This window comes from Uloborus diversus, chromosome 4, assembly GCF_026930045.1.
Source record: "Uloborus diversus isolate 005 chromosome 4, Udiv.v.3.1, whole genome shotgun sequence".
Classification (NCBI taxonomy): domain Eukaryota; kingdom Metazoa; phylum Arthropoda; class Arachnida; order Araneae; family Uloboridae; genus Uloborus; species Uloborus diversus.
Window position 1 is genome coordinate 163733855 of NC_072734.1, and position 288358 is coordinate 164022212.

At 32.6% G+C, this 288358-nt stretch overlaps 1 protein-coding gene across 1 annotated transcript; it reads right to left on the bottom strand.

Annotated features, from left to right (window-relative positions):
- Positions 1 to 20239: 20239 nt before the first annotated feature.
- On the bottom strand, positions 20240 to 151096 carry LOC129220966 (potassium/sodium hyperpolarization-activated cyclic nucleotide-gated channel 2-like). Its single transcript, XM_054855401.1, has 9 exons — positions 151068 to 151096; positions 89860 to 90023; positions 85710 to 85984; positions 54170 to 54253; positions 33162 to 33311; positions 29474 to 29692; positions 26916 to 27062; positions 24587 to 24830; positions 20240 to 20715 (listed from the first exon to the last, which is right to left on the bottom strand). Exons 1-9 carry the CDS (start codon positions 151094 to 151096, stop codon positions 20240 to 20242), a joined length of 1788 nt encoding a protein of 595 aa, XP_054711376.1.
- Positions 151097 to 288358: the final 137262 nt, after the last annotated feature.

The window sequence follows — 288358 nt, forward strand, 5'->3', positions numbered from 1 at the left end:
GTGAAAGAAACGAATAAGCAACTTAAATATATGCAGTCGGAACTTTGTTTTGAGATGTGAGAAAAACGAGGCAGCGTAAAAGAAAGAGAGAAATAATGCCTCTAAAAAGAGTTAAAAACTGAATATAAACCTGTTCATCAGATTCATCAGCACAGAAAAGAAAGGTTCGCGAAATCTCAAGCTAAGTTTAAAAAAATCATAAATTCTTATGAATATAGTGCTAATTGTTGTTTCTACTCTAAAGTGGAGCACCTACCTCTGTCCAAATACGTTCAACATTCAACAAAATCATGGATAAACTTCATGTACCAGAAAGGCGTTGATATTTAAACAGAAGGATTGTGTTAGAGAAGTTAAACAATGAGAATACATGCTATGAGATGAAAACTGTGAGGTTAATTAATTTTCCATTTCTCATTTCTGCTGGTGGTGTAAGTCAGTGTTTCTCAGAGTTGGGTCTGCAGACCCCTGAGAGTCTACAGTGGTCCGTGGCGTTAGCCGTTTAAAAAGTGCACAATAAGTTTAAAAACTTGCAATCGCAGGGTGAATAACAATACAAAAGAAAAGATTATAACTACGTCGTAAGCCAATTTTGAGAAAAAAAAAGTAATTAAGTAGGCCACGAACCCCCGAAAGCCTTGCCTTCCCAACTTAAAATAATAATGTTAAGTTATGAAAACTAGACAGTTAATCGTAAAAATGCATAGAGAAATGAATAAATGTAAAGAACAATTCTGCAGTGGGCAGGTAAATGACAATATCTGCAGAAATGAGATTTCGAGACAGTTGGGGAAAAAAAAAAAAAAAAAAAAAAAAAAAAAAAAAAAAAAAACGAGCTGATGTGTGCATCACATGACTTCCTTTTAAAACAATTTAATGTAATTTCCCCATTATTGACAATTTTAATGTGATTCAATAGTTAACTCTCTAAATATCACCAACAATGGCCAAATTAAAATCAAATTAAAAAAAATCGCCAAATTTGTAGCCAAGTTGGCTACAAAACTTGGCAACCAAAAGCTTGGCGATATATTCCCCAGTGTCCGCCAAATTATAACACCTCTTAAGTTTGCATCGATATTAAAAATTATTCACTCCCCCCCCCCCCCCCAAAGGTGTAAAAGACTCCTTTTGAAATATCCAAATGCAACCAAAAGGGGAGGTGCACCATTAGACCCCACTAAGAGTACGTACTAACTTTCACTATCTAGGAGATACCGTTCTTGAGTTATGCGACATACATACGCACATATGTTCATACAGACGATACGAGAAAAGTCGTTGTAATTAACTCAGATATCGTCAAAATTGGATATTTCGGGTGTCTATACGTTCTTAGGTATATATGCACGTGTGATCGGGTCGAAAAAAAACTCAACATCCATTCGGGGTTGAGCAAAATGGAAATTAAGGTCGATTTTTAAGTGAATTTTTTTTTTTTTTTTTTGCGAATACAACATTACCTTTTTTGTAAAAGGAAGTAAAACAACACGATTTGGATTCACAATATCAGCAATAGATAAATACTGGAATTTGATGTTATTTTTAGCGTTTTTTTCTGTGAAAGTCAGATAAGCAAGCTTGTACAATACAGCTAGCGTACAATAGATGGCAAAAATGCAAATAAATGAGAAATGAAAAATCTTCCGTTACTGCCCATTACCTGCCCGCTGCAGAATTCGTAATTACATGCTAGAAAATAAGATTTAAATGTGTCATTTAAGATTTTTTGAGGGGGTGGGGGGTTCCCAAAGCTTATACGTTTTCAAATGGGGCCCATGGTGACCTGTACTTTGAGAACATTTAGTGTAAGTTAATATGTTTCAATTCGAGTAAAAAATGGATTTAGGTTGAACTTTATTTCCTCAATTAAATGTACGAGGAGAAGAAAAAGGAAGTAAAATGTATTGGTCATTGGGATCTTATAAAAGTTGTCCATTAACCTGAATAGCTGTTCAGATGAGAATGACCGTGTGGTATATAGAGTAAAGAAATATACATAGAGAGGCTCCGTCTATGGTAAAAAGGAGATGAAATTGAAGCCGGAATTATGGGGGGATTATGGAATATAGCGGTGCAATTATGGGCGGGGTTATAAAAGCAACCAAAAAAAGTAGCTGGTGGATTGGTTTACATTTTAATTTATGCTGTAATGCACTTTCAAAAGCGTGCTTCATAAGCTTGCAACAATGTCTAAGTTTAAATTAACAACCAATTGAGAATCAGCAATGGAATGTTTTTAATCAAAATGTATCTCAAGATATTTAGCAAGAAGATAAGGATCTTGGGATACAACGGTGCAACTCCCGGCTTCAATTTCTTAGTATAGCGGAGCCTCTCTATGTAATGTCTTTACTATACGGTGTGGTCAGTTTTTTTTGCAGTTGATTGGACCAGCTGCCAGATCTTTCTGCAACTTATAACAGTCCTTGCATGCATTCGACTTTCAGAGAGGAGATCGTAAATTTTAGAATGAGATTGGTGTAAGTCATTTTATGATACACTCACTGACCAATGAATTAGAAGCCTTTGAGGGAAACTTCTTGTCTTACTCAGACCGTGCAAGGGTCTGGAGGGAGTATCATGATATGGAGCATATTTTGCTGGCAAGGAAGTGGTGCCCTGGTGTTACTCGAGGGTAAACAAACGGCCATGCGATACCTAGATATACTGGCAAATCAAGTGCACCCTGTAATGTTATTTTTATCCTGATAGCAACCGATGCTTCATGGACGATAATGCAACTATACATTTTGCCAGAAGTGTTGAAAATTGGTTCGCTGAGCATCAGTCTGACTTTAATCACCTTTTCCTGGGCGTCGTAGAGCCCGGATCTTAACCACATGTAAAATGTGTGGGATATGGTGAAACGACGCATACGACAGCACTCTCCTACTCCATCTAATTTACAAGATCTAAAAAGCTGCATAGCCAATCGATGATATTCTCTGGATATAAATGCACTCTAGAAGTTGACTCGATGCCTAAATAAATCAGAGCAGTTATCCCTACAAAAGGTGGTCCAATAAAATATTGATCTTGGGTTTTTAATTGGATTTGGCCAGTGGGTGTACATTAAAACATGTTATAATAGACTTTTGAAAAAAATCGATTCATAGTGTTTAAAAAGTATACCTCTTGCTCAAAGCTCTCTCTGCTTAGAAATAACCGAAAAACTCAGAGTTAGGATATTCCTCTTGAAATAATTAAAAGAGCGCATTTCCGAGAGGAAGCCTATTACTAGGCTTGTATAAGCTCTAAATAAAATTTACACTCATCATGTAACTCGGATTAAGAATTAATTTTATGAGACTCTTTTTTAGAAACAACTCGAAAAGCTTTATTTCATTACTTATTGTAGTACCATAACAGTATATTCATTTCAGCATCAATATGATCTACGTTGGGTCTAATAGATAAATTTCAATTTTTAAAAATTTATACTTAAATGAAAAACGTTATGTTAACAAAGAATTTGAACTAAGGATTTGGAGGGGGGGGGGTAACTAGCTAACATTTTCGAAGCAAAACCATACGCATTTTGTCACATTCCACACAAAACATATTCTTTTCGAAGTCTTTTAACCTCACTTGTTGTTCTTTTTAAGCTGTAATTGGATTCTCAAAATAATTTTGGTTGATTTTTAAAAAAAATAGTTTAAAACCTGAATGATTGGTAGGTTGGTTTCATTAATGTCAGTCAGTTACCATACTTTTAGCTATATTTTAAAAACCAGACAAAGAGTCTTTTTCGAATTTAATTACGTCATTAACTTCAAATTAAAAAGAACAATAAAGTAGATAAAGATTTTGAAAGGAATGCATATTTTGCATGGAATATGACAAAATGCTTATGATTTTACTTCGAAAATCTCAGTTAGTTACCCGTGAAAATGCTCACTTATTATCTGACAGGAAAGTAGTAACAGGATTACACAAAATTTTATTTTGGTACGTGATATTAGTAACTAAAATCAGATAAATCAAAATGTAAAAAAATGTATAAACTATACCCGGTCTTCTCAATTCATTTCCATTAAAAAAGGCATAGAAATTCTAGCTTAAAACATTATTTAACGAGGTTTATATTGCACTTCATGAAGATTCTTTAACAGAGTTTAATTTTTGTCACAAATAAATGCTACTGAAGGATTTATTTCTGAGACATAAAAAGTGGAAATTAAATTTTTTGTGATATTTACTAATAATAAAGCTGAAAGTCTGTGTGTCTGGATCTCTGTTACGTGCATAGCGCCTAGACAGTTTGGCCGATTTTCATTAAAATTTGGCACAAAATTAGTTTGTAGCATAGGGGTGAGTACCTTGAAGCGAATTTTTAAAAATTTGATTTGTTTTTTATTTCTATTACAATTTTAAGACCATTTTGTTGAGCAAATTATCATAACGTGGACGAACAAAATACCATAACGTGAACTAGAAAATTACCATGACGTGGACGAGCAAACTACCCTACGTGACCATGGGCGAGCAAATGAACATAGCAAATTGGCCGGAACTTATTTGTACTTCATCCATTATTTGTAAATATACACACGAACCATATAACCTTTTAATTTTCTACTGCGGGCAAAGCGGGTACCACTAGTTTAAAATAAAGTAAACTAAATAATAATAATAATAATAATAATAATAAAACAATCTATTCATACAACATATTTAAGTAACACAACTGTGCGATAATATTCTCTTTTTTTTTTTAATACAGTACTTTCCTTCTTTAAAAAAACAAACACAGAACAATACCACTTTTAGTACGAGACATAATTTCAGAATATCGACAACTTTCAAGATATGTTACATTTATTTATTAATTTATTTTTGGTAATTCCGTACGAAAAAAGAATTCGCTGGCATCCAAGAGACGATGGAAAAGAATGCCTTCAATTTCAAAAGAAACTCCCAAAGAGGGTAGGGATAAACTGCTTGAGCAAGCAGCAAAAATAAGCGGCGTAATCCAACACAGAATCACGTTTTGGGAAAAATACTGTTTCAAAGAAGAACCATCAAGAAAAATTTTGAATTTGAAAGAATTGAGAAAGTATATAGCTTGACGCTGTAACAAAAGAGACGCTGAAAAATGTTATTTGCTGGTTTTAAAAATCTCAGAGAAGAACATATAATTAAAAAATACTTTTATTGGAAGTAGTTTTGTAAAATTTTTCAGTTAAATTGAAGTTCAAAAGCGTATATATATATATATATATATATATATATATATATATATATATATATATATATATATATATATATATATATATATATATATATACATATAAATATGGATAGATAGATATAGATATTTACTAAAAACACAAATTATCAAGGTAATTAAATGTAACAAGAGTATTAAAATTACACAAATTAAAATTGAGTGCTTTTTTTTTTTTTTTTTGTAATTTTTAAATATTTGTTACATTTCATTACCTTGAAAATTTGTGTTTTTACTGAATACTTTTGCTTCGCAGCTTAGCTCTGACACTCTACAGTACATATTATTTCGTTTTTTTCGTCGTATTTCTCGAAAAATAAATGCCGGGGAAATCCCCTTTACCCCTTCCAGTGACAAAATATTGTTTTTTGGGGTCTAAAGTTACTGGCCTTCTCGTAGTGCACTGCACTATGCACTAGATTTCAGGCTCCACCACACTTGCCAGTTCCAGTGTAGTGAATTTGCTGGCTGGACGGGGATCTGATAACAAGTCAGAGTTGAACAACTCCTAGTTCAGAACCCCCCTGAGGAGATCTGAAACTCCTGAGATTTGGAAAGAAAGTCCCTATTAGCGAGCATGGAAGATCCCTGACCAACATTCATTGAACCTGAGACTTACCAATCACAAGCCATGGCTCAATCCTCGTTGTTGCACCGAATCTGATACGACGCTGATTTTCGTCGAGTATCTTGAGATCTTCTTTGATAATAGCTTTTACATAGACTTTGGAATTTTTCTCCTCTAGATTTCAAAGATAAGTCAGCCAGAAGCTAGTGACCTCATTTTCTTTTATCATCTGCTTCTCATGTTTTTGCTCGGAACTATAATGAATGGTCTCATAGTTATGGAAGAATGATTATAAATGTTTCCCCGTTTTTTTATATATAAAAAATAATAAATACATAATAAATTACAATAAAAAACGATAAAAGATACAAAAGATTTCTGTTGCCGAATTTAAACTATGATATTTTAAATGTGTGCCAACAGGATCAACGTAGCTATTTTGCTGAATAGTCACATCTTCAAAAAATTTATTGCAAGTTAAATCAAACAGCTATTTGGGGGGGGGGGCAGTTCTTACTGGTCAGATCGGAGGTTTCGTGTTTTTATTATTGTTATTATTATTATTATTATTATTTGTTCAGAATTTAGTAATATTTTCAAACTTTTCTTGCTATTCGCTTTTTAGCATACACTGTTTTTATTTTCTTCCGATTTAACAAAATAGAATAGTATTGATAATTTATAATTAATTAGAATGCTTGTTTGTTTTTAATGATCCAGTCCATTTAAACTAAAGTTTATTTATACAAAGAAAACGATTTTTCTTTTCAGTACCATTTCTACTTTTCCGTTAAAAGGGAAACGGAAGTTCTAAATGAATATATAGATATGAAAAGCGAAGTTTATTCGAGATCACCCCCGAATTTTCAAACATTGATGCTGAGCAATAAAGATTCAAAATCTGAAAAGGGAAAAATTTTCTAAGCAAAATAGAGACAAATAATTTTACGACTGCAATAAAGACATTATGCTAAACAATAAAAGGAATATATTATAGAACAAACTTGGAATGAAAATTGTAAACACGTCCTCAGAATCACAACAAACTGTTCTCCTGCTCAAGAAATACAAACACATGACCAGAATAGTGAAATCTAGAGATCCACTGCAATTTTGTTTCTGTGTCACGTAGACGTATAGTGCTCAAGGTTTTGGATAAATTGTATGTGTTTGTTATGAAAAAAGTTCACAAAGAGTTATTGCTTTAAATAATAACCTTTATTAGTTCAGCTTGCTTGTTCACAGAAATTTGTCATACATACTGCAAAAATAACTTCCCTTCATTTACTATTTTCAGCTCTTGATGTAAATATTAATAAAAAATTTGGAACTTTTTGACAAACTCGAAACACATTTTTTAAAAATCATAAGCGTCATTAATAAGCATCATTTTCGAGAAATATCAATACTAATAAAAACGGAGTTTTCAATATTTTTTGTGATAGTAAAAACAACTCAAGTTTGAATTCAAGGGTTTACCATCTTTTTATTTGTAATTTTATACGCAATAAAATACCCCGTAATATAAAAAAGGTAATTGTATTTAAAGTTTCGGTATTAAAAGTGTCCGATTCCAAAATAAATATCAGAAAGACACGTAAGTATTCAGTAAATTTTTCTCTGGTGACTTAAAATACAAGTTAAAAGTACTTTTTAATGAGCGGTTGTAACAAAGAATATGTTAAGCAGTAAATTCCGCTTCATGCATAATATTCCTATAATTGCTACCGAATGGGGCCGTTAAATGGTGTTTTTTTTTTAAATAATTTATGTATAATGAGAAATATCGCATTGACCCTTGGTATTATACTATAAATATGCGTAAATTAAATATAACTTTAATTTTGCCGAGGACATTCAAGGATAAAGTACTAGTGCAATTTCGCACCGGTGAGAGTCCAGGTGTCTGCATCGAGTTGGAAGTTGGACGTCAAAATTATCTGTGCCATTGACATCCGTACCTTAATGAAAGCACGTGAAAGACTGGATACCGTAGCGGAGCATCGTACTAGGTCTGCAAAAAGCTAAATAGCCTAACGCAGCCCCGTTAGATTAAAAAAAGAAAACTTTTTTGTCGATAAGACCTTTTTTGCCGTAAGTAACGTTCGAAGTTCTTTTTAATTTCTTTTATTTATTCATACGGCGAGTTGGCCACTACGGAATTTTAAATGATACTTTCATAAAGGGCTCAAAATATTATAAATGAAAAATTGTTTTAGCATTGAAATAGTGCAATAATGTAATGAAATTCTATTATAGATGTATCTTTATTGAAGTGGCTTTTTACAACCAATTCGCATTGCATGTTTAAACCGTTGCTAAGATCAATTAAAAAACCAGAATATGAAAAAAAAATCATTGTGTTTTTACGGATAGTGACATTTTGTAAAAAAAAACAAGGGGTCCAGGTAAAAATAATACATCTTTTATATTAATCACCTCCATATTTAATCTTCCAAATTGCGCTGCAATCCAAAAGATGAGCAGAAGCATTTAGAATTACGCGTTAAAATCTTAGTGAATCCCTCAAAATTTAAAAAGTAGTGTTTAGAGTTCGTCAGAAGTTTCAAACTTAGCAAAAGCTGCATGATATCATTAGCACCACTGAAAATGAACGCAGCTCACAATTTCCCCGAATATATTATCCAGCCTTTTGTTGTACTCTGAAATGCTTGTTCCTTTCCTCGATTAGAACTGAAAGAAGCTAACAGTTCCTCCTTTGATCCTAAAATGTTTAAATATTAAGAGTTTTATAATTATCATTATACAACTGATAAGCATTTTGATTTCATGCTATTCTGCCTGCCTTTGATACTTTTTTTAAAAGATAATCTTGACATTTACACCAAGCAAATTTGATTTAGGAATCTATTTGATTTTGTTTTTAAATCAAAGATGTAGAAACTTTAAAAATGTTTTAAATAATATGCAGTCATGGCCAACTTAATACACATTTCTGAAGATAGTACTTTGATATGGAGTAGCAAGCTCTGAGAAACAAATAGTTGGAAAGTTTTTGGGCAAATTTTAGGAAAATTTGTTGAAATATATTGAAGCAGTTACTCAATTATTTTTAATACTTATTTTGGCTTAAAATCAAAGTTTTGAAAGTTTTAGACATTAGCTACAAATTAAATTTATACTATCAAAGGGAATCGTAACTTATTTAAAATCTTTTACAATTATGAAAAATTTGTCAATAAATCTATCATTTCGCAGTGTGAGGGAGTCTGGTAACTGTGGAGAAGGCTTCATTGTAATTTGTAATTGAACTGCAAGTTTGACCTGAATCTTTTCAGAACTGCTTCATGTATAGAAAGGTTTTCAGAAAAAAAATAGATATTTTCAAATTTCAGTAATAAAATAATAATGTAATAGTTTAAAGGAAAGAAAAATGAAAGTTATACAAATAAAAGTATTCAGGGTAAATTAATAATGATTAACAAAGACTAAATAAAAGAATCGTAACGTAAATAGTAATAAACTTGCAGTAGAGAAATATAGAATCGCATCCTATTCACTAGAGGTCGAATAAGTGTTTTAAGGCTTTTCAAGTTGAATAGACGATGCAAATATATTTGTCATATAAGTGAACTGAAAAGAAAACTGTACGTTATGAAATTGAAAAAAAATCGACACATTTCAGCATCACATGAAGTGAAAACAAGCGGGAAAATGTGCAAGTTAGGCTATGACTGTTTATACTTGATAAAACTGGCCAGATTGATTTGAGAATTAAGCATTTTCTCGTTGATACAAGTTAGGCAATGAAAAAGCATTTTCAAGCTCGTGCGCATAAAAAAAGTACGCAACTGATTTTATACATAATCTTTATTCAAGCCTTTACTTGTATGATTGTGATCATGAGAAATTAGTACAAATAGAGTGAATGTCGTGTGTCTATACTATGATAATTAAGTAATAAACAAGTTATGGAGTTATGAATATAATTTAAAAAAAAAAAAAGCCTCAGCGGAAATTCAAAACTGATTTAGCTTATGAAAAAGTAAAAATGATCCACGTAAAAATTGTCAGTTCATGCAATAAAATGCATAGTTTTTTTGAATTACTATTTTGTGTTTCGTTTCGCTTTCTTTTCTCCCCTTTTTTTTGCAACACTAACACCAAATGAAAAGTGTAAGGTATTTATTACGATTTTTTTCTTCTAAATAACATCCAGGGTTTTCCAACTGTTTTTAAACAGAAATCTTTTCTCTAACACCCATAGCATAATATATTTCCTCAGAAGGAATCACTTCGCAATCTTAGAGACACGTTGAGAGTTCTAGGATTGGACGGGCCATAAAGGAAAATAATCATTATGTAACGTGGTGTTACGTCAAGAAGGTCGTTTGCTTACGTATGCAGCAGTGAGAAGCAAAATAATGTAAGTGGAGTATTTCAAGTTTTGAGAGAAACGCGTTTAAAGATAACGTCCTAGGTAGGTTCTCATTGAAAACGTTTTTTAAATCATGCTGTACAGCAGCACCTACCAGGGCTACTAGTGCTATAGCTAGCCCCAAGACAGAGTAGAAGTTCACCTACCATTTGTACCGTTTATCTCCAAATTTTTAATTTTGCCACTTACATACTTTTGCTTCTCTCTGCCTCATATGTCTTTGTTTACAAATAAGGTAGCAAGAAGTAAGGGGATGTAAGTGCCATAGTAAAAGTTTTGAGGTAAACTTGGGCAAAGTTCAAACCGTTGGCAGACTTTTATCAAAAGGGTTTCTAAAGTATGCTGTACAGCAGAACCAGACGTGGCAAATAATACCATCTTTTGACTCAAAATGGATGATAGTCAATCCTTCATTTGGTAACTCAATTTTTTTTTCATATTTTGCCATTTATATCATTTTGCTTCTAGGTACTTCCCATGATCAATGTTTTTCTATAATTTTATTTGTGAATAAGCATGGTTTAATAGGCTAACTAATGGGGAAAAAATCTTGTCTTAATAAAGTGATAAGTCTTAATATAGTGATAATAAATTATAACAAAGAAAATGCGTGTGGTCCATAGATGCATGACGAACTATGACAATGTCACTGAATCGAGTTTCATATTTTCTAAGAAACCTGAACTTCGTGATCCATGGGTTGGGAAAATACCGCAAAAGTTAATGGTGTATGCTGTTGATATATCATAAAAATACAATACATGTAACTGTAATTTTAAGAGGTATGTACCACATTTTTTCTTGTTCTTTATAAAGGAAAAGCAAAGCACAATATGTATAAAAAAGAACATTACAGAAGTGACCTAGGCGTAGTCTTTCACGCCAGTGGTTTTGAAGCCATGGCCCAAAAGTGTGCTTCAGCGACCAAGTTGGGCTCAATGGTTTTGTATAGTCGGACCGCAAAAAGTTGGGCCTTTGCTCCACCCCGTTTCAGAATTGTCCATTTTCGTGAAGGGGCGATATTGAGAGAAAAGTTGGGAATGGAATTTGCTAGTGCGTCATTTGTTCAATAGATTCAATGCGTCTCCTTGGAATTTAAGAAAATAACCAAAGAGGTAAAATATATTAATTTTGTGCGGTCAAGGCAGTTGTCTGATTAGACAGGTCACATCCTACGTAAGTTGGTGGGTCTTCGTTCTACTTCTTTCAACAGCCATTGGTCAGAGATAACAACGCCCCCGATAATTAATTTCAATTGAAAATTGGCTCGAGTAGGGTTGCAATAAAGAATGCAAGGCTTGTCATTTTTACTTTTTTTGCCAACTCAACGCAGTTATTGCCGCAACTTAAATCTTTCAGATCTAATAATCGCATAAAGAAAATATACTAGGAGTAATTTTTTTCCCATATCGCCAAAATGTTGCTCAACTCCAAAATATGGCACGCATCCTTTCTTCCTTCGCTACCTATATTAAGGAATGGACCCGTTTTCTCAAATGATTGACAAGGGTCATTTGTTCGCGGGCGGACCATACCACAAAGTCGATTCAGTTGGAAATCCCTGGATGATATTTGCATATTAAAAATTGGTTATCAAAGCATCAAGAAGACTATTCGCGTCATTTTTCAATTGATCAAGCCTTTCATATCAGCGAGGAAAGAAACCCAGCGAAGAAACAAGCTTTCGACAAGTGCGTGAGACTATTACTGCAAAAAGAGTACAATGCTGAACGTACAGTGACTGGTACCACAGTGTGTGCAGTGCATATGAAAAAGTGTCCCAAAAAGGAGGATATAGAATATATATTTGATTGCGCTGAGCAAATCATGTATGCGAAAAAGACCACTGAGGAAGATGCTAATTGATTACAGCACTATCGTATCAAATGTTCTGATTATCAAGTCTAGAGGCCTTAATTAGTGGTATACAACAATTGCTATATATGTACATCACAGCCTTCAAGGATCCTTCAAAACATAATTCTCTGCCAAAGTATTGCTGACAAAGTTTATATACACTTTATAAAAATTTCAAAATACAGAAAACTTGACACAATTTGATTTGTTGGAAATATTCTTTTCTACAAATTTATTTTTTAAAAATAGATAAATAATAATATAAATATTTTATCTCTTTTTTATCTCTAAAATAATCTATAAACATACCAACATTATTCATACATTGCATTTGCTTGTAACAGATGTTTTAGAATCATCTTCATGTCAACACTCTATTAAAGAAAAAACATTTTACGGTGAATTTCCATTAGTTAGTCTACGTCACAGAATATTTCGTTCTTATATTGGTAAAATGAAAAAAATAGTTCAATGCTTGACAAGAAAACGACTTTGCGCCAATACAGTTTTACATTTCGTTTTGAATAGAATTTATGTGTGTGTGTACGTGTGCTTTTTTTTTTGAATAAAAGTTCAGAATAATAAAAGTTTAGTAGGAGTTCTTTATTTGGTATTGATTTTATTGACGAAAATTTAAAGATATGCTGAAGTTTAAAAGAACATTCTTCGAATACGCTATCACGTTTATTGATTGATATATAATAAGTAAGTAGATGTTAAATACTCTTAAAAATTTGATAGAACAATATTCTTAACATTTTAAATGTTAAAAAATAGTTATGCGTAAATAATATGATAAATGACATATTATTCTTTTCTGTGGTTTAGGTTTTAAAGTTTTGCTATAAAATTGACATAATTTATTCATTAACCCATGTAATTTAATTTCTATTTTTTTCTTGTTTATTCTTATTTATACCATCGCTCTATTCCTTATTCAATTCATTTAAATTATAAATCATTTGTTTTTTCCAGACAAAACATTTCGCATGTTTTGACGACAAAATAAGTTTATTGTAGCTTGGTTTGCAAAGAATATTTTATTCAATTTTTTCTGGTGAAAGGCTTTAAAAAAGCATCGATTGCAAAAAAAAAATGTATATTTAGGAAGAAATTTTTAACTGCTTCAATACAATTAAATGCTTTTATTTTAAAATTCCCTTTTGCTAACAATTTTTTTTCTTGCATTGTGAAAACTCTGAAATCAAAACAATTTGAAACATACAATTCTAAACTAAGCTTCTTCTTATCTTAAGGAGATTTAAGTAGCGGGTTGGTACATAATAATTTAAACTAAATTTCATAAAAACTAGGTAAATATATTTTTTTAAATGTTGATCTTATTACTATTACTTTTGCTTTCCCATCATATCATTTGTTATCAAAATCATTCTCAATAGTAGCAAATAATTTTGGATTAGGAATCTGAGACTTAAAAAAAAAATGATTTCAAAAGATTTACGCTTTTGTTTACAGCTTGACTCCTAATATCGAAACGAACATTTTATAGACTGAACTCATTAATTCCGATAACTCAGAAACAGCACAAAATAGTGAATGAAAATCTAAGAACAAAATTGGAAACAAAGATTTTTTAAACCATTTTTACCGAGTGACAAATATTTCTCTATATCATATCATATACAGAAAAATCAGTAGAAACATGTATGTAAACTATTGGATGGATAAATAAGTGAATATAAGACTTTCATACTAAATGTAGACTCTTATAAGAAGACATATTGTTAAAGAAAAGAGATGAAAGTCCATTTAAAATAGAAAATACGAATAAGTATATCGATGAATTACATTACGTGAAGAATAACTTTAACATGAACACAATGAAGCATACATAATGAATAACGGTTTTAAATTAAAAATAGATGCAACATGCAATATCATTTACATCAAAATGCAAAGATATTTTCTATTAAGATATTAATGCTTGCATTTTTACCTTAAAAGATGGTTGGTAAAATTAACATTTTCATTTCATAAATGCAAAGAGAACCACAGAGAACATTCAAAATACATTAGAATTATTTTAAAAGGAAACGATTTTACATGCTTTATTGAGTGTACATAAATCCTTAAAATATTGCAACAAAACTTTCGTCTCTCAGATGCAAAATGTTTCAGTTCCACAAGAATGCGAAGCGTCTCTTTGCATAACAATCATAAATAGAAATCACCCTGTTCTATTTAAAAGTAAACACTGAATTAGTATACAGAGCTTAAATACACAATAAATGATTGATTAATGACATTGTGTTGCATGCTTTTATAAGTATGAAAAATATTACAAATGCTGAAATGAAAAGTTGTCATTCCAAATGCGATACCACTGTATCAATCTAAAAACCAAGTTATTCGGTCCTTTTCCTACAGTGAAAGATTATGACCACTTTGAATTTCAAAGACAAAATGCCACGAAGAAAAGCAATATACATTAACAAAAAGAAAATTTGTTTCATACCGCTTATATGTCATGAAATTAAAAAAATAAAATAGCTGAACAAAACGAGTTTTAAATAATATAGTTTTGGATCCATTAATGTGTCTGGGTATTATTATCGATTACATTCTTACAAAAATGACACCAACCAATACAAGTGTACTTGACACAATGCAGTACACAAATGCCTATGATTAATTGTTGACTACAAAACACATCTACTCTTGGTGTTTCACTATAATGAACTATTAGTGCTTTTCACATATCTTACTTTTCATTGCTACCATGTAATATGTCTTTTTCATCTTTTTTACGACGATATTTAAGTATAATGAAACAACGAAGGGCACGGTGGATTGCATCAGTAAGGCCCTAGCAAGCAAGGCATGAAGTTGAGTCTTTTTGTTAAAATATAACTCGTTCAGTTGCTACTATACGGGCTTGCTGTACGGACTTCACAGTCGCAGAAATATCACGAGTGCTTTGTACCAAGCTGGTATGATGAGTTGCGAATAATCTTACAAGAAACTAATTCCATTGCTTTGTTGACGCTGGTACCAGCATAAGTTATTTCAGAAATTCTCAACCAGTTTCAGTTTCTATGCAATTATACGAGTTATTGCCGCAGTATAAACTGATTACTACGGAGTTCATCGCTATTTTTTCAAATAATAAGTGTTTACGTTATAACTAATGTATATTATTATTGTTAAAATAGGAAAAAAATAATAATAAAAAGCACGTGTCTTCAAAAGGCACAGTGGACGCCAAGAGACGTTCGAAATTTCATCATAGAATTGTCAAGCGATAAGTTCCACATGTGTTTAAAACCAAAACAGAGCTGTCAAAAAGTATACACTAAACATAAGATACATGAAAACTATAACAAATAGACTATATATATATTAATAAAAGATAGTTACTTATATTAATTTACACATTTACTGTACCAGTTTTTTCTGTACACGAGTATTATAAAACAGAAAAAAATAATTTAAAATGTATTTTGCTTATTGGTTTTTAATAATTTAAATTAACCTTGCCTGTTTGCTTACGCAAAGACGTACTGTTATTCGTAAGACGGAGTTTTTTGTTTCAGTACAGTTATATTAATGTAAATATATGAGTATCACAAATACGATTTCGTACTCTAACTAAAAATTTTGATTTCCGATTAATTCTTGTACAATTCAACGTCCACATGCCCTTTAAGACGAAAACGTTTTTATGCATAGTGTAATGGCTTTTCTAGGTGATCAATGCATGTAAAGCAAAGCAGTAATTTGAATAGCACTGCATATCTATGCGTGTAATTAGATTCAAGAACAATAGATAAATAAATAAATGAATGAATAAAGTACAGTACAAATAAATAAGTTAATAAATACAATTAAATAAAATACGTAAATGATATATAAATAAATTCAATGAAAGTACATAAATAAATGAATAAAAAAGAGTAAAATATGCAATCGAATAAATTTAATAAATAAAGCACAATAGAAACGACTCAATTATTTATTGCACAAAAAAGTACAATTTAAAAAAATGGACAAATGAATAAATAAGGTACAACAAAATGAATTAATGACATCTAAATAAATTACTATAAATATAAATAAGAAAATAAATAAGTAGAAAGATGAAATAGAGTAAAATATACATTTCAGTAAAAAGTAATAATAATGTAAAAAGAAAACTAAATTTGGCGAGTTGATTGACAAATAAATCTTATTATTGCCATTTTTACGTTACTAATTTTCCCCTATAGCATTTTATTTCTCAGCGTATGTTGTGCACGGTGCGGAAAGTACTGTCGCACTTAGCCGAATCACAATCATAATCGTACATGTATACCTGTTGCATAAGGTTGAGAATTTCAGTCTGTATGAAGAAGCTCGATTGTAAGAAGAAACCACATGATTTTTTACTTGTCTAGAACAGGGCTTAATTTTCATAGGAGCTCTTCTGTTTTTTATTTTGAATTCAGGATGATTTTTACATATTTGACTAGAATTCAGACTATTCAACTATGAAAATGATATCTGAAGACTACAAGGCTCCTGCACTTTCTTTTTTTTTTCAGAAATTAAGCCCTGATTCAGAAGACTACAATAAAGAATAGACTCAGAAAATAAAAGTTAGTGTCTACAACACAATCGCCGAAATAATATAAACCTTTATGCTGAAATTAAATGAAAGTAAACGAAGTTCATAATTATCGAGTGCTGCAAGTGATTGCTAGCATGTGTTTTTAAAATTACAATTGTCTGGATTCCGACCTTTGCACGAGAAAGGTCAACCACCCTTTTCAACCAAAAAAAAAAAAAAAAAAAGTGAACAATGGGTGAAAGAGCATCCGAATGATTTAAAATGATTTGGATGTTCTCACATTCAAAAGCTCACGCTGTCTGCGTTGAAATAAGATAACTGCTTTTGAGACGCAGAATACGCGAGCATATGGATGACAGAAGATCCAAATTATTTGGGATGATTTGGATGTTCATACAACTATAAACTTATTAAAACAGGGTGTCTTATAGCCCCAAAGTCTGAATGCAATTATTTGCAATTTTGTTATCTTCATTAATCTTGCTTTTATTAATCGCCGACATTTAAGTATTGGTGTTTGAACAGTAATACAAATCTAAAACTGAACAATATCTTACCAAATAGAGAATATTGAAGAATTAATGTCTCGGTAAGCAGTTGGCAAATACGACTAGAGATGGAGGGACTAAATCTTTTGAAAGTAGACATTTATTCACACGGAAAAACCTTTACCTTTTTTAAATTCGTAATTCATTATATTTTTTTTCTACCTGATTGAAAGATAATTTAGAAACTTCAAATCAAAAATATAAAGGGTTTCAAGAGTTGTAGCTGCCTCAACGAGTAAATCTCACGACTCCATATTGGGCCATGTGGTAAAAACGACGTTATATTTTTTAGATGGATCTCACGATTTGGGATTTTGTTTCAAATGCGAAATAATGTCAGCGACACTACCAAAATGTCACCGTTGCTCAGTTTTAAATCAAGTTCATTATAATTTTGGAAATTTAATTAGCATCGAAAAAAATCTTCACTGCGCAGTTTAGACCAAAATATTAGCTTGTGTCGTATCACAATAGTATAGCGTAACAGCCTAATACTTATTAGAATATAAACTCCAAAATATTCTCTCTTTCCTGATCTACTGTTCATCTTTAAAATTCGTATTATTTATTTTTAATACCAGGACTCTCACTTGTAACAATGACATATAAATGTCTTTGGTGCACCCTTACAAACAAAATAAATCTAAATCAGAACATGAATTTAAAAAAATAATAATAATCATGTTTTAGAAAAACGAAAAACTTGTTTGCTGACATAAATCAGTTGTTCAAGATAACCTAGTTGACACACATCAGTTAATCACGATAACCTAGACATAGGACCAAATCGGTATGACAATCTGTATTATAAAAGCTTCACTGCATTGCGATTCCTTTGCTTTCAAGTTCATGCATAGACTGTTTTCAAGTGTGGTAGTCACAGGTTTCCTCAACTTAAAATTTTATTTCAAATATATACTTAAGTAGGTTTTATTTACATCCTTTTCTGATATTAGGAAATTTTCTGAAAATGTTTATTATTCACCATACTTTTATAAAAAATATCTTTCTTTCACTCATTCTCTCTTCTTATGCATTGCTTCCGGTATAGAAAGCTAAAAAATTTTTTAAACTCCATTTTAGCTTGTAAAGCTCATTAAAATTTAGTGACATTTTAATGTGTTTTTTAAATTAAAACAGGATTAAAATATTTTTGGTATTTTTTCAAACAAAAAAAGAAAACGGAAGTTTTAAGCGTCAGATGTTAACTAAAACTAAAAATGTCGTTGATAACTTTTAGGATACAAATTGTTCCGAATACAATTTTACTTTTAAAGACAAATCTAAAAAAATTATACTATCAATTAACATATTTGAGTACAACATTGTACATAAGGAAAAAAATTGAAATAAAAAGTTATAAGAAATTTAAATAAATTCTCAGAAAACATCTTTTTTTTCCTCAAGCCAACAAGTTCTACTATATGTAATCTACAGTGAAGTTTTTTGCTTTTGCTAATTATCACAATATTAGTAAATTCAAGTTCGTTAGTTTCCTATAAGCAATGCAAACTTCAACTTTCATCTACTTGCTGACTTCGAAATATCTGAGTTTTGTAATTTCTGTTTTAGAACGATTTGTTTATTTTTGTAACAATTTGATTCCGCTGGTTTGTAAATGTACACAGTACACATTTTTCCGGACCAACAGTTCCTAAAATAAAGTAATGGTAATATAGTTCTAACAAAATTAACATGTTTTAAAATAAAAAAAAACTTGATCAAACCTTAATAATTAGTTAAAAAAATATATGTATGCAGTTATCTATGAACCAGCTGTAAGAATAAAATTTCTCTGCTTATACAAAAGATTAAAAGAATCTAAAAAAATAATTGTTCTGGAGTATAGGAAAAAAAATACTGTGTAGAACAAAAAAAAAAAAAAAACATAAAAAAACCTATTTTTATCCGTTAAAAATAACTAAAAAGAGCAACAAATGCTGCATGAGCATATACTATCTTTTTCTTGTTATAGGGAGCCTGGATTTAAGAAACTAAGAAATTTACTTCTATTTTTATGAGATAGCGATAATAATTACCAGTTTGTTTTGAAATATTGTCTTCGTCACTCGGATTAATTTTTTAAAGAGTTAATAAAAATGCAGAGTTACATTATTACGTAACTCGTTTGATTGATATTTTTAATGGATTATTACTGCGATATTGGATCTGTGTTTAAATCAGGTTTACCTTTTGATAGAACACAGAGATTGCACGTGATTTTGAGCAAACTATATATAAACAGTAGAAATAGAAATGTGCTGTAACACAAATTAAAAAAAAATCGAATTGGAAGTCTCTATCTCTTTTTCAAAAAAACTTAGTGTCTCAAATTTGCTATTAAAAATAGTCTGAGTTACTAGTTACGACTTGAATTTAAATATTTACATGCTTATTTAACGACAAAAAAAATATCTTATACTAAAGCATGTAATTTTTAAAAAGTCAATAAAACTTGTTAAGAAATTATATCGAACTGCTGGCTAGTTCTCAGTTTTTCCCTTCAATACAGATTGTGTCGAAAGTTTTTGCATTGAGAATAAAAAGTTAAAATGCGACTTATATATACTCCTATCAAAAATGGAACTAATAACTCCTTGACAAACTGTAAGTCAAGTACTTCAGCACTTAAGGAATTCCACTTCTTTAATGTCTGTATTTTCAATTTCAATACATCTACATTTTTTTTTTACAAATTTAAAATCGAAGAACTTGTACAAATCGTTCTAAAACAGATTTAAAACATTAGGTTTGGACATTTTAACTACTAGTGCTTCATAGTGGACAATTATACTTAGTCCACCGAAAATAGGAAGAACTTGCTACCATCAAAATTTTGTTAAACCCCTCTCGTATCTTCTTTCCCTGATGCTAAGTATGGCTTTCAAATAGCCCAACTTAATGCCAACTCTCAAGCGTTTATCGCAGTGTTCACATTGAAATCTCAAGAACCTTCTGCATCTGAAAAAACTCAACAGCCTTTGAAATTTCTTTTCGGTTTCGGAGTTGGACTATCAGCACGACACACAACCTCATCTCGGAGTCATGGAAATGCGTCAAAGGTGACGTCTTACGCCTGGAACATGGATTGGAAGACCTGCTCCGTGTTGGGCAAGTTGGTGGCCTGATAGAAGGTCTCAGACCGGTGCATCGATCCGGGCGCGGCGCTGTCCGGAAATCCCAGATCCATGCGCGGGAAACAGCTCTCGGACTTGGGCCTCGGCATGCCCCTCGCCACGGACAGATGACCCCCCATGGTCAGAAGTCCGCCTTCCTTGTTGGAGTCGTCCGAGTCGCTCTGGGCGCTCTGTAGCAGCAGACTAACCGTCTTCAGGTCGGTCTGCAGGTCTTCCCTGTTGGACACCAGGCTCGGATTCTTGCCAATCTTGTTGAGCCTCTCGGCTGCGATGGATTCCATGGTCCGTCGCATCAACGGGTACAAGTCGAGGACGGCGTTGAAATGCTCCACCGACAAAGAGAACAGGTTGCAGTAGGTCTCGGCTCGGACGCTGGCAACGCGCCGGGCGTTCGTCAGCAAGCAGATTTCTGAAAAAGCAACGACATTGTCAAGGGAAATACCACAGTCAGAAAAAATACAGTTACCTGGAACGCAATTCAGATATTTCTTTTTTCAAAAAATTAATACTTATCCTGGAATTTATTAAAAAACAAAAAAACAGATAAAAAGTGATTTTTTTTTAAATACCAAAACTAGTTTTTTCAACAAATGTGGTATGCTTGAAGTGGTAAGTGCTTAGTTTTACTACACTCAGGTTAGATAAGCTTTGATAATAATCCAATATGGCAAATACTTACGAAAATATGCAAACGACCAACTAGCAATTGACATTTTATGTGGATCTCTTCGAAGACTCGTCCGTTCCGAATTCTGCACGATGCAGATAACGTTTCGGTAAACTTGATATTTTTGTTAGTTTCATCTTTTGCTGTGTGTTTTTTTTACTGTAAATGCTTTAAAAGTTTAATATAACTAACATTTTTTAAAGTCTTGGTCAATTCATTCTTTATACAGCAACAAACTATTGTTTCTCAATGACATTACATACAGTATAGTTATTCCAAAAGTATTAAAAAAATATTTTAAAATGCAGAAAATTACGTAGGTAAACATGATTTTATTGCTTGACTAATGGGCAATTGCACAAAACATGAAAACTTGGTGTTAAAAAAAAATTCTTGAAAAAATGCCCCCCCCCCTTTTTTTTGTATGTTTTGTGTATTAACTGAAGTTTACAAGTTAGAATCTGGTATCTCCCGGTGGACTATTTTTTTTCGTAAGAAGGCTTGTTTTAGGAGCTTACATTCAACTGAATTCGCTCTCCGCTACAAGCAATATTAAACGGGCACGTTTTTACTGTTTTAGCCAGTTTCTGCAAACTCTTTACCTTTTTTCCGAGAAATTCATTTCATTAAGGAGCCAATTATTGTAGTAGGTTTGAAAATTTCTCCTAAAAATGTATAAAAGGAGTTGATTTTAAAACCATGTAATTCTATATAACATGAGTCACGAAATATTGAATTTTTAAATTTTTATAGCTTGTAAATTGAAACAATCTTACTGTTGCTTCAACTCATTTATAAACTAAAAAGAAATTATAGACAAATTTTAACTTTATAATATTATATTTTGAAAATAAGCATATTTATCTTGTAACGTGAGTCACGCGTAATGTGCTTCACAACAATACAAAATAACATTGACTTCCTAATTGTATATTATGTACTCTAATGTTATTTTAGGGGCTAATGGGAGGTTGGCCTTTATATACACGCCTATATATATGATTAATAATACTACTGACATTACTTAAACAGCATTATTTTATTCGGTCTATTGTTTCATAATGTTTTAATTAGTGCAAGAGTCAATATTTTTGCCCTCAAATTGCTTATCTGTTTACATTATGTGTTCCGCATAAAGACTTTTGTCTTCTATACTTCTAAAAGTCTTCTCCTAACTATAAAAAAGAAGTTTTAAAACAAAGGCTTCAGCTGCGGAATGTCAGCAATAGTGCCGAAAAAACTGTAATGTGTATAAACAGAAACATTGTCTCGAGAGAAAAGAGTATAGGAAGATGAAAGTTGAAAGCTAAAGAAGTTGCCTCAAGCAATTCAAGATAAACTGAAACATAAAGAAAGAAAACTTCAAGTGAAAAAGAGGCTAAATTTAGACTGCTTTAAAATTGCCTCAACAAGTGCACAGATTCAAAGCAAGTAAAAATTTTTTCAACTCTCATCGCTTCAAAGCTGTAATCGCGAGAAAGTTATTCATCAGTAAATGCAATATAGATTTGAGAAGAAGGTTTCAGTGTCCAGAGAACTCGCCAAAGAAAATTCTTTATCCCAAGAAAGTCTAAGCTAAATTTAAGAACTTTGTAAAAGGAATGGATTAGAAATTAGCTTGAGGTAGATAAGATTTAGTTACAATGTGGGAAAACTTTAAAAAGCTAGCTCAACATCTCGTTTATTCTTATTTGAACTGTTTAAAATCCACTATTCATCAGTCTTAGTTGATAAAAGTAATTTCTTTGATGAGACTACTTCTAACAGCTAACAATTATTACAACCATTACGCAATATTAAATGTAAGTGGCATTAGCTAGAATGTGATAATGTATTGTAATCCGTAAAAGTTCTCAGTTGTATCAAGATCAAGGTAGAATTTGAAATCACTACAATGCAAACAAGACGAAAATAATGGAAGAAGCATGAAAACAAGGAAAGAATATTTTATCCTCTAAGTTGATTAATACACTAAAAACTAAAATTTTTATTAATTGAATGATATTTTACACTTGTACCACTGTTCTTCCTACACCATAACTAATTTTTTATTTTTTTCAAAAGTGATTTTTATTACCTTTAGCCTACTTTAATATTTATAAATTTTTAGTTCAAAATCAGTTTTTTAAAATTTATTGACTCAATAAAATAGGCAATTAACCATTAGTTACATTGAAATCAAGTGAAATCGCAAAATAAATTTCAAACAAAGATGTTTTGAAATCAGTAATATCTTTACGTCGAAGACTAAAGTTGGAAATGTAACGTGAGTCACGCTCAAAGTATTGATTAACACAATCAACAACTGTAGAATGAACTAAATTTTTGCGTACATCATAACTTTGAAATGTATTTTATTCCATGAAATAGTTTTTTAAGATACTATTATTCCGAAAGAGCAGAAACTTTAAGTTTTTAGTAATCCACAAAACTTGAGTTCCTTTTTTTGTGTAACGTGAGTCACGGTACTAAATTCTGGTTTAAATACCATCCGTTTGTATTGAAATTTAAAATAATGATATCCCTAGCTTCTTGCTGTATCCCAAGTGACCGTAAATAACTTTATTCAAGTCAGGTGTGGTATATCTTTAACATATATATAGCACTTACTTTTGTAAAACTTCGTCAAATGGTAACGTGAGTCACGTGGAATTGCAATAATACGTTTTCCTCGAAAAAGTTTTAATTTAAATTACCGCCGCATTTTTGCACGAAATATTTCACTCATAACGAATTAGATCAACTTGTGCATTGCATCATAAAGTTTTCTTCAGCTGCGAAAACTTCTTCATTTTTTTACTATAAAGTGCAAAAGGTAAAATGAACGTATTTTGAGCAAAACAAAAATGTGTTTACGAACTAATTAATTAGAATATTTTTACGCATTTAAACTTTTTTAGCAAGCTTTGCTGATTACAGATGACAATTATGTTAAATAGTAGCGGGTCGATTGCTTTTTAGAATACTCGGGTTGCGAAATATTTTGTTGAATTTTTTATGCAAGGCTTTCAAAATCACCATTAATTTGTGCAGTAACGCATTATATAACTCAATGCATCGTTCTTTTTCTCAACAGCTGTTCAACTTTCTCCAAATTAGACTTTAAGGATTCCAAACAGCATTAAACATTTTAAAGTCGTCAATAGTATTTTGCTTAATCCCTGGTAGCACAATCGGTTGGGAGATGGCTGGTCAGCGGTGGACTTTGTGGTTGACCAACAGTAGGCAATGTCCGCTATAGAAACCGTTACCCAAACCAACCATTTGCCAAAGAAGGCGCCAGCGACCTGCTACATTGCCTACCAATTTCCCAACGATGAACCATCGAAAAATTTCGCGGTTGACCTAACGATGCCCAGAAACTGTAGGGCCACCGTTGGCTCATCGTTCGTTGCAGGGCCACTGTTGGTTCATCGTTCGTTGCCACCCCGCCAATTCCCCACCGGTTTCTACCGTTGGCCAACAATATCCCAACCCGTCCTTGGGATAGATTCGATCCTGGTTGAATAGATAGTATGCAGCTTTATACTTGACGTAACTTAAATTTTAAAACACTGAACAAATTTTTAAAGTAATTGAATTGAAATTAATCGCATAGTTGCTGAAGACTTGCCTCCAAAGTATGAGCCATCCGATAAACTGGTGGCGACTTCACCGTTACTCATGACGATGTCAACAATGCCTTCTTGTATGAAGTACATCTTTGTGCCGAGAGTGCCCTCTTTGATTATAACGTCACCTGGCTGAAATACTTCATATTTTAGCTTAGTGACGACGTCGTTCACGAAGTTTGGATCCGCATTTGCAAAGAACGGAACCGAAGCCACCAGTGAACGGCAGTTGTAATTGATAACGTCCTGGAAATCAAGAAAAGAGTTTTTATTAGAGAACGAAACAGAGAAATATGATTGCTCAAACTAAAATAAATATTTAGTTCATATTATTTAAAAAAATAGTGGTACGGTAAACTCCCGATTATTGGCGGTCGTAATACCAGCGGATCTTTTTATACAATTTTATATTTTAAACTGATGATTGTGTTATTGTTCGCTTTTAGATTTTACCTGTATTTCTTACATTCAATGTTAGTAGATGCCATGTAGCAATGTTTTTAGTTATAACTTAAATGTATATGTCAGTGTTATTCATATTTTTTTAGCTACGTATACACTAAGTATCGTCTTTCACCTGTTATTAGGATTGTCCATGGGTTTCGCTTATTCGCGGTTACCATGCCACCCTATTCCGTGGTAAAACGAAACTTTACTGTAGTAACAAAACTTGAATAATTTTGTAAAAAAACAGCTAAAACATTACCAAATAGTTATCACCAATGCGAGTCTAACAAGAGGCGGTTAGTGAAATCAACTTTTCAAAAACACTGCCGGTCACCTAGTTGATTGGCGTTTTTCGTTCTCTTCACGCGAGGCAACTTAGTCCAATCAACTTTTCTTCTAATAAGCCGAGTTTATTTAAGGTGCTGCTCCACAACGCTGTTGAAACTGAACCAAGATGACTCTCAGCTAGTTTACTCTTGTGTAGATCAAACGCTTGGCAACGTCCCGATAAGTGTAATCAATTCAATAGCTGATTTAACTCATCTGGATGAGGATGGTAGGACACATGTGCCTGGTGTGTCAGGCACAGTTGAATATCGTGCGTCGTTAACTGTCGGTAGAAAGGCAATTGCATCATTTTTCAAACTTGTGTACACCATTTAATGACCGCTCGTTCGAAAGTTGATTCGAACAAGTTACTTCGTGTAAAAGGGCATCGAGATGAAGGCGCCTCGTCTCTGCCAGAAAAATGCAACTCCATCGCACCTTTCCCGTACCATTCAATAAGAAAGAGAGAATGGTTATGTGTACTCATGTAAGTGCATTAGAGGTCATAACTGGAAAATCGCCCGTCAAGGTATGACGGATGAAAATTGCTTTTACATTTGAAAGAAGCAATTGCCTGTTTGGCGATATTTTAATAGTTAAAATTTTAACCCTAACTCCAGTGGATCAACCTTAAACTCCAGTAGAGAGCGTTCATTGTTGATCACTTTTTTGTTTCTTTATTTTTTTAAAATGAGTCTTACCAGTAAAACAGTTAAGTTACCGGATCCAATTCAGCCTTTTCAAAATAAAGCATTTCCCTGCTGGTCATATATTACCAAAAAAAGTATTATCAAATTATCATGCTGTTACGAAAGTTTCATTGTTTGACGTCAGTGAATTTGCTATTATATATATGAGGATTTTTTAGTCATTAAATTTTTTGTAAGTATTTGGTTCAAATAAAGAGCAACACCAAATAAAACATATCTGAAGTTTAAGAAAATCTAAAATGCCTGCCAAATTATTTTGAATGTTTAAGGACGAAAATACTCCCCTATGCTGAGAGTTACCGAAATACAATACGAAGTTGCCTTAAAGTTACGTATTTTTAGCAATCATTTGTGCAGGCTTTGAAATAAAATTAGAGCTTCAATGACTTTTAACGGCTTCAATGCGTATTTAGCTTCCTTCTCTTTTTAAGCAGAGTATAGCTAAGCAAATTGTTAAGCATGGCTTTGAACAATATTATTTTTTTAGTAACCGTTTGTATCGCTTTAATAACAAAGTTAGTTTTTCGATGAATTTTAAGGACTTTAATGCTCATGTAGCTTTTTTCGCATTTTAAGCAGAGTAGCTGTTTAGGTGAATTTTTAAATGAATCAAGCCCCTTAGAAGACAAACTTATTTTTTTGTAACCGTTTGTCCAGCTTTGAAAGCAGAATTAGTTTTCAAATGACTTTTAACGAGTTCAGTATGTATGTATCTTCCATCATTTTTAGGCAGAGTAATTGTGCAAATAAAATGTAAAATACATCATTTTATTAGGAAACAGAAAACGCATTTCTTTTCCATTGAAAAATGTTATTTACTTCTTAAACAAAAATAAAAGAAACTTACTTCTCGAAGTCTTTCGGATAACTCCCCAAGGATCATCTCCTCGTCGAAGAACTTCCCTTGGTAACGATGTTCGAAGTAGTCTGTAATACGAGTTCGCAGCTCACGGTGTAGTTTTCTGTAAGCCATGTACTCTTCAACTTGTTTTAGCTGGAAAAAAACAACAACAATGAACTACGTACTAGTATATCTACCACAGTACGGTTAACTGCCCTGCTCTTTTTGTCAATCTTGTACTTACGATAGCTATTCAGAAAGTAAGGAAGGTTTCCCTCTGATGCCGCTAGGTGCGCGCTGATCACGAATATTTTGATGTCTGCGTGCTTGGCATCTCAGTCGGCACTCAGCTATCACAATAAGAATATGTCTGCGCTGCCCGTTTTTTCGATATTCAAATTAAAAATGTGTGCGGCAAATGAAAATCCAGCCAGTTGTGTGGTGCGGTCTATCACACGGTTTTTGTGAGCGAAAAACCTCAAACCCGTAGAAAATTGATCGACAAGTAGGTGGAGTGTACGGAAACAACGTTATGAATAAAGGTTCTATCCGGAAATGGTGCATTCAGTTTAAAAACCGCCGAACTAACGTTCACAATAAAAAGAGGTTGATGATGAGAGGTTTTCCATCATCCATCATATATCTTGCCCCTAGTGGTTTTCGCATGTTTCCAAGAAGGAAGAACTGGCTAGGAACAGGACCGCAGGGCACCAGGACGGGCCCCTAGTCACTTTTGTCACCAGGCCTCCCCTCCCTCCCTCCCAAAAAAAGAAAAGAAAAAGGGGAAAAGAAGAAAGCTTGTCCGCTGTTATGATAAATGCCTCAATTTTTATGGTGACTATGTAGAAAAGTAGAATTTCAGTCGCTCTTTCAGATGCATATAATACTTTTTTTTTCCTGTGCTTAGTTTTTTTTTTAATTTCAAAACATTCCTTAATTTCTGAATGACTCTCGTATATTAAAAGCTTTCAAGAATTTAATTTTTATTTTAAAGACGTGTATATACATTTATTACGGTTTTCCCCACAAAATATGTAACTTTTGATTCGCTTCAAATAAAAAAAAAAAAAAAAAAAACTAGGATCTTTTCTTTGATATTTAAAGGAAATGAAATTGAATGAAGTTCGTCCTGCGGTTTGACTGAACTTCTAACCCACCATTTTGACCGCACGATGGACGTTTGGAAAGTAAGTTCCGTTTCCCAATTTAAAAAAAAAGATAACAAGTACTGATACAGAGTAATGAAGTTTATTACACAAAAATCTACCACCCTTACTCTATTTTTCGGCATAGCTCTCTTGATTTCCCTGGCATTTGTTACAGAATACTACAAGTTTTCCTATACTGTCTTCGTAGAATGTTGCCATCTGTGTAGTTAACCATGAGGTAACATGTTCTTTTAACTCATCATCGCTGTCGTACCCTTGACAGCCAAGGACAGACTTCAGATGGCGCGACTTTTATTTGTTTCGGTATCTGAAGTCTTTCTTTGGCGATCAGCGGTACAACAGCGATGACGAGCTAAAAGAAAATATGAGTCGGTGAGAAGCAAAGGGATGTAAGTAACATTTTCAAGTTTTGAGTAAAACGCGTTTCAAGATAAAATCCTAGGTAGGCTTTCATTGAATTTTTTTTCTAAATTATGCTGTATAGCAGCAACTACCAGGGCTACTAATTACTAATACCATCTTTTGCCCCAAGACACAGGAGAGGTTAACCTACCATGTGTACTAGTTATCTCTAAATTTTTAATTTTGCCACTTGCATCCCTTTGCCTCTCACTGCCTCATATTACCGCATGTCCTTTCTAACGTGTTTCACGTCACACTAATGACAGCGTAACAGAGATATTTTCCACAAGCGGCCATTTTCACTTGGTTTTAGGTAATTTGCGTTTTTTCTACTTTCTAATTCTGCAAATTATGCAACGTGAGTCGAAACTTCTCTCTTCTATCATTAGTCCTTTAGAATGCATTGAAAATGCTTTAAGACAATTTTCCTCGCACTTCGATCACTTCAATGACAGTTGTGGTTACATTTGCTCAAGAAAAAGTTGCGTTGACATTCCAAAATTAAAAAAAATATGTCACTGTAACCGTGAGTTCTCCGTTGTTAATCTACAGCGAATACAACCATGTTTGAAATTTTAGATTGGTTGGTTAAGCAGATAGGCATCTGGGGCTTCACATGTAGGAAAAGTTAGTTTTTTATATTTTTATCGCATGTATGGTCTGATTACGAGGTGCAACTTTAGTTGCAGCAACTTCCTGCAACTTTCTTTGCCCACTCGCAGGTTAACCACTAGCATTGGTAGGTGTCACTAAGTATACATAGCGGAGCCTACTGACGTCATGCAGTCTGGCGAATTCTCATTGGATAAGACCTACAACTAGGGTCAATTATTGCAATCGTCGACGATACCGAGCCATTTTCCCAGTAGAAGTATATGGAGTTGCAGGAAAAAGTTGCAGATGGTTGCACTATGTAATAAGATCATTGGACCACCATCGATTGGTTAAACTGCCAATGCATCTAATGGGGGTAATGATACTTTTTTCACTCACTTTTTCTCTGTACTGTCTTCTAGAGGAATCTAATGATTGTATGAGGTTAGTGGTGTGTCCGAGAAAGAGGGCATAGCAGGTGGCGCCACTGATCATGCTGAGCAGAGTGAGCCACATGTCGGTCAGGCTCTGCGGTGGGAAACGTCCATATCCAATGCATAGCATATGTGACATGGCCTTGAACAACGCCCACGAGTACTGATTGAACCAGTGGGCACTCTAAAAAAAACAAAGGAAGATAATAGATTTTCACATTGCAGCAGAAATTAGAAATACATTGATACATCTTTTGTGTGATTCGCTTTTTATGCCATTCATCTTTTTAAAGCCAAGAATGCCACCTTCCGGGGCTGGTGAAATAAATTTGGTGGTGGTTTAAAAATTATTTTACTATCTAATGCTATTTGTTAATTTATTTAATGCATCCGTTTGTGTATATATTTCTCTGTAATTAATTAGCTATGTTTATCTTGCTTTGTATTTATCTCAAAACTTATTTATTATATTCAAATATTTTTATCAATCGATATCAATTTATCTCTCTACGCCCTGTTGTGACACAGTGGACCATATTTTATCAAATTTTCATTACTTTAATTTCAAATTTTAGTATTACGCTTCTCTTGTATGCTGTCCCGTTTTATAAAAGTTTGGTCAGCTTTAACGGGAAACTTTGCTTACTATGAGCAAAAAACCTTCAAATAAAATTCGCAGTTTTGAAAGAAATGATCACATCTTCGTGAATACCAGTGATACTTACTCCAAAATATGTAAAATAATTGTACATAGTCAGCGAACTTTATTCCTGAAATTTACAGCTTCTTCCCAGCTCCTTGCGTTGAGTGTTGATCAGAAATCATTTTTGTTTTCCTCAATATGTTACTGATCCCCGTAAAAGCAAGAGTAATGTAACTTTTTTTTGGAAAATAACAGCTGGAGCATACCTTTTACGTGGCAAAAGGTTTTTTTATCACTATTGTTTTTTTAGGGGGGGGGGGAATTCTTTAAAATGTGAATTTTCGAAAGTGTTCCAATACTTTTGGTCATATATTGTAGTTGGCAATATTTCATCTGTTTACTTAACTCCACATTTCTAGCCCTTACCGTTATTCGGGGAAGCGTGTCATACACAAATACCTTATTTTAAAATATGTAGGATATAAAATACAAATCGATAACTTACAGAATTTATTTTTTATAATGACGACAAATATGTGTTAAAAATTGACAAATGAAATTAAAATTTAATATTCATTTTAACTTTGTGAGACAGCCTTTTGGTAAAAAAAAAAAATCATTTAACACCTTTCATTATTCCGGATTTAGAAACAGATTTCATGTACCTCTAATCTAAATAGCACACAGGTAGGATATAAGAATAGTACAGCCTCTTCCATTTACCTCAGCATTGTATGTGGGATACAAAAACTATTTTTTTAAAATCTTATTCACATTGGAGCTAATTAAAATGTTTCTCAAATGCAAAATTACTTGGAGTGTGATATTTCTGTGACTGGTTTCATTTTTCACATTTTTAACCAATTCCGCGGGAGAAACTTTTCCGTAAAAGCAAAACCGACTTTTGTGCCCAAGTGAAATGAGATTCTTTTGACAATTGGCAACAAACAAATTTCGTTTTGGACACTTTGAATTCCTGGCTTTCCATATCGATTGAAAGTTTGAACTGATGCATTACTTCAGGTTTCTTTCACGATTTTCGGAATTTGTTTTCTAGAAAGCTTTTGCTAGGGTTTTTTTTTTTTTTTTTTTTTGAACTTTATCCTCTAAAAATTTAAAACAACTTAAGTCTCGAAGATAAAAATCGGGTATTCTTATTAATCGGATATTGAATTGGACAACTCGACATAGCGAAAATTTCACCTTAAAATTTAGCCAAAACATGACAGTTGAGGATAGTTTTTAGCTTTTAATTGTTTGTACAGGTTTTATTTCTGTTAAGTGATGTAAAAAAAAGTATCGTCATTTTATGTGCGTTAATTAATTTGTGCGAATTCTATTGTTGTGAAATTATTATTTATCTTATAAATTATCCATGTCATATTTACTGAACCATAATTTGTTTGACTGTTTTTTTAACCCTCGACACACAAAGGATGGGGGTTATAAGTTTGACGAGTCGGTGTATCTGTGTGTTTGTGTATCTGTCTGTAGTACTCTAGCGCCTAAACGGATGGACCGATTTTGAAAAATTAAAAAAAAAAAAAAAATCTTCGATAGGAGAGTTGACCGAGAGTGTCCTTAGCTAAGTTGCGTCTTCGGATAATATTAATAAACGAAGATATTAATAAAAAAAGCTTTAAAAGGCTTTCTGCGAATTTAGCAGTGAAAACATATTTAAAAACTTAAAAAATTAGTGCCAAAATAAATAATAATTTTTTCTACGTCTGATAGAATATATGTTTGGAACTTCCGTGTTACATAGAATTCGTATTATAATTTTGTTTTAAAGCCGATTTTAAACGCGCCTTTCTTGACGCGATTGGTAACCAAATTCATTGTTGGCCAACAAGGAAAGAAAACGCATGGATTTAAAATGTTTATCTGTTATCAGTTTTTATTTGTTGTCAAATAAAATAATTGTAATTGATTTTTAATAGTATAAGGCTTTTAAAAGGATTTTCATATTTTCCTCTTAATTCTACATTTGCGACTCAGTCGGGGTTGTTTTAAATTTTTATTTTTAGTTACTTGTTTACTTTTTCTGAACTTCAACGCGCCAAACATTGTAAATGCTAAAAAACTTCCTTCCTTTGCCACATTTCGTTCTTAGAAATCTTTTTTTTTTTTTTACGAAATTGATCACTCCTGTGGTTTTCACGGGTTTCATATTTTTTTACTTCTCCAAAATGCGTTCCACATCTCTAAAAAATTTCCTGGAATATATTCGCAACTTGGGGGGGGGGGGGAATGTAGTAATATCTCTTTGTACGAGAACTCTTTTGTTTCAAGGTCCGAACAGTCGTGAAAGAAAAACTACCATGAAAGTCCGATGGTGCTTACACAAATGTGTTGCACACTGTCTCTATTACACATGTCCATCACGTAAGATCAGGTTGTTAGTTCTGAGCTCACAGTGAGCATGTAAACATTTCTCGAAAAAGGGAACCCATCGTGAAGTGTGGATTTCATGCAGTATACTGTCATCCGATTTTCGGCATGCTGAAAGTGATGTTTAACTTTGAAGATGAACTTGCAGATTTTTATTACCCACTGTTCAGCCATTGCAGTCCGAACTGATCCAAACTACTGCCATCTTTTTACTCGCATGAAAGTCTGGCTGGGAGGAATAAAATTGGCTCAGGCCAGCGAAGATAATTGACTGCGAGACCAAGCGGCTGCTCTTTATGACGACGGTTGGTTAAATTAGTGCCACGTCATTGAAAATGCCTTAAATAGAACAGTGGCTTCATTTTTATTTTGCGACAGATCCGACCTGGAAAAAAAATTCTCCGATATTTTAAACCTTTTCGTGAGGACAGATAGACATTTCGTATCCTAAATTCCGGTTAGGGCAATTGTTCTTCATTACAAGAGGAACTTTTCTTGAGCATTTATTTGAAAGCATTTTGTGCAAATTTATGTGAATTTTACCATAGCTACTATTCAGAACTCCTAGTCTAGAGATTTATAAGTAGGGCATTGGATAAGTCTTGTGGTCGCGACTTACCTCAAGCTCATTAATGGCAACCCATGAGTTGGCCGGGAAGCCCTGAAGCATGGGAACGAGGAACTGTAGACAACCGCTCCAGTGTCCTATCAGAAGCATCATGCATATCAAGTTGAAGATTTTCATAAATACGCTAGCCATGTTGAAGAACTGAAAATAAAATCAGACGATTGTATTGCTTTTTGAAAAAAACGCGATACGAGTGTGGACGAATTACAAACATCATCTAAGAACATCAGTAGGATATATTACTGCTATTTCTAGGTTTAGATGTCTTACTGCTGCTCTGAGGTGACGAAATAGTAGCTAAAGAGCTAAACACGTGATAAGGATTATTAAAAGTAGAATTTTTGTTTGCCTCACATGGTTTATATGTGTTTCCAGAACGGCATTAAATTCCATTTCTTCAGATATTGGTTTTCATTTGCTAAACGAAGTTCCTGATCATCAGGGGTAATTTATGAGAAAAGGGAACCCCTCATTCCCCCCCTCCCTTCCCGAAGCACCAAATAAAATGCATTCTTTCATAAGAAAAACTTTTTTGTGTTGCCATTTTTAACTGGGATTTTGCTGAAAACGTACAGAAAGAATATGTTTTACTCCGACTCCAAAACCTCCAGTTTCTAAGAGCCTCGGAAAAAACAGGACATTTAATGAATGAACGTTTAACTGTCCTTCTCCCATGTGAGACAACACGATTATAGCGAGCCTCATTTTATGAGGAAAAGAAGTAAGTTGACAATATTAGGAGATTTTCCTAAACAATTCACGAAGTAAATTAAACATTAGAAAATAGGGTAGTTTACAATAAATCGGCAACATTTTAATCAAAAGACAAACATATAACCCTTAAAAATGAATCTTTTTTCATGCCAGAAGTCATCATAGCCTTTGTTTTGGGGATAGTTTTCTCGGTACATCTATAAAAGCATAGAATGTAAATGTTGGTGTATTTTTAAGCATGGCAAAAGGCAAAAAGTGAAACATGAAAAAAACGCTTGAAATGTATCTGATCTACAACTAGTTAAGTAAACTGCAGTATTTTAATATATTCAAACAATCCTATCCATTTATAGTCTTCGTAAACACTTACAATTGAAGTAAATTGAGATCAAGATTTAAAAAAATGGCTAAAACCGGTAACTTATTTTAGTCTCATAAAAATGTTTGCACACGAATTTCTTATTGATCTACAGTAGGTACTATTATGAATGCAATTTTCATGTGCTATAAAAATTATCAGTTTACTTATTAGAAAAATCTCGTCTCTTTTGAACCACTTATTTACACTTCTTGATGATTTAAACTTTAACACAACATTTTTTTGAAATTAAACATTTGTCGCAACCATTTATTATTTCATCACAATTCACAGAAACTCTGAAACACCTGTTATGCAGAAAACCACTGCATTTCAATACTTTAACACACCAGCCATAAACAATGCAATAAATAATAACAAAATTTAAAATCAATAACAAGTGCCTAAACTATATGGCTTAGACTCAGAAGAATAAACACTAATTTATTCCATCTAATTTAAATGACTCTATTATAGTCATGTTCTCGACTGATATGTTGACAAAGGATGATATACAACAAATAAGCTTTGTGAAACGTTTTCCAACAGTTTTTCACTGTTGCATTTAGTTTTTGTGCATCTTATCTTACATCATTTTAGTTCTTTTTACAACAAATGAACATTTATGCAGTATACTGTATTAAATGCATAGTTTAATTCAACAATTGGAATAGGCGTGAACCACTCACAAAGAGACGCAGTAAAGCCCTGAAAAAATTTAGGAAAAGTGATAATTTTTATTACATTATCTTTTATTATCAGAAGGAATATATTTTCTGTGTAACACACATTTCCATGAAAAATTAATAGAGAATGATCTCAAGGGAAAAGATGTAGCATAAAAATGCTCTTGTCTTTAATTACTAAGAAATATGAAATTAATTAAAATAAATAACAAAAGTACAAAAACATTGAAAGCGGAAATACATACAATATATATGAGGCAGTGAGAAGCAAAGTGATATAAGGGAACATTTTTAAGTTTTGAGTGAAACGCGTTCAAAGATAAGGTCCTAGATGGTCTTTCATTGAAAAGTTTTCTAACTCGCGCTGTATAACAGAACTTGCTACTAGTACCACCTCTTGCTCCAACACAGAGGAGAGGTTCACCTTCCATTTGTACTGGTTATCTCCAAATTTTCAATTTTGGCACTTAAGGGGGTCCGGGACACAAAAATCCTCAAATTTTGCAATTTTTTTTTATAATTTGAAAAATTGCTTCGTTTTTTTCTGCTTAAGAAGGACGTTTGAATCTTGTTTCTACCTTAAATAGAACGAAAGTTATAGTTATTTTTGTTGCATGCATCTAACGAATGTGTACATAACTTTGAAACTTTAAACGCGTTTTTCTCCATGATGCAATTTTCCCCGATTTCTTGCATTCAAACTCTTATAAGTCAGGAACCGATACAGATAAAGTAATGAAACTTGGAGCATATCTTTTTCAAGCAATTTACTTTAATTTTTATTCGGCGAATTTGAAAAAAACGTTTACTGCAAAAATTATGATTTTTTTAAAAAAAAGTATCTTCGAATTTTTCGAAATTTTTCTTCAAATATTTTTTATTTTTTATTGAATCAATATTTTTAAAATCGCCGAATAAAAATTAAAGCTTAGATATTTGTGCATACTTTTTTGAAAAAAAATTGAAAATTGACCAACAATATTTTGAGTTATAGCAATTTAAAGCAACCCCATTTTTTTGAAAAAAAACTAATTAAATTTAAATAAAAAAATATTTTTTTTTCATATTTATGTTATGATTTTGCTTATTAAATAAATGATGAATCAGTTCAAAAAATTTCAAAACTCTAAAGTACATAATAAAAAAAATTTTCAAAATGTGTCCCGGACCCCCTTAAGTCCCTTTGCTTCTCACTGCCTCATATATACTCGTATACTTTACTCACCAACCTACATGCTTTTTACATTTGCTAAGCGGGGAGCAGTCAACTTTGGTGGCTGCTTTGCATTTGGCTACGGGTTTAGCGAAATCAACACTGTGTTCATTTAATATGTAATCTGCATCAAGTGCATGAATATGTAAAGCAAAAAATATTGTGCAACCAATGAAACGGAACTTTGAATCTTGAGGTTCAAATCAAATAATGATGTTACTCAAAAATTAGTTTATCAAAGTATAGCATAACCACAGTTGTAGAATTCCCAAAGTGTTGCCGTGCTTACTTATACTTGATTATATATACTATATACTTGTATATGGTCATTACATAACAGCTGTTTTATAAAGCTCAAAGATTGTTTTGTTATTTTAACCTATTTTAGAAAAATAATGAATTGCTTTTTAATTACTTTGCAAACATAAAACGCTTTCGCGGATCTTGGGTTTTGGAAAAGATTGCACATTTCATATATTCTTACCAGAATTTTGCTCAATATTAATAATTCCTTCTTACAGTGGAAGGACAACAAACTTGTGTCGAACATGAAACTCAGTTTAAATATTAATACTTAAAAAGGAAAAATGCTTAGTTACATAGAGGTCTTATAAAATATATACCATGATCACTATTAAAATCCTGCTATATACTATTTTTTTCTGTACAGAAATATTTTTAAAACTCCACGTAAAATATTATTGCCCGTGCTACTTCACACCCTCTACAGGATTTTTTTTAATTTAATGAATAACAAAGGGCATTTAGAGGTACCGAAACGCTTTTAGGAAAAATAATGAATGACTACTAAGTACTTGAAGAGTTAATCTTTTTTTTTCGAAAAGTATTTCCTCGCACATTGTAGTATCCCACTGTAAAAAAAAATGGTTTGGGTTGCATATATCCATTACACTCGATCGAAAGTATGAAAACCAAATATCTGCTTTCCCCTTAACTGCGAGAGATCTCGATCTACGGGATGCATCGCTAGAATCTCATAGAAGTCACAAAATGAAAATGGAGAATTGATAAACGTATAATCTGACTAGTAATCTTAAAACCAAGACATTTATTACCGTTAATACTTATTACCATCACCGTCATCAATATCAACCTTTACTTCAAGATTTGTAAATTGTGAATAACGTACCAAAAAGACTTTGAATATTTATATTGTTGCTTAATCTCTGAATTTTAAAAAGCTTTGTTTCACAAGACTTTATTACAACGGTTACTTACGATTCTAAGGGGTTTTCGCAAATATGTCAAGGTCTCCGTAGTTTGAAAATGTCTTGGAATCGCCCAAGTACTTAATGATTCATGGAATATAATACAGCATATTCCTGATATAGTCCATAAAAGTCATCTTTCGGAGCACTGAACTGTTTTCTAACACGATAACCCCCCCCCCCAAAAAAAAAGAACAAATTAAAAACAAAAATCTGTTTACTGTACATTTCAAAAACATCTTGCTTCGATGTTTTATGCGCTCTCAGAGCGAACAAAGCATCATTTGGCCTAATATTTTTTCAAAATGTAGCACGATGAAGTGCAAAGGCTAGTGAATTTGTGCATTTCCTTTCACAAGAATTAAAGAGCACTTTAATCGTTATTGAACATCTATTAAAATACGCAATAACCTTCAAAACTTTATTTCTCACTATGCAAGTTCAAGGAATTCTTCCTTATCAGGCGAATTACGTCATAGTCACAGGAGGAGCATATTTAAGACGCCACGTTTACTAAATTAATTTTGCAACCACATGGCGTTAACGAATTTTAAAGCTCACTTTAATGGTCCACATGTGTTGACCCAAGAAAGCAGTTATCAAATTAAATTTTAATACGAACTAATGTTAACAGTTATGGCAAGGGAATTATCCCACTTTGAATATTTAACATCTGTCCAATAAATTCATTTTTGTTTACTAATTCATAGATTTATTTTTAAGATTGTTTTATATCGATCCATTCATTGCAGATTTTATTGGTTTACGTTATATTTTGTTATATTAGGAAATATCCGGTCAAAAACTTAGACTTTACCTTCTCTTGTAATAAAAAATCTTTTTTGGGTCTCCCATTAACTGACATGCATTCTTTAAGTCTATTGATACTCATTGTATTTGACGCGTGATGCAATTGGAGTGTTGAAAGTAAGGGTGAATGGGTGAAGTTTATTCCCGCATTCTGCAAAACAGTACTTTAGAGACTAATTTTAAATTCATTTTTATTTTTCACAAACAATGAAATATTCTAACTAATAGTTTTGCGCTGCTGCCTAGCCTCCAAGGATTTCTACAACCGTACACTATAAATAAAAGGGGGTGAACCTTCGAATATAGGTTTTAAATAAAAATGATCTACGCCCAAGGATTAGCTGATTGCTAAAATCGATCATAAAAAATGAACAGCTTAGTTGATCTCTAGCAGATTGATATTGAAATGAGTCTGGGTGGGCCCCAGCCAGCTTGCTAATCATGCATCATCTATACCGCATAAAGTACCTATAAAATATTTAATGATTCATATTTTAATCCTCCATCTAGTTACATTTTAGTAAATCTATTTGGAATCACCATCGATAAATCGTTCGTTCTTCTACATACTTTACTTAATATAATCTGGGGTGCCATGATAGGAGGACCTTCAAAAATTTTCTTATTTAACAAATTTTGTCTGACGATTCTGCAAAATTATCATCATTCGGCAAAATTTGTGTTGTATTCGGCAAAATGATCATCGTTCGGTGAAATTTGGAGGTCCATTCGGCAAAATGTTCATTGTTCGGCAAATTTTGGAGTTCCATTCGACAAATTGAGAATTTTTGCAAAGATTTAAGTTTGGGGCACCCTTAATATTATCATCTAGAAAATCACCCGTCAAGGTATGACAGGTGAAAACGAACATTTGAACGAAGCAATTGCCGGTTGGTGATATTTTGATAGTTGAAATTTTAACCCGTAACTCCAGTGGATTAACCCTGAATTCCAGTAGATAGCGTTCATTGTTGACCACTGTTTCGTTTCTTCATTCTCCTTCAGTTACAGTCTTACCAATAAAACAGTTAATACATCGAGTTCAGTGAGCTTTGTCAAAATAAAGCATTTCCTTATATGTGAAACATTGCCAAAAACTATCATCAAATTATAAATAACTTACTGGATTTTTGGTGCTTCCACAAGGAAATAATGCCGTCACGCATGTCATGACGCGAGTTTCATTGTTGATGACATCAGAGCATTATTCGATCGGTGAATTGGCTATTATATAAGAAGCGATGCGTATTTTCAAGATACGTGAAAAATTCTAATTCGCTTATAACGATTTTATCGCGTCAACAGAGAACGCTTTCACAGATAGCAAGGTATTTAATGCGAGTTTGTTTTAACCATAGATGGCTCTAACTCAGTGCAAAAGCATCATATGAACTGGCATTTTGATCAGGAAACAAAAGTAAATTTATTTTCCAAATAGTCTCAATTATTCTCATTTTATCAAATATGGTATTTCTTTCAGTAAATCATAACTTAAGAATTTTTAAAATAGGAATAGGTCCTATTTGTTGGATTCAGATTACAATGTAAGTTTATAAGTACATAAAAAAGAATTAAATAAAAACTAGAAGAGCTGAAGGCAAAACAAAATTAAAAAGTGAAATACAGTAAAAAAGCTATTAATGAAAAAAAAAAAAAAAAAAAAAAAACACGAACAAAAGTTTAAAAGATACAGATGATTTTATGGCCAATTTTTTAATTAGTGTTCTTATATTAATAAGAAAAGATAATTAAATGTAAAAAATAAGAAAAAATACTACTTCCTTAATCTAAAATGATATAAGATCAAAACTGTTTATGTTTTGAAACTTTTCGAACGCCAAACAACTTGATAATGATAATAAATTACAAAAGCCTCATAAAAAAAGTTTAAATTACAACGGTCGTTTGTATGAAACCGTTTATCGCATTTAATTATTCGATACTTAAAATATTCTGAGTTTTGTAAATAGGAACTGGAATTCTGCCCATATACTGTTTCTAATCAGAATCTTTTTTTTTTTTTTAATTTGTAATTTGTCTTTGCGAAATATAATGACGGCATTCAGAAAGAGTAATCTTTACGGATTTTCGACCTATAAATTTATTTCTTGTTTTCTTGGAAAAATGGTTTGAGTAAATAATAATAAAAAAAAAAAAAACTTTTACAAAACTTTTTGCCATAATCAGAGATTTTCCTCTTCATCAAAGTTGCTCGGGGAAAGGTAGCGTAAGGCGGCGAAAGGTACGTTTAAGGCCATTTTCTATGCCTTGACTGCCTACATTAATCAGACTGCAAAATCAGTTTTTTTCCCAAAGTTTCACTTTTTTTTTTGGAAGGTACATGTTAATTCCTTGCAGAGCAATGAGATCAAATCTCCCAACTTTAAAAGCCTAGTTTCCTTTTTTTTTTTAAATAAAGATTTACGTTTTTATTATCAAACTTTGTGTTGTGCATATTTTTAATGTTTTTATGCTCTTATTCATTTTTTTAACGTTTATTTTACTTATTGTGATTATATTTATCATTGCTTGCTTATGTTTGTATTTATTTTTAACTTCCACTGTCTCTCTTTACTTGCTTTACATACTTGAATTACAAAATATGCTGAAATAACATTAATTTTTATGTGATCAAAATTACAAAACCAGATGTTGTAAAATCTTGAAAATAGATTGTTTCTTCGTTACAAATGAATATAATACTTTTTAGATTGCAAAATGATTTTAAAACTTGATCGTTTCAAAACAAAAAACAATGAATTAAAAAAAAACAAAAAAAAACAATTAAACTATACTTTTATTTTTCTTAAATGAATGTTTACTTTCACATTGTGATTATCAACTTTCTCTCTCTCTCTCTCAAACACACACATGCGCACAGATGTGATATATATATTTTAAAAATATGCAGGGAAAGATACTCTGCATGTAAAGTTTAGAACTTTTTTTTTCTTTTTCTTTTTGTCAGTCACCTTCAAATCTTAAACTAAATGAGTGCCCAATTCAACTAAATCTGTGCTTCCATCACTGTTAACACATACACATGTTATATTTCCTTTAAAAAAGTCCAGAAGTAAATAAAATGATAATTTAATGGTATCTTGAGACTATATACTGAAATAATGTGAAAACAATGAAACCTATATTTATGTAACTGTTACCATATACCCTTGCAGCATCCTGATAGCTATTTTGCAATTTCAAATATTTATGATTGTTTCCAAGTAACTTACGTACATTCTAATACGTGTTTTGACCAGATTACATCCAACATCAAAAGCTTCTTTAATTGTCTACATTTTCTTCAGAGCTTCCGAAAGACTATCTTGCATTACTCTTGCCTAAAAAACTTTTGAATAGCTGTCACGCATTAAAATCTGTAATTTCAAAGCAATCATTTCAATAACCTTTAGATATCATATTTTTTTACAAACAAGTGTGATTTTAAGTGATATGAATAAAGTGTCGATGCATGTACACGTGCAAGAAAAGTTACGTTAAGAAATAAGTGGCACAAAGTGTACGGTGAAATGAACTATCAGAGATAAAACTTAAACAAACAGTCAATTAGTGACAGGCAATAAAATCTTTCCGCCGACCCACCACTGGTACGCAGTCAAGAATCCTGGTTAGACGATTTCTTGCAATGATCCTCGTCCTCTTCAATCGGCCATGGCTCGATTCCGTAGTGGACATTTAAAGTGTTTAAGGTTCATAAACGGGGAGAAGATTTTCTTTACTTGTTCCTATTCCCTTCCTGAAAGTCCTGCACATCTTCTTGCTTGTACTGGCGCCTTGTGTAGGCAGATGTGCGATGAGCAGGATCTTAGGGGGCCATTCATTAATTGCGTTAGGATGATTTTGGCACTTTTTGACCCCTCCCCTCTCCCATGTAAGGTTACGTAAGATTTTCCGAACCCCTCCCTCTATTCTTACGTAAGACTCCATTTTGTTTTTCAAAATAATAAAATGTTGATAGAAAAGGATCAGTATCACTAAAACTCAAAGTTTGGCGTCAATCAAAGATTTTTATTTTTCAGATATAGGATGCGATGCTGATTAAAACAAAACATACCATGAATAGTGCAATTCTATAATTATATTTTACTCTATTCATTTTTTGAAAATCAAGTTAAAAAAAGCTCATCCTAATACGTTTATTACCTTCCAGAAGCAAATGAAATTTGATTTGCTTCTGGAAGGTGAAACTGGAACACTATTCATTCTTTGAAAAACAAGTAAAAAACAGTTCATCCTAATACGGTTTTTGCCTTCTAGAAGCAAATGAAACATGACCTACTCAAAACCACTTGACCGCGCGATTTCTAATATAAAATATCGACTTGGAAAATATTACGTAAGAATGAGTTTGACCCCTCCCTTCCCCCAAAATAAAGGTATGTAGAGATTTTTGTAACTCCTCCCCCTCGAGACTCTTACGTAATTAATGAATGGCTCCTTATTTACAATGATCTATCTCGTCGGGATGTTTTGAACCTGGTGTAGACTTTCCTACACTAGAGGGATAGGGAACAACAAAAGCGTTTTCATTCTACATACCGTCCTTAAAATACAAATGTGACGATCAGCAACAGGCTCTTGGCCCAGCTAGGCTGGGGGCCTAGTCAATTTATTAGTTCTCAATGAAGATCAATGGCCTTCTTAAAGCTATCCACCCCTTGCTCATTACCACCTCTTCCGGTAAGCTGTTCCAAGTGCCTACAACCCTACTAAAGTAGTTGTTTTTCCCTATTTCCAGGTTAGCCTGAGATTTAAAAGGCCAGAAACAAAATTGTCCTACAAACAGAAATGTAGAAAGAATTAGCACTGCTTCGGAGTCGGAAACGGACTGATTTTGGGATCGGGAGGAGTCTAAAGGCTTCTAAATTCTGAGAGTCGGAGTCGGTTTTTTTTGGGAGGTGAAGGAGTTGGAGTCTTAGTTGAATGCTATAAAATTCCATATGTTGGAGCATGGCCCCTTTTAATTCTTATAGGCCGTGGCAATCGCTGAAACTCATGGCAACAAAGAGGGCGCTACAGGACACTCCTGTTTCCATTACTTTGCCATTGATTGGTGGATGAAGAGGTTCCCTGTGGCACCTCTTGCGGTCAAAATGAGCGACGTTCAATTAAAAATAAACGAACTTTGAAATATTGACATTGATTGGTGGATGCATGAGCTGAACTGAATCATTGACATTGATTGGTGGATGCATGAACTTAATTGAAAAGTTGACATTGATTAGTGGATGCATGAGCTGCATCGGTTTAACACAGAAAAGTCAAAAATTGTCAATGTCCGTAAGCGGAAGTGGTAATTTATTGGGGCCACGGTTGAAGTAAGAGCAAGAGTTGGTCATTTTCCTTCCGAGTCGCAGCCCCGAGAATAAGTACCTAAATCGCAGGGAGAAGAATTTATACAGGAGGTGATGTGGTTAAAAATAAGTAAGATCTTCTTGCTGGAAAAATTAATGTAAAATCTTTAAAAAAACAACTTTTAATCCCTTTTCTCTCGCATTAAAAAAAGAGAAGAAAAATTTAACTTGAGGTATACTCATACACTCGGAGCAGGTCATAAGCCATTGGAATCTTAGATCAGATACCATCTAAATATATTTGGTCTCCTCTTGTGGATTTTAGATCTTCGGTTAATGAGCAAGAAGCTATTACAGTTGCAGTTAATTTCGGATGACAAAGCGGAAAGAAGAGTTAAGATTTCAATAATAAAAGTAGTTACTAGTAAAAAAAAAACAAAATTTTTTCTAAATCTTTCGGCATTAAAATAAAACTTAAGTCTACCTTCTGAATCAACGGTTCAAAATGTTTTGCAGCGTCAATAAAAAAACTCTTTGAACCAGTCAAAAACAAGATCATCTGTATCGTCAGATGAGTCTGGTTCTGGCTATGTGTCCAATAGATCCCCACAAAAGACATTCCTTCAACACGAAGTTGTTTTTTCAGAAATGTTAACTGTTTGATTCCAGAAAAGCGTGGAGTTTGCGATGCTGTTAATCATGTATTACTTGCTTCAACGATTAAAGCTTCTGTTAATGATATAAACACATTCTTATTATTCCCCAACAAGTAAGAGATATCACTATTTATTGTGGTAAATGAATATTGAATCATGAGCTCTTTAGATATGAACATATTTTTTCTCATAAATTTTTTAATGTTTGCGTTCTGGTCTTAGATTTAATACCTGGAAAAATGAAACCAATATGTAATACTCGGTATGTAATCCCCCCCCCCCCGGGGATTTAGAAAGCTTATTGAATCATAAGCCATTCGTGCTGCTGCAGGTATCAAGCCTAAAACCTAATTGATGCACTGACAACGAAGAAGGTGTAATTTCAAAAAAAAAAAAAAAAAAAAACAGGTGTATCGGGAAACAATTTTGGAGCTGCATAATTTTTACCAGAACATAGTTTTTATGTAAATTAATCTTTTTTTTTTTTTTGAAAAGTTGAAAACATAACTTCTATGCATTAAAAATTTTTAGTGAGGTAATCATAGAAATTTTTATTAGCGAAAAAAAAAATGTTTTTTTAGTCTATTTTTTTATGCCAGTTCCTCTTCTCGCTGTAACATGTCACGATGAATGGTACCAAATGCGGTTATAATCTTTTGAAGTAAATGTTGCCAATCAAGTGGCACTTACGGCACAAACACACGAACTTTGATGTAACACAAAAAAAAAAAAAAAAACACCTGGAGTTAGGTCCGAAGAGCGCTGTGGCCTATAATGTGTGTTTGAATGTGTGGGGATGGGAGTTGGGGCATCCGAATGGAAAAGGAACGACTATTGATCGGGATATTTTACAGTGAGTGAGACAAGAATTAGACTTAATTATTTTAGAATTTTAGAATTGACATCTGCCATAATACGAAAGATTCACATATCAAATATCTGGGAAACAAAACTTCTACAGGGTCATTCTCGAGTGAAGTAAAAATTATTTCTGTATTGATAGTATGTTTGCTTTATTAAGCATTCTAATCTTTAGAGGGAATTGTGACACACCCTGTATGAATTTGAAAAGAGACTTTAATGTTATGCGTCATGTTAATAAAGTAAAAATGATGATGAATTGACGTGAAGCGTATGTGAAACACATGTTCAAGAGTCAGCCATATCCTATTTGTTAACGAAGTTCTTTCAAGTGTAACTAATTACGTTATGTGATTAATCCGACAGATAAGCCGAAAAGTCAAAGACATGCATCTGCTAACGTCTAAAAAGCAAAATTTAAGTTGTCTATATCTTTGATGTCAAATTATTATTACCTACTGGACATAAAAAGCAACTTTCCTCTGATGTTTGCGAAAGGTTTGTCATGATTGAAAAAAAAAAAGCAAACATTATTGTAACCTGAATCTGCTTTAAGTCAAAAGAATATTTCTAAAAAAAAAAAAAAAACCCCTGTTTACCTAGAAAGATTTCCTAACCTATAGTTTGTTTTTTAAATATTTTCTATCACTTCTTCGAGGATTTATAAGAAACACAAAATTCATTTTTGCCATCAAAATTCAGTCTTCTTTCGTAAACCTTTCACTTTCTATTGATATTTGAAACTAAATATACAAAACATTTATTTCCCAAAAGGAAAAATGACTCCATTGATAGATTGTATGGTTGAAATTTGAAGTTTAGTTCATTCAATTGCTGAGTCAAAATCTGAAGGCTACTTTGTTGAAGTAATCTTTATGAATATGTATGGAATTTTTTCTCACATTGTCAAACTAGACAGCATGAAAAAAAATTCAAATTCTCATTTTTTAGAAAAGAATATTTATTTTGTGGTGAAATAGCGTTCTCAGTTTAAAATGTCGGAAACGTTTTTCTTTTCTTTTACTTTGTGTCAAGAAAAGCGGAACCTCCATTTTAAATGTTGTGCAAAAAATGTGAAAATGTATTTTTTACCTCCTTTTAAGTGTGTTACATATTTATAAAGTGCTAAAGATGTTCAAGATAGAAAAAAAACAGCAAATCGGGTTTACTCTTAAAAATAATTTTTAAAAATATGAATATTATTCAAAAAAAAAAATCGCATTTTTTTATTCCCAAATTTTTGATTGATGCATCAATTCTAGCAGTAATTTACAGCCCCTAAGCCAGGGCTAAAGAGAAGTACATGCAATACACCAGACAGCCCGGTTATCACATCCAGAAACTGCAGTTTCCTTCTTATTAGAACTCCTCAGTCTGGAATTGTGAATAACCGAGCTGGAGGCAAATGTCATCTCATTGAATTTGAGTGAGCCAACAGACTGGTAGATAAAGTGAATTTATCTCATCAGCGAGCGTCCGTAGCGTAATGCTGTTCGATTCGTGAATTGAAGGCAAAGCTTGGGTGATTAGGAGTAAATTACAGCCCTTAAGCCAGGGTACGGCAGAACTACATGCAATATACCAGCTCGGTTATCTCATCGAGTGACTGCAAATCCGTTCTTATTAGAACTCCTCAGTCCGGAATAGTGAAAAACCGAGCTGGAGGCAGATGTCATCTCATTGAAGCTGAGAAATAGTTCTACCTCAGCCCTGGCTTAGGTGCGGTAACCTTCTGCTAAGTACCCAAGCTTTGCCTTCAGTTTTCGAGTCGAACCGCACCATGCTGCGACCACTCGCGGGTGAGATAAATACCTCTATCTACCAGTTTGTTGGCGCTTTCAGCTTCAATTAGGTGACATTTGCCTCCAGCTTGGTTATTCACTATTCCAGACTGACGAGCCCTAAGAAGAACGAAACTGCGGCCTCTGAATATAGTAACCAAGGTGTTTCGTATATTGCATGTGGTTCTGCCTTAGCCCTGGATCAAGTGTGGTAACTTACTGTTAAATACCCAAGCTTTGCCTTCAATTTTCGAGTCGAACCGCACCATGCTGCGGTCACTCGCTGATGAGATACATTCTCTTTATCTGCCAGTTTTTTGGCACTCTCAGCTTCAATGAGATGACTTCTGCCTTTAGTTTGGTTGTTCACTATTCCACACTGAGGAGTCCTAATGAGAACGAAACTGCAGTCTGTGGATGTGATAACCGGGCTGTCTGGCACATTGCAAGCATCATTTTCTAATTTACGACATTTTAAGCGTCTTGAAGAGAATATTCGGCCCGTAAGAAAAACAGTGGCTATCAAGTATAAGTGTTCTAGCACAAATCGTGTGGAGAATATTGCTAGGCAACTATAGATTAAGTTTTGGTTTCATACTACTCCGAGGAGAACTCTACGAAAATTTTAGTTTTATTCACATGAAAAAAAGAACATGTTAAGTGAACTGTTGTATCAACGAAGAATATTTGAATTATGCATTAGCATTTAACTTTTTAAATATGTTTTCCTCACCGCGATTCATTTAAGTTTTACGGAATACGACAAGTATGAAATTATTTCAATTTAGTTAACAGATATGAACTAGAAGCCTTTTCCTATATGAACATTAGCTGCTTGATACGTACATTTTAAAAATGAAATTATATCAGAAAAAAAAAGGTTCGATAAAATGAGTAAAAAAAATAGTTTAATATCCAATAAGCTAAATAAAATGCAATGCTTTGTTTAATACAAAAGGACTGACGTGCCGTCATATGTGTCAGAAAACATTCTATTATTTTACTGACACTTTGTCAGCAATTCATGCATTCCAAACATTGGCAGCTGGTATATTTCTCTTTTCTCTCTCTCTCTCTCTCTCTCTCTCTCTCTATATATATATATATATATATATATATAGATAGATAGATAGATAGATATCTTGCTACATGGAAAGTATGTAGTAAGATTAATGTTTCAAGTATAGAATTTGAGATATCAGAGTAAAAAGTTTTTCGATAATATTGGCATTTCTCTAAAATTCTAAATTTTCTTCAGTATGAATACCGGATGCTAAATGTTTTGGAAACAATAAATACTTGAAAATGTTATTCAAATTATCGAAATTCGTTAAAGTGGTGCAAAGAAAGAAATTAATGGGGATAATTTTTAGAATTTAGAAAGGTTAAACCGCTGATAATAAGTGATAATTAATTTATCATCCGAATATTTTTAATTTTCTCAAAGAAAGAAGCATATATTGTAACTTCCTTATCATTCTATTAAAAAGTTTATTCTAAGGTATTTACAATTAAATCGAGAAAAGGAAGCTTTTTTTGTTCTAGCGTCTGGCTTTTTCTTTCCTGAAAATAAATCTACAATGTCAGACTATTTAAAACAGTTTGCAGAAACCATAACCAAACGAATTCTTTAGCAACTTATTATTGAGGATTTTATGAAAGAGATTTAAATTTTAAGTAAGCAATTGATGTCAGGTATTTGTTTTCAAGAAAAAGAAAAGAAATATATTGTGGAGATTTTTGATGGCTTTTGTGTGTGTTCTATTCTTAAAAAAAACTGCATTAAGTTCATTTTGGAATTAAAATTATTGAAAGTCTGTACATAAAATCCTAGTATTGCAACGGGTTGACCAAAAGAAACTCAAGGGACAGACGCTCTTACAAATGCAATGCAACTTTATTTTATATTGAATTGAGTTTAATAGCAGAAGCCAAACATGTGCAAAAACTGAGAGTATTTTTAAAAATAATTTCTTAATAAGGAGAAATCTTAACAGAAATAAATTAAAATAAAGGTTTCAAAGACGAAATTTGAAAAGTGACGATTTCAGATTTGGAAAGGTGATTTTCTTTAGAAAAATCAATGAATGCGAATCATTCTACAGAACAATAAACTTTGAAAATGATAGAAGTTTGATGCACTGCTTGACATTTGCCTAAGGAGCAATTTATTTATGCAACATTGCATCTCAGACAACTGCCCAATAAAAGTACATTTTAGTTCAGTGGGCGTGGTCGACCAGGACTCGTTATCTGTATGAAAGACAGTGGAAAGAAGCTCATGATTTATACGAAAATTCACGCTGCTTGACTTATGGCGAAAGTAGTAATGGATGTTATAAACGTTTTTTTCTCTGAAACTATATTTGGTTCTTGGAATAATTAAGAGCAAAATGTCAGCCCGACATCATTTGAGTACATACGATGAAATATGCCCTAGGACGACTGGAAGCGGGCCACTGTATTTGCTGCAATGGATGTAACAAAGAGTGTTATCTCGCGATAAAATAAACCCGCTGAAAGTGGAAATGTTTTGCGAAAGCATGCAGAGACTCGTGGTAGGAACATCACACCTTTATAGAATTGCTATGCAGCCCTCCAACAAAAAGAAACGAATTTCATTCCTGGCTACATACCTGCAAAACTTGCAACCAAACCGGTATGTGTTTTTTTCCAGAAACCATTTCACGGTGATTAAATCAAGTTGATTTGTATGCACGGAAGATTGTTCGTAGTTCCCAACTTCAACCATGCCATTATTGAGAGAGAGATGCTGTTAAAAGAAACATGGTGGTAGGCATCACCAAATTTCTTTCCGGTCGAATCTTGATCTAGTGTGATAAGTGGTTCTGGCTACGAATTACTGTGGAGAGAGCGTGAATTTCGCTATGCATAAAATTTAGTTTGTGAACGGGATAGGAACGACACTGGCGTGATGGTGTGGGCAGGCATTTTGCACAATGGCAGAACATAGCATGACATGACACCCCAAAGTCCCCCGCCACAATGGCAGAACATCATATCACGTGTTGAGCGAGGAAGCGTAACACATAGCAACGGTAGGTATTGCAGAGGTTCGCCCCTTTAGAGGCATTGTAGGCCCAGACTTTCTGTTTATGGACGATAATGTGTGGCTACGCGAAAGAGTTGAGGCATCCGACTTTGCTGCCATGTGGAAATGCTCTCCGTGCGATATGACCTGCTTACTCTTCCGACCTAAACCATATTTAACATTCCTGGGATGCTCTTGGCAGACATGTTTCACAAAGAACCTTCTCCCTCCGAACAATGCAAGAGCGCTAAACCGCCTAGATTATCTCCTAAAACTTCTCAATAGTTTAGTGGAGATAATGGAGAACAGTTTCGAAATGTGCAGTAGTGTACATGGTTATCACATTTCTTACCAAAGTACTCATGTCTGCATCATTCTGAACTGGAGAAATTTTTTTTTGCGGTTCTTTAGAAATCATTAATGTAGTTTTTTTTATTTTTGAGTTTTTGAATCTATTATATGGCGATATCTCTACCATTTTGCATTGCAATAAATGTACATCAAGTTCCTTAGCAATTGTCAAGCTGTGTATTATCTAGTTTTGACCCTATACCTATATCACAAATTTACAACTTCAAATAAGAACGGGTGTTTCATCCTGACCTCACTAGTTTTTTCCTAAACATGAGAACACAACATCAAAAACATGTTCTTAGAAGCAGAGTTTATTGGGAATGTCGTTGTCGAAATTCATAACGCATAGGCTGGCTTTGTGACGCATTTTTGATGTCAGAAAGCACGACACGGCTACTACTAACGCACTGATGTTGGTTTTTCACATCCATTTCTTAGAGAGTCACACTCTATTCAACGCGAATATTTTCGACATAAGAAAATCAACAAACAATAATTGCGGCTAAAAGAATGCGGATGAATCCAAGTGAATAATAGGTCAGGTAACTTTTTATTCTGGGGCTATCAGGCATATCATTGACAAACGATAAGAACAAGTTTCATGCTCATGTAGTAATGGGGGTAGATTACGTCGCAGTTGTTTATTATTGTTTATGTGCTATTTCATAAGTCTCCTCAACAGCCCTTTCTTTGACGACTCTGTTTATCTTCATAGCATAATTAACAATGGCAATCTGAGACATCATTACTTGAAAATACTGTCAAAGAATGAAGTAACCGAGAGCCAATGAACAATCTGTCGGCAAATGACAGTTTGGTATTTATAAAGAACCAATGACTGCTTTCTAAAGATTCTCTTTGTAGGCAATGCTCGAAAACAGCAAAAAAAGCTGCATTTCTGTCTTATCTTGAAACCATGGAAGTTGACAAGGGCATTAATTGAAAACGTATTGGAAAATCAGCCAGTGTTAAGCATCTGTATATATCGTGTCTTAAAAATCCGTATAGTATAAAATTATGTTCTAATGTAGTCGTTGCATATCTATTGCCATATTTGGGGCTAAAAGATTTTTGGCATTGGACCATTTTAATTGGCTTTAAGATCAGCGATGGTACCTGACCTCGTTACGTAACGACTCAATAAAAAATGGTGAAAAAGTACTGTATTATTTTCCGTAAGGTCGTCGTGCATACCTACGACTTGCTACTTTAACTTTTATTCAAGCTGATAATTTAATGATTTAGCTGTAGCTAATTTGTTGTTCAGTTTTTTTTGTTTTTTACAAAAAAAAAAAAAAAAAAAAAAATGTGGCTTCTAGAAGGACTAATCAGTTTGCTTCTACTCAACACTGGCAACCAGAAAAAAAATTCCAAATCTTGATTTTTATCAGCTAGTTCCTCTATATCACATGTTTGGTACATCAAAACGGTTCAAAAATAAAAGTTATTTAGATAGTAAAATTACTGTATCCATTCTCTTCAATGTCGTCTATTAGCGTGCATGCTTTTAACTACTAACTTTAACCTTTGTTAAAGCTGATAGTTTTGATGCTTTAGTAGTGGCTAATATGTTGTTTTGTTTTCTTTGGTTTTTACAAAAATATATGGCGACTAGATGGAGTACTCACCACTGGCGACCAGAGAATAATTCCGATCTTGATTTTTATTAGCTAATTCCTCTATATCACATGTTTAGTACATCAAAATGGTTGAAAAATAAGTGTTATTTCGCATACATTTATTGCAAGAATGTATATATTTTCTGCATTATAGCAGCAACTGTCAAGAGCATCATGAAATACTTTGATAAAAGCATAGCTTACTAGACATTGAAGGAATCAGAAGGATAAGTTTACGTAGTGATTACTTAGTGCAGTAATAGTGCTAAAGTAGTTAAAAGTTTAAATTCCCAACATCACTGCCTGCTCTGCTGTAATAAGGCGAGAAAAGAAGACAAATAATTGAAATTTAAAAGCAAGGAAGCACAATTTACATTTCTCAAAGCATCATGCAAGCATAATAGAAAAACATATAAATAGTAAAGTAGACATGAAAGACAACAAAGTACAGGCAAACAATTTTTTAAAAACATCATGCAAAGCAGGAGTCTAGAAATCTAGCATTGTATTGCACCAAAGAGATTACATAAATGTGAATGATATGGTTTTTTTAAAACATTCAACGTTTCTCTAAGAAGTTAATTTCTTCCCATAAGTAATTCCCTATTTAATTTTTTTTTTAAATTTAATGCGACAATTTGTCGTATTGATGTTTTATAATTTGTGTTTGCTCAAAAGTAATTTCTCTTTTAATATTGACGATGTAAAGCTAGTTAAATCTAACTGTAAACTGAAGCTATTTATTTTTTGGATAAAAAATGCCTTACAATGTTGATCTGTTTTCCGCCTTGGTGAATGGGAATTGTTTTTATTTATTTATTTATTTATTTATTTATTTTTGTTCAATAAAGAAAGAACATTGCGTTCTGAAGTATTATTGTAAACTACGAGGTTTTCTTCAATGACCTTTTTGAAATTTATTAGCTAGTTTTATTTTATTTCAAATAGTATTTCCGCAATATGTAAAAGAACAGAAACAACAAGGCTGCTTGAATTTTTCTGTATAACATAAATCGTAATAGAAAACGTTAAACAGAAGCAAGTTAAAAAAAAAAAATGAGTTAGTAGTTCAATTTTTAGTGACCCTTGTTGTACCAAACTTTTCTTCTTTTTGATCGTTACATGTTCATTTATTTTCTTCGGAAAAGGTTTATAATTGAAAAAGCATTGTTAACACAACTGAAAATATAGATAATGACTCAAAGCAAGTGGATTTAGCAGTCCTTAAACTTCTAAGATAATCGAATTAGGTTCAAAATCGTGTGTTGATTCACAACTAAGCTGATCAGTAGATATTGCTCCGAGATTTACTTTTCAGCTTTGTTTTTTTTTTCTTCTTTTATTGCAAGGCAAAGTGAACAATTTTTATGCACTACCTATATAAAATAAAAAATAACTGTAAAACTCAAACTAAAAGAGGCATACATTTTTTTAATTTATTTGAATTTTTTTAGTTAGTGTAAAAAGACAGTATTTGTAAGTTTTTTCTTTTTTTTAATTATTTTTAATTTAATTTTACTGTAGGAGTTCGAGCATGTTAATTTTTAATTCCCTTCATGTACGGAAATGCAAAGAAAAATTGAATGCTGATTAGAAGTAAAAATCAAAATTCATTTTGTCGAAAAACTTTTCATTTAAGTGATTGAATGAAATGTATAAATCAGACCAAACAACGTAAGTAGAAGCACAAATTTGTAAATTACAGCAGACACGTGTTTCGGCGTTGCAGGGAACGCCTTTTGTCGGATGTCTTTTCATCCATAAGCTCATTATTTTTTGCATTGAAAAAGGCGTTCCCTGCAACGCCGAAACACGTGTCTGCTGTAATTTACAAATTTGTGCTTCTACTTACGTTGTTTGGTCTGACTTTACTATTCAGCACAAAGGTATTTATTTATCATATTTATCTTGTATAAATCATTTTACTTAAAATATACTTTTATTCAACTACTTCTCAGCTTCATTACATTATTTTAAAAAAAAGCTATAATGAATAAATAGATGAAATTTGAAAATGTATCGATACCTTTAAGTTCTAAAACGCAAAATATTGATCTTTTAGATGAAATCATTAAGAACTATAAGTGTAAAAGCGAAATTTACGAGTCATAAAAGAATGGAAATGGGAAAATCGTGTAAAGCAAAACAAAGACTGTATGAGTATCAGGAAAGATGGCAAGTGACTGAAGAAATAAATTTACAGGATGAAAATGATAATTTTTATTTTTGTTTACTGAGTAAAAAAGTGTGGAATGGATGTAATCTCTTTGGTGCTGTTCTACCACGGCGAGTCCTCTCTAACTATGGACTCACTCTAGACATATGGGTTTTGACCCCTTTAATTTACCCACCTTTAAAGCCCACGATTCCCCGCAAGATTCGAACAAATAGCTGAATGGTCCCGTGCTTTGGGTGAGCGAGGCCAAGTTGTGCATCTGCAAAGGGAGAAAGGAGAAGTTGAGGATTGCTGCCCAAGTCAGTCACATTACTCTTTTTAATAGGCCAGTGCTATTTCTACGGATTCTTAACTATCGTAATCAAAGTCAAAAATAAAAATAAGTCATCTAACTCTACCAACGCATTTAATACATTTACCTGAAAATATACAGCCATTTAGGGTAATTTTGGACCATCTAAGTAATTTTGCATAACTTGATATTTCATAGTACGTTTGGCAGACTTTTGAGTGGATATACGATAGCCCTCAGGTTTTGTGAGGGTCATAAGACCTTTCCAGAACACCACTGGTGTTCTGCTGGGGAGGACTCACCTGCTCACATTTTAGTTTGCTTGGGATTTACAGAGGATGAGGTACGTTGCAACCTACAATTGTTTTTGGACTTTTTAGAGACATTCGGATTCATAGGGATTGTCTAGTTCTGCCAGACAAATCCGAGATAAGTCAAACAAAAAATGTATATATATTTTTTACTTCAAAATACACTTTAGGCCCAAAGCCGTACTCTGCCGGCAAGGCTATAATACTAGTTTCTGACCTTTTATTTTGCAAAATAAGTTGGTCACAATGTGCACAATTTATTGTGCAATCCGATAACTTTGACGTTACTGTTCTGCTGCTACTCTTGAATGGTGATAAGAAGTTGTCAAAATTTCTCTTACTTAGTTCTAATATTCAATGTAAAATAATAAATTCCATTAATCTTTAGATGATATAATATAGAAAATGAAAGATTTTTCAATTTTTTTGGGGGTCAGAGCACTTTACTACTTTTATTAAAATAATTTGGTTTGAATCCAGTTTATATTCAATTCAAATTTATCCAAAACGGCAGGAGACTTTTAAACCCCGCTAAACATTTCTTTCAAAGTGTTTAATCCCCAATTTTGGACAAGCACGCAATATTTAAGAGTTTTTCTTCCCTTTTTTTTTCAATAAACTCAGAAACATTTAAAAAATAGTAGGATAGTGAATTATACAAAACTTTATGGAGCAAAATTACCCAGTATGGTTGTATTTAAAGTTTCGCTTTTATGCTGTTTCCACAAAGAAATATTCATGTTGATATATTAGAAGAGTTACATAAAAATAGGGTTGAGGAGATCTTTAATAATGCAGCATTGTAGTCTAGAAAAATTGGAACAGTACATAAATTTGAAAAAAAAAAAAAAAAAAAGCGGACATCCCTTTTATCGAAGACTTATTTTTCTTTGCAAAATTTTCAAACCAAAAAACTTATAATTACTTCTTTAAAAAAAGAGCAAATTATTTCGGATTTGTGTAGGGTAGTTTATGAACAGTTAATCAGCATGAGCATATTTTTCTGTATTCTTGTGAAATTAAATGTAAATGAATTGTTTGTTTTAGATTTTATTTAAAAAAATAAGTTATATTATTTCCACCTATCAGAATACATTTCTTATGTAGTTGTGGTTGGGTTGTTTGCAAATTTCTCACCTCTTTTTGAACAACTCTTTGCACGTTCTTCTTCAGAAATTAAATACAGTGAAAGCAAAAATGTTTTATTGTCATATACTTGGGGGTTGCTTAGTAATTATTTGTTTTCTGTTATTTGGAGTTTGATTTTAAATTGTGGAAGCAAAACTGACGCGCTTTTAGGAGAAACCTGTCAACAATGGACTTTAAAGGAATAGATTCATGGATGTATGGAAATCTTATTTTTACACACATTCAAAGAAAGAACGTTCCTTCGTTCAAATCCTGGAGTATGACTTCACTAGTTAGAATAAATTGTGCAGAATAGTACCCGAGACACCTGAGACACTTTAAAAATTGCAGAAAAATATTTTTTATAATAACACTTCGAATGAAATAGACAAAGGGGAAGTTAAGCACTTAAAACTGTTATTTGTTTTTCAAATTCATTTATTTGCTACATCTCCATATTCTGAGCTCTTAGACTGTTAACTGTTTTTTCTTGAGGTGTTTCGCATTTTTGTGGCATCAGTAACTAAATTTTGAACACGTATCTCGTTTCTTTTTCTTTTGTTATTGTGCCCACAATTTACTGCATCTGTGCGGCGAACGTGAGTAGCCCATGGTGGACATTAAGTCCCGCGAGTTTTAATCCTCAGTCCTTCGTTATGCTAATCTTGAGTTCTATCACTAAGTCAAAAGGATCTGAAGAGTATTAGGGGCAAAGTCAAATTACGTAAACCACAGTAAAACTAGTGGGTTGCAAGTGAACCTTTTACTTTCTAGTGATCGACTTGAATGATGAAAAGAAAGTGTTATTGAAAATATAAATATCAACACATAAATCTGAAACTAATATTCAAGGGATGCATTAAAAATAACGTGAGAAAGAATTTAGTTTGATCACAAATGTGAAGTATAAACATGCTTTTTTTAAGTAAAAAAAGTAGCAGTTTCAAAGGGCAATTGATAAGTTCGGGAATAATCAAAAACTATCGACACGAAACGTCTTAATATTACATACATTTTTATTAAAATCAACCCGCTGTAAAAACGTTTTGCGACGTCTGGTGTATTGTCCTTGCATGTGTATTATTTTTCTTTTTTGCAATTTTTCAGTTAAAATCCTGAAGTATTAAAGTTAGTATTTCTATATGTCTCCTCAAATATGGTAATTTCAACGAACAACCTTGATCTGAAAAGGGTCAAGACGCTTCTTGATAAAAGGGCATTCCTTCAATTAAAAGGCACTTTCTCAAACGACTTTTGAATTTAAAAAAATGGAATAACCCTCCTCGTAGGCAAGGTTACATTTCATTGGAGTGTGTTTCTACCTTTTGAGCAAAAATATTTGCTTTTGTGGTGAAATGTTGACAAAGTTTGAAGGGTAAGGAGGGCGCATTGACGAATGTAAGAAAGAGGGAAGGGGCGCATTAAAACTTGCCTAAAAGGGGCAGAGTGCAGCGCCCCCCCTAAATATCTCTGGGATTAATACTATTAAAAAATCATTAAAACATATAATACACGAGTGATTCAGCATAAAGAATTTTTCGTGTTCCGCCGCATTTATAAGTAACAGTTCCCAATAAAATATGTAAATATCTTGATGCAAGAAAGCCTTTTAAGAAAATCAACCTTACGTTAGGAACATTTGTAGCATTTAATTATTATTTTTGTTCGCTTGTGATACATAGAAGTCGCGTCGCGTGGTTACATTAATGTGCGAAAATATTATACCAATTTTAAGTAAAGGGGGATACAAGATAAATCTCGGAAAAAATGGCGTAAGGATTATAAAAAATTGAGAATCACAGAACACTGACTATACAACTTTCACAAGTACAACAGCTAAACACAAATAAAAAGTTACATAATGTTGTTCATGCGGATTGTAGGTATATAAAAAAAGGGCAGGCCAATAAAGGAAAATACAAGGTAACAATGAAAGAACAGACAATACACTGAACACGACACCAATAACTTACCTGTTTTGCACCAGCAGGCAGTGCGAAGGTTGCATTTCTAGTGTGCCAGTATGTAAGGAAAAAATAAAAACCAAAAAGCGTAACAATCTTGAAAAATGTCAAGAATTTTCAAAAGAAAGACGGATATATATTGTAATTGCAAAAATTAATTAATATTTCGAGTGAAATAAAAAATAGTGTAAGATAATGCAATATTTAAAATTTTTATAGCTCTGATTCAAGTATAACAGCAGCTTTTGAAATTCAAGGAAGCAAAAACATCTTAGATGGAATTAAACTCTTCAGTTGTTTGAAAGAATGTGTAGTGCTCGAAAAAATTAAAATGCGCAATAATATAAAACGTATCAACTAATAATTTCAAAAACAATATATTTGTCAATATATGTAATGTAAAATATAGTTATTAAAATGCCATGTACTGAAAGATGTGACATTTGATGTTTGAAAAAACCTTTTTTAAAGAACATTTTACAGTTTTGATAGTGAAAAATGTTATTTTATGTATGAAACTGTGCGGAAAGTAAGTCATTAATAAAATAATATAGTAATATAGAATCTGTTTTAAAAAGGCTTAATAAAGGATTCTTATGCTCTAAGATGATGGTTCTGATAATAAACATGTCATTTAAGATAAGAACATTTTCTCGAAAACAATGTAGTGAAGTAACTTTGAATAAAAGGACAGTTAATGAGTGAACCAACATATAACACAATTTCATTTACATTTCATTTTCAGTTAGCGTATTATTTCAATTTTTCTTCTGTGTTTCTACAACCTGCGAAACAATTAACTGAAAATATCGTTGTAAAACATGCTAATATATTATGCTAGAAGAATTTTTACATCTATCAGACACTAAAGGAAATTTCTTGAACATATAACATTTCAACGAACGTAAAGTTTAAATTGAAACATGTTTTCAAAACAAAAAACACAAAACTATTTACCATTTATACCGAGTTTTAATTTGTTTCTTCCACAGAATTACACGAAATACGATAAGATTTTATTCACAAAAAAACTTTAGAATAGAAAAAAATGCGAAATTTACATTATTTTGTTGCCAGATTCGAAAACAAAATCAGTCAAGGTATTCGAGCGCTCAAGTCTTCAATTTATTTTTATAGCAGACGATCGTTTTTAAATAATTTTTATAGATTTTAATTCGCAACTCCAATAAACTATAGGGGGCACTGCAGCCACCGTCTAATGGCGGATGAAAAAGGTAAAATAAACGCATGCCGTAGCACAGTAAATACTAATAAACAAAGTAATCTTTGTTTGTATGCATGATTTTTTTTTGTTTTATTCTTCTGAAATTAATTTTTTAAGTCTTGTGGATATTCTGGCCCACGTAGAAAGAAATGAGAAATCAAGAAGCATTACCAAACGTTAGAAATAATGTAAATCCCGCAGTTCGTAGTTCTCAAGCAACTAGGTCCACGATGTTGAATTTGATACTTATCAATTCTTCGTGAAATTTCATTTTCACTGTGGCAATAAGACTGACAAGAATAACATTAAATGCAAGATAATTTAATTATATGACAACACGATTGTTTATCAGAAGAGGAAGATGATATTTAATTGTTTTGTTTGGCTAGCGCTTATTATTTTACATTTGTGGCCGCGTTATTTCCCAACGGTAATTCTAATTTTTCTGTTTCGTATGTTTCAATTTCTGAAATAAATGATTTAATTCTGTCATGCTATGCAAATCATCAATAAAATTCTCACGGATATATGGTGGTAGTTTTCATTTCAATTGAGATCTTCCATTATTTCTTTAAACTTATAGAATTCAGTAATCTTTCTACTATTTTAATCCATTTATCATAAGAATGAAGCGAAATCTCACCAAGGGTTCTTTGCTAGCACAATTCCAAAAGTTATAACCCTAAATAATTTATGGCGAAACTCTTCTGCCGGTAATGTAAGCAACAGTAAAGTTCGTGAACTATTTGGGCGTTAAAAATTCTCAGATTTTGTTTTTGCTAGTTCAAATTTTAAAAGTTCTTTTGCGGTTAAATATTTTTTATTCCGTTCTGCGATAATACTTTTCAAGAATATATTTTGCATACTATCCATTCCAATTAAATATTGCAGTAAAATAAAGTTAGTTAAATTGATTATTCTGAAATTCGGAGATAAAGCCCTAATTCTTCAGCTAATGTTATCCAATCCTCATTTTGAGCTTTAGATTAAAAAAAAATCTCTTACTTACGCAAATTCACACAAAACAATTAAAAAAATTACCTGGTAAAACTTTATCATGTTCAAAAAAAAAAAAAAAAAAAAAAAAAAGCTTCGAACAGACTAGCATATTCGTTGTTAATTTCATGTCAATGCAAAGTTTGCTAATTCAGAGTTATCTTCTGTTTACGTTTTCGCTATTTCGACAATCAACTCACTTTTTAGAGGAAAATAATGGAAACTAACATTTTTTTGAGCAGCTCGAGAATACCATTAAGGGGTAAAACAATTTATGCTGCTGAAAGCAATCCAAGACACATGACACATAGAATGCATTACTAAATACTCACAACAAACTGTCTATGTTTACATCAACAGAAGACACACGTGAAACGCAATGTTTTACCCTTTTTTTTTAAATTTTGTAAATCACCGCAAGGTAGCGTATTCGAGCGCTGAAGTTGCGAATAAGTTATTGACTGTTTTTATACTTAATTTTAATAGCGGACGCCAGTTCCAAGACTATTTTTCATAACTTATCGTTTGCTTTAAAATCAAGAACAATAAAATAAAACTGAGAAACTAAATTAAACTGAAAGTTAAATGGATAAAATTCTATCAAACTGTGATTTTTTATGGAAAAAAAAAACAAAACTGCTAGTTATTCGCAATTCCAATAAACTAAAGGGGTCGCTGCAGCCAATGTCTAATGGCGGACGAAAAAGGTAAAACAAACCAATGCCGTAACTTATAACTCTCTTTGAAGCTTGGTGACTGACAGTAATTTTTCGTCGTGTTTGTGGGAAGCTTTCTTTTCTATTTCTTTGAAATTACATTACATCATAAACTGTCTGAAGCCTCTAATTTACCCCCAAAGAAAACACGTGGAACGGGATATTTTACCTTTTTCAATTGTATTGTTGATCACCGTGAGGTGCGCGTTCGAGCTCTGGAGTTGCGAACTGATGTTTTACTTCTAAGGGCTTTTTTTCAATTTACAAAACACTTGCACATAAAAATTAATTTTGGATAATATCGTCTTTCGAACATGAGCATAAAATTTTGAAGTGTTTCACATCCTTTGAATACATAAAAATGCAGTTTTTATGTACTAAACGAATGAAACAGAAAGTTTTTTAAAGACTGGGAATAAAGTGTTATAACTTAATGCTAAATATTTTGTATATTTCTGAAACTAGGAAAAGATTACTCTAGGCTTAGTGTTGGTTTTGGCCTAGTGATTTATTGGTTTGAGGCATCGAACAGCTTTAGTGATGAGATTTATGATATACGGCTTGGATTATTTCGCGATTAATATAGTACTTTGATCAATATTATCAATAAAATTAACGTAGCAAAGAGTCATTCTTATACCAATTAAAACTGGGGTCATTTGATTTAAAAAGTTGTGTTCTTTAAATAAAATTTATAAATTGAATTCTTTTCCCTCGCACTTCCAAAATAAAATACATCAGAGCTCCCATATCTGACAAATATTGGTACATATTTCAGAAAAATATATGTCTATGCAAGTTAACAGACCTACGAAATATTATTTATGTGGTTACATAAACTATCACTCCTTGAAACTAAAAATGGCGCATTTGATTGAAAAGACTACCTTTATAACCAATTGCATACTTCAGCATTTTTCAAACAAACATTCACGACCCAGTTCACTATTTGAATTTTATCTCGCCCCCCCCCCCCCTTTTAACAAATTAACTACATTACAGCCTTACTTAAAAGCCTGAATCACAAAACTATGAAGACTTTTTTTATAATGAACAGTCGATTAACACTGCATACTAAACACCATAATATTTCAAATCAATACCAGTTTGAACTCGCTGATAGTCGTGCCGTGCCCTCTCGCCCCCCCCCCCCCCCAGAATTATTGTACCAAAGTCAAAGTTGCCTGCAACGGATTTGGAGTGGAAATTATTCACACGTGTTAAACGCTTATAAGCATTAAATATTCAGTGCGAAAAAGAAAACTGGGCAAAAAAAAAGAGAAACCGCAAACCCGCTACACCGATAAATTATCAAATTATCAACAAATACCGATGGATGAACTAATTAATATAGTTTTTACAAGTAATAATATGAAAGATAAGTAAGTGCATAAAATGTGAGATAATTCCCAGAAAGTTATTTTTAGGAAATGCCTAATTTTGCCTTTTTAAATCGTAAAAAATAGTAAAATGAAGAACTTGTCCCATGTTTTGTAGTATTAGATGTATTATGCCTTATGATTATAAAACATCGAAAAAGTTATTCAACTAACCAACGCGTGTGTTGGGGGTCTGATACGAAATTAAAGAAAACAAAAACGGTGTCTATGGTTTCAAAAGTCATGATGGTAAACATTTTCATATAAATATATTTTATTAACTATTCACGCATCATTTTTTGTACTGGAGGAGTTTGAACAAGACGGTAAAACCTTAGTAGATGACAGAAAACACATAAAAAAGCAAGAAGGTATAGCAACTTAACCTATATAGGAAGGTGCGATCGCAAACGCAATGCTGACGCGCTTCATACCCACAAAATTTTAGTTTTAAAAAAGATTTAAAGTGGCAGCCTGTAGCTGTAATACGCGTGTCTCAACGACAAACACAGCGAATGGCCAATTCTGGTCAAAATGGCTCGTCATTGCGACAATCCTTGCTTTGTCACCGCGACGCATGCAATACAACTGTAAGCCGAAAATGTCATTTGTTTCAAACCTTTCTTAAAAACTAAAACGCTGCCAGGATTCAACTGCTGTTACAATTTCGTTACAAATTCCGTTAATAAATAATATACGCTTAGATTTCTTTACTAATAATAAAGCTGAAAGTCTGTGTCCCTGGATGTCTGGATGTCTGTTACGCGCTTAGCGCCTAGACCGTTCGACTGATTTTCATGACATTTGTCACATAATTAGTTCGTAACATATGGGTGAGTACCTCGAAGCGATTTTTAGAAAACTCCATTTTATTCTTTTTCTACTCCATTTTTAAGAACATTTTACCGAGCAAATTATTATAACGTGGGCGAAGAAATCACCATAACGGGAACTAGCAAATTACCATGGTCGAGCAAATGAACATAGCAAATTGGCGAGAAATTCATCATTATTTGTAAATATACAAGCGAACCAAATGACCTTTAATTTTCTACTACGGGCAAAACCGTGCGGGTACCGCAAGTATGTAAATAGAATATTTGAAAATGTTGGCATGAGTATTTTATAAGTCAGATTATATAAGAGTTCTTGCACTATATTTTATAAAGTGATCAATATCTTTTCGAGTTACTTTATTGTTATAAAATTTTAAAATAGTGATAGCAGATTATGCTTATTGTATTAAAAAAAAAAAAAAAAAAAAACAGTAGTAATTTATAAATTGATGTTCCTAAAGTATGGACTAGCATTAAATTGAAATGATTCCTCTAACAGCAGATAAAAGAAAAACAATTTATAGCATTTTATGTTTTTTTGATGGAAGACGAGCTGCTTTTAAAGTTGAGAGCAAATCTTATTGAAATGTTTCTTTTTTTTTTTTTTTTTTAATGGTAAATGAAATACATTTTCTTCTAAAAATACTTTACTCCTTAAGAGACCACAGAAAAAATATTTTGGAACTGAATGCCAAATTCTGTTACAAGTGAAATTTCAAAAGTCATTTTGTTTAAAATAAAATGTTTTTTTCCCAATCAATTGCTTCTTACGTGTCATTGAAGAAGGTAATTGAATAATGTTCCTTATATGATAAGAACGCCCATTGAAGTTTCACACAAAGGGATAATATCTCAAATTTCTTCTTTTGAATGAAATAAAGGATGCAATGCTAATTTTTTACAGAAACATAATTAAATTATGTTGTTTTCTGAAGCGACAGTCATCTGAGAGAGAAAGAAAACAACTTTCTTTTTCTTTTAAAAATAAAAAAAAACATCAATGAAGATTTTAACGTTTCCACTACTTACCAAACACAGTGCTTTTAATGAAATAAGGTAAAATATTTTACTTTTAAGTTAATAAAACTGGAACTCATTGTCCAAAAAATTAAATTTTCTTTTGTGTTCCTAGCAGCAGTTATTGAAAACTTTAAAGAAGTTTTACTTGAGAAAAAATTTTGCAAACTTAATCTTTTCAGTACTTTTATCAGTTTTTTTTCTTTCAATTTTTTTTTTTTTTTTAAATTTTCAACTATTTTTGCTTTTTACTGATGTACACTAATGAATGTTTCTTGTGTGTGTGTACATGCGTTCGCGTTCATGTGTATGTGTTTATTCCACACTTTTTGCTAATGCAATAAAACCTGTATCTCAGAGCCAGAAGGAAGTAAGTCACATTATGATAATTTTTCAGAAGATAAGACACATTTTTTTTTCTATTCCATGCAAAGGACGGTACGTGCGATCTTTCGACTCCAGTAAAAAATCGAAAAGGATTTTTTTCTTAAAGAATTCTGTTCACACGACTCGATGCGGAATAGGCTTCTACATTAGGGTGGTCCAAAAAAACTTTTTTACAGCTAAAGTCCAGGACACCTTCTAATTTTTTTGACTGACTAATAGTAATACGCTGTATAAGTTTTAACTTCTTACTCAAATTTTGAGACGGTGCTCAATGTCCCCTCAGTTTAACATTAGCCGTAGCATATAAAAAACCTCTTTTTTTTTTATAAATAATTATTTTATTGCAATGTATATGCATAATACTCGTGTATATTATAATATGTAGCGTTGTTTTTTCATTTCAATGTATTTTTAACCCCCTCCCCATACTGATAAAGTTTGGGGAGGGAGTTAAGCACACTCTTTCAGTTGAAATAGGAAGCTAAAAGTCTTTCAGAATATTGCTATCCACAAGTATAAAAATATTGAGGGGTGTCCTGTTATCTAGGAGAAACTTTTTTTTACATGTATTTTTGAACCACCCTATTCTACATACAATGCATTAATAAACGGAAAACAGTTTTCGGACTTACGTCAGTCTGGCTCTGAGATACAGAAATTATGCTCACAAATGTCTTTAACTGGAAGTATTCTCTTAATATTTAAAATTAAACGGTAGTCAAGTACATCGGGAAGTAAGTTGTGGATTGTTTCAGATTAGTTAAAAATGCGTCATAGAGCATGTGGTCTGAGCATGAATGTCTGTGATTCTTTATTTCAGGGTGGGAGAAATCCCCCCCCCCTTTTTTTTTACAGAAATTAAGTGTTTGTAATAAGTAAGCCACGCACCGGAAAAGAATTTTAATAAGCCTTAATAATTTGTAGCAGATTTACATGTTATTTTTGTATTAACCCAGGAGCGGCTGCGCGTGCCTGAGAGATATGTTGAAGATGAACATCCCCACTTCTTTTTATTCACATTGTCGATAGATCAACTTAATTTTAGAAGAGAATTAAATTGACCACAATCAACGCACACAAACTAATTTATTTTATACACACTGAAACAGTTTACGTAATGGGCAGTCAATTTGCCCTTTCTCCCAAAAGCGGTCAAAAATTATGCCATAAAATGCTATCCCGCTATTCGGTCAGGAGATTTGCCAGTCATCCCTTGACGACTGTCTATAGCCATATGATCTCAGGCACTCTCTGGCATCTGCGCAGTAGGCAATCGCGGAAAGCGCCATTACGCAATTAGGGAGATCCAAGTTATAAATCATGGGATCTCTTACAAGATACACTAAGAGGTAATTTCGTTTTATTGCTTTACGCTGAAAAGCACTACAATTATTTTAGCTACTCTTAGACTTCTAGATATATTTTTCGTCATCACTGGAATTTTTTTAAAGTGTCATTTTTAGTTGCTACATGCACTGTTACTATCAGAGAGATATGCGCGACTGTTTAAACTGTTTAAGTAAGTTTTAACTGCATTACATTTTCTATTTATTTTATTCTTTTTGGCGAAAATATTATATACGCCCAAATCATAACAAAAAATAAACAAACAAACTAGACTCACGACGTTTAGTTGCGATATATGAAAGGTTCAACTGCAAGATATGCCAAAAATTTATATACAGTGGCTCCCAAAAGTGTTCTTGCACTTTGAAATTTTTTAGTAAAACCAAAATAACGCAAAACTGCATTCGAAAATGAAGTCCAATATTTTTTCACATCATTCCTATGTCCTTCTAAATGAAACCCTGTAGTTTTTTCAAAATACTGACGGATCTTCTTTTTGAAATGGGTCAAAAAACCGAAGAGACAGGGAAATAATACGCCACAAAAGTCATCGTACACTCAAATATTTCCGAATAAATTCATGATTAAAATTATATATGTCGTTTTTTTTTATTATTTTTGCATTGTGTTGACCCTTAAAAGTCATTGGACTTTAATTTTTTGTTTATTTATTCCTTAATATTGTGCTTGTTACTTTAAAATGGTTGGTATTCTTAAAAAACCACAAACACCATTCGAAATTTGAATTTTTTCCTCCCAAAAGCGGCAAATTGGTTTGAAATGTCTCTAATTAGTTAATTTATTCCATTCTATAGTAAAATGCTAGATAAAATGCTTAAAAGAAAAGAATCAGACCGAAAACAAGGTAAGAAAAGGTCAACCGGCAAAGTTGACAAAAGCGTGATTGGAGATTTACAGTTAAAAAAATTATGAAAAACAAACATTTGAGTGCTGTAAAAGTTTCTGCAGAGTTAAATGAAAATTTTTACATTTAATTTTCACCTAAAATTGTTCGCCAAGTTCTCTAATTAGCTGGATTAAATGGTAAATCTTCTCGCAGAAATTTTCTTGGTCGTGCGAAAAACAGAAAGCTCACGCTTTTCGTCGCAAAATCAATGATAAATAAGCTCAAAACGTTTTGGAATTACGTCTTACTTATAGATAGAAATGAATTCAACAATTTTGGTTAAATTGTTGTATAATTATAAACAGAAGAAAAAAAATAGGTACTTAATCTTAAGAACTTAGTTGAACCAGTTAATTAGAACGGTGAAGGTGTTTTTGTGTGAGGGTGCATATCAGCATCAGGACTAGGTAGTTTGGAATTTTTTGATGAAATAATGAATCATGCTGTTCATTTAAATATTTTAAGTACAAATTTTAAACTCTAGGCCAAAAATTTGGTTATCGGAAACAACTTTGTTTTTTATCAAGATAACGACAAGAAGCACACAGTTTTCAACGTTTGCGTTTAGTGCCTCAAAAATTGTCCCAAAGTTTAGAAAATATCTCTTCAATCTCCAGACTTGAACTTAATGTACCATATTTAGAGATATCTGGAGGCTAGGTTACGAAAATACGGCTTTGAAACGAAAATAGAGCTAGAAACAGTCAGACTCGAAGTGTGGTTGAACATTTACTCAGAAATTACGCAAAAAAAAAAAAAAAAAAAAGAAAGAAAAAAAGAATGAAATCTATTCCCAGACGTTTAAAAGGTGTTGTTGATACTGCATGATATTCTGCTAAATAATTCGACAAAAAATAGAAATTTTTTAAAGTGTACGAAAACTTTTGTGAGATAAATTTTCCGGCACTTTTTGGTTTTTTGTTTTTAAAAAAAAAAGTTTTAATATTAAAAAAAATATATTTAGTTCTGTTGAAAATTGATCATAGATCTTATAATTAAATACCTGTTCCGAAATATTAATTCTAACCAATGGATAGGGTCCTATTTCATTGAAAGTGGTAGGTGTACGAACAATTTTGGGAGCCACTGTAAATAGCATTGTGTATCTAAGAAAAACGCGCGACCTTTTATGTTTGTATGGAGGCTGCGCCCGCTGGAAGATTAACAACTTGTAAATAGTTCATGGGATTAGTTGGGGAGAGGGGAGCATCTTTCAACTGGGGGGGGGGGAGAACTTTTGAACATTCGAATTTTTCTCTTCTAATGTTATATTTATATTAAAGATAGCAACACAATAATAATAGTGTAACTATAACTCTGAACAAATTTTTAATTTTTAAAGAAATGTTTTTGATTTCGCTTATAAGTTTTGTTTTATTTATCTTTTAAGTAACTGGATCTTATGCTCAACTTCATATGATAAGGCACCTTTAAAATAAAAAAATGGGGCACCATTCAACAACTTTTAAAAAGAATAAGAAAACAGTAATAAATGCAGACAAATATTATTTTCTTATTTGCAAACATAAGAAAATTATCAAAATGAAGACTGAATATTATGTTTACTTAATATTAAAGTTCTATCGATATGAGTTTCGGAAAACCGAGATTTTTCCATTTTCCGAATCAGTGTATAAGAAAATGATTTAGAACTGGCAGTTCATTGCCCAGAATTTCATTTTTTTCCAGATCTACCAACGCATAATGACAATGCAGAAATGAAATTATTCAAGAAGCTTCAACTTTAACTCTTTTTACTCCAAAATTAATACGACCATATCTGAAAGCAAAACCACGAAAAGACAATCGAGGTGGACGTGAAAAAGAGCAGTGCAGAATATTATCATTGATCTCAGAGAAATATTTAAGAGAAACTGAACACCAAATCCGTTTGAATAACCGAAAAAAAAGAGGGGGAATGGATGATGCATGAATGATGCAGTTTTAATTTGAATAATTTATAGATATTATGAATATGCAGTTTTCAATAAAACTCTGTGCAATTAGTTTTGTTTTCTTAATCAACACCCCCCCCCCCAACCCGCACCAGGTAAAACTTGTCCTTTGGGCGGTTTATGGGGAGCCAGGGAGCAACAATCTCCTTGACTTTGAGAAGTCAATTCATTTACATTTTTGAGGGAGTGTTTTTTTTTTTTTTTGTTTTTTGTTTTTCTATACGATATGCATACCTTTAGACGAACTTTCGATGTGCATTTTGGAAAATTTTGAAATAACGGGTCTGAGTCAAGAATACTTAAATATTTTAAAGTTTTACAGAACGTTATTTTTAATTGAAAAACAGTTGGTTTTGGGCTTATGTGGCGTAGTAATACATAATTTTTATCATGTTGTATTGAAAGAATACTAATCATGATCTGAATAAGAAATATGTTAATTTTTTTAAATAGTATTAAATAGTAGCCTTCTCTCTTCTACCAGGTATCCAACTCAAAGCTGGACATTAAGAACGAAGTTTGAACAAACAAAACACTAGATACGATACATAATTATAAGGCATTAAGCGCGCGTGTAGTTTAATAGCTCTGGAAAAGAAGTTGGTTAAAGCGAATATCAATTATAAACATTATGCAATACACAGACTTTTTTTAATGCTGAACTTAAAACCTCAGTAAATAACATTGGCACTGTTTTATATTCCAAATAAGTATCAATGCAAAAAGTTGCATTTTATTTCGCGTTTGCTTCTATTTCATCTTTATCTAACTTGGCGGTTTAAATTCATGTTTTGTCAGCTCTTTCTACTTTCTCTGTGTTACCTTTCTCTGTGTATACTCTCTCTGGATATGAAGGTTTCCACATTTAGAGTACATAATTCAGTTTCAGCAGAAAACCACATTAGCCAGTTCCATCAACGCTACAGAACTTGAGTAAATTATCTGATTGTTGAACAGGTGGAGTTCAGCGATGCTCTTGAGAATTCAAAAGGAGTTCTGCAGGTTCCTGCACCACTGTGTGAGTTTAGGTGCAGAAGAAACATAGTTTTTTCAATAAAGCGTTAACACGTAATTCGAAACTTCAGACATCGCATTCTTGGGTTGACTTTTTTCCATCTTCTTTTCAAACTTTAAATTGGATTAAAGAGTGAAAGGAGGGTAATTCAACTTAAAGATCTTAAGAAACGAACCGAATCTTTGCATTTGCTTTGAAAACTTTGTTTACTGTGTATCACCAAATGAGAGTGTGCAGAGACAAATATTTATTTCTTGTTTCCTGAAAAAGCATTGATTAAGTTTTTTATTTGCAAGTGATGCTTCTATGGACACTCTTTCATAGATACCGGTCTTATTTAAAGATTTTTAAAATGCTGAAAGCTCTTCATGTTGATTGAAAATCATAACTTTTTGGCGAATATAAATCATTATAATAGTGCTGTCACTATTAATTTTCAAACCGCAAAACAAGACGGAAGACTGAAACAACTTAACTCGAACAGATGAGTTTGTAAAAATTAAAAGAACATACAAGTGAAAGAAAATAACTATGAAAAAAGCTTGAAGAAATATTGGTAAAACTTTGAAAGTAAATACGAAGCGTAAAAGGAAGGGTACATTGTTTTGTTCTATAATAAGCTTGAAGAAGAGTAGGAATATTGTATTTTACACAATTATAATACGATTTTAATATCGAATCACATCACATAACAGTGTTCAATTGAATTACGTTCGAATATGGCATGGTGTTTTTATTCTTAAAAGTAACTTCGTGATTTTTTTAAAGCTTGTTATTAAGGTGCTTGTTTACTTGCATTGTTTCGATAGGGTCCTGCGGGATTTGTTACTGCCGGAAACAACAAGAAAAAAAAAAAACAAGCCCATTTCAAGGGAAAAAAATCGAAACTAATATAGTCGTTTTTAAAAAGCGTATTGTAAAATAACAACAAGTATTTGAAAAAAAAAGAAAAACTTGGCATAGTTAAAACGTTTTACAAAGATTTTTAAGCTACTGTCTTTTTGTTTTTTTTTGAAAAAACTCTTTTTGTGCTGCAAATTCAAAAGTTTGATTTAAAAAAAAAGACTGTATTTTAGTCAGTAGTTGATTTATTTTGGAACTGCTTACGGAAATTGGCGATACAAATCAAAAATATTTAAAATTTTCGTATGAAAAAGAGTGAGTTAAAAATTAAATACTTTCAATAAATGTGTTTTATTTAAATTACAAAGACGTAAAAGAAATACATTTTGCACAATTAGTAAAACCACATAACTTTCAGATCTAAAGCAATATAGTTAATATTGTTTATAATATTTTTCACGACTACAAAATCATATTTTCCAATCTTTTAAATTGCTGACAAGGTTCTGAACTTCAGTACTTCAGTATTAAAAAAAAAAATATTGGTTATTTTATTTTTTATATACATCCTTAATTACTTTCTAAAATTGTTTTTGTAGTAAATGTATCGTTTTATCATTTAAACCGTTACAATCAACAGTTCATGAAGCACAAAAATAGGAAATTACGACATAAATTTAATTCAAAATCATAAAAAAATGCTTTTCTTTCGCCTATAGTATATTATTAAATACAAGACTTTTATAAACTTTCTGAATTAATTTCCTATGTTACGGTTTCACCTTTATTTCGTTCATTACTGAACTAATGGACAGAAGAAGATATGATATGATAAATAAAAATTCATATACATATTTTAATCAAAGTTGTATATCTCGCGTAATTTCTCTTTGTTTTCTAAAAAACGAAGAAACAAACATGTAGACGTAAAGTAGTGAAAAATAGACAAAGTAGTGAAAAATAGACGACTATGTGTAAAATGTGAACTACAGCTTGGAAAAAAAAAAGCTAATTATAAACTACCGCGGAGAGCAGAAATGAATAAGAAAGAAGTTTCCAAAATTGAAGGCAAGCCTAGCATAATGCAAAAAGTTTGATTTTGAAAATGCGATGTAACAAAGAATTACGTTTAATTTCCGCCAACGAATAACATCAGTCAAATAATGTATCTAAGGTTTTGAATATTCAGCTAAATATTGGTTTTACTTTTGAGGGGAAGGCATAATGATCGATTCTTGCCGCGAAGATGTACAGCCTTCAGAAGACCTCATAAAAGCTGTTTACTGCCTCTGTCCTGCACCTGCTTCCCGTCTTTAGATAAATCAGCATCTTAAATAACAAGGATGAATGGTTTTGTGTGTGAGGACCTAGCTTTCATTTTTGAATCTGAACATGAGATTTATGTACTTTTCCTTTTAAAATATTTCATCACAGATCTCTTGACTTAAACTTTAGTCCCTTTGTCATAGGTGGCTTGTACGGGGGGGGGGGGGAGGTCCAAGAAGGGGAACTTCCCCCTTCCTGAAGTAAAGGTACCTTGTCCCCTCTCTTTCCAGAGTTAAGAATTAATCATCGATTGAAAAATGATTTTTTTATTAAAAAATCATGGGTGGATTGATTTATATCACGAAAGTAAAAAAACTAAAAACTCTATATGAATGGACTCTTCTCATCTTATCTTTATCTTTACTAATAGTAACGCTGTAAGTCTGTGTCTCTGTATGCCTGTCTGGATGTCTGTTACGCGGCACAGCGCCAAGATCGTTTCACCCATTTTCATGAAATTTGACACAAAATTAGTTCGTAGCATAGGGGTGATCACCTCGAAGCGATTTTACAAAAATTCGATTTTGTTCTTTTTCTATTGCAATTTAAGAACATTTTACCGAGGAAATTATCATAACGTGTACAAGCAAATTACCATAACGTGCACGAAAAAACTTATCATAACGTGAACGAGCAAATTACCATAACAAAGGCAAGCAAATTACCATAACAAGGGCGAACAAATTTCCATAACAAGGGCAAGCAAATGAACATAGCAAATTGGCGAAAAATTCATCATCCATTATTTGTAAATATACAGGCAAACCAAATGATCTTTTAATTTTCTACTACGCGCAAAGCCGTGCGGATACCACACTAGTTTCATAATAATATAACTTTAAATTAAAAGAATAAAGTCTACGGCGGCTATTCGTCCCGATATTTGAGGCCATTTTTCCCATTTGGTGGGGCGGGGTCATAGTATCCGTAATGTTAAAAACCTTTAATATAGCTCAATTTTACAAAAAAAAATAGGGGTTACGCCTTTAACTCCACACACTTCTTTCGAACCCCTCCCCCGTATTATTTGCTGCAACAGCCGCTTATGCCTTCTGTGCCTTATACATTTTTTGAAATAACACTGAGGAATAGTAATTCAGCTGACTTAGATCTGTGTCTTATTCTTGACTAACTTTTGACTCCTGTCAAGAGCACTCGATAGTTTCCGAATTTTTTGTTGGCAGCACTGAGACTCCTGCAAAAACTGCGTTGCTGTATTGGCTCGCGGCTATTCGAATGTTCGTCTGCCGTCGATGTTTATTTTCGAAATGTGCCGTCGTTTTGCATATTTTTGTAATGTACATATGTTTCAGTTACTAATTGAAGTTCTAACAAGTTTAAAATGTTGAACTGTCGTTTTTTTGAATTGAATTGAAAATTGCTCTCCGAAATAACCAAGCTATTTCGTTGGGTGAACTGAACATTATTTTGGTGCTTTAACTAGGTTCCTTTAGATTGTTGAAAAAGTTGAAAACTCTAACTATTTGGATTATTGAAAATTTGGACACTTCCACAATTTTTACTATCGAAAATTGGATTATTGGACAATTTGGACATTTTTTTACTATTGTGCAATTGGTTACCTAAACGACTTTGGATAGTTCAACCTTCTTAGAAAGGGGTAAGTAAAAATATCCACTTTTACGTTATTTATATTTGAAATTGTTTTTCGTAATTCATCATTGATTTAAAAGCATTGAAAGCGATACGAACACCGTATCTAACACTAGCTGCACGCATTTGTAATAAAATAGAAGAAAAACTTAACTATACAAGCAAACCTATTGAGGAATTTGAGGATTTGAAAATTCCGTTAGACGAAAAAAACTGTACTTTTGAAAGATTTAAACGAACAGATTTTGCCTTTAACAGATGAAAAAGATAATTAGAGTGAAATTTTCAGATGTGCAGAATACAGTGACAAAATACAAACATTAAAATTAAAAATTGATAGGAAAATATTCAAATTTAACAACGATAGCACATTTGTTAGTCAAAATGTTTCGGGGCTTGAAAGTTTGAATTTCATCATCACTGTGTACTTACCTAAACTTCGCATAGATAAATATTACGTCGAAAGAGATAAATATTTCAACCTTTGGGAGTCAGTTTGAAAATGCAAATCATAAAAACCCTTCCTTAAAAGATGTTGACCGAGTTTCGTATCTAAAATCGCTGTTTGGTGGTTTGGCTGCAAATGCAGTAAGCGGGTTTGCGTAAACAGCGGAAAACTATTGCGATTGAAATTCTTCAAACTCGTTTCGGAAGACATTCAGATTTATTCCAAGCTCATTTGAACAATTTGTTAAATATTCAAGGTGTAAAAAATTCTTGGGACTTTTATGCATTACGTGCTCTTTATGATAAATGCATTGTTGAAATTAGAAGTCTGGAATCTCTTAATGTTGCTACTGACACATATAGTAGACTACTTTGCTCTTTAATATGAAAAGTTCTTCCGTCTGACTTAACCCTCAGATTTATACGAGAACAACATCAGAAGACAAATTTGAGCGTTTAAGACTTAATGGAATTGATTAGAGTAGAAATTGAGACTAAAGAACGAGTTTACGCAATACAAAAAGCGGTAACTCAATCTTCCTAAGGCCAAAATACTCCAAATTTCGAAAAGAATAAATTTGCTTTTGATAAATCGAAGATTTTTTTTAAACCACTTAATTAAAAAAATATAACAAGAACACTTCTTCTGCAGTGGAACCCTTCACACCTCTCGATAAATGTAAGTTTTGTTCCAATTCCAGATCATGATAGTGAATTTTTTTTTTTTTTTTACTGTTGATGAAAATAGGGCAATTTTGAAACACACCGGAAGGTGTTTTATTTGCTTGCAATCATTTCATAGAATGATCGACTGCCCTAAAAGTGATAAATCATGCACGTTTTGTACAAAGAAACACAATGTTACTTTGTTATAGAAAAGAAAATCTATATATATAAAAATGGATGTATGTTTGTGGGTATGTGTGTATGTTCCTTATACAAATCCACAGTTTTCGTCGGATTTCTTCCAAATTTGGCACAAAGGTAAATTGTTGCTCAGGAATTTATATAGGCGGGTTTTTGAAATTTTAAAAACATCCAAAGAGGTCTAATTTCATATTTTGAGTCATAAAATTGCTCTTTTCTGCACGAACTAATTTTTGTATAGTTATGAATTTAGTCTAAATGAAAAGCCCGTAAAAAAACTGCCCTAGATGAAGTTTCTTCAAAGATTGATTTTAATCGTTAAATTTGTGAACCTTGGTTCAAAGCAAATGAAAACGGTTATCAACATATAACCACCAGGAGCTATTTTAAGTGCAATCAACAGAAAACGTATCCTAAACGATGGCCGTCAATGCCGTTTAGCGATAAGAATTAAAACATGTTTGGCGAGAAAGCGGTAGATATAATAAATGATGCTGTACATCGTTTCTTAAACTGCGACCTACGAGGCCCCAGGGGTCCATTGATGCTACTCATGGTGCTACTTAATTTGAATGCTACCGGTTAATTATGATTTTTAAATATTGTTTAATTATAAAATCCACAATAGTAAGGCTTCGTGTAATTTTTGATCAGTGTTTATCCCGTTAATTGCAAGAAAATACAAACATGAGTAAGATAATAGTATTGCATTCAATATTGACGTACAATCTTCGACTGTTTCAACATTAGACTACTTTTATTAAAACCACATCTATTTCATCCTTGCAACAAAAATTTTATTTAATGTTCTATGATCCTTATCAAACCAATTTGTAAATTTTCTTTATACTATTGCTTGATTTACGTCGAATCTTTAAGTAATTCGGTTCAACTATACCGGTATTTGTGAACCTTGGTTCAAAGTAAATGAAAATGGTTAACAACATATAGCCACCAGGAGATATTTTAAATGCAATCAACACAAAAAGTATCCTCAACAATGGCTGTTAATGTCGGTTAGCGACAAACGTATAGCATGTTTGGCAAGAAAGCCGAACCGAAAAGAAATGCTGTCTTTCAGTAGTTCTTAAATTGCACCTTGCAAAGACACAGGGATGCATTGAAATCACTATCGGTGGTTCTTCTTCAATTTGCTTGCGCATTTCGCTAATAAGTTTTCAAGTAATAATACCGTAACAGTAAACGAAATTTAGATCTGTATTTTCTATACATAAACCGCACAGAAAATACCGAAATGAGATAGGTATTATCGAAGTACAATCTTCAACAGTTTTACAATTAGAATGCTAAATTTATATTAAAACGCGTCATTGCATCGAAAATATAATTTAGTATTGTATTATCCTTAAACAAATCAATATGTATATGTTATTTACACTATTCCATGATTTACCTAATTCAGTTCACCTAAGTTTCACAGAAATCGCTCCAAGATATCAGAGACCAGGGGTACAAATACTAATATGGCTAATGAATTGCAAAATAATCATTTTTGTGCATAGTAGCGTAGATTGAGTTTATCTTTCAAGGGGGAGGGGGATAGTCATGGGGTTCATTACATGTACATAAACTATCATACTGGGATTGCTAATGTGTGGTAGAGTAAAAGGCTGTGCACCTTTAGACTCGAAACCACACGAAAATTTAATACGGCGGAATTCATAGTTTTAGAAGGGTAAAAGTTTAAAGTTTGAAAAATGTAAAGAAATATTAATTTACATTTAAACTTTTAAAATGCATAAAATGTCTCCATTTTTTACGTAAACAAATTTCTTAATCGTTTGAAATTTTATATTACTGTAACGCTCGAAGCAATAGTACACCTGAAGGAGCATTTTCGCTGACTAGCAATAATTTTAAACCAGTTAGCGGGTATGAGGCAACTTTTGACACGAAGAGATTGCTACTGAAATGTTACGCCACATTATAAAGTTTTTTCGTTTTAGTCTTCATCGTGAAATTAGTTGAGCAAAGCTCCAATTTCCAGTTACAAGACTCTCAGTTCGATAACTTTTATTGTAAACAATCGAAAAATATTACTATTTGTAACTACCACTAAGTAATTCAACCGTCATTGAAAAAAATGCTGTAAGATAAAAATGGATACGTATCAGTGTTATAGAAGCAACTCTGTTCACACTGGAGGGATAAGGTGAAACAATTTGTATCGTACGTATATCTGCTAATCGCAGTACATCATTCTTTAAACTTCAAGAAATTAAAATCTCCAGTGAGACTTAAGTACTGTATCACGGTCAATAAGTCAGAAGGGCAGGCGATTAAGTACTTTAAATGCATGTGAAATGTACCTATTACCCATATAGATGATTTTATGTTGCATGCTTAAGGTTGGGTTCATGCAAAAATGCATTTCATTTTGCTGCTGGAAGGGGGGTTAAGAATTGTATTTAGGAGCAAGATTTGAGTTAAATGTAAGAATTAGAAAATTTTGAATAATTTTAACTTTTTAGTACTTGGATTACGCTTCTATACGTGGAAATACATTTCCTTCGTTTTGAAGCTGCGGATATGGGAAACAGAATGTGCAACAAGCTTTTGTAAAACATAAACAAAAGAATTAACTATTATATAGTTGTAAGTAGAAACAAGACGGTTTTTTCTTTCTTTTAATTTCTTGGCCAGCAAATAAAAAAAATAAATAAAATAAAATTAAAAAAAAAAAAAAACGACGCAGATAGTGACCAAAATGTGCACGCCTATTTCTTTTTCTATAAGGCAGTTCAATTGACGGGTTTTATATAGTTCGTTTCGTAAGTTCGCGTCCACGTACTCCATTTTTAATGCTTTATGCATCTTAAAATAATAACTGTAACTGTTTCTATGGTAACTATTATTCAGTGGAACCATTCCTACCCCTAATGACGACTGTGCCTCTGAAAATTAAAATTTCGATATTCTCAAAGGAATACTTCAGAGCAGCAAACTTAAATAAGTGATCTTACTACCTGCATCAGTTTGAGTTATCATGTACAACATTTACGGCAAGTGTGAGGTTTTAAAAATTTGAAATAAAATTTTAATCTAGACAAATTTTGAATCGTTGCAAGACACCAATATTAATATCTAACTGTCATTTTTACCTACGAAAATAGAAATTTGACATAAATATAGGAAATAAAATGTAGTTGACGTACGTCTTTTTATGTAATTTACACTTACCTAATATTACTCCATGGCATGCTACTAAATCGCCATGGAAAGGGCAAACAGACACATTTTGTGAAGTTATTTATACTAAGTGAACGTTTTCTATGGAAAGTGCTTACATTCCTGAACACTTACAAAAAATTATAAAATGAGTCTACCTAACACGTGAAACCTTGAAAGTAAAAACACCGCCAATTATCCGTAAAACGAAATGTTAACGGCTATTAATAACAATGACCGAATTCCTTATTTTCTGTACAGTGGACTATCTGTTTAGCTTTTGGGCCATTGAGGATGATTTTCATATCTGAAAATAGTGTAACGGTGGCATATGTTGCATATATTTGTAACTGATAAAAGCCATTGAATTTATTCACGACTCTTTCTAGGATAAAATGTATGTGAAGAGTACTATAGCATGCTTTAATGTCTTGAGGTATACAAAACCGTAAAAGGCAGCACAACGGTTTTCGTATTCGAAGCACCACGCAAAAGGTTGTCCCACAAGATATGCAAGATAATCATTTGTCTTGCATTAAGACATTGGATGTACCGCCCGTCTGATTCAACCGCAGACAACGTGCCAGTGGACACGGCAGAACCAAAGAATATCGTTGACAGAACCCCGATAACATGTCTCATGCTTTTTCGTTTTTACTTGATGCTATTTTTCCTGAAAATGCTCAACTTTCTGTGTTATTTAGTCTTTTGAAAATTTGAGTCTAGAGTGGTGTGAATGCAGTTTTTTACTGTCATTTAGATAGAATTCATCCATTTAATTATCTAAATGATATGTTGCATTGAGAAGCACCCGGGCAACGCCGGGTAATAAGCTAGTCTTAAATAAAAATTACATGTTATTTCTAATAAAGTTGAAAACTTTTGTTTCAAACAGTGTCCTAGAGGGTAATAATAGAATTTTACTTTAAAATGCAGCCTTGGAATTAGAGGGTAAGGATACCGATAAGGTTTTGCATTACCTTCTTGACACGGGAAGTGAAAAGACTTTTATCCGGAAAGATATTTCTAGATTCTTGATGCTACGAATATTAGGAAAAGAAGAGTTAATTCATACGTTTGGGTCGAAAATTCCTCAACTAGAAGTCAAAATAAAAAGGTAAAAAAAAAAATAATTTGAATGTTGACATCTTGAATTCAAATTATGTTTTTCGCAATCACGAGTGTGTGTATGTAGGCGTGCGTGTTTGTGTGTGTATGGGGGGAGGGGGTATGTTTGTGTGTGGGGTATATGTATGTGCGTAGGCATGTGTGTTTGTGCGTGTTTGTGAGTAGTTGTGTGTTTGTGCGTGTGGGGGGCGGGTATGTTTATGTGTGGCTAGTTGTGTGTAGCTGTGTATGTGTTTGTTAGTGTGCGTGAATGTGTGTGTGCGTGTTTGTGTGTATATGGGGGGAGGGGGGTATGTTTGTGTGTGGGGTATATGTATGTGCGTAGGCATGTGTGTTTGTGCGTGTTTGTGAGTAGTTGTGTGTTTGTGCGTGTGGGGAGCGGGTATGTTTATGTGTGGCTAGTTGTGTGTAGCTGTGTATGTGTTTGTTAGTGTGCGTGAATGTGTGTGTGCGTGTATGTGTGTGTGCGTATGTGTGTGTGTAGATGTGCATGTGTGTGTGTAGGATATGAACGCAACCTGAAGACGGTTTTCGCTGGAGGAGCAGCATCGTGATGCCGGCCGACGGTGGTGCTGCAGAGGGAGGCGGGGGGGGGGGATAAAATCATAGGACATCAAAAACCAGACAAGTGAGAACAATAAGCAATCGTGATTGCTCAAAAAATAAATTGGATTTAACGGAATTTAAAATTAAAGCTCTTGATATTGACGCATGCTACGTTTGAGTCACCCCTCCCCCCGCAGGATACCGCCATGAGGAGCTGAAATCTAAGGGCATATTGTTAGCCGATGTTTGTGATAATGCTATATGGGGTAAAGGCATTTCTTTGCGCAAAAGTGTTGACAATTATTGGAAAATTGTTACGGGGAAAATTGAACGCTTGAATTCTGCTTTGGTAGCAACTGAAACAAAGTTAGGTTTTCTTTTAATGGGCAGGTTAAAAGAAGTTGAAGGGGTGCGGTGCCCCTACAACGGATTATTTTTTTTATAAATTGAAGTTTAACGTTACCTTTAAAAGAAATAGATACCTCTCCAAAATAAATCGGGACAGATGGCCAGAGTAGACTCCTTCCTGCCAATTTAAAACTCCATTTTACTTTTCAAGAAATAATAACTTGAGAAGAGTATAAAACCCATTCTTTAAGTGAAATCTTCTTTCTTAAAGCACGTGAATCCATCAATTTTATCATTTTTTGATCGGTTGTTAGTTTTAAGCTTAGAAACGGAAGAGGGCGAAAGCCTGTTCAAAGTGACGGAGTAGTTATCCCCCCCCCCCCCGTAAGAGCCACCTATGATGCCCTGTGAAGTTTTAGCAGTAGATTCCTCTGCCTGTCTAGCACGCTTAACACTGTTCTTATGTTACAAAAAAAAAAAAAATCATTTCATATATATTATGATGGAATATTTTTATCTTCATTTAATTATTTTTATTCAATATGAATTATGAGTTAGTTATATTGAAATATTATGAGTAAATAAGTACAGTATGAGACCTCAAATCGGAAATACCAAACTGCGAAAGACACAAGCACCGGAAATTTTTCCTTGATTATTAAAAAAAAAAAAAAGAGAAAAGAATTCCTACTTTTTTTTCCGTTTTAAAAGTCTAAATTTGTCAACTTCGGTTGTTGAAAACTCAGTGCTTCAGTTCGGTCTTTTTTTTTTCAACTTTGTTTCGCTGTCACGTGTTGCTGTAATTATGCAACAATCTTCTCATAAACTTTCGGTTAAAGATGCTTCTTTTTTTCTTCCCCTAAGCATGCAATACAACGCCCATTGAACAAAAATATAAAATTACTTTTTAGTAAACTGTCCCGAGCATTCCGGTTGTGAGCAGTAGCGTAGCGAGAAAAAATACTTGGGGAGGGGGGGGGGGTTAATTTTTTTTGAAGTTTAAAGTAAAGCCATGCCCTCAAATTTATATACACACACACACACACACACACATATATATATATATATATATATAAACAGGAAGACAAGCTTTTTACTGTCATAAAAGCTATTATATTAAATAAAAATCTTTTAGCTCATAAAGAGAACCCTTCAGGTTCGACTGAAAAATGATTTTTTGGGGCTCATGGGGCCGATTCTGACCCCCCTATCCCCCCCCATGGCTACGCCACTGGTTTTGAGGTCTTATACTATATAGCAAAGTTATCGGATTGGTTAGTGTACTAACCAAGGTTTTATAGAGAAAGTAATCATATTACTTTATTACAAGAAGTTCCGTCTAGAACTAGACGAGCCTACTTTCCCGTATACCCATACTACTTTCTAGTACCTGATCAGAATTCTCAAAAATAGCTAAAATCGAAAATTTTTTCAAACATATTTTTAAAAATATTTTAAGCTGATTTCTAGGAATAAAATATTCCTTACTTTTCTTCAAAAAAACGAACAAATAAAATAGCAGCACCTTTTAAACAAAGCAGCTAATACACTTCTTTCCATTAAAAATTTTTTTTAACAGCTTTCAAAACGAAAAAATAATAATAAGTTCATTAAAATAAATACATCATATAAAAAAAATCGTTTCTTTTTCCCCTGTTGCCAAAAATAATTTTTTAAACGAATTAATGCACTTACCAAAATAAAAAAAAACAATAAAATGTCAACATAAAGAAATAATTTTCATTGTCAAAAAAAAAAAAAAAAAAAAAAAATCGTCTGCGCATATTTTTCGAGTTTATTCACCGAAAACTAAATACCTAAATTAAAACTTTAGCGTGAAAATAAAAACAAATCATATCAACAATAATTATTTCACAGTTAAAACCACAGCAGCGGAGTCGGAGTCGGAGTCAATCTCATTTTGGGATAAAAGAGTCGGAGTCGAATATCCAAGAATCGGAGTCAGTCATTTGTCCTCCGTGTATAAATGTTTGCCAAAGCTACGAAGTCAGAGTCGAAGTCGGGGAGTCGGAGTCCGATTAATTGTCGGGAACAGGAGTCAGAGTCGGTGTCAGGTGCCCCTAAATTCTCGGAGTCGGAGTCGGGAGTAGGTCGTCAAGAGCTATTTCCAACAAAGTTTGTTTGAAGTAAATCCGCCTTTAAGTTCGGAATCTATATTGACTTTCAGTTTCCCCTTAGGCGCTAATGTTAAGAGATTTGAACTGTTCAAAATTGAACGAAAACTTGTTCAAATCAAAAAGATATTTTCGATACATGTTTTTTATCAAAAGTTTTTCCCTACAAAGTTTGTTTGAAGCCACTTCGCTTCTAAGTTCAAGATTTATTTTTGATTTGAATTTCCCCGTAGGCGCTAATGTTAAGTTTTTTTGAACTGTTCAAAATTGAACAAAAAATTGTTCAAATCAAAAAATGAATTATGGGAATGAGATGTCCTCGCCGAGATCTTTCTAACAAAAAAAAATTTGTTCGAATCGGACTATTCATTCAAAAGTTATTAGGGGGGGACAGACAGACAGACCGACAGACAGACCGACAGACAGACAGACCGACAGACAGACAGACAGACCGACAGACATTTTTCCCCATCTCAATACCCTACTTTCCAATTTTTAATTTTTCAATATTTATCTAACTATTTTATTTATTTTTGACTTTTTTTTGTTTTTCGGGATATTTTTAAGATGTATTAAGCCTTCTTTCATGCTTTTTTCTTCTTTCTCTGATTTTTACTGGGAAAGTAGGCTAAAAATGGAATTTTACCAGGAAAAATTCAGAAAATTAAAAACATATACATTTTTTCCGATAAACTTCTGAAGTTTATTACTATATTGAAATAATTGGTGTCTTTTTGTATTTTAAAAAGCAACATTCTCTTATAGCATGTTATTAGTTTTCTCAGCATCACGAACCACATAATGATAAAAGATCTTATAAAGAAAAGATCCCCTTAAAATTTAAGTAATATGAAACGAAGATTTATTCTTTTTAAAAAATAGCGCAGTAGCTTAAGCAAATGATACTTGATAGATTCCCCTTTATTATAAAAAAGAGATCATTAGTTTCTTTCGATCGTCTTTAAATCAACCCCAAACATTTTTTTTTTTCAGATATAAATGTATCAGCACACATCATTACCAGTGATATACTACAAATTGTAATGTGTTCTGTTTTTAGAATGAATAACAAGTTATCGATCCTGAATACTTTCTTTCTACTACATTTTAAGCTATACGAAGAGTAATTGGATGGCAACAATTTTCAAAGTTTACTAAGAAACTTCTTTGCAAAAATAATGTAAATGTTTTTGTAACACTTGGCCACAAACCTCATTGTTAAAGTGTTTTTGTATCTGGTTCGTTTTTTTTACTTCACAAAATGTATAGTTAGTCCGTAAAAACGTTAAGTCTTTTTCTTTCTTTTTTTTTAATACCAATGATGTTTTTGAAGGTGTTCTAAACAGACAAACACAACTTGAACTAAGATAAATAAATACCTTTGTGCTGAACAGTAAAGTAAGACAAACACCGTTAGAAAAAGCACAAATTTGCCAATTACAGCATGCTGTAATTGGCAAATTTGTGCTTTTTCTAACGTTGTTTGTCTTACTTTACAACTTGAACTGTTCATAAATGATATGCATTGTTTTATTACATTTTGGTTATTTAATATTTACACACGTTCCAATATCATATCAATTTTGTTGTATTTTTCGTATTTGTTTGACTGCGGGCTCGCGCTCATGCGTGCTTGTGTGTGTGGTTTGTATATTAGTGCTAGTTACTGGACCCATAATGTATCGTCTCATTGCAAGGCTCACGATTGTTTGGAGAAGTAGCTGCAGGACGAAATAATAAATGTGAATTTTGCTCCATGTTTTTCTATTACTTTAAATGTGGGAATTATGTTTAAAATTTAGTTAATTATAGTATGTTTAAAATAATTTGCAATCTCAAATTTATAGTTTGTTCAATTTTGTCTACAACTATTAAACAGATATTACGCTAGGAAAGTTATTTTCCTTGCTAATCTTGCAGCACATTTTCAGTAATTAAAGACAGTTTTTCCCGCGAACAATGGCTACGTTATAATAGCCATGGCCTCTGTTTCACAATAGGTGAATAGAAGATATGGTAAACGTTTTACGCTCCAGCATAAATCTGTCATATAAGTACATAATAAAGTCCATCTCATTTATACGTTTTTGTCATTCATACGTTTTATAAATTAATTCCTGTAGAGTTCAGTACATATTAACGTGTACCTATTATACGACTTTCATACAGTCTCTTCAAAAACTTATAATCGGTGTTTCACTTTTTTTTAAAAACTCGACGGCATGCGCTTAAATTCAAATTCAAATAAATGCTTGAATGTACGGCGTCATATATAAGTATTGTTTACAGCACTTACTACAAAATACGGTATTTTAGGAAAAATGCTTGAATTTTTATAAAATATCGTGGTGTTAAGCGCAATTTCTTTAAATTGAACAATAAAGAATGTAAAAAGAAAATCGTTAAATTGCACAAATTGCAGATTACAGCTGACACGTGTTTCGGGATTTTTTCCTTTTCGTTCACACTATTTGTCAGATATTTTTTCATCCGTAAGATCACTCATTTTTGCATTGAAAAAGGAGTTCTTTCTAACCCCGAAACACGTGTGTGCAGTAAGTTGCAATTTGTGCAATTTATCGTTTTCATTTTTTTTAAAAACTTTTTCAGCACGAAGGTAGTGATTCAACTTGCTGATAGAACGCGTGGTGTATATTAATCAACACATTACTATCCCACTACATTTCCCACGGAAACGTAAAATCAGCTTAATGAAGTGTTTCTATTCAAATGGGTCTACCAGGTGAAAAAGAAACTAAGCGAGAAAATTTTAAATCGCTTTCATCGATGTGTCCCTGATTCAAATTCGAGAAATCGGCATCCCTTCAAATTAATAGATGCATCCTTTTCTGCTTATTAACAAATCCGTTGCCATTCCATCATATCGGTGGTTGAAAAGTAGCTTGAAGTGCTGTTATACTGTTTGACCGCGGATTGTATGTAATTTGGCAATCTGCCAATTAAAGAGTATTCCATCTGAAGGAATCTAGCAGGGGAGAAGGGAAAATAACCATGGGATTTCGATGCACGCGTTTTATAATGTCACTAGTGCCTTATTCATTTATTGCATTCTCTAAAATAAAATAAGGAAAAACAAAAATAGGTTCCATGGAAACAACAAAAAGAAAAGAAAATATTTTCATTTCGTTCAGGAACGTAAAAGCAAAATGGTAAGCTCAAAACTTTGTTGTGAATAAACACATCAATTAATTTTTGCCAAGAGAATATAAATCGAATGTATTTTAGATTTAAAATGTTGACTGAGAGAGAGTATTTTTTTTTTTTTTTAGAAAACTAAGGCCAAATAATAGAGAGGCAAAAGTGCACATCTGTAACAAACCAACTAACAGCCCTATAAACTAACAGATACGTCCATTTCCACCTATAAACCGGATATTAGCCTTTCCATGTAATCGATGGTCACAGTACTTATTGAGAAGAGATAAAATGAAGGGAATAAAGATTTTCATTCGTGAAGCAAAGACCCCTAGTCACGTGATAGATTTTGAAACAAAGCATTGGAAGAAATGGGGCTTCTTTCTCTTGTTTCACGCAAAACGTGAAAACTATTCGTACTTTATGAGTCACGTGACTTGGGGTCCTTGCCTCAGCTCTTGCTAAGCCAATGATTGGACTTGTTCCCTCCATTGACTCTTTCCAGCTCCAAGGTTATACTAAGTCACACAAAGAAAGGGGGAAAAACTGTACGATTCGGGCTTATTAACTTCGATTCATAGTTGAAAAGTATTTAAAGCTTGAAAAGAAAAATATTGATAAATATTTGTTTGTATACTCACATAGACTTCTTCCCATTGACTGACGTATCTCACCAGCCTTGATAACCTGAGCAACCTTAGGAGAGAGAGCATTTTCGCAAACCGCAATATTCTTAGCGCTCTTCCTGCGTGTAATAGTTGATAGTTGTCCCCGTATCCCTGATTGAAGATGAGGAAAATGTAGTCGAAAGGAATGGAGCTCAGCAAGTCCAGGAAAAACCACGTCCGGATGTAGGTCCGGGCTATCTCTTTCGGGTCTAGAATCACTTGTTCGGAGTTATCCTGTTGCATTATACCTGTTAAGAAAAGGAAACGTTACTAATCAATATGTTTTTGCAATATTTGTTTTGGAGACAGCTACAATTTTAAAACCTTTTTCTTTGCAAAAAGAATTAAGAGCTTAAAACAGAAAAATAGAATGGTCTGGTTAAAAGCGCGTCTTCGTCCTTTATTTTACACACTAGCGGTACCCGCACGGCTATGCCCGTAGTAGAAAATTAAAAAGGGCATTTGTTTCGCCTGTATATTTACAAATTATGGATGATGAATTTCTCGCCAGTTTGCTACGTTCATTTGCTCATCCATGTTACGCTTCCACGTTATGAAAATTAGGTAATTTAATTGTCCATGTTATGATAATTTGCACGGTAAAATGTTCTTAAAATTGGAACTGAAAAGGAACAAAATCGAATTTTTGAAAAATCGCTGCTAGGTGCACACCTACACGCTACAAACTAATTTTGGATCAAATTTCATGAAAATCAGCAGAACGGTTGCACGTCACAGAGAGATATCCCGACAGAGATCTGGACAGATATCCGGATATCCAGACAAACTTTGAGCTTTATTATTAGTAAAGATTATGATGGGATTAAAAAACGGTAATGCAATATACAGATAGCGCAGTTGTCATATTCAGAGACTGCAGTTTCGTCTTGGTTTTGGACTAGAATAGGGAAGAACTAAACTGAAGGCAGATGTCATTTCATCGAAGCTGAGAGATACTTATTCTTATTGCTCCAGAGCCACGCTTGCTTTAGAGCGCTTTTTTTTTTATAAACTTGCTGATTAAAATAGTAGTGTATTAGGTCGTTTCTCATTCGCAGTTACCTTGAAATCTAAAGAGTTTTAAACATCGGTAGAACACCACCCATGTCGTAACAAAGCTAAATTCTGTGGCATATTCTTTCTGATATTTTGCGGCAAAATATTTTCGAATCCCTGAAACTCCCAAAAACCTCTGCGAGAACATGAAGTGTATTCAGCTGTGTTAAGACTTGGATGGTGCCCTGTGGATGTTTATGTCTCTTAAGACTTCAAGGTAGCTGAGTTTAACAAACGTTGAACCTTAATAACGTTGGAAATAAGGAAGAAGGTGAGGGGTGTAGTCATATTTCCGGATCCCACTAACATTGGATACATCAGATGAAAGTTTTTACTTTAAAGATATTTCATAAAATGTCCTTATTACACAAACCAACTAGCATTAGCTAAAACGTTTGACTTTTACTTTCCAAATTGTTGTTTCTTTACTCCGCTTCAGTACTGAAAATTCAACCAAAAGATTTCTTAAACTCTCATAAAAAATTCTACCGCAGCCACATTAATGTTCACTCAGCAAGTCATAAATATTCTTCTATACGCCACGTTGAACTTTATGGCAAATTACTTCAACTTTAAATATTTTACATGTTTACGTTTAAGCCTCTCATTTTTTATCATCTTTATCAATATAATTGTGCAAAAAAAGGTCTCGTTTTTAAATTAGTAAATAAAAACTGTTTTATTTGCAATTTTATTTCTTGCATAAGTAATACTACGCCTTTTCCTCTTCTAAATATTGATGATTTTCTTCTTCGACTCTTCCAATTTTTAATATTTATGTAATATAAAAAATTTATATTAAGTTCGGAATGGCATCGAGCCCAAATGAGGATATATAAAATGCTTATAAAGCATATATTTAGGATTTAAAATTGAGTTATAGTATTTTTTATTCAACTAATTTATTTTTCGACACATTTCTCGCGAGCTATTCTAAATGTAACGTTAACTTTGAGATAGGCAAACTATTCATTTCAAAAGGCTTATGCAATTGTTTTTTTCTTAACATTGGATAAATATACAACAATTTAAGATTTTTTCTTTCGTTTTACGCCAAGCGATGCATTTTCCGAATGAAAGAAGGAGTGGGGTACACTGTAAAAAGAAAAAAAAAATGTTCCTGGAAAATAATGGATAGCTAGTGTGCCTAATTTTTGCTAGTAACATATCTGGCAAAATGCAGAAAAGTAACATGATATAAGTTAATCCAGAAATTATCCTGTCATCTTTCTGACAAACTTAGAAACCTTCTCAGTAACAGCCAAGCGCGTTTCTGGAATAAATCATCAACCTTCCAAGCAAACTCAAATATGTTTACAGCAACAGCATGATATCTTCCTGGTTTACCAGGAAAGCCCTTAAATCATTCCAGCAAATGTTGCAGAAGCTAAGGAATAATTGCTAGCAAATACCATACAGCTCTTTTGCCTGCAATTGTTGCAAAGCTACTGCAAGTCAATCTGTCAAGGTCGTAAGAGAACCGAAGACGAAACATTTAGTAATGAAAATGAGTATCTTCGCACTAGTAGCTAAATATATTTTTCACAACAGGGAGAAGTTGTATTCTGGCAATTTGTAACAATTCAGGAGATTGTTCAAAAATATACTTGTTTTTTACAGGAAGTTGACGAAAGCCAGTAAAATTCTGAACCGTTGATAAACATTCTTCAGTACGTTTCAGAATTTTCTTACAGTGTAGTTAAAAAACAGAAAAATTGTGGTACAAAGTTTCCTTGAATGACTGTACTCAACTTAAACTCAATGACAGCTCAACAGAATTAAAAGTGAATAGTTTCGTGACTGAAAACTGTGTCTTCGTTGAGGCAAAAATTAGTTTTAAATGAACTATTTCAAGTGTGGATGCTCCCAATAATGATTATACAGTCGGAGAGCATAGCACACATTCTTTTGTTAATTATCCATCCTTAAATATGGTTAGATATTCTTTAGAGCTATTTAAGGGATGCTTTGAGTATGTAAATCAGCTAATTAAAAATCTTCGAGTACAAAGATACATGATCAGTGACTGAAGATGCATTAACGAGCTCTTACTTGATAATTAAAACTGCACATACCATGATTACTTTCATCGTGTATAATAATTTATTAGGTTATTTATTAGAAAGTCGGAGTGTAGGTACGATATTATATGATCAATTATGGTCTATTTATTATCCGTAGAAAAAAGGCTAGGCAATTTGTTTTTTGATTGTCAGAAAAATTAGTCTAGTGAATAATTTCAATTTTCGTAAGAAGCGGTATCACCTAAGATCATGTTAACTTGGCACGCTATAATTAAATTGTATAGGTCAAATAATTTGAAAATTTCAACTCATTTAATGCATTAACAGTTGGACAAATTAGGTCACTATTCTCTGTCTAACCCCTGAATTTGTTTCAAATAAACTATTACACTTATGGGTGCATACAAGAATGGTTATATTTTTGAGTTTTTCTACTTTCTTTTTGTTACCAAATAGTTGGTCAGCAATTAAATATTGTAGAACATTTACATTAAACAAAAGGATACATAGTATCTTACTTAAAAAATTAAGTTTAAAATAGTTTTTAAATACATTATTATACTCTGTATAAAATTCAGAAGCAATTCAAAATATATTAACTGATGCCTTTACGCAATAAAATATTATTTGTGCTATATACATGTGGTAGTATATGCCTTTATAAAAAAATTTTCTTGTCTCTTCACTGATGCGAGCATGCTGCAAAGCTTTAAAATCTGACAGTGAGCAGAGTTATATATTTAGGGAAAAAAATTATTTTTTTTTTTTACTGTTTTATTACTGCGTACTTTAAACTGATGCATTATTAGGCGAAAACCCTTCAGTGTCTTTGATATATACATATACATTTCATATTAAATAGCTTTTCTTTGAAATATGAAAGCTCTTGTTTTTTACGCAATATGCTGATTGCAATTTTGAGAGGTGCAGGGGAAATATTTGTTTTGGTTTTCTAATTGCATCGCTTCTGGATGCTGTACACAATTTGAAACAGCCTCCTTCCTATGCAAAATTGTCAAACAAATTAGAGATAAGGTGCTCACCCGTTCTGAAGTTTACTACGATGTCAAGTAGGAAGAGAGTATCAGAGAGACAATTGAAGGCAATCCACCGAGCTGATAGATCGTCGTTGAAGAAGGAAATCGCTACCGGAAGCACAATCAAATTCGTCACTAACACTAGAAGCATCAGGAGATCCCAATAGAATCTGCAAAGAAAGAAGAAAAAAAAGCATATAATTATCCTATCATAAGTAGACTTTGATTTTTACCACAAATGAGGGTAGTACATATGGGGAAGACAGTGACAACAGTTTACAACATATGGGGAGGATACACTGTTAAAACTACAGGTTGCATTTGGCACTTTTCGAGGGTGAAAAGCTTGTTCACCAGCGGCACTCTTTACGGTGCCGAAATTGCACCCTTAACACGGGCGAAAAACCGGCACCCTTCACCCAGCGTGCACCGCGGTGAAAAACGGAACCCTATAGCAGAACATTGGCACCCTCTGTTTTCTGTTGCTGAGCACCCCCCCCCCTCGGTTTTGTGTGCATTTCCGTAAACAATTGTATACATTATTATTTATTGTTTTGAGTTATAAAAAGCTAAGTCTTGGTACATTTTCCACATTGAATAGTTCTGAAAATGATTAAAACTTGTACTTTAAGGCATTTGATCACATTTCAACTTTCGAACATAGTTTAGAAGTGTTCATGACTTAAATTTGTCTGCCGTGCACTAATTTTCGTACATCCACTTGGATTACTCAGTAATTTTAATATGTTATTGACATTTACTGCAGCACGATCGTACCGAAAATGAAGAACGTAGGTACTATTTGTAAATCATTTACACGAACAATAAATATTCAATTATGTTGCAATCATGGAAAAATAAAACCTTTCATCACGTTCGAAATTTTAATCAAAGAGCACCATATTAGTACGTACGTATATATGATTCGACATTTGAATATCCGTAAAGAATATAAAAGAACAAAAGTCTTTCGATAAATTAAAAGCCAAAACAAATTCTAAGGAGTTATTCATTCTTACTATTACTAGAGTGACGAAAAAAGTTCAGTCAATCGCTTTAAGCAATAACGCCGAGGAAAGCTAGTTAACTTAGACACGAGATAATAAATTAAAAAAAAAAAAAATCGAGACGCAGAAGAAATTTCTTTTTCTCAATCCGCTTTCCTTTTTTTTTTTTCGTGCTTTCATGTTTTTGCTATTTGCATCATCGTAATTAGAGTTTCCGTTCACTTGCTGAGTGCATCACATTGCTAACAATGAATTTCTTAGTTAAAAATCCACAAGATTGTTGATAATACAAGCAAGTAAAACCACATAGTCAAAATTAATAGTTGAAATAACTTTTCAAATATCATCTAATTTAAGCGTTTTGATTATTAAATGTTACTTATCCGGTGCTGATAGCTATTTTTAGGTAAAATTTATGCATGATAGGAATAGCAAATGTATATAACGGCTAACTGAAGAATCAACGTACCTTTGAAACAATTTTAAATATGTTCGAAAGCCTTAAAAGCTACACTATGATCAAATGCATGTACTTACGCGAAACTTTGAAGAGTAAATCGCAGAAACTTATAAGTTTTAATCCAATTTCGTACTTCATTCAATGGGAAAGTGCATGTGCGTAGTTATTCTTGCGTCCGCCATTGATTGTGGTTGAATGATGTCAGAGCGGAGAGCGCATGCGCCAGCGTTTCACCCATGCATTTAGGAGGTCCGTTTTCACATTTATTAGCGTCATTCACCTTGATCACACTTCCTAGCCTCTACTGCACCCTGAGGCCCGGTGTTTTCACCCCAGGGAGCCAAATAGTTAGTCAAAGGCACCCGTAGTTTTGACAGTGTAGTAAGTCACAAAAAGTAAATTTTACATGGGGAACAAATAAGTTAAAGCCAAGTATCGTAGACTACATGCAACAGACATTTTCCTTTGGTCGTGGGCACTAAATCGTTTTGCCGATTGGTTTACTGTTTATTCTATGGAATTGGATTGAGAATTTACTGTTTTTTCCGCAAAAAAACTTAAACCTCAAAATTTGTGACTTATTGTTTACCCTATGGCAGCCTCTCAAATACATTACTGGACAAAAGTATTGCAGGTTCGAGAAGTCTAACTGTTTTTGAACATAAGACCTCCTATGCTTTTATCAAATTAAACTGATATTTTTCATGTCAAAATATTAACTTAAGTTTAAAGACAGAATATTATTTATTTATTGCACACATGTAAGGGAGAGAGATAAAGAATGAAATAAAACAGCACGGTACGTACAGTATGTAGTAATGATAAAACTCTGCATTATAATTAGTTCTGTGCAATAGATACAGTAATTATATTTATAACTGAAAAATGAAGAAAATCAAGAAACTCATCAGAAAAAATAACTATTAAATGAAAACAAAAAACCCGACTGCGTAAAAACTAAAAAGAAAAATGTATAAGCCCTTTAGTTTAGAATGTTATTAAATACTACTGAATAACAACACCGTTGAAATAGTTTTATAACCGTACACAGATAAGACCAATCATAAATTCAAAAGCAGAATAGAAGCATCAACAGTCGAGGCCCATTCCTTTCTGATTCAAGGAACCCCGTAAAATTTGAATGAGCCCCGACTGTTGATCCTTCTATTCTGCTTTTGAATTTATGATTTGTCTTATCTGTGTACGGTTATTAAACTATTTCAACGGTGTAGTTATTCAGTAGTACTTAATAACATTCTAAACTACAGGGCTTATACATTTTTCTTTTTAGTTTTTTTGATTTTTACGCAGTCGGGTTTTTTGTTTTTATTTAATAGTTATTTTTTATTTTACATTTTAGTTAATTTTCGTTGACTTAGTTTTAATGATTATAAGACGGAAAATTTCGCAATATTGTCATTTTATTGAGAGCGTTTATATCGTGAAGTTTATTAAGTAACTTGCGGTGGTCTAAACTACTGATAATTAATCCCTCTAGATACCTAACTCGGCTTAAAGCTACATGTGCTTGACCTTTGCCTTCGGCAAAAATACGCGAACTTAAGTCAACCACAGCACAGCTATATAAACAGCCTGTATAACTCATGATGACGCGAAATCGGAAACGTCGTCAGTCAAGTCTTTCTAGCAAAACTAAAAAAGCCTCTCGAGAAAGTACACGTCGCGAAACTCAGTCCCTTAAATCAAGGCAAAAACAAATGCAACATGTTAGAGATGAAAGTCGAATTAGTAGACTTTTTCTTTCTTTTGGTGCTTATTGCACGGGTTTATTTTGATGAGGACTACAATCTGAGTGTCTGGCCTTTGTTACGCATAATATAATTTTTACTACAGTACAGAATACATATAAAGAACACATGAAAGAATTTACTTCAGAAAGAGGGGAAAGTACATCCGGAGTGAGGTTGTCTTGACCCACCGCCTCAAGCAGGAGAAGCAATCGCTTAGACCACTCGACCACTTTGACCCCAATTAGTAGACTTCGTGAACAAAAAAATCCAGGCAGCGAAAACTACCTGCATTTGTCGCACGCAGGTAGCGTGCGACACAGTATGCAACACCCAACGTGCGACTTTCCCGGACTGACAAAATATGGCAACTGGTTGTTGATATGGTGAGTTTAGTTCCTTTCATGTGTTTAGTGACACTCACAAGGTTAAGACAAATCGATTGACGTTAGAATTACCAAAATTGGTCAAGGCGTTTAGCCCCTTGAACGCCACATAGGAACAGACATACATACATAGACTTATAAACACATTACCCTCCTTTGCGTCGCGCACGCGTAGTCGGTTAAAAATAGGAAGAAGAAAAAAATTATAAATTGATTCGACTCTATCTGCCGAAGTTATTCTTCCGAAAACTTTCGTGTTGTGGGCGAAAAATTTGCGTTAGCTCTAACATTCGTTACTCGTAGAAAAACTCGCGTTATAGCCTTTTTGTAGCGCGAGCCGACTGTAAATGATCAATGCCAAAGGCGTGATTTCTGGGATGAAAATATATCCGATAAAAGTACTCCACAAGCTTACCTCTTTTGCATTAAAAAAGGGCTTCTTGTAATCTCGAAACAAATGTAAGAAGTTTTCTTTACCTTGCGCGGTTAAATGGCGTAATATTGTTTTTCACTTTGTCGCACAAAGTTATTTACTTATATTTTAGACTTCGATTGTTCCAGCTTTTAAAGAGCTGAATAACGCATATTTAAATGTTCCCAAAAAATATTTTTCTATTGTTTCTGTATGTAACTATTCCGTCGATAAAAGTCTGTAACTCTGTTTATTCACTACTCATAATTTATTTATTTACTATAGTCTAACTAAAGTTTTACATATTTCATTACCATTTCCCAGGCTATTGGACCTGCAGTTATTTTCTTAGTAACTACGAAGGTTTGAAGGAGCAGAATATTCATTGTATAACTGAACTTTTTCATTGAAAATTCCATTCTGGTGTTATGAAATCTGTCAGTCTGCACAGTTTTCCAATTTACATGTAATGCAGTTTTGGACTACGCAACTCATAGTTTTCAAACACAATTTTTACTATAGAACATAAAATTTGAAGAGTGAAATTCTGTTGAAACAAATGAATTTTTTTATTTTTATAACGAGAAGTAAGAAACAGTCTTCTTAATAAAAACTGAAGTACGTAGTGAAGTCTCTCAGCATTTTTTGAAGTTTTATTCAGAAAACTAGTTTTCAATTATGAGATTTTTTTTAAATAGTTGAAGTTCAACTATTGACTTTAGTGTAACGAAGAAGCATTATTGTAAACATACGAAAAACATTTAAATACATAAACTGCTATTGTCAAATGTCATTTGAAAACACGGGAAAATAAGGACGTTTTCACTATAACGATGCTTTTTTAATGGTAAAAGTATAACGAATGACTTTAAGTTAACAAAGAATCCTTATTGTGAACTTTAGAAAATTATTTCAGTGAATAAATTACAAGTAATAAATGTCATTCGAAAACGCATGAACAAGATAACGCTTTCATTTAAATGTTTTTTTTATGGTTAAAGTAAAAGGAATGACTTTAATTTAACGAAGAAGTATTATCGTGAACAGAAGGAAAGCATTTAAGTGTATAAATTTCAATTAATAAATGTTATTCGAAAACACATGAAAATGATAACGTTTTATTTAAATTTTTTTTAAATGATTAAACTAAAAAAAGAATGACCTTAATTTAACGAAGAAGCATTATCGGGAACAGAAGAAAAACATTTAAGTGAATAAATTTTAACTAACAAACGAGGCAGTGAGAAGCAAAGGGATGCAAGTGAACATTTTCAAGTTTCGAGTAAAACGCGTATAAAGATTACGTTCCTAGGTAGGCTTTCATTGATTTTTTTTCTAAACCATGCGGTACAGCAGCACCTACCAGGGCTACTAGTACTATCTCTTGCCCCAGGACAGAGGAGAGGTTCTCTTACTATTTGTACTGGCTATCTCCAAATTTTTAATTTTGCCACTTGCATCCCTTTGCTCCTCACTGCCTCAAATGTCATTCGAAAACGCATCAAAATGATAACGTTTTCATTTCTATGATTTTTTTTCTGAAGGTGAAAGCACAACAAATGACTTCAGTTAAACGAAGAAGCATTATTACGAACATAAAAACAGCATTTAAGCGAATATATTGCAATTAATAAGTGGTTATTTGAAAACGCATAAAATTGATAACGTTTTCATTTTCATGATTTTTTAAGTGCTGAAAGCACAACGAATGACTTGGATTTAAAGAAGCATTATCGCGAACATAAGAAAAACATTTAAACGAATAAAATGCAATTAATAGATATCATCTGAAAACGCAATAGAATTAACTTTAAAAAAAATAAATTTTAGTTTGGCGATTATTCAAAAGTTTTTAGTCTACAACTTTATATAAAAACAGTAAGAAAATAACAAACGCTCAAACTTGTTTTTGTGCGATATTTTATGAGTGCGATTTATTTTTTGCTATACGAAAATTTCATTCTAATTGGAACATAATTGACGAAGTTATCAATAATACGAGTGAAAATTCTTCCATTGACAAAAGCGATTTTGAACCAATTTACCACAAGCAAGTTCGCGTATTGACAGACTTCGAAAGATAATGGTTATACGTATTAAAAGTTTAGCCTGTGTAAAATAAGTTCATATCTTTACTAATAATAAAGTTGAAAGTCTATGTTTGGAACTCTGGATGTCTGTTACGCGGATAGCATCTAAACCGTTCGGCCGATTATCATGAAAGTTTGCACAAAAGTAGTTCGTAGCATAGGAGAGACTAACCACGAAGCGATTTTTCAAAAGTTTGATTTTGTTCTTTTTCTATTCATATTTTAAGAACATTTTACAGAGCAAATTATCGTAACGTGGACGAACAAATCACCATCACGTGGTGATTTGTTAACGCAAATTACCACAACGGGGACGAGGAAACTACCATATGCGACTATGGGCGAGCAAATTAACATAGCAAATTGGGGAGAAATTCATCACCATTATTTGTAAATATACAGGCAAACCAAATGACCCTTTTTAATTTTCTACTACGGGCAAAGCCGTGCGGGTACTACTAGTATGTAAATAAAATATTTAAAAATGTTGACAAGTGTATTTTCTAAATCAGATTACCGAAGGTTTGGTGAGATTTCAAGTAGCTGTCATGCCTTGATTTTGTTTTAAAAAGGAATTTCTATTTATCTTGTAAGGTTATTTTCAGTTATTTTCTACGTGAGACATGTTCTATAAGGTCCCTATTCACTGCATTAAAAAAATTATGCTGCTGAAGCTATTTTTATAGCTGCTTTTACTTTTAAAATTAATAGCAGTCATAATAGGAAGGAAGTGATGGAAATATTTTCAAGTAAGATTTTTATTGCGTACATCCTTAACATTCTTAAACATGCCCAGGCAGATTCAGAAGAGTCATGAAGAAGTCACCTCTTCTAAGTCACCAAAGATAGCCTAAAACCACATTTTTTTGGAACTTCTGTTTCGAAAACTTCGCTCCAGATCTCCTAAGCCCAACAAACGACACTCGTGACCCCTTCTTTTTCTAGAAATGACCCTTTCCAAAACTAGAAGCGGATCCACCCTTTTCTCAAGCCATAAAAAAAAAGCACTTCTAAAACAGTAACTCCACTAATTATTTTTAATGAACAACAAATATGCATTTTCCTTCAGGATATATTCAAAATTAATACTTTTAGAGAGATTAAACTCCACATGTCACTGAGTTTGCTTTTTAATCTTGACAAAAGACATTAAAACATTTTGAGTTTTATCATAAAACCGAATAAAATAAAGATTTTTTTTATTGTTATATGATGTTAATATGCATATTTTTAATGACATTGCAGTTTCTAGTCCTTCACTCGACTACTTCATTATTCGAAGGCATTTAATAAAACATTTATTTAGATATTCTGAATTAACTCAACTGGAAATCATTCTAGGGTATTTGCAGATAAGCCATTTAGTATGCTGGCTGCACATTACCTTTTGAAGTATTAGAGCTCGGTTTTTATTCTACTGTTCAACTTAGGAAGTACGATAAAAGCACTCAGATTATAAATTAGAATTTTAACTTTCATAAAATATTTAATGACACGTTAAATAAGTGGATTATTTTTTTTCAATTCGAGATTGAACTAACACGAGAATAATTTAGATTTAGCGATTCATTTAAAAATTAACATTTATTTGGAATTCTCAAAGCATCCTTGTGATTTATTTTATTTAGAATTGTTAAAGACGAAACTTATGGTAATAGAATTATTAAACTAGTTTTAACTATGCTTCGAAATTAATTTTCTAGTTTGAAATTCGAGAAAAAAATGGAGTAGTTTTTGAAACAACAGGAAAATATAAAACGAGTGGCAGAAATGTTGTTAATTACACAGTGCAGGTACTTTTACATTTACAGGTACATTTTTGACATAATTAAAATATCACCGGAGATTATTCAACCTTGCAGGAAGAAAAATGCATTGAACAATACATATTTGAAGATATGTATTTTTCTTCAGCACCAAGCATATGCTTGTAGATATATTTTGTAATGTGTAAATATTTGTGAGGTTTTTTTATCCTGTGTTGCGTCTTATTTGTGGGTTCATAAACTTTAACCAATTTTATTAACACCCAATTTCATTCGCTATTCTGAGCTCGAATAAAGCCAAGTAAGAAACATCAAAGAAACACTGGCTTTAGCAACCATTTTCTGCCACAATGTTTAAGAGGAAGTGTTATCGCTTTTTATCCAATTTTATGTACAGTTAAATCTTCAATAATTAATAATATATATATCTTGATGAAAATCTTGCTTTTTATGCTGGCCAAGCTATATATATATTTCTCATATTTTTATTGAATTTGTTCTATACAGCCTACAGCAAGGGTGCCCCTCCCAAACTCAATTGGTGCAATTCAATCCCCCCCCCCCCCCGCATTTTCTCAACTCTTTTGCCCCTTTTTTAAATTTTTTCAGCCTTTTTTAATTTTATTAATTAAAAAAAAATACTTTTAAAACTGTGTATTTATTTTTAATTATTATTATTTTGTTAGAAAAGTTCTGTGCTACACCATTTACATACACACAAAATAATGAAGTAAATAAAACGAAAATAAAATAAAATGAATAGTTTAAATTAAAAAACGATTAATAAATTAATTCGTAAAAATTGAAAATTCCCCGCAAAAATCTTGATGCCGCAACTTGTGCCATACTCCCCTCTCCTGTGGGCATACCTGGCTTACAGGTAAGACATCTAAAATGGCAATCCTTCTCGGTCCTTTTGCATCACGTTTTCTTTTGTTTTTTTTTTAAATTAAATATATGCACGCGCTTACACCAATGCAGAAATAGATATATAACTTTCGAACAGCCATTCTCGGATTGTAATGATGAAAATTTAAATGCATGTGACAAAATATGCAATATGCAATTTACTCTAACATTCCCAATGACTCGGAATGGAGAAGTTAAGTTCAGAATGAACTGAATTCTGTCTCAATAATGTAGAATATGCGCATTACTTTGAATATTGATGCATCAGAAGCACCTGATATGAATACTGAATAATGAATTTATTTGTAATTAATTTTATGGAAGTAAAGAAAATCGCCCTATTTTAAAGATCGTAGCTGCATACCAAAAGACACATTTGAATTCTTTTCGAATTTTACTTTTTATGAGATATGGTAGAAGTGTTAACTTTTATTTTTACCTTGAATATTTGCCTTTATTTGTGGTCATTGGTAGTTTGTTACATTTTTTATAAGGAAAAAAAGCTAAACCTAGCCAGAAGCAGATTGATTTTTTAAAAAACGATTCTGAGAATGATATACTGAAATATTCTGTAAGAACATATTTAATAAAGTTAATAATCAACAATGAGGAACGTATAATTAAGAACATATTTTATTAGTCTTGTATAGTAATTCAACTTCGTAAAACAACAATTAAGAAACATTCGTATTATATTCCCTTTAGAATTAATTTTTTATATGTTTTACATGAAAATTTTTAGTAAAAAAGCATATTTCATTTTTCTTAAAAGTAGTTCGTCAACTATTTTTTTAATAATCATTTTTGAAAAAAATCAGATTTGTAAATATTTAGACTAGATACATGAAAATTTTATTTAAGGTCTGCAAAAACAATAAAAAACAACTTCTACTGGGAATAAAGTTGTTTAGCACGAACGCCCAAAGAAAGAAAGAGAAGAGCTAGTAGAACTTGAGGTGCGTTTTGCATATTTGTTCATTATGAAATGGTAATGAGGAAGAGTAGTTTCTTTAGGCATGATTAAATATCAATGAAATTGTTTTAAAAAGAGTAAAATAAATAAATATTGGTTCGTTTACTGTTTAAGAATTTCGATTTTTTTTTAATAGGTTATTTGAAATTAAAAAAAAAAAAGTTTGAGAATAAACTGACTTTAGCAGAACAATATTCAAAATTGTTTTTGAAGAATTGAAGAATTTGATATTTTGCTGCCCAAAGGAAAACCATGTGTTCCACACTTACACAGATTTTCTGTTTAAGATGTGATACATGGCAATAAACTCACTTGATATTTCTTTTAATATCTGAGCTCCATAAAAGTGATGCCTATAAACTCTAAGCACAAAATGTGAGTTTCTACTAAACATAATTATGGGAAAAAACTCATATAAGACTCCAAGACTTTTTTCAGTTTTGATTCCTGTTCTCATGTTTATTGATTTATTATTTCATGATTTGGCTGATTCACCAATCTAAGTTGTTTTTCAATCTTATGATAAGAAGTTTTCTCATTCTCTTTTCTGAAAAAAATCTTTGTTATACTTCCGTTTCTGCACCTGGAAAGTTAAGGAAAAAATTTTGTGTTCTGGGGAGAACACAAAAAACAGTATTTTCTTCCTATTGTTTTCACTAGATGAAACAATTGATCATTCCTAAATGTCATATGCGCATGAAGAACTTAGTAGTTCTTCCCCTCTCTCGCTCATAATCGTGATTATTTAAGCTAAATTCCACCACAAATTTTTAGTGTCATCATCTCCGATGGCTTAATTCCGTCCCAACTTTTCTCACTATATAGGTCTACTCCGCGAATTTTTTTTTCTCCTTAACTTTACTGATGCCATTTTGTAATTTGGAAGTTTAATGGACAGTTAACTCACACATTTTGTTTTAATTACATGGTTTATTTAGTTTGGAGATAAGATATTTTACTTTTGCTTTTTGATGTAAATTTTAGCTTTATTCAATGTTTTTGTGCTATTTCATTGACACGTTTAATGTATTTTTCATAGTTTGCACTGCAATATTGTCTATTTGGAACACAAGTTGAGGGTTTTTTTTTCTTAAGCGTAACTATTGTAAGCTTTTTTGCGCTAATGTTTTATTTTCTTTTTGATACGTTCGGCACAGTTTGGCAACGCTATGATTTTTGTCTTCATTTTGATCTAAATTTTAAGATAAAAACTAGCCCGTTTATTGTGATATCGGTTAAAAGTTTGTTTCGCTTAGTGATTCGTAGACGGGAAGGCCACGCGGTGAGTACAAGTGTTTTGAATAGCTTAAGTAAAGCGTATTTTTTGATGCGTTGCATTTTAATTTATGTCCCATAAACGTCAACTAAAACTCTTGCTCTAACTTAAGCTGCTTCAAAGGCAAGTATGGGGCGAAATCCCTAAGGAATCTCTTTGGTACTTCCAGGAAATGGAGTTGTGCACAAACCCACTGCAAGCAGGTTGGGCGGCGGTAAGAAGAGGGCCAAGCTTCTGAAGTACATCTCCGATGGCGGTGTACACCAACACGCTGCAGGCATTCTACAATTAAAATATCAGTGGTATCGATACCTCGATGTTCTGAAACATATATATTTTTTTAAATATATTCATTCATAATCAATCCCAAAAAATGTTTTACTGCTAGAAATAATTTCACAGTAATCAATGTATTAATTAAAAAAATTTTGAACTGCCAACGAATAGCTAATAATAAACATAATTAATTATTAACGTTCCAAATTAAATACTCAAAAATACAAGTGAGATATCGATGTAAAAACTTCGTTGTTCAAAACTAAAGCATGGATGGTTTGAATGCTTTGACACCAAAACACCAATGTTTTGAAACATCGAGCTTTTTAATATGTATTTTTTTCTTGAATAATGAACTTTAACAAATGTTTCAATGCTAGAATGTAGGGAAAAGAAAAGGATATATAAACTTCGATGTTTTTGTTAAAACAACGATATTTTCTTCATCAATATTAAGAGACGAATCGAATTAAAGGATTATTCTAAGTATACCTACTACTAGCGGAATTATATGGATGAATTGCACAAATTATATTTGAAATGCAAAACATATTCAGATTATTCATACTTACTGTGACTAGAATTGTTCATTAGTAACAGTATCTTTACAGAGCATAAAATGAAGTCTCCAAAAAGCGTCTGTTTGTTTGCATGCAAAAAGCTCGAGAACAACCAGGTCGATTTCGCTGAAATTTTCACAGTATCTTTCTTTCAGCACCGGAAAGGTTTGCAGGTCAGTTCGGGAAAAAAATCGACAAGTAGTTTTTTTTGTATTGCAATTTAGGCCCAATTTTCTCATAAATTCCCGAATATGGGGGTGAAAAATTTCTTGCATATATTAATATTACATATCGTTGGAAAGGGTAGAATTTTCTGCGTTCTACGCAATTTGTTTCAATGCTCTAACTTAATTGCCTTAGGAGTTATTTGCGTTTTTAGCTCGAATTTGTTTAGGCTTAGCTGAAATTTAGGCAATACTTTCTTCATTATAACTATCAATAAAAAGTGAAGGAATTGCCCCACAGTTTTCTTTTTCACATCATTGGAAAAGCGATATTTTTTACTACAGATCCATCTCGACCTATGGTCGAAAAAATCTTCTATCTAGAAAGGAAAAAAAAAATTACAAGCTTTTTTAAACAAAAAAGTTCAAAAAATCTCATTTCCATTCAAATTGTTAATGATTTTCTTTCGCATTTTAATTCCTTTTACATATTTTATTTCGTGTTTCAATGGTTACGCTTTTTAAATCCATCTTTTTCGATTTGATTTCTTAAAAGTATTTTAATATCAGTCGTCATTGTTTGGGAGGGAAATTTTGCATGATGGTGGTTTTTATTTATCTAAGCCTGATTCTTGAATATGGTCACTTGACACAGTATTTATTTTCAAGGTAGACCGGGCAAAGCCTGGTATTATATACTTATAGGGTAAATAGCATATACTTTTAATAGTTAAATAATATTTTTAAAATAACTACTTATTGAGAGTGGGGTATACTATAGGTTCATACATATCTTAAGAGTTAAACTACGGTTAAAAAAAAAAAAAAAACGCTGATGCTTTAGGCTTTAGTAAAGCTCAATATTCTAGTTTGTATTGTGCAAGAAAAAAAAGATTGTTCTGCAGACAACTAACAATAGAAAACTGTTTCCAATGTGAAAGATGTTCCAATATCTAATCGATCAAGAAGTTTTTGTCATAAGAGTAAACATTTTCAGATTTTTTCAAGATACTGCAAAACCTCGTTTATCTGGTCTAACTAGGACGAAAGGCTATCAGAATCAACGAAAATTCGGATAATCCGAATAATAGTGGATAACCAGCAAAGTACGTTCTTAAAAAAGCCGACTTTTCTTTTGTTACAGCCAAAAACGACTCTTGGTAAAAAAATTAGACAGGCATTCTTTTTCGTAAACAGTTAATCATTTTAATTTCACCTGCAACGTTATCAGACTGACGCTCCAAGCCCGCCATGTTGTTTTTTAGATCAGCAGAATTTTTTGTACGACCTACGCAGGAGTAATTAAATGCTAATATTTGAAGCATTTGCTCTTTTGTTCTTCCTACAAAAATTTAGAATTCTTTTTTATTGAAAATAAAATTTATATTCTCTAAAAAAATGATCCTAATAAAAGAGGCTATTGTGTATTTTGGTTTTAATAAAACGACATCGACTGCAAAACATTGATTTTGATGATTTAACAACATCGATGCTAGGAAAAACATCAATACTTAATCATCAACGGTGAAAATATCGATGTTTTAACAAAAACATCGACGCAAAACGATAGTGTTCTAAAATTATCTCAGGAAAAACATGATCCTAAAACAACGATGGAGATAATATCGATGTTTTCACAGAAGCATCGATGTTAGGAAAAACATCGATCCTAAAACATAAATGATTAAAATAGCAATGTTTTAACATAAACGTTGATATTTCGAAAACATCGACCTCGATTTCGTATCACAAGCTACAAATCATGCTCAAAAAGTTAATTAAAAATCAATGGCAATCTACAACTTCACAAGAACTTCATTTCCAAATCAAAGTTCATTACATTCTAGTTTATTTAACAATTCAATATCAATTCCAAAATGAAAAACATTGAAAAATGAGAAACTGAGCGTTCATTAAGGATGTAAAGGCAAAATACCTCTTCTTTTGTCAGTTTCATCTTAATATAAATTACCTTTTCGGCATGAAAATTTCTCGGATTCCGAACAATTTTCCTGTATAATAAATCTTCATTTCCAGAAGCGAGAAAAAATTATGCATATTTGATAACCTCTAAAAAAGTCAAATTAAGTAAACATTCTTTTCACTAAGGAGGAGATGTCAGAAGGGGAAAAAAGTTCTTTGAAATGCTGGGGAAAATATTTATTTTGTTAAAGATAAATGAATATATGCGATAAATACACTTTGCTTTGAATAAGGCTGGTTTATAGTTCAAAAAGTCCTTTTGGAGCGTTTTTTGGATAATGAATGAAAAATTGTTGAATTAGCATAAAGTTATTCAAAAGACTTCATTCAAAATTCCGTAAATCTCGACGTGTCTCCGTGTTTAGAAAAATATCTCAGTGTACATAAAATAAAAAGTACAAGTTTCTTTTTATTCCAATACAAATACTATTTTCAGTGCTAACTTGTTTGATGTTTACGGCACTTTAAGATAATATTTATTTATTATTTTCTACAAAGTGCAAGACATAAAAAAAAACTATTGCCTCATATTATTTGTAAAAGTACACTTATCATATAAATCTTTAAATCCAGTTTTACTTTTATTTGTTAAGATAATTTTAGATTTCGAGATTACATCTTTCTGATGAGAGCTTAAAATTATTCCTCACGTTTGTTTGAAGTCTTATTTATGTATTTTTTAAATTAACTAAAAAAATTGAGAAAGCTGGAAAAGTATCGCGAAAAACAATTATTGAACTTTATTTTAGCAAATGCAGAATATTCTTTCAACCCGCTTATAAATACTTAACTATGTTAAAAATAGTACAATACTAAAAGATGTTTTTCTATCAGACTAAAATAAATAAACTTTGAGAATTAATTTTCTTTTTAATCTTAAATGTAACACTTCAAGATTCATTTACTGTTTTTATAAAGCTGAAAATGCGTTAAAGTTTTTAAAACAAACGAGATGTTTAGCTCTGTTTGCTGGCTTTAAATTACTTTGAATGTGTTTTAAAATGGGAAATCACAAACTGAAATATAAGAATTGCAGCTTTATAACATAGGTATAAAAATAAATGAACAGAAATAAAATTTTCTAATTTTCTACATCAAGGTTTGCAGATTTCATTCCTTGCAAAAATCAAGGTAAGAAAATGCAATAAAATTGGGCACTATATTGGTTAACTGATGGTTAAAGTCAGATACGGCAAAATAAAGAAATATTTTTAAAAATATGTTTACTCCCAACTAAAATTAAGATCTAGGATCACTTCTGACTGCAGTTTTTGAAAAAAAATATTTTTCGTTATCCGCAAAATATATTTGTAGGATATTTGTCAACTTATTATTGACACTATTGACCTTATTATCTCTGGTGGATAAGGGATATGCAATTTTCCCTTTAGTGCTGCAATAGTTACTGTATTAATAATGCATAGGATGTTTATAACAGAAGGTTAGTTATAGCACTAGAAAATCACCCGTCAAGGTATGACGGGTAAAAATTGCTTCTCGTTTGAACGAAGCAATTGCCTGTCTGGTAATAGTTTGATAGTTAAAATTTTAAACCTAACTCCAGTCGAGGAACGCTTAATATAACTCCAGTAGATAGCGTTCATTGTTGACCTCTTTTTCGATTCTTCATTCTCCTAAAATGAGTCTTACCAGTAAAACAAATAAGTGACCGTATCCAGTTCAGCCCTGTCAAAATAAGGCATTTTCCTACATGTCAAGCATTGCCAAAATGTATTATCAAATTACAAATAACTTACAAGTTTCATTTTTGGTGACGTCAGTGCGTTTTTCGATTAGAGATTTTGGCTATTATACATATGAGGATGTTGATGTAGACAAAGTAGGACGCATTTCGTTATATGTGACTTTAAAAACTTCAGAGGAAGCAGAGACTCGTTATTGGGCATAGTACGTATTGAAACAATGCACTCTTTGCAAAGTACCATGGGGTGCATCAAGAAAAGAACTAACGCTAAATGTAGCAAATAGCTTCAATTATACGAGAGACGTTTTTAAAGTAAGGTCCGTTTTGAAATAAAAAAAGAACGAGAACAGATAAAGCAAAGATATTTATTGCAAAAATTCTACCACCCTTCCGCTACATTTTAATACTGCTCCCGTGATTTTCCAAGCATTTGTCATAGCGTGGTACAGGTTTTTGTATACCTATTCGTAGAAAATTGCCGCCTCTGTAGTCAACGATAGGGTAACATGTTCTCTGAGCTCATTATTGTTATTGTGCCACAGACCACCTAGGAAAGACTTTAGATGCCGAAACAAATGAAAGTTGCTGCGAGCGAGGTGGGGGCAGACCAGAGGATGTTCGAAAACGTCCCAGCCAAAGCCCTGTAAGAGTTCTCATGGTCGTCTACACAGGCGGAAAATTTGTACGAATAGGTATGTACCACGCTATGACAAATGCTTGGAAAATCACTGGAGAAATGTCAAAATAAAGCGTAAGGGTGGTAGATTTTTGTGCAATAAATGTCTTTGCTCTATCTATACTCGTTCTTTTTTTATTTCTAAACGGACCTTACTTTAAAAACAAGCCTCGTTGTCAATGAAACATTCTGACTCAGAGATCCGCGAGAAAATAATAAGAAATGTAGGAAGAAGTAGAAAATTGCTTCGTTTATTAGTTCCTGCACGCCAGAAAATGATCTTGAAACAAAATAATGCCGATAAAAATAATTTTTCTTTTGCATGTTCTACGTCAAAAATTCTTTTTGATGAAGTTTTGGAAGCAAATCCGTCGCTTTGATGAAGTATTATGAATAATTCAATATCTTCGTAAAGCCTAATACCAAGATTTTTAACTGATCAGAGAGAGAGAGAGAGAAAAATTAATCAAAAACCGAAACATTGATCTGAGGTACCCCGGGAAAGATTTTTCGAACAAAAAAAAATTCTATTCAAACCTTTTTAATAAAATAAAGCTGTATAAGACATTTCTTTCAGCCTTGGCGGACTGAAAGGGCTTATTGTAAGTGGATTTTATAAGTAATAGTTAACGTTAAAATTAAACCAAGCATAAATATGACCTTCCTTAAAATATTGTGCATAATGAATGCATATTAACTTTCTAAAGATATGATACGTATTCTACATCATTAATTTCCTTACCCTATTAAAAATGAACATAATTGAAAGATTTTAATCAATAGAAGTTTTTACGGTATCTCATTCAGTTATTTCAGACAAAAGCCATTTTTAGAACTCTAATTAGCTGGAAATTTACGATTAAAAGAAGTAAATTTATTGCTTAGTTTTCTTGTCATTCAATAACCTAAAAATTGCACCGTCATATACTAGACGCGAAGTGCTGTTCTTTCGTTCTATAAACTTCAAATATTCCTTAAAAACATCTTTAACCAATACCTCTAATTAAAAAAAGTATTTTCCCCCTTTTATTCGCATAACCTTCAAGTTTACCAGTTGAACGAAGTTGAAATGCAGCTCTTATTTGTGTTTTTAAACACTCCTTATTTAATTTAAGGTGAGGCTTAATTCACGTTTTAACTAATGTAAAACTGAACTTGAATATTTGTTTAACCAAAAATTACTAATATAAAACGTTAAAAGTTTTGGAAGAATAAATATGGATATCATTTTGGCAGAAAATATATTGCTTTGATACAGTTCTTTCAGTCGATGAAATGACATCTTTAACACATATATTTATGAACGAAATCTAAAGATAATTAAAGTTAAAGAACTAATGTTGTTTACTAGAAAATTAGTTCTTTTTGTTGTTAACAAACTTCTTCTTTTCATCATCAATCTCATTAATTTTTCAAAAAAAAAAAAAAAAAACCCCGGCTGATGTAATTTTTACTAATAAAGAAAAAGTAACAGATCAGAAATATTTGGTTAATTTGGCGAATTTTCTGCGCGAGTAACACTTCTGACCTCACCAACAATTACACTCGTGCCATAGTATGATGAGTTTATATTTTTTGGTAATGTTTGATTTGAAGGGAAATGCTTTATTTTGACAAGGCTGAACTGGATCCAGTAACTGAACTGTTTTACTGGTAAGACAGTAATTTCAGGGAAATGAAGACATGAAAAATTGGTCAACAACTGGTCTCGACTGAAGTTCAAAGTTCATCCACTGGAGTTAGGATTAAAATTTCAACTATAAAAAATATCACCTAACAGGCAATTATTTCTTTCAAATGGAGAAGCAAATTTTACCCGTCATATCTGGACGGGCGATTTTCTAGTCTTTAAATAAAACACATACATAAATAGATTATAATTCTCTAAAAGTATTTAGAAGGAGTTTTTCATTTTTCTAATGAAAGTAAAACTTAACCTAAACGAAAGTAAAACTTCCTTCGTTGTGGTATGACCAAAGCAACTTATAAAAGATAATCTTTTTATTTATTTATTTTTTGAAGACCATAAATACTTTCGCATATTGTTTCTTCTTGAACAACTTAAAGTTGTCTATTGATTTCTCATTACTGCTGCCTTAGCAAAATATCTTTTCTTTCTGTGATTGGCAGAGAGCGAGTCACTTAACCCTCTAAAAAGAGATTAAGTAAAATTTTGTATTCATTCATCGAGAACACTCGGGAGTTCTGCATAAAGGCACATATTAAAAAAATTAGAATTTTTAAACAATTTTTACGTGACTATCATTTTTACTGGACTGTGTTACGGTTATATCATTTCAGAAACATATTTAATTTTCTTTATATTTGATGGTGAAAACATCGACCCTCTGATACTCTGCCTTTATAATTTTTAATACCAATCCAATTAGTGGGTTTTTGCGTGAGATAGAGTTTGTAGCTAATATTGTGAGCTTTTAAATGTTTCAGCTTAAATTCAATGGGTTTTCCTCAATTAAAATTAGTAAGTAGTTATTTTTCTAGACACAACCTATAAATATTTTTGTGTAAACGTTATTTACCCGCGTATTACTAAAGATAAGATATTAAATGAAATCATTTGTGCGCATTTCAAGTAAATAAAAGCTGCGTACGTGTGCTCTTTTTTTTTCCCAAAGGTTATTCTGCGATGAGGTTTTAACAGGCTTTTTCACTTGACAATGATTGTTTTCAAAAAAAAGAAAAAAAGGAGGAAAAAATCGTAAGTTGGCGATTTTTAACCTTTTTGAAGCGACCTTATCGAAGACCATTCATTTTCGTTCGAAATATCAAGTGTTGAACTTGTAGTTAGGATGGATTATTGGTTATGCTGTTTTTAAATGAAAAAGACTGAGATCGGTACTTTTGTTGTATCATTCACATCCTCACTCAACATATCCCTAGAAGTCTAGAGTTTCAAAAGATAAAAGTGAAGAAAAAAATAAAGGAAAGCGAATGGGGATAGAATTACGAGAAATTTAAATAAAATATTAATTAATAGTTGCTGATCCAGACAAAAATGACAACTCGACTTCAAAGCTTTTATCTTCTCCGGAAATAAGTAGTTTAGATATGCACTTAATTAACCATCACTGAACTTGCTCATTCACTTCATTGAAAACTACCCCCCCCCTTTCCCCATGTATACTTTATCAGTGATAGAACTTTCATAGATCCCGACAAATTTATGATCCAGGAAGGATGAATACCATAGTTATAAAATATCAGAAAGGAAATTTCTGCACAAATAACAAAAGGGGTTTCACATTTCCATAGGCGCCGTTTTGTCCTGTCTGCGCTTGTTGGAGACATCGATAAGCTATTTTAAGCTGTAAGAGCTTTTAAGATCTAGAATTACCCCCATCTCTTTGAAAAAGAAAAAAAAACACGCACACATAAAGAGAATGTATCATGTAGTATATGTCATAATAGTACAATTGAAAAAAAAAAGCAATTCTTCAATTTAACCAAGAAACAATGAAGATTATTTACAGATGATTTGGTGGATGAATGTTTTTGGACCAATTCTAAAAACTTGTTGGTCGTGGATGGAAAACCTGTCGAATATTTCTCCGTAACTATCCAAAAAGTTATGTGAGCCAAATAAGGTTACATTAAAAGTTCATAGCCTAATGACTCACTCATTTATGATTTTATTTCCTCCCACTTTTGGACACTCATCAGATGACTAAGAAAAATAATTTCATGTAAAAATTAAAATTTCAGCTATGTTTGTCAAATGTTTTACAAAAAATGGCGAGTTGGTCTAATCAGGAGCAGGTGTTCATAATAAAACTAACTCTTAAAAAAACGCCGAATAATACAATCAAACTGAAAAAAAAAATGGAAATTTTCCAATGTCAATAGAAAAACATATTGGGCATCGTTTGATAAATTTAAACATGTTATCCAAATTTCCATATTTACTTAAATGGAAAGAAGAAAGACGAATCGTTATATTTTGGGCACTGATAAGTAGTTATTTCCTACTTATTGGTCACAATTGCACATAGTTCGTGCGTAGATGTTTAGCATATGCAGCACAGGACCATATCCTCCACCCGATCCATCGGTGTCCTAATAAGGACATAAGGCAATTCAAGGTGCTATTGGGCTCCAAACTACTTTTCTATGTTATCAAATCACAGGAAGAACGGCTAACGCACAACGACAATTTTCTTTTTGAATTTGTCAACAGTAGGGGAATAATGAGAGTTCTGCAACAGGAGGCGGTGTCGGTGGTATGCATCTGCAATCCGCCTCCCCCTCCCACTCTTCCTCCCACCGCCTCCTCCACTTCCTCCCCACCCCCTCCCGACCTTGGGGTTGACCCTCCCCACGACGGGGGCCGCCGCGAGAACCCGTAGAAGGTGACGAGGGTTTTTCCCGCGTTTTAGATATTTTTCCCGCGTTTTCGGACTTAGAATATTTTGAACTTGTTGTCATGACAACCAGAGTTTTTAGTTTTCGGTTGGCAACACTTGTTGCTATGTTTTAACTTATGCTATGTTTAACGTCGGTGGCGCCATCTATTGAGAGGTTGATTTTTTATTTCCGGACTTTGAATATTTCTGCGAATTTAATTATTTTTATTTTTACAGAGTGTTGAAGTTGGGAATCGAACACCCAAACTTTGAGTTAGCAAAAACGTATGCTAACCACTATGCTATATTTTTCATTACTCTTTCAGTCTTAATGTGAATCTGTACCATGACAACGAATATTACAATTAAATTAATTTTAAAACCATCAGTTAATTTACTCTTTAGTACTAATCATGGCATATCATTAACTGAATTTCAGCTCATAATTGAAACTATCATCATTATTATTATTTTTCATAATAACAAAGTTTTCACTTAAGTAAAGATTTATTTAAATACAACCCATTCGAGATTTTAGATTTGGTTCAATGCTTTGTGGACTTGAAATATATTTTAAACTTTGATTTTCTTTTTCATGCATTTCAAACTTTATCATTTTTTATTTTTTCTAACTTGTTAAATTTTCTTAACTAATTTCATTTTTCTTTGTCAAATTTACAAATATTTTTTCTAACTTGTAAAAATTTCGAAGAAATAATTTTCTTAACTAATTTTTTTGACTTTCATACAACAAAATATTTTTTCTTACTTGTTAAATTTTCAAAGAAATAATTAACTTAAATATTCTTTCACACATTTTGAACTTTAACGTTTTTTCCTGTCATTTAGCACTTTGATTTTTTTTTTTTCACTATTTTAGCGTTTTTCAATTATTTTCAGTCTTTAACTATTTTCTTAACTTTTTAGTCTTTAACTAATTTCAAGCATTTCAGACTTAGATTATTTTTTCGTGATTTCGATTTTTTTTTTTTTTTTTAGTATATTTTAGAGTTTGATCATTTTCTCGCTTGTTTTTACTTTATCGTTTTTTTTTTTTTTCCCGATATTTTTAAACTTAGAAATTTTTCACAAGTAGTGACAGGAATCGAACCTTCAAATTTTTCAAAACGTTATCATGTCTTCAATTTTTGCAATCATGTCAAACTTGCAATCAATTTACTCGTAGTAGTAATTAACACTTATCATTAACAAATTTTCTCAGATTTTAAAAAAATCAACTTAATTAATTTTTTCCAGTAAGCAAATTGCGCACTCAAGTTACATTCCAACACTGCATATTTGTTTCAAGAGTTTCATTGAATTTATCACATTCCATTTAATTAACTCTAATAATTACTTTTTCATTAATACTTAACTTAATCATTTTATCATACATTTATTCCAGTTACAAAATTATGCTTAAAAGTTATTTATTTTTCTTAGCACAAGAGATTTTAACATGTTCCTACTAAAATGCTTTTCACTCTAGTTTGAGTTTACTAAAATAGCAACTCATTTACGATTTAGATTCATTTAATCGTCTTTGATTCTTTTTTCATTGTTAATATTTTAAATTATCACATACGTTATTATTTTTATACATTTATCCATTTAATTTTCGAAAATCTACAATCAATTTACTTTTCGTATTAATTAACACTTATCACTATCAAATATTTTCATGAATTTTAAAAAATTATCTTCTTAAATAATTTTTTACTGTAACCAAATTTCCCACTCAAGTTATATTTTATCACTACATATGCTTTTCATGAGTTTCACTTAATTTATCGCATTTCATTTAATTAACTCTAATAATTATTTTTTATCATCGATATTTAAGTTAATCATATTTTCCTTTCTTTATTTTTTTTTTCATGCAAACACTCTTGATGGAATAAAACAAAATTTTCAACTTTCATGAATTAAATCCCCTCTGAATATTTTATTTTTACTTTACCATACTTTACTATTTTACTTACTGCGTTTTACTATTTATCATTCATTACAGCTTTTCCAAAATATTACTTTACAACCAACCAATTTCATTAACAGAATTTTCATTACAATTTATAAATTTCACTTTTATTTAATTATTTTTACCTACGGTAAAATAAAACACATAACACAAAAATGTTAAACATCAATGAAGTACCCAAGAAATGTTAAAATTATAAGTCGAGTATCAAAATTTCATGTCAGCAAATTTTAAAAATAGACTTACCGAAAAATAACTTTTACTGAAATTCATTTCAAAACTTGGAATCAATTTACTCTTAGCATTAATAAACACTTATCATTAAGAAATTTTCATGGATTTTAAAAATCAACTTATTTAATTTTTTTCCAGTAAGCAAATTTCGCACTCAAGTTACATTTCATCACTTTATATGCTTTTCAAGAGTTTCATTTAATTTATCACATTTTATTTAATCAACTCTATTAATTATTTTTTTTGATTAGTATTTAACTTAGTCATTTTATCGCATAGTGTTTTACTTTATTATTTTTTTTTTCATACAAGCACTCTTGTTAGAATAAAACAAAATTTTCAACCTTCATGAATTAGAATCACTTTGGCTATTTCATTTTCCCAATAATATTTTACTTTAACAACTAATTTCTTTAACAAAATCGATATCATTTATTTTAGTCTTTATCCTTTTCGAACGATACATTCAAATGGACAGCTATACGTTAAATTAAGAAACTTAATCTAAATTTTGACAAATTAAGTTATAGCTAAATACTGACTAAAATTAAGTACAAAAGACTAACCTTTTTGGGGTGAAATCCCTCAAGTACCAGCTATCGCGAAGTTATTTAAAAACAGTGAATGAAATTGTAATAAGTGGATTGTTAATTATAACTCAATCTCACAAAATTACAATTACATGCATGTTTTATTTGAAATCGCTGCATACGGCTGGCTGCCCATCGTCGATTTGCTGAACGCATGCCGTGATATCGCAAATCAACTCGGCTGTTGAAAGAAACTACCGTAATCCCACAGCACTTCGGATCGTCCACACACACACATCGAGACGAATTGAGAAAATGACTTTATCAATATTGCTATCTACCCCTTTACCGATAACAGATAACAAACCCCACGTGCTAGTATTATTCACCACCTGGCCTACGTCTTTCAAGTGATGTCACTGTTTCTGACCAATTAAAATTAGTTCACGTTTCTCAAATATCAAGCACATAGATCGGCAATAGCCTGATGTCAGGTTTTCCAAACAAAATTTTAGATTTTAATTCGTAGTTTCGAATTAATTTCTTTTTCATTTCAAACTTATAAAAAAAAAATTTCCAGCTTGTAAGAATATTTCTTTCAAAAACAGATTTTTGATTCAAAACAGTATTTTTTCAAACTTGTAATATTTTTCTACTTAGAAAATGAAATCAAAAATTTTTGTTTTCTTTAATCATATAAAATATTTTTAAGAAATAATTTCTCAAACTTGTAATATTTTTCCACTAATTAAAAAAAAAATCAATTTTTTTTTTCAATCATATAAAAATAAATTTTTAATCTTACAACAGTAAATTTTTCCGCAAAAATATTTTTTTCAAATCAAAATAATAATAATATTTTTGTAACATATTGTTTTTTTTCCTTTCAATCTTTTTTTTTTTTTTTCAAAAATTTTCAAACTTACAAAATAAAATTTTTTTCAACTGAATCTTCAAACGAAATGATTTAATTAAATTTAAAACTCAATATCACTTTACTCTTAGTATTAATAACCAATAGCACTTAACCATTTACTCTTTGCACTCTAAGTATTAATTAACACACACGCATTACAAATAATAATAATAATGTTTAAGATACTTACAAATCATCCACTCAAGCTTTCAAATATCCATCTAGCATGTTATTGTTCATTCGTGTGAGGGAACTTGTAATAAAACTTTACTTATCAACCGAAATTCTAAGCGAAAATATCGCATTTTTTTAGCACTTAATATAATCCTACAATTAACAAATTGGTTTTAACTTTGAATTTAAGAAAAATAAAAACTATTACACACTTAGTAACATATCTATCGATGTATATTATTTCATGACAAATCACAAATAGGTGAGGATCTTTTATCGATCATGTGACCAACTAAGTTAAGAAAGAGCGTTCTTATCTCATATGAGAATTTATAAGTCTTTAATATTTCTCTTTAATGTAAGTGTATTGATACGTACGAGTTTGTGTATGTGAATATAACTGTGTATTGTTTTCAAACCATTGTCATGTTTAAGCTTTACGGTTCTAATTTTGACTTTCCACTTAGCATTATTTGAAGTCCTTCGCATGCATTAAACTATAGAAATATTACAAAAATTATATTTTCATTCAGTCTTAATTACAAAACCATACAATAAGATGAAGACAACACCGATAGTATAAAGATTACTTACAATAAAGTGCATATAAAAAATATATGTAAGAGTGATTTCAAAGTATAATCCATCAACCATATTCAACAACTCAATCAAAACACAAGTCTCTTTTAAAATGATAAACACAATTTATTCACACACACAGTAAAAGACAATTAAAAAAACTTTCATCCTTAAGTAAAACTCTTCAAAACTTTCAAGCGTATTTTTAACATCGATTGCATCAAATAAATCAGACACATGACATTTTAAACATGGACTATCAACATTCAAAGTAACGAAGTCACGAGTCAAGTTTTCCCAATTAACATTAAAAAGAACCCGTTCGAAAAAAGTGTCGAACTTTCGACCCCTTGTTAATGATTCACATTCATGCACTCTCATGTAAAAAATGAATCCATTTTTACAATCCACACATTCTTTTTTAGAAAGGTAGTTTATGTTGCATATGAGCTCATCAAATAGTCACTTACGTAGAGAATCAGCCAGTTTACGAACTTCTTGTGATGTATATGTGCTGATTTTATCACATCGACAATCACAGGGATATTTTTTCTCAATTTCCGAAAGGATGTACTCTTTTAGAGTATAAGTCATAAGTTTGTCTTTGACACTACGTGAGATACAAGGGGACGCGTAGCACAATTTGTCAATCTGGCTTTCCAAAAGTAGAACTCTATCAGGCATCAACTGGAACACTTCTCGTTTCAGTTTGAACAATCTTTGCACACTAACACAGATGTTACCATTCGCACTCGACTCTCCTTTTTTTATAACAAAAACGAAATCACGGTCTTCGATTAATTTTTGATTTATATTTTTACGTAGGCTTGAAATAACTGATCTCCACACATCTGGTTCTAAGGAAATACCATCCATAGTTGGTCGAAAAATACCATCTTTCCCACACGTATATCTTCTAATATGCACGCGTGTACGTTTCCGAAAAGCATTCACCTAAAGTGAAAATACAATCACCCAAGTGTATCATATCATCAGGCTGTGGAGAAGCCTCAATGTTCATTTTCATGTTCGTTGCATCCCACCTGTTCATCTTCAGGCTTCAAAGTTTCAGAATGATTTTCACCAGCGTTAGTCATTCTTAACTCTCATAGGATTAGGAGTCACAATACTAAAACAACTTCCTGTGAACTTAAAAAATAAATCAAACTAGGTTTTAACACTAGCTGGTGAAGAAAAATCCTAAGTACATAGAATAAAATTTCACGATCTCTTTCAAAGCTCAGAATCACCCTGAAAATGATTCTCCAAACATCCACTATAAACCAATGAATATTCACTTTAACCAATGAGAAGTGTACATAAATCTCTTGCTACTGACGTCATAGAATATCACATGAACTTTTGAGCAGAATTGTGTTGTTTTACACAGTATTCAGATTTTTAGAAAATGCCAACACTTTGACTTCCAAATTCATCCTGACCTACTACGAGTAATTTTAAGATCGTAGCAGGTTTTCACATCACATCGAATGCCGATGACGGTTTCGCATCTCACGCATGACATGATCAATCACGTGTAATTGATCATGTCAATTTGCATGAGATGCGAAACCGTCATCGACATTCGGTGTGATGTGAAAACCTGCTACCATCTTAAAATTACTCGTAGTAGGTCAGGATGAATTTGGAAGTCAAAGTGTTGGCATTTTCTAAAAATCTGAATACTGTGTAAAACAACACAATTCTGCTCAAAAGTTCATGTGATATTCTATGACGTCAGTAGCAAGAGATTTATGTACACTTCTCATTGGTTAAAGTGAATATTCATTGGTTTATAGTGGATGTTTGGAGAATCATTTTCAGGGTGATTCTGAGCTTTGAAAGAGATCGTGAAATTTTATTCTATGTACTTAGGATTTTTCTTCACCAGCTAGTGTTAAAACCTAGTTTGATTTATTTTTTAAGTTCACAGGAAGTTGTTTTAGTATTGTGACTCCTAATCCTATGAGAGTTAAGAATGACTAACGCTGGTGAAAATCATTCTGAAACTTTGAAGCCTGAAGATGAACAGGTGGGATGCAACGAACATGAAAATGAACATTGAGGCTTCTCCACAGCCTGATGATATGATACACTTGGGTGATTGTATTTTCACTTTAGGTGAATGCTTTTCGGAAACGTACACGCGTGCATATTAGAAGATATACGTGTGGGAAAGATGGTATTTTTCGACCAACTATGGATGGTATTTCCTTAGAACCAGATGTGTGGAGATCAGTTATTTCAAGCCTACGTAAAAATATAAATCAAAAATTAATCGAAGACCGTGATTTCGTTTTTGTTATAAAAAAAGGAGAGTCGAGTGCGAATGGTAACATCTGTGTTAGTGTGCAAAGATTGTTCAAACTGAAACGAGAAGTGTTCCAGTTGATGCCTGATAGAGTTCTACTTTTGGAAAGCCAGATTGACAAATTGTGCTACGCGTCCCCTTGTATCTCACGTAGTGTCAAAGACAAACTTATGACTTATACTCTAAAAGAGTACATCCTTTCGGAAATTGAGAAAAAATATCCCTGTGATTGTCGATGTGATAAAATCAGCACATATACATCACAAGAAGTTCGTAAACTGGCTGATTCTCTACGTAAGTGACTATTTGATGAGCTCATATGCAACATAAACTACCTTTCTAAAAAAGAATGTGTGGATTGTAAAAATGGATTCATTTTTTACATGAGAGTGCATGAATGTGAATCATTAACAAGGGGTCGAAAGTTCGACACTTTTTTCGAACGGGTTCTTTTTAATGTTAATTGGGAAAACTTGACTCGTGACTTCGTTACTTTGAATGTTGATAGTCCATGTTTAAAATGTCATGTGTCTGATTTATTTGATGCAATCGATGTTAAAAATACGCTTGAAAGTTTTGAAGAGTTTTACTTAAGGATGAAAGTTTTTTTAATTGTCTTTTACTGTGTGTGTGAATAAATTGTGTTTATCATTTTAAAAGAGACTTGTGTTTTGATTGAGTTGTTGAATATGGTTGATGGATTATACTTTGAAATCACTCTTACATATATTTTTTATATGCACTTTATTGTAAGTAATCTTTATACTATCGGTGTTGTCTTCATCTTATTGTATGGTTTTGTAATTAAGACTGAATGAAAATATAATTTTTGTAATATTTCTATAGTTTAATGCATGCGAAGGACTTCAAATAATGCTAAGTGGAAAGTCAAAATTAGAACCGTAAAGCTTAAACATGACAATGGTTTGAAAACAATACACAGTTATATTCACATACACAAACTCGTACGTATCAATACACTTACATTAAAGAGAAATATTAAAGACTTATAAATTCTCATATGAGATAAGAACGCTCTTTCTTAACTTAGTTGGTCACATGATCGATAAAAGATCCTCACCTATTTGTGATTTGTCATGAAATAATATACATCGATAGATATGTTACTAAGTGTGTAATAGTTTTTATTTTTCTTAAATTCAAAGTTAAAACCAATTTGTTAATTGTAGGATTATATTAAGTGCTAAAAAAATGCGATATTTTCGCTTAGAATTTCGGTTGATAAGTAAAGTTTTATTACAAGTTCCCTCACACGAATGAACAATAACATGCTAGATGGATATTTGAAAGCTTGAGTGGATGATTTGTAAGTATCTTAAACATTATTATTATTATTTGTAATGCGTGTGTGTTAATTAATACTTAGAGTGCAAAGAGTAAATGGTTAAGTGCTATTGGTTATTAATACTAAGAGTAAAGTGATATTGAGTTTTAAATTTAATTAAATCATTTCGTTTGAAGATTCAGTTGAAAAAAATTTTATTTTGTAAGTTTGAAAATTTTTGAAAAAAAAAAAAAAAAGATTGAAAGGAAAAAAAACAATATGTTACAAAAATATTATTATTATTTTGATTTGAAAAAAATATTTTTGCGGAAAAATTTACTGTTGTAAGATTAAAAATTTATTTTTATATGATTGAAAAAAAAAATTGATTTTTTTTTTAATTAGTGGAAAAATATTACAAGTTTGAGAAATTATTTCTTAAAAATATTTTATATGATTAAAGAAAACAAAAATTTTTGATTTCATTTTCTAAGTAGAAAAATATTACAAGTTTGAAAAAATACTGTTTTGAATCAAAAATCTGTTTTTGAAAGAAATATTCTTACAAGCTGGAAATTTTTTTTTATAAGTTTGAAATGAAAAAGAAATTAATTCGAAACTACGAATTAAAATCTAAAATTTTGTTTGGAAAACCTGACATCAGGCTATTGCCGATCTATGTGCTTGATATTTGAGAAACGTGAACTAATTTTAATTGGTCAGAAACAGTGACATCACTTGAAAGACGTAGGCCAGGTGGTGAATAATACTAGCACGTGGGGTTTGTTATCTGTTATCGGTAAAGGGGTAGATAGCAATATTGATAAAGTCATTTTCTCAATTCGTCTCGATGTGTGTGTGTGGACGATCCGAAGTGCTGTGGGATTACGGTAGTTTCTTTCAACAGCCGAGTTGATTTGCGATATCACGGCATGCGTTCAGCAAATCGACGATGGGCAGCCAGCCGTATGCAGCGATTTCAAATAAAACATGCATGTAATTGTAATTTTGTGAGATTGAGTTATAATTAACAATCCACTTATTACAATTTCATTCACTGTTTTTAAATAACTTCGCGATAGCTGGTACTTGAGGGATTTCACCCCAAAAAGGTTAGTCTTTTGTACTTAATTTTAGTCAGTATTTAGCTATAACTTAATTTGTCAAAATTTAGATTAAGTTTCTTAATTTAACGTATAGCTGTCCATTTGAATGTATCGTTCGAAAAGGATAAAGACTAAAATAAATGATATCGATTTTGTTAAAGAAATTAGTTGTTAAAGTAAAATATTATTGGGAAAATGAAATAGCCAAAGTGATTCTAATTCATGAAGGTTGAAAATTTTGTTTTATTCTAACAAGAGTGCTTGTATGAAAAAAAAAATAATAAAGTAAAACACTATGCGATAAAATGACTAAGTTAAATACTAATCAAAAAAAATAATTAATAGAGTTGATTAAATAAAATGTGATAAATTAAATGAAACTCTTGAAAAGCATATAAAGTGATGAAATGTAACTTGAGTGCGAAATTTGCTTACTGGAAAAAAATTAAATAAGTTGATTTTTAAAATCCATGAAAATTTCTTAATGATAAGTGTTTATTAATGCTAAGAGTAAATTGATTCCAAGTTTTGAAATGAATTTCAGTAAAAGTTATTTTTCGGTAAGTCTATTTTTAAAATTTGCTGACATGAAGTTTTGATACTCGACTTATAATTTTAACATTTCTTGGGTACTTCATTGATGTTTAACATTTTTGTGTTATGTGTTTTATTTTACCGTAGGTAAAAATAATTAAATAAAAGTGAAATTTATAAATTGTAATGAAAATTCTGTTAATGAAATTGGTTGGTTGTAAAGTAATATTTTGGAAAAGCTGTAATGAATGATAAATAGTAAAACGCAGTAAGTAAAATAGTAAAGTATGGTAAAGTAAAAATAAAATATTCAGAGGGGATTTAATTCATGAAAGTTGAAAATTTTGTTTTATTCCATCAAGAGTGTTTGCATGAAAAAAAAAATAAAGAAAGGAAAATATGATTAACTTAAATATCGATGATAAAAAATAATTATTAGAGTTAATTAAATGAAATGCGATAAATTAAGTGAAACTCATGAAAAGCATATGTAGTGATAAAATATAACTTGAGTGGGAAATTTGGTTACAGTAAAAAATTATTTAAGAAGATAATTTTTTAAAATTCATGAAAATATTTGATAGTGATAAGTGTTAATTAATACGAAAAGTAAATTGATTGTAGATTTTCGAAAATTAAATGGATAAATGTATAAAAATAATAACGTATGTGATAATTTAAAATATTAACAATGAAAAAAGAATCAAAGACGATTAAATGAATCTAAATCGTAAATGAGTTGCTATTTTAGTAAACTCAAACTAGAGTGAAAAGCATTTTAGTAGGAACATGTTAAAATCTCTTGTGCTAAGAAAAATAAATAACTTTTAAGCATAATTTTGTAACTGGAATAAATGTATGATAAAATGATTAAGTTAAGTATTAATGAAAAAGTAATTATTAGAGTTAATTAAATGGAATGTGATAAATTCAATGAAACTCTTGAAACAAATATGCAGTGTTGGAATGTAACTTGAGTGCGCAATTTGCTTACTGGAAAAAATTAATTAAGTTGATTTTTTTAAAATCTGAGAAAATTTGTTAATGATAAGTGTTAATTACTACTACGAGTAAATTGATTGCAAGTTTGACATGATTGCAAAAATTGAAGACATGATAACGTTTTGAAAAATTTGAAGGTTCGATTCCTGTCACTACTTGTGAAAAATTTCTAAGTTTAAAAATATCGGGAAAAAAAAAAAAAAACGATAAAGTAAAAACAAGCGAGAAAATGATCAAACTCTAAAATATACTAAAAAAAAAAAAAAAATCGAAATCACGAAAAAATAATCTAAGTCTGAAATGCTTGAAATTAGTTAAAGACTAAAAAGTTAAGAAAATAGTTAAAGACTGAAAATAATTGAAAAACGCTAAAATAGTGAAAAAAAAAAAAAAATCAAAGTGCTAAATGACAGGAAAAAACGTTAAAGTTCAAAATGTGTGAAAGAATATTTAAGTTAATTATTTCTTTGAAAATTTAACAAGTAAGAAAAAATATTTTGTTGTATGAAAGTCAAAAAAATTAGTTAAGAAAATTATTTCTTCGAAATTTTTACAAGTTAGAAAAAATATTTGTAAATTTGACAAAGAAAAATGAAATTAGTTAAGAAAATTTAACAAGTTAGAAAAAATAAAAAATGATAAAGTTTGAAATGCATGAAAAAGAAAATCAAAGTTTAAAATATATTTCAAGTCCACAAAGCATTGAACCAAATCTAAAATCTCGAATGGGTTGTATTTAAATAAATCTTTACTTAAGTGAAAACTTTGTTATTATGAAAAATAATAATAATGATGATAGTTTCAATTATGAGCTGAAATTCAGTTAATGATATGCCATGATTAGTACTAAAGAGTAAATTAACTGATGGTTTTAAAATTAATTTAATTGTAATATTCGTTGTCATGGTACAGATTCACATTAAGACTGAAAGAGTAATGAAAAATATAGCATAGTGGTTAGCATACGTTTTTGCTAACTCAAAGTTTGGGTGTTCGATTCCCAACTTCAACACTCTGTAAAAATAAAAATAATTAAATTCGCAGAAATATTCAAAGTCCGGAAATAAAAAATCAACCTCTCAATAGATGGCGCCACCGACGTTAAACATAGCATAAGTTAAAACATAGCAACAAGTGTTGCCAACCGAAAACTAAAAACTCTGGTTGTCATGACAACAAGTTCAAAATATTCTAAGTCCGAAAACGCGGGAAAAATATCTAAAACGCGGGAAAAACCCTCGTCACCTTCTACGGGTTCTCGCGGCGGCCCCCGTCGTGGGGAGGGTCAACCCCAAGGTCGGGAGGGGGTGGGGAGGAAGTGGAGGAGGCGGTGGGAGGAAGAGTGGGAGGGGGAGGCGGATTGCAGATGCATACCACCGACACCGCCTCCTGTTGCAGAACTCTCATTATTCCCCTACTGTCAACTACATAAATTAGGCTTCAAGAGAGAAATGAACAACTTTTTTTACACTTGTGAACTGCAGTGAACCATGAACAAACAATTCCTGCTGTAAAATAAGATCAGGTAGAATTGATATACTGCATGTGCACTATAAGCTGATGATAACGAACTTCTTGTTGACAACGCTTTATCGTCACAGAGGCTTTCTGAAGACGTTTTTGTCACCATCCAGCGAATTTTTTGAATGCTGCAACAAGAACTGGGAGATGGCGTTGTTTGACTCACTCAAAAATTAATTCTCTATTTTTCATTGTTTCTAACAGTTTTTGGTGAATGGTACTTCAAGTTTTCTCAGGATTAATTTTCTACTGAGCCACTGCTGTATCACGTCTCCCGTGGCAAATTGGGAAACTACCAGTTTAGACGATCCCATCTGAATGAGTCAAGCAGAGGAAAGCAATAGTGCAAGGGGATTTGGATTGCTCTTGCTTCGTTAATTTCGATGCAATGCTGCTTCAAATTCGGCTAACTGTCATCCATTGCACTGTAGGAGTTAAATATTTCTTTTATACAGATGGGATTTAAGTTGATTCACTTTATCCAGAGAATATGTTTTGAAAAAGGTTCAGTCTGTACTATGGAAAGATGCGTGAATTTCTTTTTTATTTCTTTAGAAAATGTTTTCAAATATAATTAGAGTTCTTGAATGATCAAATTTTGCATCAAACTGAAAAAATATTAAAATAGGAGTTTTTTTTTAACAGTACTGGAAAACAATATTAATGTGACTCACACTACATTTTGAATTTTCCTTTCAAAAAGCAGCTATTTTTCTGTACTATTACTTAAAATTTCACATTATTTGTTTATGAAATGCATGTAAAAAATAGCGTTTAAAGACGTAAAATAGCCAAGAAATTGCATTGATTTGTTCTGGTGCTACAAAAATCAAAAGAGTGCTAAAATTCGGTGCTTTTTGTGATATAATTTTAAAGCACAAAATGTATGCACCCTTATAAATTTCAGTTTGTCATAAAAACAAATATATTCTGTATAAAGAGAGATAAGCTAAAACCTTTTTTAACTTGAATAAATGTTTTTGTAAAGAATTGGTGTGGAACACAGATAAAATTTAAAAATATTTGAAATTTTCAAAATAACATGGGATTATATGGAAAAAGAAAGTGAAAAACCAATAAGTGTTGCTATCAATCACTATGATTCTTTTATTAAATGCATCTGTTTTTCAGAAAGGAATTTCTGAATATTTGGCCACGAATTTGAAACATTGTCACTAATCGTGCTTTTTGATTTGTAACGTTAAACAAAACAACGGGCCACACGGATCAGCTTTCGCGGGGCGGATATGGCCCACAAACCGTAAGCTAGGTACCACTGTTATAACGAAATTAAGATTTTATCACAGACAGGCATGCAACTTATATAACATGTTATAACAGTTTTTATATGTTTTATCCGTTAATGGTTAGTATCGAGGTTTATAATGTTTGTTTTTTTCCTTTCGTGAATGCCATTGAACTATACATTAAAACCATGTTCATAAAACTATGTTGAAATGCATAAATGGACGTAGCTAATCACACTTTTGCGTCAGTTGTATGAATGATAATTAAATGGATACATTCATGCAACACATTTCAAGCTTTGAAGTAATTACGCATAATGTGTGCAATTAGCTACTTTCGCAACTCTCTGCAATTGCACAAGAATCGCGTTTATCTAAAGATGTAACTTGTTAACTCTTGCAATAGGCATTAAATATAACATACGATTGATGAAACGCAATTCGGTTTAGAAAAGTATCTAGCTCAGAATAAGTTTTTACAATAATTCAATAAAAATTTAATGATGTTACAGAATTATGTGTGAATTAAATTAAGATTAAGCATTCATTTTATAAGGCAAGCATTTAAAGAATGATACTGAGTTTTACATACAGTGTAAAAAAATTTAAATTTTGAAAATCTCCGACTGAGTCGCAAATGTAGAATAAAGAAAGAAAATTGAAAATCCTTTTAAGAGCCTTATACTATTAAAAATCAATTGTAAGTTTTTTTTTATTTGTTAAGAAATATAAGCTGGCAACATAATATTTTTTTTAATCATTGCGTTTTCTTTCCTTGTCGGCCAACAATGAATTTCGTTACCAATCGCATGAATAAAGACTCAACCGTATTTAAAATTTTCTTTGAAAAACGTTATAATTCGAATTCTATAAAGCATTGAAGTTCCAAATATATTCTATCAGATACAGAAAAAATTACTCTTTAGTTTGGTACTAAATGTTTAAATTTTTAAATATGTTTTCACTGCAAAATCGCGAAAACCTTTTTAGAGGTTTTTAATATCTTTATTAATTAATGTCATCCAAAGACGCAACCTAGCTAAGAACACTTTCGATCAACTCTCTTTTCTTTCAAAATTTCTCTTTTCCAAAATTGATCAACCGTTTAGACGCTAGAGTGCCACAAACCGATACAGATAGAGATGCATAGACATGCCAAACTTATAACTCTTTTTCTTTGTGTGTCGGGGGTTAAAAATAGTACAGCGTAAAATTGGGTGGTAGTTTTGAAATATAATTTCAATTGCATTTTGGTGAATTTTATTCAAAGTGCTGAAATTAATGATACCGTATGCAGAAACATTTTTTTTTATTCAGTTGTTCTAATCTGAAAGATTGATCGCTGTGAGCTGTTGAAAGAACTAAAGTACGCTTTTTTAAACATTTGAAAAAAAAAATCTTGTTTTTATGTTGCAATTACAATGTTTTAAAACAGGTGTTTCCTACTAAATTTGATTCTTTGGTTTTTCTATTTGACTAATCGAATATTCTTAGTGGTGGGAGTAAAACGACAACAACGTGCATAAAGTACAAATAAAGTAATAAAATAGAGTTAAAAACTCAGCAAACAGCTGTTTCGGGACTGTCGAATGCAAGCCCCTTTATTAGTGCATAAAAGAAGAACGAAAAGTCCACACAATGTAGACAAAACGACAAATCAAATGTGATGATTTGTCGTTCGGTCTACATTGTGTGGACTTTTCGTTCTTCTTTTATGCACTGATGAAGAGTCTTGCATTTGACAGCTCCGAAACAGCTTTTTGCTGATTTTTTCACTGTATTTTATTACTTTTCTAGTGTTACCCGCACGGCTTTGCCCGTAATAGAAAAATTAAAAGGTCTTTTGGTTCGCTTCTATATTTACAAATAATGCATGGTGAATTTTCTGGCAAATTGGCTTGTACCCATGTTACGGTTCCACGTTATGATAATTTCGCATCTTGCCAATTGGCTTGTGCTCATGTTACGGTTCCACGTTATGATAATTTCGTAATTTAGTCGTCCATCTTATGATAGTTTTGTTTTCAAAATTGGAATAGAAAAAGAATCACATCGAATTTTCGAAAAATCGCTTCAATGTACACCCCCCCCCCCCTGCTACAGACTAACTTTGTGCCAAATTTCATGAAAATCGGCCGAACGGGCTAGGCGCTATGCGCGTCACAGAGATCCTGACAGACAGAGAGACTTTCAGCTTTATTATTAGTAAAGATTTGTGCACGCTGTTGTCGTTTTACTCATTTCATAGTACACAGTTTTTGACTGCTTTTTTACAATTCTTAGTGGTACACAAGCTTCCATTGTATAGTGGTTATAGTCAGGGACAGCGTACAGGGGAAAACATTTAGGCGCGCTTGTGAAATCAACGTTCTCCTTAGTAAAAATGTAACTTGAACAATTCAAAAGAAGTCGCTCAATTATGTTACTACTATAAATTCTGTTGCAATGAATCGTTGGGTGTTGGTGTTTCAAAATTCCGCCAAAAAGGATAGCCTTTTCTAGTAGAAGGCCGTCTCTTACCTGACGGCGGTTGAGAGGTGCAAACAAGATTGCTGTCACATGAAGAGCAGAAATTACTGATGAAATCAAAGGAATGCTCCATAAGTACTGCAACAAGTGTTCCAAAAAGTGTGCTACAAAGTGTTCTAACACATTAGCATGTGTCAGTCTCCAAAATATGTTCTCACATGCGTTTTCCCAAGTGTAACAAAATGGTGTTGAGCCAAATAAGTGTTCTGAACAATGTTCTCAGAAGTATTTTGAAAAGTGTACTTTAAATTGTTCTGAGAAAATTGACACGCGTCTGTGTTCAAAATATAGTAAAAAAGTGGATGGAGGTTTGCAGTGTATTAGATTGCTATCATAGTAAGTATATTTAAACTAGAAAATTGCCCGTAAAGGTATGACGGGTAAAAATTGCTTCCACATTTGAACGATGCCATTGCCTGTTTGGTGACATTTTGATAGTTGAAATTTTAACCCGAACTATAGCGGATTAACCCTAAACTCCAGTAGATATTATTCATTGTTGACCACTTTCACGTTTCTTCATTCTCCTAAAATTAGTCTTACCAGTTGAATAGTTATGTTACCAGATCCAGTTCAGCTTCGTTAAAATAAAGCATTTCCCTGCATGTCAAGCATTACAAAAAAATATTGCCAAGGCGCGGGTTTCATTGTTGATGACGTCAGGAGCCTTACTCGATCAGTGAATTGGCTCTTATATACGTATATGAGGATAATAATAAACATTTCTTCAAAGTTCAGAAAACACATTATAATTTGCAAATTTACCATCGCAGAATTCCGTTTAAGCATTCGCCTCAGATTTGCATGCAAACAATGTGCCACAAATATCAATGCTCAGTTCCACGACCGGCAGATTGATGACTCAGTTCTTAATCTATTATCACGGTTGCGACAAGTTGAGTTGTAACTGCTTCTCCGCAGTCGCACTGCATTGATAGATGTCTTGCGGAACCAGTAGCTAAATTGATGTTTCAGTGTAATCCATACGGCGAATTCTCATTAAGTCCTTGAAAATTTACTGAAGTGTGACTATTTATGTCAATTCGGTCATTCAAAATAGTTATCACTTTCAATAGCAAATGGCTTTAATTAGAACGCCTGAATACTTATTTCGTGAGGCATTTTAGGCTAAATTAGATGTATACTACAATAACAGTGATTATTAATCTAAATTTTACATTAAGATTTGACAATTAAATTTGTACATGATAGACTCTGAAATTTGACACTGACTATTTAATATCTCAATTTGATGTTGAAATTGTAATATCACTAATTGCACTTTAAAAATGGTACTTTGAGTATTGTCTTAGATTCCCATGTCTTACACACACACACACACACACACACACACACACACACACACACATATATATATATATATATATATATATATATATATATATATATATATATATATATATATATATATATATATATATATATATATATATATATATATTCATTAAATGTTTTTAACTTATGATTGCGTTATTGTTCGGTTCGTTTTTAGTTTTTGCATATGTACATTTTTTACATTCAATGTTAAAACATGCAGTGTAGCAATGTTTTCAGCTATATTTCAAATGTATGTGTATTTGTGAGCTCTTGTACAGGTACAGTAGTATCGCTTTTTATTTATTGTTCGGAATATCCGCGGTTATTGTGCCACCCCATTCCTCAGATAATCGGGAGTTTATTGTCCATGATAAGCACTTATGATGCAATTAAGCTATATTATTGATTACTTAAGTTTGTAGAAACGTATGTAATGGGAAGATCTTAAAACTAAAGAACTTAATATTTGAAACCTGAATTGGTAATCTGTAAAGCATAGAAAAAAATAGAGTTAAAATCTGAGGGCCCTAACTGATTAACATGATCAACAACAGGTGTTGGCAGAGATTTTGACATCCTACGAAGAAAAAAATATACATTACATCAGAGTATAAGAATCAAAGCTTTGAAATCTTCGATAAGTTCCATTGATACACGCACACACATACGGAAAGAGAGGGGCATAGAGGCAAAGAGATACATAGATGCCCACCCCCATAAGGGCAAGGGCGCACCCCCTTAAATGTCGTGAAGACCCCCAGAACAAGAGTCCCACCCCAAAAAATGAGAAAAATACCCCTATCCCCTAAAATTTCAAAAGCGCATTCTGTGCCATGACCCCCCCCCCCCGAGAAGGCTTCCCCTGAGTAAGTAATAATCTTTAAAAGAAAACCTTTTTAGTTACATTACATTAAACCGTTCTTTGGTTAATGAATGGAAACACTATAAACTTTTAAAATCCTTCGCAGTTCTGGTCATCTATTGCAGTATAATGTACAATACGCGGAAAAAGGAACAATATAGATGATACAACTCTATACTATTTTGCTTCTTTTTTAAAACAACTGAAACGTAACTTGTTGATCAAAAGATATCGCTGCTGGTTTTCACGGTCATTCCGCCCAGCATTATTTTAAAAAATTTTACACCTAAATTTTCCATAAAAATAAAATCCATTTTTAACCAATACTCATAAAGAGACCTTTAAGCAATACTCTTTTAATAAAATAAGAACTCCTCTCAAAATAATAAATAAAAATAAGTGCGTTAATTTAAAATAACAAAACTGTCTGCTTTGTGATAAAGCACAAAATATCTTGCTATTACGCTTTAATGCCAAAGCTTAATTCCTAACAAGTATAAAAGTCGTTATTTTTCTGTGATTCTTTTATTTAGTCCTATAATCGCCCAAACCTCCTTTTAATTATAATCCTTAAGCTAGTAACAATTGCAGTTACGTATTACTTATTTCATAACTCTTTTGATATTCATCTCAGAAAAATCATTTCAGATTTTGAAACTCTTTTGTGTTACAAATGGCTATAATCTGAATTGTCAGTTCAGTTAAACACCAGAATCAACAATGGCAAACCCAGATAGAGAAAACAAAAGATCTTTATGTTGCGCCTCTAATAAATTTAAACAGTTCAATAAATATTTCACTAGAAATGTAGCGTTCGCGAGCTATTTTTAGCTTCCACTTTTAGGGGAGCATTCGAATACAGATGTAGAGGCGCCGCGCGAAGTTCGATCCACCCCAGTTCTATTTCCTTTGCGGACAAGATTAAGTGAGATTTCTGCTTGTTTAGCAAATCTGGACCGCTCGCAATGATTCATGTCGGTCTTGCAAGTCGTCGAAGTGTCGACTGGTGCATTCTACCGTGGATAAACCCGGAATTTGCGGACTAGGGGTTTCTTTAATTACTGCTAATTCCATGCCGGAGGGGTGGCTTGGGGGGGGGGAGGGGGGCATTTTAAAGAGCTATGCCGACCTCGCTTGATCCCTGTGTGGCGTTTCAGCGTTGGCAGCTGCATTTAGATTGATGGATTGGAACAGGGAATGTTTTGAAGTTGGGTTTAGTAGGGAATTTGTTAATGGGATAAAATTTTAATAGCTGGTGTTTAAGTAAACTGGTTATGCTCATCAGTTTTGTTTGTGCATTTAAAAATGACAAACAGTTTGCATAGTTGTATTTAATGTTATGTCAAATTGTTTAGTAACTTAGTAACATCTAGTTGGAATACATAGTAAAATAGCACATTTTATTAAGTTTGCTGGAAAAAGTAAAATAAAATGTGTAATATTGTGTTTGACAAATTCCTGCTTTATGCAAGCATTAGAAACTTAAGAAGAAAAAAGCCACTGAATAAAATAAATCCTTTATTTATTTATTACTAGTGGAATCCGCACGGCTTTGCCCGTAATAGAAAATTAAAAGTTCTTTTGGTTCGCCTGCATATTTACAAATCATGTATGGTGAATTTTCTCGCCAATTGGATTGTGCCCATATTACGGTTCCACGTTATGATAATTTCGTAATTTACTCGTCCATCTTATGATAATTTTGTTTTTAAAACTGGAATAGAAAAAGAACCACATCGAATTTTCGAAAAATCGCTTCGAGGTGCACACCCTCATGCTACAAACTAACTTTGTGCGAAATTTCATGAAAATCGGCCGAACGGTCTAGGCGCTATGCGCGTCATAGAGATCCTGACAGACAGCGATCCGGACAGAGAGAGATCCTGACAGACAGATATCCGAACAGAGTGAGATCCTGACATACAGAGATGCGGACAGAGTGACTTTCAGCTTTATTATTAGTAAAGATTAGTAACTGCTATTGCATGCAATATAGCAGACATTCCGGTTATCACATCCAAAGACTGCAGTTTTGTTCTTAATAGAACTCATCGGTCTGGATTAGTGACTATCTGGGCTAGAGGCACATGTCATCTCATTGAAGCTGAGAGTCCCAACAAACTGGTTGATAAAACGAATTTTTCTACCAGTTTATTGGCACTTTCAACTTCAATAAGATGACATCTGCCTCCAGCCGGTCATTCACTAATCCAGACTGAAGAGTTCTAATAAGAACAAAACTGCAGTCTCTGGATGTGATAACCGTGCTGTCTGGCCTATTACATGTAGTTCTGGGGCCTAGCCAATTGGCTTAGGGGTGTAGATTATTTGCTAAATGTTGCTATTAGTTTAGTTATGAACATCATCTTTATCGATGTGATGCTTTTTTTTCCACCCTAACCGTTGCAAAAATGTTTCGCAATCAAAACTGCAAGTTTGTTCGTCGGGAGGGAGGGGGGTTGGCTTCTTCAGCTTGATCCCCTAAAATGGTAGCTTGTATCCACCCCTGCCTTCTTCTGTACATTTCTAGAAAGAAAACGTCTAGAAAATACCGTGTTTAAGCACTGACTGGAGTGATCATTCACTCGGTTCATGCACTTTTTTACTTCCTTTTACAAAAAAAAAAGGAAGTATCGTATTCGCGAAAAAAATTTCACTCAAAAATCGGGCTTAATTTCCATTTTTCTCACCCCCGAATGGATGTTGAATTTTTTTTCCCTACGCGACCACACGTAGATATGTCTAGGAACGTACAGACACCCGAAATATCCATTTTGAGGACCCCCGAGTTAATTACAATGAATTTTCTCGTGACGTCCGTATGTACGTATGTATGTGCGTATTCAAAAACGGTATGTCCTAGAAAATTGAAATTTGGTACATAGACTCCTAGTGAGGTCTACTTGTGCACCTTCCCTTTTGGTTGCATTCGGATGTTCCTAAAGGTGTCTTTTGCCCCTTTTTGGGGAGAAATCATTGTTAATTTCGATGTAAACTCAAGTTGTGTTATACTTTGTCGGACATTTAGCAATATATCGCCAGTCTTTTGGTAGCCAAGTTTTGTCGCCAACTTGGCGACAAATTGGGCGATTTTTTTTTTTTTTTTTTTTTTTTTTTTAATTTGGTTTCAATTTGGCCACTGTTGGTGATACTTAGAGAGGAAACAATTGAATCACATTAAAATTACCAATAATGGGGAAATGACATTAAATTTGAGTAAAAGGAAGTCATGTGATGCACACATCAGCTCGTTTCGTTTCAACTCCCCACAAAAATCTGATGCAGAACTATAAAGTTCTTCCACATTTTTAAAAGTAATTACATAACTCATCTTAAATATTTTCAACGTCATTTTTCTTACACTACAATTTTTAACGACAACCCTACTATTCTGACTAAACCAGTTAACTTCCTCAAAACAATTTCCGTCCCAATTTATGAACTCTAATAAATATTCTAAACTTTTGAAAAGTTTTCCCATTTTTCAATCATGAGCATCATCAAAGGAGCTGCCTTCACGTAAGAAGAATTAAAATATTTTCTTTCTTTAATAAAGCTTCTTAAGTAAATAAAAGTCAATGTGATAAAATCATATCACACTCTGAATTGGATTTAGAAACTTTATCACTCGGCCATTGTGTTCGGTAAATAACCATACTCAGTTCTTCACTTCCATTCATTTTATGATCTTCCGTTCTTTTTGTGTAAAGGATTATTTTCTTCTTTGAAGGAAAGAATAACTCACTGGGGATTGCGAGACGAGTTTTTCTTCTTTAAATAAAATGAAAGATTTTCAGCATCGATTGCCGCAGTAGTCCAAGTATAGTTGCTCACATTTTGAAACCTATTTTTGCTCAAATGTATTTTTAGATTTATCAGACATTTATGAGAGAAATAAAAGGGTAAGTTAATGGAAAGAAGATTAACTTTTTTTACTATGTTTTTTTAAAATGTGTAAAATTCCTTTTAAAAGATTTTCTTTAACTCTTTTAATGCGTTTAATAATAGGGGTACATAAATACTTTCACATTTCTGCAGACTGTTATTAAAATTTTAGAATAATACCATCTGGCTCTTGATTTAATTGTTTTTTTAAAGAAAGTCTTGGGTTTCATATTTTCTAAATAGTAAGCGAATAAAAAAAGCAATATAAAATTTCAACTTTCCAATAAAATTTCATGCGTGGAAAATTTTGGAATGACAGAGTTGAATATCATGTTAAGTGAAGTGTTGCACGAACTGGAGAATGAAATCGATGTACACCGTGGTACATTGGGTACACACACACACACTATTCTGTAAAACAAGTAAATAAAACTTAAATCTTTCTTTTCAAATGTTCCTTTTACTAAACATTAAAATTTTGCTGCATCAGTTATAGTACTATGTACACAAATTTATCGTGTACATAGTATCACTGAAAGTAATCCTTTCGTGAAAGTATCACCTATAATACATTCATACAGATATAAGTATTTCTTTCAAAACTATCAATTTTGTTTGCATGTCTTTGTCTCATAATAGGCAGAGTTTTCCATCAAACTTCACCTAACTTTCAGAAACTTAATAGCATACCAGAGATTTTTCTTTCTTTCTAATGGGGCTGCGGTAGAGGCATTGCCTTTTAAAGAATTAGTGCGATCCTCTTGCATAGCAACCACTCTTTCACGTGGCACTACATTCAGTGGGATGCCATTGCCACGAGAATTTTTACTTCCAGTTTCCCCACTAGATGGAGGCATCTGGATTCTATTTGATGCGAAACAGCACTAGATTTTTTTTTTTTTTGCCAAGAGAGACTTCATGCCAAACGAGTACTCGAGGGATATTTTACGTGCCGCACAATCATACGACATGGACGCTGTCGACTTTCTGCATCTGGAAAATCCACCGATTGGAGCCAGGACCGAACCTGCTCTTTTGGGCGTAAGAAAGACAAACGTCTAACCACTACACTTCTCTGTTGGCATACATGAAAATCATCATACAAAATTTTAAATAAAAATTTCGAAACTTAGCAGCAATATGAACAAGCAAAGCAACTTAATTTATGATTGCGCACACACAAAAGTTACCAAATTTGAACTTTCAAAATTTTGTTGCAAAAAAGATGTGGAGACTCATAAAAGAACTCCGGTTACGTATCATAAAAACTTAAAAAGCTATTGGTGACATAATGAGCCGAATTTCAATGGTTCTCGCTTAAGCGAAAAATTACTAGGGACTGTTCACAAATAACCTGTCCTTATCACAAATTATGCTGAGCAATTGCATGCAACAAACGATCCCTAACGGTTGTCGATTTTTTTTAAAGTTTTAATAATGTTCAATCGGAATTTAACAGGATTTTTTATAAGTTGTGAAATTTATTTGGCATGGCAATTTTTGAAAGTCATGAACTGCTGTCTTTAGCGTATGAGCAGTGAGAAATTAAATGATAAATTAATTAAATGTAATTTTCAATTTAAATAAACATATTTGATCAAATAATAAATTTAAAAGAAAAGATTTTAGATTTTGGAAAAATGGTTCTATTGTGTATTACTGTCAAGTTATTTGAACACCTGACGGAAAATTTTGCTTGTTATGGCTAAAACCGTGCCATCAAAATTGACATTTTTCAAAGGTATGCTTATATGTTTGTGAATATATGTGATACTTTCTATAAACCTATAAAATTATTGTACATAGTAAGTAAAATAATTGCTTTTTTTTGCAGCTTATCCCCCCGATGGAGGATGATCAAAACCATTTTTAGTTTCATCAATTTGTTGCTGGTTCTTTAAAAACATGGGAAATTTAAGCTTTATTATCTCTACATAGTATGAAATGAAGTCCCCAAAAAGCGTCTGTGTGTTTGAACTCGCAAAACTCGAGAACTACTCTGCCGATTTTGCTGAAATTTTCAGTTTGTTCCTTTAAGTCCTGAGAAGGTTTGCAGACCAGTTCGAAAACAATTCCATGAATAGTTATTTTTCTATTCCAATTTACATCCAATTTTCACATAAATTCCCGAATATGGGGGTGAAAAATTACTCGCAAATAGTAATATTACATATCGTTAGAAAGGGTAGAATTTTCCGCGTTCTACGCAATTTGTTTCAATGCTCTAACTCTATTATGGCGGGAGTTATTTGCGTTTTTAGCTCGAATTTTTTTAGGCTTAGCTGAAATTTAGGAACTACTTTCTTCATTAAATAAATCTGTAAAAAGTAAAGGATTTGTCCCACAGCTTTCTTTCTTTTTGACGCCGTTGGAAAAAGCGACCTTTTTTACTGCAGATCTAACTCGACCTATGGTCGAAAAAATAAGCTTTTATCTCGAAAGGAAAAAAAGTTACAAGCCTTTTTAAATCAAGTTTAACAAATCTGGATTCCATTCAAATTGTGAACCATTTTCTTTCGCATTTGAATTCCTCAAACTTATTTTATGTTGTGTTTCCATGGTTACGAATTTTAAATCCATCTTTCTGGATTTAATTTCTTAAAAGTATTTTAATATCTGTCGTCATTGTTTGGAAAGGAAAACATGATGTTTTTTAAAATTTATGTTTTACGCCTGATTGTTGAATATACGTCACTTGACACAATTTTTATTTTCAAGGTAGACCGGGCAAAGCCGGACAACGCAGCTAGTTAAGCATAATTTGTATGTGACAAAAGTTTGGAGAACAACTGTTCCCTTATTTCAAAAGAAAGTCTTTAAAATATGGATTTTTGCGAGTAATGCAGTTTTTGTGTCCGCCACTGGAAAAAGAAAAGTAAATATGATCGAAAAAATACTGATCGATGCATATGCAGTTACTTTTGCTGATAGCGTGCTACCACCACAACTGAGAACATGAAGTTAGTTTCCTTTAAATTGTACATTATATTCTTCCCAGAAATGAAGATAATAAGCAGGCGGAACGAAAATATTAAGGATGAGATGATGTCAGAAGGGTTTTTAAGACATCCGACAGTCTCAGAAAATGTCTTTTCTTTTTACGTGGTCTTTATTACGTCCGTCGCTTTCTCAACCTCTTCTGCTGGATTACCTTACCAAAACTAGCTATTTCAACTTTTTTTAAAGCAAGCACAAGTTTTTGGAATAAATGGATCTGCAATAGAGCATTAGCCTTGGTTGAACTGTGGCGTCATTTAATGTTTTGTAATCGCTTTCATTGTCGATAAAGTGCGTGGATCATAGAATTTTAATACAAAGTAAAAATACTCTGAAGTTCCTTCATTTTATGCGTTTTTTGAGTTGCTGTTATATAGCATTTAAAAATATTAACATTTATATCATATAGGCCAAAAAATAAATAAATAAAAAGAAAAATAATTAATAAATAAATGAAATAAATTATTTCTGTAATTTTCAACTAAGTAAAAAACGACCTACATTGTAAAAAATCTACACCGTTGAAATAGTTTTATAACCATACACAGATAAGACAAATCATATATTCAAAAGCATAATAGAAGGATCAACAGTCGGGGCCCATTCAAATTTTACGGGCTTCCTTGAATCAGAAAGGAGTGGACCCCCACTGTTCATCCTTCTATTCTGCTTTTGAATTTATGATTTGTCTTATCTGTGTACGGTTATAAAACTATTTCAACGGTGTAGTTATTCAGTAGTACTTATTACATTCTAAACTACTGGGCTTATACATTTTTCTTTTTAGTTTTTTTGGTTTTTACGCAGTCGGGTTTTTTGTTTTTATTTAATAATTATGTTCCTTTGCGTTACGTGTGTGACCAATAAAAAGTGACCTGCATATTTTGGGGGGTTAAAAACTTACCAAAAGTCATTATTTAAAAAATTGAGACATAATTATAGTAAAGCGTCTGTGTTCATGATATTTGATAGTTTCCCCAAAAAAAGAATGATTAAGTATAAAAAATGAATTTTACATTTACTTCACGAACAATGCGTTTTTTTTTTTCACTTCGTATAAATGTTATCAAATAAGGCAAAAGTTTGATATAAAAATATTTTAAACTCAAAATTGACGCTAGAACTGAAATGTTTAGATATTTTTGTCCCAAAAAAAAAAGGTTTGTTTCTATTTTTGGTGAAAAAAAAATGGTGAATCAGGACCACTTTTCGTGGAATGGCCCTCCAATGGAAGTCCACCTACCATTTTAACTTTGAATGCGTTTTTCTGAAAATAAATAAATGAATAAATAAATTAATTAAGAATAAAATAATTAAAAAAAATAAATTAATAAAAAATAAATTAATTTATAAAAAAATAATTAATTAAAAACAAATAAATAAATCAATGAAACTCTCCTTCCCTCTCTTTAATTATGCTTCAAATATGGAACGAGATACGTTATTTTTCCTTCCAAAGTCGCTAATACAGTTACTTGCTGCAATTTGTACGAAATAAATATTTTTGTTTAGTGGAGGAAAATCTGAAAAACATTTTATTTTCCATTCATTTAAAAACATTTTGTCTTCTACTGCCAAAATGTTTTTAGGTAAGAAAAATGTTTTTTAGAGCCAAGAAAAAAACCTTGTTTTTAACTCATTTATAATAAAAATGGCATAATTCATAGTCTTTAGAACGTCTGATATCCGATTCTAATTAAAATACCTAGCGTAAGCATTAATTTAACTCTACTTTGCGAATAGTTTTTTTCAAAACTTGTTATTATTAATTTTATAAGTTTCTACTTTTGTGAGCAATTCTAAGAAATATGTCATGTGGGTTCGAGTCAAGAGTTTTAATATCGATATGTTTCTGAGCGTAATTTGCAGGTTTTAAAATGTTTGATAACTAATCCTGATTAAAATATTTTCCATAAAGATTAATTTAGCTCTACTTTTCAAATATTTTTTTCAAAATTTGTTATCATAAATTTTGTAATCATCTTTTTCATCACTTTTGTGAGCAATTCTAAGAGATATATCATGTGATTTAAACTAAGAGTTTTTACGTCAACATTTTTCTCGACTTGCATCAAATATGTATTCAAAATAAAAAAATATATATTTTTTCGTAATAATTCATGAAAATATTTCACATCCTTTTTTTTTTGCAGTGAACTACGCAGTTAAAAAAACCATTACTAATTATTTTATTACTGGGTGGTAGTCCAAAACTTTAAAAGACTTGTAAAACAAAAATTAGAAATTACCTTAAAAGTTTCTATCCCATAATTTCCCGGGAAGTCATTATTGGAATTCACATTTCTCTTCTCGAGTACGACACGCTGTCATCTAATTTAGTTATGGTAGCTATTTTAAGTTCTCGGAAAGTCCTTCACTGCGAATTGAATAATGATTCAAATGCTTAGTAAATCCTATTCAAGTGATGAGCAGAAAATTAGAACAAATAGATAGAAGGGCATTTGACAAATGAGCAAGAGAGTTGAACCGAACCCAGAGGCAAGTTGCTCAACTTAATGGTAATGCTTTTCAAAAGGACTGATAGAATTGCACCGAAAGATATCCTTTTCTAATTATGGAATATAAATGAACGAAAATCTATAGCAATAAATTGTTGATTAGTTTTAAGGATCATAATGATGACATATACACAGCATATCACAAATGGGATAGATTTATATTCATATTGTATTTATGGAGTAGTGATATAATTTTTTTTTACATATTGTCAAGGCAATTTAAAAAAGCTTATTTTTATACATTAGTTTGCTAACTTAAATTTGCTTAACTTAATGGCAATGCTTTTCAAAACGTGATAAATTGGGCCGAATTTCTAATTATAAAATATAAATACGAAAATTAAGAGCAATGGATTGTTGATTGACTTTTAGGATTAAATGAAGAGATGTACACAGAGAGAGCAGATCGCAAATGGAACAAGTTTCTGTTTATACTTTGTTAAAAAATTATATCACTTCTCTATAAAACAAATCGTCAAAGCAATTTAAGAAAGCTTATTGTTATACAATAGTTATTTTAGCTTAAATCTGCTTAACTTAATAGTAATGCTTTTTAAGAGGACTGATAAAATTGCACCGAAAGATATCCTCTTCTAATTATAACATGAAAATGGAGGTAAATCAACAGCAATGGATTGTTGATTAGTTTTAAGGATCATATTGAAGAGATTTATTGTAGCCATCAGATCACAAATAGGATAAGTATCTGTTCATTAGTTATTTTATGGAGAAGTGATATAAAATGTATGATATATTGTCAAAGCAATTTAAGGGAGCTCATTGTTATACATTAGCTTGCTGAACTTAAAGTTGCTTAACTTAATGATTTTGCTTTTTAAAAGGACTGATAAAATTGCACCGAAAGATATCCGCTTCTAATTATGGAATATAAATGAACAAACATGTACAGAAACGGGTTGTTGATAAGTTTGAAGGATCTAATGAAGAGCAGATCACAAATGGGAAAAGTTTCTATTCATAAGATATTTTCTGGAAGAAGAGATGTAAAATTTTTAAACTCTTATTTGTAAAGCAATTTAAGAAAGCTTATTGTTACACGTTAACAAAACCACACTTCTTCTTAATTTTATACTTGTTGCTATTAAAAATTGTAAGAACGAAATTATAGGTTCATAAATGTTTTCATTATCATTACTTTCTTAATTATTATTATATTTTAGCTACTTATTTTATTGTATTATTATTATTTAACAATTTGATCCTGAAATATTTATTTTCTTACTGCAAAAATAATTAAAATGGAATGACATTTTGTCACCATTAACCACGTTTTCACCAGTAACTCGCTGGGTAACTCACTAATAATCGTCTTTCTTTTTTGGTGAGTTCCCCCAGCCTTTTTTGCCAACTACAGCATGACTGCAACCAACAAAACCAAAGTCTCACTTAAAAAAAAAACTACTACTGATTTTTAGCCATGAAAAGTTATTTAAGAAAAGAAAAGAGAAGCATGAAATTGTCGGATGAAGTCGTTTATTTAAAGCATTGAAAAAACTATAAACGTTTGGCTTCTTTTGCTGTTTTTGAGCTACTAATTCCTTCTATTTCGTTTTGCTCAAAGTAGGTCCTCGAATTATTTTTTATGTGTAGGTTAGGTTATCATAGAATAAGATAAAGCTTTTTTCTTACATCTATTTGACATTTTGTCTTCGAGGTAGTAATGTATGGGTGTGACAACATTTGCTGATTTAGACGTAGCAGGAACAACCATATCTGGATGTTTGAAAGAACAGTATTATGTCGGAGATAGCGGAGTACCTGAGATCCTTATAGATACATAAAAGCCGATTCACTGATCGAGTACCGCTCTGACGTCACCAACAATGAAACTCGCACCATTGCATGTTAATTTGATAGTTTTTTTTTTTTGGTAATGTTTGACATGCAGGGAAATGCTTCATTTTGACAAGGCTGAACTGGATCCTGTAACTTAACTGTTTTACTGGGAAGACTAATTTTAGGAGACGACAAAACGAAAAAGTAATTAACAATGAACACTATCTACTGGAGTTTTAATATTATTCCAGTGGAGTTGCGACTAAAATTTCAACTATCAAAGTATCACCAAACAGGCAAGTGTTTCGTTCAATTGTAGAAGCAGTTTTGTAGCAATGTAGAGGCAAACCGTCATACCTTGACAGGCGATTTTCTAGTTTAGAAATAATATTCATACAAAATATTTTAAATGGAGAGATACATCTCGAAGCGTCTTTTCAAAGATTCGATTTTGTTCTTTTTCTATTCCAATTTCAAGAACATTTTATAGAGCGAATTATCATAACGTGGACGAACAAATTATCATAACTTGAACGAACAAATTACCATAACGTGGACTATCAAATTACCATAACATGGACTAGCAAATTCCCATATGCGACCGTGAACGAGCAAATTAACCTAGCAAATTGGCGAGAAATTCATTATCCATTATTTGCAAATATACAGACGAACCAAATGACCTTTTAATTTTCTACTACGGGCAAAGCCGTACGGGTACCACTAGTACTTCTTAAGGAAATGTGTTTAACTGTAATAATTAAAAAAAAAATCCTGGTATATCTCGTCATTTTTGGAAAACGAAATTATTCGTCATTTTGCCCCTCATATGGGGTACATGTAGTAACTCGTTTGAATGATTGGTGAAATGCCTCGTCAAAAACGCAGAGTACACCACTCTCTTTCGCTATAATTTCGGTATTTGGACTCTTCAAGGTGTCCAGGAGATATTACTAACGAGAAAACCAAACTATCACATTCTCGCGAAACTCATTTCCTCCAAATCGAGGCTCACAATGAGCGCAGGAAACGTTGTATTTGACAGGTTATGAATTCATAGCAGATAAATGGCATTTAGAAAACTACAAAGACTTGTGATAGAGTATCAAACCTTTCAGAAAGTTTATGAAAGGGAATAAACGAGTTTATAATTTTGTTATGATTTGATTTTTTTTTTGTAACATCAAAGGGTGAATTTTTCTTAACTTATTAAAACAGATATTTTTGCTTTGCAAAACATACCAAAATCTCCAGGAATTAAAATGGATAGATGGTCAAAGTACAACACATAGTCCAATGAATATTTTAGGTGAAAGTCATTGGCAAATCTTGTAATGAAGATACTTAAAATTTAGTTTTGACTGATAGGGATAGGTAAGCGTTTTACTTCATATTGCAGTAAACGTTTGAATCAACATAATACACTACTTTTAAAGCACTTAAAGCAAAGTAAATGGTCAGATATGAATGAACTAATCGAATCCTTCAAGGGAAACTACATCTGTAATAAGTCAACAAATTATCGGTCAATAAATAATACTCCAATAGCTTGTGTCGAAACGTTTACAGATTACTTGGACTATTACCAAAAACACATAATAAATACTAGTTAAAAATAAATTTTTAACCTTTGTGTGATAAATTATAATCGAAATTAAGAAATGCAGAGACGTGATTCGCGGTTGCAATTAATTCCTTTTTTAAAACAAAATTGAGTTTAATGATAAAAAGACATCCGACCCTTTGTTGAATGTCTAAAAGATTGACTTGAGTGATTTGGTCAGTATCTGTAATAAAAGGTAGCTAGTCCATGAATATATTAGAAACATACCATGAACACTCTAAGAAAACTTTCTGATGTCTTAAACGAAGTTGAAAAATTTGACTCTTCTTAAAAGAAACAAAAACCCAAAAATGTCACTTAGAAGCTCCGACTGAAGCCTTACCAGGATTCAAATGACTAATGAAATCATTCGGAAAATAGGAAACATGTTGTAAGACTTTTGTGTGTTCCAAAGAAAAAACCTAGGTCGTAAAAGAGGCCATGAAATGCAATAACCAGATTGATTTCCAATAAACATCAAATCACTATTTCTTCAAACATGGGAAAGGTGTCACAGCGTAACTGAAAGACGCCATACTGCCGTGGGCAGGTACAGGGTAGTAACTGTTTTTTTTTTGCACGAAGAAAATGTCTATGTCCGATAGTGTTAGTACTGAATCAAAAACTCGTTTCGTCAAGTATCTCGAAAACTCGTTTCTGCAGATACTGCTGTTTACCTGTCCACAGCAGTAAAGCGCAATGCACTTTGCAATCTGAAAAATCCATTTTCTAACCCTTCAGAGGGAATACCTACAAAAGCTGATTTAATTAAAAATTAAATTTCTCTAGTTTAGTTCAACATCATTTCTCACTGTTTCAGCAAGGACTTTTTCATACCTTATCAAGGCATGGCGCGTAGTGAGGGAAAGGAAGGGGGAGGTCAAAACCCTCCTGGGTTTTAATATATTCCGCCAATTCTTATGATAGAATTGTGATTATCACAAAGAAGACAAACTCGGACTTCGCCAGCAACCAAGGAAGATTAGCTCGAGGCTTTTTAGTTGGAGGGCTAGAAATCTCGATTCGAGTTCGATGGGGCTGAAAAATCTTGATTATTGTTTTATGGCTTACTGTCATTCTTGTAATTTGATGTTGTCAACTTGCTCTCTAACGATATCGAGGTATCACGTAGCAAATATTCAGTATTGTCACAATGCTACTGAAAGCCGCAGTAGCGTGTTGGTACTACCCCTTGAAATTTTACGTACCCAAGAGCTAACTAACCCGGAATGCCTGATATATGAGGTTATTTAACATTTTGATTGCGTCAGTTCCGGTGTGAAACATGCTTCCTTGTTAAAGCAAGGGAGTTCAAGCTTCTTCTCAAGACGTACGAGTTTGAAGTTGTTCCTTTTGCAAGATAAATCTCGTCTTCAAATTAATGCATTATTGCAACTTGGTGTTAGAACCTCGCTCTCGAATTCTCAAAATTATCTTAGTACTACCTAAAGCTTTGTAATAAAAACAAGTTGTAAAACAGTTTTTTTACACTTCTTAATTATTAGTCCTTTTTCGTAAGGCCGTAAATGCATCGTGTTGCCATTTGACAATATACCCAATTTAGCCCTCTAAACCACTAGTAAAAACAAATTAAAACTCTGTAGCTGCCAATAACCAAGAAAATTCCCACTAAAGATGCCATTAAATCAATTTTCAACTCGTAAATGTGAAAAACAAAAATTGATTTCTTTTTTCGGCATTCGCGAAAGGGGGACTTTTTTTGTGGGGTGGGGGAGGATAGTGCTCTTGAAAATGTCTACTTTTTTTATTGCTGTGAGGAATAAAGTTTCATTCCCTCTTTCATAGTAAGGCATTTTACAATTTTTATCTATGATTTGTGACAGTTGATGGTAAATTATTAGTAATTTTTTTTAGTAAAAGCCCAATGTTGCTAAGCGGTTGTCTGACCGTGAAGCATATCAAAATATAACTATAATTTTTTAAGTATCTTTCTCATAATTTCAAGATATGTTTGAAGCTAAAAAACACATTTTGAAAAGTTTTTTTTTTTACTGCATTTAAGTTTTAAAGTTAGTACTTAATCTTCTATCTGTGTAAATAATTCTTTACTTATAAAGAACAAAGGCAATAACTCTTTTATTTCAATACTTTTTTATACATTCTTTGTCTTAGTCGGTTGAGCTGGTTGGTGGAACAGGTTTCTAATCCACGCCAAAGACACTAATGAGAAAAGGCGATTGAAAAGCCAACTATTGATAAACTACACAAATTAATTCCCTGGCTGAACTTTAGCAAGCACAGCATTTTGGAACTTATGAAACTCGACAATATTTGAAAATAATCCAGGTTTTTATTTCCAAATATTCCTCCATTCAATTTAAATATAAAAGCACTTTTAAAAGGTTTTTTTTTTTTTTTTTGCTATACACTTGCTTGCTCTTGACGTATTCCTATTTTAAACGTCATCAATGTGAACGAAAAAATCTCCATTGCAGAGTTGCTATTGCTTATCTTCCAAAAAAATAAAATGACATTTGAGCTTTTGAGAAACTTTTTAAATATCTAACTACCATTTTGCCCGAATACTATAAAGATGCTAAAAGTATTCTCTACCCGAAAGCGCAGCTTGAAGGAAAGATAAGCAAGGTTGGAAACGAGTAATATTTCTAAATATACCTCAAAAATTACGTGCCTTTCTTCCCGAATGCTATCTCATAGATTTCACACACGTGCTATTCAAAACCAGGTCTAAAGAGGATACCATACAATGAGAATACAAAAGAACTTTCAGGCATGATTCTTTTTGAAGGAGAAATTATGCGTTACCTTTCACGCAAATAAAAGAAGGAAAATCGATATGTATATAGGAGGAATAATTAAATTACTAGTTGACCTTTTATGAGGAATGCCATGAAGGAATTGTTAGAAATTTAATTATCTGCGGAAGTTTTAACTAAAAAAAAAACAATGCTATGTTAGAGGTTTTGTTTGTTTAGTACTCAAAGATAAATATTTAAGTAGTAAGTACTGTGTATTTTTCTGCTACAAAAACACGATCTGTGGGAAATGCAAAATATTCTGTTTATTAAAATAATTTGTGCTCAAATATTTTCGAAAAACGATCGAAAATATGCAGGAATGATCGAAGTTACAATGATGCAAAGAAGACGTATTTTATTTGTAGGGATTATTTATTATGTTGTCACAATAAAAAAAAAAAAAAAATAAAAAAAATAAAAAAAACAGGCGTGTAATATTTATTTGTCAATCTCTAAAGACTGTGTTTATTTGATTTTTTTAGCCGTAAAAAACTACACATTTCTTGACGGATTTAAAAAAGATTTTCTACAAAATTCAGTCTTTGCCTTTAAAAAAGTGTTACATAAAGGGTGTTCTGTTTTAACCTGTAAGTCCTAGATTTTCGCAACCGTTAGGTCCAGCTGCATATTTCAAATTGCAAAAATGTTCAAAACCAGATGCAGTGTTAAGATACTGAAAGTTTGGAGCGCAAATAAAAATAAGTCAAGAAATATAAAATTTAAAGGCCCTAAGTAGTAATAACTAGGCCCTAACTTATACTTAGGGAAACAATCTCCCGTTGAAAAATAATTCCAACACAAAAGATTTGACATTAGTGCGGCCAATATTCACCGAGATATGAAACGCAGCGTCTTGTGACTTACACCACTTTAAACTCGCCGTCAATAACACTTTTTGAGGGAAAATATGGTGGTTAATTAGGGTTTAAAATTATATGTGTGCATAGAGAGCGGTTTTCCAAATTGTTCGATGTTTTGTAGTGTGTTTCTTCTTATCATGGCATAACATTTTCATTTATTATTGAATAGCAATGAAAAATATAAATACTTAGCTTTTTTACTTCGACAACCTAACAATCTTCTGAAAATGCGATAAATTCCAATCTCATCTTCTGTATGGTCGAACTTTGAAGTCTAATATCCCCTTGAGTTTTAGTCTCACAAATGTCAAGTTTCCTGTGTTAGTAATATTTTTCAATGAAGATGATTTCCCTTAATATAAGTTAGGGGACCTAGCGCCGGTATAAAAAGTTAAATTTGAGTTTTTTGACTTATTTTTTCTTTTCACTTCAAAGTTTCAATATCTTGACTCTGCATTTCATTGGGAATTATCTTTAAAGTGAAGAAATTTTGGTAGAATGAAATTAATGCAATAACTTTGCCACAAACAGAACTGTATGTATTGCCGCTAATTTCATCACTTACAAGGAATTACGTTAAATCACTAGTTGTTAAAAAATCGCAATACTGTTATTTTATACTACCATATTTTCAATTGAATGAGAAGATAGCATGTAATATATCATAAATGAGGGAAACACGGTAAGTTTTTGTTTTCGTTAATTTGAATGTATTAGGTCATCTTTACTAATAATAAAGCTGAAAGTCTCTCTGTCTGGATATCTCTCTGTCCAGGTCACTCTCTGTCTGTCAGGATCTCTGTGACGTGCATAGCGCCTAGACCGTGCGGCCGATTTTCATGAAACTTGGCTCAGAATTAGTTTGTAGCATGGGGATGTGCACCTCGAAGCTATTTTTCAAAAATTTGATTTTGTTCTTTGTCTATTCAAATTTTAAGAACATTTTCACGAGTAAAATTATCATAAGATGGAAGAGTAAATTACCAAGTTATCATAACGTGGAACCGTAGCATGGGCAAGCCAATTGGCGAGAAATTCACCATTCATTATTTGTAAATGCACAGGCGAACGAAGACCTTTTAATTTTCTACTACGGGCAAAGCCGTGCGGGTGCCACTGTTAGACAATAAGGAAAGTTATTGTCATTTCAACTAACTTGAATCGTCATTTTGTTTTGCTTTCTTCTCGTTCAATTTCTTTTTTTTTTCTCTCTTACTTTACTAACCTCGTGTTATAATTCTATAATTGCCGACCACCAAATTCAACAATAGTCAATTTTCCCTGTATAGATACTAATAAGTGAAACATTTCTTAATTGAGTCAAAACACACAAACAACAAAATAATTTAAAAAATGAAAATACATAGAGCAAAATAAAGTATTCGAACAAAGTGTTTCGGGAAGGTTCTTTTTAAATATTAAAAATGTTGTTTTTGATTCGAATCCTGAAAACATCTTTAAAAGAGAACAAAAAGATAAACATAACGACTAGCTACCACACATTTATCAATCTTAATTGCCAGATTTCACATCGTTATTTTTTAATGTTAATTAAATAAAGTGATTTTTTTTTTCTTGATGTATCGGAGAACGTTTAGGGGAATTGAAGTCCTCGTTTATTGTTTGTACCTTTTTTTTTCTTTCTCTACCTTTTTGTTTCAGTTTACCATATGTTCTAAAAGTAAAGTTTGATAAGAGGCAATGAAAAAGTTCAGAACTTTTTGGAAGTTAGAAAAAACAGGAAACAACATATTTTATTGCTGAAACTTGTATTTGAGAAATAGCGTCTAAGCTTGTGCGTAATGTCTTTTGGCGACATTGCTCTGATAGTGTCGAAAAATACTGATAAAAGAAATGCGCTTCGAAGAGAAATTGCCATCCTTCACACAGAAAGAAACGTGAAAACAATTTTGATGCAGTGATACCAGTTACGTTATTTATTATTTTTTATCGCTCAGAAGGGCCTCCTGTTCCTCAAGAGTTATGAAAATATAGTGCCCGATAGGAAGGGAGAAAATAGTTTTCAGAACAAATTTTATTTAAAAAAATTCAAGTTTTTTTTTTGTTTTTGTTTTTTGAGCAATCACGATTGCTTATTGCTCTCACTTGACGGTTTTGATTTCCTATGATTTTATTTTTCCCCCACCTCTCTCTGCAGCACCACCGTCGACCGGCTTCACAATGCTGCTCCTAGCGAAAACCGTCTCCAGGTTGCGTCAATATCCTACACTTACACGCATACATACACGCACATACACCTACAGCTACACACACAACCCAAACACTCATGCTTGCACACGAACACATGCCTGCACACAGACACAAACTCACATGCCTACACACACATACACATACCCCCTCACACAAACACATACTCCCCCCCCCCACACAAACACACACGCCTACATACACACACACAATCGTGATTGCGAAAAACATAATTCAAGATGTCAAAGTTCAAATTATTTTTTTTTTCATTCTATCAGCAAGTTATACAATTTACATACTTAAACAATATTTTGTCTTACTATAGAAAAAGCGTTGATTAAGATATATAACAAAATGAATGTAAAAAAAAAGTTATGAAAAGTGAATAAAAAAATGGGTAAAAGAGACTATACGAAATAGTTCTGTGAGTCTGCGTGTATTGAAGAATTTCCCCACTTTTTATTCACATTTTTCATAAATCAATTTTTGGAGAGAGTTGAAGGGACCATGTTCACAACACATACAAACTAATTTATTTTCTACACACTGAAACAGTTTACATGATGGGCAGCCAATTTGACCTTTCTCCCGAATAGCGGTCAAAACTATGCCATAAAATGCTATTCCGTTATTCGGTCAGGAGATTTAGTAGTCATCCCTTGACGACTGTCTATAGCCATATGAACCCAGGCACTCTCATGCATCTGCGCAGTAGGCAATCGCGGAAAGCCTCATTACGCAATTATGGAGATCCCAGTTATTAATAATGGGATCCCTGTCAAACCCTAGGCAATGCAACCGCGTGGAGCAAATAATTTCTTACATGTATATAAGAGATTCGTGCAAAAGAAGCATCAACATTAAGCGATTTTTAGTTATCACGAATATTTTTTACATAATCTTTACTAATAATAAAGCTGAAAATCTCTCTGTCCGGATCTCTGTGACGTGCATAGCGCCTAGACTGTTCGGCCGATTTTCATGAAACTTTGCACAGAATTAGTTTGTAGCATGGGAGTGTGCACCTCATTATTTTTCAAAAATTCGATTTTGTTCTTTTTATATTCTAATTTTAAGAAACTTTTTTCGGAGCAAATGGTCACAACGTGGAATAGTAATTTACGAAATTATCATAACGTGGAACGGTAAAACCAATTGTCGAAAAATTTACCCTACATTATTTGTAAATATACAGACAATCTAAAAGACTTTTCAATTTTGTACTACGGGCAAAACCGTGCGGTTGCTACTAGTATTTAAATATTTGAAGTTAAAGAGCAAATTCGTCGCTTTGGAGTAACAGTAAGATATGGTACTGTTATTCCTGAGATTAGATTTCTTACTGTTGCTCTGAGGCGATGATATATGGAATTGAAAGATATTATTACATCACACCGTGAGTAAATGCTTTTTTCTTGGAACGAAAACCTAAGCAGATAAAAATAATATTTAAACAAAATTGTATTACAAGGAGCTATGTTTATTTTTCGTTTTTCAAAAGAAATAATTGTATGTACTTTTGCGGGGAAAGCATAAGTAAATAGAAGAAACAAGGTAAATATATTCACTAAGTAAATTTTAAAAGTCAAAGTAAACAAAAAGTTTTTTAAATATAACTAAAAAAATATCTTACTACTTGTTTTGTAAATAAATTTCGTTATCGGCAAATTAGAGAAAAAATGCATTAAGCACAAGGGAACAAATGTTTGCATGAAGTCCAAACGAACAATGGGGTCGTTTCCAAAATTTTAAAAGTATTTTATTCTGAACTAGTGGTACCCGCACGGCTTTGCCCGTGAAAGAAAAAATTAAAAGATCTTTTGGTTCGCCTGTATATTTCCAAATAATGTATGGTGAATTTTCTCGCCAGTTGGCTTGTACCCATATTACCGTTCCACGTTATGATCAGACAGAGAGACTTTCAGCTTTATTATTAGTAAAGATAAAGAAAACATAGGATCTAACCATTTTTTAAATAATTTAAGTTTAATATTTTTAGAAAATTACTTAAATCAGTGCGCTTGCATTGTTTACATTTCTTTCCGATGACATCCCAAATGATGAAATGTCATTCTGTGTTGTCATTCACAGAGCAAAATATTGTATTTGCATCCTTACTCACGTGTATTGGCAACGATATGGTTGATAGCAAGCGTAGAGCGCAATTTTAATTCGCTTCCTTGATTATCATAACGTGGAAACGCGGTACAAAAATGCGCCAAAGAGCATGATTTGTGACGTCATCAGGACCACGCCTTGTTTGAAAAATCAGGCATTTAAAAAAAATAATTAGAAAATAACTGTTGGGAAAATGAAAGAATTTTCTGGGTTCATGTTATTGTTTTTGCTTATGTGACTTAAAGTACTACTTTTGACTAAAGGAAACAACTGCATTGTAGGATTAACAAATATTATCATGCAAATAATGTGTCAGTTTTTAAAACCCTATTTAAAACTCAAATTATATCTAATAATTTTTTCTGGTTAAAGAGACATTCGTTGTAACTGTTGATAAAGAAAAATCTACACATTCAAGTCTTTTTAATGTATTTCATTATAATAAGGAGTTATGTTATAATTCAGTGCCTACCGCTTACATGAATCGTATTTGTTCCAAACAGTTTTGATTTCATAAAACGGTTGATTCAATAAAGCGGCCAATTCAATAAAGCTGGATTATGTTCTGCTTTTGACGATTTGATTCATTAAAGCGGTTGATTCAATTAACCACTGATTCAATTAACCGGCACGCACTGTATAATGAAACAATATTTTAAAAATATAAACTTCAATTGCATCTCAATACATAAAGTAATAATTCCCAGATAATATCTAAGTATAATAGTGAGGTAGCTTTATAAAGTATGAGCTTAAGTTTTATCGAACGATTGTGAATTTCATTAGTGTTAGGGTTTTTAAAATTTTATTTTTGCTTAATTCTTCAAGAACAGTCGTCTGACCCAATAAAACAAATGAAGAACTAGAATTTTTTATTGTTTTTTGCTGAGTTTAAATTCAGATACAGTAAAACCTGTAAAGTTGACCAACCTTGTAAGTTGACCACCTGTCTAAGTTGACCGCCTTTTTCAGGCACGGAATTATCCTTTATCGTATAAATCAACCTCTGTAAGTTGACCACCTGTTTAAGTTGACAACTAAAGTAGTGCATCGCAAGTGGTCAACTTACACAGGTTTCACTGTTTATTTAAAAACATTTTTACTGTTGTAATATTTGATCCCGTGCGTGAATATTGGTACAAGCTTTAAAAAATCGACGTAAGAAAACTAAGCAAATGTTTAATATTTTTTTTTATACAGTAGTTCCAAGACAGCATTTTTTATTCTTTCTTGCGGGTTTCCTATTTGTAGAACAAAAAAAGAGGTGATTGGCCCAAACATCGCTATTGTTCCTAATATCACCCATCGTAATATTCTAATGACTAATAATGTGAAATATACCATGAATCCTACAAAGCACCAGCAACATCAGCAACAGCAACCAACAAAAACATTGAAGATGCATGCGTATTTCATTTTTGTGCTGTGATTTTTTGGATTTTTTAGAGGTGATTAAAAAAAAAAGCTTTATTTATTATACATATTGTTTTACCAACTCTGAACTACGGACAATAGACTTTCGGTTAAGTTGCATTGGTTTTGAGCTTACAGTGAGAATCTGGAAGTAGAGGCCGCCATGTTTGCATGTTGGGTTGTTCCTAATATGACCCACCGAAGTGTTCCGATTATCGCTCTGAAGGCGATGCACAGAATGGATGAAAAAGGCCAGAACGTCCATTGCATGTTCCTCAGCAACATCCTATAGGTCTGATCACAGTAATATGAACTAATATCAACGTTTTCACCACTCTCTAATATATTCCAGGGCTGGGTCAGCAATTGTTGTCGGCAATTCTTTAAAAATATCCTCCAATGAAAAAAGGAGAAGAAATAAAAGAGAAAGACAGCTCCCTTTTGACAACCTACAAGCTGATTAAACTATAAAAAAAAAAAAAAAATACGAAACGCAGGAAATTTAGGATGCCTTTTGATTTATCTCATTCGAATGAGGACGATAAGCAAACCTACGCGTTAACGGACGAAAGCGAGAATTACAATGACGATGGTGCATTTGGGGAGAATTTTATTCATGTAACGAACATGGTGAAACTTAACAAAGGGACTATCCATAAATGATGAGACACTTTCTGAGGGATGGAGGATCTTGAAATTGTCGTGGACAAAGGGGGGGGGGGAGGGTAAAACGTGTGACAGCCTTTTTAAAATTTTTTTTTAAGAATATATTTCTGAAAAGTAGCGTGACATAGGGGGGAAGGATCTCTTTGTGAAAAAGGGAGGGGGGGGGGGGGCAAAAATGTTGTAAAAGAGGATAACATTTTATATCAAAAGCCCTTAAGATATAAAGAGAATTGATTTCATTAGAAATGTAACAAAAGAAAAAGAAGCCAAAAGTCTTGTAGGGATTGATTGACATGCCGCAATCTTAGAAAATACAAGTTTTACAAAATGTATGCAGATGCGTGTAACAATAAGATATGTTTCGTTTATTTATGCGTTTTTCCAACACCTTCCATGTGGGCAATATTAGGAGCACTCGGTGGGCGATATTAGAAATACCTTATTAGGAACTGAAAAAAGTTATTGATGAGCGATTTTTTATTCACATGTGTATCATAAGTGAGCAATATATCACCCTTTAACTTTATACAATCAAAGTTGTTCTCATATGTTCTATTATCTATACATTACATTCTTTTAATTGTAACTTTGATTTTTTTTAAAGACAGTTATATTGGGACAGTTTATTGTTGGATATTATTTCGCGGTTTTAAATTGCACTTTATTTACTTTCTTTCTTTTTCGTACCCTCCTCCGAAAAATAATGTGCTTGGATGGAATATTTTGTATAATGTGTGATCCATTACAAAAAAGAAAAAAAAAAAAAACGCACAACATTTTATTTTAAAAATCAAGTTTACTGTACTCTATTCACAAAGAGACAAAACTAAGCAAACAGGTTGCCAGAAAGTTTGCCTCGATGGCCACTTTTGAATTTTTTTTTTTTTTTTTTGTCTTTGGAATAAAACAAAAGTGAACCTATAGTATTAGCATTTACCGCCTTCTTGGCTTGGCTTGGCGCCTATTTGCTTCAAACCAAACACGTGATTGAGGTAGACAAATGGCATTCTTTTTTTTTATGTGGCTTATATTTACAGTGAACGCAGTATAGTTATATATTACACATATTGAGTCTGTAAAGATAACTAACTTATACTAATAAATAAATGCCTTAGTCTTTATAAAATAATAGCAGCAAACTGATAGAGAATATTGTGTAGAATTTCTTTGTTCAGTTAATTTACTTGCTGCTTAAAACTCTTTTATAAGTTTTTTAAAATAAAAACAACTTTAAAATTGTTCCAACTAAGACAAAAAATAAATGGAAAGATAAAACACCATTTTACATTGTGGGCGAGTAAATTTCTGAAAAATCAAATTATTTGCAATCTTAAAAAATAAATTTTAAAATATTAACAAAAAACTTAAACTAAGAAAAATAATCCTTAATATTTTTAAAAACTACATTCGCGTGAATCAATACTTTAGCTAAGAATACACAGCTTTGCTCATCACAATAAGCGAAACTGATCATATGATTGAACAGAGTTTCTATGAGCACTGAATGAGTGGTAATAAATACTGTATGATTTGTTATTCCTTTTCAAGGAAGGTGTGAGTTTTGAGGTTTTCGAACAAAGTTATGATCTTTCAAGAAAGAAAATAAACGTAAATCTCGAATATTGTGTCACCTGCTACCTACACTTGTTTATCTTGTGTCACGGTGATGAATAAATATCCTGGCAGCAACTATTTTACTTGAAATTCTTCGAAATGTTCAAAAATCAATCTCAGAAGCATGAAACTGAGTTAAATTACGAGTTACAAAACATCTTTAATTTAATCAGTTAGGAGTTTAAACATTTAATTCTTGTTAAAAATTATCTTGCCGTCAAATTTTGCATTGTAGTTCTCAATATAAAACCTTGTATTTTTGTAACCTGATAACCCAATGAATGTGGTTTTTGTTTTTTATTTTTATTTATTTGTGTATTTTTTGTCTTTATAAAAAAAAGTCCTTTTAGTAGGAAACAAGTTTGCGAATTTCGTAAAGTTGAACATGAACATAAAGAAATAACAAAATGCTTTTGTGCAGAAAATTAAAGGGATATATTACATAAACAAAATAAATTTACAAACGTTTTGGTGCACAAAAATTGCAAATTACTGCAGACACGTGTTTTTCCGAGGTAAGTCATATTTCCTCGGAGGACATTTCATCCAAAAGCTCACACTTCTTTGCATTGAAAAAGGTGTTCCTTGTAGCACCAAAACACGTGTCTGCAGTAATTTGCAATTTTTGTGCATCAAAACGTTGGTTAATTGATTCATTTAATTTCAAGCACAAATACTGACAAATACAAGCACAAGCACTTTTTTCTGAGTAATAATCAGAAAATCACCATTTTTGGGCTTAGGTTAGTCTGGTCCTGAGGTATAGAAGGACTGTTTTTTAGAATTACGTTCTTATGGCTCAATGTGGAATGGGATTCTACGTACAATGCAGCAATAACCTGAAAACCCCCTTTAGGGCTTAGGTTAGTCTGGTTCTGAGGTATAGAAGAACTGTTTTTTAGAGTTACGTTCTTATGGCTCAATGTGGAGTGGGACTCTACGTAAAATGCAGCAATAACCTGACTATCCACTTAAAGGGCTTAGGTTAGTCTGGCCCTGAGGTATAGAATTCACCTAGAATAAAATTAGTTTGTATGATACTTGTTACATTCATTTACTACTTTAATTTTTCGCAAGAAGCATAATTGGACAGATTTAAATATGTGAGATTTTTGGCTCAGATTACCTCTTGGAAATAATAACTTGATTCTAGCAGATTATTCAAAATTATCACATATGATACATTTTTACATATTCATTTTTTCCGACCACAAATCAAAAATAAAATGTTCATAATACAAATGTCGTATATCGCAAAATAAAATATGTTTCTGATTTTAGATTTTTTTTTTTTTTTTGGAATTGCAATTGCATTTGTTTGCGTGAAACTATTTAGATAAGACAATCGCCATTAAGGTTTTTATGGTCATAAATTCTTGCTACTTGCGAACATTGGACGCGTTTTTCCCTACAGTTTGAGAGGAATAATAAAAATGTTTCACTTCCTGTTTGAAGCAGTTATTATGCATCTACATCATTTACTATATTCTTTCCCATAAAATGCAGCTAAAACTAAATATTTAGTTTAGTTACGAATTGAATTTCAAAACTTATAAGCTGGAATTTTTATAACGTTTTATCAAAGTTTTGCGTTAATTATTCGAACCAGAGGTAATTAAAAATAAACTAACTCTTACAGATGACTTTTTTTTTCTTTTGTGAAATTCCAAAAATTCAACTGTAAAGGACAGAAGATTAAAAAATAAGAGACTAGTTAGACACTAGCACTATTTCTCAACTCTTACCCTTAATTTAAAGTGAAGTATGTACAACCTCGTTTTTCCGGACCAAGTGGGAGCAAAGACAATCCGGATTACCGAAAATCCGGATAAGACGTGTAATATGAGTAATGATCAAAGCAAATCCTGAAAAATTCAGACTTAGCGTTCATTTCGACAAAAAAACTAGCCATATTTTATAACATAATTGCATTTAATTGTTACAAGCCCTAAAAAAAATCAAACCGATTTTTCAGATAATGTTTTAGCAATGAATTGTTTCCCTGTCTTCATGTTCAAACATTTGTGTCGTTTTAATTGAAGTCTTAGACTGCAGCTTAAGTTGTGACGCGTCCGCCATCTTGGGGATAAACACCACGTTCTGCCTATGTCTGCTATAATGATGTATCGCGTTTTGCTTCTTTATTGAGATTGTCCTGGTTTGTGGTTGTTTTTGTTTGTGGCTTAACAAATGGAGTAAAAAAATAAATTAAAAAAAACCCAATCACAAGAAGCAAAATAGGTACTTAACCATAGGTGAATTCCAGCGGGAACGGAAGGACATTTATTTACGGAAGGACATTTTTGTCGCAAAAGTGTTCTTCTGTTACCGTTTGTTAAATTTGATTTTAAAAAAAAGTTACTACCAAAACAATTCTTGGCTTCGGCTTTTTTAGCATGATGTGTATAAAAGTCTATGCATCAGTTTTTGAGAAATATGTATTTTGATAAGCTCACAGACAGAAATGCATCGATTTGTTTTTGTAAAAAATGTCCTTCCGTTACCGCTGGAATTCACCCATGGCAGACATAGGAAGAAAACGGCGTTTAGCCCCAAGATGGCAGAAGTGTCGCTACTTTAGATGCGATCGAGGGCTTTAGTTTGAATAAAGCACGTTTATCCAACCACTTTAACATTTAGTTTGGTTAAATTGGAGCTTGTTAGATTACCATAGTTTAGATTACATAATTTATATAATCTATGCAGGAGCTGTGCATTTAATCAAAATAAAGAGTGAATGTTATGTATTCTTATAGTTAAGTTTCACCTATCATAAATTAAAATCATTTATGTGAACGTAAGTTTCTTTAAAACGCCACAGATTTAATCCACATAATTCCGAGATTCAGATAAAGTAAAACCGGATAAATGAAGTTGTATTGTAGATCAATTTTATAAAACAAAATAAAATGCTGTACTTTGTTCTCGTTGACAAAAGCATTTTGAAAATGTTTTATTGACGTAAATAGGAATTTTTTTTTTAGAAGTGAATTTTTTTATACTGCTTATAATGGTACATCTGATAAATTTATGTTTATGAGCTACGAAAGCTACTTTAAGGAAAGTTGGTACTAAGTATACGCGTTATGTTAAATTGCTAGGCTTTTCGTACCTTTTCTCAAAAAGAATTAATGATAGTAATTTACAATTTTCAGTATTTTCAAGAAATATCTAAGAGTATCGAGTTTACTGAAGAAAAATTTTAAGTCAATTCTGTGAAGTTCTTTACATTTTAACCAATAGACACTTTTAAAATGAAAAAACGACCGCTTCTGACCATAAAATCAGCTGTTTAGGAAAAAGTGCGCCCTAAAGCAAAAATTTCCCTTCAATATAATTATGAACAGATAAATAAATGTGGTTAAAAATTCGAAGTAATATATTAAGTAGTTTACTAGAAAAAGGAATATGAGTTTTTAAAATTGAAGTTTTGAGAAAATCGCGTTAGGAATTAAAATTGTACGCATATTTTATTACATTCCTGCCCAATTAATATTTAAATTCTGTTACTGTTAATCAACATAGAAACATGAATTCGGTGTCACTTAAAAGCTTTGTATTTGAATATTTTGAATATATATAAACTGAAAAATGATTTTTTTTTAGGGTTTTAAGATACCAATTCACCTTAAACGCTTTGTGACCACAAAATATTCTCACTATGCTTTTTTTTTTCTTTCTGCACTAACAGCATTGAACGTTTAAATCGGTTGCATGTTTGGAGAATTTAAATGAATTACAACTACTAGTAGCATTAAAACTCGCGCATGATTGTTTTATGGATGAAAAATGAAAGTAAATGGGAAGTAAGGACAGTATTTTGACGCTATTTAGAGGTTCAAAGGACCACGTCCAACTCCTTATAGTAAACAAAACAGAGAATGACAACAATGAAAAACAACACTTGGGTGCTGCCTGGAACACAATGGTTTTTGGCCAAAGGATTTGAAACACCCTCTGAAAACTTGCTTTCTGGACATAGGGACCTTAACCTTTCAGATACAGAACTGAAACTTGCAAAATATTTCTAGGTCCGCATAAGTGCAATTAATACATCAAAAACAGTCCTCATTTGGTGGAACAAAAATCTGCAATTTTGTTACGGGTTTATTGGGTTGTGCTTTGCTTGTCTTAAAATTTAAAGCTATTTCTAAGCCAAATATTGCAAGGTCTAAAGAGTTAAAACTACACAGAACTAGTCTGCGGAGAACAAGGGGAATAGGGGAGGAAACCCCAGAAAGTTTCAAGCAATTTCTTTTGCCTGACAACAATTTGCTTTTGGAAACGATAACAAGTGTATGTATTTGCCTAAACGGTGAAATTAGTATCTCTATTTTATTCAACAGTAAATGGTAGTTTTATTGCACACTGCGAACTTTTAGCAATGACCTTTGAAGAAAAGAACCTCTCCATGTGTTATCAGAACAAAACAAATACTTTATGTATTTTTGTGCACCTCATGTTATTTTAATGCAATCAAATTGGCCTTTTTTGCACTAAATGGTATCAACCTAAACTCAACCTATTGCAATATAAAAGATAGAGTGTACTAGGTAACCTAACCCTTAGTCAGGGCTAAGGCAGAACTATGTGCAATACACCAGAAAGCCTGGTTATCAAATCCAGAGACTGCAGATTCATTCTTATTAAAACTCATCTGTCTAGATTAGTGAATAACCGAGCTGGTGGATTAGTGAACAACCATATTTCTACAAAGAAGAAAAATATAAATTCGCTTCGTAAATGCATTATACGGACAGCCCGGTTACCACATTCAAAGACTCTAGTTTCGTCCTTTTTTGGATTCTTCAGTCTGGAATAGGGAATAATTGAGCTCAAGGTAGTTATCATTTCATTGAAGCTGAGAGTGCCGACAAACGGGTAGATAAAGTAAATTTATCAACAAAACTGCAGTCTCTGGATGTGATTACCGGGCTCTCTGGTATATTGTTGTATACCTGTGTCCCCGCTTTGAAAAAGTAGAAAGAAGGAAATAAACTTATCTTTCAAACAGCGATTGAAAAGCAGCAAAATATTGAAACATTAAAAAAATAGATTGAAAACAACAATGCTTTTTTCTTAACAATACAATGAGTAAGAGAGAGAATCCAGAAGAAATAACCGTCCCTTTTACTAATTAAGGAAAGGGAAGAATCAACTGACGAGCTAAAGGTGACGAAAAAGCAAAATAATTGTTATTACCCAAATAACATTTTACCTTGTTTTATCTATATGGTATAGACAAGTCTTAAAGCTAAATTTCTATGGCCTTTTTTTTTAAGACTATTTCTCAGTTTACTTTCTCTATCGTAATCCCTACGTTTTGCTTCCAGTTTGTAATTGCTGCCAAAATCATTGAAAAATAATAGTAATTAATTTCGCAAACTTAACGGTGAATACATATATTCGCGCATTTGGAATTTTAAGAACAATGGAAAGAAATGGTTTTTCTTAGTCAAAAAGAATTAGTCTCGAAGTTCAGAATTTGAGTTTGTGTCAAAAGAGCAAAAATTGTATTACCTTACGCTCATTACCCCTACGATTTGTTCTCTTTGCCCACATTTACACTAAATTCAATTACACTACTTTACTTCAATTACACTAAATTCAATTACACTTTACATTCAAATGCACACTTTCTTAATTACACTGCGCGGCCAAAAAAAAAAAAAAAAAAAAACTTTAAAATTCTTTCGACAATATTATTGCTAAGTCTTATATAAGCTGACCCCCTGAATCCAAAAAGGATCACCATTTCCCCCATTACGTGCTTTCTGAGGAAATGGTGTCCACCTTCTCCATTGTTTTCAGATTTCGTAGTTTCTTGGTCATTACTTTTACTTGGAGGAAAGGAAGGCTTTTTCACTAACCATTTACATTCAACTAAGGGGCTAGAGAGTTGCAAAATTCAAAATCATGAACATTTGGAACAAGTTGGGGGGCTCATGACGGTATTCCACTCTAAAACATTTAAATATCATTAAAACTGATCTTCTTTTTTTCTTAGGATATGTTTTACAATTTTCACCCACATCTTAACTTAAATCAAAGTTTACGACACACTCCTATAAGCCCCATGTCAAAAAAAAAAAAAAAAAAAAAAAAAAAAATGGTGGAAGCATCGCATCTACAAAGTTAGAGTCGCATAGCATATCTTCACAAAAGAAGCTTTTCATATTACTACACTTAGTTCGCATATATAGTGTAGATTAAAAATGAGCATAAGTATGCTTATAATAAAGCATTGATACACATTTATAACTCTTGGGATGCACCGCCACCTTTGTTTATCATTTCTTGAAAAAGTAAAAAACGAAGATGGGGAAAAAAAAAAAAAACACGCTTCAAAGCCACACAGAGAAAACTTAAATTTTCTAGAAGCAAATTTAAGTAATAATAAAGTATTACTTATCGATTTCCTTTTTAAGTAACTTTTTTTCCCGTAAAATTGCTTATAAAAAAAACTCTTTTCTACAATTTGTTATGTAAATATAACTGAGAACTGTTTTAGTGCAACTTGATTCTAAGCTATAAATATGGAGTCATTCAAAACTCATATCTGATAGCAGAGAGAGTTGCTCCGGCCTAACGGACTAATTTGATTTTGAATTGATTTCAACAGCAGGAACTTACTCCATTTGCAACGGCTTGCTTATCTCACCGATATTGGAAACCTTTAACTCTCATATCAGTTTAATGAAAGTTCAGCGATTATATTCACAGTTTTGAGGAACACAGTTGATCTTTGATGCTTCTATCTTGAATTCAAGGGACTATCTACATATCTAAGAACAGAGTCTCCTGAAATACTCGAGTAAACTCCCGATTTTCCGCCGAATAGGGTGGCACGGTAACCGCGGATAACCGAATTCACGAGTAATTCATAAAACCAGTTAAATATGATGCTGGTGTATACAATAGTTTTAAAAAAATCAATAATACTCACATACATTTAAACTCTCACTAAAATGATAACAGTGTATCAAAAATGTATATAAAATCTCATTATTGGAAATGTATTACACACATACGCGACCAAATGGTGCAAACAACTGAACCAACAACAGCTCAGAGCAATTCCTCAAAACAACTTCTAACAAATCAGAATCAATTAACTGAAATAAAACAAGCCAGTTTACATCCTAAAACTGTATAGGGAGGGGAATGTTTTGAATAAGACTGGTCCGGACACTTGATTACGCGCGTGAGTCGTATAGATCTAAAAATCAGTAAGTAGTGTAGTTTTAAAGTATGTAATAAGTAGTGTAGACTTAGAAATCAGGTTTCTACTGGTCCGCGCTACATAGGATGCTAATTTACTGAAAATACCATGCCTTGCCATCTATCTTCGAGTTGAACCACTACTTCAGTCACTCGTCTGGGGGTTCAAATACAAATACAAATACAAATGTGACGACCAGCAACAGGCTCTGGGCCCAGCTAGGCTGGTCCTAGTCAATTAATTAGTCCCCAATGAAGATCAATGGCCCTCTTAAAGCTATCCACTCCTTTGCTCATTACCGCCTCTTCCGGTAAGCTATTCCAAGTGCCCACGACCCTGCTAAAGTAGTAGTTTTTCCTGATTTCCAAGTTAGCCTGAGATTTAAATAGCTTAAAACAATGACCCCTTGTCCTGCTTTCCCCGCAAAAATTTAATCCATTTACATCTTTCATTTTGATAAATTTAAATAACTGAATCATGTCCCCTCTGACTCTCCTTTGCTCCAGGCTATACATGTTAAGCCTATTAAGTCTGGTATCATAATCTAAATCTGAGAGTCCCCTTACTAATTTAGTTACCCTTCTTTGAACCCTTTCCAATATAAAAATATCTTTCTTCAGATAAGGCGACCAAAACTGAACAGCATACTCCAAATGAGGTCTTACTAAACTCCTATATAAAGGCAGAAGAACTTTCTTAGATTTGTTTGAAATAGATCTATTGATGAACCCAAGCATTTTGTTGGCTTTGTTACTAGCAATACTGCACTGTTGACTAAACTTGAAGTCCTGATTTAAGGTTCGGGCTAATTCGGGCTAATTCTATGGCCTGACATAGGCCTAGACTAGGCCTAGTAGCTGACATAGAATTAGCCCGGTTCGGGCTAATTCTATGTCAGCTACCAGTTTGTTTGGCACTCTTGGCTTCCTTAAGAGGTTTTTCACCTCCTCCTGGTTTTTCGCTCAGTCACTCCCTATGCCGGGTTGATGAGTGCTAATAAGCACGAAACTGCAGCCCTCGGCTGGAATGACTGAACTGGTGGTGTATTTCATGCAGGTCAATACTAGTACCCTTGCGTACAGAAAATCCAAGGAAATCCATTTTGCCTTGTCTCACTCTCTAAACCTTAAGGGACCGGAGATGCAGGGCTAGACATGAACCTCCCCTTGTATCCACCACTGTCCTTCGGACATCCAGGGGTAAAGGCATTAAAATCATCAAGTGTCACCCGTCGCAGATAGCGAACGGGGTTTGGCGAGGGAAGTGAGCAAGGACGGGGCCCCCTTATCTTAGCAAATGATTCGAATTCTGCGGCAGTAAATTAAATGTATGTGTACAAAGCGCTACTTGGGTAAATAAATTATATTTAGCATTCTATTTTCGGAACTGTATTGTTATTTAATCCATGAGAAATACACTAGTTTTATTTTTTATACTTAATATTATTTCCTTTTTAGAGAATGGCATAATTCACGTAAGAATTTTATTGTTCAGATGCATGCACAAGTTTTTTAATAAATTCAAGGGATAAAATCTTCATTAGGATACTGCGTACTGGATTGGATTTAAATTTGATGCAGAAAAACTGTTAAAATTAACCGAAATTAATCGATATTTATAAAGTTTTACTTTAAAATATATGGCAATAATAATGATAATATCTAACTAGTATAAACAATCAAAGATAAAAAAAATTAGAAACACATAATTTGATGGAATATTCTCAACCGTTTTCGTTGTATAAGCCAAGCTGTATCATAGTTAGTTCTAAAATCAAAATATATAATTTGAGATATTTGGAGGCAGCTGTCATTTAAAATAAAAAGCAGAGCAATAATAAAACATCCAAATCTCTACCATTTTTTTCTTTTTTTGAAACTCCCTGATTGCGTAGATGGGAGTAAAGACTATAACAATAGTTTGACTAGCTCCCAGCACTCAGAAGAAAATAATTTTAGGACCAGTTTATAACATAAGATAATAATAACAAAAATAAATACATAATCATCCAAAGAACACATAAACACAACACAAATAATGCAAAAAAGTGCATCTAAAGTCATAACATAATCAAGGTACACAATTACAAATACGCTATATCCTAAATTATTTGCAGCAGAGTTGAGTATAAAAACCTTTTATCCTTTTCCTAAACAAATTTCTACTATTTATGCTTTTGAAACAGTTGGGTAGAGAGTTCCATAATTTTAGTCCTTAAGAATTATTGCTAATAAATAATAGATTTGTTTTTGCACTAATAGGTAAAATATTTTCACTGTTTCTAGTAGGTACTTATGAACCATTTCTCGGATAATTACTATCTTCAAATTCAAAGCATTTATTACTGAATAATGCATAAAAATACAAACATTATATTTATAAATTTGATCAACGGTATTTTAAAATTATATTAATGTTAAAGATATGTTAACCAAATATATACTTATTTAGTTTACATATAGAGTTTATAAAACAGGATGAAAAATTCTCCAGCGGATTAAATAGAAATGCAAATACTTTTAATTTGATTTAAAAAAAAAACTACAGCGCGTATTACAATTATTGCAATAAAATATGAGTTGCAGCAACTTATGTTACTTTTCTTCACCATACACCTCCATGGTAAACTTTTTGGTAAAAAAAAAGAAGTTATTGTAGTAGACGCGCCGGCACTTTTTGTAACTGAAATGAAGCAGTAAATTTTTTTTTTACATCTCCACCATATTTCGATTTCATTTTTATATCCTGGGCTTACCACTTTTCCAGAAGAGATATTTTACATTCACATCTGAATCAAATAAAGCTTCGGCGAAACATTGAGTTTTTCCGCTGGAAGCGTATTTTTCTGTTTACCTGAGCTTTTTCACACTTTCAATTCGTCCCAGTTTATCTGATTTCCACCTCTTGCTACACCTCAAAAACGTCATGTTTATTCTATAGAATGCGTATATTTATATCGTGAAACGAAAAACAGACGTAGATGCTATTTTCGAAATAAAAATACCCGATACCAAGAATGTTTTTGTGATTTTGAAGCGTAATCCTGAAATTGTTTTTCAAATTTCTTTCTTTTTTTTTGTGTGTTTTTGATTTTTGGTTTTTGCACACGTAGGACATTTTTAGAAGGACCAAAATGCATAACACACTATCATAAAAAGCAGTGTTCCCACAAATCATCTTACTCCGGGAAACATTTTTATGATATAATTTGAATTTTGGCTATACGTTTGGAAAATTTCGTGAAGTGAAAACAGAAAATATTTGAATGTTTCCTTCGTACAAACCTGTTTATATGAAAAACGGAATACTATCTAGCCTTAAAAAGGAATCGCCTCTGTTTTATGATGCATGAAACATTTGATTGGGGAATGATTGACGTAAGCAATATTCCTTCAACACTGTGTTTAAAACTGAATTCAAAACTTGACATATCCTTGGAGCTTTTACTTCCAAAATATATTACTGAAATCTAAATTGTGAGCACAAGTTAAAGGAACCCAGGAAAAAAAAATGTACAGCTGAGAGTAACGTAGAAATGGACGATCACTGAGGGAGTTTTCCTTTGCTTTTTCACGATAGATTTAACAAAAGTGTCAAAAGAATAACGCAAATGCTCTTTTTTTTGTTATTATTTTTCGATAATTGAGTTGTTTCCTTCATTCAAAAGTATACTACTTTTAGTCACCAAAACTGATATAATGAAGGGGGAAAAAAGACAATTTTTTTTGCCCTACAGTTATTTTTTATTTAATTTTTTAAATGTCCGATTTTGGAAATAAGGCGTGGTCTTTATGACGTCGCAAGTGATGTACTTCGGTGCGCTACCCCATTGGCCCACTAAATGTTTACGCTTTGCTGTCAACTGCATTGCCAAGTCATGATAATTTGCGATGTGCGTTTCTGACATTAGTGAATGGCATTTCGTCACTTGTGATGTCATGTGTAGAAGCGTAAAAAATGAATATAAATCTGCGCACTGATTAAAATAATTGTTAAAAAAATGTAAATTTATTTTTAAAATGTTTAAACCCTATGTGCATGCTCTTAAAAAAAAAAAAGAAACTTAAAATTTCGGAACCAACCTTATTGATATTCGGATAATAAGTATAAGCTTTGAGTGGCAGGTAGTGGTTGCTCATGTAGGCGTTGAACTCTTAACTGGAGGGTCTGGGGTTCGATGCTGCCCGGTGGAAGATTCTTCGAATTCGCAAATATTGACTGGCATACGTTAAATATATTCGTTGTCAAAAAGCCCCTCTCGTTCACATTCTAAATCAATACCCCTGGAGGTGCTGGATCAGGGGTTGCTTCAGGTCTGGATAAAAAAAAAAAGAGCTCTCTTCAAAGGCGGGTCAATCACGTTAAGTAGTAGGTACGGGGGACTCTGGAGTGAAGTGTAGAGTCACAGGTAAACACTAAAAATTATTCGTACCCACAAATGAGTAACTGCAAAAGGTACAGTATTGCCACGTCTCACAAGAGTCTCGCTGGGACGCTTTTTTGACATGTTTCTCGTGATGTCACTGAAATAATAAATTATTTGTGACCAGTCGCCATGTGATAATTTGCAGAAGTCACGGCATGGTAGTTTTATATTCGTAATTTGCTGCCACCTATTGATAACTTTACACTGACGATTTGTGACCAGTCGCCTTGTGATATTTTGAAGATGTCAATGCAAAGTCCTTTTGTGACGTTGCACCAAACTGATATTCGTAAGTTGCTGCAATCTGCTTATGACTTTACAGTGACAATTTCTGACCGGTCACCTTGTGATACTTTAAAGAAGTCACTACATGGTAATTTTTTGACGCTGCCGCAAACTGAAATTCGTAATTTGCTGCCACCTGCTGATGACTATTCGTAATTTGCTGCAATCTGCTGACGATTTTACAGTGGTGATTTGGGACTAGTCACCTTGGGATATTTTGAAGAAGTCACTGCATGGCAATTTTATGGCGCCGCCGCAAACTGGCATTCGTAATTTGCTGCTAACTGCTGATGACTTTACAGTGACGATTCGTGACCGTTTTATGACGGGACGTCTGTGTCTCGTAATCACGCAGAAAACGCGTTAGGAAACTTCAAGAGAAAAGTTCAAAAACAGACGACACGATACAAAATTTCAAGAGTTGGTAAGATGAATCGAACATCAAGGGCGCCCATATAAGGGGGCAAGGGGACTCGACCCCCCCCCCTTTGAAATTAGAACTTCCTTGCTTTTGGTACTTTTTTCTTTGCAAAAATGAAAAAAAAATTATTCTCCAGCCATTAATAAATAAGTTATTAAAAATGAAATATTTTAATGACTCTAATCTGTCTTGAAATCGGTTTCCATGAAGAAAATACCCTCCTAACCCACGAGGAAGGCATCTGAGCCCCCCCCCCCCCCATTACAATTTTGCATATGGGCGCCCTTGTCGAGCATAGACCACGTTTCATAAACAAATTAATAGTTCTTTTAATATTTATTAATATTATTATGAATCCTTTCTTTTTTGTATTTGAAAGTCGATACTTTTTAAATGGAAAAGTATGTCCCTCTTTCTTCCAACAGTTTGCGAGCCTATGTGAATATGGGTTGCGTTAGAAAATGGTTGTAATATCACACCATTCGCGGAGATGGTCACACAGTGTGGTCATCTATTCCTTGAGGATAAGACCTTTTGTCATTTGAGGGATCTTAACTCTTTAACAATTATATCGAATAAGATCGTTTCAGATCTATTTTACACATTAAAACAACAAGAACTTCTAAACTATAAGAATTGTAGTAGGCATCTAATGGAATTTATTTTTTTTTTCTTGCTGATTTCCATCAATCAGAAACAAAATAGTCTCTCACAGTTGACCATTTATTTAACGATTGAAAACTCATTTTATAGAATGTTTTAATGCTCCTCAAAAAATGGTCTTTGTTTATGAAAACTTTTTATATGTTTAACTCTCCCTTAAAAAAGGAATACTTTAAATAATAAAACTTCCCAGTTTTAAAGTAAAATTTTTACACAGATCATCAGTAAATCGAATCGTTAATTTACTTTTAGAAAAACAAAAAACAAGTGTCTTAACATTTTAAGAACACGCATTTCTGTTTTTCAATTTTTTTTTCTTCACGGCTATGCTTTAGGTTATTAATGATTTGAAAAATCTTGAGTTTAACAGTTATACTAATGGAAACGACACGATCATTTGCTATTTTGGTTTTACCCTGCAGATGTGAAGAAAAGTAGTTACAAAAAATAAATTCTTCAAATGATGAATGAGGTTAGTCGAACTTTTGACACATATAAAAAAGATTTTCGTTTTTTATGCAACATCGCATTAAGCAAACATCGTGTTTTAGCACCTGTGAAGTATGGAATAAAACTTTATATTTGAATATTGGAAAACGCTAAAAGTAATGGCTCATTTACTGACGTTGTTTTTATAAACATTTGGGCGTCAACAAAAAATTAATATTGCTCGATAAAAATAGTTTTGATTTTAATAATATTTTTTGTTAAGAATATGCTTGAAAATTGCATGTTTTGCTTAGAAAAGGTTTGTTGGAAGTAAAGTAATTTGCACTAAAATAAACTGATAAACTAAAAGATTACATGAATGATATCATTCACAATGGGGTAGTTTCCAAAATTTTAAAAGTATTTTTTTTTTCTGAAAGAACATGCTTAAAAACATAGGATCTAATTATTTTTTAAATAATTTGACTGAGTTTAATATTTTTAAAAAAATACTTAAATCGGTGCGCTTTCATTGTTTACATTTCTTGCCGATGACATCACAAATGATGAAATGCCATTCTGTGTTTCCATTCACAGAGCAAAATATTTAATTCGCATTTTTCCTCACGTGTATTGGCAACGATGTGGTTGATAACAAGTATAGAGCGCAATTTTAATTTGCTTCTTGATTATCATAACTTGGAAACGTGGTAGAAAGAAGCGCCAAAGACGACGTCTTTGGCGCTTCTTTATGACGTCATCAAGACCACGCATTGTTTAAAAGATCGGACATTTAAAAAAATTAATTAAAAAATAACTGTTGAGAAAATAAAAGTTTTTTTTTTTTTTTTTGCTTATTCTATCAATTTCAGTGATAAAAAGTACTACTGTCGACTGAAGGAAACAACCCCATTGCTCAATTGCAGGTTTTGTTAAAATTATTGACGTAAAACCGTACGTTTAGTTTTTGCTACATTCGAATTACTTTTTTAATTATCACATAATAAGCGAATAAGAACATGAAATAAATGAAAAATGAAACTAGTTGACCATACAATTAATTTGCTTAGATTACCATTTATAAGGATGACAAATCAGTTTAATGTATGCCTAAAATATATTACCTATCTTCCGTCGAACGAAGCTACGCTTTTAGATTTAAGGTAAACTCGTCTTGTTTTGCTTTCGTGCCCAATTTTGTACCCGTAACGTTCTTCGCTTTGACGCTAGATATCGCCAGCTGTGATATTTTTTGTTGGTTAAACTCAAAAAGAAAAAAAAAAAAGTAAAAAAAGTTTATAGTAAATTGTGAAAATTCATTCACTATGTTGGCAAACGCAATGAAATTTCTAAGATGGTATTTTCGTTTCTAATGCAAATAATCGGAAAATTTCATGTTACGTAGGGGGAAACTGGAACATTAAATTTACAATATAATTGCAAAAAACATTTCAGTGAGCAGACTCTTTCTATGTGTCATTTGGAGCGACAGCGAGACGCTCCATTAATAGAAAACGAGGGCACATAAAACGACAGTTTCAAATAGCTTCTTCCGAATCATAAAACTGCAAGAAAACACTCATAAAGCATTAAGCAATATTAAATTCTACCCCGGTAGCATGTTTGCTGTCGAAATTAATTTAAGAGCTATTCCTAATGAGAAGTAAAAAGCTGAAATTAAATTTGATTAGAATGAACCATTTTTTGAGCAATCACGATTGCTTATTGTTCTCACTTGACTGTTTTTGGCGTGCTATCATTTTATTTTCCCACCGCCACCCTCCGCACCATCACCGTCGACCGGCTCCTCACGATGCTGCTCCTATAGCGAAATCCGTCTCCAGGTTGCGTCAATAACCTACACTTACACGCGCATTACATACACAACTACACACGCACACACACATACACACTCATACACATACACACACAAACACATACACGCACGCATACACACAACTACCCACAAACTCATGCCTGCACACAGACACAAACACATATGCCTACACACACATACCCTCCCCACACACACAATTACCCACACACATATGCCAGCACACAGACACAAACACACATGTCTACACACACATACACATACCCCTACACACAAACACACATACCCCCACACACAAACACACACGCCTACATACACACACTCGTGATTGCGAAAAACATAATTTGAATTCAAGATGTCAAAATTCAAATTAATTTTTCTCTTTTTTTTTTTTTAATCTTTACTTTCTTTTAGCAATAAAAAGTTCAGAACAACACAGTTCAAAACTTATTCATGAATGCTCAGTTTTAATGTTAGTAGTTTTTTACAATTCAATAGTATAACATTTTAACACACATTATATCTTATTGAAAATAAAAATACTAACTAAATTTCAAGTAAACTCGCTCTTTCAAGAAGCATCAGAAAGCAGAACAAGAAGTTCTGTCTAGAACTAAAGGAGCCTAATTTCCCGTACACCAATATCAACTTTCTAGTATCTGATCAATATTCTCAAATTAATACAATACAAATACAATACAAATGTGACGACCAGCAACAGGCTCTGGGCCCAGCTAGGCTGGTCCTAGTCAATTAATTAGTCCCCAATGAAGATCAATGGCCCTCTTAAAGCTATCCACTCCCTTGCTCATTACCGCCTCTTCCGGTAAGCTATTCCAAGTGCCCACGACCCTGCTAAAGTAGTAGTTTTTCCTGATTTCCAAGTTAGCCTGAGATTTAAATAGCTTAAAACAATGACCCCTTGTCCTGCTTTCCCCGCAAAAATTTAATCCATTTACATCTTTCATTTTGATAAATTTAAATAACTGAATCATGTCCCCTCTGACTCTCCTTTGCTCCAGGCTATACATGTTAAGCCTATTAAGTCTGGTATCATAATCTAAATCTGAGAGTCCCTTTACTAATTTAGTCACCCTTCTTTGAACCCTTTCCAATATAAAAATATCTTTCTTCAGATAAGGCGACCAAAACTGAACAGCATACTCCAAATGAGGTCTTACTAAACTCCTATATAAAGGCAGAAGAACTTTCTTAGATTTGTTTGAAATAGATCTATTGACGAACCCAAGCATTTTGTTGGCTTTGTTACTAGCAATACTGCACTGCTGACTAAACTTGAAGTCCTGATTTATAAAGACACCCAGATCCATAACATTTTCTGCCTGATTTATGACTGAACCCTGTAAACGATATCTCATACGCTTATTTCCATGACCTAAGTGTAGCACTTGACATTTCCCTACATTAACTGCCATACCCCATTTATCTGCCCACTTAGTAATATGATCTAAATCCTCTTGTAGCTGTTTTACTTGTTCTTCATTTTCGACAATCCCCATAACTTTTACATCGTCAGCAAAACAATTCATGCTTCCAGAAATATTTTCATTGATGTCATTCATAAATATAATAAACAAAAGAGGCCCTAAAACTGATCCCTGAGGAACCCCACTTAAAACATCACTCCAATTAGAATGATTTCCTCTCACAACTACTCTTTGCTTCCTACCAGTAAGCCAATTTCTAACCCAAAGTAAAGTTTTTCCTCCTATTCCAATGTCAGCTAACTTGCTGAGAAGAGCAACATGCGGTACCTTGTCAAAAGCTTTTTGAAAATCAATATAAACAACATCCACACATTTTTTGTTATCTAAAGCTGAGGTAACCTTGTCGTAGAAATGTAATAAATTAGTAGTACAGGATTTACCTTTCCTGAAACCATACTGCAAACTAGTCAACAGAGTATTAGTCTCTAAGAACATCATGATCTTAATTTTGATCAAAGTTTCGAAAATCTTACAAATCACCGAAGTCAAACTTACAGGTCTATAATTCCCAGCAATACCTTTAGACCCCTTCTTGAAGAGTGGCGTTATGTTAGCCAGCTTCCAGTCCTCTGGCACCGTCCCTGAGTTATAAGAAGCATTGAAAATATTCAAAATAACATCCACTAATTCCTCTGCACATTCAACTAGAATTTTTGGATAGATATTATCTGGTCCCGGAGCTTTAGTTGCTTTAATCTTTTTCAAATGAAATAAAACCTCCTCCCTGGAAAATACAAAATCCTCAAGCTGTATAATAGCTTGTGTCTTGTTAGTGTCAACTGTTGAGATACAGTTATCGTTAAACACACTGGAAAAAAAGTTATTTAGAACATTTGCAATATCCCTATCGTTTTGGGTTAAATTTCCATACTCATCAACCAAAGGCCCAATTTGACTGTTTCGAGCTTTCCCAGAATTAGCGTAAGCAAAAAACCTCTTAGGGTTCCCATCAATGTCATCTGCCAGCCTTTGCTCCAATTCTCTTTTCTGAATCCGTACCAAATACTTAAAATTTCGCCTTGCCTTACCATACTGGAGCCTCTCCGCACTCTGACCAGTTTCTTTAAACTTACGAAAAGTGGCTTGCTTATAATTAAGAGCTTCTTTAGTCTCCCTGGAGAACCACATGGGCCAAATTTTGGTACTAACACCTTTTCTCCTAAATGGAACATAGTCCCCAACGGTTTTAGCAAGTTTATCCTTAAATTCTATCCACTGCTGATCTACGTCGTTATTTTCCAACCCTGACGAAAAAACCTCTTTCAAGCTCTGCCTAAGTGCAACAAAATTGGTGTTTCTGAAATTGGGCACAAACCTAAAATTATCATCTTTGCACACTTCAAATTTAACCCGGAACCTAATGCTGTTATGATCACTATCTCCAATATGCTCCCCTACACTCAACCCCTGAACAAAACTACCTATGTCACAAAAAACTAGATCCAAAATGGCCTCCTCTCGAGTTCCCTGAGTTACAACTTGATCTAAGAAACAGTCACCAATTACTTTTAAAAATTCCTCTTCTTTGCCATTACCAGGATAAAAATTATTCCAATCAATACCCGGAAAATTGAAATCCCCCATTATGATAACGGATCCCTTACTGGACATGTCACTAATAATACGGTACATCTGTTCATCTTGTCCCTGGTTTGAATTAGGTGGCCTGTAAATGTTTCCAAGGCGTAGCTTTTTGCCCTTACTGCTCATCAACTCCAGCCAAACCATATCAATATCAGTAGGCTTATCATTTATGACCAATTCATTGCAAATAAAATTGTCTCTAACATAAAATAAAACCCCACCACCTCTTTTACCTACTCTATCCTGTCTGAACAAATTATACCCAGCAATATGTAATAACTCTGCATCAGATTCGGTAGCCCATGTCTCTGTAATTCCAATAACATCCAACTTCTCATCCATAACTATGCTTTTCAATTCATCCATCTTGTTCCTAATACTGCGAGCATTGGTATAGAAAACTTTAAGCATGCCTAAGTTGCTTTTATTTAACACCCTGAAATTTCCTAAATTACAATTGTTAACATTACTACTCTTGTTCGTCACTTTATTTCCATTCCTAGCAATACCCAAAAACATTTCATTCTCTCGATACCTAATGCTTGAACCGTGCCCCCCCATTCCAACTTAGTTTTTTGACTCCGAAGCCCTTAAAATTAATCCACCAACCATTTTGACCCCTGTAGAGCTCAGATGCTGGCCATCCCTAGCAATCCAATCCCGTTTACAATGACTCCATACATCAATGAACCTGATACTGCGCTTTTCGCAAGCTGAAATCTCAAATTATTTCAAACGTAACGTACCCTGTTCAAGTATTACGGGTAGTTCTATTAAAACAGGGCTTCGCAACCGGTGTGCCGCGGCACACTGGTGCGCCGCAACAAGGAACCCGTTGTTCCGCGGTATCTTCGTAGTTATATAAAAAGAATGAGCCTTGACGTGATTCATTTTAAAGTTACGACGAGGTCGCGTAATTATCGCCTTTTCTCCGTATTTTGTGAAGAAATGGAGGCAGATCACCACTCCCTACTTCTTCATATAGAGACACGCTGACTTTCACGTGGTGAGGCACTATCAATAATTTTTGAATTGAGGAACGATGTACGACAGTTTTTGATTTTAAAAAACGAAATGCAGTACGCCAGTTTGTTGCAAGACAAATATTGGCTGGCAAAACTAGCGTACATGGCTGACATTTTTTAAAACCTTAACGAATTGAATCGGAAAATGCAAGGACAAGGAGAGAATTTGGATTACATGTATGGACAAGCCAAACGGGTTCAATTCAAAAATTCATCTGTGGAGAGAAGAAGTAGTTCATGGCTCATTGGGCATGTTCAAACGGACCGTCAGCATGGTATGCGAAGAAAATGGCATGGAAGAAAAGCTGCTGAATGTGGCGGCAAAACATTTAGTCATATTTCAGGACAAGTTTAAGCACTATTTTAAGAATATTAAGATGGAACAGTATGACTGGATTCGCGATCCATTCTCTTCATCAGCGGATACAACAGGTTAAAGACCTTTCTTTGAAGGCGCGAGAAGAATTTATGGACCTCAGAGAGACCGTACTCTTAAACTTACGTTGAGCGAAGTGCCTCTGGACGAATTTTAGTTGCTGGTTAAAAATGAGTATCCTACTATCTCTTGTCTTGCTATTGATGTGCCATTGTGGCCATTTTCAATTACATCTTTGCGAACTCTTCCTCTCAGCCCTCGCACTTATAAAAAAAGTAAGATCACCTCTAAAGAGCCTGGATCAAGAACTTCGTGTATTTATTTCCAGCATAGAGCCGAACATCAAACGTCTTTGCAAAAATTAGTGCCAAACGGAAGTTAGGTGCATGGTTAATTTCTTGCTTGCTTCTTTCTTGAAACATTATTTGATAAATCGTTCAGCCGCAATGTACGCTTTAGTGACATGTTTGGCAGAAATGCTTTGAAACATATGAAGCATAACTTTCTGTAAATAGCTATAGTTTTGTTGTTCATTATCAACCTCAATACATTCGAAATATTTCTGCTTTCTAAATAAATTTAAATACACTACGTTTGTTATAATTGTTTTATTCATATGAGAAAAGTCCCTCTCCCCCCCCCCCCCCCCGTCTTTTTACTAGTGAATGATAAAAACATTTCTATACTACCATTTGAAAATTAAGTTTAGTGTGCCCCGTTGATCTAGAAATTTCTTAAGTGTGCCGCAAAGTAAAAAAGGTTGAGAAGCACTGTATTAAAATATTTACCTAACACTTCACGTCACCACCAGTATAGAAATTTAAAAAACAGCTACCTGCAATTGCGAAGTGGCGTTGTAAAACTAAAGCATACGATAATCGCAAATGTGAGTCTCTCATTGTTTTTCTTACACCAAAAAAGAAAGAAAAAACTATTCTGCGTATGAGAGTTTTCCAGAGTTTTATAAGCTATATAAATTGAAAAGGTCCAAAATGTCTTTTAAAAGGTATTCTAAAACTTAAAATGACTTAAAAATAAAAAGATGAAAAAAAAAAAAAAATACAGAAAGAGGCTTCGGCGAACACTATAGAACCTCGTTTTCAGAATCTGTATATGAACTATCATAATGATATACTAAATTTATATATTTCATGGGATACTTGGAAAACCTCCAAAGACTGATCTATATTGGACATGATGACAGGACTTCAATTTGTACTACTCATTTTGAAAATCTTTGATAACCATTGCGGGAAAAAGTTGAAAAGAATTCGCGAAGATTACACAAAACTTTCTGGAAAAAATCGGTGATGGGTTTTTATGTTGAGATTGCTTAAGTCACCAAACTCAAGGTACGAGTTTCCAGAAACTTCGATACAGATTTTTTTTTTTTTTAATTTGTGATGTCGTGAATTTAGAAGCCATATTTGCCGCAACTGGATATAGTGTATTCACAATAATGACATTAGTTTATTCAGCCGTACCGGTACCCTGCATTTCATTGGCATATATATTAGTCTCAGCTCCACTTTATGTAATGAAAATACAGAACTGGGCAAAGAATCTACTCAAATGTTCTTCGTTGAACGAAGGAAACCTATGAAACCGATATTGGCGTGACAGGGAAATTGAGATGTTGACATTTATGGATCGAATTCTTTTGTGTTTCATGTAGCTATAACTAATTTTTTTCATTTGAAACCTTGTATTTTTACCGTTTCAGTGTTGATAATTTCACTGTTTTATACGTTTTTAAATTTGTTATTACTTTTTCTTTAATTCAATTTTTAGCTCTAATCTCTGGTATCTGCAATGCATGACGACCCATGATATAAATACTAAATACTTTTGCAATTAATCTATAAAAAAAAAAGCTTTCTTCAGTTGCTATTAAAACGTATACTAAAAGATGCTATACCTCTGATTTAATATAATAAACAAATATAGTTGGCCTTGGGTTTTTGTTCTGAGAAACAGCCATTTGGAAAATAAAATATTGTCCTGAAAATTTCCCGTTCGCTTATATACTGTGTACTAAAACTTTTGTTGCAGATTTTGTTGATGGAATTTTTCATCGCATATGCATATCTTTAAATTTATTGGAATGTGAACACACAAACTGTTTGATATTATTTAAAAAAAACTTTATAATTGAATTTAAGTAACTTGCATACAGAAAAACTAAATTTGAAATAAATCATTATTAAAAAAATAATAATAATGGTACTTTCGAAAATGTTATTTTTGAGTAAAGAAAATCTGAATTGCACTTGGAAAACGAATTTCAAGAACCATAATGAATTCTTTCAAAAAATCTATAGCAAATTTAAAAAGAATTTCAACAGTTCGGTAGGTTTTCTGAAAATATTACTGCGCACTTTGTATTTCCCATGTTTTCTCCCCAGGCGACAAAACAAGTTTCAAGCAGTTTTTCTCTGAAAAAAGGAAACTTTGTCAAGAAATAATTTTATTGTTTACGGTCAGATGAGTTTTGCCTTCGATAAAAGTAGTTCTGCACCGTTAAACAAACCGAAAATGAAACGAAAAACAGAAATGATCAAACCGGTAAATATCGACAAGCGGAGCCGAGTGTTTGCTGACTACAGAAAATATCTGAAAAGGGAATCTAATTTTGTTTTCTGCTGTAATTTGTGATTAAGTTTCCGATGGTTTTTATCATGAACTCAGCAACATTACTACCATTTGCATTTGGGGTTGTATGCGAATCTTTGAAACAAAATTGAAGTGCATATTGAATACTGTACAAGTTGCCTCCTTAGTGCAAAATTGTTTTTTTTTTTTTTCCCCTATTTTGCAAAAATTGAAATAAGGCAAAGGTGAAAATTTAGTCTATGACAGATCACTTTACGCGAATTATTTAGTGATTAAAGTGTTTCAAAAATACAGGTAGAAATATCTGCAGCATTTGAGCTAAACTGTGTGGATCAAGAAAAGCCAACTTTACGTTAATACTGATGTCAAATAAAGTCTTAGTAGGAAAATAGGGTCAAGTTAATATTACTCTATATGTGTCCTATTGTTTGCTATGTACCACAATACAAACAGTAGTGTGTGTATACATATACAGGGTGTTCCGTTTTAACCTGCAATACCTTTATTTTCGCAACCGTTAGTTCTAGATGTATATTTCCAGTTGCAAAAATGTTCAATGTCAGATGCAGAGTTAAGATATTGAAAGTTTGAAGAAAAAATAAAATTGGTCAAAAAATACAAAATTTAACTTTTTATACGGACCCCATGTCCCTCAACTTATATTTAGGGAAATAGTCTCCATTGAAAAAGAATTCCAACACAAAAAGTTTGATATTAGTACGAACAATATTCACCTAGATGTGAAACGCAGCGTTTTGTGACTCACACCACTTTTCACTCGCCATCAATAACACCTTTTGGGGGAAAATATAGTGGTTAACAAGTGTTGAAAATTACATGTGTGCATAGTTTGGTTTTTTTTAATTATTCGAAGTTTTGTAGCGCGTTTTTGCGTATCATGGCATAGCGTTTGCATTTATTATTGAATAGCAATGAAAAATATGAATGCTTTGTTTTTCTTACTTTGACGACCTGTCATTCTTCTTAAAGGGCGATAAGTTCCAATCTCATTTCCTATATGGTCCCTTAAAACCTTAAACTTGAATTTCTCCTTTATTTTACAAATGTCAAGTTTTCTGTGCTAGTAATAGTTTTCAATGGAGATTTCCCTTAATATAAGTTAGGGGACCTAGGGCTGGCATAAAAAGTTAAATTTCGTATTTTTTGACTCATTTTTATTTTGTCTTCAATCTCTCAATATCTTAACTCTGCATCTGATTTTGAACATTTTTGCTATTGGAAGTATACATCTAGGACTAACGGTTGCGAAAGTAAAGGTTTTTGCAGGCTAAAACGAACACCCTGTATACACTGTGTACACGATATAAGTAAAATCACAAGACTAATTGACTGAAAGACTTGCATAGTTGTGTCATTCAAACAAAATTACGATTTTTCTGTTTTTATTGTTTTTTTCCTACCCGATAAGATTCTGCTACTAAGAAAAGTATAAATAAATAAATTTTACAAATTGTTAAAGTTAAATAAAAAAACGAAAACTGTAGGTAAGGATTTTGAAAATGTCGGAAGATATCCTTCTTTCATGCATTAAGTTACCATACGTACTGTCGCGTACTGAAAAATCGCGTTTTTAAGTAGCTTGTCCCATTATTAGTAAATATTTCATCGGGACTCAGAAATGTGTCAACATCTGAAAGAGAGATATTTGCAAATTAATAATGAACCGAAAAAAAAGAAAAAACAATAGCTAGGTGTAACAAATGAAATAAAACATTTTTGTCGGATAAAATACTGTAATTAATTAGAAAAGGTGAACTCTCACATAATTATTACTATTGAATATATTTTATTTTTGCTTCGGCACCACATCTCTAGAAAGGGTATTTTCTCCCAAAATCAATTGTGGACTGGCAAAATGTGAAATTGCGATTATTAGTTCATAAAGCAAATTTATTATCAAAGTACAAGAAAAAATAGTAATACTGCCAAAAATGTCACTTATTCAAAATCAAAACTAACTGTACCTGAGCAAAGTTTTCTTCTGAAAAAAAAAATAAGTTCACAATGGGATTGTTTCTTTCAGTAAAAAGTACTACCGTTAGTCACTGAAATTGATAGAATAAGCAAAAAAAAAAAGAAAAACATGGACCCAGAAAATTCTTTTATTTTCCCAACAGTTTTTTTTTTATTAATTTTTTAAAATGTCCGATTTTTCAAACTAGGCGTGGTCTTTATGACTTCACAAATGATGCACTTTGGTGCATCTTTCCACCCCGTTTCCACATTATGATAATCAAGAAGCGAATTAAATATTGCACTTTACGCTTGCTATCAACGATATCGTTGCCAATACACGTGAATAAAAATGCGAATTAAATATATTTCTCTGTGAATGGCGTTTCATCATTTGTGATGCCATCGGCAGAAACATAAACAATAAAAGCGCACCGGTTAAAGTATTTTTTTAAAAATATTAAACCTAAACAAATTATTTAAAAAATGGTCTGATCTTATGTTTTTAAGCATGCTCTTTCGGAAAAAAAATCTTTTAAAGTTTTGGAAACGACCCCATTAATTATTTATTACAATTCATATTGTGTTGATTCATTAATGAATACAATTTTTAAAAGCATTCTGTTTTCTTAGGTACCATTACCGAAAAAAAAAATAACAATTGGCATTTTGAGGGGAAAAAATAGTTTATTAATTTATTGCACTATCCGGTAAATTGAATTTTAGGATAGATATGCAGTTTAACGTTATACAACATGAAAAGAAAAACTTTTGCATGCTAAGAAAAGTAACCTGGGTCGATTAGGGTAGTTGGAAATGAAATAACGATGTTTTAAGTGTAGACTATTCTCTAATTTTAGGGCTAGTTGTAAGAAAAATTTGTGTCTTGCAATCCCTCCCTGTGAGTAATTGGGAGATGAAAGTTTTTACTGTATATGAGGCAAACCTAAACTGGCAGAATAATGAAAACTACCAATACCCAAATCACAGTATTACGATGCTGTCAGGTTAGATTTTCAACAACTATGCTCCAGTTTAAAAAAAATAAATTCATGTTCACCTCTACTCCAAACATAAGTGGTTACATGGAAAACAGTGATTTTCCTCCTTTTTGATGTAAATGTAAGTAGAAAACCGCAACAGACAGAATCACCATAGGAGCTTAAACTGTTCTAGAGTACTGAAAACGATTTAGTTTCCAAAATTACTTTTTAATTTTCATTCATAAGACTGTTTTCAACAGTTGAGTCCCTGCCCTTAATATATTTATTGAAACGCACAAAAGCTCCCAAAAGCTCACATAATGTAATTATTTTCAAAATATTCAATAGCTGTAAGTATTATGAGAAGAGGGGAGCATGGCTTTTCCACTGATTTAAACTTGAGTACTAATTTGTTGCTACAGATCTGCAGTACATATTTTGATTTTCTGACAAAAAGTTCGTTTTCCCCCCCTCTATGACAGCTAAATTGCAATAATAATAGCCTGAAAAAAAAGAAATATAACAAAAAATCTATGCTTCTATAACATCACTGCTATGATATACGATGTCTGTCTGATATGTACCCAAATCCATTTAGTTCGATGGCCTTGAGACGGTGCTTTACCACACCCAGACGCAGGACGCCCCCCCCCCCCTGCCCCTTCTTTTGGCAGGCAGACTACGTCTAGAACCGTATGACCCATTAAGGCAAAAACTTTTTTCCTACTTGGATTTTTTTTTTTGAAAATCTTGATATCTTTCTTGTTGCCATTAAGGATTAATGACAAATTCATGACGGCCATCACTTGATTTGTGTCTTAGGATTCTTAGATATTTTATTACATGAGAAACCCCATTATTTAAAAAACTATTGGAATAATAAAACTTGCAATACCTTTCACTACGTTATTTTTATGATTCACTGAACGCGTAATTTCATAAAACTGAGGGAAGAAAAAGACGCTTTTTTTTCATGTAAAATATGAAAATTTAATTTGTTTCCTTTCTTGTTATTTTTTTCAGAATGATTATGATTCGGCAGACGACGATAAAAACGTATAAAAAGCAATCACTTTGGCAACAATTAAAAAGCTTGTCCCACACTAACAACGTTTTTCTGATGTAGTAGATGAACATCACCATTACTTCATGCAATTTATATGTATACTATGTATAGCTTAAAACCACCTTAAATAATGAACCTCTCATTAGTGAAGGATTTTTGTAAATCGTAGCAATGGTGCCAAAGATTACCCTCCACAATTAAACAAGCATTCAAAGTTCGCTTTCTATACAGTGAAAAGTTTTGCAGGGAATAAGATGAAGAAAGTTATCTTCAAGAGTGTTGAAATGGCTTCTGTAATTGAAACATTTTATGTAGGATATATTTAAGATCAGAATAATGGTGTCGTTTCCAATATTTTAAAAGTATTTTTTTCTGAAAGAACATGTTTAAAAACATAGGATCTAACCATTTTTTAAATAATTTGTTTTAGTTTAATATTTAAAAAAAAAACCTTAAATCGGTGTCTTTTCATTGCTTACATTTTTTGCCGATGACATCACAAATGATGAAATGCCATTCCGTGTGGCCATTCACAGAGCAAAATATTTAATTCGCATTTGAAAGAGGTTTTTTCATAGACTAATAATAGGAGTAGACCGAGCTTTTTCATTCTTGCTGATGAAGAAAATTGGTTCATAGATGTATCACGTGACTAGTGGAAGGGCTTGGCGAAGACTTTGGCAGCATGGTTGCTAGATGGCAGCATTATCAATAGTTTGACACTCGACATGAATTTTAAGACAATGTGTTTTCATTAAAAAAAATTTTCCAAGTGCAGAGATTGAACAGTTTTTTTTTTTTTTTTTTTTTGTTATGCATTATTTTGACACTAGTAATAGTTTTTGGTCACAGTTTTCAGTAACTTTTATTTCATTCGGAACTACTACGTCAGCGTTGGCGTAAACGTAATGGCGTAAACGTTTTGCGTTAACGCAAAAATGTACTAATCGGTATCTTAAATTGAAATTGTAGGTAAAAATCTTACCGTTTGCCGATTCTTTTTGGGCGCTTGAATATTTAATTGCTTAGAGAGTTATTGAAATTGACTAAAGAAAATTCACAATACTTTCTAAACGAAAAACTCACTATATTAACAAAATATTTACAACTTAGAATAACAAATTTACAAATCGGACTCCATAAAAGATCATTCTTCCGTGTTCCATCAATTTTTATTTGTTTTATTTCGATCGTCTGCTACGATCAACGCCCGCTGTTGCTAGGATATCCACTAGTCACATGGTTTGGTTTATGAGCAGCAAAAGGGTTGCCATAGCTCGGTCTATTCTTATTATTAGTCTATGGGTTTTTTCTTCAGGATTGAAAAATAGCGACGTAGATCAGCAGTGGACGGAATTTAAGGATAAACTTGCTAAAACGGTTGGGGACTATGTTCCATTTAGGAGAAAAGATGTTAGTACCAAAATTTGGTCCATGTGGTTCTCCAGGGAGAATAAAGAAGCTCTTAATTATAAGCAAGCCACTTTTCGTCAGTTTAAAGAAACTGGTCAGAGTGCGGAGAGACTCCAGTATGGTAAGGCAAGGCGAAATTTTAAGTATTTGGCACGGATTCAGAAAAGGGAATTGGAGCAAAGGCTGGCAGATGACATTGATGGGAACCCTAAGAGGTTTTTTGCTTACGCTAATTCTGGGAAAGCTCGAAACAGTCAAATTAGGCCTTTGGTTGACGAGTATGGAAATTTAATCCAAAACGATAGGGATATTGCAAATGTTCTAAATAACTTTTTTTCCAGTGTGTTTAACGATAACTGTATCTCAACAGTTGACACTAACAAGACACAAGCTATTATACAGTTTGAAGATTTTGTATTTTCCAGGGAGGAGGTTTTATTTCATTTGAAAAAGATTAAAGCAACTAAAGCTCCGGGACCAGATAATATTTATCCAAAAATTTTAGTTGAATGTGCAGAGGAATTAGTGGATGTTATTTTGAATATTTTCAATGCTTCTTATAACTCGAGGACGGTGCCAGAGGACTGGAAGCTGGCTAACATAACGCCACTCTTCAAGAAGGGGTCTAAAGGTATTGCTGGGAATTATAGACCTGTAAGTTTGACTTCGGTGATTTGAAAGATTTTCGAAACTTTGATCAAAATTAAGATCATGAAGTTCTTAGAGACTAATAGTCTGTTGTCTAGTTTGCAGTATGGTTTCAGGAAAGGTAAATCCTGTACTACTAATTTATTGCATTTCTACGACAAGGTTACCTCAGCTTTAGATAACAAAAAATGTGTGGATGTTGTTTATATTGATTTTCAAAAAGCTTTTGACAAGGTACCGCATGTTGCTCTTCTCAGCAAGTTAGCTGACATAGGAATAGGAGGAAAAACTTTACTTTGGGTTAGAAATTAGCTTACTGGTAGGAAGCAAAGAGTAGTTGTGAGAGGAAATCATTCTAATTGGAGTGATGTTTTAAGTGGGGTTCCTCAGGGATCAGTGTTAGGGCCTCTTTTGTTTATTATATTTATGAATGACATCAATGAAAATATTTCTGGAAGCATGAATTGTTTGGCTGACGGTGTAAAAGTTATGGGGATTGTCGAAAATGAAGAACAAGTAAAACAGCTGCAAGAGGATTTAGATCATATTATTAAGTGCGCAGATAAATGGGGTATGGCAGTTAATGTAGGGAAATGTCAAGTGCTACACTTAGGTCATGGAAATAAACGTATGAGATATCGCTTACAGGGTTCAGTCATAAATCAGGCAGAAAATGTTATGGATCTGGGTATCTTTATTAATCAGGACTTCAAGTTTAGTCAACAGTGCAGTATTGCTAGTAACAAAGCCAACAAAATGCTTGAGTTTATCAATAGATCTATTTCAAACAAATCTAAGAAAGTTCTTCTGCCTTTATATAGGAGTTTAGTAAGACCTCATTTGGAGTATGCTGTTCAGTTTTGGTCGCCTTATCTGAAGAAAGATATTTTTGTATTGGAAAGGGTTCAAAGAAGGGTAACTAAATTAGTAAGGGGACTCTCAGATTTTGATTATGATACCAGACTTAATAGGCTTAACATGTATAGCCTGGAGCAAAGGAGAGTCAGAGGGGACATGATTCAGTTATTTAAATTTATCAAAATGAAAGATGTAAATGGATTAAATTTTTGCGGGGAAAGCAGGACAAGGGGTCATTGTTTTAAGCTATTTAAATCTCAGGCTAACTTGGAAATCAGGAAAAACTACTACTTTAGCAGGGTCGTGGGCACTTGGAATAGCTTACCGGAAGAGGCGGTAATGAGCAAGGGAGTGGATAGCTTTAAGAGGGCCATTGACCTTCATTGGGGACTAATTAATTGACTAGGACTAGCCTAGCTGGGCCCAGAGCCTGTTGCAGGTCGTCACATTTGTATTTGTATTTGTGTGTTGGCAACGATATTGTTGATAGCAAGCGTAGAGCGCAATTTCAATTCGCTTTTTCATAATCATTACGTGGAAACACGGTACAAAGATGTGCCAAAAAGCATCATTTGTGACGTCATCAAGACCACGCCTTGTTTGAAAAATCGGACATTTAAAAAAATTAATAAAAAAATAACTGTTGGGAAAATGAAAGAATTATTTGGGTCCATGCTATTATTATTATTATTTTTTTTTTCTTGCTTATTCTATCAATTTCAGTGGCTAATAGTACTACTTTTGATTGAAGGAAACAACCCCATTATGGACTCATGTGTTAATATAACAGTGAGTGCGTGCAACGTTTAATACAGTAGACCCTCGTTTTACGCGGGGGTTACGTTCCACGAAAATACCGCAGAAACCAAAAACACGTAAATTAAGACTTAATAGTAGTGTTAAACAGTGGTGTTCCCATAGGGTATAACTCCATATACGCCGTATACTTTCAAACATCTTTTAGACATATAGTGTATACTCGCAAGCTTCAAAGATTTTCATATTATGACATATTATGCATATGATCGCATACGCATATTGTTCATAGCTGATTGCTGGGAGTACAACCTGAGGAAAATTGAAGGGAACATCACTGGTGTTAAAATAAGGGTTAGGTTCTACGGACGAAAAAAATATACTTCATACTAGTAATAGATAAATATGTAAAACAAGTTTAATGTGTAGTATTACTATACATATGCACAACGTGCATAAAAATAAAACATGAATTAATTCAGTGTTTATATAAAAAACAGCTGGTCTAGGTATTCTTTTAGCAATCATAAATTGTTTATTGATCTCTGTAGTTTTTTGTGGAGCATTAACGCATCCACGATCACTCGCGTCGTGTCCATGACCGGGTTCTTCCTTTTCTGACAAAGATCATTTGCCATTGTCAAGGAATGGCTCAAAATTTTCAAAGTGAAAGTCTTTGGCTGTGTTTCATCGATGTCGGTATCCTCGTTGGCATCGTTTTTATCGTTCTCCTTCGTCACTTCTAAAATCTCTTCTTCAAGTGAGTTCTGAATTGTGAGTTAAATTTTTGAAAATAACTCTGCAACCAATCACAAAAAAATGTCTCCAGTGGCCAAATTTCGCTTAGTAGATCGTCAAAATGCAATTTATTACGTGTTACCTGAAATATATCAAGAGTTTTATTTTGAAACAGGAGAAAATTTTATCTGTTTGCAATGCCGCATCCGCGTAAAATCAAAAGTCATCCGCGTAAAATAAATTAAAGGTGTCAAATATTAAACCGCGTATAATCAAAATCGGGTAAAACAAACCTGAGTAAAATGAAAGTCTTCTATACTTTATTTCAGTTTCTTTGAGTTCCTATTTGGAGAGGCTTTTGTCAAAGTATTTCTGATTACCATGGAAATTCAAATGCTACGAAGGAATAATGCTTGCAAAAATTTCAACTTTTTCCAACTTTTAAGTATCATTTCTAGTAACTAAAAGCATCTTTATGCAGGGGTGCCCACCATGGGAGGGGTCATGGCGCAGACTGCGCCATTGAAAATTTTAGGGGGGGGGGGGTATGTTTTCCTCTTTTGGGGGATTTTTCGCGATATTGGGGGGGTGCCTTTGCCCTTAGGGGCGTGGGCACCCCTGCTTTGAGTTACAAAATGAACTAATAGCATGGAATAAGAAGAAAAAAAGTAAAGATGATTCGAACTGACGAAAAAATTTCGGAAAAAAGAGAGATCACTTAGAACAATAATAACAATACGCTGTAAAAAAAAAATAGCAATTGTTTCGAACAAAACATTGATAGAGGGCGCTGAAGTCAACTAACGCGTAACATAGACTATGAACTTTGAGTCATGGTTTTTTCTGATGTCTTTGTAACCACGATCAGACCGCTTGGTCTTAATTTAAATCGGATCATGTAGTTCCTTAAATCGCAATTAAAACTGGAAAAGAAACTAAATTCGTGTAATCATTCTCAAAGTCAATTCTATGTGCCAAATGCTTTTTTTCCTGGTCGGTACACAATATCTCAAATTGAGCTAAAATCAGGTGAGTGCAAATCTTGAATTAATATCATTCAAATCAGTTTCGTTGATCTGAATAATTCTTAAAGTCGAATCTTACATAAATACAGTACAGCAAAAATACTTGAAATTTTTTTCAAATGCGATGAAAAATTAAGGTGTGATATTCGCTTTAGTTTCTTGCTTGAAAATAATTGAATTAGAGCTGCATATTCGATCTTCTAAACGAGTACCTATAATTTGCATTTTTAAACCAGTAATAGATCTTGTAATGAAAGAGAAAGTCGACTGGCGGCAGTATTTCTTTTAAAAGGAGGAAAGAAAGCGGCGTACAAAATTTCTTGGGGTCGTAGGAATTATTACTTAAAATCCTATTTCCAAATCTCTGTATCGAAAATCAGATTCTTGGAAGTTCGAGGTTCCGTTTAATCCGAGGTGCTGCATTTATATTTTAAGTTGTAATTTTTAGTAGCTAAAAATATGATTTTCATTAAAATCTAAAAATAAAAATAACTTGCTTCTGTAAGACTTATTGACTACGTTCAGTAAATAATAAACATACATTGAGAGGTTGATTATATTTCTGTTGCCTTGCACATATAATCATGTAGAGATATCGAGAAAAAAATATGTTAAAATTCGTCTAAAATCAATTAAAAGAAAATTTATGTTGAAGTTTAAGTGATATTTTTTTCGTAAAGACCGTAGTTCCTTTTTTAGATGAAAGGAAGTAAACGGTCCCCCCCCCCCTTATATCTTCTGAGTTGTGTACATTTTAAATGTGGAAACATGTTCCGGATATTCCTAGTTATCAGTAATCCAAATTGAGATAAGCCTCAATTACCTCGGATTTTCGACACTCCACTGTACTTTTTAGTGGCAAAAAGAGATTTGAAGATAAAATCTTTCGTCACTCAAATAACTCCATTTGTAGGGCTCTCGGATATATCTGCCAAAAGTAGTTTAAATATCGGTTTCACTACAGGGTATTAATCTTTAAAGTCTGAAAAATCTTTCAGTACATTCTTGTATTAAAGAGTCCAAAACAAAAATTAATCCAAAAGCCAATTCTCGCTCTATGATTGCTACTTCTTTTAGTATCTCCGATTTCAGCTGACAACTGACGATAGTTTGATACGGAGGTGGGTCATTCCATGCGAAATGAGCAAATCAGCTGTGGCTGACATGTCACAGATTTCAATGAAAATTTTTATTTAGGTAAACCATACATATCTATGAGGAAATGCAAATTATGGAAGTTTAAAAACAGTTTGTTGCTTTGTTATAGAAATTAGAAGTTGATGCTTACGCTAAGCCTAAATTTTCAGAGTCCATTGCTACCAGTTTGTGACTCAATAACTCCATAAGTTATAAACGTACACTTAAAAAATAAATATTTCCGCATTCTAAGAGCAATTCTCTATTGAAAAACAGCAAAGTAAAATTTATTCGGATCGTTTTTTGAATCTGAGATATTAACAAAGATTGGAATTTTGCCAATTTTCTTCAGATTTTAAATCACTCTTCTAGCTCTTTTAATGAAAAAATATCAGTAAAAATGATTCAGATTGAAAAACTATCTATAACTAACTATCTGCTCTAATTTAGTAACTGTTTATGAATTTCTTGATGAAGAAATTCTACTTTAAAAAATCGAAAATTTAAAAAATTACATTTTTTTCTCTATTTTAGATGTTTTTTTTTGAAGATGAGGGAATGCTATAAATTTACTCAATTTTTTTTACGTAACATATTGAAGTGTCTTTTAGATGCTACTAAATTTTAATCGTTGGTATCAGCGTGTTTTTGTTACTAGAGTAACTTGAACTAAGGTAAAATTTCATTAGTTACTTCTTTTTATTTTGTAAGTTTAGCAAAACTAACCATTTCTTTCGTGTTCTCAAAAGCATGTTTATGAAGTACAGTCTGAAATGTACATTTTTTAAATTGAAATAAATGTTAATTTTACTTCCTTTTGCATCATTTAGTCGTTTATCTAATTATTTGAATTCTCGTAATTTCACATAAGGGTCAATCCATACAGGTTCCATACAGTATAAACTACTCATTCATGTTCAAATAGTTCTAAGTTATCAAATTAAAATAATTATTTTGAAAATTACATTATGTTTTTTCAGTATAATGTATTATATAGGGCACAATATACGTAATTTAAGAAGGTGCCATGATGTTTTCACACTTTTTATTTCTGTTTTAGTGTGTGAAATGTCTAGCAAAATTGCTTAATTTCAAAGACCTGTATATTTTTTACAAACCAAATACAAAAAACAATATGTATAACATGTATAGTATTTGAACGGAATATTCAATTGGCCAGGAAACTTTATTTTTAATTCCATCCCTTTTTGGTTTATATATGTCTAAAAATGTCATTTTCGTCATTTTCCGATTTTTGATGGGCTGTAATCTATAAAGGGTGTACAAACACACAGCAACAGTTACATATTCTTTTTAGCATAGTTCCAGTGATTAGTTTTTGTCGTATTTCATTTTGTGTTTCCGTCCCCTACGTGAGTTATCCCCCTTGGAAATAAGTAAAATTTTTACATTTGGCCTTGAACGTTAACCTGATGCCATTATTTTAATTATTAACTTACAGCTATGTAACTCAGCATGTAAGACTATCAACTAATGCACTTTAACATCAAAGCGTTAAATTAACTGTCATAAATGTAATTCAAATAGATTTCGGTCAAAATGCAAAGGTCTAAAAGTCCCATTTTTGACTACGAAAATCACTTTTGATGACCTCTAAAAAAATCAAAGGTCCAGTTGAGAGAAAAAATAAAAGTGGTTTTAAACATCTTTCATATGCAGCTTTTAGGAATATGAATTTCAAAAAAAAAAAATTGAGAAGGGTCGAGCTCACCCATCAGTCGAACCTGTATGGATTGACCCATAAAACAAAAAAAAGCTATTTTTCTGAATTTTATATTACGTTTGGAAATCAAAAACCAATTTCGAGTTTCTTCAAGCAAATAGTAGAAACACAGCTCTATATTCTTGTAAAATTTTAAAGTTGTCTGAATTTTCCCTCATTTGAATTTTTGTGTGTATGTGAAGGGGAAAATCATCATTTTACAAAATGTCACTAAAATTAAAACTAATTTTGAAGCCAAAGGAGTTAAAATACAACTTCAAAAGTAAGGTATTTCTTTTATGATACTTAGCACATTATTGGGTATTAATTTCATCAAAGCTAATGCATTCCTTAAAGATTGAGATTAAAAAATAAAATGCTTAATTATTAGAAAATTGAAATATTGTCAGTTTTTGAAACTCGGTTAAAAGTTAACTGTAATAATTTTGAAAATTTTACTGATATCATATTAATTATCCTACTCCATGGATTGCAACAACATATAACTTTTATGTTTTCATTAAATATTTAATAAGATACAAGCCTTCAAAAATGCAACATTTAGCATTTATGAGAATGCTGTTCAATTTGACAAATTTTCAATTGCGTGTAACTATTCAAATAAAAAAATTTAAGCAAAAATATTTTAGATTCTTTTATGTAGGCATAAAAGGAAACCTGTATACCAAATTTCATAAAAATCTGTTACCATGCGGACACCACTTTTTTGCGAATTTTGCTCATTTCGAATGGAATGACCCAGGTATGTCTTATTTTGCACAGGTTCTGAATTATTTCATATGTGAAACTGTTTTAATCGAGTTTCAAATTGTCGCATAAATTATAATTTGTTCAAGAACTAGCTTTCTTAATCTCCGCACAAGAAGCCCACTGAAACCGCAGTGCCCACCTTTGGCTTATACAGTGAAACCTGTGTAAGCTAACCACTTGAGGTGCCCTACTTAAGTGGTCAACTTACAAAGGTAGATTTATATGTTATGGGCTAATGCCGTGCCTGAAAAAAGCGGTCAACTTAGACAGGTGGTCAGCTCTTCACAGGTTTTACTGTATTTTTACTATTTCGTACTCAGCAAAATGGTTGTTTGTGACTGTAACTTTTATTGCGAACTTCAGCTTGAAAAAAAATGTTATTTGCGAGTTGTATGTCCCTTATACAAAGGCAGTATTTTTCGTTCCTCGCTAAGCGCCTCCCCAAAATACCATTTTTTCATGTATTTGTTCATGATGAATGTTTAATTTATACTTGTAAGATGTTAACGACATTTTTATGGCATTTATAATAACTTTAAAGGACATCAGCCAAAAAAAAAAAAAAAATCCGGTAAGATTGATATTTTTTCGCACATATTCGTCCAAATACTCCGTAAATTACTTTTTTTAAGAACTTAAGAATTTTTGCTATTAACTAATAAAATAATTTTCGCGTTCTCGGTAATTACGTCGCGGAAAGCAATCTCATAAAAGTACACGGAAACTGAAAATTCAGATTACATTCAAATAATCGATACTACTTTTCCGCCGATATTTTTAGCTTAATGACGCTCGCAAGACGGACATCAAATTCTTTTTTTCTCAACGTTTTTTAGACAAATAAATGTTGCTGAATCAAAAAGGCCATAACGTAATCATGCCGCCGGCGAAAAGCTATTTTAGTTCAGCTGTTTCCAAAATTTGTTCCGTAGATGTTCGAAGTTATAATGATTGCGGATCAATGGCTTACAATCGATTGAAGAATCGTTAGGTACAAGTATTGCTCCTGTATATTCTCAGAAGACTGGAAATGGTATTTCACGGTCTTATAAGAATCGCGCCAATTCAGGAGGGACTCGACTAAAAGGAGCGAGTCGCACCCTCGAGAATTGCAGGAGTATTCTGACATTTTAAAAGGGGCTAGTGATAAATGTTCAGTTTATATATTTGGCTCTTTAATAGAAGCATTTAAGTACGTAAAGATTACCCCCGAGATTATCAATTATGTTTAAGGTTATAGACTAAGTTGAATGTGTTTAGGATTATATTTTAAAATGCTAACTCTCTACGTTTTGTATTACAAAAAACTTTTGGGTCATTCCACGGAAAACTAATTTCGTACCGCACGTGACGCCTCATATATTTCATTAAAACTAATAATTTAAAAGGGTAATGATAAAAATTTATTGCTTAACAAATTACAAACGAATGTGTGATTCCTTAAGCAAAAGATTTCGTCGCTACTTTTTTACTTCCTTTTACAAAAGAGGAAGTATTGTACTCGTGAAAATTTTTTCACTCAATTCGACCTTAATTTCCATTTTACTCGACCCGAATGAACATTGAGTTTTTTTCGACTCGATCATACGTGGACAAGTGCCTAAGAACGTATAGACACGCGAAATATCCATAATGACGATTCCCGAGTTAATTACAAGGAATTTTCTCGTGACGTCTGTATGTGCGTATGTGCGTACGCATAACTCAAGAACGGTAAGTCCTAGAAAGTTGAAATTTGGTACGTAGACTCCTAGTGGGATCTAGTTGTGAAACTCCTCTTTCTGTTGCATTCGGGTGCTTCTAAAGGTGTCTTTTGCCCCTTTTTGGGGGGAAATCATTGTTAATTTCGATGTAAACTGAATTGGTGTTATAATTTGGCGAACAATTGGCGATACATGGCCAGTCTTTTGGTTGCTAAGTTTTGTCGCCAAATTTGGCGACAAATTTGGTTTTTTTTTTTAAAAATATGTTTTCAATTTGACCACTGTTGGTGACATTTCGAGAGTAAACTATTGAATGACATTAAAATTGCCAGTAATGGGGAAATGACATTAAATTGGAGAAAAAGGAAGTCATGTGATGCACACATCAGCTCGTTAATCAATCACTTTTTGATGAGATATATGCACCATCACGAGCGGGACAAAGTGAATGCTTTCTTCTAGAATGCTCCAGTACATAATTATTTTCAAAGGCTTGAACTATTGTTTCGCAGCAAATGAGATATGTTCCCGTTGCACTGGAAAGTTTGATCTCAAAATCTAATTCTTGTTTTAACATTAATATATTAATAGAGCAAAAATGTTAACTAATTCATAAGCGTGTTACAAGAGATTGACTTTGGATGTCCGACATGTGACGCAGTTTGTGGAAACTAAAGCTGTGTCAGAAGTATCTTAGTATGGACATTAAATGATTCAAAACTTTGCTTACCACCGTTTCATTAAAATATTAAGAGATATGACCAAATGTTAATGAAATTTAGGCGTCGTTTTGTCTCGCACGTGACGGTAGAATGGCCCAATGGGGTTGTTTCCTTCAGCCAAAAGTAATACTTTTATTCGGTGAAATTGATAGAATAAGCGAAAAAAAAAAAAAAATAACATGGACCCAGAGAATACTTTTGTTTTCCCAACACTTAATTTTTAATTAATTTTTTAAAATGTCCGATTTTTCAAACAAGGTGTGGTCTTGGCGACGTCACAAATAATGCTCTTTGACGCCTCTTTCCACCGCATTTCCACGTTATGATAATCAAGAAGCGAGTTACAATTGCGCTCTATGCTTGCTAGCAACCATATCGTTGCCAATACATGTGGGTAAAGATGCGAATTAAATATTTTGCTCTGTTAATGGTCATTCGTGATGTCACCGGGAGAAGCTTAAACAATAAAAGCGCACCGATTTAAGTATTTTTTTCAAAATGGTAAACTTTAACAAATTATTTAAAAAATTGTCTGTTCCTATGTTTTTAAGCATGCTCTTTCAGAAAAAAAAACACTTTAAAAATTTTGGAAACGTCCCCATTATGTTAAAGATTACAGCCGAAGTTAAATGGTTTTTCGTGTGTGGTAAATATTTATGTGTCAACTTGTTAGCACATTCTTTTTTTACATTATAATAAAATTTTCATCTTTTTCTCGACTGCATTTACAGAAAATTGAAATAACGAAGGAAAGAACTAATTAATTAAAGAGGATGCAAAAGGAACCTGAAAGGAATGCATAAAGAGGCCGCATTAACTGTTAAGGCGGTCCGGGACACATTTTGCAAAAATTTTTATTAAATAGTTTAGAGTTTTAAAAATTTTTTCACTGATTCACCATCTATTTAATAAGCAAAATCATAACATAAATATCTAAAAAAAATTTAATTTAAATTTATTTTTTTTAATTGGGTTGCTTTAAATCGCTAAAACTCAGAATATTTTTGTGTGTGGGCAATTTTCAAATTTTTTTTCAAAAAAATTTGCTCAAATATCTAAGCTTTTTTCCGGCGATTTAAAAAACATTAATTCAACAAAAAAAGGAAATATTTGAAGAAAAATGTCGAAAAATTCAAAAATACTTTTTTAAAAAATAACTTTATTTTCTGCAGCAAACTTTTTTTTTTCAAATTCATCCGAATAAAAATTAAAGTAAACTGCTTGAAAAAGATATGTTCGAAATTTCATTTTTTTATCTTTATCAGTTCTTGACTTATAAGAGTTAGAATGCAAAAAATCGAAAAAAAGAATGCATCATGAAGAAAAATGCATTTAAAGTTTCAAAGGTTAATATAATATTAGTTAAATGCATGCAACAAAACCAATTATATCTTTCTTTCTAATTAAGATAGAAAAAATATTCAAACGTTCTTTTACGCAGAAAAAAACGGAAAAGTTTTTTAAATAATTAAAAAACAAAGCAAAATTTGACGATTTTTGTGTCCCCGACCCCTTTTAAGGGGCGTCAAAAGGCGTTCCTTGTAACGCCGGAACACGCGTCTGTAGCAATCTGCAATTTGTGCTTTTTGACGTAGTTATTTCTTTTCCTTTATGTCTTAACTTAGTAGTATCATTATATTTTTAAACTGTGACTGTGTTGACTTTAAAGTTGTTCTTTGCCTAAATGTTTCATGCGCGCGAGAATAAAACTAGTTACTGATGTATTTCGATAAAAGTTGGATAAAAATTTAAAAAATAAGACCAAGCGTAAAACTTTAGCTTACGACGTATTATTTCATACTAGCGGTGCCCGCTACGGCTTGCTCATGAAGAAAATTAAAAAATTATTTCATTCGCCTGTATATTTACAAATTATGGATGATGAATTTCTCGCCAATTTGCTATGTTAATTTGCTCGCATATGTTACGGTTCCACGTTATGATAACTTGGTAATTCACTCGTCCACGTTATGATAATTTGATCGGTAAAATGTTCTTAAAATTCGAGTAGAAAAAAAAAACAAAATCGAATTTTCAAAAAATCGCTTCGAGGTGCTTACCTCACATTCTGTGCCAAATTTCATGAAAATCGGCCGAAAGGTCTAGGTTCTATGAGCGTAACAGACATACAGAGATGCAGATACACAGACATCCAGAAACACTTTCAGCTTTATTATTAGTAAAGAAAAGCTTTAAAACAATCGTATGATTGTATTTTACTGCTGACACAAATATTAAGCCTAAACACCGTTAACAAACAGACGTGACATAGAAAAATCAGCAAATGAGAAAAAAATTTAAGGATTTTTAAAGAAATGTTTACAAATAAGACAACATGCTAAACAACCTGCCAAACATAAATAAGTATTGGAAATTTAGATTAAACCGGAAAGCTTCCTTGATTTGTAAGGTTTACTTAAATGAATGTGCAATTAGATTCTTGCCCTCATTTGCATATGTGATTCATTTAATCAGTAGAATGGGCTCCTGGGTTTTAATTCCCTCTTTTATTTCGGCATTTAAATCGAGTACAAGAGATTTATTTCAAAAGAAATCCTTAAACTTACATAGTTATTGTTAGTTAAATTTTATAAAGCGTTTACTATGTACAATTTAGTGAGTTTTTTTTTAATTTCTCATAGATTTCAATCAGTGAAAATATTTGAAACTAACTTAATCTAAAAAAAAAAAACTGCATTTTATGTATTTAAAAAAAATAATTGAATTAAGGAATAATATGTCATAATTCCTCAAGAGAAGAAATTTCAGAAAACTATTTTACATTGGTCTGATACTTTTTTTCTGTTTAGTTTCTGTTCAGTTTTTAGTATTTTTTTTCTTTAGTTTTTTATCAGCAATCGCCCGAGAAGTTTTACTTATTGATTTTTTTTTAAGTAACCTCTTTTACAGCGGTTGGCAAAATTATTATACTCAATCGAACTATTCCTTATTTTTATTGTATTTTATTGTTCTAACATAATTTTATTTGAACACATTTTAAAGTTAATTTTAAATATACTAAACATATTAAGCGGAAAGTACATTCTGATAGATACTATAAATAAGTAAAAAATAATTATTCAATATTTAGTAACTCGACCTTTTGCTGCTATCACGGATAGGATGTGGCGTGGCATGCTTTCTATGCATGATATAGCTACTTGAGTTTCCTAGTACTATATGTAAAATCGTTAATTTTTTTCCAAAAATCACAATCACAAGAAGCTTGTAACTTAAAATTTTAACGGACAATGATGTCTATCACATTAAAAATGTTTTAAAAAAAGAAAAGTAAACTGTTTCCAGAATAAGAATTAAACTTTTTAATAAACTATAAAATGTGTTCAAATAATAAATAATATGTAACAGCAATTAAAAAAAAATACAGAAAAGTTTGTTTGATTATAATAATTTGACCTCCCTCTGTTTGCAATCTCACTGCATATTTTAATCTAAAATTCTCAAGATTTTTGTTTTGTTGCAGCAATTAAAGCAATATGGTCACACAACTGCAAGAAATCTGAACATAGAAACTACGTGTGCTTTTTTTGTCGTAACATTTTATTTGAAACATCGTTCTCCATTGTTGTTTTACCTAGTGTCCTTATTGCTTTCAAGTGCAGAACCCAAGAAAATACTTCCTGTCCGATGCATAATAACGCTCGATACGTGCTCATGTTCAGCTCTTTCAATCTTTTAAAAACAGATATTCTCTTCTTCTGAACGTGACTATTTTAAAGCAAATTTTAATCTTACGAGATCAAATGCATTGTTCGAAATTATCTCAAAGCAAAGTAAATAACGGAGGAACTAATTAGGAGCCTTTGAAACTAACTGCGTAAAAGGAAATAATGCGTGGAGGAAAGTTATTTAGATACTTCTTGATTAATATTTTAAAAGGGGAGAGTTCGTGCAAATGACAAAATCACCGCCTCGTTGAGAGAAAAGTTCCTTCCGACCCTCAAGGAACATTGGGATTTAACAGGGAATTCAAACAAAAATTGTGATACAGGTGATTATCTTTCGCCGCTTAAAAATGATAACATACAGGAGCAAAATGGAAGTACAACAGCCGTTTCTGATTTTGAAGTAAGTTATGTCGAACTTCTACGTTACACTGTTGCTTTATACTCAGAATTTAAAGAAAACAAGAAGTTCTGTCTAGAACTAGACGAGCCTACTTTCCCGTATACCCATACTACTTTTTAGTACCTGATCAATATTCTCAAAAATAGCTAAAATAGCAAATTTTCAAACATTTTTAAAATACTTTAAGCTGATTTCTAGGAATAAAATATTCCTCACTCATCTAAAAAAATTAGATGCGTAAAAAAAAAAAACCGAACAAATAAAATAGCAGCAACTTTTAAACAAAGCAGCTAATACACTTTTTTCCATTAAAAAAAATCTTTAATAGCTTTCAAAACGAAAAAATAATAATTAAAATTAATAAGCTCATTAAAATAAATACATCATATCAAAAAAAAAAAAAAAAAGTTTCTTTTTCCCCTGTTGCCAAAAACATTTTTTTAATGAATTGATGCAGTTACCAGAATAAAAAGAAAACAATAAAATGTCAACTTAAAGAAATAATTTTCATTGTCAAAAAAAAAAAAAATCGTCTGCGCATATCTTTATGTAGAAACATAAATGATAACGAGTTTATTCGCCGAAAACTGAATACCAAAATTAACTTTAGCGTAAAAATAAAGACAAGTCATATGAACAATAATTATTTCACAGTTAAAACCATAGCTGTGGAGTCGGAGTCAATCTCATTCTGAGATAAAGGAGTCGGAGTCAAATATCTAAGAATCGACTGTTAAAGTAGGCTAAAAACATTCAGATCAATAATAATTATTTCACAGTCAAAACCATAGCTGCGGAGTCGGAGTCAATCTCATTTTAGGGTAAAGGAGTCGGAGTCGAATATCTAAGAATCGGAGTCAGTCATTTGTCCTCCGTGTATAAACTTTTGCCGAAGTTACGAATTCAGAGTCGAAGTCGGGGAGTCTGAGTCCGATTAATTGTCGGGCACAGGAGTCGGAGTCAAGTGCCCCTGAATTCTCGGAGTCGAAGTTTGGAGTTTGGCGTCAAGAGCTATTTCCAACAAAATTTGTTTGAAGTAAAGCCGCATTCAAGTACTACATTGACTTTCAGGTTCCCCGTAGGCGCTAATGTTAAGGATTTGAACTGTTCAAAATTGAACGGAAAATTGTTCAAATTAAAAAGATATTTTATATACAAGTTTTTCATCAAAAGCTTTTTCCTACAAAGTTTGTTTGAAGCAAATTCGCCTCACAGTTCGGAATTGCCTTCAATTTCCCCGTAGGCGCTAATGTTAAGTTTTTTGAACTGTTCAAAATTGAACAAAAAATAGTTCAAATCAAAAAGTAAAATGTAGGAATGAGGTGTCCTCGACGAGATCTTTCGAACAAAAAAAAGTTTTTTCGAATCGGACTATTCATTCAAAAGTTATTGGGGGGGGGGGGCAGACAGACAGACCGACAGACATTTTTTCCTCATCTCAATACCCTACTTTCCAATTTTTAATTTTTCGATATTTATTTAATTATTTTATTTATTTTTGCCTTTTTTTTTGTTTTTCGCGATATTTTAAAGATGCATTAAGCCTTCTTTCATGCTTTTTTCTTCTTTTTCTGACTTTTACTGGGAAAGTAGGCTAAAAAGAGGAAGGGTCACAGTGTGAAACGGTAAAATGCTTTACTCAGTTACCTATCTGGTAATACAGGGTGTCCTGAAAAAGACTGACTGTTTTCAAAAAATTATAACAGGAGAACTGTTTATGATAAAAAACATTCTTGCAGAATATTCATGTGGTGAGCCCTAATTTTCCCCCCTCAGAATTCCAAATTGTAGTTCAAAAATGTTTCAATAGATGGCGCTGCACATAGTTAGCAGGTAAGCCAAAAAAAAGAAGAATTGAAATTCTCCGATTTCTCCTCTGATTGCGACATGGGATTACAGCCGACGACTGTTTGAAAATATTGTTTTGTTTTTTTGTTCATTATTTTCGAAAAATTATGATGGTATTTTTATATACATATTTTTTGATTTACATGCCTACCTCGCTGCAGCGCCATCTGTTGGAAAAAATTTTAACTAAAATTTGGAACTCGGGGGGGGGGGGGGGGAATTACGACCCACCACATGAATTTTCTGCAAGAATTATTTTTTTTTATCATTTACCGTTTTCCTGTTATTAATTTTTAAAAACAGTCAATCTTTTTCAGGACACCCTGTTTATGCAATATACTAGACAGCCCTGTTCTCACATCCTTATCGGTTTCATCCTAATCAGTTTAGAGCAGTTTCGTCCTGATTACAACTCATCAGTCTGGATTGGTGAATAACCGAGCTGGTGACTGATGTCTTCTCATTGAAGCTGAGAGGGCCAATAAACTGGTAGGTAAAGAATATTTGTCTCACCAGCGAGTGTCCACAGCATGGTGCCATTCGACTCTCTCGGGTCATGGTGCCTTCAATTCACCAGTGGAACCACACCATGCTGAGGACACTCGCTGGTGAGTTCTAATGAAAACGAAACTGCAGTCTCTGGATTTAATAACCAGGCTGTCTAATAAATTCTAAGTAGTTCTGCCTTAGCCCTAGATTAGGAGTGGTAACTTACTGCTAAATACCCAAACTTTGCTTTCAATTCACGAGTCGAAACTCGCTTTGCTGCGGACACTCGCTGGTGAGTTCTTATAAAAACGAAACTGCAGTCTTTGGATTTAATAACCGGGCTGTCCGGTAAATTCTAAGTAGTTATGCCTTAGCCCTGGCTTAGGAGTGGTAACGTACTGCTAAATACACAAACTTTGTACGGTTCGAACCTCGCTTTTCTGCGGACACTCGCAGGTGAGATGAATTTACTTTATCTACCAGTTTATTGACCCTTTCAACTTCAGGTGAGATGTTAAATTGTCTCCATATCGATTATTCATTATTCCAGACTGAGGAGTTCTGATAAAAACGAAACTGCAGTCTCTGGATGTGATAACCGAGCTGTGCGGTATATTGGATGTAGTTCTGGGGCCTTAGCCCTGGCTTAGGGGGCGGTACTTACTGCTTTAATTTTGTGCTCAACCTGATAGTAGAAACAGAGCGACGCGAAGCTGCGACGCCCGTCGCGCAGATTTTCGAGGAGGTCTACAGACTATTTCTGAGTTGATTTGTGTGTTTTTTTAAAGCCTTTTTCACGAATTTCTAAAATTAAAGCAGAAAAATACAGATCAAAGCGAAATAGAAAAAAAAGTAAGAACAAAATAAGGCGCATCAATCAATGCAGGAGACTCCCGTGGCTAAAAGGTCAAAAGCATTTGCTCCATCAGCTACCTGTGTCTTAGTTTGCTATTTTATTTCGAAGTTTTTAGCCTTTGCTTTACTCGTATTTTTTTCATTTTAGCGTTCTATTTTTAAGCATTTCTTTTTGCTATTTCATGTTAAGTATTACGACTAATCTAATGCTGCTTTAACTTGAAGACTAATTTTGGATAATTTAAATCTCCGTCGCAGACAACTGAAAAAAATTCTGCTACCGTGATACCCAAATTATAATATTTTGGGGTTTATTAAAGAGCATTCTGCTACAATATGATAAAAGTTTTTCAATTAACATTAAAAAAAAAAGAATTGAGACCTAATAATGCACAAAGCAGTAGCTACTTATTTAATTTTAGGCATAATTTGATTATTTTGTTTTTACTGTAGTTTGCCTACTTCATGCGGGGCAAAATGACATTATATTAAATTTGGTTATTCATTTACTTATTATATCTTTAATTCATTGTTTCTCTTCCAGTAATGAAATATTTCATTTATTAGGGACACAATGCATTTATTAATTTATTTGTTGCTTAATTCATTTTTTTTCATTCATTGAAAGAAAATCAATGATAAAATTAATTCGATTTTTTTTTCAATTATCACTTTGCCTCAAAGTGATAATATTCCACTTTTCTTTGAAGGTACGAATTCGCTGCCAAAAATATAAAAAAAATGGTTCGAGTAGAGTTTTATTTTAAATACATTGGTCCTCTCTTTACGTACTGTAGTATTTGAAAGAAATTTCCGTTTTATTCATTAAAAAAAAAAATTACTGTATCTAAACTACTTCACTTGTTCGTTATTCCCCCACATTTGAACATGAATCTTACCTCTAATTTTACGGACTAATGTTTTAAAATTTCTCCTACAGTTACATCTGAGAATTTAGAGAGAAATTAAAGTGCCTTTAAATATTGATAATAATAAGTAAAAAAAATCCTTTCGATTTTGATTCTGAGTATTTCCCAAAAAGGGATCAAGGAGCACATATTTCAGATAATATTCTTCATTGCACGCGCATGCGTCAGAGCATTACTTTACTGTAAATAAATGTCTGTCAAGGCGGTAAGTGTACTAGGCAATGAATAGCTTCATCACTAATATAGAAACAGTAAAATATTCGAGCTTTCTGACACAGATTCCACTTAACTTATATGACGATATTCCAAGTAATACAAGATTTGTTATTGGTTTTAACATAACTGAGAACCTAGTCATTACGCAAGGTGTATTTCCACATATTTGATTATTTATTTTCGTCGCACATTAGTTTGGCGTGTTAGAACGGTTGCTTAGTCCCGAAGATCAACAGATTTATTGAATGAATATATATTTCTGTCATAACTTTCCAAACATCGTGCATAGGCACTTAGTTTGTGTCACAAATAGAGGAATTTTATACTGGATCAAACTGACTAATGAGCTGTTTTGCTTCTTACTAATCAAATAAAACCTGTGATTTTATGTGTAGTACAGTCAAAGTTATTTCCAGGCAGGGTTGTAGGGGTGTTAATAGTTAGCCTGAATTTTATCCTGAAAGAGTTTCTGTCATGACAGTCTTTACATTGTATAGTCCCTCATCAATCATTTGAGAAAAAGAGTCCATTTCTTAAAATATGTAGCGAAGGAAGAGAAAAAGCGTGCCATATTTTCGAGTTTAGCGACAATTTGGTGATACGAAGAAAAATGTACTCGAGTATATTTTCGTAATGTGATTCTTTAGACCTGAAATATGTTTAGGTTGTAGCAATAACTGCATTGAGTTGGCGAAAAAGTAAAAATAACAAATTTTGCATTTTTATTGAAACCCAAATCTCGCAATTTTCAATTGAAATTAACTGCAGGATAGCAGCTTTCTTCGCTGGGTTTCTTTCCTCGCTGATATGAAAGGCTTGATCAATTGAAAAATGACGGGAACAGTCTTCTTGATGCTTTGATAACCAATTTTTAATATGCAAATATCATCCAGGGATTTCCAACTGAATCGACTTTGTGGTATGGTCCGCCCGCGAACAAATGACCCTTGTCAATCATTTGAGAAAACGGGTCCATTCCTTAATATAGGTAGCGAAGGAAGAAAGGATGCGTGCCATATTTTGGAGTTGAGCAACATTTTGGCGATATGGAAAAAAAATTACTCCTAGTATATTTTCTTTATGCGATTATTAGATCTGAAAGATTTAAGTTGCGGCAATAACTGCGTTGAGTTGGCGAAAAAAGTAAAAATGACAAGCCTTGCATTCTTTATTGCAACCCTACTCGAGCCAATTTTCAATTGAAATTAATTATCGGGGGCGTTGTTATCTCTGACCAATTGCTGCTGAAAGAATTAAAAGCGAGACTCACAAGACTCTAGGATCTGACCGGTCCAATGAGACATCTGCCTTGGCTGCACAAAATTAAAAGGTTTTACCGCTTTGGCTAATTTCTTAAATTCCAAAGTGACGTATTCAATCTCTAGAACCAATGACACACTTGCAAATTTCGTTCTTCAAAACTCCTCTCCATATCGCCCCTGAACGAAAATGGACACTTCTGAAACAAGGCGTAGCCAAGGACCAACTCTTTGCAGTCCGACTTTATAATTTGTCTCGGAAAGGTGGAAGTTTTATTTTCTTTATTTGTACTTTTGCAATCTATTGTAACTTAGCTTTGTTGTGAAAGCTTGCTTATTCAGATTCCGCTAAAAATAGAGCGTGAAAACGCGTCAAATTCCTACATTTCATCATTGATAGTGGGGAATCCAAAACGTGTTTCTTTAAATATCTCAAAAACTCATTTGTGCAGATACTGCTCTTTACCCTTCGATGGCAGTGTGTATTACCATACTGAGATTGACAACTCGGCTAAAAACCAAAGATTCTGTGTTAGGAAAGAGGGGGGGGGGGGGGGAGTACCGTCATATGCCATGTATTGCTTTGACAAATTTTCAGTTCAATTTACTGCCTTCAATAAAAATGGTACTTACTCCGTTTCTTTCGCCATACGATTCTTTCAGAACAATTAAAATAATTCTACTCATTGTTATTGTAAAGGTATACGTAGTCGTCTTCAGTTTTTTCAATTATTTAAATAAATACGTAAAGGCGACTAAATACCATAGTTGTCGTGAAAATATCCATAGTATAAGATAAGTCGGACGAAACGTACAATAAATAAATATATATATAAACTTGTTCGTGATTTAAGTGTGATGCATTTAAAGCAACAAAAATGAATAAATGCATAAAAAAAAACATAAATCGTTCGTGATTTAAATGTGATGCGTTTCAAGCAGCCTAAATACATAAATAAATAAATAAGTGTATAAAATTGTTCGTGATTCAAACATGTAATAAGTTTAAAACAACGAAAAAAAATCAAATGAGTAACTGTATAAATATCCTTTAACATTTTACTTGAGTGCACGATTTTTTTTTGAGCAATCACGATTGCTTATTGTTCTCACTTGAATGTTTTGACGTGCTATGATTTTATTTTCCCACCAGCATCCTCTGCAGCACCACCGTCGACCAGCCGCCTTACGATGCTGCTCCTCTAGCGAGCAAAGTCTCCAGGTTGCGTCAATATCCTACACTTACACGCACGTACACGCACTCAAGCACATACACACACACACAAGCACATACACACACAAGCACATACACACACACAAGCACATACACACACACACATACACCTACACACATACACACACACTCAAACACATACGCACACACGCATACATACAGACACCTACACATACACACTCGCCTACACACAACTACCTACACAGTCATGCCTGCACACAGACACAAACACATATGCCTACACACATACATTCCCACCCCCGCACACACAAACACTCACACACACAACTAGCCACACCCACACACTCATACCTGCACGCAGACACAAACACACATGCCAACACACATACACATACCCCACACATACACATAAACACACACGCCTACATACACACACACACTCGTGATTGCGAAAAACATAATTTGAATTCAAGATGTCAAAATTCAAATTAATTTTACTTTTTTTGAGTTCAAGTGTTATTGAAAAAAAAACCCTTCTTTTTTCTACAGTAACGCTTAAGTTGATTCAGTATACGTGATTTATGTATAAACTCCAGTACGGGATAAGCAATAATTATTCACAGACAGGTATCGCTTCAGCAACTTCTTTCATTTCTCAAAGAATGGACCTGAGGTTTTCGCAAAAGTTGCACAGGTTGCCTTGGAAACCGGGAGATGTATTATAGCTCTGAAGATCATCTCTAGCGTTCAGTGGTACTGAAATTAATTTCTGAAGTTTTAAAACTTTCCAAAACTGTATTCTAAAATTGTTTAAAAATATGTTTTTATTTTGCACTCCAGTGAAATTTCCTTCAAATTAAAGTTTCGTCAACAAATTTTGACAACGCTTGAAAAATTTGGAAAAACATAATTATTCAAATGACTTAGGGCGCTCAAAATTAAATGCGATGATAGTGTGTATTTGCAGAAATATTTTTAACGAAGTCCGAAGAATAATAAAGGCGAGGCATTAGTATCTGGTAAACATTTTTCTTCTTGCATGATATTTAACTGCTTACGCTCAGTTTATTTTAGAGTAATTAACTTTCTTTATATTAGTCTAAAATAAGTACAACTTTAATTTCGCTCAGCATCTTTCTTGACTAAAAAGTTGCACGAAATCAAATTATTTCAATTAAAAATTTCATTCGCAAAATGTAAGCTTAGATTTTTAAAAACTTGCAGAATTCTAAATCTACGAATCTTTTAAAGATATTGTACTTAAAACGTAATTCCTAGTTCAAAATGTTGTGAATGTTTTTTTTTTTTTTTTTTTTAACCAGAACCAGATATATCGTGGAGATTTTATGTATTAAATATTATTTTTTTTTTAGTTTTAAGTCGTGCATGTTGTAAGCAGAGTAACCTTACGCCATCGCCAGGCGGCAACCAAAACAACGCAACCACGCAATCCACCAGAAAACGCGATGTCACTATTGAGAAGGAATAAAAGGTGGAGAACGTGAATCCTACAGTTCTTTAAGCAAGGATCCCAAGTCACGTGATATATTTGAAAGTCAAGTATTGGTAGAAATCAGATTTCTTCTACTCGTTTCACGTAAAACGTGTCTCCCACTCGAAGCTGAACCATGTGACTTAAGATCTTTGCCTCAGTATTTGATAAACCAATGATTGGACTTGCTCCCTCCAATAATTAATTCCTGCTCTAAGGATGTAACTGTGGTCATAAAAAGTAATGATGCATTTAAAGTATAAATAAATAATGTGTGTACCTTTTAAAATGTGCGTTTACTATTATCTTAGAACGACTGTATTAATACACAGTGAGAAAATTCCGAAACGTTACATTATTTTGCCACACCGTTAAAGAGTGTGCGAGTTTTCACCAATTTCCAGTGAAAAACAAGTATTGTTTCAAAAAAAAAAAAAAGGCGGAATCGCTACAAGTTTTAAGAATATGGGCTTCTTAAGAGGGTGAACTATGTTTTGCTACCAGTGTAAAAATATAATCATTTTTTTATTAGGTGTTTCGCCTTTAGCTCAGTTACGGCCCTTTCCAGATTGATTGAGCCCCAAACGAGGGTGAAATGCACCTTCTGCATATGGTAGTTTTGTGCAAAGGCAGGCAAACAAGCTGTTCGGTGTTTGCTTGCAATTCTCTCACAGCTTCGGCCATAATCGCTGTAGGAGTTTTCTTGGCAAATCAGGGATGTTAAAAGCTATTACAGTAGACGTCAGTTAATTGAATGAATGGTTAATTGAATCAACCACTTTAATGAATCGAATCGTCAGAAACAGAACAAAATCGAGCTTTATTGAATCAGCCGCTTATGGAATCGAAGCAGTTTATAGCAAACGTGATTGATATAAGCGGCGGCCACTGTACTATAAAAATATCTGCGTTTGCTCTTTGGGTCCCGTATCTATTCCAAAAACATGACTGGATTAATTGGTTAGCTTCCTGAATTCATCAGAAAGGTTCCAGGTTAATTCAGGAAGATGCTTTCAGCGGGAAACTGTCCTGTTTTTATTTTTTTCTTTTCAGATATGTTACCGGCAGAGTTTAGGTCGATTAGCTGCATATTGTTTTCCAGAAAGGCTTCAGAACTACTTTACAATGCACAAACAAAATTAAATTTCCTTACTAGTTGAGGCAGTGAGAAGCAAGGAAATGCAAGTGGCAGAATTAAAAATTTGGAAATAACCAGTACGAATGGTAGATGAACCAATGTTCTGCCTTAGGGCAAGAGATAGTACTAGTAGTCCTGGTAGGTACTGCTATACAGCAAGATTTTGAAAAAAAAATCAATGAAAGCCTACCTAGGAAGTTATCTTTATACGCGTTTTACTGAAAACTTGAAAATGTCCACTTACATCTCTTTGCTTCTCACTGCTTCAATTGTTCTTTTAAGTTGAAAAGAAAAAAAATAGTAGTAATATTTCTTTTTTCATATATTAAAAAATAATTCCAAATTGGAGAAACAATTGCTGGAAAAATAAAACCTTTGTATATAGGTGAGAGGAAAGAATAAATTGTCTTTGCGGAGAAGTACATATTTAAAAAATATTTTTTCCAGTTGTCTCGAATTTAATGTAAAGTTTTACTTATCGTTGAGTTTTCAGCAGACAACAAAAAAACTCGATACGTCATAGTGAGCGATAAAATGTAGAGCGAAATGACGAGAGTATGCTCTAGGAGCAGCAAAAACTCATCACAAAATGTCAAAAAAGAAAAAAAAAATGAAAAGAAATTTAATTAATTACGAGTTGTATCGCAAAATTTAGAACAAAACGCTAAAAAGAAAACTAACGAGCAAAAGAATCCTTCGCAATCCGATTATGTTCAATTTTGTGAAAGGAAATGTCAATGGGCTCCGAGCTGTAAGCGGATTGTACTTCCAAAGTTTTCACTCCGCCTTTTTGGGGCATTAAAAATTAAACGTGACTCCAGGCTTTAATTGGATGAGACACTCATTAGAGACCTGTTCTGTATCCTCACAAGGGAAATAGCCGTAATAGCCATGTTTGCTTTAGATAGGTTTTCCTTCTATGAAGTATGTTGTACCTGATTGAATAAAGTCAGGTTGATATTAAGCCCGCCATTAGGAAAAGGAACTAATAATGTTTTATATAGATTTAGTGCTCGGAGTAATAGGTACTGTAATGTATTTTTTTTCTCCTTGATGTTGAGTGTTGACCTCTTGTTTGAAGATATCTCATAAATGGAAAAAAGAGTGATAGCTCAATAAATTGTTTTTTTTTTCCTTAAGATCTGAAGCTTATATTAAGTATGGGTATTATAACGTGTGTATATTTCAATAGATTTTTTCGTAATACGTTAGTCAGATTTAAAGCTGAATTTCTAAATAACTAAAACTTGTAATAAGATGAAAATGTAATGAATAAATTGAAATGTACTTAAAAAGTGAAAATTATGGTTCTATGTGAGTTTCAAAGTATTGGAAAGAAAGAAAATAGCAGAGAATTTTTTTTCAAGCATACAGACCATGGTCTGTAGACTTTTGCGTGTTAGTACAGAATGGATAAAATAAAACTGACAGTACTCAGAGCCTTATAACACCAGTTCTACTGGACGGGTCCAAGTGTAACATCAACTATGTTATGTCATCATGCGGACAAGGTTTTTACAACAAAAATGCAATTCGAAATTTCGCCGCCAGGCTGCTCTTCAACGACGCAAAAGTAAAATATCTTTATTCATCATTAAAACTTTAGGTTTTCTTTTCTGTAATCCGCAAACATGTAAAAAAAAATAATTCCGGAATGTAAAATATTAAAACCAAATATATTTATTAAAATAATTAAATAGATTATTCAAGACATTTTTATACATTTAAAAATGCACCTAATTTAAATCATACGATATTTAAACTACACCATATATAGATGTTTTTGTTTTTTAATCGTTACAAACAAAGCAAAGAACATTAAAAGTTTAGAATGAAACTCGAATATGATAATTTTATGGTCATTTATTTTTTTATGTTCATGAAAAATAAAATCGTTTGTAACTGTTTCTTGTGTGTAAAAATTAAAGTGGATGCATATATTTCCTTATTAAAACTGCCCAACTAGTCTCTTAGCTTTAACCATAATAGGTATACAAATTTTATTTATATTTAACACTTTAGCTTATATTTTTCAAAACGAAAAACATGTTCAGAGTTTCAAAATTTTCTAATATTTTTTGGTGATGTAAAATATTTTTTGGTGTTATTGGTATTGTAGAAAAGAATGTTTGACCTCCTTCCATAGGCTGTTGTTACTATTTTTTTTAACACTTTAATGGTATAGAAATAAAATTAAACAATCAAACGTTTAGATACAATAACCAGATTACATGATTTTTAACAGTCCGCTTATAATAATTAAATAAAAAAAATAATTAAACACGTCCTACAACAAAAGTTTTTTTTTTCTAAAGTTATTTCGAAGTAGATCTGTTAGATTGAGGGTTGTGTTGGATTGAAAAACCACCTTACGATTAAACTTACCCCCACAATATTCACATTATAATTTTTTTAAATTGAACTTGGATTTTGAGGAAAAAATCCAACTTTAAAGCAAACAATGAAACTTAAGGGAAGTGCATCCTGGTCAAGATCTTTCCAACAAAACGTTTTTTTTTTAAATCAAACACTATTGTTGCAACAGTTACATGCCATAGCTTCACTTTGAAACTTTTTACTTAAAACAATATTTTCGTAATTTTCTTAAGTTTGAATTCTTTTACACTTCTAGTTTCTTTCTTTATTTTATTTTTTTAAAGTCAGTTAAAACTCACGAATTCGAAAAATCTCTTAAGTTATTTTGCGCCACTTTTCTCCCAAAAATATTCAGACAATCTTACCATACATCCAGTTCAAAAACTGCCATTAGTACAAATTTGCGTTTTTTGATGTTATTCTGATATTGCAATGCTAGTATAATGGTTAATCAGCCACAATTGATTAAGTTTATTATACACTGAGTGGGTAAATTACTATGACCATCCCCTTAATTTAAAGACGAGCCATCTTTTGGTTTTAATGCTGCATGCCTTCGTTTCGACATGGACTCTTTGAGGTGTTGCTGGTGATATGAGAAATTTTGAAACCAGAAAATGCGATTAATTGTTCTTTCCAATTCCTTATGGTTTAAAGGTTCTTGATCAAGCTGCTGGTATTCCTTTTCTATTTTTTTCCACTCATTCTCAAAACCAGATTGGGATCTAGAGTTTCTTCAGTTCATCTCCCCATAAACCCAGTCCATCATACATCCAGTTCAATACTAAGTCCAAATTTGAAGGTTTAAGGTGGTTTAAGGAATTGTGAAATAATAAAATGCGATGAATTGTACTTTCCAAAGGTTTAAAAGTATTTGATCAAGCTACTGGTGTCAAATTCGATCTCTCCCCACAGACTCTCAAAATCAGATTGAAATCTAGTGCATGAGCACTAGTCAAGTCAATGACATTGTCATGATCTTTGGACCATTTGCGTACTTTGCCAGCTTAAGCACAGAGTACTGTGCACCGCTTTGTGTGTAGATCTTCGGCAGGGTGTATCATGAGCATAAAAAGATGTACTTGATCTGAGATAACACTTAAATGCCATTGAACATTCAGACCTTCTTCTGCACGAATCAAAGTATCCATCAAATGCAAAGGATATAGCCTCCATAGCATAATATTTCCTCTACTACTTTAAGTATTGCGAATATGCAGTGGCAATCGGTTGATTCGTACTGTTTTCTCCATATTTCCAACTTGTCACTTTAAGGGGAAAAAATAAAGTGCAACATGGAATTCGTCCGGATGCCCTTGCACTTGTGTTTAGATTAAGCTTCTCCGCAATTTGAAACATATTTGCTGTTTTGTTGGACCGGACAACTCTGGCAAATCTATTTTCAGTTCAAGAATTCAGTAGCCAGTGACGATTGCAAGTAAGGCATTAAGAACAGATTTTTTGCTTGGCATAGTCCACTCTCTGTGAACATTAATAAATGCTGTTCTGGAATACTTTTGAAATGCAACTTGCTGTTTTGATGATGCTGATTCTAACGCCATCAAACGTCTGCAACCTTCAGCCGTACAACCTCAGTAAATGTTTTTAACTCATTTCTTCTCAAACAACAAAATTTAAGTGAATCTTTTAGTTGTATTGCATGCCCTCTAAATAGCTATTTCACTCTTCAAGGACAGATAATAGCTGTAGCCGATCCGCTTATAAGTGTCGAATGGACAAAATAATTGGACTAATAACTATGCATCTGTAATTAGATTTAATGGTATTTCTGTTCAAAGTTCAATATATTATTATTCAATAATTATTACTGCTATAGCGTCATGAAATCAAAAATCAAAAATTTGCACTGGTGATGACATTAAACATGTAATTTTTAATCATTTAATAAAGCAGAACACTTGTGTCCGAGGTTTATACCCCACTGTGCCTGGTGGAGAAGGCATCACATAGAGCTAATGTTCATGTCCAATAAAACCACAAAATCGTCTCCAAAACATTGGACAAATACTAACTAAATTCAGTGCGGATGCAATGTAAAAGCACCCAAATAGCCGTTTCGTTGTCTTAATTCCCAAAAGTGAAATGTAGTTTTAATTACTTTTTGATTCAAGTCAGAATAAAAAATTCATGTATGATATTATGATTCATAGGTTTAAGACAAAATTTCCAGCATAGACAGTGTTGAGTATAAAGTAGAGTTGCCATTAAAATATTATGCCTTTATTCAAAAACTCTTTTTAAATTTGGTTTTATGAAAATGTAAAAAATACTATACTTTCGATCCGCATTGACAGATTGGCATGTTTTGATTTTATTGTTCGTAAAGAAACATACAGTTGCACTACTCTCATTCGATGGTTCCGAAAGAATGTCCCTTTACCTAATTGCAAAATCAATCTTGTCAAAATAGAACGAGAGAAATCAAGATTATTTCTAATATGAAGAACAACTTTAAAAAAAAGACACGTGCAACAGACAAACAACAAAAACGGAAAGCAGTTAAATGGCTAAAGACGCAGTAATGGCTCACAAAAGACAAATCAATCGCATTGTGATTAATTTCGAAAACGGAAGAAAATCTATGGAAATGAGGCAAGCGGATCACTAGGCAACTGTTTCATCCATTAACGAAGAACATTAAGAATTTAACGTGACTCTCGTATTTCGAAATTGATTGAAACGTCCTTTCTGTTATGACTCATAATAAGTACGCCAAAACGGGAAAAACATCAGATCACGTAGGTATTAAAAAGAACGTGGATCACTTGGAACAATGTAGACAATCGATGATTATATAAATACCTGATTTTAAATAAATGCAGTTGTTTTTGAAACGTAAACAGGGTACAGAAAGAAATAATTGTTATCAAGGTTCGTTGTTAATAAACAAAAATCGCATAATGTTAATTTATTTCATAAAATTTGGTAATATAGCATTGTGAACGGCGTCAGCGACTCCAATCTGCAATAGTTTGGAGAAGGATATGTGCTAGTGGGAAAACACCACTGGTGTTTGTTGATCAACGGATAAAGATTAATCAAGATACATATTGTGAGGCTCTGAGATGTTGAGCTCCAACTCTGACAATGTTTACCTGCTTCGGTAAATAGGGAGAGATAATTGGCGCTTAGTTGAGTTGAGAAACTTTCTTAGTAGTTTTCAAAAATAATCTAACTAAAATACGAGCCAATAACACATCTATTTTTCACTTAACTCCCCTAAAACAGGTAAACATAGTCAAGGTCACAGCTCAACTAACCAAAGTTGCACTATATCGCAAACACATTTTGGTCGCAACAGTTCTTCGGAAACAAAAGATGGGTTTTCCAACAGGATTCCACATCTGCACACAGAGCTAAAGAAACTCAAGATTGGCGCTAGCATGCTTGCCGTATTTTCCAGATTTAAACCCCAATGGATTATTCTGTTTGATTCATCTTGGAGACAAAAGTGTGTGCAAAACCGGATTAAACTTTGGCATCCCTTAAACTACACTGTTAAAAATTTTCCGTAAAATTTACGGTAATTGTTACTGGCATCCATGTTGCCAGTAACTATTACCGTAAAAATTTAATGTTACTGTGAATTTTACGATTTTCCTCGGTAGGCCACAGAAAACCAATTGGAGCTGGGATTGCTTATTTTTCCGATATAAATTACCGTAAAAATCAGCAATGCGTTAAGTCCCTCATTTTACAGTAACAGTTACCAGAAAATCTTCCTGAATTTTTAACTGTGTAGGGGCTCTCAAACGTTTTTGACTCGCGGCATCCTTTGCAGATTCAGAATTTTCTCACGGCACCCTAGTCCATTTCCATTATGTAAAGAGTTAATGAGTCGTAATTTTTTGGGACATATTTTCGAGCACATATGTGCAGCGTTTGCATCCTCCCTAATACTGAGGTGTTAAGTTTAAGGATATCGGAGTGTTAATAAAGCGAAACTTGGTCCTATCGTACCACCATCTACTTTTCCAGGTTATCAAATATCGAGAGAAATTGACAGCACTCAACGAGATTTTTCTTTTTGAACTCGTCAGCTACATAATTTAAGTTTCAAGAACAGTAGGAAACTTTTTTTTATTCTAGTTTAACTTCAGGGAACCATGTAGAAACAAAATTTACTGTAAAATAAGATCAGTCGGTTTTGACATCACTCTTCTGTAGCAACCTTTGCAACAATGTTGCACTGTCGCCTTGTAGTTAAAAATAACTTGTTGATAACGCTTTATCATCAGTTAGGCTCTTTTACGACGATGAAAGAGGGTTTAGTGAATTTTCGTTATACTGTATCAAAAAATATTTCCTTTCTCTTCAATCGGACATTTTTTGGAGCATTCACCTTATACATACAACACGGACACTTCGTGGCACCCCTCAAATGATTCTACAACACCCCAGGGTGCCGCGGCACCCTCTTTGAAAACTCCTGCTTTAAACAATTCTTATTCAAGGAATAAGTTTAAATATCAGGTAGTGGAGTTGTGGCCCATAGCTCGACACTTTGTGACACGTGAAAAGTTCTGCACGAAGATAAATGTTGCAACTTTGAAAATTTGTAAATATGTTAGACGAAATTATGTATTCGTATTTATGTTGAAGGTTGGTCGTAATATTTTCAAAGAATTTAAATTATAACGTATCATGTGTGTCTAAGTTATTTCTTGTTACTGCGCATAAGTACACAAATTAAGAGCAGGAAAATTAACTTTCTGATTTCATGTTTCAGCTCTTTTTCAGAAAACTTGGGTAGGGTGAACCGACCAGTGAATGAACACCTTAGCGGAATTCCGTTTTCGAAATTTGAAAGCATCATTAAAAACAAGCATTTGGCACAAGACAGAAAGCACTTTTTGATTGATATTAACGATTTTTTTTTAAATAAAATGGGGGAATTTTGTGGTTTTGCGTTATTTATTTCTCTTTTTTTTTTGGTGGAGGGGGAGGAGAAGCCCATTAACCTTGTAAATGGACACCTCAACCAGATGAATCAGAGCATCATTCTCTAGCAATTTTTCTTTCGGCAACGTATGGAAAGAAATTACCGAATAGAAGTCCTAACAATTCATCCAAGAAAAAACTTTTGAAGATTAACTTAAATGATATTGTTTAACTATTACTGGTTGTCATATGAGGCAGTAAAAAGAAGAGAATTAAATGAAAAATTAAAAATTTGGAGATAATTAGTAGAAATGATAGAAGAACCTCTCCTTTGCTTTGGGACAAGAAATAGTATTATAGAATAGTATAGTCACAGCCCAAGTTGGTGCTGCTGTACAGCATGATTTAGAAAAAACAAATCAGTGGAAGCCTACCTGGGATATTTGAACTCTGAAAGTGATTTACTCGAAACTTTAAATAGTCCCTTACACACCTTTGCTTCTCACTGCCTCAAATGAGAAAAGCTTCATAAGCAGCATAACAGAAAAAGTCTGACGCGGGGCTTGATCGAAGAAATAAGTTCACACATGGGAGGAGGCAAGGAGGGATACAATGGAGGGGTGATGGGGACGATCGCCCTTGAGCAGAGAGAGGAAATTTTTTCATGTATATTTTCAATACTAAAGTTTCAAAACCGCAATTTTACGTAATATTCGATTGTGTTAGAAGAAAGGGAGCTCTTTCCCGGAATTCTTCCGGAATTGAAGTTTTTAAAACGCAATCGTGGCACATTTCTTATTACTCAGGGGGTAGAGACCAGAACTTTCTACAGGAATTTTTCGAATTAGAAGTTCCAAAATCTCAGTTTTAGACGATCTTAGATGGTATTAGTAGCCCTAGGTAAGCGAGGTGTTCAGTACACTCCTTTGACATTTTTTAGAAATTGAAGTTCCAAAGAGTAAAAAGTAAAAAACAATCGCCCCCTCCTTGAACATTTTCTGGATCCACCCTTGGGAGTGGAGGGGGAGTGAAATTGTGAATACTTTGCATACATCTTCACCAAAGGTGGAATAAGAATCGGTGTCGTTTCTGTAGGAAGCTTTATAAAAATAAATTTACTTAAAACTAGTAAAAAAAAAAACTTAAGTTTTGTCACAATTTCAACAGAACCGAAGGATCTGGGTATTAATAAGTAATGAACTAATTGATGATTCCTCCTTTTCTTGCAGAAAACAGCTATTTTAAATTTACAGTAGAGCCCCCTCAACAGAATTAAAACGCTAAATAGCGATTCAACATTACAACATCCCAGAAATCGCGGGATTTATATTATCCCTATTGAGCTACTGGAACTAACTAACTATAACCAAATACAGAGCAATGGAAAAAAAAACAACCCGTTAAAAGCGAATAAATGTAATAAAAAAAAAGTCATGAGCAGAAAATTTCATTTACGTTATTTCCAGACATAAGGGGGAGAGAAAAATGTAGGACAGGAAAATGAGAATTTCTTCAGTAAGCTAATAATTTTCGAACGTATACGTTTTCAATTTTTTAAAGCTGCATGGATCTTTATACTTACTTTACGATTATATAAAACAAATTATACACATGAAATATTGCCAAAGCAATTACTTCAGCGATTTTCGCAAAGCCGTTGCAATTTCGCGGCACATTATTTCTTTCAAATCTTAGTCTGTTCTTATGGAATTCGCAGAATTTTCAGCTCGCAAAATCCCCGATATTTTCATCCTCCCGAAAATAAATGCTTTTGCAGTTTTTATTTTATTTTACATGCATTACAATAAAATCTGCAATACAAGTTACCAAATATGAACTCCTTAATATCACAAAACTGACTCTCACAAAGCAATCAAAGATGCATTACACCTCAATTCCAATCCGAAACTTCTCTCCCAATTCAAACCAAAGCTCCCAACATTTCCATCCGACCATATTTCGATGCACCAATCATACGTAAATGTCATAACAACGACAAAACGTAACGTGGAATGTATCTATCACGAACAAATGTGTTTCTGGCAAAATTTAATTACTACATCAGTTTCGAGAACTTCGCACATCGAGGTATTATGCCTGCGGGAGTGCTTCGATAATGATCCTGTGTTTGTAGAAATAACTTGTGGATTAGCGTGGAGGAATGCAACGATTTTTCTAGTGTGCGCTCGCTGCAGGACTATTATTTAAACAGCTAATGAAATATAAGTGTTTCAGACGAAATGCGGAATGATTAATGTCAATGGTGGGTGCACGCAAACAGAAAGATTTTCAATTTATTGTTCATTTTTCCATTTATATGTCATTTAATTTATTTGCAGGAATTAGACATTTTTACGCCTATATTTGCGCTTTCGTTTCGAGATTTTTAAATCTGGCTTTTAACTGTGATATATTCGAGTGTCAGGAACCAGTATATTATCACGGAGAAAAAAAAATGATATTTTTATTTTTTCTGCCATTTTAGTGCACGTGTTTTGTAATACGGTTTTTTTTTAAAGTTTTTTTTAAAAAAGTAATTTATTTTCTCCATAGTAAAAATCATGGAAAAAACAGGTTTTTCATAGGCGATGAAGGCCATGGTAAAGATCAGTAAATGCCATGCCAAACCTGAATCCTTAATCGTTTGGTTGAAAGCCTAACGCTCTACCGACTTAACCGTACTAGGCCATACCTTTTTTTAGAAGTCTAAATTAAAACTATTTTTTTCTTAAAAAACAGAAAAAAATCCTTAAATTGATACCTTAGTTTAGAAATTTTATGACAGTCATAAAAGTTATGAATTTATCACAAGTCACTTTTGAGAAATAACATATATACGGCATAGATAACATTTTTACTTATAAAGCTACAAAATACCGCTCCATAGCTGGAACTAACAGAGAATTGAAACAATATGGCGAACAGCTCAGTTACAGAATCCAGAGAATGCTGTATTGCTCTCGTAATGGGCTTAAATAGCCATAACACAGATGAAAGCAAACCACCTGATACACAGTACAGTCGGACCTCCATATATCGAAGTAGCTAATTGCCGGAAAAAATCGATATATAGAAATTTTGGTATATAGAAACGATCTTATTTTATCCTAAAAATCTCCTAAAACATTAAAATTAAAGCTAATTTTCGTGTATGAAACCTAATTTCTAATTTATGCGAGCATCGGATTAAATGAAAGTTAATAATTAAAAAAATAACAGAAATTACATTTTTGCGCCTTCATACATCTTTATTCTTCGGCAATTCAACTTGATCTGCAACATTAGGGGATTTTCGTTTTGACAAATCGAGAGAAAAGTAAAAATTTAATCAACTTAACTTGAATGATTTTTAATGCAGCTAAAACGACTAGGAACGATAATCAACAGACAAAAGGGATGACTTGAAACTGATTTTACAATGTTACTGGTTACAACTAAGATACTTGAATTAAACTTGAGGGAATTTAAGAATTCTAGAATGAAACAACGACCTATCTACACATCCCTCAATCCCAGATTCCTTATGAGTTTCATAGCAACCTTCAGTGAACATAATTTTCTCCCCTAACCTTTATTTTTCATGAGACAAACAGTCTAAAAAGGAAAAAAAAATCTACGAATATCTCGAAAAATAATTCGATATATAGAGATTTTTTCGATATGTAGAAACAATTTTTCTATGTAATGAACATAGAAATTTGCTGGGATTTCGATATATAGAAAATTTCGATATGTGGAAGTTCGATATATGGAGGTTCGACTGTATACTCAGTCTTTGAGGTTTTTTTCCTCTGACCTCTGCTATGGCTATTACAGACTGACGAACAGGGGAGTAACTGCAGTCGCTGGATGCTGTACTGAGCTATTCTGTAAATGCATGCAAATGTTATTTATATTTTGAGTTGCGCTTGAAGTGTTTAGACTTACAAAATTTTCTTTTACTGCACTACCTATTGTAGAAAATACAAACTACGTATACTACCACTAAGAGTCGGATGTATCGTTTGAAGGGTTAGTGTAATAAGGGAATGAGGGGCAAAGTGAAATAACGGGGCAAAGTGGAATGGTGAAATATAAACTCTGCTTTTTGCGCAACCAAACTAGTAATACTATTTTAACTATGTAGCCACACATGCGGCGTATTCCAATCAAGAGAAAATTATCTCTAAAAATCCAAGAATATAATAATACAAGAAGTTTCAAAAATTGATACTTATATTGCAATATTTTGTGGTCAGTCACAAATTATTTTAGCCAATATTGAATAAATCAATATTTTTATTATTAATTGAGACTTACAGACATTCAGTGCATTATTTATTTGTTTAATATTATCATTATTTTTTGTACAGTATGTCTCAGCATGCGGGGCATACTGGGTGGGGCGAAGTGAAAAAGTTCATTTTATGCAATTATTTAATCTTTCAACCACATCACTTAGTTATTCATTTATTGATTATTATATTTACATTTCTTCATTTAATAATTCCCTTATTTATTCCTTTGTTTCTTTATTCATTCACAATTTTATCAACAGTTCATTTTTCGCATTCTTTTAGCTTATTTATTTGCTAGTGGTACCCGCACGGCTTTGCCCGTAATAGAAAAATTAAAAGATCTTTTGGTTCGCCTGTATATTTACAAATAGTATATGGTGAATATTATCGCCAATTGGCTTGTACCCATGATACGGTTCCACGTTATGATAATTTCGTATCTCGCTAATTGACTTGTACCAATGTTACGGTTCCACGTTATGATAATTTCTTAATCGTCCATCTTATGATAATTTTGTTCTTAAAGTTGGAATAGAAAAAGAATTACATCGAATTTTCGAAAAATCGCTTCGAGGTTCACACCCCCATGGTACAAACTAAATTTGTCTCAAATTTCATGAAAATCGGCCGAACGGTCTAGGCACTATGCGCGTCACAGAGATCCGAACAGGGATCCCGACAAACAAAGAGACTTACAGCTTTATTATTAGTAAAGATAAAGATTCGTTTATTGTCTCATTTCCTTTTCATTTTTTCATTCGTTCTTTTATTCACGCATTATTTTGATCGAAACTATCTTTAATAATCAAATGCAAAATATTTCATCAGAAAAATATTTATTTTTCACTTTGCTACATAAAAAAAAAATAGGTGAAAATATTCCCATCTTTTTTTTTTTTTTTGGAGATACAAATTTATTGCCAAGAATAAAAATAATGTTTCAATGCAAATTTTATTTGAAAATATATTGTTCTTTCCGTACGTACCACAATTTTCAGAACAAATTTCGAACTTGTTCATATTGAAAAAAGTAAGTAATCTCAACCATTTCACTTTGCCCCACATTCCCTTACTCAGAAAATTATTCTAAATCATTTTACGTAATTGTTTTCCATTTGAAATGAAATTAAATGAAATATATTCGAAAATGGGCCTATCGAGTGCAAAGACAAATTTTTACAATTTCATTAGAACCAACTTGCATTTATAATTAAATCTGAGTTTTTAGTATCAGCACAATCCACTTTTAGAGCTTTTGTTTTATTTTACAGATCATTTTTCTCGAAAGGCAATAAATTCAAGGACGTAAATATAATTCTACAATGCTTTAATTAGAATGTATATCGTAATCTCTTTTCTGTATTTTAGTTAAGCAGTGTGCATGATTTAGCATGTAAGTTTTAAAAAGTTTGGAGATATTTGTTATTGCTATTTCATACTTGTGTTTACACTTATTAGTTGAAATTACTTTTTGCTTGTGGGGTTATAACTTTAAATATGCAACATTGCCTGTGTAAACATGAAAACCCTACAAATTAAAGTGAAGTTCTTACCAGTGTACTGAAATTTATGCTGAAATTATCTCAAAAGCCCACACATAAGGTCATAATGTTTACTTTGTAATAATTTAATTATTAAGTTTTATTTAAATTATTGTAAGAATTCGTCAAAGAGTTTCGTAAAACACGTATTTCCCAAATGCGTGTTTTGAAGCAAAATATTAGTATAGCATGTTTTGACGGATTTTGTATCCGTATAAGATTTTATGTTTGTCATAACAACAAAATGAAAGTAATTTTGATGCAATAAATAAGATTTCTTCAAACCTGCATATAACTAAAGCGTAAGTATATCAGATCTAAAACTGAGTTAATTAGCTATTTTGTAAAGAATTTTTTAGGCAGTTTAAAAGGAGAAACTGCGTTATATGTATCTGCGATTTGCGTGCAAGAGCTTAGTCATTTATCAATATTTAATTCAATATCAGCATTTGTTTTCTTAATCATGGCTGAAAAAAGTTTTTATAATGGCTGTCTAGACGCGAGTTAAAATTTGTATGTAGAAAACTTAAGTTTTTTAGTCACCATCATATCCGTTAATGTGAAGATCTAATAGCCTGAACATAATAATATCAAAACGTGCAAAAGCTCTAACTAGGAGATAAAAAATACTTAAGAATCACCCCTCAACTACAACATATATTTAATCGTTTTTCTTGGTTAAAATATTTCAACTAGCTAAAAATCGGTTTTTCTTCGTGACGCATGAAGTCTCTGTACGCTCTATACTCCAGAGTCCCCCGTACCTACCACTAGATGTGGTTTAACGGGTTAGATAGGGCTCTGAAGTTAGCTTTTTTATTTTTTTATGTTTTATCTGGACTGGAAACGAACAATCTGTGGTCCAGTACCCCCCAGAAGTGTTGAATTGAAATGGAAACTTGGAGGGCTTTGTGACATGACATAGTTAATGTGCCTGAGTCATCATTGATGAAAACAGAGGATCTTCGATCCAGCTGGCATTGCAGGTCTGACACCTTACAGGTCAGGCCACAACAACCTTGTAATGAAGTCTTTTAGGATTTTCGTAAACATGCAAAACTTTTCTTCTTCTCATTTTTTTTTACTTGTAGAATGTAGAAGACATAAGCCCATCTCCTCATCTCCCAAAGTAAAATTTTTTAATGGAGGAAGTGAGAAGCAAGGGGATGTAAATAAGTGAACTGTTTAGAGTTTTTTATATAACGCGTGTAAAATTCAAATCTAAGGGAGACTTTCATTGATTTTTTTTTTCTGAATCATGCTGTATAGTAGCCACCCACCAGAGGTACTAGTACCATCGCTTGGTCCCAAACAGAGTTGTTCCCCTATGTTTTGTACTGGTTATCGCCAGAATATTAATTTTGGCACTTACTTCCCTTTGATTCTCACTGCCTCAATTGGTTAATTGAATTATAATAAGAGATAAGATAATCTAAGTGCAAATTTAAGGCTGAAAAGGGTAAAGTAAAAAATAATAACGTTTGACGAAATTCCAAAACTGTCACTCAGTGAAAAATATCACACGACTGTTGATCACTCACACGCTCTCACCAGAATTTCGAAATGTTGATTTCGAAAAATTTTTTTTTTTTAAAAGTGCAGACAGAGCTTATTAGTCGCATGTTTTACTGTCCTGCCTATGAAGCTGTAAAAAAGCGGGTAGGGTGTTGCCTGGTTTAAATGGTCTAACTGTTAAAAATTTTATAGTTAAAATGCAATATTAAAAACAAAACTTTTGAAAACAGAACCAAAACGTTTTAAAACATACATAATTGCAAGATAAAAGTATTTCAATAAATTTAGTGCGTACCAGCATAATGCACATCTACTAAACAAAAAGGAATATTCAAAATGGTCGCATTGCGAACTAAAATTGCATAATTTATAGTTATAGTCGGGTCAAACCTAACCTGAGAGCAATGTGAGGGGTACGTAGATACTAATCATGCCATTAGGACGTTTCCAAGTTAAGTTAATCCTAATTATTAGGCTTTCTGAATTCAGTATTAACATCGTGTGATTAGAAATGATTTTTAAATAAAACACAGTGTACACATAGGAGAGAGTGGCCCAAAGCGGGTTAAGATAACGAAGAACGTTCAAAATTTGTAGTTCTTTGGTTTTTATCGTAACATTTTTTTTTTTATTATTTCCTAGCAGAAATCATAATCTAAAGTTATTCTTGCATTATTTCAAACCCAATTTTTATTCATCATCAAATATTACAAACACTTGAAAAACAAGCTTCGGCCTAACATGGGGCCCGAAGCGGGTAAACCGTTCCGGAAAAGCGGGTAAGCTTAACTAGTAGCGATTTGATGCATTTGTCAATCAAAAATGAAGTTATAAATAATTAAATCAATTGCCTATCTAACTGCCATTATATAAAAAAATATAATACAGTTATACTTTTCCAATTTAAATGGAAAATCTGAATCAGTATATTTGTTTATAAAACATTAAGAAATATTTTTTAAAATTAATAGACTAACTGCCATCGTAAATTATTTATATTTTTTAAGTTATACTTATCCTATTTAAATAAAAAATCTAGGTTAATACATTGGCCAACAATATATAAATACATACATGATTAAATCTTGTACACGCTTTGCAATAAAGCCCGTTTTTTTATTTCAATAACTATAGCTTTAAATTTAAAAAAGAAACAAACAGAATGACCATCGTAGTTTATAGGTGGATAGTGTTAAGAATAACGTAATATTAATGAAAAAAAAAACTTCGACTAAGCTACATTCACCTTCAGTTTTTCTTAGATATGTATTTTTTTTTTTTAATTTTTCATTTTAAGCCCTGATTACGGCTCCCGCTTCACCGCTGCTTCGCTGGGACTGATTGATATTCAGGGGTGCTCGGGTAAACACGAAATATGCATGCATCATATTTCGTGTTGCATGCATACCATGCCCGCTTGCACACCATGCGGTGGCATACAAATGCCTACCCGCTTTGGGTGACCTACCCGCTTCGGACCACCCTCCTCTACATTTTAGGAAATTTGGACTTACCTAAATTTACTGCAGGGATGGATAACCCAATGCCCCGCTGCCTTCTGTCGAATCCTTTCTTTCATGAGGGCCTTCTTACTGCCAAAGAGTTTCATAGCCAGCTTATTGTCGGAGGGCTGGAACAGAGCCTCCAACTGATTTCTCATAAAGCCGGACTTGGTGGCATCCGCGATCCCGGGCCCGATTTCTTCCTTCGGCGTGCCGTAGAGGCTGACGTCGTCTTTCTCGCCCCCCTGATTGTCCCCCTTTTGGTTGGGGCCCACGGGCTGGGCCCCCTTCCCGCCGTCTTTGAAATTCATTTCCGGCGAGATGTAGTCGTTGACCAAGTCCTCATCATTGGCGGTCACCAGCGAGTCGGTGCCGGTGTGGGTGTTGTCTACGGATATTTTGATCGAGTCCTGGCGGTGGATGGGGCCCCCGTGGTGGGGCCCAGGGGGCCCCGGGGCGTTGTTGCTGCGGGAGGACCCCCTCCCGGAGGCCTCCGTGGAGTTGTCGTCCTCGGTGGGGGTGCCGTAGTTGATGCGGCCGTTGGCCAGGCGAAGGCTGGGCAGCCGCTGAGAGCGGGGGCGGCCCTTCACAGAGTCACCGTCCGCCGCCTCTGAGCCCCTGGAATGGAAAAGAAAACACGTTTTGAAAAACAGGTAGCACTACATCTAGAACAAAATGAAAATCACTCATCCTCTAAAAACGAGCTGATTTTTGCATCACATGACTTCCTTTTACTTCAATTTAATGTCTTTTCTCCATTATTGGCATTTTTAATGTGATTCTATAGTTTACTCTCTAAATATCACCAACAGCGGCCAAATTAAAACCAGATTTCTTTTAAAAAAATCGCCAAATTTGTCGCCAATTTGGCGACTACTTGACCAAAATACTGACGATATATCGCCAAGTGTCCGCCAAATTATAACACAACTTGAGTTTACATCGATATTAACAATGCTCCCCCCCCCCCCAAAAAAAGAGGCAAAAGACCACTTTAGAAACACCCGAATGCAACCAAAAGGGGATATGCACAACTAGACCCCACTAGGAGTCTACATACCAAATTTCGACTTTCTAGGACATACCGTTCTTGAGTTATGCGACATACATACGTACATACAGACGTCACGGGAAAACTCGTTGTAATTAACTCGGGAATCGTCAAAATGGATTTTTCGCGTGTCTACACGTTCTTAGGCACTTATACACCTGTGGTCGAGTCGAAAAAAAAAAACTCAACATTCATTTGGGGGGCGTAAAATGGAAATTAAGGTAGATTTTTGAGTGAAAATTTTTTTGCAAATACAATATTTCTTTTTTTGTAAAAGGATGTAAAAAAAATACCTTATTAAAATACCGCCGAAGAAATAGATAAAAATCCTTTTGAATGCTAATTGAAATTTGAGCAATTTAGAATTTTCCTCTCCACTTAAAACCGACTTTTTTGCTTGAGCTAAATACGCTTCTTGGTCTGTCTTAGAATAAATTGGGAAATCCGCTTAATACTAAGAAATTAATACTATGCATCAGTATGCAAAATCTTAACTAATAATAAAGCTGAAAGTATCTCTGTCCGGATCTCTCTCTGTCTGTCAGGATCTCTGTGACGCGAATAGCGCCTAGAATTTTCCGCCGATTTTCATGAAATGTGGCACAAAATTAGTTTGTAGCAAGGAAGTGTGCACCTCGAAGCGATTTTTCGAAAATTCGATTTTGTTCTTTTTCTATTCCAATTTCAAGAACATTTCATCTAGCAAATTATCATAACGTGGAACCGTAACATGGACGAGCAAAATGGCCTGAAATTCACCATCCATTATTTGTAAATATACAGGCGAACCAGATGACCTTTTAATTTTCTACTACGGGCAAAGCCGTGCGGGTACCACTAGTAAATAAATGAATTATCCCGTTCATCACAATGAATTTTAAATTTTCGGTTTTTGAATATTGTATGCGTTTAATGTACATTCAACAGTGTAGTTGTTGGACATGGTAATTCGAGTACGTTTCTAAACTGCTGCTCTTGGTCAACTAATCCTTTCCCTTCTAATGGCCTTGTTCGCCAGTCGATTCATATCACAATGAGAGGGATCTCAAGCCCTTCTTTGAAGAAAATTATATTGTGGTTTGTGCTAGGGGTGTTAATTGGCGGTTTACCATCCGAATAGATTTGGTTTCCTATCTCTCCTAAAAAGAAGCTTTCGGGCGCGTCGTTTAACACTGAAACACATCAAGAAAGTTTTCAATCTGATATTATTTGCTAGTTATGTCTCAGCTGAACTTATATCTACTGTCTGATTCATTAGCAAAAACAAAAAAATATCTCACGTTGCTCCATGAAAAGGTACGAAATGTAGTATACGTACATTCATTCATTCGTTTTTTTTTACACTGTTAAAGAATAAAGTTATTCACAGCAGGCGATTTTTCTTTTTTAATGCTAATACTAGTTCTAAACGAGCTAATGTGCATCACATGATTTCCTTTCACGCCAATTTAATGATACTTTAGCGTTTTGGAGTAAGCAAGGAAACACTAAACATTATCTTAAAGCTGTGGCAATTGATAGAGACTATCCGCCAACTTTGATTGATTCCATTTATAAAAAACTTTCAAATAAATCCCAAACTAATGTTCTTAACCGAACCTTCATCAGAAAGAATTTGGTTGTTTTGCCATTCTTTCCATCTGTAAGCTATCAGGTTGCTAAGATTCTAAAACGTTTCCAATTCCAGGTGGTGTTCTCTCCTATTAATAAACTTTCATTCTCTTCTCTTAAAGATCCTATTCACCCTCTTAATTGTTGTGGAATTCATAGAATTAATTGTAGTTGTAAACTTGCCTATATTGGACAGACTGGCGTGCTTTAAAAATTCGCTTGAAAGAGCATCAAAATTAGGTGAAAAAACAACAATTAAATAAGTCTAGTATTGCTCAACATTGTTGGGATTCGAATCACTCTTTTGATTTTAACTCTTATCAGATTATCCAAAAATGCCCCAAATTCATCAGATCTTGACTTTTGGGAATCCTTTCATATTTTGAGGAACAGTTCTAACTTAGTTAACGATCTTAGTGCAGTTCCATATTTTTCTAACATTTGGCTCCCATATCTTTAATACTGTCCTTTCCCCATTCCCCCCCTTTTTTCCCCATTCATTTTTATCTATCTTCCTTTGTTTATTTTTACATTTTTGTCTTGATTGACACCCCCCCCTCAATTTTCTTCTATTTATCTTTATTTTTCCTTTTTTGAATATTTTTTGTTTCGGTTTATTTTATTTCTTGGTTTTCCATTCTGCTTTTCCTTTCTTGCGGTTCACGGTTACTGACAATTTCTTTTCTTTTTGTTTAAGCTTCGGCTTAATCTTTGTCCAATTGAATTCTTTCTTTCTGGGTTCGTACCTAAGAGAAAGCTCCTGCCCTTTGCTTGCATTCCTATTGGTTCCTGATCGGTTTATAACTTTGTCATTGGTGTTTGGCTAATCCGCTGTTTTTATCTTTTAAGCTGCATGCTTATCTGCTCTTGGCTTTTGTCGGATGTCTTTTCGTCCATAGCTCATTATTTTTTGCATTGAAAAAGGCGTTCCCTGTAACGCCGAAACACGTGTCTGCTGTAATTTACAAATTTGTGCTTCTACTTACGTTGTTTTGTTTGACTTTACTATTCAGCACAAAGGTATTTATTTATCTTATTTTCACTCCCAGTTTTTTTGCGAACCGAAGCAAAAAAAAAAACGATTTACACAGATTTATTTTCCCATTATTGGCAATTTTAATGTGATTTAGTGGTTAACTCTTTAAATATCACCACCATTGACCAGATTAAAACCAGATTTAAAAATTAAAAAAAAAAAATCGCCGCATTTTTCGCCAAGTTAGAGGCAAAACTTGGCTGTCAAAAGCTTGGCGATATGTCGCCAAGTGTTTGACAAATTATAACACCACTTAAGTTAGCATTAAAATTAACAATGATTTCCCCCCCCCCCAAAAAGTGTAAAAGATCCCTTTGGAACATCTAAATGCAACCAAAAGGGAATTTGCACAACTAGACCCCACTGGGAGTCGACGTATTAAATATCAACTTTCTAGGACATACCGTTTTTGAGTTATGCGAGGTACATACACACACGCACGTACATACGGACGTTTCGAGAAAACTCGTTGTAATTAACACGGCGATCGTCAAAATAGGTATTTCGGGTGTCTTTACATTCCTAGGCATATATCTACGTGTGGTCGGGTAGGGGAAAAAAACATTCATTCAGGGGTGAGCAAAATGGAAATTAAGGCCGATTTTTGAGTGAAATTTTTTTAGCGAATACAATACTTTCTTTTTTGTAAAAGGAAGTAAAAACAAAGGGCGGGGGGGGGATATCACGATAAACAGGATTAAAAGGTCAAGCATTATTAACTTAAAATGTTATAACTCCCGTTCTAGTTAGTTAAGAGATTCAAGATTAGACACATAACAGAAGCTACTTCTGGCATAAATGCTTACTGCTTTTCCAATGTTTCAGAATTGGAAGCAATACGGAAACTTCTGCGCAAAGAAAAATAATTTTTTGTCATTTTATGGTTCATATTTTGAATAAAAAGTAACAAAATTTAAATTTTTGAACAAAACACTTTGACGTGCACAAGGTAATGGTCACTAATTTTGTGCAAAATTTCATAAAAACAGACCGTACTGTCTCGGGCATAGGCGAGTCACAGACATACTTTAATACAAATAGAAATCCAGACAAATTGACTGTTATAACAGGTAAAGGCGATGAATTCGGTTAAATGTTTCCGTTTATTATGTCATTATTTATTGATATAGTTAACAAGATAAAAAACATTATGGAATTTTGTACCTAAGATTAGGATGATTTAATGAAAAGTTATACTAATCAATGATGGGTCTTTAAATATATGTTCTAGAAAACTATGATAAAGATTTGTTTTAATCCTAACTTCAGATTAGTATTCTTTAAGCAATTGTATTAGAATAGCCAAATAAGATATATGTCTTATTTGGCTATTCTCTATTTTCTACATTACTCTCGTAATGTAGAAAATATGTTTCTTTTTTAAATAATTTTTTAAAGTTATTATTTGGTTTTAGATAAAAACTCTCTTAACAGACTACTTCCAAAGTGAAAGATAATTTCCAAAAAAATCCTTATACCAAATAAGCTCCAATTTTAGTTCGCTGTAACAGAGCAATTATTACTGCTGATTTAATATCTGCGAAGTTTGATACCAGTATATATCGTCGCCTCAGAGCAACAGTAGGGTATCTTAGTGTTATTCCTGGGATTAGATGTCTTAGTGTTGCTCTGAGGCGACGATATATACTAATATATCATATGTTAACTGCTGATATAATTATTATATATATTAAAGCTGGGAGATGCATCGATGCATCCCAAAAAACCGGTTGTGCATCTACATCATTAAACCGGTTTAGAATTTTTCTCTAAACCGATGCATCGATGCCGCACCGACTACAAATCCAATCACCGATGTACTGATACCGGTCTACGATCGTTGCCGCTTAAATCTCTGAATTGTTTCAAAATGCTGGTGGAAGCAGGGTCGTCCAGATGTTAGGCTACGAGAGGTCATTGTGACTACCCAAACATGTTCTTAGTCGACAATTTTTTCTGATTTGGTAAATTTGGAGACGGCACTGCGATTTTTTACTTCCTTTTACAAAAATGGAAGTATTGTATTCGCAAAAATATTTTCTCAAAAATCGGCCTTAATTTCCGTTTTTCTCACTCCCGAATGAATGTTGAGTTTTTTGTCGACCCGACCACACATGGATATATTCCTAGGAACGTACAGACACCAGAAATATCCATTTTGACCACCCCCGAGTTAATTACAACGAATTTTCTCGTGACGTCCGTATGTATGTATGTGTGTATGTAACTCGCATAACTCAAAAACGGTATGTCCTAGAAAGTTGAAATTTGGTACGTGGATCCTAGTGAGGACTAGTGGTGTACCTTTCCTTTTGGTTGCATTCGGATGTTCCTAAGGGGGTCTTTTGCCCCTTTTGGCGGGAAAATCATTGTTAATTTCGATGTAAACTCAAGTTGTGTTATAATTTGTCGGACATGGCTATATATCGCCAGTCTTTTGGTTGTTAAGTTTTGTCGCCACCTTGGCGACAAATTTGGAGATTTTTTTTATTTATTTATTTATTTTTTTAAATTTGATTTCAGTTTGGTAACTGATGGTGATATTTAGAAAGTAAACAATTGAATCTCATTAAAATTGCCAATAATGGGGAAATGACATTAAATTGGAGTAAAAAGAAGTCATTTGATGCACACAGCAGCTTGTTTTATTTGAATAATGATGTTCAATGTTTCTTCTCATTAGATACGTGTATGTTTGTGCTCATGCTCGTATTCTAAAATTCGGTAAAATTCGGAATATCGTTTGGCAAATTAAAAAATCGCGTCCTCCCAAATATCAGGGCATCTGTGTGGAAATATCATAAGCGAACAAAAACCTTAACTTTTTCCTAAATTTGTAGGGAATGCATTTTTTTTAAACGATCTGAACGAAAAATATATTAAAGAGCGAAGTTTATCTTATAATCACTTACCAAAAAAAAAAAAAAAAATACTTAAACCACGAACTTTGAACAAAGATTGCATACACGAATTTTGGTACTTTGAGTTGCCCCTAGCTCACATCTTTATGCATTGAAAAAATAGGTTCATTGTAATCTCAAAACACATGTCTGTAATATTTATTGCTATCTAGAACTTTCAAAGCTAGTTTTTTATCTTTCTTATTTTGACAATTTCTTGCTGATGCTAGAATCTGTCAGTAGTATTTATATATTTTTATCTTAAATATATATTATATTTTGTAAAATTTAAACAAAGCAGTTATAAGAGGGTGGTTATAAAATAACGTGAGATGTTCAGAGCATTCTAGCAAGTGAAGTATTGGACGAAACATTGCCAAATTTCATGGGTATACACAATAGACCATAAGATTTTGATTTCTGAAATTAAAAAAAAAGTATCAAAAATCGCCACCAGGGGAAATTTTGCCGTTGAAAAGGTGTATTACTGTGAATATTGAAGGGTTAAATGCTAACTGATAAAATATGCATCAATTTTATTCACAAAATATGATTTTTACTAACCAATGAGGTTCAATTCGACCAACATCGAGATTTTCCAGATACCTACTGCAGACAATGCACAATATTTTCCACACATCTTCGAAGGGGGGGGGGGGGATTAATTTCGCCTACTTGTAACATTTTTCTAGTTTTCAAAGTTGAGATATCGGGAAAATGTTGTAGATACACAACACCGTTAAGAAATCTCCATGCCCAAAAGCCACAAGGAGAAAGATTGGGCGAACACGGTGGTCATACCGTAGGAAATGCGTGACTAATAAAATAAACTGCTATCAAAGAAATGTTGCCGCTATACACTCAGTATCGAAAGCCGAATATGAGGATGGTGCACCATCTTACATGAATGTTATTCAGAAAGAAATCCTTCGTGCTACGCCGAAATTTCTTCCTGACGACTTTTGGTAAAATTCTTCTCTTGTTACAAATTGAAATTTCTTGTTGGTCTTATTGAACCTCATTTGTAAGCAACAATTATTTGTAGTAAAAACCTTGCTGTGTGCTGCATTTTTTGGTATTTAATTCTTCAGTATTCGAAAGTAATACACTTTTGCAGCGCTATAATTTACCCTAGTGGTGACTTTTGGTACTATTTTTTATTGTGGAAATCGAAATCCCATGGTCTGCTATGTACGCCCATAAAATTTGGCAATGTTTCGTCTAATACTTCACTTGCTAGAGGGATCTGAACACCTCACGTTATTTTATAACCATCATGTATATATACACCGAGATTGCAACGTAACATCACGATGCAAGGCTGGCGTTGCACTACGATGTAGAAATTCCTTCCTTCGTTGTAGAAATAAAAGTTGGAAAAAAAAGACCAATTTTCATGAGAGTATATAACTGAGTTGTCCTCTCGAAAGCTCAATATGCAATTCCATTACCGCGAAAGAAAAAGGTGCAGGAATTCAATATCGAAACATCAATCATTCCTGAATTCTGTCGCAGCAATGAGAAGAATAGAACAGAAAAAAAAGTATTCCTAACACATTTGCTCAATTAAAGTAAATAAAAGATGAATATTTTTAGAGGAACAAATTGCAATGTGTGAGTATGGAGATATTTGATGGAACAAATGCTATTTGTTCAGACATTAACGTAATGAAGCTTAATTATCAAAAAAGAAGAGATGCTGCTATTATTTTCTTGTTTGTTGAGGAAAAAACATTGTTAGATATATCGTGAGAACTGTTGTTATTATGGTGTAAATCGTCGCCTCAGTGTAACAGTGAGACATCTTAGTCTTATTTCTGGGATTAGTTATCTTACTGTTGCTCTGAGGCGACGATACATTCATCAAATATTCATGAAATTATCCCCCCAAAAAAATTAAAAACAGACTTTTAAGAAAATTGCAACAAATTTGCTTGTTTCAATAATTTATTCTTGTCTCCTAACTGAGCGACTTTAAGCCGTTTTAATGTCAAGTGACATAATTTTTTTTATCATGCTGTATTCAGTAAGTGTCCACCCAGTCCGTCACTTAAATCGTCGTCAAATTTCAGTTATGTACTTTTGAAATATATGACCTATCATGAAAGCAGAGTTAAGAATAGAAAAAATACTGCTTTGCGGTATATAGGGGAGAGTTGGGTATTCTCGGCTACTATAGGTTCTAGGCAACAAGTGACAGTTAATTGTTTTCATCACCGAGATTTTTTCGCACTCCGTTTACTTTTCAATTACAGTTTATGGATATTGAATTTAAGTACTTTATCATCATTTATAAATTATTCTAATCAATTATTGCTATAGTTAAAAGGGTAGGATAGTTTATGTCGCTACGATTAAAGGTTTTTTTAATATATATAAAAAGAATGTTGGATCGAGACGGTCGGGTAAAACCGGACACAATCTTGTTGGGTATCCTCCGACACTTTTGGAGTGGAGAGAAAATCTGTACTTAAATGTTTCTATCGCGTTTTTTAGTATTACATAGGTTTTTTTTTATGATAGGGAGATTTTTTGCCATCTGCAATGACCAGTATTGAACAGGAACCGGCCTGAAGTGGAAATCCTACATGCACGATCACTGATCCGACATCCCAGCCATCAACAAACCACAACCAGCAGTCGTCGTCCAGCCTGGTATCCCCCATAATGAACAGGGCAAGTTATGTTTTTTCTAGCCATTAACAAGCCCCTGAAGAGGAAACAATTGTTTAAGCAGAACAATTGCTTAAACAATTGTCTCCTCTTCCTATTGCATCCAAGAAACGACTCATCACGCGTCCACGAAAAACTCAAAAAAGCTAGATTCTCACCTCTTCTCCATTTAAAAATGCTTCGGTGGAGAAAAATACAATTGCAACTGACAAAGCTATAGCGTTAGAGACTAAAAAGAAGGGAGAAACAGCCACCAAAAGTATGAAAACTAAACAGAAAAAATCCAGGAATTGTCAAGAGACCAGAGAACAGAGTGCATCATTTGCGGATAAACATTCGAAGAAGATTGGATATAATGCCGTGAATGTAAAGACTGGGCGCATGAAGAATGCGTAGATATTTATTCTTCACAGCTTTACTATTTTTGTGCCGTCTGCAAAGCCAAAGAACGACTGGTCATTGCTAATACGAATGTCCGGAGCTACCCACCAAAAAATAATTCTAAAATTTAAGACTGTTTGTTAGACTTGACTAGAGCGAAGATAAAGAAATTATCTGATTGATACTTGCACTAAAATACTTTATATATATTTTATTTAACGTTTTGATACTAAATAAATATCTAATTATGTCCATTTAAAAAATATAATGTGTTTTGTTTATGTGTCAGTGGCTACCCGACTCTCCCTTATGTTAGTTGTTGTAAAAGTCGTGTACCTCCTTGTAAATGATTTGGCGGTGGGAGGGGGGTTGGCAAAAATTATGGGTTCTCAATCCCATAATTATGTCTTGAATGGAAAAAAAATATCTCACAAAATTTTATAATTATCATTTTAATAATGATTTTTTTTTTTTTGCTGAAAAGGTAATAGGTCTATCGGAGACAGACCTATCTGAGATAACAGGTCTATCCAGGAATCGACCAAGTTTGCCTAAGGACCTGTACTGGTCACACAGCTACTGAAAAACTTTGGTATAAAGAGCGAGCGCGAAACAAAATGCAAAAATAGCCACACCTTAGATCGCGAGTTTACTATTATAGAGCGTGGCTAAAATAATTGTACGTAAAATTACTATCAGCCACTAAAAAAAGTACAATTAAAAGAACCGGAATGCAATAACTTTCAGATTCAGAGAATTGATTAGATGTCAGATATTCAGGCAGACAAACTATAATCAGATAAAGATCAAAACTTGATTCCTGTTTTTTCCCCCTAACTATTCAAATATAGAAAAAATCCTATTTAAATAGCTAAAGTAAAGGATTTTTAAAAATATTTTAAAAAACAAGCATGGAATGATGAGTAGTAACTTTCATGGTGCACATAAAGCTATATAAATAAAACAAAGACTATATGTGTATACATACATGTATGTATGTATGTATGTTCTCTATACAAATTAAGTTTGCGTCGGATCTAGACCAAATTTTGCAGAGAAGTGCTTGGGCACCCGAATAGGAACCTGGGGGGGGGGGGGGGGGTAGGGGGGTTGAAAACCAAAAAAGAACTGAACGGTTACAATTTTGGTTTTAGAACACGAAAATGGCATTAAATGGATCTCTCTACACAAAACAAATATCCGATTGTCTTGATTTTAGTCTCAATCAAAAGCCCAGAAAAAATACCCAGAAGTGGATTTATTTTCCTTAAATTCCAAAAAAGGGTATTAATGACCTGGAGAAAAGTTATAAGCATTTTTAGGCAAATGAACATGATTATTAAATGTAAAACTTATCGTTTGCCGGGGAGAGCTCAGTTTTAACTAGCGTAAATGAAATCGGTGAGAAGAAAGATCTGTTGCCATTTTTTCTCGACTGTAAACAAATAAAATATTTGCTTGTATTTTGAGGCTTTTCATGTTATCGAGAGATTTTAAAAAGTTTCCTTTTTTTCCAATATTTTTCAAGAAGTTTGATTTTTTTTTTTTGTTCAAGATTGACTGTTGAAAGCACGTCACTTGAAGCAACTTTTATTTTCAAGGTAGACCATGCAAAGCCGTGATACGCAGCTAGTAGCACAACTGTGTAGCCTTCACAACTGAAGTATCGAATGAAAATGTGGAGCAAATTAATTAATTATATTAAGAATTAAAATTAATTATAGTTGATGCATTAGACTTATAGGTTACGTTTTCATAAAATTTCAATCTTTTAAACATTTTAAAGAAACTTTAAGTCTAGTTTACACTACAGTATATCTAGATTGTTTTAAAGAAAAGAAGGCTGTTTTAAATCGTCAACATGTGTCCCAACATTTTGAAAAAATACTTGAAACAAAAAGTCATTGGAAATAGAGCGCTTATATTTACAAGTGAATCTGATAGCACAATTGCTCGCTTCAGTTTATTAAACAGCAATATGTACCATATAATGATGGAAAAAGATTTCAATGAGCAATAAAAATCAATAGAATGAACAGTAAAGTTTAATAACTTCAAATCTTTTCTTTTTTTTAACTTTGCAAATGTAAACCCACTTTACGCAAGGATGAAAACGCGTCTTTGGGAGTGAAGGATTAAAACGAATATTTACAAATTACATAATATCATGAAAGCATTCACTTAAAATTGAATACAATGTAAAATTAATACAATTACTAGAAATAAGAGCTGAAAAAGCTAAACGTGTGTAGTATAATGTTCCGCAATATATGTTTCGTCCCTTGCATAACTTGCGTATTATAATGTTGTGTAATATATGTTGCATAAAAAAATGTTGCAAAGAAACATGAAGTTTTTGCAAAAGTTTTATCTGGAAAAACCATCAATGTATTAAGTACTGCTTAGGTTTATGGTAAAATAATAAGAATTAATCTAGAATGACAAAGGTTCTTACCGTCGCAACTTTCGATCAAGGAAAAAAAAACTAATTTTTTTTAAAAATCATGCACAAAATTTTTTATTTTTAAAATATATATTGGAAAAATTTGGTTATTAAATTTCATTTCAGGTAGTTTTTTTTTTTTTTTTTTTTGTAATGACTTTCTACAGATTCTTAAAAGGATATTTAAAAACCTACATTTAACATTGGAGCAACTATTTCAGTCTCAATATCATGTTTGAATTGAATATATTTTTTTTTCGATAAATATAATAAACGTATATGCCAAAATTCATTAAGTACCAATTTACATTTGCTTAATTTTCATAAAATTAAATAGCAGCTGGTATTCCAGTGAAAAGCGTATGTGCCTAAAATCATCTTACGCGTTAAATTACGTTTGTTGCATTATTATTTTTTTTTTTTTTAATTAAACTTAATCCTAGAACGTCGAGTCAAGAGTATTTAATGCATTTTAAATGTGGCATTTTAACTTTGAAATGAATCCAATGAGTAAAATATTTAAATGTACATAAGGGAAAAATACTTCTAAAATGCGTTCGTGTGTGTTTTGGGAACAGATAAGAATACAGCTTTCGATTTCAATATTAGAAATGGCAAGTTTTTGCTTTATTAATTGGTATTTTTGTGTATGTATTAAAGAAAAAAAAACTATTCATCCTAATAGGAGTGACTGTGATATTTCGTTCATTTAGTTTTAAATTGTTTATCATAACATTTCTAAAACAGCAATAGCAAAATAAATAAATAAATAAAAACAGTGGTTTTTGAAACAAATAACAGGTTATAAAGAATTTTTCATGTGAATTCTCATCTAATGATCGGTCTATCCTATACGTATTTTTTAAATTCTAGAAAGATCTTTTTTATCTCTTCTACTAATCTTTTGTATGCAGTTTACTATGTGTTTAGTTACCAAAGTAAAAAAGAAAAAAACTCACATATTCTATTGCAAAATTATAAACAGCATGCTCTATTAGTATAAAAGGTTCAGAATATGTGTAAAAAAATTTAGAATGATGAAATTCACACCTTAAGTAAGAACGCTTAAGTGATCTACTGAAGCAAACGACGTTTTAAATTAATTTCAATTAATCGAAGCCAAAACGTTTCCAAAAAAAAAGAAAGACTATTTCTTAAAGCGTAAAGATTAAATATCAAAAATCTTTTCAAACCCACCTTTAAACTTAAAAAATAAATAAGTAAATAAAAAAAATTAGTTTTTCGAGAAAAGAATTTTCAAATGCGATTTATCTTAAAACCATTTTACTCAGATATTCAAATTACTAAAGCGAAAATCAATTTTTTTCACCTGTTTCTCGTTTTGAGCTTTTAGCTATTTAATATTAGCATTTTTATGAGAATTTAAAAGTATTATCTTTTATTTAATAGCTTTTTACGGGAACTAACGACATAATTTAAAGAAATGAATAGATAATTTTTAATTTGCCTGTCACGTCAAACAATTATTATATTTTAATGCAAAGTTTTAAGAATGAAACAAAAAAAAAAAAAAAAAAAAATCAATCTCTTAAATTAAGTTTAAAGATCAAAAGCTAAGCTTAAACATTCAAGGTTTATTATATATGATATGTATATTGTATGTGATTAAAAATGGTTTTAAAAAGATAATTGTTCAATTGATGTTTACATTTGTATTAATATGCATCCCATCTATTAAATCGTTCGGTTTTACGAGTAATGTATATATTACTGTGAAAGACCGAAATTAGAGAATGTCAACATTCACTAGTAATTCACTTTAAATATTCTATGGGAATGTTGACATTCACCAACCGGTGTATGTCGACATGTACCAGGTTTCTTTTCCTTCACAATTTATATATATTGAAACAGAACAAAAGTGCAATTAAAATTAACAGTGAGATGCGGGTTTTTTTTTAATTTAGAATTACCGCTGGCTTATACATTACGCTTTAGAAGGAAATCAAATTTGGGAAATAGGCAAAATTTGATGATGGGATTAAAACTATTTTTATATATTTTTAATGCGTTTGATCATCATATTATATAAATTTGTTATTATTGTTTTTCTGTTATAATTAAATGTATTTAAAACGTGAAATCTTTAGCGATTCGAAAGAATAATTTTAAAACATTCAAAACTGGAAAATACCAATGAGTGAACCCTTCCTGCGACCTTTAATGCTTTGGGACTAAAAGAATTTGCGATAGATTATGGAAATTTGTGATGTAAGAAAAAAAAAACAGTAGGGTAATGGCACTAGTCACAGACATGCTCAAGACACCTCTCTCAGGTTAACTCAATTTTCTGTGCCATTTAATGTATTTAGACTTGTAAATCTATTTTTCTCTCATGCATCTACATCTCATGTAACGTTTGGCTGCTTCTGGATCCTTTGAATTCGTTAATTCTATTTTTATTTACTCAATTTCGAAAAATATCCGACCCCTAGTAACAGACACCAAAAAATCTGATTATATCCAGCAACAGATAGGATTAGGAAAGGATGAGTAATGGACAAAATTCCTTTTTTCTCTGCAAAATGTGCGAAAGAATTTTATTTTTAGAACCAATGCCTTATTAAATTTAAATAAACACGAAACAGCTGCTGACATCGTGGTGGCTGTTCATTAAATTCAGTTCGATAACACTAGATGGTAGCGCAGTATTCACTAACCACAGCAACATCAGTATTCCCCACCAAAAATTCTTACTATTTAAATCCAAACTTATAACTGTATTGGACACTTTTCTGTTACTAGTACCGAAACTCTAGTATATTTTCTAAGCAATATTTTTTCCTTTTGCTAATATTAAGATTATCATCCATCAATAACATGGACAAAATATGTACAAATTTTTCGTTTTGCCCTAATGTGTAAAATATAATTTTGAAATTAGAAGACATAAAAGTCCCAATGTCCTTAAAGGTTTAACCCATTTACAGTTTAACAATTTTATATTCAAGCACAAATTATTCATTTATAACATTTTATGATGACATCCACATCAATGTAGCTCAAGCACCAATATCTTAAATTATCAACAATTTTGTGCATGAAAGGTATCGTGCTGGCGTATAACTAAAGCAACAAGCGAGGGGTAATAGTACGTAGGGGAAAATCAAAGCAGCAGTATGTATTAAAATTATGCCACGAAAAAAAAAAATCAAGCAAAAATAAATAAACAAATAAAAGCTGTGCTAACATTGAGTGGCAGAAAGCGTTGGTGCTGCAACACATATACGTATTAAGGCACAATACCAGATCGCGCTCAGGAAATTTTCACTTAATATCCGTAAGGCCCTGAACACAAGGCACCGAGCGGTAAATGTTAATCGCTAACTGCTAAGAGACTAGCCGTGGAACTGGGAGCTCCGGCAGGCTCCGTTATAGGTAATATAGCCGTAGAGGCGCTGGCGATGGGTTCGATCGTTTCACTGTTTTTCCTTCGCTAACGATCGGGGATGCGCGGGGGTGGTCCGAACAGACGAAGAGGCGTGGTTTCGGCATTAGTTAAACATCAACACGTGACTTCTTCGGAAAAGTTTATTGACTTTGCTTATTGGATAGGTCGAGAGGAATTTTAGGAATTTTATTAAAAAAGAGCGATTGGATTTTGCAGCTGCACGTGTCCCTCTGAAGCGAAAAGAAATTCGGGATTCGCTTGTTTCAGGGTCGTATTTTGGAACCTGGATAGTACAGTTCTAGGTATCTTTGTTAAAAACAAAAGTAGATGTGAATTTTTAGGCATTTATTGTACAAAATATAATTATCAGCGAAACTTTTCCAGTCCGTCGCTTTTCTTTTTGCTTCGTTTATACTTAAATGGAGAACTATATTCGTATTATAACCTTCTGAAGCTCTAGACTACGAATTCTGAATAGTAGCCACTGGCAACCAGAGGCACAAAAAAAAAAAAAAAGTTTGGTAGCCATTTTTTTTAAACATATATTTAGCGCAAAAATAAATAACCTTAAGGTTGTTTGCCGCTTTTTGTCATAGTACAATATAAGATATACTTTTTATCAAATAAACAAACACGAGGTCGCCACTTTTGGGGACTAAAACTTAATGTTTTAATTGTCATTTTCATATGAAGAAGAAAGGAGTAAAAAAACACCAATTTAGTCAGTCTATATATTTTTTAGTCTTTTTAGTTACTAATCGTTTAGTTACTAAGTTCGAAGAACCTTTATTTGTTTTTTAGTAATCTCAAGGATGAATCGACCATACTGCCGTAATGAGTTTTCGATAAATTTGTACAAATGTGTGGTGGATTTAGTACTAACAATAGGAAAATATTTGAATTAGACGTTTTTTTCGCGGCTTTTTTTTCAGCGGAAACCAAATAAGTGAGCTTGTACAATAAAAAGCGAGCTTGTACAACATACAATAGATGACAAAAAAAAAAAAGAAATATTTGCAGTTATTGCCTTTACCATTTACCTGCACACGGCAGCATACTCCTTAGCTTCTTTTACAAATTTTATAAATAAAATGTGCGTTCCTCGCTGTTTTTTTTTTTTTTTTTTTTTTTTTTTTTTGCGCAAAATATGAAAACAATTAATAATTTATAACTACTAACATAAAAAAATAAATTCAAGATATTTTCAAACAAAATGTAAGTAGACAAAGCAGGAGAAAAAATTATGTAGAAAAAATGGTTCAGGATGTTATTCTCAATTTAAATAACTAAAAAAAACAAAGTTAATAAAGATAATTCTTATATACTTAGCAAAAAAAACATATTTTGGATCGGATAGGAAAAACGAACTTCCTTTTTCCATTAAAGCTATATTGTACCATTAAACTTTGAAAAAAAAAAAAGAATAGTATAATAGGGATTAAGCGGACAAGCAAAAGCTATTTTCGTCGCAAGAAATCAAAATCCAGAAAGCTTATTCCAAAATAGTTTTCTTTTCTCTTTTTTAGCCGTTGATAAAAAAAAATCGAATCACATTAACTATAAAGAAAATTGTGAAAATAAAGATTACATTTTAAATAAACATTTCTATCAAAAACAAGATATTTTGCAGCTTTCTCGCTTTCAACTGACTTCATCAACTATCCTCCGATTTTTAGGAATATTAGGTCAGCAAGAAAATGTCTTTCAAAAAATTTGTTTATACTTTTTCAAAAATATCTTATGGAACTGAGGGCAGAACATATTCAGAATCTTAACTTTCCGGAACTTTTCATTACAAAATTGGAGTATTTCAAAGTTGTGGCACTTTTTAATAAAGGTATGGAGGTGTTTCCCAGTAGGTATTATTGTGAAAATTGTTGAATTGTAAAGGGGAAAATAACCCTCTTCAAATAGCGAAATAAAAATAATCTTTGGTATCCGTGTTCTTCGTCAAAAATGTTTTTTTTTCTTCAAAGTTTGTTTGAAGAGAACTTTCATTTCGGGTTCGGGTATGACTTAAATTTCCCGTAGGCAATAATGTTATTTTTTTTCTTCAATGTTCAATGTTGAACGAAAACTCTTCAAACCAAAATTTAAATAGGGTTTGTGGTGTCTTGGTTTCTAAATCTTTAGAAAAATATCGCAAAAAAATCTTTACATTTGGTTGGCAATGAAAAACTTTACATGCATACTTCTTTTTATGATTTTTTGGCATGCTATCTAGTGATTTGGCCGAATACTGAGTAATCGGCTAGATTTTGGCCGAAAATTCGGTATTCGGCCAATTCACAAGGGAACAAGCCAAATTAAATCATGAGAAGAAAAAGTTCTGTAAAGTTTTTAATTGCCAACCAAATGTAAAGATTTTTCTTACCGGCACTGTACAAACTATGCAGAACTTATTTTCTTATTTTTGTGAAAATATATCTTATACCTACGGAGATATAAGCATTTCTTTCAAAAATGCGAACTGTATTTTAAGGTTTTTGGCTCATAACCCGCGGAGTTTTCTTAAACTTTCAGAATATTTGACAGCATACAAGAAAAACATAATAATAAAATTTGAAGTTAAAATATTGAACATTTGATGAAATTTAATTTTCACTGTGCATGCGCGAAAGATAGAAAATTATAACCTTCGTAATCCAAAGCCCAGATAGATCCTACACCTCGTGATAAAATTCCAGCTCGAAAAAATTCAAAAGGTTGTCAGCGATCTAATGAGCAGAATTTCAATAATTCTGTGATAGGCGACGGCTCGTGAGGGATCGTTCACAAATAATCTGCTTTCATCATGAAACACACTATAAATAACAGCAGGCCAATGTTACCAGTTTGCGATTGACGCGTCACCTATCCAAGAATTATTGAAATTCGGCTCATTAGATCGATAACTTTTTGGATTTTTAAGAAGTCGAGCTCGAATTTTATCGCGAGGTGTAGGATCTATCTGAGCTTTGGATTACAAAGGTTATTTACTGATATTTTTTGCGCTTGCGCAGTGAAAATTAAATTGCTTTAAACGTTCTTATTTCATCGAGTTTTTAATATTTTAACTTCAAATTTTATTATAATGTTTCTCTTGTATGCTGCCAAATATTCGGTAACGTTTGGCGGAAAACTCCGTGTGTTATGAGCCAAAAACCTTAAAATAAAGTTTGCATTTATGAAAGAAATTCTTATATCTCCGTCGATATAAGAGAAACTTTCACAAAAATATAAAACTAAATTATACATAGTTTGTACAGTGCTGGTAAAAAAATAAATTGACGTTTGGTTGGCAATTAAAAACTTTACATAACTTTTTCTTGTTATGATTTTACTTCGCATGCTCCCTTGTAAATTCGCCGAATATCAAATATTCAGCCACAATCTGGTCGAATATTCAGTATTTGGCCAAATAATTACGGAGCATAAAAAATAAAATTATGACAAGAAGTTTTCATGTTCGTTTTGAATAGCCAACTAAATGTCAAGATTTTTTCCCGGCACTGTAGTACTTTGTTCGAAACTGACTACTTTTTCAAAAGTTATTTAGGGTGAGAGAATAACATTCCCTCATTTTCTAATCTAAAAGCTCTATCTTCAAATTAAAATTTTTTCGATATTTTTTACATTTTTCAATTTTTTCTTTCTTTATTTTTACTTTTGACGATATTTTTACGATGCATTGAACCCTTTCTCATGGTTTCTCTTTTTTCTTTTACAGAGGAAGAAAAGTAGATGAAGAGTTTAGGAAAATATTTGAACCTATTATTTTTAACACAATACTGCTTAAGGTTTCATTGCACATATAAAAAATCCACGCTTAAAAACATCAGTGTTTAAAAAAAAGGAAAAAAAATATCAACACAGCTGATATAATTTTAGCTGTGTTGATAAATGCGCTTGATGCGTAAAAAAATAGAGGTAAACTAATTAGAAAAAAATCAAATCTATCATTTCCTTCCTCCCCTTCTAAGAGCGTATTAATTAACACTATGTCTTTGATACAACTATGTAACTTCAAAAACACACACACACATAACACACACACGAAAAGAAACTTTATTTATTCATATACATAATTATAAATTCCGTAATTTGGTTATCTATTTACCTGTTGAATATTTTGTTTTTCGTGAAAATGAAAAAAGGAAGAAAGAATTTTTTTCCTCTTTCGGATATTACGTACCATTAATTAGAGAGACCTGCTTTCCCCGCTTTTTTTCCAACTAAGTCTCTAATTGGTTCGTGGCGTAGCGTTATATATCAAACGCAGAGTTCTAATTTTTTTAAATCCTCAAACTGATCCCTTAAGTCTGACGTAACGGTGCTGCTAATGAGGCCTTATGGGGAAAAAGATGCACATAAACTTCATTCTGAGTCAAGGGGAAGGATTTTTTAACCCGCGCGCGAAAACGTAATATTTTCCTTAAGTTTGTAACTATTAAATTGGTAAATTAATAGGAACTTTTCAATAAATCGTTTCACCCTAAACTAGAATTTTCACTTAAGGCAATCGTTTGGCAAAAACGGAAGACTAACTTTTATTATTATTTTCTTCTTTTTCTAAAACTGAACTGTTTTCGTACAACTACACAATTTTGGTGCCATGAAACGAAAAGTATGAATAGCTTTAAATATTAGGTTTAAAATGTATTGCATTATACAAATACATTATAATCAAATCCAGCGAGGTAGGAAAATTTTATAAAATTCAGAATAAGTTTAGTTTTGAATACACTGAAATATTTTGATATTTTGATTTCGTTCTTTAGCAATATTTCAGCTACATTTTGAATTTTAAGATTATAACAGATAACTTAACATGATCGAAACAATACCATTTAAGAGGAAGGGGGAATTTCAATTCTTATTTATTTTTTGATGACTAGACTTAATTATTCTCACTATAAAATTTTATGGCTTATTCTTAATTAAATGAATTAATTTTATTCGAAGTAAAGTTATGGCAAGCATTCAGCTTTTACGGTAGCAATGTAACGGCATAGTATGTAATTTTAATCTTCCCAAAGACCGTTAAATGTGGACTTTTGCATTTGCTGCGGCTGCTAGATATTCAGCATTGGAAGAAAACTTAGCCAATAACTTTTCAGCCAATTAATGATGCCAATGTCTAAGTTGGCTGAAATAAATAAAATAATAAGTGGTACACCGCGCCTCAAAAAGGTTAAGCACGGGGTTCTTCTCAAATCTGTATCTCTGAGCTAGAAGAACATAGATCCAAAAATTACGATTTTCTGTTTATCAGTGCATTGTATGTAGAAGCCTATTTCGTGTCTCGTCACGTGAACGTAATTATTATATAAAAAAAAATCCTATTTTTTACCGGGGTTAAAAGAGCTCGTGTCCCATCCTTTGCATGAGCCCAAAAAAAAAAAAAAAAAAAGATTTCGTCTCTCCTGTAAAATTATCGTAACGGGGCATTCGTCCTTCTGGCTCAGAGGTATAGAAATAATGTCAAGCTTTAGGGGAAGTGGGGCTCGTGAAATTGCAACAGTTTGTGACAAGGGGGAAGGAGGTAACCAGAAATGGGACATTACTCGTTTTCCATAAGAATGTGTTCATGAAAATAGCAGGACATGTGACAAATGGAAAGGGGGGGAATGTGACACTTTGTAACAAAGGGGGAATGCTCAAAATTTTAAGAAAAAAAAAAGAATGTGACATCGGTTATATGAACAGCCACTAAGTTATTCTGTTCAATTCATCTTTCTTTCGTTTAATGTTGTTTAAAATCTTCACGACTAAAACAAAACCGACTATTAAAAAAAAAATAACAAGAAAAATTTTTATGCTTTCCAATAACCTTAACATTTATAATGATTAGAATATTTTAATTTCAGTTCGGTAAATAAAAAGGAGAATTCCAGTTACTTTCGGCATAGGGAGCTCAAACATATGTTTTTAATTGCTCCTTCATTTATCCGAGTAACATAAGGACCTGCACTTATCTTTTATAAAAAAATAAACAGTTAAATTTACAGCATTAATTTATAGCCATCCTAGAAACGCAAGGAAAAAGTCAATTCTAATCAAGCAAAATCTTCGTTCTCTACCTGCAGTTAAGGCTTGCAAATTAATGTGTAACCCAACAAATGCACACATGTTTGAAGCATTAATTAATAGAGTAAACTGACTTATACTTGACAGAAAAATGCTATTTACCCTTGAAACTGCTTATCAACCTAGACTAATAAAGAAAAACCTCTAAAAGTGATGAAAAGACATGACGGCACTTGGCTAGTTTCCAACTCATTGCATAGAATGATTTCGTGGTTGAAAAATTCAGTTGTTACCTTAGACAATGGAAAGAGAGAGAGAGAGAGAGAGAGCTGAACAAATTATTTTCATCATAAATGCATTGGTGCTAAAATAGAAAATTAAGTTTAAATGAAAAGTACACGCTTTCATTTTAGATACTAACATAATGTTTTTTTTTTTTTTTAAGATATGTCTGACATCTAAACTCGTCTCGTATTTCTTAATTTACACTCTCGCTTGAGCATAGTTGAATGCATGATCTTTTGAGTAAAGACTTAAACTTTTGAAAATCAAATAATGACTGTTTTTACTGTGTTTATTTAATTATTATTTGTTAATTTTTGTATATCTTTTAAGATATATCTTATACTAAGTTTTACTAAATTTTCTGAATTTATTGTTGCACTTTTGAAAATAGTTGATATGAGAAAAAAAAACTGTTTTGTACTTTTGAAAATTAAAAAATGTACGATTTTTTAGAGATACCTTAAAATGTAACTTTTTTTTATCGCTCTGAATTTCATGTTTCGTCGAAAATTATTAAGTGAAAAAAATGTTGTTTACATGGAGCATCAAATTCTTGAGAATAACTTTTCGTTTGTGAATTTCTGTTATTAAATCTATTAATTTCAAGTACCATAAGATTCCGAGTGGTGAGTGTTTCAATGAATGATTATATTTTACAGATTCGATTAATTCCATTGCAGTGAAATCAAAAACATCCCTTACTGTTCTGTTTCATTTTTAGCCTACTTTCCCAGTAAAAGTCAGAAAAAGAAGAAAAAAGCATGAAAGAAGGCATAATGCATTTTAAAAATACCGCGAAAAAAAAAAGTCAAAAATAAATAAAAGAAATAAGTATCGCAAAATTAAAAATTGGAAAGTAGGGTATTGAGATGGGGAAAAATGTCTGTCGGTCTGTCGGTCTGTCCCCCCCCCCCTAATAACTTTTGAATGAATAGTCCGATTCGAACAAACTTTTTTTTGTTCGAAAAATCTCGGCGAGGACACTTCATTCCCACATTTCTGTTTTTGATTTCAACTATTTTTTGTTCAATTTTGAACAGTTCAAAAAACTTAACATTAGCGCCTACGGGGAAATTCAATGCAATTTCAAACTGTGCGGCGAATTTGCTTCAAACAAACTTTGCAGGAAAAAGCTTTTGATGAAAAACTTGTATATAAAATATCTTTTTGATTTGAACAATTTTCTGTTCAATTTTGAACAGTTCAAATCCCTTACAGTAGCGCCTGCGGGGAAACTGAAAATCAATGTAGGCGGATTTTTTTCTAACAAATTTTGTTTTAAGTACTTCTTAACCCCACTCCAGACTCCGATTCCGATAATTTAGGGGCACCTAACTCCGAATCCGACTCCTGTGCCCCACAATTAATCGAACTCCCCGACTTCGACTCTGACTTCGTAGCTTTGGCAAAAATTTATACACGGAGGACAAAAGACTGACTCCGATTCTTGGATATGCGTCTCTGACTCCTTTATCCCAAAATGAGATTGACTCCGACTCCCACCCCGCAGCTATGGTTATACCTGTGAAATAATTATTCTTGATATGACTTGTTTTTATTTTAACGCTAAAGCTTTTAATTTGGGTATTCAGTTTTCGGTGAATAAACTCGAAGTCATTTATGTTTCTACGCAAAGATATGCGCGAACGATTTTTTTTTTTTTTTTGAAAATGAAAAGTATTTCTTTAAGTTGACATTTTATTGTTTTTTTGTCTTGGTAAGTGCATTAATTCATTTAAAAAATTATTTTTGGCAACAGGGGAAAAAGAAACGTTTTTTTTTTTTTTTTTTTGATATGATGTATTTATTTTAGTGAGCTTATTAATTTAAATTATTATTCTTTCGTTTTAAAAGCTGTTAAAGATTTTTTTAATGGAAAAAAGTGTATTAGTTGCTTTGTTTAAAAGGTGCTGCTATTTTATTTGTTCTTTTTTTTTCACGCATTTTATTTTTTTAGATGAGTGAGGAATATTTAATACCTGGAAATTAGCTTAAAATATTGGAAAAATATGTTTGAAACGTAGTTTTTAGCTGTTTTTGAGAATATTGATCAGGTACTAGAAAGTAGTATGGGTATACGGGAAAGTAGGCTCGTATAGTTCTAGACGGAACTTCTTGTTTACTTCATTTTTTCAAACCCTCTCAAATACATTTATACCTACGTCAGAAAAGATTAAATGTATCAGAACCCAGTATCTCCGAAATAAAACAAAGAATAACCCACGAATTCTGAAGCAATCAATGTAATTTCGTTTCTACAACAGGAAGATACTTCGAAAGGAAAAGCTACATTTACAGTCTAGCACGTCCAGCTTGTTTTTCTGATTTAGCATCAGTTACTCTTCAGTTAGAGGAAAAATACCAATGGTTTTTACGATTTGCAGGATGTGGCTGCTGACGCAAAGTTTTCCACTGTTCGCGAAGACAAAATAAATAAGAAAGAAAGCTTATTTTCTTTCTATTTTTTTTGCATCGGTTAAAAAAGAACGCCAGACATTTAATAAATCCGTACTTTATTTTAAAAGTAAAATGATTTTAAAAAATTGCTAAAACGAGAGGGATAATATCTTCATATATATATATATATATATATAATAGCGAATTCACTGATCGAAAAACGCTCTGACGTCATCAACAATGAAACTTGCGCCACGGCATGATAATTTGATAATAATTTTTAGTAATGTTTGACATGCAGGGAAATACTTTATTGTAACAAGGCTGAACTAGATCCGATCACTTAACCGTTTTACTAGTAAGTTTGTTATTTTAAGAAAACGAAGAAACGGAAAAGTGGGCAACAATGAACGCTATCTAATGGAGTTTAGGGCTAATCAACTGGAGTTAGGGTTCAAATTTCAACTATCAAAATATCACCAAACAGGCAATTACTTCATTCAAATGTAGATGTTTCACCCATCATACCTTGACGAGTGATTTTCTAGTTACTAAATAGTTTGTAACCCGTAACTTTTGACTCATTGATGTGAAAAAAATATTTGAGGTAAAGAAACATTATATTTTGGGAAAAAAATGAGGCATGCTTTCCATGCGTCTTTAAATTAAGAACTGATTTTTTTTTCTTTTATATAAAAAAAGAAGTATTGTACTCTCGAAAAAAATTTCACTCAAAAACCGCCGTGTCCTATAAAGTTGAAATTTGGTACGTAGACTCGTAGTGAGATCTAGTTGTGCACCTTCCCTTTTGGTTGAATTTGGGTGTTTCTAAAGGGAGATTTGCCCCTTTTTGGGGGGAAATCATTGTTAATTTCGATGTAAACTGAAGTGGTGTTATAATTTGGAGGGTACTTGGCGATATATCGCCAGTCTTTTGGTCGCCAAGTTTTGTCGCCAACTTGGCAATTTTTTTTTTTTTTTTTTCAAATTTGATTTTAATTTGGCCATTGTTGATGAGTGGTAGTGAGTAAACTATTGAATCACATTAAAATTGCTAGTAATGGGGAAATGCCATTAAATTGGGGTAAACGGAAGTCATGTGATTCACACATCAGCTCGTCTAAATAATATAATCAGCATTGATGATTGTATGAGCTTATTTTTCGGTGTATTAACTACGCTCGTACGCCCACGATCTACATTCAAATTTTCCTTTCATTTAAATTCTCGTACAGTAATCATAATTACTAATTGAAAATAGTATTCACTCTTTCAGCAAAAGAAAAGGTCACAAAAATCTAAACAAGGGTCTTTAGAAGCTAAGAAAGTTGACTCTTTTGCTACTTAAATTGCTCATAGTTTAGAATGGTAAAAAAGGATTACATTAAAACAAGTAACGAACACGAACGAACATTTTTCCTAATAGATTTTTTTCTACTTTATACAGAGAAACCAAACGGTAGGTTTTGTTGCACCTAACTTGTTGCATGTAGCTGACTAAATCTTAATAATAATTACAAGAAACCTTTCAACCGTCAGTAACAATTAAATTAAAATTTAATGAAGTCCGACTCAATTTAGGTGCATAAAAACTAAACAACAACGTTAAAAAAAAAAAAAAAAAAAAAAAAAAAAAAAACGTGTAAATAATTGCAGTAAAATCCAATGATGCACTATGAGGGTAAAGTAAAAATTTCAGTTTTAAACATTAACTATACTTTTATTATACACTAGTTGCAATGCCCGGCTATACACAGTCTACCTCATAAATACAACTAAAATCCTAAGAAAAAGAAAGAAGATAAATTGCCAAATAATAATCAAAAGGGGAAAGTTTCACGTCAAAACCAAAACAAAATGTTATTTAGTCACATCCGAGAAAAAAAAGTCGCAACCTTCTGAAAGCTAATTTAAAATGAGATCGCGCAAACGATATTTTTCCGATTTAACATTTCTGTTCCATCACGCTCAGCAGTGCTTTTTAAATTTTCCAGTGATTTTGCAGCCTTTTTTTTTTAATTCGAAAGAAATAAAGGATCTCTATGGAGCTTTTTTTCGGGCTTTCGAATGGGACCTGAATCAAAGAAATCGGACAAATATTTCGGTTAGAAAGAGCCATTTAATGCCATTTTTGGGTCCTAAAATTAAAATTCGAACGGTTCGGTACTTTTTGGCGTTTGAAAACCCCCCTACTGTTCCTTCTCCGGTACCCAAGTACCTCCCTGACAAATTTGGTTGTGATCCAACGTAAACTGGATATGTATAGGGAACACACGCACACACACATATATATATATATATATTTATTTATTTATTTATTTTTCTTTTTTTTATTGATTTGTATATCTTACAAAATAAAATGGTTACACTGCGCACAACTGATTTGATTAGTGTTCGAATTCTACTCACACTGTAAGGTTCTAAACATTGTAATAAGTTTAAAAAATCTTGAGCTGTTCACTGTAAAAAATTCCGAAACGTCACTGCTCACTTCCGGGTAATGTTTTGGAATTTCAAGGGCTAAAACCAGTTTTCTTTGAAAAATAAGTTTTTTTTTTTTTTTTTTGCGAAAACGTTTCCTGAATAGCAACAAGTTCCATAAATAACGATTTCATAGTGCGGTGAAAAGCATTTTTAGCTACCAGTGTAGAAATATATTAATCTCATTATGAGAAGTTTCTCTTTCATCTAAGATACAAATCTCCGGTTTGACTGAGCCCCAATCAGGGGTCAGATGCAGTTATTGGATATTGCAGCTTTGAAGGAATCGTTTGCAGTTCCATCTCAGCTTCGGCCATGATTACTTTAAAAGCTTTCTTTGTAAAGCAGGGAGGTGCCAAACTATTGCTATAGGCATATAGCAATTTTCGCTGAAGTTCCTGAGTTAGTCCAGTAACATGAATTGGAAGGTTTCTGAATTTCTCAGAAAGATTTCAGTCTGATTTCAGGAAGAATTTTCCTGGAACGGGTTGTTTCTGAATCGTTTTTACAGTGTAACGGGAAGAAAAAAAAATAAAGTCAATTCCTACTGAGGTCAGCAAAGAAAATTTCTATTTCGGATAATCTTTATTAAACAATTAAAATTAATGTAAATATGTATATACATACGACCGAATCACCATATTAAGTGGCAAAATAGAAATTAAATTTAATTAATGAATTAATGTTTGACAAAACTAGAAACATCAAGTGTAATCCACTCTAAGTTTAAAAAATGTATTTGAACTTAAGTGGACGAATAAAAAGTATTTTATTTACGATTAATATCGATAAATTTTTATTGGGAGCTGCTGAACTAATAGTAGGACTTGAAAAAAGTGAGAAGTTTTTAAGAAATTAGAATTTTTTATTTTAATGGCATTATTCTAATTCCAAATATTTTGATGCATTAAATTTCTCACATGGTTCAGATTTATCGTGAGTGGTAGGATAACTTTGAATCAAGTTCGTCATTTTAATTGCAATGGATTTTGTCATTAGAATTTCTTTATTTTTTTGTAAATATGTGATTTATTGGGTGTTACGTTAAAAAAATTAGGACGAAAAATATTTAGAAAATATTGAAAACGTAACATCTCGCATATTCAGTTTTTTAAAAAATAAATAAAAATAAATAAATAAATAAAATTCGGATTTCGTAAAGAGGTGTTATTAGTTTTATTCTTGCTTCTTGTTATTGCGCTTGAGGTTTAGAAATTTGTAAAATTTACGTCTAGACGCAAGCTCTAAATCTTACGCAATACTTCTCAAACTCAAAATATTTCAAAACAGAGATTTCGGTGAAATTTGCACCGCTCTAACTTTTGGAGTTATCTTTAGTTCATTAAAACTCTAAACATATGAGTGGGGCGGATAGAATAGAAAACTTATCGATCACAGTTCCCTTGTATAAATATACAGTAATTTTTAGACGCTTCTTTACACTTTTCACACAGAATCAAGTCAGTATCTTAAACAACAAAACATGCATTGACTGTGTCTCCCAGTAAACAATAAGCATCTTGTAAGATGAAACAACTACCTTTCCTTTTTCCTGATGAAGTTTCAGACAGTAAAATCCTCTTCGGCGCTATGAGAGTCCGAGAAAAAGTTTGGTTTTGTTTCTTTTTCAAAAAGAAACGTGGCTGTTTTCAATGGATTTTTATTTGATCTTGACTTGAAGTCTGAGGACAGCGCGTTAGACTCCGTCATTACGAACTTGTTCGAAAAGGAATATAGGAGAATTTTCCCGAGACTTATATGCTTTGTTACTTTTGTAATTGATTCGGTGTTATTCATTACTAGAAAATCGCCCGTTAAAGTATGACGAGTGAAAATTGCTTTTAATTTTGAACGAAGCAACTGGTGATATTTTGACGTTGAAATTTTAACCCTAACTCCAGCGGATTAACCCTGAACTCCATTAGATACCGTTCAGTGTTGACCACTTTTTTCGTTTTTTCATTCCATTGAAATAAGTCTTACCAGTAAAACAGTTAAGTTACCAGATCGAGTTCAGCCTTGGCACAATAAAGCCTTTCCCTGCATGTTAAACTTTACCGAAACATATTCGCAACTCCAATAAACTATAGGGGGCGCTGCAGCCACTGTCTAATGGCGGAAGAAAAAGGTAAAACAAACACACGCCATAACTTATAACTTGCTTTGATGCTTAGTGAATGACAGTAATTTTTCATCGTGTGTGTGGGAAGCTTTATTTTCTATTCTTCTGTAATTACATTACATCATAAACTGAAACCTGTAATTTACCCCAAAGAAAACACGTGGAATGGAATGTTTTACCTTTTTCTTTAGTATTGTTAATCACCGCAAAGTAGCGTATTCGAACTCTGAAGTTGCGAATTATCAAATTATCATACCGTGGAGCAAATTTTATTGTTGATGACGTCAGGAGCGCAGTTCGATCAGTTAATTCGCTATTATATACGGTAAACACACCAGTAGTGGCCAGTGCTTAGTAGTACTTCAGTAGTGGTCACTTCAAGGTTCATATTTGAAAAAATAGAATTCCAGGTTTCCCAATTTATTCAAAATTGCAGGATATAATTCCTCCTGCACATTTGATGCATTTTTGAATTCACTGGGAGACCTGGAATTCTATTTTTTTCAAATATAAACCTTGAAGTAACCACTACAGGAGTACTACTAAGCACTAGCCACTATTGGTGTGTTTTCCTTATAAGAGGATTTATGCAGAGTGATTTTTAAAATTCATAACAAATCCTATTTTACTTCAAAATTTAACGGTGGGACAAATTTGAATGCTGCGGCTAGCAGCGGGATTCGAACCTGCTATCTCATTTGTTTGAGAACGGCATGCAAGCCCTTATACTGAATGGGGCTTGAGGACCAAGCGGAAAAGAAAAATCATACGAGTCAGACCATAAGTCACGTGGTGCATCAATTGGCACTGCAAGTGCTTAGTTTTTCCGGTAAACTTTACTGTAGTAATTTTCTGCACTATATATACTTCGTTTTACAGAAATAGCTTACTTTTAGTTTTATCATTCACTTAAGAGGTGATATAGCTGCTTATGGGAAGCACAAAACAACACGTATCCACTGGATAATAATTGCCAGTTACATTTAATTGCGCATGGTACACCAGAAAGTGTCTAAATTTTAAAGAAATTCGTCTCTTAATTATACTGGATTCCTCGGTGATCACTTAATTAAAATATATCAATCAAATTGGATAGTCGAATATTCGTTACACTTTTACAAGAGAAGAAATTTCACCACAGTTATTGCAACACGTTTCCACAACGATTAAAACCCGCATGCAGTGGCGTAGATAAAGGAGGGAGACGACGGTGGGTGCACCTTAACACTAGGAAACGATGCGTAAAAAAACAGAAAGAAAGAAAATCTGCTTCAAAATGAGTAGCTAAAAGATAATTTTTCCATCTTTTTCTTTTCTTTGCTACTAGTGGCACCCGCACGGCTTCGCCCGTAATAGAAAAATTAAAGGTCTTTTGGTTCGCTTGTATATTTACAAATAATGTATGGTGAATTTTCTCGCCAATTGGCTTGTACCGACGTTACAGTTCCACGTTATGATAATTTCGTATCTCGCCAATTGGCTTGTGCCCATGTTACGGTTACACGTTATGATAATTTCGTAATTTATGATAGTTCTTTTTCTTAAAATTGGAATAAAAAAAGAACTACATCGAATTTTCGAAAAATCGCTTCGAGGTGCACACCCCCATGCTACATACTAACTTTGTGCCAAATTTCATGAAAATCGGCCGAACGGTTTAGGCGCTATGCTCGTCACAGACATCCTACGGACATCCTACAGACATCCTACAGACATCCTCCGGACAGAGAGACTTTCTGCTTTATTATTAGTAAAGATTTCTTATCAAACCATGTTTTCCCTCTAAAAATAATAAGATGTGTGTTTTGCTGATTGCCAAATTCCTTTTCGTTTCCACTTTCAATTATCAAATCTACAAAGAGTAAAATATTATTCAGTTTCTTTTTTTTAAATTACTTTGAAGCTTTCAAAAATAACTTCGAGTTTGCAAAAAGATAACGGATAAAAAAAACTGCTAATATGTTTTTTTTTTAATAGAGCAAAACCTTAATAAGTTTTTCAAAAAGGAAAAATAATCGTCGAGCACAATGAAACAGGAGAAACGAAAGAAAAACAGTCACTGCCGTAAAGTAACCCATGTGAAAGAAAAATATTGAATTATACGAAACAAATGGAATTCAAATCGTTATTTAGGAAAATTAATGAAAAGTTTTAGCTTTAAAGGACGTTAGTCATTCTGGTTCGCGCCTGTCATGAAAAGTGATTTGTTAATTGAACCGTTTTTAGTGTAAAGAAGAAAGAGCAGTAATGCTAATACTTGCAAAAAAAAAAAAAAGGCCTTGACTTTCGTTTTTACTACATCAACAATTACGTCGTTCTGTCTTTATTACTTTATTTAAAACTAGTGGTACCCGCACGGCTTTGCCCGTAGTAGAAAATTAAAAGGTCTTTTGGTTCGCCTGTATATTTAAAATAATGTATGGTGAATTTTCTCGCCAATTGGCTTGTGCCCATGTTACGGTTCCACGTTATGATAATTTCGTAATTTACTCGTTCATCTTATAATAATTTTGCTCGGGAAAATGGTCTTAAAATTTGAATAGAAAAAGAACCACATCGAATTTTTTGAAAAATCGCTTCGAGGTTCACACTACCATGCTACAAACTAACTTTGTGTCAAATTTCATGAAAATCGGCCAGATGGAGCGCCTAGACCGTCAGACATCCTGGCAGACAGAGATCCGGACAGAGAGACTTTCAGCTTTATTATTAGTATAAAGAATATGATCAGAATGAATACTGATTTCTGCTTGCGTACCAAAACTTGAAACTCTTACTTAGTTCGCATGAGTGACAGTAACTATAGAAAATACAATAGAGGGTGACGAAAAGTATACGTAGAATAAAGCTGTTCAATTCTGTGAGTTGAAATCATTGAGAAGAGATAAAATGAAGGGAGTGAAGGCTTTCATCCATGAAACCAAGACCCCCAAGTAACGTGATGGATTTTTAAGCAAAGCATTGGAAGAACTCGGGCTTCTTTCGCTTGTTTCACGCCAAACGTGCCATCCATTCGTCGTTGTTGAGTCACGTGACTTGAGGTCTTTGGGTCAGCTTTTGCTAAGCCAATGATTGGACTTGCTCCCTCCATTTTAATTCCTGCTCTAAGGTTGAAATCTACAACACGATTTTAAATAATTCATGAAAAAAAATATATATATACACATCTCATATTTTTTACTGTACTAAGATTGACAAGTTTAGGTGCAAATAAATGGTATTTTTTAAAAACAAGATTGCTGTATGTTTTAAAAAAATCACTTTCGTAACTTTTTTCTAACATTTTCCTCAAACGTTATGCTTTTTTTTTTTTTTTTTTGTTTTTAACAAAAAAATGCATTGAGTTAATCCTTGATACAACAATTTTACGATGACGTTTCTGCATCTTAAGATTTTTAATCTGTTTTTTTGGGTGGGTAACTTTGTATGAAAAGTTGATGCCTTAATAGTTCTGAGACTAAAACCCTAAAAAAGTAAGTAATGTAAAAGTCACGTGAATGTCGTACTAGAGCCTCTGTAGCGTGACAGTAGCAAAACGTCACTGTGACGCTATCAACAGGTTGCAGCAACTTATGACTTACAGTCCGTGGTGACGTTGCGGTGACGTCTTTACAAAGTCAAAACGTGATCAGTTGCAAAACAAATTTCCCAAAATAGACTCAGTAAGGCATCGAAATTCTGTGTTTTAGTGATTTTGGCAATTGTGAATCGCAATGGTGTCAAATTAACTTTGCCATGTTATATTGCAGTCACTGGTTACTTTTTAAAGTTGATAACCAATTTTTCCATAAATTGTCTGCCTTTTTTGTTTTACGTACATGAAATGATATGCTTTAATTTATTGTTTGTTTATTCCAATTATTAATTTAGTTTTAAAAAATATCATTTCAACATAAAAATCAACCCGCACTTAAAGTTACGTTTTTTGTTTGAGAAATTCAAAAGCATGAAGAGCGTACGTTTAACAAACTTTTCATCTGTTTTCAAGCATTAATTTAAGAAATTTCACGAGTTAAATAAAATAATCTTACTTAGAATAAATAATCACTTTTTTCTATCTGAAGCAAAACATTTTCTTTGTTATGTTTCATGACAATAATTACTCTTTTTCTTTCTCAGATGCTTAGCCTGGAAATTAATTTTTGTCTTTGATTCTTCACTTCAGTTTTCAAAAGAAAACTTAGAAAGATAATGAAACATGATAAAGTGAGGCGGAAGGAACATAATAAAAACTGACTGTGTATTTGATAACTTTCTTTTGTTTGATATCCAATTAGGCGACACAAAACATGCCGATGTTATCCTACAAATCATTAAGATAAATGCCAACCAAATTTTTGACATGCTTTATTGAAGCAACGCTGATAAAAGAAGTCAAATTTCGATTCAAAATTTCTGCGATGCCTTTCATTGAGCGGGATTATTTTGAAGGTGCACGAAAAGTATTATTTTTTTTTCTCATTAGCTTCTTGCTTCAATTCTGAAGAATGAGAATTCCTGATTTTAGACTTCTAACGATGCATCGGTTTATCTTAAGCTCATTCATTATAGAACGGTGAAAAATAGTTTTTTTTTTCAACAAAGCATTATCCTTTTACATTAATAACTTCTAGCGGATACATTTTTTTTTATTAAACTTCATATGAGTCACCTAAGTTAATTTAATATTTGGTTTAAACATTCCATTCTGAAAAATGAAAAATTCCTGATTTCAAAATCGCTACGTTGTATCGATTTATCTTAAGCTCATGTGTTATTGATCGGCAAAAAATAGTTTTAAAAAAAATATCATTTTTTTAGCATAAAAAAAAGTTTTCAGTGGATACATGTTTCGATTAAACTTCATATAAGTCACTTAACCTAATTTAAAATTTGATTTGAACATTCCATTCTAAAAAATGAAAATTCTTGATTTCAAAATCTCCACGTTGTATCGATTTATCTTAAGCTCATTTGTCATAAAACGGCAAAAAAAAAAGTTTTAAAAAAAATCATAATTTTTTTAGCATAAAAAATAATTTCTAGTGGATACATGTTTTGATTAAACTTCGTATAAGTAACTTAAGTTAATTTAAAATTTGATTTTAACATTTCATTCTAAAGAATGAAAAATCCTGATTTCAAAATCGCTATGTTGTATCGGTTTGTTTTAAACTCATTCGCTATGTGTGTGTGTGTGTGTGAAAGAGCGAAAGATAGTTTTCTTTTATTTTAACAAAGCGTCATCCATTTAGCATAATAAATAATTTCTAGTGGATACATTTAACTTTATATAAGTAACTTAAGTCACTTAAAAAATTGATTTAAACATTCCATTATTTAATTAAAAAATAGTTTTAAAAAATTTAATGAAAGCTCAACATCAGTTTAGAACAGTGCATTTCCTCTAGATGATATAATTTTCGATGAAACTTCATTTAAACAACGAGAGTTCAATTAAAATTTATTGTTTTAACAATATTTTGTTCAAAACTCCGCTTTTGAGAAGGACAAACAATATTTTTCATGAACATCATTAAATCTTGATTTTATTGCAAAGCATCGGAATACTAGAAAAAACACAGATTTTGAGAATTCTGAATAATATACTTTTTTAAATACATTTTTCTGCTAACTGAGAAAAATAAATACGATGTATTTAAAAATAATTTCCCCTTGTATAAAAGGTCTAATAATGACAATATTAGACTTTTATGGTAAAACGAGCTGATGTGTGCATCACGTGACTTCCTTTTACGCCAATTTAATGAAAGTAGTCATAGATGCCTTGGAGTTAGAAAGAAACGTTTTAAACTTTTTTGCCCTAAGTTTGTTGCGAACTGAAGCAAAAAAAAGTTTTACACAGGTTAATTTTCTCAATATTGGACATTTTAATGTAATTCAATGGTTAACTCTCTAAATATCGCCATTAGTGGCAAAAATAAGACGAAATTTATATTTAACAAAAAAAGGCAATTTTTTTATTTGGCGAAAAAATTTGGCGACTAAAAGCTTGGCGATATGTTGCCAAGTGTTTGCCAAACTATAACACCACTTAAGTTTGCATTGATATTAACAATGATTCCCCCCTCCCCCCAAAAAAAGGTGCAAAATACCTCATTAGAAACATCCGAGTGCAACCAAAAGGAGAGGTGCACAACTAGACTCCACTTGGAGTCTATGTACCAAATTTCACCTTTCTAGGGCATACCTTTTTTGAGTTATGCAAGATACATACGCACGTACATACATAAGTACATACAGACGTCACGAGAAAACTCGTTGTAATTAATTCGGGGATCGTCAAAATGGATATTTATGGTGTCGTATACGTTCTTAAACGTATATCCACATGTGGTTGGGTTGAAAAAAAATCAACATTCATTCGGGGGCGAGCAAAATGGAAATTAAGACTTATTTTTTGGTCAATTTCTTTTTCGTGAATACAATACTTCCTTTACTTTGTAAAAGGAAGTAAAAATATATACAATGAATTTCAAAAGATTTTCCTTTAATGTTTGGGAAGAAATGAATTGTGTTAATCGACGAAAGCGCAACAGCATTTTTTCCGCAAGTTACTAAAAAATATAGTGCTCTTTGCTTTGTCCTTGAACTAACTGAATGCCCTTTTGTAGGTCAGAGAAGGTAAAAACGCTAGGGAGCATTGGGAAGAGTTGGCTTACAGCCAGCTCATCACATGTCTCCGTCACATGGTTGGAAAGTTCCAAGCAGTTGAAGTAGAGGTCTTTCCGTCTGCTTCATAGCAGACGATAATGTGTTGCTTTTCTTTTTGATATAAAATCTTTATAACTTGCTTTAGTATAATATTTTATGACACAATTGAAATTGTAATGCAAAAAATGCTATCTCCTCACAAGCATAAGCATGTATAGCGAAAATACATTAATACATTTAGAACTATGCAGTAAAAAATAGTTTTTTTCCTACAAAAAACTACAGCTTAAAACAACTGTGAAGCCAAACAAATTGCTACAGTTTTTTTTTAAGTACTATTTACAGGTGTTTACTTGAAAATTCTAACTATTGAAAAAATAACGGTAATAAAATGCATCAATGAGCTTAATTCTTTCAATTTACACCAGAACTATCTTCTTAAAATAGTAAATGAATGTATGAAAGTAATCGTTTTTAACTTAAATGTTTTTTGACAAATTATAGGACTGATGAAACGTCCGCTGCCAATCCACTACCGAATTAAAAGCGTAACTTCATCCATACAATTCTTAATCAAGCCGCCTTAACTTTTTTATCCAGATTGTAACCGAAATTTCTAAAAAATCAAATATGTGGTTTGATACACATGAATATGCAATACTCACGTGCATTTATAAATATATTTCTTTAAAAGGATTGATTTTATTTTGCTTCACTTAGTCTTTCATGACTTCCCAAACTAGAAAAGGACTGAGTAACTTTATCTTCAGTATAACAAATCTCAGATTTGATAATGATTGCTACTCCGCAAGAGTTTCATTCGTTTGCATAAATTCAAGTTTTGCACATCTGTATTTTCTTTTTTTTTTCCTTTTTAATTTTCAGGGATTTTTTTAAATTTTATTTTCCTTATGATTTTTATAGATTTTTTTACGTTAAAAAAATTTTTTTGGCCCTTTTTTTGTATGAACTTTACTTACTTTGCTCTTCAAACTGTAACTTACCTTAAAAAAATCTCGAAAAATCTATTTGGACATAGTTTTAAAGTTAAACATGATTTAAGAAAAGTATATAACTTTCAAACAATAAGAGCAATTTGTTAACCGGTGTATCAAGAGGGTCTACTGAATGTGTTTCTTTTAATATTATGTTTACCCCTTCATTGAAAACTACATTACAGTGACCTCTCACTTATACGCGACCAAAGGGGACAACGAAATTTTCGCGCACAAGTGAGATTCGCGCATAAGTGAAAAATCCCAAAAACGTGCATTTATAAATATATTTCTTTAAAAGGATTGATTTTATTTTGCTTCACTTAGTCTTTCATGACTTCCCAAACTAGAAAAGGACTGAGTAACTTTATCTTCAATATAACAAATCTCAGATTTGATAATGATTGCTACTCCGCAAGAGTTTCATTCGTTTGCATAAATTCAAGTTTTGCACATCTGTATTTTCTTTTTTTTTTCTTTCTAATTTTCAGGGATTTTTTTAAATTTTATTTTCCTTATGATTTTCATAGATTTTTTTTACGTTAAAAAAATTTTTTTGGCCCTTTTTTTTTGTATGAACTTTACTTACTTTGCTCTTCAAACTGTAACTTACCTTAAAAAAATCTCGAAAAATCTATTTGGACGTAGTTTTAAAGTTAAACATGATTTAAGAAAAGTATATAACTTTCAAACAATAAGAGCAATTTGTTAACCGGTGTATCAAGAGGGTCTACTGAATGTGTTTCTTTTAATATTATGTTTACCCCTTCATTGAAAACTATATTACAGTGACCTCTCACTTATACGCGACCAAAGGGGACAACGAAATTTTCGCGCACAAGTGAGATTCTCGCATAAGTGAAAAATCCCAAAAAATAAGCTTAAATACAGTAAGTTATCAACAGTTATAGTAATACGAATAGTAATACGCACATAATTTACATTTATGCATTGTAATTCAATAAAAATGTAAAATTTGAAGTTGCACGTTTTGTCATTTTTTATACACTGTACGTATGTAAGCGAATTCCACAAAACCTAAAAACTGTCGCGTGATCAGTGTCATAGTCTGCGAGGATACAAAAGATTCTCGATAGGCTATGTCAATGCTTTCCGCTTCACCACGACTTTTAGGAAGGTCAACCTTTTCGCATGTAACCCGTTCTCCCCTCTCGATGTCAATCACAAGACTAACTGCACCCCCAATTTCACACTTGCGCGAAAAAAACGCGTTCTTGGAAACATTTTGAACATTAGAATAAAGGTGTGTGAAAGCATTCCAAGAGACATCAAGAAGGGTACAAATCTTCCGATAAGCAAAGCGTGAATTGGCGTTTTAACTAAAACTTGAAAAAATTTTATCGCGAATAAGTGAAAGGTGCATTTTAGGTTTCGCGTATAAATGAACAAGAGTTAACATTGTTTTCCTATATCGCTGGCCAGGCCGGTGAGAAAAACGCGTGTAACAGAGGTCGCGTATAAGCGAGAGATCACTGTATTTAGAAAAATCTAATTGAAATTTAATTACATTGTTTTCCCCTACATTTGAACGTTTTCTAAAAGAAAATCGATTTCAAAAACATAATGTAATCCTTTTAAAAAAATCATAAAAAAATTGTATTAACTAAAATATAAAACCTAGCAGTATGAATGAGTATATTTGCCGTAGTTTAATATGCTTAGTAAAAAAATTCCGAAACGTTACTGGTTGTTTACGATGAACGTTTCTGGGTTGTGCAGCTTTTCAACTACTGCCCCATTAAGTCAATTATCTTTGGAAAAAGGTTTCCTGAATTGCCACACGTTGCGCGAATGGGAACTTTTCACTGTTGTGAAAAACATTTTTAGCTACCATTTTAAAGATTGACTGAGTGTGTTTATTTAGTGTGTGGGGTTGAGTTCAATTACGGCCCGTACAGATTGACCAAGCTCCAAATTTAAAATGATAAGTCACAGGATCTTTGCAAGGCAAGAATTGCAGGCATGGGAGATGTTTGTTTCTTCATTGCAATTCTCTCTGACCGTGGTTGCTTTAATGCTTCCTGACCTTTCATAGTAAAATACATTAAACTTACCTAGATTCAATACTGTTCCCATAGGGTATACTCCATATACGCCGTATACTCTCAAACATTTTTTTAGACATATGGCGTATACCCTCAAGTTTAAAAAATTTTCATATTCTGACATATTGTGTATATGATCGCATACGCATATTGTGCGCAGTGGATTACTGTGGGTATACCCTGAAAAATTGAGTGGAACATCACTGCCTAGATTTCCTTAAAGGTTTCCGAGACATAAATGACCCTAACAGGGGAATTTCCCAATTCTTCAGAAAGTGTCGTTGATAATTTCAGGAAGTTTACTGACTTTTAGCGGTAAACGTTCCTGATTTTTGCAAGATATGTTACTGCCAGTAATATATCTTGCAAAAATTGGACACATCAGTTTCCTGTTATTTTTCAGGAACGTTTCTGAATTGTTTTTACAGTGTACAAAAGATAGTTATAAGTTAGAACATAAAATAGAGGTATTCTGTTGTTAAAAATTAATTTTTGATATTATAAAGGTATGTTTGTAAAAAATGGTAGCATACTCAGAGAGAAAGAGATAAATAGTTAGATTTGTCTGACGCTAGAAAATCTATAGTGGTATACGAGTACGCCAGCTCATTTAGTTCTTGACGAACATCTTGTCTCTTCTATTAAGTCATCTTGACCACAGTAAACTCCCGATTATTCTCGAAATTGAGTGCAACGAATGTCGCGGATAATAAAAATTGCGGATAAACCGCAAAAATACTAAAATGAGGAACAAATAAGGTAAGAATAGTCCTTCCTCAAAAACTTAGCTGTATTGATATATAATACTTTCTACGAACAATGAAAATAATTACAGGACATTAAACACTTTTGAAATTTTGTACAACGTAACATCAATGTAGAACAAATGTATTAGGATGATTCAAAAAAACTTTTTTTTCAGCTACAGTCCGGAATATCCCCTATTTTTTTAGACTTACTAATAGTATTATGTTGTAAATGTTTTAGCTTCTTACTCAAAGTTTAAGAGGGTGCTCAATGACCCCTCAATTTAACATTAGCCGTAGCATAGAAAATGTCGCAAATTTAGAAGCATTTAATTTTCCCAGCTGTTGTTTTGTAAATAATTATTTTATTGCAATGTATATGCATATTACTCGTGCATATAATAATATGTAGCATTTATTTTTTCAGTTCAATGTATTTTCAACCCCCCACCCGATACTTATGAAGTTTGGGGGAGGGGGTTGAGCACCCTCTTTTGCTTCAAATAGGAAGCTAAAATTCTTCCAGTATATTAATATCCAGAAGTACAAAAATATCGGTGTCCTGTTATCTAGGAGAAACGTTTTTTTTACATGAACTTTTGAACCACCCTAAATTGTGTGTTCGAAAACGAGTGTACAAAAAAAAAAAAAAAAAAAAAATAGATAAATAAATAAATGAACAAATTAAAAAATATATAACTGAGTTCAAATTTTCAATTTTTCGACAAAAAAAAAAAAATAATAATAATAATAATTTGAATTTGGACATCTTGAATTCAAATTAAGTTTTTCGCAATCAGAGGTGTGTGTATGTAGGCGTGTGTGTTTGTGTGTAGGGGGTACGTGTATGTGTGTAGGCATGTGTGTTTGTGTCTGTGTGCAGGCATAAGCATGTGGGTAGTTGTGTGCATGAATGTGTGTGTGGGGGGGGTGCTATGTGTATGTGTGTATGCATATGTGTTTGTGTCTGTGTGCAGGCATGAATATGTGGGTAGTTGTGTGTATGTGTGTGTGTGAGTTTTTGTGTGTATACGTGTAGGTGTCTGTAAGTACGCAAGCGTGTATGTGTATGGGTGTCTATAAGTTTGTGTGTGCGTGTGTGTAGTTGTGTAAGTATGCGCGTGTGTGTAGGACATGGATGCAACCCGGAGACGGCTTTCGCTATAGGAGCAGCATCGTGAGGAGCCGGTCGACGGTGTTGGTGCGGAGGGGAAAATAAAATGATAGCACGCCAAAAACATTTGAATGAAAGCAATAAGCAATCGTGATTGCTCAAAAAACAGCCTCTGGTATTCGCTTTTTGCTGCGAAAATACTTGTTCCTGATTGTTGATTAACTCGCGAATAATCCGCCCCGTGGATAATCCGTTCGCGAATAATCGGGAGTTTACTGTACTACTTAAACTTCGAGCTATATAAAGACGCTCCGGAGATAGTTCACGAAACAACAGATATGCATCAACATATTACAGTCTTATAAAATGGACTTTCTGAGATTTAAGAACGGAAGACTAAACTTGTTGAATATTTATGCGATGTAAATTCGGAATTTCATATTCTAGAGAAATGAGTGAACTTTAAACTTATAGTGGACAAAGTTCATCTGTTGAAGCAGCACGTCTTTATGAAGACCAAAATTAACTTTTAGAAACTTTTCCTCTTTTTGAATGCAAGTTGAGGTACTATGAAAACAGTTCTACGGGTTGTATATGAAATGTAAATGAGCAAAAATATAATTAAATTGAAAGCGCTGAAATTTTCCTCATAATGAGAAATTAAAACTCATTAGAATAACTCACTACTGGCACTTTATCTTAAAACGGAAAACGTAATAGTAAGATTGAAAACGGATAAATTTTACAGCACGGATTCAGCTTCAGTTGTGAAAGTTATGCATAAGACTGAATATGCCTTTTAAGGGAAGATTAGTGCCATTAACATCAGTGAGAGGAACATAGAGATATTTTTTTGAAATACATTCAAACCTGTTTTGTGCGGTGGATAGGCATCGATTTAAAAAAATCGCATAAAAACCGTTTGTTTAAAAAGAATTTCGTCAATTGAGTCCCAACCTATGAAAAATTTTCATATATCGCTCAGAAAAAAAAAGAAAAATTAATAAAATAAAACAAAAACACACGAAAAAAATCACACAAAAAAAGTCACACCAAAAAAAAATCTACATTAATTTAAATTTTTGGTATCTTAAATTCAAATTACGTTTTTCGCAATCACGAGCGTGTGTGTGTATGAATGCGCGTGTGTGTTTGTGTAGGCACATGTGTGTGTGTTTGTGTAGGCGTGCGTGTGTGTATGTATGCATGTGTGTGCATGTTGTGCATGCAGTGCTGTGTGTGTACACGTGCGCGTGTGTAGGCGTTCGTGTGTGTGTAGGCATATGTGTCTGTGTGCAGGCATAAGTGTGTGTATGTGTATATGTGTGTGTTTATGTCTGTGCACAAGCATGAGTGTGTATGTGTAGGCGTGCGTGTGTGTATGTATGCATGTGTGTGCATGTTGTGCATGCAGTGCTGTGTGTGTACACGCGCGCGTGTGTGTAGGCGTTCGTGTGTGTGTAGGCATATGTGTCTGTGTGCAGGCATAAGTGTGTGTATGTGTATATGTGTGTGTTTATGTCTGTGCACAAGCATGAGTGTGTGTGTGTGTGTAGGATATGGACGCAAGCTGGAGACGGTTTTCGCAAGAGGAGCAGCATCGTGAGGCCGGTCAACGCGACGGTGGTGCTGGCAGAGGTAGGTGGTGGGAAAATGAACTCATAGGAATTCAAAACAGTCAAATGAGAACAATAAGCAATCGTGATTGCTAAAAAAAAAGTCGCACAAAAATAGGTTAGTGTAATTCAAAGAAAAAAAATGGAAACCGGTTACTGAGTATGAGCTATATGAGAATGGATGGATTAAGCTAAGATCGATGAATACAAAAGGACTGTAGTACCCATGGAAGGTAAAGATGTAACAGAAGGCTGAATATTTATCATAGAAGTAGAAAATTCTTTACAGAACTCAACTATTTTGCATTTAGTTTATTTAGGCTTATGTATTATAGCGAATATTGTGGGCCTTTATCTTTATAGCATATTTAAGTTAGTTTTCACTGCTACACGAACTTAAACCTGTAAACTTCCGGCATGAGGGAGGAACAAGCCGAGACTGTCGCTCCAGGCAGAAACTTCTGGAGGTGGGGAATTACACTGTAAAAAATCCTACACTGTAAAAATATCCGACACATCATTAAATACTTCCGGCTAACGATTTAGAATTTCAAAAGTTCACCCCAGCTTCCCGTGAAAAAAAAGTCTTCTGCGAAAAAGTTTCCTGAATCGCCAAAACTTTCCATGAATGCCGATTTACATTGTGTAGATCAATATTTTTAGCTATCAGTGTAAATAAATATTATGCTTCTCCTGCAGCTTAGTTGCGAACCCTTCGGATTGACTGAGCGTCAAACAAAAGCAAAAATTCAGTGTCCGGATATAGTAGCTGTGAAGGAATTGCTTGCAATTCAGTTTTCGCTTCGGCTATAATTGCTTTAGGATCTTTTCTGGTGAATCAGAAAAGGGCTAAACTATTACTTAAGACATGTATAAGTTTTCATTGAAGTATCCTGACCTAATCCAGAAATATGATTGGCTTTGATTGGGTAGCTTTCCAAGTTCTTCAGAAAGATTCCAGGATTATTTCTGGTAGGTTTCTAATTTCTAGTGTGAAACGTTCCTGTGTTTTGCCAATATGTTAAAAGCAAAAAATTTGGCACATAAGCTGCCCATTATTTTATTTTTCAGGAACGTTTCGAAAAATTTTCCGTGTATTGGTGTTTTTTTTTTTTTTTAACTCGATACAAAAACTTGAAAAAAAAAAGACGGGTAAGGTCAGCAGATTTAAGATTGGCCCGAGTTAGAAAAATCGTAAATCTGCAAATTTATATATATATATATATATATATATATATATATATATATATATATATATATATATATATATATATATATATATATATATATATATATATAAACTTGCCCCTTTGTGAACACATGTCAAAGTTAAATTAGATATATTGATGTAAATCTGACACCTCTTTCTTCCTTCTCGTAAAGACATCTCTCTAAGTACTTTATGTAAGAACGAATATCCCTTTAGAGGTCTCACGTACGCTGAACTATATAAATATAGCTCATGATGTCTTTCATAGAACGTCTTCACCAGTGACGGATTGCTGTACGTTCAACAGTAGCCAATAAACCGTGAGGCGTTGTCGCTAGTTACCATGGTTACGTCAAAAGGACAAAGGATGGGTGTCGGTTATTAATGTCAATGATAAAAATAGAAAGTCATTGACTTATTTCACCTTGTGATTTCAAGTCAAAATAAAATGAAAAAGAAATGAATTTCCGAACGAAGTCTTTATTGAGAGGATCGCTGATTTCTGCACTTGAAGGAGACATTTTTTTCGTGTCTAGTTAACTTTCATTTAAGGCTTTCTAATGTACAAAATGCGTTTAAGAAATGAAGAAAGGAAGATATTTAGTAAAATTTCCTGGGGAAAAAAAACTTATTAGATATACCTTGAAAAATGATGAAAAGAAATATATCATATAAATTGTTAAGTTTAATGCATTAGTAGAAATGGCAGATGTATGAACTGTGTAGCCAAATTAGATCAAACATAAGAAGCACATAAATGTCACTTTTATACCGAAATAAAATATCTTAAGATATACAAGTAAATAAGAGGAAAATAATAATAACTGAGACGACGAATGAAGAGTTACATAGAGGAGGGTGGTCCAAAGCGGGTAGGCATTCGTATGTCGTGTTTACCCAAATACCCCCGAGCTTTAATCAGTCCCTGCGAAGCAGCAGTGAAACGACTTAGCTAGGCTTAAAATTAAATTAAAAAAAAATACATTTGTTTAAAAAAAAATTAAAAAAACTTTAGGTTTGTATCTTGTGTCAAAGACAAGCTTATTTCTTTAATTGTCAATAACACTACGTCATTCTGACACCAAACACTTATAAAATGCGACGGTCTTTCTGTTTTTTTTTTTTTAATTATGGTTATAATTATTGAAAAAAAAAAAAAAAAAACATGCCTTTGAGAAAAGCGGGCAGGGCAAAGCGTGTATACTCGATTGCTTTATATATTTTTAGCAAATGTACTGACTTAGATTTTCTATTTAAATAAGATAAGTATATATTTTTATGATGTCAATTATCTAGTCTACTGATTTAATCAATTATTTCATTATGTATTTTAAACAAATGTGCTGACTTTTACTTAATCCAGTTTAAATAGAAAATCTAGCTTATTTATATATATATATATATATATATATATATATATATATATATATATATATATATATATATATATATATATATATATATATATATATATATATAATGGCAGTTAGCTAGTCAGTGGATTCAATCATTTATTACTTCATATTTGACTGATTAATGCACCAAATCGCAATTAGTTAAACTTACCCGCTCTAGGCCTCCTGTTAGGGCAAAGCGGTTTTTTCAAGTCTATGTAATATTTGATAATAAATAAATATTGGGTTTCAAATAATGCAAGAATCACTTTTCATTTTAAAGTTTAAAAACCCTTCTAGGAAATAAAACCAAAATCTTCTCGACAAAAGTCAAAAACTACAATTTTTGATCGTACTTCGTTAACCTACCCGCTTTGGGCCACCCTCCCCTATAGGTGGAAATTAATTGACGTAATAATAAACAAATATTGTTTGTAAGCAATTTTATCATTTTTCAGTGGCAAAAATACTCGATGCAAAAATTATAAGTGACGAAACAGCTTATCTTATCATAATAAATGTATATACAGGCGTCCGTCGTATAACGCGGTTAATTCGTTCCCTATAGTATCGAAACCGTGTTGCACAAGACTTTTTTAAAAATAACTTTTTAACCATTCTTTTCCACTAATTAATTATGTCAATATGTATCATGTTGTATCGAAACCGTGTTGCACAAGACTTTTTTAAAAATAACTTTTTAACCATTCTTTTCCACTAATTAATTATGTCAATATGTATCATGTTGTATCGAAACCGTGCTATACGAGGCTTAGAAGTAATGTGAATTAAGGTATGTGTACCGTGTTACATCGAATCCAAGTTTCATAAAAACGACGTAAAGTGTATTCGAGTTATTATTAAACATTAACATTAAGTACTAAACAAAAACGAAATTCCTTCTTTTTTAACATAATATTCGTGTTTGTATATCGAAACCGTGAAGCATTTAATTCAAGTTTCGTACTGTGTGATATCGAAACCGTGTTATAATAATCGCAAATTTGGTACCGTGTAATATCGAAACCGTGTCGTACAAGTACCGTGTTATACGAGGGACGCCTGTATATGAGTGATGTGTTCGTATGCAAAACACGTTGGATTTCAACAAAGCTGCAACAAGTGATGGGGCTGATTTAGAACGATCAATGCTAATCATTGACGGATCTATCCCCGCACAATCGCAGAGCTTAAGTGCATTATCAAAGCAGCAAGTGATCTATACGTAGCAAGCGTTAACTCTGCGATTGCGCTATGTGAAGGAGCAGCGTTTCAAATCAATGCACTGAAGCTGAGCTAAAATCAGCATGTGCTGCATTTTGATCTTTATACATAAAGGGCTACTTCTGTCCGGATGTCCGGGGTAAACTTCAAAAATACTGGACGGATTTTAACCATTTTTTCACCATAGATAGCTACATCATCAGGGAACAACTTAGGCTATAATTTATTGCTAAAAAACTTACTTTTAAAAAGTTATGGTGGAAAACAGCAAATTTCATGTAATTTCCTAATCAAATGATTAAATTCGCAACTTTAATAAACTATAGGGGGCGCCACAGCCACTGTCTAATGGCGGATGAAAAAGGTAAAACATAATTTTTCATCGTGTTTGTGAGGGCTTTCTTTTCTATTATTCTAAAATTACATTACAACTTCACAAACTGCTTGAAGCCTGTAATTTACCCCAAAGAAAACACGTGGAATGAAATGCTTTACCTTTTTCTTTAGTATTGGTAACCACCTCAAAGTAGCGTATTCGAGCTCTGGAGTTGCGAATATAAAGCCCATTGTTACAAAAATTCGTTGCCTAACAACAGCAATATTAAAAGTAATCATAATGAAAATTTTGAATCAAGTCTTCTCCGGAGTAAACATGAGTTTAAAGTCACTTAAACATTTGGAAACACTACTTTTTGCATCCTTAAAGAAACACAGTAGAGAGCTTTTTTTTCTTTTTTCTGTGTGTGCACTATTTCGTTAAATAAAGCGCACGGATTTTTTAGTGATCTTTGTTTTTGTTAGTTCATATTTTGAAATTTCTTCAAATTTTTATGTGTTTAAATTCGTGCTTTCGTTTCTAAATGAATACTCGTTCGTTCTTTATACTTATTGCTATTTCACTTTTATGGTTAAGGAAGAAGCTCGATTTTTAATCATGTCAAAGCGGTGTCTTGAGTTCTTTCAGTTAAAACAGGAAACGAAAGAAAGTAGCGATTGTTTCTTACAATGGGGTGGTTTCCTTCAGTCAAAAGTAGTACTTTTAGTCACTGAAATTGATAGAATAAGCAAAAATGATAATAATAATAACTTGGACCCAGAAATAATTTCATTTTCCCAACGGTTATTTTTTAATTAATTTTTTAAAATGTCAGATTTTTCAAACAAGGCGTGGTCTTAAAGACGTCACAAATGATGCACTTTGCCGCATCTTTCACCACGTTTCCACGTTATGATAATCAAGAAGCGAATTAAAATTGCGCTCCACACTTGCGATCAACCATATCGTTGCCAAAACACGTGAGTAAAGATGCGAATTAAATATTTAGCTCTGTGAGAGTGGCAACACTAAATGACATTTCATCATTTGTGATGTCATCCGGCAGAAGTATAAACAATGAAAGCGCACCGATTTAAGTATTTTTTAAAACATTAAACTTAAACAAATTATTTAAAAAATGGTCAGATCTTATGTTTTTAAGCATGCTCTTTCAGAAAAAAATACTTTCAAAATTTTGGAAACGACCCCATTATTGGAAGCTACCCAGGCAACGCCGATTATTTTTGCTAGTGTTCTTATAAATCTCTTGGTATTTCTTTTACTGTTTTTAGCTCTCTAACTATTTATGACTCTAACGCAGTGCAATCGCAACGCGAATTTATTAGGCGGACGGGTTCTTAGAGAAAACATTTTTATGGGAACAGCGATTTGAAATTAATTTGCAAAAAAATATATAAAGCTTTTTGGGACAATTCGAAAGAAAAAAAGACCAGAAAAGGAGGTACACTATTAAATGTTAATTGGTTTTACATATCGTCGGTTCAGAGGAAAAACTCAGTTAGTGCATTTAGTCAATTTTGAAGTGTTAGCACATTTGGATTAATTACCACATAATTAATCCCAAACTACAATAATGCAGGCTTAAAACAAAGCTTGAACATCAACAAAAAATGGCCCATATTTTTTTTACTATATTTTTACCATTTTTCTACATTTCCAGAATTTAATTAAAGTCCACTAAGTGGGATTTTCCTCTAAACCGGCGATATGAACTTTCATACTTGTACGTGTTAATTTATGAGCATTTTGAAATTTAAGTATGATTTTTTTTCATAAATGCAGTACTTCATTTAATTCGCGCAGGGACGTAAAACGTTAATGCCGTATACTTAATTTATACTATAATTGAATAATTATAATAGTCTGCATTATATTTCCAGAAATATAAGCGTTTGCAAAGTAGTACCGCCCAACATGATTATCATAATCAGAAACATTCAATTTTTAATTCATCCTTTCATGTTTCAACATCAAAGCCCAAATCAGAGGTGACGGAAGCTGTAAGCTAATGAAAATCAATACTTTTCCCATGATGTTGCACGAACTTGCATTAAGGATGAAACCACACGTTTTTACATCACTTCGGCAACCACTCTATTTAATTAGACTGAGCATTGTTTTGATCCCTAAGAAATGCATTTTTTACGTATTGAACATTCAGTATGTCAGGTAAATGATGAAGTCGACAACAAAGAGCAGGAATAAGTTTCGGAGAAAGTTTTTATTATTTTTGCCTCTGGATCTTATGGCATGCTAACGGAGTTTGGTGAAGAAAGTTGTTTTTAACTGCAATTTCTAACAAGATTATTGGTAGACGACGTAAGAAAGCAGATATAGATGCATATTGACAACTAATTTGATTATGATATCAAACGTTTCAAAATATTGATGTTAAGATATATTTAGGGACTGAAAAGCATTTTTTCTCTCTCTTTTTTTTTTTCCTGTTTTTTTTATTTAATTAAACAAATATTTATTCAACGTAATTTTAATCAATGATGTAATTACTCTTGTTATCAACTACCTTTTGCCATCTAGTTTTTCAAAAAATAATAAATAACTAAATAATAATAAATTTATCACAATTTTGTTTTTTATCAACCATTTAAACGCTCTTGAGATCAAATACCTTCTGCTGTCTAGTCGGTAAATTCTTAACTCTCGTTTGATGAAAATTAATTGGCTTACCAAAATACCTCAAAATGGTTTTCTGTATATAGTTCAAATTTTCTAACGTTTGTCACATGACGATCGCAATAATAGTAAATCGTTGGTGCAATGTCTGAAGAGTATTCTAACAATTATGAGCATAACAGGTTTAATTCTAAAGCAGGATTGTGTAAGGCTTTATTGCTCAGGGTAAACACTGAAAAGGAATTAACGAATTGCGTGGGATGCTTCTCTCTTTAAACTCACCTGACACGGCTCTATCTGAATTCTCTTTATCCCAACATTATGTGACAAAAAGAAAAAAAAAATCAACATTCGGCTGATATTCAAAATGCTATCTCTAGTTATTTTACTCCAAAACGAATATTTTGATCATTCCCGGACTGATCATTTTCTCACTAGATTGCTAAAGTTAGTTGATAACTACATCGCTAATTAAAAAATAAAATTTATGGACTGGTTGTTTGTTTTTAAAAAAAGCAAAACTTTTAGGTCTACCTGGTATTACAACCTGAGAAATGACTATTAGTTTCTTCATAAAACAGAATTGTATACATATTTTTTTCATGAGTTTAAAGTTCGTTAGAAGTATCCAGGTGACAACTGCAGTCAAATTTTCTTCAAAATACAATCAAATGTTTTTAATTGAGGAGTTTCTCTTTTTTTTACTTTGAAAAACATATAAGGTACCCCAACTACTTATTTTATGACTTATCATTCTCCTCCTTTAGATACCTTACTTAATTTCTAACATTAATGCATTAATTTTGATAATTAAATTTATTTAAAATGATAAAGTTCTAAAACTAATCTATTTTCTTTTAAAGTCATTCTTGAAACTAATGATATTTCTCTTTATTAATAATGCGTTAAATTAATATGTGCAAAACATACATGTATCACACGGCTTTCAACTTTTTATCAATCGAAAGATTTTTGTTTTGTTTTTAACGTAAGAATCGATTTTGTTCAAATTTTGTGAGTCAATTAGTACGTTTGTACTTTATGTTTAAAGCACTAAACGTTAAGTACAGCACGATTACAAGCGAGAACTGCAATACAGAAACAATCGGCCGTAACTGCAATGCTGACTCGCTACATGCATACAAAATCAGAAGCTGATGTATGTAACAGGTCTCAAAGTTGAAATACAAAGAAGATTTCACACAACATTTTAGTCTTGAAAAATGACATAAAGTTGCTGTCAAAATTTGCGGCATGCAGCTAAATTATAACCCTTGCAATGAAGAAACCAGTATCAAACTTACATCAATCAGTGGCGCTGTCGTTGGACGCGAGTATTTGAGTTACTGCCTGCAAATTTCAACAACGGCTTGAAACTAATCTTAAAAACTGAACTGTTGTGTAAAAATCGTGTAACCTGCGGCCATGTGTTCATTTATTGGTCATTCTCTTGAAAATTACAATCCATGTCCGAGATATTGGATATTTCGACTTACCAGTTTTTACTATTACCAAAAATTACCAAATTTTTAAATTTATTCTCAATTTAACTGCATGCAATCAATACTGTAAAGTAACAATTTTTTTAAGTGACTTGATCAAGGTTTCAAAAATGTTTTGATTTTGCATTTCTTGAAGAAAGAATAAATTAAATGAGTATTATTCAAAAAGCAATTTTTGCAAAATAAAGTCAATAAAATGTATTTATTTTGTTTGTGAGAGAAATATTACACGAGAGACAAAAGAACTTTTATCAAAAAAAGAAATACCAGCAAATCTTTTAATTCAGAAACTTTCTGGATTTAACTCAAAACTACAGTGCATGTTTCGAAATTATTGCAGAAAAATCTAACATGTCTCAAAAAGTATAATGCAAGTGAAATGACTTCCTTAAAAAAATTAGCATTGCACGCATATTTGTTATGGAGAGAAATATTTATAAACACATTGGAAATAAAAAATCGTGAAACTTTTCTCTCAACACACTCCTTCAAAAATCTAATAAATGTAATAAATGACTCTCTCAAGTTCCAAATGTTTCAAAGAGTATTTTAGTAAAATCATTTTCTCAGCTGGCTTTTTCAGCAGATGAAACATTTTTTCAAACGGCAATGGTAGGCGCCATCTAGTGACTCCCAAAAGAGTTCATGGTAGCATTTATTGAAAAACCAGAGAAATTGCGTGAACAACTTTTTTTTCAAAACAGATTTTAAATTTTTTTTTTTTTTTTTTTTTTTTGTCATTTTGTGGCAGAGCACACGTAATCTCTTAGAAAACATTTTTTAAAAAAAGTTCTAAAATCTGCAAAGGAAAGTACTTTTGAGCAAAAAAAAATCCACGCATAGAAAGAAAAATGCAAGTAGATACATATCTATCATTGTTGTCATACACAGATAAAACAACAGTTCATTTCGTTGCTTAAAAGTATTTATTTTGATGAAATACGGGTGTTTTTAAGACAAAAACATAACTTTTGCTCTCATGTGCTAATGTTATGTATTTTTTTTTATTTCTCTTTCAAAAACATTTTAAAATAAAAATACCAAGCGTTTTTCTGCAAACCGTTTGTCCGAAATGCTCTCGTTTTATCAGGATGTATAAATAAAAATAAATAAATAAATAAACGAATAGTCCTTGTGTTTATCTTGAATTGTTCATAGATGAATAAAATATTTAGTGCTTTTAGAACAAAAAACATGTTTAAATTTTATGCAAGTTAGTTTTCTCCCATACCTTAGTTTTATGTACAGAGATATTTTTTCGTAAATATAGAAAGGCATGAGTTTGAAATAATTGGTATAGTTTGCTTTCACTGCATTTTCCCACTAACTACGTAAGAATACTTACAGACAGAGATACGGTATCATGCAGTGGTGGCTCGTGATTTATTTAACTGGAGGTTTGCAAAATATAGTTTAAAAATTAACTATGCAAATACGATGCTACGCAAATTACGTTTTTACTTCTATTTTACTTTATTTATTTAGTTATTTTAGACGCAACAAATTAAATGCATTTTCATTGAACTTAAGGACGATGATTATTATGTTTTTTTTTTTTCATTTGAGATAACAGGCAAAACGTTTAGTCTATCGTCGCTTCGAGCGTAGTGATTCTTAAAAGTAGCGTTTTTATGACATTTTACGACCTGTTACTTTATTAAACTGAGAAAAGAAGAAATATTCAAATCCTTAACAGCAGCAGGGCAGGGAAAAAATATCGGTGGGGATATGGTGGAGATTATTTATTTATGGTCAAATCAAGAAAGTTTTTGAGTTTCAGAATAGGAAATACCCCAAAATACCCCTTCCCCATGGGCACATCTTTATCCTTAAGTATCAACCGAATTCATATCCCATGCACTAAGCTAGTTCCATTAACACGCACTCGTAAAAGCAGTTTTCTTCCGAAAGTCAAATATCAAAATGTTTTGATAAGTAATCAAATTGGCAACCTTTTATTACCAGGAGCACAAGAAATGCGTTAAAAATATTATACAGCGGTGTTTTTCTTCTTTTGCTTCTCGTACGCTTTTACAACCATAAACTATTTTCAAGCGGCGTTCTGCTCTCAAATGTGATAAAGATCAAGAAATTTTTGTAACTAGCCGTACTATGTATTAGCACATTGGGGGAAAAAAGAAAAAGAGGGGGGGGGGTGCTTCTTGGGCAACGAACAAAGATCTACATGGGAATGTATTTAGTCCTCTTTTATTAGAATAATGTTGTTTCCTTCAGTTAGAAGTACTACTTTTAGCTATTGAAATTGATAGAATAAGCAAAAAAATTAACATAGAGCCAAAAGAAACTTTTATTTTCCAAATGGTTACTTTTTATTTAATTTTTTATCATGTCCGATTTTGGATATGAGGCGTAGTATTTATGACGTCACAAGCGATGGTCTTTGGCGCGCTACTCAATTGGCATGCTGAATGTTTACGCATTGTTAAAAAAAAGGTTGCATTAAACAATAACGAAGGCTTTTCTGAAGCAAACATGAAATTCATTTGTATGTTGTGTTTCGATATAATATTTTTTTCTTTATCTAATGCCAAAATATTGCGTTCTGCGCTGATGGTATCAGCGAATGGCATTTCATCACTTGTGATGTCATGAGCAGAAGCGTAAAACATGAAATTGAATCTGCGCACCGATTAAATAATTTTTAAAAAAATCTAAAATTTGTCAAATTATTTTAAAAAATGATTAAAACCTATTGTTACAAATTCTGTGAATAGTAATTTTTTTTATTATTAATTCGTTGTAATCTAGCTAAATTTGGCGGTTATTCCATTATCTTTCATCTAAAACTGTCTTAGTAACGTAACCTGTAAATAGTTTCTTGTAATGTAGATACAACCCCCTAACATTCAACTGAAGTATACGGTACCCCTATTTCTGAATGATTAGAATTGTGAATAAAAAGAAAATATGAGAAAGTTGTAGAACGGTGTGGGATTTTCTGGAATATTTGAGAGGTCTCTTTCGAGTTGCATAAATAGCCATGCCGCGTGTTCAAAGTCAGTTCGGTCTGAGCCGTTGGGCTGAGAGCATGTATTTAGCTGTGTGTGTATTCGCCTTTGTGCTGTGTTTTTTCGTATTTTGAAGTAAATACGTGTGTGACCGTTGTGTTTACGGTGTTTAATTGATATTTGCTTAATTGCTGATGATGGATTTGGCAGTTGTAACTACATTTCCTGTGCATAGCTGTAAATAAATCTCCTGTGTTTTCTCAAAGCCTGTGTCGTCATTTAAAGAAAGTTTGAAGCTGCACGGAACTCGGAACACTGTTTTTAAGCATGCTCTTTCAGAAAAAAAGTTTTAAACATTCAGAAACAATCCAATTTTCAATTTGCTCTTTCATTTTCCTAGGGGACACGCTCATGTTTACACAGTGAGGAGCCGTCACTGGATAAAAGTATGTTTTTTTCTTTTCTTTTCTTTCTTTTTTATCCAAGGAGTAAAAATGCTTCTTGATAATTTTTAGAAGAGTAAAATTCGTTCTGCAAGAGTAAAAACAGACAGATGATGCTCGAAATGAAATGCTATAATAGTGACCAAATCCATAAAAAAAACCTAGCCAGTCAATGACAAAATGAAAGGAGGTAAAGACAAAAGATATGCTTACTGCTCTGATTTTTACCTTTTCCAACGGTTGACATTTTGTATTGAGATGGGAAAAAAGAAAACATTAAAGGGATCTAGTTCTAAAATTACAATTGTTTTTTTCCCTCCCTTTTTTTACAACCACTTTTTATCGAAAACGTAAAGCATGAAAATAGATTTGACTAAATTTTTATTTGAAATACTTAGCGTGAATATATATTTGACTCCCTTTCTTCTTAAATGCAAAGCGCGAAAATATATTTCGTTAAATTTTTAATTCAATTGCAAAGCGTGAAAAGATCTTTGAAAAACTTTTTATTTAAAATACAAAGCGTGGAAATATGTTTGACTAAACTTTTATATTTACTTTTGACTAAATTCAAATGAAAATTTTTGCAAGTTTTTCCTTGCACTACTTCTGTCGAAAAGCAAATAAATGCAAATAACATTTGAATATTTAATTGAACCTACATTTCAAAACTCTTCCTTATTTTCAGTTTTGGTCTAGAACGATCTTAATTTCATGGATTGCTGAGTATTAGTTAAAACGCAACGCAAATAGAAAGCGCAAAAAAACTTTTACTAGACGAAGAAATATAGACATCATATTTTAACTGGGTCACGAGTTTTCTTAATCTTTCTAAACACATTTTCAGAGCTGGAAAAAAAAGTTTTATGAGTTTTTGAAGAATCTACCACGTTTTCCGGTGATGCTGCTTTTTCAAGAATCTGCAGTTAAAGATTACCGCAATCTGAAATGTCTGGAAAAATGTTGAAACATAATACTGAATCCATGCATTTGCAAGAATGAATCACATAAAAAGAACTTTGCCTGAAATTTATGAAAAAAGGGAATACTTTTGAATGTATTAAAGGAATAAGTTGACTTTATGATCCTGTGCTTTCATAAGTCAAACTCTTTTCTTGAAAGTTGACTTTGTCGAAATATCTTTTGTTGAGAGCAAAAAAGTTCATTTTTACTTCTTTTTACAAAAAAGGAATTATTGTATTCGCGAAAAAACTTTCACTCAAAAATCGACCTTAATTTTCATTTTGCTCACCCCCGAATGAATGTTGAGTTTTTTTTTTTTTCGTCTCGACCAGACGTGGATATTTGCCTTGGAACCTACCGACACTCGAAATATCCATAAAGACGATTCCCGAGTTAATTACAACGAATTTTCTCGTGACGTCTGTATGTGCGTACGTGTGTATGTGCGTATGTATGTCATATAACTCAAGAACGGCACGTCCTAGAAAGTTTAAATTTGGTTCGTAGACTTCTAGTGGGGTCTAGTTGTGCACCTCCCTTTTTGGTTTTGCATTCGGGTGTTTCTAAAGGGTTCTTTTGCCCTTTTTTGGGGGAAATCATAATTAATTTCGATGTAAACTCAAGTGGTGTTACAATTTGGCGGAAACTTGGTGATATATCGCCAGTCGGTTGATCGCCAAGTTTTGTCGCCAGCTTGGCGACAAATTTGGAGGTTTTTTTTTTAAATTTGGTTTCAATTTGACCACTGTTGGTGATATTTAGAGAGTAAACTATTGAATCACATTAAAATTACCAGTAATGGGAAAATGACATTAAATTGGAGTAGAAGGAAGTCATGTGAGGCACACATCAGCTCGTTATGCTGAAGGATTCAAATAAAACAAGGTTAGTTGTTTTAAAGTTATTGCTAATTATTGTAATACAAGTAAATCATTTCTCAATGTGAAAAATGTAATAATCTAGTCTAGATGAAGAACTTTTTTCTTGCGAATCATTTTTTCTAAAACCTCGTATGTTTTGCATTGAAAAACAATTCCTTCTATCTACAATAATACATGCTGTGTCAATTTTCAATTCGATGCGCGTGCATCACAAATTGATTTTTCGTAAATATATTTTTATAGTTTTTTTTTTTTAAATAAATTATTTTGTTTTCACGATATCATATATGATAATTCAAAAACCAGTAAGTATTTGAAATACGTATAAATATGACATAAAATGTACACATCATTGCTCATTTTTGTCTCTTCATAGTATGAAAGAAATCTTTCGTGCGACTGCAGTTCAAATGAAAGTATTGTTCTTAGAGTTATGAAAATTTGGAAACAGGGTGACTTAAAATTTAGTAAAGGGTTTCGCATAGTTCTAAATATATCCGGAAAGTTTGTAATTGAATGGTTTTCTAATATTGTATGACTTTATGCGCATTTTTATGCGCAAGACAACTTTATTAATCGAAAAATGAATGATGGAATATCAAAAATTACAATTTTTTGTAATTTATTAAAGAAATTTAGCTTTAGGCAGTCAAGGAGAAAGTTTTTAAAAAAAAGTGAATTTTCTTTAAATGAATCTGCAGTCAAAATTATAATTTATCATTGTAGTGTTTGATTATAAATGAAAAAAAATAATAATCATGCTACTGTAGTTTTTTTTTTTTTTTTTTCGAAAGATAAATTTTTAATCTCCGTGATTTAGAACTTATAGGAGTTGCTTTATTTTTAGTTTTATTTATTAGTTTATTATTTTTTTTGTATTTTATTTTATTTATTTATTTTTTGAAAGCGATGAAAAGGAATGCCATTAATTCTTATATTTAGTTTTCACTTCAGAAGGAAGAGCATTACAATTATTATTTCCCTCAATTCAAAATACTACGTGTCTCAAACTGTTTAAAACAAATTTAAGTCTCAGAAATATCCTCGTCATCCAAACCAAACATATTTCGATTTCAATCTTCTGATCTTTCAACACACACACACAATCAAGATTCTTCTCCCTGAAGAATTCCGGTCCACCTTAACTATCTGAGACTGTTTGACAAAGGTTTTGCGCACACAAAAGTTGGTTCACTGTATGCATAAGAAACTCATTAAGCAAATATCCACAACAAATACAACGTGATTTTTTTTCGAGAAGGAAGTAGATTTTTTTTTCTTTTTGTGAATCTTTTCTAATGTCTGTCAGCAATTTTCTGACGTTCTCAAACAGTTTGTCTAATAAGGTGTATTTGTACTTTCTCCAACTTAAATTTTCTTTTCCGAAGCATCAAACTAAATGTATATAAATAAAAAAAAATACGAAGAAACAAGAGTTATAACAAGCAGGGGAGATAGGTAATGAATAGGACATGTTTTTCTCTAGGTTTTGGATTTTTTTCTACGCATCAGATTTATTCAAATGATCAGGGTAGTTTCAATACGTATTCTGCAACGTAGAACAATTCCAAGAACTTGATTAAACAATTCCCACGAAATGAGCAATTATTAGTAGATTAAAGCCACGTCTCTCTTTAATCCCCACCTCTTTGGTTAAATGGGTTACTATTTTAACTTGAGAAAAATAGCTAGGAAATACTTAATTTTTTTGTGTGGTGAATACTAACATGAATAAGTGTCAGAAAAGCATTGTGTTGAAAGTTTAATGAAAAACGAGCTGATCTGTGCATCACTTAACTTCCTTTTACTCCAATTTAATGTCATTTCCCCATTATTGGCATTTTTAATGTGATTCAATACAGATATGCATAGAGATTACTCCCTAAATATCACCAACAGTGGCCAAATTAAAACCAGATTTTAAAAAAAATAAAAATTGTCAATTTTGTCGCCAAGTTGGCGACAAAACTTGGTGACCAAAATACTGGCGATATATCCCCAAGTGTCAGGTAAATTATAACACCACTTGAGTTTACATCAAAATTAACAATAATTTCCCCCCAAAAAGGGGCAAAACCCCCCTTTAGAAACACCCGAATGCAACCAAAAGGGAAGGCACACAACTAGACCTTACTAGGAGTCTACGTACCAAATTTCAACTTTCTAGGACATACCGTTCTTAAGTTATGCGACATACATACGCAACCTGCACGAATGGTAGGTGAACATCTCCCCGCTCTTGGGGCAAGATATAGTACTAGTAGCCCTGGTAGGTGCTGCTGTAGAGCATGATTTAGAAAAACTTTTTAATGAAACTTTACCTAGAACCTTATGTTTAAACACGTTTTATTCTAAGCTTGAAAATGCCCACATACATCCTTTTGCTTCTCACTGCCTCAATTGTACTTTCAAAAATGATAGTGTTAAAATTAAATCAAAATGTTTCTTAAAGCGAGTAAAGGAATAGTGAAATGATATGTCTATAACACTCAAAATAAACTGCGAAACAAAAAACTTTTTAATTAATAACAAACTTAAACAAAGTCTAAGTTTACTTTTCAAGAATATTCTTCTTACCTTGGCCCTTAGAAATGGTTCCTACTTAGAATAACAATTATTTCGCCAATTTACTTGAATCAATACTGCTATCGAATGCTATAGGAAAAATATATTTTCTCCAATTACTGGTAGTGGAGCATTCTACCCCGTTAAATATTCGGTACCGCTTCTCCAAAAGTATTCATCAGTACTGCTAGAGTTCCAACTGTTTATTTCATTATTTTTAAAGCAAAATCGTACATGCTCATATATATTTTGAGTAAGTTACCGAGGTCAGTAGCCAGGGCTAAGGCAGAAATGCATGAAATAGACCACCAGCTCAGTCATTCCAGTCCAGGACTGCAGTTTCGTGTTTATTAGCACTCATCACCCCGGCATAGGAAGTGACTGAGCTGGAGGTGGAAAACCTCTTAAGGAAGTCAAGAGTGCCAAACAAACTGGTAGTTAATATAGAATTAACATAGACCAGATGAGTGAGTGAAGCAATGGTTCGGTTCAACTCGAAGATTGAAGGCAAAAGGCAGTGGTATTTTCAGAACGTTACCCTTCAGTAAGTACCACTGCTTTGTGCCCTCAATCTTCTAGTTAACCTGTACTTCGGTAACTTCTCTGGTCTGTGCTAATTCTATATTAGCTACCAGTTTGTTTGGCACTCTTGGCTTCCTTAACAGGTTTTCCACCTCCAGCTCAGTAACTTCCTGAGCCGGGCTGATGAGTGTTAATAAGCTCTAAATTACAGTCCTCGGCTGGAATGGCTGAGCTGGCGGTGTTTTTCATGCTTATATATAGTTGAGGCAAACTTAACCCGGTACCATACGCAGATCCTAATCCCAGCATTATGACGTTGCCGGGTTAGGTTTATTCCAGCTATATATGAGCCTTGATTTTTTTTAAAGCCCCACAACTAACGAACGAATTTTGGAATTAAGTTACTCGTTCAGCTTCTAATCATTTTTCTTGCCCAAGTTTTGAGTTTATTTAAATGACATTTTCTAGCTCTCTTTAACTTATCACTTGTTGGTTTTAAGCTTTTTCAACCTCCACTCATTTCCATCTCAAAATATAGATACCAGGAAAAATTACCGAAAGAGGTAAGCTGACATTTAGTTTAAAAAACAGATTCAAAGGAAATATTTGATCCCAAAAGATGATTCAAGAGTGAATATTTCTCTTAAAAAAACAGTTTATTATTTAATTCGAAAGTAGGAATTGACGAAGAAATGTCTCTGAAATTTGATTTTCTCATTTATTTAGTTTCTAAGAATATTTACTCTTCTAAACCAAGAAAGAAATTTAACTTCAAAAAAGGATTTGGAATGCGATTCATTTTCTAAAAGCAGACAGGGAAGAATTTTCCTAACAGGGGGATTTATTCATAACAAGGATAATACTAACTTTTTTTTTTAAATCGGAGTTATTTTTACGATTTTTAACTTCTTAACAGTAAAACGATGTTAACTTCATAGATACGATTAAGAATATTATACTTTTCTCTAAGCAGACATCCAATGACAATTCTTTCTGGCAAAAGAGAAATGAAAAGAAAAGGGTACTAAGTCTCCAAGAGAAGATTTAAGTACAATATTTAATTATTTAAAGAACGGATAACGGTGTTTAATTTCAGAAAAGAGAAGTTGATAAAAATATTGATTTTCAAAATAAGTAACAGTTTTTATTTAAATGGTAGACGTTGGTTAATAATTTTACTGAACCATGTTATTAATATTTAACTTCCAGATATTAATGAACGAAAGTAATTATAGCCTAAGTCCGATATAATATTAATTTATTGATACAGTAAATGATTATAGTTCATTTTTAAAAAAGTAAGACAAAAAAGTAAAATTAACTGCTGTGGAAGGATTTTTAGTTAGAACTTACAAATAGTAAAAAATTAATTGAATACTTTTCAAAAAAATTGATTCACTATAAACATGTATATAAACTAGTGGACAATTGCTAAGGACGGATTCCAATGGACTATGTAGCGCGTAAAAAAAGAAGTGTAATTCGATGCCAAGTGAAATAAACTAATGCCAGAACTCTAGAACATAGCAATAACAATAACTTATTGCGCGTTGAAATCCAGAAGGCGTTGAAAAGTGTTCAAAGGACGAAACGGTCATTTTGGGCTGACTAAATAAATTTAATTATCGCCCCCAGGCGTTCCTTCCTTCGTAAGATGAGATATAGCTGCTATGGAGAGCGATGCAAGCTTCCACACGTCAAATAATGCTTTACACACCATTAACCAGCAGCTGTTGGGATGATTTATTCCGTTCTTCTGTCAGTCACGGATATGGATGTCCTTGCTTATTGGAGGGCGTTGTCGACCAGCGAGACTGCATCCCAAACAGTTTCAATATGATTCAAATCTATAGAACGTGTTGGCCATCCGATGGGTTGAATATTTTGAGTGAGCTAGACAATCCAGGACGGTGATTGATAATGACATGTTACGTTGCCATCCATGAAAACAAATTGATCGCACACAGCACCACAGAACATGAGGCACTAGAACAACATTAATGTATCACTAGCCGTCATAGTCTTTTTAGAAAGCACACAAGCGGCGTACGGCCGTTGATCATAAGCCTACCCATACCATGACACAACTTGTAGCATACTAGTCCTTTTCTTTTATGTTTGCCGGCTTGTATGCTGTACCAATCTCATGCCAAGTTAATTGTCGTCCACAATTAGACGACAGACTGAACCTGCTTTCATTTGAGAATAGTACACAAGCCCAGTCGACTTCTCTCCAAATGAGATGCTGAAGGCATCATTTCAAACGAGCAAAACACCGACTTGTAGACAATAAGATGTACAAAACATGCTGACGGGCGTATTGTCTTACTGCATTCAAACGTCTTGCTACAGTTTTTCGGGATATTTGCTTGCTAGTAGCAACAAAACTGCTTTGCTACCTCAGTAGCTGTGTTGCGCTAGTTCCTTTTCGTTGCTAGTACTAAGTACCAATCTTCTGCCGGCGTCGTATTGCGTACACGACCTTTCTCGTGACATTTAATACACATTCCATTTGTTTGAAATGATTTCCAAACTCTAGAAACAACCCTGTGGCTGACGTCGAACTCCCTGGCAACATCAAAATTTTTCTACCCTTCTTCGATGTTGTCAACCACACGGCCACCCATAAAATCATCTAAGGATGTCGGGAAGACATATCGAAAAATGCAAGTTAGTCAATTGATTCTTTTCCGTCAAACTTTGCTTTTGAACAACAGTGGTCATTACGCGCTCAATCCTTTATATCGCTTATCAGCGCTATCACGTGACCAGCAGCGTCGTGAATCTAAAATTTGCATACTCACAACACGGGTTACTGCGTCCCGAACTTATGCTAATTTCCATATTTCCTTGCCTTCCGTTTTGTGGTTGCTAACGATGCTATTGCCATCTGTCCTTAGCAATTGTCCACCAGTGTATAATGGTTAGAATGAGAGTGGTGGATTTGTATTTAAACATAGATAATTTGTTTATATGAACCAACTTTTATCGGAAGTTATTTGACAGATGTTTTATAGCAACTTTAAATGACTTACACTATTGCATTCTTGATTCTTAATGTGCGAAGGATTAACTGAAATAAAGTCAAGTGCATGAAATAGTTAAAAATTCCGCCTGTTGACTCAATAGTAACATGAAAACGGACAGTAGACACATTTTGCAAGCAGCAGGTGGGCAACGTATTTCTAAGCCGTAATAAACTAAGGACGAATTCAAATCCGTGCTCAACTTAGTTTTTAAAAATTTTGACTTACGCCACTATTATTCTATCCAGTCCATACATTGAAAAAAAACTATTCAAAAATGAGAAGTTTTCCTTACTTTCAGTATATCATGAAATTTTCAAACTTGTTAAATGGCCCGACGGGGAATACATGAATAATTCTATATTGTAAAAATTTCCTGTAAAAGGAACTAATTATACTTCCTTATTAAAATTTCAAAATTAATTTGTTAACTGCTTATGAAAAGTTAAATTTACTTTCAAGATTACAAACGAAATAGTAACACGTCTCTTAGAGCAGATTTCATTTATTCGTCAGGCGATGAAATATATAATTAAAGATCGTCCAGTCAAACACTTCTTACAGTTAGCTTTTACAACAGTCAATACACAAACAAACAGTAAATTAGTGAAAGTACTGCTTTTTAACGTTTAAATGTTAAAGATGTACATATTTCTGTGTTTGAGGGTATAAGACAGTGTACTGAGTATCTGGTTTCTTTGAGAAAACAGCGTATACACTTCATTTTAATGAATTCGATATTTTGTTTCAAGATATTTTTTTAATGGTAAAAAAAGCATTACTAATCACTACTTTTCATTTTTTTTTTCAAATTAAATCTCTTTGTACATATCGTCGCCTCAGAGCAACAGTAGGATACCTTAGTGTTATAACTGGGATTAGATTTCTTACTGTTGCTCCGAGGCGGCGATGTATTTAACAAACCTGAAGAACGAAGATGGAATGAGGAAGTGTGCATACAATGTTGTATGTAATGTTGAGTATTTCCAGTTGCTTTGCATCTGCAATATGACTATTTCTAAGATAGAATTTTTACCAAGCACTCTCTGCTATTTTACTAATTTATATCTCATTGTTTATACAGTGGTGGTGAAAAAAATTGCATCACCCGCGTCGCAAAGGAGAGGAATATCATCCCGACTGCATTCAACACACAGTCAAGCATCCCGTATCCCAGATGATTTGGGTATGTATTTCTGATCAAGGAGCTGGAGGGCTTCACTTTGTGCAAGGAACAGTAAACGCTAAGGTGTATATTGGGATTTTGGAGGAGAAATTGCTTCCTACTATCCGGGATCACTTTGTCTCAGTTCCAAACGTCATTTTCCAGGATGATTTTGCTCCGTGCCATGGGGCAAAACTGGTAAGTAACGATTTAAAAACCTTTATCCTGCCATTAGACTTAAATTGACATGGGGTTAAATAGTTTTTTTTCTCTAAACTCACACGCAGGTTCAGAAAGGAAAAATGAGCATGGGGTCAGCAGTTTGCCTTGGCCCAGAAACAGCCACGATCTACGTACACAATTATCGGATTCCTGCTGTTAAATGTTTATTTCATAAGTTTTGCAGAATTTCACATACATTCATCGTTAATCGGTAGACCAGAACTTCTCACATTATCAAATTGTTGTGAAAATGCGAGGGTGATGCATTTTTTTTTACCAGCACTGTATTTATTTACGTGTTATAAGTGTGTTGTAGTTAATCTATGATTATACTTGTCGATTTGCTACATGGAGAGTAGTTTCAAAAGAATAAAAAAGATTACTACCTATAACCTGCAGTTCAATCAGTTATCTATCATCTTTCCTGTAAATTCTCAGCGTATACCATCGTATTTTTTACTTTTTCTTTAGTATAACTTCTGCAACTTTTACGCTTACCGCCCTTTGTGCATACGCAGTAGAACCAAAGAATATTGGTAGAACCTCGATTATCCGAGCTAATTGGGACCGCAGGAGACTCGAATGTCGGAATTCTCCAAGTAATAGAAACTTTATATAAAAACTTGTCAGGATCGTAAATTGTATTAATTAAAAATACGATAGAATATTTATAAAAGATGGACGGATAAAAATTAATGTTTTACAGTTAAAAGAAACTAAAATGGAAAATTACTTGTAGTACGTTTTAAAAAGTCAATATATTTTTTTTTTTAGCAATTCCAAATCAAATATTGAAAGTTTCAGTAAAAACACACACACATTTCCAGAAAATATTTTTACATTTTCAAATTAAAAATTTCATTTTCTTAAATTTTTTTTTTTTTTCTGAAAAATAGACTTCATTATCAGCTCGTTTACAGAAACCTCGGTTAATCGAAGCTCGGATAATCGAGGTTCGACTGTACTTTAATTTCATTTGTTTAACAACATTAATCAAAAGCTTCTTTAATAATAACTTCTTTGATAACATTTTACAATACAATTTTGAATCATCAACCTAATTTAAGATTTCAGTTATAGATTGATGGAAGAACGACTTAAATACATTCCTTAAAGTGTCGAACATGTTTGATGAGACTGCTAATCGATGTAAAATTACTTTGGAGCAAAAATACCTAAATGTAATGTGAAAAAAAAGGCCTATTTAAGCAGACTATCGGGGTGGGAAAAGTTTCTGCAGATCATTTTTTAATGAACGACATTTACTCTTATCTTCTCATGTCGGAAATTTCGTCGTTTCTTGGAGATACAGTTACAGTTGTAAGAGTTTGCACCTAGTGCCATCTATTTCCGATCTACTAAGTTAGCGTTCCTCCATGATTGAACTATCCCTAACTTTAATGTTTCTTACTTTTCCAAAAGCACTGTAACTTCGAAGAAAAACTTTTTGAAAGAAATCTATGTGAAAAAGGCATTATAATTGGGTTAAAGCCAGTGAAGAATTTATTTTAACAGCATATTACTAACGATTTACTTTCGCTACATACGAAATGAAAAAAAATTTCGATAGATACATAACATTTTATTAAATTTATACACTTCTTAAAAACTAAAAGTTAAAGTGCAAAAAAGCATCATCAATTCGAGATCTGTTAGTACTAGGTCCGCTTATTCCGAGGTAGTATAAATACTATACAATCCCTCCCCCCTTCCCCCGGGTTTTGAAACTGATTGACTATAGAAGAAACGTGGCAAAGTTAAAAAGTTAAGTGCCAGCGATTTAACATTCAATTTTCAAACATGTTAAGCTTTAATGTATCACAGAATTAGTACAAAAGACTCTTTTAATTTTCAATTGGAATTACAGTCGACTCTCGCTACAACCCGATTCGAACTACGCGAATTAGCTATAATGCGATTTCACCAGAAAATTTTTTTAGACCTATCGCGGAAATTATCTGCGGTAACACGAAAATTTTCAAAAGGCAATCGCGTAGGGAAACTAATGGATTTGTTATTGGCTACTAAAATAATTTTTTCGTGAATGGACCTTTATCCCTTTAGCATCACTGGCAGCGGACGTTCTCACACTGTACTAGTCTGAACGTAGTTTTGTTTGTGCATACAAATAACTTCTCCGTATTTACCATATTTTTGTCATTCAAAATGCGAAAGTTGATGAAATTATAACACCTAAGAGAATTGTTCCATATAAAGTTTGTGAGGACAGAAAAAAAAAGAGAAGGTTTCTGAAAATTAAAGGAAAGATTAAGATTCTCGATGTGCTTGAAAAACTAAAAAAATGCTTCAAAGGTAGCATAAAAATTAGGTGTGAGTGAATCTTCCATATGTGTAATTAAAAGTCAAAAAGAGGAAATCCGTCAAGCTTCGCTGAAGGTGTCCAGGCAAAATGCAAAAATTATGAAAATGGAAGCTGCTTTAGTATTGAGAAATAAAGAAACCAAGAAGAGGAAGCCATAGATGGAAACGTTATAAAAGAACTAGCGAAGCAACTGTATTTAAAAATAAAATAGCAATTTAATCAAGCAGCATAAATCATTAACATCTTAGTTTTTTAAAGTTACAAATATCATTACCCGACCTACTGTACAGTATTATTATTTAATTATTACTGCATTCTGTAAATACCGTAGTAGTTTATTTTATGTATCTCTTTCCCGTTCATCACTGATTTTGTGCATCGTAACAGTATATTATGTTGATTAAAACAGCCTTTTTAGAAATAAAAATAAAAAATCAGTTCTTTACGTAAGAAACGGTATAGTATAATTAAGAAATGGTTTAAAACAGTTTCAGGTAGTGTTAACAAGTGTATAAAAACAATTAAGTATGTTTATAAAAAAAATGCACATACCCTTTTCCACAACGCGAAATTTCGACTTAGTGAAGGGTCTTGGAACGCATCCCTCGCGTAAGTCGGGATTCGACTGGTCGAATCTCGACTTACGCGAGGAATGCGTTCCAAGACCCCTCGCGTAAGTCAATTTCGTGTTGTGGAAAAGGATATGTATTCTATTTTTTATTATTGACGTACCAAGTATTTAGATATTTTTAAAAATTGCTCGAACAGCTTAAAACCATTATTCAATCTTTCGTTACATAAAGAACTGAATTTTTACAGTATATTCAACATAAATTACTGTTCCGACACACAAATTCAATGATCAATTTGAGAGACATAAAGTAATATAGTATGGTGCGAACAGTATGTAGTAATAATGAAATACTGCACGACTCTAGATATTTATTTACATATTTAAACAAATACAAAAACATTCTTATTTACAAAATATGTTTTATTGAGTTTTGAAATAAGGAAGCACCCTGTATAGAAGTACCCATTAAGAACTTGGTTGTGTTTCTAAAAAATATTTTGCTGACTGTACGACTCATAAACAGTAAAAAGTACAAAAATTACATCTTATAGCTTCAAAAAAGGAACACTTTTTAAGAAATTGTTCCATTTACTTATTTATTTTTTTAAGCACTTCAATGGAAAAGTAAACGCAAGTATTTCGGCAACCAAAGCTAAAATTTATTCAAAAAAGTCCGTAATAAAACAATTATTACGTTTTCATGACTCGAAGCTTCAATATTTCAACGAGCCATAAAAATCTGGAGGACAGCTTTTACAAGCGAAAAAAGAAATGGATCAGTAAAAAGGTATATCAAGAACACAAAACGAAATCGTTAAAAAACCATTATCTACAGAAATCGTGAAGATATCTGGACAGGTAAAGAAATCGATGAATCTTAACAGGAAGTTCAGATCTTTTTTTTATGCTTCTTAAGTGAAATACGCTAGAGAAAGATCAAACCCTTTGATTTTCCTTTTAATTAGAAATATTTTAAAACAACTTAATTTTAAAAAAAAAAACGAGCAAAGATTTTAATGTATTAAATTGTAAGCTATAATTAGTTTGCTTGTGATAAAATCTTTCCTTTTTAGATAAAATTTAAAGCGAAATAAATGAGATTTTTTTTTAAAAAACTAAAAAAACACGCTTTCACGCTTTAGTAGCAAAATGAACTAAAAAGTTAAAAATAATCTTTGGATGACAAGTATATAAAGTAATTGACCAAACACTTAATTTTACTGTAATAAAAAAGGCGTGGGGGGCTTCTTATCAGTTGTCTTAAATTCTTCAACTTGTTATCCATGCAAAAATGTAAATAGGCAGCAACCCACGCTTTTTTTATTAGAGTACAATTAAGTGTTTGGTCAATTACTTTATATACTTGTCATCCAAAGATTATTTTTAAATTTCTAGTTCATTTTGCTACAAAAGCGTGTTTTTTTTAAAGTTTTTTAAACAATTATTTTATTATAATAGAATGTATCTAAGTATTCTATTGCATTATTTGCATCAGACACACACATTTTGAATGCTTTCGTGTAAATTCATGTGTAAACATTGTTACACTCCGCAGTTCTGATTTGTACGTTGTAAGTAATTCTAATAAGCCACTGGCTATTTTTCCAAAGGAAAGTTGGACCCACAAACATACAAGTTAAGCTAATAAAAGCGTGTTAATTAGAATAAACTAATA

What these genes read in the sequence shown, in the direction of transcription:
- LOC129220966 (XM_054855401.1), bottom strand. Translation starts at nt 151,096, where the DNA reads ATGGCGGCCTCTACTTCCAGATTCTCACT. An exon ending in GTCAATGGGAAGAAGTCTAT is followed by an intron (nt 54,254 to 85,709) that starts GTGAGTATACAA and finishes CTCCCTTTGCAG; the next exon opens with ATGCACAACTTGGCCTCGCT. An exon ending in TATCCGAAAGACTTCGAGAA is followed by an intron (nt 24,831 to 26,915) that starts GTAAGTTTCTTT and finishes CTTGATTTCCAG; the next exon opens with GACGTTATCAATTACAACTG.